Raw genomic sequence first — 254845 nt, forward strand, 5'->3', positions numbered from 1 at the left:
AAAACCCATTGGATTTGCAAATGGAAAGTTAAATGTTGCATATTTTTAGACACTTTTTTTATACACCTCTTTAAGTGATTTTCAAAATCTGCGTAACTTCTGAAGCTCTTTCGTGTATTCAGTGGTATGGAAAATATTTCGACCATTTCTCCCGGTGCACGTCTTTTTAGTGGCCCGTGTGTGAGCGGACATATGGACTCCCAGTGACAGCTGTCAAGCGCCAGGTGGACTCTGGGACCCTCAACTCAACTCAAGCCAACCAACGAAGTTGGAAGCCAACAAATCATAAATGCCATTACAAGGAGGAACACAGACTGTGTGGCCAGGAGAAAGGCGCTGAAAATGGGGCGGGGAAGACGGGGAAAGTGGCGAAAGGAGCAGGAAGGACATCGTGTTGTTGTGGCAAACTGTTGCACAAAATTCCGTTGCTCACTTTTGCGGGCAGGTGTCTACATCCGGTGCAATGTCGGCAGCCGGACATTTCGCAAGCCCCAAACAGGGAATGACACAAATATTTCCAAAAGAGTTAGTAAAAATTTTAAAACACTGAAAAGGCGTATAAATGTAAATGAAAAGTGATAGGGAGCTCTACAGTTTTAGTACTTACATATGCAAATACATAATAATTACATACATATATCATGTATTTGTTCATGCTGAATAAAAAGTGTTCTTCCTTTCAAAAATGCCTCATAAATAGTGTATAAAATCAAAAAAGTATGGTTAATTTCCTCTGTCTTTAGATGGTATCACAACAATATTAAATACTTAAAATATGTAAGTCTGTAAGTATTTTATTTTTAATAATTCCTTTGTATGTTTTGTACCTATTTATACGGACTTACATTTAGGAGCTGTTTAATTTTTGTCCATCTTGTTCTTTATATATTTCTGCGAGTGTACTTTTGGGATGAGGATGGTGCAACATCTTGAGAGCCGTTCCCCTAGTTAAGCAGCCAGCAGGATAATCAAGCTTAGCCAGGAGCGGGAAGAATTTACGACTGTTGACAATGTGTACGAAAGTTGCGTCACTTTTTACTGCTGCCCAGAAATGAAACGACGTGTGAAAGTTACTGACAGGGAAGATGGGGATGGTACGGGCACGGTATAGGGGGCATTCGGGACCCCGGATCCGCACTAAATTTATGCAGACTGCTTGGGAATTTACAACTATTTTTATGAAGCCAAACGGGCGTCCTTGGACACAACTCGAACAACTTTACGACAGCAACACGCCCGAATATCCTGTAGGGAAACTAGAGCAGGAAAATATTTATATATATATAAGATATATATATATAACAAGGAAATGGGCTGATCACGGAAATGGGCGGAGCCCCTGGTTCTGTTTCAGAAAAGATTAGGAAATTGATTTCGAAATCAATCCATCTGGATAAGCAGGAAATATTTTGCCGGCTGACAATTTTGTTAAAACTTTTATAGGTGGGTCAGTGCTGTCAAATTGGTGTCAAGCGGGGCAAAAATGGAAATGGAAAATTGTTTTCCCTTGAAATGTGTTCTTGGAGAAACTCCTAAGCAAAAAAAGTAAATGAAAATGGTTACAAATCCTGCCTTCAGTGACTTTAATCACTTTCCCAGTCCACATCACTTTATTTAAAGCCTTGTTTTATTTAATTTTCTGCATTTTTATATTTAATTTGCGAATGCCTGAACGTTATGTCTCATTCTCTGTTAAACTCCCTCATATTTTCTCTGATTTTTGCTGCCAGCTCGCAATGAAAGCGATTGGATTACCCATAAAAAATACCCCCCACTGCGGCAAATAAAAACAAGCACTCGAATTTGGTTTTCTGGTATAAAAAGTGGTTTAAGGAGCTCAGGGGCACTCACTCACTGCCCTCCGACGATCCCCAAAAATTTGTTCACATTTAGACACGCATGCAAATGGCGAATTCGGCAGTTCGTCAAATGAAGCCATTTGTATGCCCGGCCGAGCTCCGGCTCCATATCCATTTTCCCCAACCCATTTCAAGTGGCTTTTCCACATGCGGAAAAGCTGCACTCAGAGAAAACACAGGCTTCTAATTAAAAGAAAAGATTTCAGAGAAAGTTTGATCATCTGAGCTTTTGTAATGCTATAAATAAAATATATATACCATTTAAAATTTAATTGAATGGTAAAAGTAAAAAACATGTTATATGCATTTTCATTGCAAATCTCGAAATACAAATTTATTTTGTTGCACAATTTTCGTATAATAATGTTAACCACTTTTTATTTTAATACTTTTACAATATTTTTTTCTGTAAATTTTATATTTAAAACTAATTTATTTTGAAGTGTGACTGTAAGAACATCTTTTACTGCCTCTGGGGCACAAGATCCAGTGACATCCTGATGAGGCCAAGCCAAAGTCGAAACATGCCCATAATTTGCCTCATCAAAATGGGCAATTTGTGCGGCGGGAAAAATGGAACGCAACCCGAGTTTCTTTCAGTAGAGAAAAAAGGGAATATAATTTTTAATGGTCTAAAAGGGAGTGGCAGCCAGTGGACTTAGGGGTAAGCTTTCTATAGAAACTGCAAAATAAATACATTTATGGCAGGCCAGAGATAGTTAGCAGGCACTCATGAAAAATAATTAAAAGGGGGTGACAGGTTACTACCTTACAATTTTTAATTGAATTAGTTCATTTTTGAAGTGAATTTGTTATTTTTAAAAACATTTTTTGTGATTCAAGAAATATTAAAAAAACATATGATGCATTTAAAATTCAAATCAAAAATGCAAGGTAAAAACAAATGTTTTATACAATAACTGAAGGGAGACTTGCAATTTCTGCAGCGATGCTAGGAAATATTTTGTATTCAAAAGTGCACTTCGACGTTGATAATGATGATGCATCCACTCGAATATGTGCCAATCCATCAATGTGAGTAACTGGGACTTTGGAAAATCCCTAAAAATGCAGCACATAAGCCGCTTTAATTGAGTTTCATTTTCCAGGGGGGCTAACAGGAAAACCCCATTAATTTTGACCCAAAACCTGGCCATAGAAATATGGCCAGAAGAGAGCAGTTCGCATCAGCTCGATCTATTAATAGAGGGCGAAAAGGGTGAGGCTTGGGCTATTGATTTTCAGCTAGCCACGAACAAATGTGGCTTACATGAGGTACAAAAAAAGGAGAAGAAAAGCAGGAAAATGTTTTCCTCGTGTGTGTGGTTTGCGTACTAAAATAGACCCCAAGTAGGAGAAAAATATGTGTGGGCGGCAGGTGTTAATTTAAAATTATTGACCGAAATGCCGGACTTGCTTTTGCAATTAAGAAATCGTTACATTGTAGGTCCATTTAACGCATTCCATTGCGTATTGAACGACATTAATTATTTAATTAAATAATTGAATCTTAATAATGCAAAATGCCAAAGAGCGGCGAACGAAGTTATTTAAACAAATTAATTATTCATTCAGGGTCAATTTGCCCACATAACGAAGTCCTTGGGGCTCGTTTAATAGATTAATTCAATAATAATTATCATCATTAGTGGCTTGTGATTTCCAGAGGGAAAGTGGCTTTGCTAGTAGTTATTTCATAGGTAAATCGCTTAAACAATAATAGGACTTTAATCAGTTTAACAATGCGCAATATTCAAAATAAACAATCACAACATAATTCTATATTTTGTTATTCAAGTTCTATTTTCCTTGGACTTGCATTATATTTAAAAAAAAAATCAGGGCTTACAAAATATTTAATTTAACAATAGAGTACATCAGAAATTAAACATTTATTTAAATGGATTCAAAATTATAGAGCTACATATTTTTCCCCTCCTTGCTATACATTTTCTAACCCGTTTACTCTTGTGTTTTGAAATGTCAATTCAACTCTATTTAATTACGATTACTTAACCAAATGACTAGTTTACCTGTTTTTTGTACACCCAATTTACTCGTTACTCGGCTAAAAGGAAAGTGGTTTGCTTGTGGAAAAATTGTCGGTGAAATGGAAAAGTGGGGAAAACGGTGGGAGGAGCTGCCAATTTCAGCTACAACTCTTGCTGTCCCTGTCACACGGTTCTGCGGTCTTGTCTGCGGAATTGCGTGCATTAAAATGCTCCAAAAAGTACCTATATAGCAAAAAAAAAAAATGGGAAAAAAAATACCGACATCAACCTGCAGTCGTCTATGAACTTTGTTTTTGGTGTTCCGGGCGTGTTGCGGTGTTGTTGGAGGTTTAACTGACCCCTGACCCCTGGGCCCCGTGCCACGCCCACCTGTCAACGCATTCAGTGCATGACATCCTGACCCATCGACGTGCCAAAGGAAAAGTGCCGGGAAATGTCGAGAGAAAAACGATTGACGGGGCTGCAATTAATGGTCCTGCGGGTCCTGCAGTCGTTTATCGAAGCGAAATATCCTGAGAAGCTTTAAATATAAGCTTTTGGGGGATTTCCATAAAGTAAATTGAGCAACTTTTTGATTTCTTTTTAAGTTAAAATACATTTTGTAAAGGTTATTCATATGAATATATATGAAAGTCATCATGTTAAATATATATTTTAGTATTATACAAAAAATTTATTTTTATATATTTCTGATTTCATATTTTATTATATATAGTTTTATATGTTCCTTATTTTACATTTTATTATAAATATATCATCTCTTATTTTATTTAATATAACTTCTTATGAAAAAAAGTACCTAAATCCCTATTGACAATCATCCTTGGGCATTAAATGCGCACCTGTCTCACTCCATTCGATTTTCCCCAAAACCCCTTAATACTGTGTATCCCCCAAATCGCTTCTATTCGCATTCCCTTGAATTTCTGGCGGAGATTAGCCGGGGCTAAATCCACTGATGATGAACAGTTGTAAATGTCGCAATCGCTGTCAAATTGCTGGGGATACTGAAAGATTGATGATGTTGACTGAGTGAGGCGATGGCGGCTCCAAAGGGGGAAAACTGGGAAAATAATTAGCTCAGCTGAAAGATATTCAACCAGTTTTTCCCCGACATTTGGGACAGTTCACATTAAATTGAAGCCAAGTCAGTGTGAATGGCCTGGAAAATTGATCCTTATTGAATTGAAACCGACGATTTTGGGTATGCATTTGATTGATGCATAGACGAGACGTGCGGCTAATTGATTGATTGATTGACATCGATTGAAAAGCCAGGATAATTGGAGTCACCTTTCCCCCGAAATTCTCGGCATAAATTTGGCGACAATTTTGCTGGGCTAAAAGCAGAAAATCTCAGTGGGTTTATCTGGGCAAAAAAAGTGGAGAAAGGCTATAGAGACACAAACACACACTGAGTGGCACAATTAGGACGCAATTCAAACAGCCGGCAGACATGTCAAAAGTTGCTTTATTGGTTTAGCACATTCAGGAAATGGCAAAGGCAATGCCAGCAAAACAACACAACAAAATGGGACGAGCAGAAAAATCGAAAGAAATCCTGGCAAAAAAGGGATAGCATTGTGTGAATCGTAGGGTATCTTGGCTGAATTGCCCAGCAATATAGGTTTTCTTCTAAGAAATAACTATAAATGAAAGTAAACTAGATATTTCTAGATATATTTCATTGGGGTTTTTGATAATTGTTTAGTCCTAATGCCATAATATTTTCGTTTTTTACCCATGCAGCTTAACGAATATAATGTTTTTAAATTCAAGAGATAATAGAACATGATCTTCCAGTAGCTGTAGGGTATTGAAAGTTCCCAAAAATCCAAGAAGGCCAAAGGGAATTTCTCTATCCATCCTCTATCCTCCATTTCCTTTCCCCACTTTCCTCTCTCTATTTCCGCCTGTCTGTCTATCTGTCTATTTGTCTGTCTGTGTGTCCATTTGCCTGTCTGCGTTGGCATGTACATAACATGCGGGCTCTGAGCCTGCACTGAGAGAAATTCGCATCTCATAAAAAATCTTATATTGATATTAACTTATTTAGAGAGTTCTCGCTTTTATTGATCGAAAATAACAGAAAATTACAGAACCAATGGAAAATCGAAAATAATTAAGCCCTTACCTAGTACAATAAATAAGTTAATAAATTAAAGTATATTGTATAACAAAGAATATTACAAAATGCTAGCCGACCTTTGAAATATTAATATTAATACATGATAGTTATCAAATAAATATTTAACTGCAATACATTTAAATACCAATTTTGGGAACACATTTATTGACAGTGCACGTATGCCAATGTCGTGTCCGTGTGTCTGTTTTCTGTCTTAGCCAACACGCAGGGTTCTGACCACACCTACGACCTGGCCACGCCCACCACAAAACGCCCCCCTTAAGGTTGGCAAAAAGCAGAGGAGCGAAGCAAGCGAAACCGAAAGAAAAAAAAACACCCTACTAACTGATTAAATTTATGCGCCCTTTGCATACGAATTCGGTATTCGAAAGGCGAGCCGGAGAAAAAACCAAATTAGGCAAAGCAATTTGGCCAAAAGGTCGAGGGAACTGGGCCAAGCTAAGCTAATTGTTTCTCGCAGGACCTTTTATTAGCCGACCTTAACCAGCCTCAAGTGTAACTAAACTTGACATAACTGGACTTAAGTCGGTTTGCCATTCCAAATGTTCTTGGGCTTGACTTAATTTCACTTGATTAGGGAGAAAGGAAAGGGAAATTACAATGAAAAGAATAAAATGTATTTTCCAAGACTTTCTTAAATTATATAAAATATATTGTTGCCTATTTTTAGACACCTTCGTGAGTTATTTCGAACCCCTTGCACTCTCTATTTGTTATAGATTTTAAAATTTTTCTAAAAACAATATGATAACAAATAAGCCCAGCTCTGTAAAATCACTAAAAAAACTAAAAGTGTATGATCAACCTAAATTTCAGGAATTTGAACAAAAGAAAGATAGAGCTGCTGAAGTATTCAGTTGGCTATGGGAATTATCTTTCCCGTCCACACACTTGTTGATTTAAGACCCCCTTCTTCACTTTCTCCCCCACTAAGACACTTGTCACTCGTCAACTCACAATTTTAAGCCTCACAGCTGGCAAACCATTGTGTGGCTCCCCTAAAAAAGCAAAAATACGGTGAAAAAACCGAGAGAACTGAAGAATACAAAAATTACCCAACATATCCAGGGAGCTTATAGTGTTTTCAAATTTCGCGTGGGCGCGCTGATGGCCTCAAGTATTTGCTAAATAATAAGCAGTAAGCTGAAATTTCCAAAGAATTGGGCGTTGTTACAATAACAATAATAAGAGCACACAAAACCACGGGAAAAAACATAAAATAAAAAAAAAATACACAGTAAAACCGACAAGAACAAACAAGGCGTAATTGTATGCCTCTCTCTTTCACCGGACCGTATGGCCCTCTCTTTCTGGTGGGTGGTTTATGGGCGAAGAACATTTGTTCGTATTATTCGTATGCATGTGCGTACATATAATATAAGTCACGTCGAGCATATCAACATCAATGGCCACGAAGCGCAGCATATCAATATACATAAGTACAGGGTGTCCTTGGGGAAATGACAAGGATGTGAATAAAATTGGGGATAAACCAGGAGGTCCTTTGACTACCTCTATGGGCCTGAAAACTGGGTAGAAAAGAGTAAAAGATATTTCAAATAATTATAGATTAAAGTTATCCTTAGTAGTTATTAAAAATATATATGCTTTATAAAATATTTACCCTGTATTTGCTATTCACTCCCACCGTCTCTCGCCCCCTCTCGCTCGCACACACATGTATGCCCATGTTCTTTGTTGCGTTGAGTCTTCTTCTTCCGCTCCGTTTCCGTCTCTTTCTAATGCCGTTTGCCTTGTCTGAAGACGAATGTCACTTTCACGCTTTCTCCTCTTCCGCCTTGTCCCCCCCACCCCCTCCTCCTTGCTTAAAAGGGGATGAAGACGAGGGAGAAGAAAGCGGAGAAAGGGAGGAAGAGGGTGAAAGAACAAGAACAGCAACAGTTGTGCCCATTGTACTGCGTTTGCTGCTTGTTATTGTTTTCCATACTCACACACTTTCCTTCGCAAGGATATATGAGAATTATCAAAAACCAAGACATTTCAAAAATATATTTAAGGTTCTTGAAAGTATGCTTCAAATTTGATAACTCTTTTATTACGAATGCCTCAAAAATCTATAACTTGTTCTAAAATCATGTATAAAGTATTTTAGATTGTTAATTTATTTTAATTTTTAGTCCGCACTGGGTTAAAAATGCAAAGAAAGTGAATTATTATAATTTTAAATCATATATGATAATAAAAGTTAGTTAGAGATTTCAAAAATATTTTAAAGGTTCCTGAAAGTATGCTTCAAATTTTAAAACTTTTTTATTACGAATGCCACTAAAATGTATTTAGTATTTTGAAATATTAATTTATTGTAATTTTTAGTTCGCACCCGGTTAAAAATCCAAAGAAAGTGAATTATAATAATTTTAAATCATATGATATGATAATAAAACTTAGTTCCTCCAGAGTATTCTTGACTTCGTCATAAAGGGAACACATTACGACCATTCTTGGGTTATAACCATTTTTATGCGCTCGAATTGCTGATGGGTTTCAGTGGTCGAGGTCTCCGATTCGGATTGGGAATGAGAATTGCGAATGGAAATGGACTCGGAATGGGGACCTTGATGGCTTTTGCTTTTTGCTTGCGTGGTCTTTCAACTTGTTGCTTTTTATTGCAGACCATGTATGTGAGTACGAATATGAGTACATTGCTGGGCGTAACTTTAACCTTTCACCCTTGGAGCAGCAACAAAAGTAATCAAGCTAACCGATTCGGTGCACTTCAAATGCTCCGTTAAATTCCAGTTCCTCTGCTGTCTCCATTTTCATTTTCCCTTTGTTTCGGATTGTTTTCGTGAAAAGTCTTGGTTGTTAAAATTCTTTGTATGGTTACGCTTTAGTTATTACGGGTTTTTAATATTATTCGGATTTATTATCCATTTCGGTTTTGTTACTTAACAAAATTGCTTGAAAGTTGAATATTATTAGGACTGCTCTTTATTTTCTAGCAGTTTTGACGGACTTCATTTGACTTTGAATCCGTTTTTAACGCAACTTGCAAAACTAACCCGGAATTTCTGAAAATAAGATAATTAGTAAAATACTTGTATCCAATGTAAATACCTTTAAACCGCCTAGATATTAACATTTGTGCAAATCCAATCCAAAAATGTTTTGAGAAGTTTTGAATATTTCTATAAAAGTGTTTTGTATAGTTGGTATTACTTTTAAAGTGCTGATCAAGGTCTCAAAAAGGTTTGTCTTAAAATCTGCAGTAAACATTTGAAATATATTCATTCATTCACCTTTTCTAAGATCATTTACTGAAATCTAATACCATTTACATATAATACTGAGTTCAAAAAGAAGTTAGGCTGCTATTAAGCCATAAGTTTTTGTCCTTAAAATATTGTTTATAGTGGTTTATAAAGTTTTACACTTCCCAATTTCGAGGTTAAAAACTTTTAAATATTTTGTATGCAATGTTATACCGTTTTCTAAGGCAATGATAGAGCTGAAAAATAAGTTAGGCTGTACTAAAACCACATTTAAAGAACCTTCCTTTAAATATTTGTAATATTTTTGCTATGAAGTTTTATACTTACACTGCTTGAGATTTGCCAATTTATAACTTAAAAAATTGGAAAATATGTATGATGTATACAATTTTACACCAGACTTATTAGTCTGATCTGAGGATCCAAGACCAATGATAGAGTTGAAAAAGCAGATTCGGCTGCGTTCATAACATTATAACTATATAATATATTATTGTATTATAAGATTCCCCCACTTCCAACTTATGGATGCTGTTGAAAAGGCAGATAGGCTGCATTCAAACCATTCATAATATTATAACTATATAATACATTAGAGGATTCCCCCACTTTCAACTCGAAGTACTTGTAAATATTTTTTTATGCAATGTTATACCATATTTATTATTCTGTTAGTGGAGATGGGAAAAAAAAGGCTTAAGTCCTGTCCAGGCTGGAGGATCGGATGGGAGTCCAGTTTAGCCCCTGTTGCGCCTGCGCTTGGCGGCGGCGGCGCGCCTCTTGGCGGCGGCACGACGCTTCCGGCGGGCGGCACGGCGCCTCCGTGCGGCGCGGGCCTTCTTCTTGGCGGCGGCGGACTTCTTGTTGGTGGTCGAGGTGGTGGCGGAGCTGGTCTTGGAGGCGGTGGCGGTGGTGGCCGTGTCGCTACTGCTGGTGGCCGTCTCGCTGGTAGAAGAGGAGGAGGAGGCCGTCGAGGAGGTCGAGGAGCTCGTGGACGTGGAGCTGCTGTCGGAGCTGGAGGTGGAGGAGGCGGTGGTGGTGGTGGTGCTGGTGCTGGACTCGGTTGTGGGGCTGCTGCCGGTGGTGAGGCTGTAGTTCACAATGCAGATAACTGCCAAAAGCAGCCAGTGGAGCTTCATCTTGTGTCTATGGATGGATGGTCTGGACTGGATGATCTTTTCCAGCATCCGTTCACCCTATTTATACCGGCCCGAGGGTCCCCCTGCGTCATTGAGGCTTAACAATGATCACAATACAACATATGTGTACGTTGGAGCGAATCCAGTTTCTTTTTTTTTTCCTTCTGCTCTTGGATGCCAAAGAGCTATTTGCACAAATGCCGACTATTTGCCCAGCAAAAACTCCCCATTTTAATAGGCAAACACGCGCCAAAATTTTTCGTATTTGCCGCTTTCTATTTACTACTCATATTTTACGATGAATCTTCATTGAGCGACTTATCGTATCACAATTCATTGATTAAATGATGTTGTATTTTGGAGAATATCTGCCGATTTGTAGACTGATTTCCCATAAATGCCATACAAAAAAAAAAGTTATTAATAAACCGACATTGAACGTGAACTTTGCTTATAAAGAAAGAAACATTGTTGTTCTAGAAGAATGGAACGTTTTAACCGCTGGGCCACATATGTTTTCAAATTGTCTATGAACTTTTCATACTCCTTAAAAAGTTGTCTAGAAATATTTAAAAAAAATTTGATTTAATTGCTTAAACTTTAAGTAGAACAATAAATGTCCCTAGTAATTTGTGTACAACCTTCAAAGACTTATATAAATTAAAAACTTTGATTTCAAAAATTTCGCTTGCTTAAAATTCCATAATTTTACTGAAAACCCAACACGATTTACTTTATGTGAATAATTCATTTAGTAAACTCGCCATTTTTGCCCAGACTTATAAATCACTCTGAAGTAAATATTATATATTCAGCTGCAGCTCTTAACAGCTTTATCCTCGTTGCATATTTTTTGTGCAAATTTATGCGCTTTTAGTAATTGTTCCCCGCGCAACGGAAGTGCAAACATGGCCAAAAAGGAAAATGTGGCGATATTTTGCTGGACTTAACGGCCAGATGCACTTAAACTTTAACTTAAACGTCTGGCCGAAAACGTTGGACGGCTCAATCACGAGCTGTGGTCTCTGCGGCTGCTGGCTTTCCATCAATTAGAATCAATCAATCAACGTGCATAATTAAACTGCTCATTAGGGGCAAAGTTACAGCGGGAATCCACAGGCGGTCTCCGATTTCTCTGACGGCTCGAAAGCCAAGTGAAATGGCCAAATGGCGCCGCCTGGATAAATCGAAATAACGCCCAATTTTCCAGCCCACACCATATGTGTCCACGTGTCGTATTTCCCCCACTTCCGACTGGGATTTCCCTCTCTTATTTGCGTATTTAATTGGCCCAAACAAACGGGCATAAACTAGAGGGAAAATGCACGTGGAAAGCAATGCCAAGTATTCATACTCGCAACAGAGTTGCTGGTATTTCAAAACATTTCTTTAAAAACAAGCCAAAATAATAATAATATATTTAAAATTTCAATAAGTAAATGATCTAATCAATGTAAAAAAAAATATAGCTATAACCTCTAATTGCAGAGGTTATAATATAAATAATTCTAGTATTGACATATTATCTTCTTCTCTTGGGAATATCATTCTTTTAATATTTTAGAGTTTCGAATAAAATTTAAAACAAATCGGACGACTTTTTCATATAGCGGGCATAGGGTCGATCGGATAGTTAATGACAAAATAGTATATAGACTGTTATATTTTGTTTTCGGTAAACACGCACGGTAGTAAATTGAAATGGAACATTATCTTAACATGTTTGTTTTTTAAGTTTTCTAAAAATTATTATTTGGTTAAAACTTTTTAAAAATTTGTTGGTATGTAGATGGGTATTGATAATAAGAACAAAATCTAATTTAAATTTTAACAAAATATTTTAAAATGTCGGCGTTAGACGGGAAACGGTTCCTTCTATCTGTCACATACTTTCCGAAGAAAGCTAGATGCTCAAAACAATCTGTCTTTTTCCTGTACGTTAATAAAATATTCCGAAAATAAAAATACATAAATGAATCAAGTTTTAAGTGAAGCATGCCAGTTGTAGGGGAATTTTTTAATTGAAAAAACAATCATATAAATTCGAGTTAAGCCCCCGACTTTCGTTTGGATCTGTGTTCATTAATTCAGTGGGCTCAGCAGAGAACAGCTCCCTTTGGAAAGCAGGTCAGTGATGTCGGTGTCGATGTCGATATCCCACTCCATCATTCCCATATCGACCTTTATGTCACGGAGTTGGGTCCACAACAAGTCAGTGTTTCCATTTTGATCCATTCTGGGCGACTTGCAAGCAAAATTAATGGCATTCGCTTGTTGGTTGTTTTCTTTTTATTATTCCCTTTTTTTTGGCCAGAGCAACAGCAACTGGATTTGCTCGCATCAATCAATAAAATAACTCGACACGAGTTTGCAGAGTCAACTTTGGGTGCACCATGATTACACATCGAAAAACGTGATATAATATCTGGTTTTGCAGTTTTTCACATCCGTATTTATATTATTCTCAACAAAAAGAAAAATATTAAAATTTTTTTAATAACCAAAAGTAAGAATTTTAGGTACACTGATAAAAAAGTAGTAAGTCCATTCATTTCCTAAGCAATTTAAGTATTTTCGCTTTGATTTCTATTTTTTTCATTGTGAACTTTAAAAAAATGATTGAAGTTTATGTAAATTCAGTAATATAATATTAAATATTGGCTTAGACTAAATATTTAAAAATTTATAATGCAATTCAATATGTCTTGCACAGGATTTATTGGATATTGCAGCATATTTATTCTAACTATTAAAGGTAACACTTTATCAATTAAATAAGTTTCGTAATAAAATGCTGTCAATAATTATATTATAATTTTTTGGGCACCTTTTTTGCTTTTATTAATCTTTTAATTCATAAAATTAGATATAATTTGTATGGGTCTTGCCTCTTTTACATCCAGTTTATCGCTGAGTGCTCTGCCCTTGGCGATTGGAAGTCGCTTATCAAGGCCCGAACACACACAAGCACGCAATTGAAGGTCCAAGAGGGCAAAGGTCGGTGGGGAATTCCGAGGATGTGCCAAAAGGATACGCAGGATGTGGGCCATCCTGAGTGCCCCAATGCGTGTGTGGCTGCATCCCCGGAGCAGATCTCGAATTATTTGCCATCAAAACGCTATTGATTTATTAATGCCGCTCATCATTCGACAAGTCGGGGGAGTTTCCTGGGTGCAAACATTTCCTCCCGCATCATAGACATTACTTTTGCAAATGTCTCAATAAAAATCAATAACAAATATACGTACATCCTGCTTTATGGCTATATCAAGCGGATTGTGTAGCAAAAAAGAGCTCGTTTGCATGGCAAAATTATCGAGGAATTAATAAAAAAAATATCGATTTTCTTGAAAATAAAAAAAATACCTTAATACACTCACGGAAAAAAATCGTGCTAAAATCAAGCACAATCAGCCTTGATTTAAGAACGATTTCATGCTTCTCACATTGATCACATGCCTGTAACTTTCTAACTTTATTATTAAATCGTTATTGTTTTTAGTACAAATATGACTAGATATAAGAATTATTCATATTTGCTTGTAAACCGAAAGGTTATGAAAACTAATATTTTCGGTCTGAAAAATTCGTGCGTGAAAGCTGAATTTTGCTCTCGAGTTTGGTATTTTCCATGCTTGGCAAAGTTTTGACACCGAAAATACTTGATTCAAGCACGAAATAGTTAATTTTTTATTGTCTGAGTGTACTTGTTTGAATAATGAGCACAATAGATAGCCTAACATAAAAATTTTTGGTCTTAATAAACTGGCCGAAAAAAGGGTCACACTATCCGGAAAAGTAAGACCTTAGTGGTTATCCTTATTTTACACATTATACGAGCTCTGCCATATTGACTTTAACTTAATTGGCGTATATTTTGCTTAATAGTTTTAGGATCTGCCAAAAATGCTGCTGTTTATCAGACGAATACTATAAATAACCAGCCAGTTTTTCTTGCATATCTGACGGCTGCTCTTACTGCCAGCCCGCAAAAGTATGCTTTATTTTGGAGACAATAATTAATTGAGCAATGGCAGCACAAGAGTTTCACTTGAGTGGAGTTGTTTCTGTCTGTTTGCTCAGTGGTTTTCGTGCTCCAAATTTTCTGGGCACCACCTGACGCCTCTTTTGTTATGGAAATCGTGGCTGTTGTTTTCGGTTTTCGTTTTTTTTTAGTTTTCTTTTCATATTTTTCCTTAAACATATGTGTGTGTGTATGTGTGCGGTATCTATGGCAACAGCTTTTCGAGTTTCCCCCGCCGCCTTTTTTGGCGATGAAAAGTTTTTGCTCACGAGTATTTTGCCGCTTGCTAAATTTTCCTTTTGGGGCTTTTGCGGGTTTCCCCGAGTTCGGTTTTGTGCTAATGGATTTCAGTGGAAACAAAACTTTGGAGGCCCAAAAAGCCTTGATGAATAAATATTTAATGCTCTCCTGCATTTTGAATGAGTTATGAATAAGGAAGTCTGATTTTTCATTGACGGTGTTTATTTGGGCCCCTTGATCATGACACAAATAACAGTTATCAATTGATCAGCTGGACCAGAAAGTAAATAGGTTTTAGTTATATCTTAACAGAATATGTGACTTTCATGCACTTTTAGGCTAAATTTCGCCGAGATATTTTCGTCCACTCTATTGGAGATCTAGATTTAAAATCCACACTTAAATAATTGTTGAAAGAAATGAATATATAAATATAATAACTTATTCTTAATGAATATATCTTAAACATAAAATGACGTATGAGTGCGGTCCTACTTTCGATGTTTGAACAATTGCGCTAAATATTCGCACGCCGAAATTCTGCTTGCGAAATTTTGTTTGGCCAAAGCGGTTTCTTTGTTAGGCTGACACAGTTTGGCGGAAGAGGATAAACCCAGGTGCGCGATCTAGTATAAAAGGGAGCTTCCGATATCCGAAACAGTATCAGTTGCAAGGCATCCAGCAATCCAACCATCCAGCAATCCAGCAATCCCTCGACATGAAGATCACCTTGGTACTCCTCGCCATCTGCCTCGGCTGTGTGATGATCCACCAGTCGGAGGCTCAGACCGCCACCACCACCACCACCGCCGCCACCACCACCACGACCACTTCCGCCGCCGCCACTACCACCACTTCCGCCGCCGCCGCCGCCGCCACCACCACCACCACTGCCGCTACGACCACTACCGCTTCGACCACCGCTTCGACCACTACCACTACCACTACCACAAAATCGTCAGCAAAGAAGGCTACCGTAAGAACGTTCTCGAGAACGGTTTCCAAACCCGCAGTCAAGACTATGATTAGTAGAAATAAGGGATGCAAGAAGAGTTGCGGTTGCAATAGTTGCGGTTGCAAGAGTGGCAAGAGCGGCAAGAAGGGCAAGAGTGGAAAGAGTTGCAAGAGTTGCAAGAGTGGCAAGAGTGGCAAGAGTGGCAAGAGTGGCAAGAAGAGCAGGAAGGGTAAGAAGGTATAAAGGAGCGGTTAAAGTTGTGAAGGACCTAAGATCAACCGAAAACCAACCACGCCAGTCCAGATGCTACCTCAATCACAATCCTAGATCCAATTTTGTTTTTTATTCCATAAGCTTATCAATATTATTATCATTCGTTTATAAGGCAAATAAAAAAATTAAAAAAAAAAATTTGGAAATCTTATTCATTTTTGTCTATTTGGACCATTACTTAGAAGATATTAAGATTATTATGACATGGCGTCACTGCCAGTATATAAATTTGTAGATGGCGCTAGAGCCTTTATTTGCTTGCTGCACCAATAGAATTGTTTGTGGCGCCATCTATGGGGTAGTCGAGCGTGCCAACAACAATTTTTTAATATGTGTGATGTTCATTAATAGTAAAAATAGAAATGTATTTAATGAAGATTTGTGGACGTGTGCTATACGGTAACAAAAATGAACTTTGCGAGTTGCAACAAATCAAGATGTGTATATATTTTGTGGTATTGATTTTAAATTTGATGCGATATACGATTAATACGATTAATGACACTGTGATTTTGTTTATTTTTCAATATATTTTTTAATTTGTATGTTTTAGTGGAAATGACAAGGTATTCACATTTTTTTTGAAAGCCTAAACTATTGCAATTTAGGGCATTCTTGTTTGTAGTCGACTGACTGGATTTTAAGATAATCACAAATACAATTACACATATTATCACTGTGGACAGCAGTCCACGTAGTGACGAAGCGCACCAGGAGAGTGTGAATAAATCTGATGTGATGGTCTGTGATAGAAACGAATGATGCAGCAATCGAAAGGTATTGCAAGAAGAAGATTGCATACCAAGACTTTAGAAATCTTAATTGATTTGCGAGAAAGAGCGGTGAAAGTGTAAAAGTGAACATTTAGAAAATTTGAGCTGTTTGGTCCGGTGCGGATAAATGCACCCTGCTGTTAACCTAGTTATATTATAACTGAGAATACGCGTCGAATTACATCTCATATAATAAAATCCGATGCTCCGTTTGAAAGTTATTCCAAAAGTAATATTTTGGGGGGCATTCCAAAATGAAAGTTTTTATTCCTTTGTTTGTGGGTTTGTAAGAATCCCTTTATGGTATATATATGTATTAAGAAGCTTTTGTTTTTGAAAAAAATCCGCTAGCTTGGCGGGAAATTCGCAAAAATAGCTCGGTGTTTTTGTTTGATTATATATTATTTGGACTCCTGATCTTCGATTTCTTTATTTTGATCTAAAAAATACTCACATATAAAACTTTTAATGTGAAAGTATAATAAAATATAGTTTTTGAAAAACCAAACGACTATATACAACTTTGGGGTAGGATATCATACCTTCTTCTTCGAATCATTTTCGAATTTCAGTCTATTTTTTTCACTGCAGGTTCTGAAACTCCTTAAGCAGAAACTCTGTGGGCAATTTTAAATGTGTATTTCAAAATTCTTTCGCTTTTATTTATTTGCTAATAGGGAATTCTGCTAACTTAAGTTTAAGATGTATTCTGAAGTAAATTAATTAATCATTAAATAAATTAAAATAAATGTGTACTACGTAAATAAATAAATACAACTAAAAAGGATTTTTAAAGACAATTGTTTAGATAGTCAGTCTTCATCATCAGCACATTTTCAGAACTACTCCATTGAATTGAATCACTAATGGTTATACCTTCCTTTCCCACAATTAAAGTAAGTACTTTTTGAATGATTTTTTCTATTTGCCTTATAAACGAATGATAACAATATTGATAAACTTATGGACTAAAAACAAAATTGGATCTAGGATTGTGATCGAGTTAGCATCTGGATTGGCGTGGTTGGTTTTGGTTGATTTTCGGTCCTTCAGAACTTGAACCACTCCTTTATGCCGCTGCTCTGCGTGCTCTTGTTGCAACTCTTGCCGCTCTTGCCACTCTTTCCACTCTTGCAACAGTTGCCACTCTTTCCACTCTTGCAACAGTTGCCACTCTTTCCACTCTTGCAACATTCGCAATCGCAACCGCAACCGCAACCCTGTCCTCCCTTACTGCTAGAAATTCTAATCTGCCTTCCGGGTTCCACTATCGTTTCGCTGCGCTGGACTACTTTCTTCTTTTTTTCTGTAGAAGATGGCGATGCAGTGGTAGTGGTGGTGGAGGAGGCGGAGGCGGAAGTGGTAGTGGTGGTGGAGGCGGCGGTAGTGGTGGTCGTAGCGGCAGTGGTGGTGGTGGTGGCGGCGGCGGCGGCGGCGGAAGTGGTGGTAGTGGCGGCGGCGGAAGTGGTGGTGGTGGCGGCGGTGGTGGTGGTGGTGGCGGTCTGAGCCTCCGACTGGTGGATCATCACACAGCCGAGGCAGATGGCGAGGAGTACCAAGGTGATCTTCATGTCGAGGGATTGCTGGATTGCTGGATGGTTGGATTGCTAGATGCCTTGCAACTGATACTGTTTCGGATATCGGAAGCCCCCTTTTATACAAGATCTGGCACCTGGGCTTATTCTTTTGTGCCAAACTGTGTCAGCCTAACAAAGAAACGGCTTTGGCCAAACAAAAATTCGCAACTTTTGACTTTTGCACAATTGTTTAAACATGCAAAATAGTTGCGTCCACAGCTGGCACGATTTTCACCGATGAATACGATTCTCTCAAAAGTATACTACATTTGCGGGTCAAAAGGCATGCAGCTTTAAGTCAATTCTCTTGATCAAATATGAGCAAAAATATAAACCAATTGAAAAGGTATGGTTGCTTACATTTAGGTTTGAAGCACAGTGAGTTTGGTAAATACCGAAATTCTACATCCTGTAAAACCAGGTTATTTGTATTCAATTGTATACGATTTTGAAATTTTCTTTGAAAACCAAAAAGGGAGTTAGCCTCGGCAAGACGAAGATTTTATAACCTTGCAGTTATAGGAAAAGTCAATGTTAGTTACACCATTTTTAATTTTTAAGGACTGTTGCTTCAGTGATTTGAAAAAAATCTAGCCATATAAAATGAACGCCGCCATTATTATAACTATTTTATCTCGAGTTATGTGAGGATTTCAGTGGCGGATCCTGGATTTCAAGTCACATTTTTTATTGCATACCCTTTTAATACCACAGTTCTTTAAATTTTTACCAGAGAGGGCCTGAAGGATTTCTTAAGCTTAATAAAAATGACTTTTATTATTAGACGTGTTACTCGTAGAGCGAAAGGATATATTAAATTCGTCGGAAATTTTGTAACAGGTAGAAGGAAGCACTTCCGAACCCATTCTTGACCTTCTGCATGGTATGCTTGGGATTAAGCAACAAAACAATTCTAATGCTAGAATAAAAATTTTAGCTGATAGGTATTACTCTCCTCAATACCAATCAATTGATTCATATTGCCACACCCTCTCTAGCGCCCACAAGCCGACCAAAAACCCACAGACCACAAAAAATCGTTCGTATGATCGCTGATATCTCGGAAGCTAGAAAGTTGGGATTAAAACTGTAGATTCTATAGATCCTTCCGCATCGCAAGTGTATTTCCACAAGGTGCCACGCCCACTCTAACGTCCATAAGCCCCCAAAAACTATTTTATTCCGCTTGTCAATACTTAACGGCATCTCAAAAATTGTTCAAATCGGAGCATTAGTTAATAGGTAATAATAATCAAAAATAATAAATGCAAGAGATTTTTGAAATATCCCTTTTGCAGTTAAAAAATATATACTTTCAAAAAATTTGACATTTTTAATGAGTGCTAAATGGGTTAAGAATATTATTGAATCATTCAAACGCAATTGAGATGACCTTTCCATTGATGCCAAAATGTTCATGAAGTAAGTTCAAATTATGAGTATATTTAACTTTTTTTCGTCGAAATACTTATTCGAACAAGTGTAGTTGAATATTTTGAATCGATCCGACTTATATACTACTTGAAATAGAAACCAACAATTTGGGAAGTTTTTATGGCGATAGATTTAAGACTAGAGACTAGTTTGCGCAAAAAGGGACAGACGTACGAACAGACGGACATGGCTATATACATTATAGGATCGGAGACGCTGCCTTCCTCCCGAAACATACTTCCCGACCAATACTTTATACCCCTTTACTAAATAGTCAATACATTAATAGTCCATTGAATTGAATATCTTCCTTTCCCATATTAAAAGTAAGTTCTTTTTATATCATTTTCTATATTTGCCTTAAAAACGAAAGATAACAGTATTTCTAAGCTTATGGACTAAAAACAAAATGGGATCTGGGATTGTGACTGAGTTAGCATCTGGATTGGCGTGGTTGATTTTTGGTTGATCTTAGGTCCTTCACAACTTTAACAAGTCCTTTATACCGCTGCTCTTCTTGCCCTTCTTGCAATTCTTGCCACTCTTGCCGCTCTTGCCGCTCTTGCCGCTCTTGCCACTCTTTCCACTCTTGCAACACTTGCCACTCTTGCCACACTTGCAAGACTTGCAATCGCAACCGCAACCGCAACCCTGTCCTCCCTTACTGCTAGTAATTCTAATCTGCCTTCCGGGTTTCACTGTCGTTCCGCTGCGCTGGACTACCGTCTTCTTTTTTTGTGTAGAAGATGGCGATGCAGTGGTAGTGGTGGTGGAGGAGGCGGAGGCGGAAGTGGTAGTGGTGGTGGAGGCGGCGGTAGTGGTGGTCGTAGCGGCAGTGGTGGTGGTGGTGGCGGCGGCGGCGGCGGCGGAAGTGGTGGTAGTGGCGGCGGCGGAAGTGGTGGTGGTGGCGGCGGTGGTGGTGGTGGTGGCGGTCTGAGCCTCCGACTGGTGGATCATCACACAGCCGAGGCAGATGGCGAGGAGCACGAGTACCAAGGTGATCTTCATGTCGAGGGATTGCTGGATTGCTGGATGGTTGGATGGTTGGATTGCTGGATGCCTTGCAACTGATACTGTTTCGGATATCGGAAGCTCCCTTTTATACTAGATCGCGCACCTGGGTTTATCCTCTTCCGCCAAACTGTGTCAGCCTAACAAAGAAACCGCTTTGGCCAAACAAAATTCGCAACTTTTGGTTTTTGCACAATTGTTTAAACATCCATGGCACGATTTTCACCGATAAATACGATTCTCTCAAAAGTATACTACACTTGCGGGTGAAAAGCATGTGAGCTCTAAATTAATTCTCTTGAATAAATGTGATCAAAAATATGTACCAATCAAAAAGCTTCTAAGATAAGAATGTAAGTTGTTTACCTTTCGTGTTGAAGCACCCATAAGTGAGTTTAGCATAAAGCGAAGCTCTACATCTTTTAAAGTTGTTTGTATTCATTTTCATACAAATATTTAAAAATTTTTATTGAAAATATACAGCAATAAAAAGAACAGATCAAAATTAATAAGTATAGAATTTACTTAAGATATGCCACTTTATAATAGTGAGTTAATTAGTGAAGTTGTGTTGAACAAGGGATTTATAATGTATTTTCATGTTTTCCCGGATGTCTTGTTTAGGATTATTTTAGGTATAATGTCATAAGCATGTGAAATGCAAAACAAAGTTTTTGAAATAAGTGCAGCTTTCGTGAAAAAGACTTTTAACACACCATACTTTTTTTAATTTTTGAGTCTACATTTTAACATTTACCGAAAAACGTTGTTTTTTAATATAAAATCGGTATGCAATGGATCAAATAATTGTACCCGTTATTCGTTGAATAAAAAAATTAATTTAAAATGATATCTTTGGTGTTTTTTAACATATAGCCTCATACGCTTTGAAGTAACATTTTTTAATTAGTTCTGAATTTCGAATTTAATTTTATCAAAATCGGACGACTTTATCATATAGCTGCCATAGGAACGATCGAAAAATTGGTGGGAAAATAATATGAAACAAATTATAGCTTTGGTGTTTTATACCCGTTACTCGTAGATTAAAAGGGTATACTAGATTCGTCGGAAAATATGTAACAGGTAGAAGGAAGCGTTTCCGACCCAATTAAGTATATATATTCTTGATCAGGATCCCTAGCCGAGTCGATCTAGCCATGTCCGTCTGTCTGTCCGTCCGGATGAGCGCTGAGATCTCGGAAACTACAAGAGCTAGGCTATTGAGATTTGGCGTGCAGATTCCTGAGCTTCTTACGCAGCGCAGGTTTGTTTCAGCAGCGTGCCACGCCCACTTTAACGCCCATAACGCTTAAATCTGTCTACCGCCGGTAGGTGGCGCATTTTAATCTCGCTTTGCTGCTTGCATATCTCCATTTCCCTTTGGTCCCTGACTTAGCTGAGTAACGGGTATCTGATAGTCGAGATACTCGACTATAGCTTTCTTCCTTGTTTAATATAAAACCTCCTACGCTTGGACATAACAATTTTTAATAGTTCTGAATTTCGAATTTAATTTCATCAAAATCGGAAGACTATATCATATACATAGCTGCCATAGGAACGATCTGAAAACTGGTGGGAAAATAATATGAAACAAATTATAGCTTCGGTGTTTTTTGACATATTATCTTATACTATTGGGAATATATATATTTTGGATTTTTAAAAATTTTGAATTAAATTTAATAATTATAACTGCAAGGGTATACAAACTTCGGCTTGCCGAAGTTAACTTCCTTTCTTGTTTTTTTATTACTCTTACGTACTGTTGCATTTGATTTTAACCTACGTAGATTTCAACCAACAGTTTGCTTATTTACTCTCCTTTTTTGACAAGTACACCAACAAAGTCAATTAGTTAACTAGGCTGGAAATGGGAAATCGGTATGAGTCATTTTTGAGAACAACTTTAAGACATAATTCCGAATTTCTCTTTATTTTTCACTGCAGGTTTTGAAAGTACATAAAGGATCTGTAAGCGATTTCAAATGTGTATTTCAAATTCTGCTAAATCAGGTTTAGATGGTATTCTTTTTGAAATGTTGGAGGTGCGACCGTCACGACCCCTTACCTTGCTAGGAGGTGTTTTTTGTTTATATCAATTTGATTCCACTTTTTAAAGTCTTGGTATGCAATACTTTTAGTTTGGCGATACCTTTGATTGGTGTATCTATTGTTGAAAGGTGAATGCAAAACATCAATTCTGCGGCTATATATAGATGCGCTTCGTCACTACTTGGACTGCCGTTCACAGATTTTAGATAGTCAGTTTCCATCATCAGCACATTTTCAGTACATTAATACTCCATTGAATTGAATCACTAATGGCTATACCTTCCTTTCCCATAATTAAAGTAAGTACTTTTTGAATGATTTTTTCTATTTGCCTTATAAACGAATGATAACAATATTGATAAGCTTATGGACTAAAAACAAAATTGGATCTAGGATTGTGATCGAGTTAGCATCTGGATTGGCGTGGTTGGTTTTGGTTGATTTTCGGTCCTTCAGAACTTGAACCACTCCTTTATGCCGCTGCTCTGGTTGCTCTTGTTGCAACTCTTGCCGCTCTTGCCACTCTTTCCACTCTTGCAACAGTTGCCACTCTTTCCACTCTTGCAACAGTTGCCACTCTTTCCACTCTTGCAACATTCGCAATCGCAACCACAACCGCAACCCTGTCCTCCCTTACTGCTAGTAATTATAATCTGCCTTCCGGGTTTCACTGTCGTTCCGCTGCGCTGGACTACCGTCTTCTTTTTTTGTGTAGAAGATGGCGATGCAGTGGTAGTGGTGGTGGAGGAGGCGGAGGCGGAAGTGGTAGTGGTGGTGGAGGCGGCGGTAGTGGTGGTCGTAGCGGCAGTGGTGGTGGTGGTGGCGGCGGCGGCGGCGGCGGAAGTGGTGGTAGTGGCGGCGGCGGAAGTGGTGGTGGTGGCGGCGGTGGTGGTGGTGGTGGCGGTCTGAGCCTCCGACTGGTGGATCATCACACAGCCGAGGCAGATGGCGAGGAGTACCAAGGTGATCTTCATGTCGAGGGATTGCTGGATTGCTGGATGGTTGGATTGCTGGATGCCTTGCAACTGATACTGTTTCGGATATCGGAAGCCCCCTTTTATACTAGATCGCGCACCTGGGTTTATCCTCTTCCGCCAAACTGTGTCAGCCTAACAAAGAAACCGCTTTGGCCAAACAAAATTTGCAACTTTTGGTTTTTGCACAATTGTTTAAACATCCATGGCACGATTTTTACCGATAAATACGATTCTCTCAAAAGTATACTACATTTGCGGGTCAAAAGGCATGTGAGCTCTAAATTATTTCTCTTTAAGAAGTGTAAGCAAAAATATGAACCAATTAAAAAGCTTTTAAGATAAGAAGGTAAGTTGTTTACCTTTACTTTTAAGGTACTCATGAGTGAGTTTAGCAAAAACCAAAACTCTACAGTGTACTGAAAACTACTCTATAGTGTATTGAAAATATACAGCAATACAAAAAGCAGATCAAAATGAATACGTATAGAACTTATTTAAGATGTGCCACTTTATAATAGTGACCTAATAAGTGAAGTTGTGCTTTCTAGAACTATCAGGAACTTCCGAAAACTTAAAACTATTTAACACTAAAGGGGGTTGAAAAAAGGGATTGAAAATTTATTTTCATTTCTTCAGGGATATCTTGTCTAGGATTATTTTAGGTATATGGTCATTAGCAATTAGCATTAGCAATAAGTGCAGTTTGGGCGAAGAAGACTTGAAAATGAGACCATCTAATACATACCTTTAAAAATTTTTAAGTTTACGTTTTGATATTCACTGTTTTGAAAAACGTTGTTTAAATATTGTACCTAAGAAATGTGTAATGCATTTTAATATAGATTGTTTTATAATAGGAAATCGGAAGTACGGTCTTAAGTCAGAAAATATTTAATAACCATATATACGATACAATTTAATTATGATTTTAAGATACCATTCATGTTAAAGTGCACTTTACGAAAAATTGAAGCCAATGTCATTTATGGTTGACCTTTCTACAAAATTCAAAAATAAAAATTACTCATACGTACTGTTGCTTTAATCATACATTTATTTTAGTTCAAATGGCGTAAATTTTCACCAACTTTTTTTATTTACTTTACCTTTTTGAACAAGTAAACTATTTTTTAGGGCTAAATTATACCAGACATATGTGATGTATGAGTCATTTTTGAGAAAAACATTTATGAATACAACTTTATGACCTAGTCTTGAAATATATATTTCTTGAATATATTTTCTGCAGACTAAAATCTACAATTTTTTTGGGATAGAGATAGGGACTCTATTTTGTATTGCCTAAGAATAAAATAATTTTCAAACTAGTTATTTTCTGGTTTTCCAGTGGTTTATTTAAAGAACACCTTGTATTAATATCGACATGATGTAATTGCCTTAAATATGTTTTGAAAATAGGAAATTATAAAAAAAAAATAGGATTTCGTTGGCATTTTGGGATCAGGATAGGTGTGTTGGGTGTAGTAGGGTGGTCCTGGGTTCGCGGGGCTCTTCATTTGGAGGACCGTCGGGAGCGACGGGCTCTACTGCGACTGGCGCGGCTGTTGCGCCTGTTGCTGCTGTTGCTGCTGCTGCTGCTTCTGCTGCTTTTCCTGCTGCTGCTGCTGCTGCGACTCTTGGTTCTGGCGGCGGAGCTGTCGCAGTCGCTTGAGCCACGCCTGCGCCTACGAGTTTTCGTAACTTCCGCTGCCCTCTTGACACTGTATCTGTAGTGATGAACTCTCTTCGTTTTGGCGGTGGTCGTCGTAGTTGGGGCCGCTGTGGTTGTGGTTGTGGTGGTGGTCGTGGTCGTGGTGGTGGTGGTGGTGCTGTTGGTGGTCTGCCCGATCACCAAACTGACAACGGTGGCCAGGAGAAGCAGGAGAGCATAGGTATACCTCATTGTGGTTTTCAAATGGTTAGATGGCCAGTGGCTGGGCAACTGATGCCAGAAGACAGCAGGCAGTGGTCTTTTATACTAAATCTCACAAAGAAATCAAATTATATAAGATTTGAATTGGAAAATCTCGCAATTCATAAATATAAAATTATATATTTGCACTTCTCTAGCGTGGCTGTTTGAACAATTGCGCAAAATACCGAATAATTCGCAAATTTTGTGTTGCCATAAGCACTCCCTTTGTTTCGGCCAAAACTTGCCGACACCGTTTGGCACAAGTGGCTAAACCCAGATGCGAGATCTGGTATAAAAGGGAACTTCCACTTCCGGCCCCGGCATTACCACCATTAGATCCAATTTTTATTTTTAATCCTTAAGTAATACTGTTGTCTTTCGTGTTTAAGGCAAATATAAAGAATTATACAACAAAACTGAGTTCATAAACTTTAAGTTTAAGTTATAAAAATGATAACTTATTAAATTGCGTTACATGAACGATGTATTTTCTTGACCAAGTAAATATCGATCAAATAAAGTTGGACCCTTTCAAAGCGATATTTGGCGTTCAACGTCAAATTACCTGTTATTTGAAAGTTTTTAAAAAAATATTTAAACGTCAATTTAAAAATTCCCCATTAGGAAAAAGCCATTTTCAAAATCTCTTCTTTGTGTTTAAAAATAAATGTTTTCTAAATCAAAGAAATACAAGGTAATAGCCTCTGCAAGGTTTACAAAATTTTAAAGTAACAAGGTCATAGACTGTCTTGCGAATACGATTTCTGGAGAACAATTTGTCTAAATTCAAATATCTAAAAAAAAATAAAGAGCAATATAATGTTTAAAATCTTTATTTTATCATAAATAGTTTTTCAAAGCTCAACAACATTTTTTTTTGCTCCAAGAAACTAAATTTTTGGAAAAAAATCAGATCTACTGTTTTCCCGGAATCGGGTTCACCGAAAATTTATTTCTGATAAAACACTATTATGAGTAACTCGCATTATTATTTTAGTTCAATAATGATTATTATTTTTTATTACTTCTTCTCGCGAAAGTATGCTCCCAAAATCCATCCAAGTACCTTGCCATTTCTAGTTTTATTTTCTTAACAAAACAAAAATGAAAACGAAGCAATAAGTTTTAGCCAAACCAATTGTTTACTCTTGTTATTGTTTAAATTAAGTTGGGCTTTGCAAGTATCCGTATGCAAAAATTTTAGAAATGGTTGGTAAAGCATCATTTTTGAGGTCACTTTTCTTTGTTAACATATTAGTATTCCATTTTGAGCAGTGCAAAGGGGTTTCCTGTCAATTGTGTAAATATTTGATAATTATTTTGCGTAAATTTTATTTTAATGCAAAAATATTCGCAAACTTGCTCTTTCACTTGTTCAAAGATGATGTGGCCTTGGGACGAGGTGCAAAATTTAGCTGGCCTGGAAGTTAATGTGCGGAAGTATTTAAGTTAAAAGCCAGTTTGGTCTTTTCCCCAAGGTTGTTTAAATTATAATAGCCCTTATTTAACAGTTTATCGATTAATATCTACCAACTATCCATTTTCTGTAGGATAAAAATAACTAATCGAAATAAAATTGGTGTTATTTGATAAATTATTTTTTGTTTACCTTTATTTTTACGTTAAGAAATACAACATCTGTGTATCGAATGTTTAACACATCTGATTTGTATATCCTTTACTCGTAGGAGTCCTATAACATAGCCCAGCATATATTCTATAGATAGATAGCACAAGCAGGTTGGAATACACCCAAAAATCCTGAAATTCTGGAGATCCACATTTTTTGAAAAAATATTTGTGGTTTTTTCCTCCTATGTAAGTTGATTAACTTCTTGTTGTCTCTGCATATAAATATTTTGCCTATGTGTATGCAAAGCTTTTCAATTCAGACTGAGCAACATGGCACTATGGGAAATTTGACCACTTTTTCTGCGACAGAAATGACCAGATTTACTTTGCTGTTTCTGAGATAAGTGCACATAACTTCAGAAATAGCGATAAAATACATTTTCATTAAAATATTAAAAGTTTCGTACATATCGAAAGTTCTAATAGAATAAGCATAGGGCAGAATGTTTTATACATTTTACAACCTTTAAAAACCACTTATATTAGTCAATGAAAAAGCTATGTATATCTGCTTTATAATTATATTATATTATATATTTACTGGTGAAATTCCCCAAAGTGCAGGGGTAAAATGAAGGGTATCTACTAGTTCTTGTTTGTTATAGAAAATAAAGAAAAATGATTTATTATTTATTTTCATTTTGGAATATGGAAATGTTCAGAGCTTTGCTGGTAAAACAAAAAATACTTTAACAAAGATGTTCTTAACATTTTTTTATCTTTTAACATGACAATATGTCATACCGATTTGAACACAATCTGTGTAGATTTCAGTTTTAGTAAAGCATAAATAACTTAAGGTGATTTACATAAACACTGATTTATTAAAGGCACTTAAACAAAAATAACAAAAAAGTAGGGGCTACTTCATCTCAGTACTGGAAGTAATCATGCTTCTGAAAGTCGGTGAAGGAATCGATATAGTCCTCGGGATGGTAGTCCAGGCTGTGGTAGGCGACATCCGGCTCCGTGAAGTCCTCGACCTTGTAGAGGACCTTGCAGATGAGCAGCCAGGGCAGCACTATCATCAGCAGTTTCCATTCCATTATCTCTCGCACGAGATATCAGCGGTTCCTCCGATGTCCGACGTTGGACTAATTAAGGGGAAGCTAAAGTGGATCCAGCAGCCATCTAGCCGTATAGCCAAACAGCCAGGATGTGGGTCAGTTTGTGCAGCTGGCGTTTGTCCCTGTAAGAGCTCGCAAATGTGGGCAAATATGTGACTAACCCACTTTCCCCCACGCAGCCAACCAGGTGGAATACTTTCGGGCGGCAGAACAAGTCGAAATGGGGGAAAAATGGTTGGACTTTCGGGGGGAGGAACAGAAGCCGTTGGCCGCGTAGAAATGCGAACTTAAACGCTAATTGACATAGAAGTGAGTCGGGGAATTCGAGATGGAATTTTAAGTAAAAATGCCAGCCAAAACAAAATTAGAGAAGACATTTAAACCTAATTAATACTGAAAAATGTTTAGTATTTTAATAGAGTATTTAAATTACCAAAAGAAATATTGTTCCTAATACTTTGTTTCCTTTCATTTTCATTACAGATCTACGCTTGAATGAACATGTTTTCGCCCCACAGATAACTCCCAATCGCAGTGGGAATGATGCGTTTGGCGCGATTTACTCAGAGTTTCTCGTTTAACAAGAATGCCGCCAAGGTGGAGGGGGAATAGGATTTTTATATGCTATTTATAAGATTTTATATTTAAAATTTCTTTGACTTGGCTCAAAAACAAATCAAGAAACAAACTTAAATAAAAAAAATTCAGCTCATATTTATTTTACGTTTTTAATATATTTTAAATCCAGAAAATAGTTATAGTTTTGTATCTCATAAGTTCTAGGGCTGCCACAGAAATCACTAGAAATGCATTGTTATTATGTTTTGCTGTTCTAAGGCCCAAAAAAGATATCTTAAGTAATTACTCTATCCTACTATCTTGTAGTCCCCTTGTGTTAGTCTTAGTTTTGTAAATGGTACTATCATTTTTAATAAATATTCTAAGGAACTATGATGGATTCCTCCAAAGTCGAAGATGTTTATTGCTCACCATACTTTAAAGAGAATTTAAAACTCTAGTGATTTTGGTGGCACCTCCATATTTGTTTTTAAGTTTAAGCATTAGTTACAAACAAAAGATGTACAAAATATTAGAAAATAATACAAAAATGATTGATTTCGAATACTTTCCCATGCATTTTTAGCATCGCGGCAGCGGCAGCAGCAACGGAAACGGAAACGGCAACGCGACCGGAAACGGAAACGGCCAGGGGTTAGGTGGCAGCTGCAGTGCCAACGGCCTGGCAGCCAGTGGCGGCGTTGGAGGGGGCGGTGGGAGTGGCAGCGGCAGCGAAGGCGGTGGGTGTGGCAGCGGTAGTGGGAGCGGAAGCGGAAGCGGCAGAGGCAGCGGCAGTGGAAGTGGGAGTGGCAAGCGGAAATCAAAGACAAGAACAAAGTGCTTCGGTGGCACAGTGTTTCGGTGTTGCCTCCCTTGTCGCGGGGGCGGCTCCGCAGCCCCCGCCACAAGCCCGCCCCAAACACCCGCCCAGTCGCCGGAGGAGTTCAAGGCCATTGGCGGTCCAGAGGATAATAGCAACAGTGGTCTGGAGAAGCCCAAGGACTATAAGCGAGACACTCAGGAGCGGAACAACGGCAACAGCAGTGCAGACGATCTGCTGAACCGCACCGGATACGAATCGCGATCCGGATCCGAGCTGGATCTGTACGGCAGCAAGAAGAAGCACTCGCTGGCGGACACCATCGACACATCGGCGACCACCCCGATCTCCCTGAAGACCCTCATCAACGACGTGGACGAGGAGCTGGACCAGCAGTTGAGTGCGGCGGACATAGCAGCCGCCAGCTTGGCCAGCGGTCTGGTCGCCCGCCGAGCGGAACCGGAAACGCTGAGCGACGCCAGTGTCTCACCCACCGCGGTGGTGCAGCAGCAGCAGCAGCCACCATTTTCGCAATCACAGCCACATTTGGTGCCCAGCAGCGGGAACATCCTCAGCCAGGTCACCCTGTACAGCGGCACAAATCCCGGCCAGAATCCAGGACAGAATCAGGTCCAAAGCCCGAATCCCAATCAGAGTTCCAGTTCGAGCTCAAGCTCGAATACCAGCCAGAATCAACAGCGCTGCAGTTGCCAGCCGCAGACTTCCCCATTGCCGCATATCAAGGAGGAGGAGGAGTCCGAGCAGGCCAACTCCAAGCACCAGTCGATCCTCAAGGATCAGCAGCAACTGCCACCGCCGATCACCGTAGGCAGTGGCTACTGTGGCAGCTGCGAGAGCGTGCACCACTCCTCGGCCACCTCGTCGTCGGCGGGCACAGTGCCCACTGGCAGTCAGCCACCGCAGGAGTATATTGCAGGTAATTCTCTATAGACTACTTAGAAGTATCATTGATTTCAATAAAATACATGTCAGCAATTATTATATATTTATTTGTGTAATAGTATTTTAATTTTTATTGGGGTTCAGACCTTAAAATCCCCCAAATGAAACTATCTATTAACAAGTTATTTGTATACCTGAGATATATAAAATTAAAAAATCAAATCATCTTAAATTAGAAGTTATTAACAAAGATTGAATGTTAAAAAGTAATATCTGCATATTGGACTTAAAGTTTCCTATAATGTATTTGAACAAATAATACTCAAAGCATTAAAATCAGTTATAAATATAATAAGAAAACAGATAGATAAGATATGAAATATATTTTATATATTTTATATATTTTATATATATTTATATTTTTAAAATTAAAACAAATAAATTAAATATAAAATGAATATAATATTGCCATTTCTTAAATTAACAAAAACTGCCCTGAATTAAAAACAAAGCGAAACATTTTTCCTTTGAATATTAAATCTTTATCATCTTATAAAGTTCTACCCTTTGGTTAGCAGTTTAGAAAAAATATGTAAATAAGTGTAATATGTAATTTGATATATTAATAATCTTTATGTATATTTAACAAACCCACATTCGTGACTTTTAAAATAAAAAGGAATTTGTTGGGTGCTAGGAAACTGTAATAGGTATTCAGTTTTTAAATGCATTTACTTATCTTAGTTACTTTGATTATAAGCAAGTTTTGACCTACATTAATAGAGAAATAAGTAAATATAAATCTACGAATAATCATCATAAATTAAACCGGGTTTATTTTCTATTTTCAATGGCAGGTACCTCCTCGACGCCCTCGCCGCGCATCAAACTAAAGTTCCGCAAGCCGCACAAGTCCTGCTGGTCGCGCATCGTCCTTGCGCCCATCGGATCGACGGGCGGCTCCTCGTCGGCCACCACCGTCATCGGCAGCAACTCGAACGAGACCTTGGCCTCCAGCAGCACCACCGGCGGCACCGCCACCCAGAACAGCACCCAGAACAGCAGCAGCGTCAGCGTCGCCGCCCACCACCGGCTGACCTCGTCGTCGGCCTCCGCCCTCGCCTCCTCGCACCCCAGCAACTCGCAGCTGCTGCCCACCAGCAAGATGCAGGCCGAGCAGGGGTCAATCGGCGACCTGCAGAAGTACCACAGTCGGTACCTCAAGAACCGTCGCCACACGCTGGCCAACGTTCGGTGAGTAGAGGTGCCCCCCATGTATGCTCGCAGCAGAACTATATCTTAAAATTTACCCATTAAGTTTGATATGTTTATTTAACTGCGTAAACATTGAACAGTTATTTATTCGTAGTGGGTCCTTAGGTTTTGAATTTGGTAGTTGCCTCTTTATCACTTCGGTTGCTGATTGATTTGGGGCCTTGATCATTTTATCCGTCTCAGCCTCAGTCCTGGAAAACACTTGGAACATTCGCTAGTCATAGAGTCTATCTGACACTCCGGCCATTTCCTTGTTCACATAGTAAACAAAGTTCGTCTCACAAAGGAACGGTTCTGAAGAAACGACGTGGGCCCTATGTACCCTCAGTATCGCTGTAAGGTTCGTTGAGCCCCTCCGCTTTGATCCACTCCGTCAGGGTTCGCTGATCTTCCAACCCAATTTTTTTGTGGTCAAAGGCGATCGGGAGACCATCGTTACATTTGTAAAAATTATCTCCCGATCGGATTTGACCCCAAAAAATTTGGGTTGGATGATCAGCAAGCCTTGAACGACTGATTCAAATCCGAGGGGCTCGACAAACCATACAGCCATATTGTGGCATAAGTAAGGCTGTCCACAGCAAATGGTAGTGATAACCTTCAGCATTGTCGTATTTGCAAAGATGATCTGCCGATCCCAGTCGAAAAGCCCCTTCTCAGCACTATTTTCTTGGGGTTCAACTAATTTCTAGGATGTTTCCTTGGACATCAGGCATTCCATTGCTTTTGTGGGTACAACTCAGAGGCCTCTCCGCTTCCGACGGATTCTTCCAAATATCCGATGACGACAGCAGATCGGGATCGTACGAATTGGCGGTTTGGATATAAAGATGCCATTATCGGGGTATGATCTACATCGAAGATATGTTTTGCCTCCAACCCGCGTACTTTCGGCACCTATTTCGCGTTGTTCTGGGTTGGTAATCGTCCGCTCTCGAGTACCATAGATGATCTTGGTGGTGGCATTAGCTACTCGTCGGATCTACCGTGCATGGGTTCAGGGTTCCGCTGGTTTCCGAAGTTCAAACCAATACCATGCAGAAATAACTCGTCGTGCGACGGCTCTAATACCGGGGCACTAATGTGATTTTAATGAAATGATTTAAATGATTTGCCTAATTTACTAAAGATGGCTTACCAGAACGAAAGAAGTTCAGAGGAGGTCTCTGATAGTAAGGGTTCAATTATTTCTGGATCTTGAACAGGCATTGATTACCTAAATTGAAGAGAACTCATGTTATAAGTGCGGACAACATTCTGGCTGCTCAGCCTTAAATAAACATTTCTTTTCCGTCCTACCGGTCAAAAGTCTTGGAATGCCTTCTGCGCTTCTTTTTGCCCTTCGTGGGCGTCCTTTCTTTTGGCCTATCCCGATCGATGGAGCACAAAATTCGACTTTTGACGGCAGGGAACTTGTGCGAGAAAAAATAATTTACGCAGGACAAGTCTATACAGCCGAAAACCAATTTTATAAATATCAAAAGTCAAACTAAGTTGTCAGACGAAAATTTTTTCACCATCTCCGTTGGGTTGCTGCGTTAGCAATTGTCGTTCGACAAAACTTATCAGCTGAGAAGCAGAGTTGTCACCCTATGTCCTTAAAAAGCAATGGCAACTCTGTAACTTTCTAGTATCACCTGTACGCAATATTTACTTAAAAATCTATATAGAAAGTATTTTTTGTTCTTCCTGCCTTATTAGTAACTCTACACAGATAGAAATATCCAAGAACATTGTTCTTGACTTGAGAACATTCGTTCTTAAAAACCGTGTAAGTACATTTTGGTATCAATGTTCTCAATATTAGAACGAAATGCTGAGAAGAGAAAAGCTAAATTGAGATTATTTAAAAACTTTTAAGTATACACTACGGACTGAATTGACGGATCGAAACAGTCGGTCTTTTAGCTGTACGCCTTGATTTGGCTAAGCTACGACTAAAAAACCACTAAAAAATGTATATTTTTGACCAAAATCTGAATCCCAAAAATAACAGATGTACCCCCTTACAAAAAATACGAAAATGGGTCAAAAAATAAATGTTCCTTAAAGTGATAGGGATCGATAGCATTTGTAGCAAGCTGCTCAAAACAGTCGGTCTTTTAGCTGTACGCCTTGATTTGGCTAAGCTACGACTAAAAAACCACTAAAAAATGTATATTTTTGACCAAAATCTGAATCCCAAAAATAACCGATGTAACCCCTTACAAAAAATACGAAAATGGGTCAAAAAATAAATGTTCCTTAAAGTGATGGGGATCAATAGCATTTGTAGCAAGCTGCTCAAAACAGTCGGTCTTTTAGCTGTACGCCTTGATTTGGCTAAGCTACGACTAAAAAACCACTAAAAACTGTATATTTTTGACCAAAATCTGAATCCCAAAAAAAACCGATGTAGCCCCTTACAAAAAATGCGAAAATGGGTAAAAAAATAAATGTTCCTGAAAATTATGGGGATCGATAGAATTTGTAGCAAGCTGCTCAAAACAGTCGGTCTTTTAGCTGTACGCCTTGATTTGGCTAAGCTACGACTGAAAAACCACTAAAAAATTTGTATTTTTGGCCAAAATCTGAAGCCCAAAAATAACCGATGTACCCCCTTACAAAAAATGCGAAAATGGGTCAAAAAATAAATGTTCCTGAAAATTATGGGGATCGATAGCATTTGTAGCAAGCTGCTCAAAACAGTCGGTCTTTTAGCTGTACGCCTTGATTTGGCTAAGATACGACTGAAAAACCACTAAAAAATTTGTATTTATGACCAAAATCTGAATCCCAAAAATAACCGATGTACCCCCTTACAAAAAATGCAAAAATTGTTCAAAAAATAAATGTTCCTGAAAATTATGGGGATCGATAGCATTTGTAGCAAGCTGCTCAAAACAGTCGGTCTTTTAGCTGTACGCCTTGATTTGGCTAAGATACGACTGAAAAACCACTAAAAAATGAGTATTTATGACCAAAATCTGAATCCCAAAAATAACCGATGTACCCCCTTACAAAAAATGCGAAAATGGGTCAAAAAATAAATGTTCCTGAAAATTATGGGGATCGATAGCATTTGTAGCAAGCTGCTCAAAACAGTCGGTCTTTTAGTTGTACGCCTTGATTTGGCTAAGATACGACTGAAAAACCACTAAAAAATGAGTATTTATGACCAAAATCTGAATCCCAAAAATAACCGATGTACCCCCTTACAAAAAATGCGAAAATGGGTCAAAAAATAAATGTTCCTGAAAATTATGGGGATCGATAGCATTTGTAGCAAGCTGCTCAAAACAGTCGGTCTTTTAGCTGTACGCCTTGATTTGGCTAAGCTACGACTGAAAACCCACTAAAAAATGAGTTTTTATGACCAAAATCTGAATCCCAAAAATAACCGATGTACCCCCTTACAAAAAATGCAAAAATGGGTCAAAAAATAAATGTTCCTAAAAATTATGGGGATCGATAGCATTTGTAGCAAGCTGCTCAAAACAGTCGGTCTTTTAGCTGTACGCCTTGATTTGGCTAAGATACGACTGAAAAACCACTAAAAAATTTGTATTTATGACCAAAATCTGAATCCCAAAAATAACCGATGTACCCCCTTACAAAAAATGCAAAAATGGGTCAAAAAATAAATGTTCCTGAAAATTATGGGGGTCGATAGCATTTGTAGCAAGCTGCTCAAAACAGTCGGTCTTTTAGTTGTACGCCTTGATTTGGCTAAGATACGACTGAAAAACCACTAAAAAATGAGTATTTATGACCAAAATCTGAATCCCAAAAATAACCGATGTACCCCCTTACAAAATATGCGAAAATGGGTCAAAAAGTAAATGTTCCTTAAAGTGATGGGGATAGATAGCATTTGTAGCAAGCTGCTCAAAACAGTCGGTCTTTTAGCTGTACGCCTTGATTTGGCTAAGCTACGACTAAAAAACCACTAAAAAATGTATATTTTTGACCAAAATCTGAATCCCAAAAATAACCGATGTACCCCCTTACAAAAAATGCGAAAATGGGTCAAAAAATAAATGTTCCTGAAAATTATGGGGATCGATAGCATTTGTAGCAAGCTGCTCAAAACAGTCGGTCTTTTAGCTGTACGCCTTGATTTGGCTAAGCTACGACTGAAAAACCACTAAAAAATTTGTATTTTTGGCCAAAATCTGAAGCCCAAAAATAACCGATGTACCCCCTTACAAAATATGCGAAAATGGGTCAAAAAGTAAATGTTCCTTAAAGTGATGGGGATAGATAGCATTTGTAGCAAGCTGCTCAAAACAGTCGGTCTTTTAGCTGTACGACTTGATTTGGCTAAGCTTCGACTAAAAAACCACCGAAAAATGTATATTTTTGACCAAAATCTGAATCCCAAAAATAACCGATGTACCCCCTTACAAAATATGCGAAAATGAGTCAAAAAAATAAATGTTCCTGAAAATTATGGGGATCGATAGCATTTGTAGCAAGCTGCTCAAAACAGTCGGTCTTTTAGCTGTACGCCTTGATTTGGCTAAGATACGACTGAAAAACCACTAAAAAATTTGTATTTTTGACCAAAATCTGAATCCCAAAAATAACCGATGTACCCAAAAAATAAATGTTCCTGAAAATTATGGGGATCGATAGCATTTGTAGCAAGCTGCTCAAAACAGTCGGTCTTTTAGCTGTACGCCTTGATTTGGCTAAGCTACGACTGAAAACCCACTAAAAAATGAGTTTTTATAACCAAAATTTGAATCCCAAAAATAACTGATGTACCCCCTTACAAAAAATGCGAAAATGGGTCAAAAAATAAATGTTCCTTAAAGTGATGGGGATCGATAGCATTTGTAGCAAGCTGCTCAAAACAGTCGGTCTTTTAGCTGTACGCCTTGATTTGGCTAAGCTACGACTAAAAAACCACTAAAAAATGTATATTTTTGACCAAAATCTGAATCCCAAAAATAACCGATGTACCCCCTTACAAAAAATGCGAAAATGGCTCAAAAAATAAATGTTCCTGAAAATTATGGGGATCGATAGCATTTGTAGCAAGCTGCTCAAAACAGTCGGTCTTTTAGTTGTACGCCTTGATTTGGCTAAGATACGACTGAAAAAGCACTAAAAAATGAGTTTTTATGACCAAAATCTGAATCCCAAAAATAACCGATGTACCCCCTTACAAAAAATGCGAAAATGGGTCAAAAAATAAATGCTCCTGAAAATTATGGGGATCGATAGCATTTGTAGCAAGCTGCTCAAAACAGTCGGTCTTTTAGCTGTACGCCTTGATTTGGCTAAGATACGACTAAAAAACCACTAAAAAATGTATATTTTTGACCAAAATCTGAATCCCAAAAATAACCGATGTACCCCCTTACAAAAAATGCGAAAATGGGTCAAAAAATAAATGTTCCTGAAAATTATGGCGATCGATAGCATTTGTAGCAAGCTGCTCAAAACAGTCGGTCTTTTAGTTGTACGCCTTGATTTGGCTAAGCTACGACTGAAAACCCACTAAAAAATGAGTTTTTATGACCAAAATCTGAATCCCAAAAATAACTTATGTACCCCCTTACAAAAAATGCGAAAATGGGTCAAAAAATAAATGTTCCTTAAAGTGATGGGGATCGATAGCATTTGTAGCAAGCTGCTCAAAACAGTCGGTCTTTTAGCTGTACGCCTTGATTTGGCTAAGATACGACTGAAAAACCACTAAAAAATTTGTATTTATGACCAAAATCTGAATCCCAAAAATATCCGATGTACCCCCTTACAAAAAATGCGAAAATGGGTCAAAAAATAAATGTTCCTTAAAGTGATGGGGATCGATAGCATTTGTAGCAAGCTGCTCAAAACAGTCGGTCTTTTAGCTGTACGCCTTGATTTGGCTAAGATACGACTGAAAAACCACTAAAAAATTTGTATTTATGACCAAAATCTGAATCCCAAAAATAACCGATGTACCCCCTTACAAAATATGCGAAAATGAGTCAAAAAAATAAATGTTCCTTAAAGTGATGGGGATCGATAGCATTTGTAGCAAGCTGCTCAAAACAGTCGGTCTTTTAGCTGTACGCCTTGATTTGGCTAAGATACGACTGAAAAACCACTAAAAAGTGTATATTTTTGACCAAAATCTGAATCCCAAAAATAACCGATGTACCCCCTTACAAAAAATGCGAAAATGGGTCAAAAAATAAATGTTCCTTAAAGTGATGGGGATCGATAGCAAAAAATACTTACAAAAAATACGAAAATGGGTCAAAAAATAAATGTTCCTTAAAGTGATGGGGATCAATAGCATTTGTAGCAAAATGTGTACCCCCTTACAAAAAATGCGAAAATGGGTCAAAAAATAAATGTTCCTGAAAATGATGGGGATCGATAGCATTTGTAGCAAGCTGCTCAAAACAGTCGGTCTTTTAGCTGTACGCTTTGATTTGGCTAAGCTACGACTGAAAAACCACTAAAAAATGTGTATTTTTGACCAAAATCTGAATCCCAAAAATAACCGATGTACCCCCTTACAAAAAATGCGAAAATGGGTCAAAAAATAAATGTTCCTGAAAATGATGGGGATCGATAGCATTTGTAGCAAGCTGCTCAAAACAGTCGGTCTTTTAGCTGTACTACTTGATTTGGCTAAGCTACGACTGAAAAACCACTAAAAAATGAGAATTTATGACTAAAATCTGAATTCCAAAAATAACCGATACAAAAAATGCGAAAATGGGTCAAAAAATAAATGTTCCTGAAAATGATGGGGATCGATAGCATTTGTAGCATGCTGCTCAAAACAGTCGGTCTTTTAGCTGTACGCCTTGATTTGGCTAAGCTACGACTAAAGACCACTTTGAATGGTACTGACGTACCATAATATTGCGCATGTCATACAAAGCTAATTATATATAAAATTAAAATAGAAAGCCACAAAACTACCACGCACCTTGTATATAGTACAAATCGCATTCCTTTGAAGCCCTTAATCAGTCGCATTAAAATGACAACTTTTAATAAACGGGGGAGTACAGAAAAGGCGGCCTTCAAGTGGGTCGTCAACAAAGCGAATTAAAGCGAAAGCCGCCACAAAAATTGCACAAAATGCTGGCGAATTTCGACTAATTATTTTGCTTTTTGGCAATGTTTGCACAACTGTTTGCTAAATTAACGTATCAAGACCCGGACGTGACCCAGGCGTCATGGAAAGCCACTACTTGCTGGAAAAGCAAAGGCAACCGCGCCGCGCCAACTTAAAAATTAGGCCAATGAAGTCGGCCAATTAGCGACTTACAATGAAATCAATTTGCAGTTAGTCGACTTAATCGAATTAGAAAAGTTAAAGTGACAGAAACTTTGAGTCACCGCAGGAAGTTGGCCAACGGAGAAAGCTGTGTGTGTGTGTGTGTGTCTGTCAGTCGGGCCTGAATAACTTATATAGCCTGGATAATTGAGCAGATTGTGGGCGCTTTGAAAGCTGCAAAGCTGAAGAGCCATTCATCGATAAGTCATCGACACCTGTTGAGATTTTCTGACAGCCATTTTAGCCCGCTCCACTGCACATATTGTGGTAAAAATACTGTTGCCTAGTTTGCAGCCACATTCTGTGTACATTGTGTCCATAATATTTTGTAATTTTATATTGAAGCCTTTGTTCTTTTTTATCCTTGTCTGCAACACAAACAGATTTTTTTCGATATTTATAGTTGCTTTGTGGCAAAATGTTCGCGATTTGTTTGAATGGTAGACACAATATTTACAGAATATTTCTCGCAAGAGAGAACTTCTATTGTTAGACGATTTTTCATCAACTCCATAGAATGGAAACTGATTCTTTAAGCACACCTCAGTGATTTTCTTTTTTCAATATGAAATTGTGTGTTTTTTTGCGAGGAATTTTGTATGCTTACCTCCATGAATTGGTCATACAGATTGCCTTTTTTTAATTTCTACCGATATGGCCTTCTGCATTCCCGAAAAAATATGCAGCGTTTTTGTGTGCAGTTGAACCACACCAGTACCCCAATTAATTATTTAATCATGAAAAAAAAATTGTATTTGTTAAAGCACATGGTATTGATACTGTTGATTTTTTGTAAAGGTTTTTTTCCATTCTAACCACGTCTTCTGGCGTTGTTTCTGCGCCTGTTGTTGTTGGTTGCCTTCCTCCTGTTGTTGTTCTTCTTCCTGCGATTGTTGTTGGCCTTCTTCTTGTTATTGGCCTTCTTCTTGTTCTTGTTGGCCTTCTTCCTATTGCTGTTGGCCTTCTTCTTGTTGTTGGTCCTCTTCTTTTTCACCACTGGAGCTGCTGTAGTGGTCTCATTCTCATCGTCATCTGTATCGGTATCTGTATCGGTATCTGTATCTGTATCGGAATCTGTATCGGTATCATCGACATCGCTACTACTACCATCATCAGCACTCTCCGTGGAACTGGCATCCGTTGAAGATTCGTCATCGTCATCAGAATCGGTGGCCGAATCCGTATCCGTATCTGTATCCGTATCGGCACTCACAACTAGGGTCACGTAAAGCCCGAGGCACAGGAAAACCAGCATTAACTTTGTCAACTTCATCTCGACACTATCTAGTATCTATCTCTGACGTTCGGTCTAAGGGTTCTGCGCATTTTATAGTCAACGTCTTATTTACGCAAGCGAAGGCCAAAGTAAAGTCGAAAAAAAAATCTGTTGAAACAAAAAACGTTGGGAAACAATATACCAGGTGATTGGACCCAGCTGGTGATGGCATTTGGACCAACATATACGAAATTATATCGGTAATTTCAGAAAGTCGGTGAGAAAATTTATCTCAGATTCTAATTTAAGGATTGGAATTCCCTGAAATACCCTATTTAATAATTGAGTTCTCCCTTAAAACCATTTTTTCTAGTCCGAAATAAAAATATGGTCACACTTTAACACGTGACTGTGAAACGGTAACATTCATAAAAGTTTTAGTATTGTTAATATTGGTAAGAAGTTGTATTGTATTCCAATTATTTAAAGCGTTGTCTTGTTTATTTGAAATAATTTTAAGCTTTAAATAAAATCTAAATTAATTGTTTAAAGGCTGCGTAAAAAAAATGTACTGCTTTTTTTAAAAAATTTGAAAATTACCTATATCGAAACAAGCATATACCAACTATTGCCAAAAAAAAAATGGTAAAAACATTATAAAAACGTTTTAAACAAAACCGTTTGATTTGTACACACAAGTAACACACGCCATTTCTCCACAACTCAATTTATCCAGTTTAAGACAACAGAAACTTAACAATACCATGATCAATATGGCAATTAATACGTGGAATGCTCGAGCAGCTGCGGTTAAGTAAACTCAAGTTGGTGTTCATGTTAAGTTGGCTTAAGTCAATCCGGCGGCCAAAAATGGAAAACAGACCTTTCTATTCCACAAATATTTGTGGAAGACCTACACTCTAAGAAAATGTTTATTACTTTTATGTGTATTAATAAACGCAACAAATATTTTTAGATAACCCATTGTTTTTTCATGGTGCCTCCATCTTTATAAAGCTAATTCTCTTTTTTCACGTGAATGGATTTATGTTTTTGTTTTAATTATTAAAATATTGTAAGCATTTATTTTAACCTTTTCATCTATGAGCTAAATTCTTTGAGTGTACCCAAAACTGTAATACGGTGGGTCAAGGTCAGAATGCAATGGGTATATAATGAGCCTTTTTCGGCTGTAAATGCAGTAGTGAAGATGCGCTTTGCGGTGCTAATTGTGGGCTTGGTGGTGCTGGTTGGGCAATCCCCGGCAAACTCATCTCAACCAGAGTGCGACCCAGAACCCCCAGGATGCGATCCGGATCCGGAAGACTGCAACCCTGAACCACCAGTTTGTGGAACCGAACCACCAGTTTGCAACACTAAGCCCCCAGTTTGCAGCACTCAACCACCAGTTTGCAGCACTCAACCACCCGTTTGCAGCACTGAACCACCAGTTTGCAGCACTCAACCACCAGTTTGCAGCACTAAACCACCAGTTTGCAGCACTGAACCACCAGTTTGCAGCACTAAACCTCCAGTTTGCAGCACGGAACCTCCAGTTTGCAGCACTCAACCACCCGTTTGCAGCACTACACCACCAGTTTGCAGCACTAAGCCACCAGTTTGCAGCACCGAACCACCAGTTTGCAGCACTCAACCACCCGTTTCCAGCACACAACCACCAGTTTGCAGCACTAAGCCTCCAGTTTGCAGCACGGAACCTCCAGTTTGCAGCACTCAACCACCCCTTTGGAGCACTACACCACCAGTTTGCAGCACTAAGCCACCAGTTTGCAGCACTCAACCACCCGTTTGCAGCACACAACCACCAGTTTGCAGCACTGAACCACCCGTTTGCAGCACTGAACCACCTGTTTGCAGCACTCAACCACCCGTTTGCAGCACTCAACCACCCGTTTGCAGCACTCAACCACCAGTTTGCAGTACCCAACCACCAGTTTGCAGCACTAAACCACCCGTTTGCAGCACTCAACCACCAGTTTGCAGCACTAAACCACCCGTTTGCAGCACTCAACCACCCGTTTGCAGCACTCAACCACCCGTTTGCAGCACTAAACCACCAGTTTGCAGCACTAAACCACCAGTTTGCAGCACCAAACCACCAGTGTGCAGCACCGAACCACCAACCACAGTTAGCACCCCAAAGCAACCCCACTGCGAAAAAACCGAACGACCCTCTTGCGGAAAAACAATCAAACGATCTCATTGCGAAAAAACCATCAAGCATCCGAAAGCTAAAACCATAATTCATCACCCGGGAGCAAAAGGACCATCTGGATGTGGATCCGCAGGTGGATCTAGCTGTGGATCTAAAGGAGGATCTGGATGTGGGAGCAAGAGTCTTCCACCCAAGTGCCCCAATTCCCAACCGAAGCCACGGCCCAAATGTAATCCTGAACCTAAATGTAAACCCCAACCCAAGCCAAAGGCATGTGGAAACGCGAAGCCACCTCAAAAACCCCAGGCAAAGCCACGTGGAAACGCAAAGCCACCTCCAAGACCCCAGGCAAAGCCACCTCAAAAACCCCAGGCAAAGCCACGTGGAAACCCAAAGCAACCTCAAAAACCCCAGCCAAAGCCAAGACCAATCATCAAGAAATCCCCGAAACCGCAGCCTAAAAAACGTGGTCGTAAATGAAGAATTGGATAACAAGATTTCAAAAAGACATTAACAAAATAAAAAGCATTTAAAAAACTTTTTTTTAATAAATACTAAAGATTAAAAAATGTAGTAGTGTTGTTGGGACAAAAATCGAAAGATTTTAGAAATATCTTAAAAACGGTGTCTTTAAAAACATCGTTTTGGTTGCTATGGTTATGTAAAAATGTTTTATGTTTTAACATCACTCATAAAGGTGTCTAAAAGTATGCAGTACAAAATTACGTCTTCCCTCCAAATGAATGGTAATTCCGAACTAAAAACATATTGTTGCATACTTTTAGGCGTGTTTCTTAGTGATTTCATATTAAGTTGTAGTCTGTGGAAGTAATATATTTTGATAACCTGGCCAACTAAAATGATATCAGAACAAAGGCGAATATTTAAACAGTACCTTTAATCGAAACGCCGTGCATTCAGTGGCCGAAATCCGGTGGAGAGCCCTATATTGTCTGCTTTATTGTGCGAATAGCTCGCCATTTCTGCTCCGGAATGCAGAGTTTCACCTGAAATTCTTTTGTTCGACCCACTTAACGGGGGGCGGGGCCCGGTACTTTATTTCCAGCCCACTAAACACAAATTACACATGCAATTGTCGCTGTCCAAAGTCCCTGAATGCTGACAATCCCACAGATCCCATGGAACCACATTCACATCCACATCCACATTCACATCCACATCCACATTCACATCCACATCGCGTGCGTTAATGTTGCCCATCAACGAGAGCACTTGGCGCCCTCTCTTTCCCGCCGACGCAGGCCCTCTCTTTCGCGCCCATTGTTTTTGCATTTTGCACGCCATTTTGTGTGGCCACAGCGGAAATGAACTTGCTGACAATGCAGTCAACGGTACACGACGCAAATTTCCCTTCTCAGTTAAGACAATAGAATATGGTTTTTAAAATATCCTTGAAGTATTTTGATATTCAAAAACATTTTAAGGTTGTCAAGGCAAAAAGGGAGTCAGAAATTCTATTCTTCCTTTGAAAAATAATAATAATAAAACTTACACTTCTAAAAAATTATCTTAAAAATGTACCTAAATGTTCTTTCCATTATGTACCCTTATTTATAACTTTTGCAATATGAAAAAGTATTTTAAAACTGCAAAAAATTCCATTTAAATGCGTTTAATATTTATTATTTTCCTGAAAAACTTTTTAAGAGTTTCAGGATACTTTAATCGATTTCTTTAAGTGTACAGGCCTGTCCATACAGATGCGTGAGTGAATTTTGTCTGTGTACGAGTGAGTGGAAAATGGTGTAATAATTTATCACAGGAAAAGCCTTGAGGTGACTCGTACTCAATCATTTTATGCGAATTCAAAAGAAAATGTGAACAAAAGTGGTACGTTTTAAAGTGCCATAATAATTCATAAAGTATTGTCTTTAAAACAACAAAGCGATTTGAAATATTTTTTTAATATATTTTTAAAAACTTTTTGAGTATTTTCATAGAGTCAAAATAGATAATTTAAAAACAGAAATCCCTTGTATTAATCGCTGTATTTTTTACAACTTTGAAATCGGTGTTTTTCTGTGCGAATTATGTCAATTAGGAAGCACTGATTAGAAAATAAATATTGACTTGGCATTTTGCCAAGCGAGCCCAATTGCATAAATGTGCATATATTTGGCCCAGTTTAATTGCTTCCATAATTGTGTGCCCCATTTGATGGCAAATTCTTCTTGGACAATTTGATTTACATAATCTTCCCCGATGGCAATCAACTGTTGCGCGCACAACCCCTTAACCCTTTAACCCCCAATGGCCCCCTAACCCCTCAAGCATGCATTATCCAACTCTTTTGTGACATTAAGGGTTCAGGATTGGGTATTGGGATTGAGAATGGAAATGGGTATGGGCTATGGGTTATGGGTTCCCTCACCATAATTCACGCCTGAGTGGAGCTCCGTTGTTGCTAGTCATTGAACTTCAGCTAAATGTGGGCGGTTGGGTGTTCGGTTATTATTATTTATAACTATGGGAGGGGCCTGGAGAAGCCAGGTCGTCCCAAAATAACCTACAATTAATCAATACATGAACGGTGCTTAAATGTTGTTTCATTTTTGGCAATACAAAGTTGAGTCATTTTCTGTAGAGTAAATAAGGAGAATCTTCAAAATGGTAGTTGATTCCCTCATTTAATTTACAAATAAAGTAATGTTTTTTGCGGCATTTTGGTTTCCAGAAAACTAATTTTGGAAGAGTCAAAGTTTTTAAAAGTTTTATTAAATTAATTGCAAAATGCGAAAACAAATATATTTTATCTTATTTCCGTGAAGTTCAAGCCAGTTTAATTTCGCTCTCAAAAAGTTTATGCATACAGCTGATTTTTAAACCATACAGTATTCTTCACTGACTTCCCTTATAAACGAAATGATTATATATGGGCATATCCGCCAAATGGTCAAGCAGGCCGAAATGAAAAGATCTTCATAATCATCGTAATTTTTGCGTATTTTCATAATTAAATGGCATTAAATGCATTTTACTAGATTAAGCCAACTTCCATTTTGCGTACGTTCGCGATTCCATAATTATCACTAAGCAAAGAGCTAACAAAATGCTATCGAATAGAACAAAAAAATTCAGAAAACGTTTATTTTCTTTTTTTTATTTGCACTAAGTGCGTACGAACGTACGTACGCGACCCCTGGAAATGCCCATATCAAAGTATTACGATCATTGTAAAACATGTGTGTTTATCAAGTGGTATTAATAAACAATAAGCTAACGAACCTTGGGAATATTTTGAACTATAAAATATTTAAAAAATATATAATCAACGTTAAAAAAAAAATTGTCTAAATTAGTAAGGATATGTCATAAATAAAGATTTAAGGCTTTCACAAAATCATTTTCATGAACAAATAAAATAATTAGATTTTAAATATGTAAGACACTTCATATAATTGGTAAAATATTCTCAAAACAATAAAAAAAATTGATATACATTTAAAAATACCTTTACCATTTAAATTCGTTTACAATATAGCCCGCGAAAATTAAGTATTCGCCATGTGACAGCTTTTAAATTTTCAAAAAGCTTAGATAAAAAAGCAATGTGCAAAGCTTTCCATAGGTTTCAGAAATATTTGTATAAATATTTTCACCATTATAAAAAGCCAACTTTCACCAGGAATAAGCTTTCACCATGACCAGATGTTTTGCCAACTATCCTGTTTTAGCCAACACTACAACCCACCATAAGCCCATGGGGCTTTAAAGCTCCCAATCAAAAGGTAAAACAAGTCCTGCGATCCCGTGGCGATTCCCGAGAATCGAAAGGAAGTTTTCCCTGACATTTACCTTGGATTCAAGGTCACGCAATCGCTGCACTTGACATCGCTGGTTGCAGCAAGACATCTAAAAGGAGCTTGAGGCCACTTTCTTGACCTTCGACCACGCAGCCTGTCAGGAAAATAGAATCTGGCCGGGAAACGGAGCACAGCAGCGTTCCAAATAATAGCGAACTGCTACATTTAAGTTCTAAATCATTTAAAAATCTTTAAAGGTTTTTGAAAAACATTGAACATGTATCTATATTTTCTGCTTAAAAGCAGGGTTTCTACACAAAGATGTCAACAAATTATAGATCAAAACTCACACAAAACTTTCCTTCTTTAAAATAAAAAAAAATTTCCTATCTTAAAAGGAGATTATTATATCACAGAATAAATCTTAGTATAGCAAAATTTTTTATAACTGAAAAAAAAACAAATACCTTGTTTTAGGATAATGCCTTTAAATCATTATTAGACGTAGGATTATTTTTGGTATTATTTAAAAAATAGTTTAACTTCTTTATCTAATAAATAATTTTTATTTTCAATTGGATTGTTTTACATTTTTATCAAAATTATTTTGGGAAAGTCCTAGATCCTATCTTCTGAAATATATTTATAATTTATAACTTCGGTTGTTATATATTTTATACCTTTATTTATTAAACTTTTAGACATTTTTTAAAAGTGATTTCACATATTATCATTATTTATAGCCCAGTGCTAGGATTTTGACCCCTGCTGTGATATCTTATATCATATATATCTAATATTTATCTTATATATCGAATAACTTTAAATATTTCATCTTTTGACATTTTTCAAAAGTGATTTAACATACCATCATTACTCATAGCCCAGTGCTAGTATTTTGACCACTGCTGTGATATCTTATAATATATATCTAATATTTATCTTATATATCGTATAATTTCAAATATTTCATCTTTTGACATTTTTCAAAAGTGATTTAACATACCATCATTATTCATAGCCCAGTGCTAGTATTTTGGCCACTGCTGTGCATGTTCCCCACTCGGTCTCGAGCAAAGGTTACCCACAGGTTGTGTGGGATATTTTACTCCGTTTGTGCTCACTTTTTGAGTGGACAGTCAGCTCTGCGGTTGTCAGCTGCCAAGTTGGCTAGAACAGGATATTGTGGTGGGGGATGCGGAATAACTCAAAGGTCTCCTTCCAAGAATAATCTTACTTAAGTCAAGTTCAAACTTAACTTAACACAGTGAGCCTGCATTCTGCATAAACAGGGAAACTTTAACTACTTTACCTCATATTAACAACCGGAAATTGCACTTACTCTCTTGGTGAATCTTAATCTGAAGAACAATTATTCAGAAATCAAGATGAAGCTTAACTTAACGCAGTAAGCTTGCACTCTGAATTAAGTGGGTAGGATTTCTTATGAAACCTCTTTTGCGTTGCGTTAAAAGCCGGGTGTTGTAGTTGCTCTTGCTTAATGGAAATTCTGTAGTTTCAACAGGGGGAAATTCGGATAAGCTCTTAAAACGCATATGTCCTTTCTTAAATTACTAAATTTATAAAAATTTTTTTTACAAATTTATTTAGCGTGATACTTTTTTGAAATTATTCTGCTAAAAAAGGTTCAATCAAAATATGCAGGTGCCAGTCAGCCACAATTATTCGCATTCATGACTCAATTATTTGCAATTGTTATTTGTTTGTCCTCATTTTACATACGTAATGAAGTCTGGAAGTCGAGCAAATATTTTTCATATTCCATATGAATTTCTGGGAAATACTTGACTGCGCTTTATCCCCGCCAATTGAATTAATAACCATTATTTTCTTTTCTTTCTTTTCAGGTGAGTCTCTTCCCTCTTTTGACATTATTTTAATAACCTTTACGCGGTGTATGAATCGTAAGTAGCGAAAATTGTAAATAGTTGCGACAAAAGGCAAACATAACTCTATTGGTGCTGGTATTTTGTTTATAAATTTCAGGTAACCAATAAAAAGAATCCTTGATTTTTATAACGTCCAATATACTCCATAAATAAATAAATCATTTTTAATGTTTAATTATTATAGTTAAAATTAAATAAGGCATTAAAAAATTTAGTTTATATACACACGTTGCAATTTTCAAATTGTTCTTACAAACCAAGAGTTTATCAATTATTCTTCCGATTTAAAATACGCCATATACCTACAATATTTTTTTTTTAAGACTTTTAAGCCTAGTGATAAAAATAATAGTGTAATTTACAGTGTTGCACAGTTTCCTTTTATTACTAGATCTTATAGAAATTTTCATGGAAATCATTTTCAGTGAAGGCAAACACAAAACCCGATGTAAGCAAATAAAAATAAATGTTCACCGGCTTTTGAAGTGTGTTCTTGAGGATTTCAAGTAGAACCATAAAACACCAAATTAAAGGTGCTCAAAGGTCCGAAAAAAGGAGAAATGGGAGAAAAATATTGTGGGAAAATGAGTTCAGACCTAATGAGTTCTGACCAGTGTTCATTAGGGAACCGGTAGCTCTGCTCTGAATTTTTCCAGCCCTTTTCTCTATTTTTTTTCCTACGTGTCCCAGATGCACCGCAGAATTGTCAGACCGTCAATAATTGAGGGCGGCAAGGGATAATGCCGGCAAATGGGCGGAGATGGGGCTAAAGGTCCTTTCTCGACATGTTCAATCAATTTAACTGGCATTTTCTATCGCCATCCGCCGCTTTACTTATGCTAACTATAAAGTGGGTGTTCATATAACCTGAATTTATATGTATGTATAAAAAGTAAGCAATTATATCAAGGAACATGTTCAATTTTGCTGTGGCAGCAAAAAAATGCATAGAAGGAGAAATATTTCCCTTTCGTTTGAAATATAACAAAGCCAATCAAATGGAGTGCATTTGCATTCAAAGAAGATGAGGCGAATCAGACAAGTTTTGCATACAAATAAAATATGTATTGTAATATTTAGCTGACATGATATAGAAATATTTGTGGCATTTTGGATGCTTGTTTGCTTTCAATGCCAACAAAGGGTTTAAACATTTTGATGCTTGACTTCAATAGGCAGATGATTTTTTCATAGCACTTTTATCCATGTTCTTATATGTAAAATGTAAGATATTTTTCAGGTTTAACAAGATTTTATAGTTTTACCTACAAACACATTTATTCAGATGGAGCTCACACATGGCTTACAAATATAGTACAAAAAAAAACGAAAAGTGGTTTTCTGTTTATGGGTTTTTCCCATTAAATAAATAATGAATAATATTATTTTTTAACGTTAAATACAAGCTTGCATAATCGGGCAAGTTAACTTAAGTTCATTACGAAACTTTGCCCAACCGGCCAAGTTAATTGCCATTAAACAAAGCGAAACACTTGCACAAACCGAATTGAAATGGAAATAAAAGAAATGAAAAGAGCGAGAGCCAACAAAGGAGGCAAACAATTTCGAATACTGAAACGAAATTGACTTAGAAACTTTAACTGCATAATGGCAGGTGGAAAGCTGGAAAGGTGGAAAAGCGGAAAAGCGGGGCGCTGGAGGGAAAAACTGAAAGCGGAAGTGGGCCATAAGTTGTGACAAGCGAACTTTCCATTTCTGGCTGGATTCCCTGCAGTAACTGATAAATGTTTGCTAATTTCGTTAATCATACGCAGCGTTGCCCAGCTCGCCAAATGTAACAAGCCGAAGTGGGGCCCATTGTTGTCTGCCCATGTCCGTGGGGAATGTCCTGCGATGGAAAGTAGAAAGCATTTCTCCATCATCACGAAAATTCCTCACAATTTGCAGTTCCAACTGCAGTTTCAGCCGAATTTCTAGCCTTTGTTTTTCGACTTTTCCGAGGGTTTTTGAGGCCCGGCTGGCCAACATGTTAGCCCAGTTCATCGCCAACCAGCCGACAACATGTTGGCTCGGTCCCGGGCTATTTGCACCTGCACAGTGTCCCGAAAACCGCTGAAAAGTAGAAAATAAAAATATAAGAAAAATTAATATTTATGTTGCTTGATAAATATTGTGAACATTTTTACTATCAACACAAAAAGTTTAATAAGTTAAAAATATAGATGAGAAAACGTTTTAAGCAAAAAGTTAGAATTCCTATAATTTTTTTAAGGAAAAAAAATTTTATTTAGGTTTAGTTTTTATGAAAAAACTAAAAAAAAGGAATCTTTTTATAACCCTTTAATTGCTTTTAAAAAATCTTTACTAAAATTTACACATAAAATACCACAGCTTCATTAGTTGTTAAATTTTAATATACAAATATATACTATTTTAAAAATATTTTATAAAACTATTAATATAATAGTACTTTTAAAAATTAAAGTTCTAATATACCACAAAGTATATTAAAACAATAAAATCAATTAGTGGAAATAAATATCGAAAACAATTATATGGTTTTATAATTAATAATTATGCTTTAATTTCATGTGATAATTTTTAAAAAGCTTTAGAAATGTATATCCAAATGACTTATATAAAAAATGTTAACGCCTTGGAAATCTAATATTTTTTATGAAATTTCGGAAACAATATTGTTTTTTTTGGCAATACTAGAAAGATGAAAAAAATTTGGAAGTATTGAACCCACTGTAGTGTTAGCCCTTCGATTTGGTTTATTTGTTTGATTGCCTTTGCACATTGCCTGCCAATTTTTGGCCACCGGATCGGTTATGTTTCCCGGTGCGCAACATGTTCGAATCGAACCACCCACCGCCCGGTGGTGCGGTGGTTCGGTGGCTCGGTGGTGCGGCGGTCAGAGGGCGGTGGTTCGGGTCCCAGCCGAGGCGACCACCGATTGGCAGTCGGAAGCGGCTTATCGCATCGCCCGTTGCCCGTTGCCAGTTGCCAGTTGCCAGTTGCAAATCAGACCTCTGAGCAGCAGCAACAGCACAGCGGCAACAGCAACATCACAGCAGCAACATCAGCACGTGTGCCCCAAGTGCGTTTCCCATTCTAAGCGCAACTTTTTTTTCCAAGTGTAACTATTGTGTGTGTGCCACCCAAGTGCTTGGAAACAAATTTTTTGAAAAATAAAAATAAATCACAAAAATAAATACGAAAAAAAAGCAAATCAAAGTGCACAACTGTTAAGTGAAGTGAAGTGATCGGTGTAGGAACTCTCGAGACCCGGACTAAAACTAAACCTGAAAACTTGTTGCAGGGCCCCTTAAGACCTTAAAAGGTGGCTCTGGTGAATAATTAAAAAAAAAACGAAATACGGGGGCGTCGAGTTTGTCAAAGCCAGATCAAGAATAGCCAAATGACAAAATGCCATAAATAGCACCTATGGAAATAAAAAAAATTAATCGCTTTTATAGATTGTTATCACTGGTTTTCTATAAGCGATTCGCTGATTAATCGAAGCATTTGTTGGTTTAAAGTAGAAAAAAAAGTGCCAGGTGATTAATGACGCTAAAGGGGGGAAAAGCTCTAAAGGCGGCTTTCCCAAGAGAGTTTTCAAGATCAAAGGGTATGGATAAGCATGTATTAGGAAAACAAGTGGAGAAAAAGGGAATTACTAAGATGGCGCAATATATTTATATTTATAAATACAAGGCCTGGCTTCAAAACATCCAGAGAAAATTGAAGATCTTGTTTCTTAAATACTTTAGAGGCCTTGTTGCGAAATAAATATACATTGTTACTTGATGAATCATAATAATTTGTTTTAATTTTAAAACAAAAATGTATTTAAAATAAATTGAGGGGCTATGGTTCAGCTCAGAGTACAGAAATTATCACTTTCGAAGTCTTATTTTAGAATTTAAACTCAAAGATATGTGAGTAAACTCCCCCTAATTATTAAAAATCTGAAGAGGTATATAATCCATGTCACACAATGCTGTCCGTAGCTTAAAATGCAATTAACATTGCTTGCAGTGATTGTAAGTTGTCCAACCATTTATTCTGCAGATGTTTTTATCTGGTAGAAAATGTTCTCTTTTCTCTGTTTGTTTATAAACTGAGAAAAAAAACCTGCAGCAAAAGACTGCTTAACTTGAGCGGGTTTTTTGATCCCAATAAACTTCGAGCAAAAGTTTCGATGACTCAAAAACAAATCACAATTGCTAAAAAGCAAACAAAAGAATCAAAAAAAATCTAGTCAAAGTTTTCATATCACTTGCTATCGTCCGCAAAAGAGCAACAACAATTAGCGTAATAAACGCATAAACTCTATAAAAATGTGTCGAATTTAGACCCGGATACCAAGGAGGGTAAAATCCGAAAGGGGGCTACAAAACATAGTCACTGAGTCGACCACTTCTGGGGGCTTCTGTTTCTGGTTTCGCTCTCACTTGTATGTGTATTTTATTATTTTTGTTTTTATTATTTTTCACTTACTTCGCCCTCACTTAGTCAGCCAAACGAAATGCGAAATGCGGCCGTTTGTCTAAGAATTTCTGGCAGCAATCAAAATTATTAGACGTCGCCCATATAGAAAGCCCCCGATGGCAACAACAGTGCCGCACAATAGGCCACGAAAATTAACACATTTTGTCGAACTTTTGTACGGCTGGCAAAACAATTTAAAAATGTGTCTTTCTTCCCCGAGACGAAAATGAGAAAACTAAATGTGGCACCTTCAATTGAACGAAGTTAGGGTCCTTCCTCTTTTGGCAGATTTAGGGGGTCTTTTTGGGATAAGCAGTTTAAGAATATGGATAAGGAAAAACTGGAAAAAATATTTGTTGAGATATTAAAGCCTAATTTTATGTACAAAAACAATTAAATAAAATTTATAATTCTAGTTGAAATAGTTTCAAAAAATATTTAAAATAATATTGGAAATAATTTATTTAAGTACTATTGACCCTTATGATTTAAAAAAAATATTTAAAAACATTAAAAGTAGAATATAATTTATTTGCCTTAGGTTGAATAAAAAACGAATAGTAGCAAATTTAAATATGGTAGGGCTTAGTTAGGGAAAACATTTTTGAAAATGTCTGCCAGTTGCTAAAATTAAATTTAATGGAGCTCTTCATCCCTTGAGTCGGCAAAAGAATTTTGAAATGTAAAGTTCTATGCTAATCCAGTGAGAAAGCCTAGGTGCCCCGAGCCAAAAGGAAAACCCAAAAAAAAAAGAAATAAACAGACAGAGGAATTCATCAAAATTGAATTGCTTGTGGGTCTGTTGTCTAAGTGCTCGTTTGAAATAATTAACGCATTCCCTGGTGCAGCACAAGTACGGAAATACAATATCTGGCCTCTGGGAACTCGGATCTTGCAGATACATTATCTTAGGACGGATGGATGGATGGATGGATGGGGGTCACATAATCAACATGTTAGCTGGGCTTAAAATTCATTTCGCTGGCAACAATATAGCGGCGAACACAAGACCGAAAACACAGAACTTATTTATAAAACTGAGCAGTCGAGTGGATGAATATGCCGCTCCTTCTGCCCGCTCCCGTATTTTATTTATTTTTTTTGTGTTTTGGGGCCCTGAAACGAACGGAACGTTAAAAATAAACCAAAAGCCAAACGGCGGACAAGACAAAACTGTTTTTCACCAAAAAAAAAAAAACATAAAAAAACAGCACGCAAAAACACACGAAAAGTCACAAAGGTGTAAAATATATATTGAAAATGTTGAATTTCCCTTTTGTTTGCATTGCGCGTTAATTTCCACAGCAGCAGAGATAAATACATAAAACGCCGGGAAAATTCAAGAGAAGCGGAAGAAAAAAGCTAAGGCTAAAAAGCAATTAAAACAAATTGTGCCGTAAGTCAGGTCGGTGGGCTTACAGCCCAGTCTCCCGGAAAAAAAAAACCCAAAAAGAAATAAATAACACAACAAAAACAATAAACCACCGCAGGATCTACAGGACGAACAGAACCCACCGCTCTCCAAAAGGTAACCAGGAATTATTTAATTAATATTTCATACGAAAAACAATCTTGCCTCATTGCTGCATACTTTTGGTTCCCCCGAAAACCCCAGATAGTATATACATGTTTTATACATTTATTCCCCCTTGAAACGCATATTATTTTGCAGTCGATTGCATTTGATTCGATTTGCGGTTCAAATGCTGTGCAAAAACAAACAACTGTGTTCAAAATAATAGTTCAATTTTTTTGAGGTTTCCGAAAAATACATTCTAATGATAAAGATATAAAGATATTTTAAATAAGGCGAAAAATAAAATAATAAAATATGGTTTTCTGGCAATGTGAAACTACATTGTTAGCTACATATCCGCATTAACTTTGTGTTCATTGCTTTCGAGATAATAAAAACAACATTATCTTTTTCTGTTGAAGCCATATTGTTTTTAACACAGCTGTATGAATGCCTGCTGGGCATTGTTTTTGGCAAGCTCCGTTGGATTTTGGCCATAATTTTCACGGAATTGAATGCGTATTTGAATACGGCTTGACTTTTTAGGGTTGCTCGTTTTGATTCACTGGAAAGGTTGCCAGTTTTATACAAATCAAACACAAAGCCAAAACTTGTTGAGCGTGATTTTATTTATTTATTTCCTCCAGAGTAGAATGGCGAATAGTGAGTGCATTTCAATGGATTAGTTTCAAGCTGCCAGTTTTCACAGAAGCTTCGCAATTAATTCAATACTAGTCCCCAATTATTTATAATTAATGGCAGCAAATGTTATGCAATATTTGCTCGGGATTTTACATGGCCTAAAAGGGCCGCTGGAAATGTAATGGGTTGAAAAAATGGATGAGTTATTGGGGTTTTAAAGAGCAGTTTGGATTACTAATGGTCAACGTTCTCCATTCGCCAGTAATTGTTGATGTCCTTAATTAATTTATTCCTATAAAGTACACCACATAGCCTGACTACATGCATTTTACAAGCTGAAAAATATTTCGAGTTCGATGGCATGGAAGCCATAAATATTGGGATAAATTCATTGAATAAATATGCGTAAATCGGTTGCTAAGTCGTGAGCAAATGATATCCAATCAATTAGTCTAAGACCTGCTATTATTTTGTCCGCTTAACTTCAACCATTATTTATGGTTAATTTCATGAGTATTTATTGCCGATTCTGAGGGAAACAATCAAATGGCAAAGGTAGCAATTAATATTTGTTCAATTTCCTTAACATTCGGCATCCTTAAAATTCCTTTGTCTTCTACAGTTCAATTAAGCGTTTATGCCATTTACCAGTTCATCAATATTAACGCTCAACAGTCTGTGGGCCTTTAATTGCCCGAATATGCGGTATATATACTATGCTCATTCGAACGGATCCACTCACATATGAGAATGGCACTCGATGAGGGGCACTTCAGCCATGGCATTACGCTGCCACGCCCCCCAGAAAAACGCCCCTCCCCGAAGGCCTATCTGGGAAATGCATCTGCAGCAATGTCTGTCATTCGATAATGAAGATGAAGAGGTCGGTGGATGCAGCACACAGTGCCTGCCAAAAATATGTCCAATCATAGGGATCTATTGTGTTTTTATAAAAGTAATATATTACATTTTACAAAGCCAATTTTCGTTTAATTTAATGGCTGATTTTGATATCCCTCTGACGTTTTTCATTAAATACTTTTATCAAGAATGAATATCATATCTTTCCGAGACCAGGGGTGCCTTAAATCATAAAGATTAGTAAAGAACCTTTTGTGTTTTGTTACCAAAGTAATTTACTTAATATTATAAGCTCCCTTTGTTTAGAAGCTTGTTTTGCTGTCTTATACCTTTTTCCTTAAATACTTGTATGAAAAATAACTTAAAAAAGGTGTGGAAAATATATTACATTTTATTTTATTATAAGAACAAATAAAATGAGCATTTTTTGAAATATAATATGTTTAAACCTTATAAAAACCAATTAATATCAACATATCTTGAAGCTTATTAAATGTTTTCTTTTTTACTAAACTACTATTTATAGTGGAACTATTAAATTTGTTGTATTCCTTAGAACATCCATTAGACAATCAGGACATTAAAAGAAAGCAAGAAAAATTTTTAGATCAACACATTTCACGCCAAGTGTGTTTAGAATCGCTTATTTCAATATCTCACTTGCTCAATGGCGTTGCTTACTGTTAAATCCACCATTACTTTGCAGCGGCTATTTTATTCAAAATTAATCACGAAACAGAAATGCGAAATGTTTCATAATGGATCGCTGGATAGGTGGATCGTTGGATAGGTGGATGGATGGGGGTGGTCGCTGGCCAGTCGATAAGATAAGCCCCAAATGCGATAGAGACCCGACGACTTAAGGCCTGAAGTAGGTATTCCGGGGACAAGAGCTCTAGAAGCCCCCCAAAAAAATAAAAAAAGAGTATTATACAATTCACAGTAGATAACACCGAAGTTTATTCGGCCGTGTGACATAACCGGGTGTCCACTGTAGTTCGATCAAAAACTGATTGACGTATGACTATTCCCTGGCGACATGTCGACTGGGAAGTCCATTGGAATTTATTTACCCTTTTGGAAGAAAGAACCCATAAAAATCTTGACGATTAGATCGATTAGATTTCTCACCATATAGCTAAAGCTATAGATATAGATTTAGCAGAGCATCAGGCGACACACTTATCAGCCAGAGTGTGCAACTTTCTGAAGGATATGCACTCGAACCGCTTAAAGAACGAAGCTGATTGGCAAATTAAGACAAATTTGATGAAAACCAATGTCTGCTGCGGAAGCCACAGAGGAAAATTGTCAAAAAAATAAAGAAAAGGGGAAAGAAAAAGAAAAGCTATGACCCCAAGTGGCAGCACATGTGTCTCCAATTTACATTTAAATGGAAAAAATTGGAAGTGTTCGATTCGTGCATTTCTTGACTTTTATGAGTCACATTTGCAAGGCAAATATACCAGCGAGCTATTCATTTATTTGCAGTTGGATGAAAGTGCTTTCCAAATGAGTAGCTCACTACCGTATATTTTATGCTTACAGCGAAATAAGGGACAAAATGATTGCTTGGCAACCAATGTGTTTGCTAATATATCAATTGTCCATATTTACGATTCACGATTTTACATTTATGGTACAAATTGGCTCACAACATTTCAATAAGCAATATATATTTACTACAATATTAATTATAAAATCTGTTTATATAATTCATTTCTTTTAAATTGGGTGTTTTATTCAAATATTCACTCTAGCTAGATAAACTACCAAATTTCTCTCTTTTTTATCTACTCATTTCTTACTTATTATATGTTTTCTGACTACTGATGAGCTACTCATTTTCTAAACTTTTTTTTTGGATATCTTTATTATATATCCACTCTATCTACTTATATAATACTTATTTTATGATTTTTATCAACTCACCACTCACTCATTATCTGTTTGGTGGCTACTTATTAGCTACTTATATGCTTCTTGATTTATCTTTTTTTTATCCACTCACTACTCACTGTTTTGTGGCTACTTATTTTATACTCATTTTGTACCCGCAACTTATCTTGTATATCACTTTCTCATTATCTAGATACTACTCATAACATATCTGTATATCACTTTCTCATTATCTAGATACTCATTACCCACTCATTACTTAACTAGTTCTTAGGATATTTTGCTGTATAAATTCACTTCAGCTACTCAGTAACTACTTATGTTCTCTTTTATTTTTATCAATACACGACTTACTCATTAGCTACTCATTTCCTACTCAAAATTAATCTGTTATTTTACATTCTCATTATCTAGATACTCATTACCCACTCATTACTTAACTAGTTCTTAGGATATTTTGCTGTATAAATCCACTTCAGCTACTCAGTTACTACTTATGTTCTATTTTATTTTTATAAGCTCACGACTAACTCATTAGCTACTCATAACTTATCTGTTATATCACTTTCGCATCATCTAGATACTCACTACCCACTCATTCCCATATTCCTTCTTGGTCTATTTTGCTGATGAGACACTCTCCATTTCGATGGTTCATTTACACCCATTCCCATGCGGCACGAACTTCAAATGATTGAAATGTAATTGACAGCCCCCTAAGTAGCACCCCCTCCTTACCCATTTTAACCCCCCTTTTCTTCACTTTCTCCCCCGTTTTACATCGAAACACACACACACAACAACACAGAAGTCGCAGCTGTTAATGCAAGGCTAGTCATGTGCTTCGATTTATCGACAGCATTTCTATTTGTACTTTTGCCACAAAATATTTACACAATTGACAGCTGCTTCTGTTCAGTGCCCATTTCCCACCCCCCTTTCTCCGCATTTCTCCGCTTTTCCCCTTGATTTCGTCGCTTAGATGTGTGCGTGTGTGTGTGTGTGCGAGTGTTGGTGAGGCTGCTTTATGTGCTCCTCGTAGCAAATGAATTATCTAAGCTTATTGTCACATAATCTTTGTCAACATGACGGGGGCGACTTAAAATACCCTCCACAGAGTGCTAAGCTTTTACTCCTGGGTTTATGGACCCTGTGAACCCGATTTGGGGTTACATTTTAATAGGGTTTTTCGGGGAAGGAAGACACTTAATTTAAATTAATGAGCAACTGAACTCAGGAAATCTAATTTGTAGATATTAGGCTATATACCGCCTAAAAAATACAAATAAATGGTAAGGATAAGTATAAAAAGAGGGAGTTCATTTAAGAACATTCTCAAAGAAATATTTTTTATTTCTTCCAATTTTAAAGAGGGTATTCTTGTACCTTGATTAAAGAAACTTTCTAACCACACTCTGTGTATAAGTGCAATTGTGCGTATACGTAATATTTCAATTTGCACTTATTTCCGTGCTCGTTTTGGCTTTAACCCCCCCTTTTTCCTTGGCCCTTCACTTATCTGGGGATTATCAAAAACACCAGGGGAATTTCATCACAGCTCCGCATTCCTATACAAATTATTTTCGCCAGACCACAGAAACCACACGGCAAAGGCCCTGTCTACTAACCTCAAATCAGCTGAAAAGTTTTGCAATTAAATAGCAATATGAATGCGTTGATAAGAGCCACTTGGCGACAAGTTCAATCAATCATTGACATTCATTTTCCATGTTCTTTTTATTTCTCCTACCCCGATTTTTTTTTTGTTTTTCCGTTGGCCAAGACAACAGGCTGTGTGCCATATTGATTATAGCCCACGTTATCGATGGGTGGGAAATTTGCATGGAAAATCAAGGACAAATCGAAGTTGACAAACTGTCGGACATCGTTTCCGTTTCGACCCTGGCTAATGGTGAAAATTAACGCCCGCAATTTGTGTCAACTGGTCAATGGCATGGGGAATTTTCCGATTTGCAAGGAAATTGTAACAGCATGATGGATGGCTTGTGCAATGTCAAATACCGAAACAGAATTACCAAATCCAAAAGTCAAGGAGTTCGGGGAATTTATCCATAAGGCTCTATGACCTAGATTTCCAGGAAAATCTTCTGCATTTTTGTAAGCTACATGCAAATATGTTCAATCTTTGGCAAGAAATTATGAAATATAACTTGTCCAAGCCAATGGAATTTCGCAATATCACTGCTCTTGATTAGCTTTATTTATATAATTACGCATTTTCCATATTGTTGACCTCTTGCCGACATTAACATTCACATAAACATCCATAAACAATTAAGTCTTTCATCTTTTGAGTAAAACCAAACATAAACAGTCATTAATGAAAAATCTTTAGCTAAAAACCGAAACGATTCTGGCCACCTTTTATGGACCACTTATGTATAAAAATAACATTTCGTTTGCCTTGAACAAAAAAATTAAATAAAACAATGCAATAAATAAATGAAATAAGGAACAATTTGTTTAATAAATATCTTGAATGTGCATAAAAGAGATTTTCCACGAAAAGTGGCCATCCATCAAATGATTATCGAGTGTTTTCCACTTTGATTGCTAGCTGACATTGCGCATACGACCTGTTATCTGCTCGAATTAACGAAATAATTGAATTCGATTGTTTGATTTCCCAGCTGCTGTTCAATGACGACTTTTACACCCAACACCCGGAATCTTCGCCATCGATTTCTCAACGTGTTTTTTATTTATTTTTTTGAGTTTTTCAGCCCCTCCCCTTTAGCGATTCGCTTTGCACTTGAGCCATCGATTTTCGATTTTCCAGCTGCTGGTCCTCAGTTTTCCTCGTCCCCATTCGGCTTTCAATTTTTTTGGGGTCGCGCAAAACAAATAGGAGAGCGAAAAGTGGGGATTGCCGGTTATGTCACGAGACTCTGGCCCGATTTTAATAATTAACAACGGAAAATATGGCGAAAATTGGAAAAATATTGTATTTCCTTATTGAACACACAAAGAAAAGAGGTTGAAGTTTTTTTATGAATCATATCATATATTGCCCCAATTGATAACTGTTTAATGTAAAAAGCAAATTTTATTAAATGCAATTTAAATCTATAAATTAATATTGAAATCATGGAATTTAATATCTATTAAAAATACGATTGATATAAAAAGCATTCAAATTATATCATAGATCAAAAAATACTTTATTAATAAACAACAATACTGAATAAGGCGTTCTGTGCATTTAACTTGCGTTTATATTTTTTCCATTTGATTTTTAGTCAATTTGTAGAAAAGCAATGCGGCACACATGTTCATTAAACTGAATTTTGGAATTTGAATTTTTTGGGCTTTCAGGCAACGAAACCCGACCGTATTCTAGTCAAAGGGTCTTGATGGGGGACTTTTCTGCTTTGGGGCGGTTGTATTGGATAGTCAGATGGTCTAATCATGGCGTTGGGGAGAAATTCCGACGAAAACATGTGCAGTTGTCAGTCGAAATTAATAATCGAACCTGGGAGCTTGTAAATGGGCCACAGCTGTCGCTTTGGGAGACGCACATTTGACCAATTGTGCTCTGATTTTGCGGCCAAAACAATTTGCATTCGTGCAACGCCATCCGCATCCAAAATTAAATCCAAGTTCAGCCTCGGAATTTCAGGGTTTTCCCCCCTTTTAATTTCCTTGCATCACAAAATCCAAATGATGGATTCGCCCAACCGAAAATCTAATGATGATGGCAATGTGTCAATAATACGGCTGTCTATTGTCAGGAATTCTGATGAACTCTCCACAATTGCATTAATGTATTCAGAGGGAACCAGTTAACTAATTCCTGGGATTTCTATCCTTTTGTCAAATTTTCTACCTAAACAAGAAGTAAGTGGAAAATTAAATAGGGTTTTACTATAATTTTTAAGTTTAATTAGTATTCATGTGAGCTGAAAAATAATATTCAAAGTGTGCCATTCAATAGGGATATCACTTTAAAATGTTTGCCAGCGTGTTAAAATATTTAAAAGCAATTTGCAGAGAGCGTAATCTGATTTTATTCAAAACAAAGCATTTAAGTGGCTTGTTCTATTAAATTATTACAATTTAAGTACATTGTTTTCTTTTTATTTTGTTTTACAAAAAAGGTCTGGGCTGAAAATCTTTAAAAGTATTTTAATGGCATCCCCTGTTTTGCATAAACTTTTGCCCTAAATTTTCAACCGACGGGAAAAAAGCCCATTTTCCCCTTTGCCCATTTTGAATTCCCTTTGTTTTCTGGACAAATTTCGTCAACCTTCCCCTTTTTTTTCTGCCAGCTGGATTTTGATTTGGCTTTCACTTAACCTACAAGGTATATTTCCTGCTACCTGTTGGTTATGAATTTTGAACGAGTTTTTGATTAGCTTTCGACATACATAAGCCGGAGTCTGCAGTAGAATGCCAAAAGTTTTAGCCTACCAACTTTGCGTATGGTCAGCCACACTGGATATATGCGAATATATATATGAATAAATATATATATGTTTGTGCCATGCATATTGCAAAGTTGAACAAAGTTGGGATAATAATTAATTAGGTTGAAGTTGGTCGGTGGAAAGTTTGTGCTGTGGAAAAAAGCAGTCAGCAATGGAAAATAAAATAAATATTTTTTTGCGTTTAAAAGAAGTCTCAACAAATTGCCAACAGAATAATAATGCTATATTAAAAGTACGGAATTTATGGCATTTAGACAGCACAAATATTTGGGCAAATAAATAACAGAAATTAATATTTTATGAAATTAACTAACAGAGCAATTATTTTACTCTGCAAAGTATTTGAGTATTCTGAGATGGGGCAAGAAAATATTTTAGCAGCTCATAGAGAATGTTGTGTTGAAAATAACATGGTTTTCAGAGTGGGGCCACAAAAAAAAACAAGTGGAATCCAAAGCCAAACTGGAAATGAATTATAGAAGAGATAATGCCGCACGAAGCTAATCCAGTAAGAGTTATCGCCCCCAGCTTTTTGGCCCATATGCGATAGCCAGTGGATGTGCATGTTATTATTACTATTATTATGAGTACTATGAGTATTTTCCGCGTCGTTCCTTTTTTCTTCGGCTGCTCTCCAAATAAACTGATAAGCAGATAAGAGCTGTAAAAAACCAAAAGCAGCGACTGCGAAAGAAGCAACGAGCACAAATAACTTGTTAACATGACTTTGATTGTGATTTATAGGACACACACCATAAACTTATCGCAGCTAGACCGCAAAAACGAAAAAAAAACTAAATAAAATAAATAGAAAAACTCAAATAATTGTAAACTAATCGGAAACGTGTGAGCATTGACAATAGCTACGATTATTTTGAAGATATTTGTGGATTAACATTTCAAGTATACTTAAGTTTATGGAAAGTCATTATTATAAATTGAAGTTCAGGGTTATGGAATTCAAAGAATTTCTGTATAAAACCATCTTGAATATTTTTACAAAATTAAAATTCTGTTGGGGCTTTTAAGGATATAAAGTTTCAATATGTAAGATTATTTTACTTTTAAAATATTTATTTTGGATATTACCCTATAAATTATATTTATTAACAATTAAATTCGATGAATTTCTCATAAAAAATAAAAAATATTCCTCCTGCTGCTTTTAAGAATTTGGCCCTATAATTGAGATTATTTAAGAGAAAACAATCGTTTCTCCTTTAGAATACAATTTAATTGCACAGCGCCACAAAGCCGGCCAAAATCCTTATTTATCCTTTCAATCAATCGATGAGGCGGATCCTTTCCACTGGCCACGCCCACACAGGACCTGTGAAGTGGTGGGCGTAAATCTCGACTTTTGTGATGCAAATAATTGCCAAGTTTTAGCCGCAAACAAGCATCCCGAGTCCTGAAAATGCAACAAAGTCGAGTGCAACTTTCCAGCCTTAATTGAATTAAGTGAAAGTTTTGCATTATCGGGTGGCAGGAGTTTGGCGAAAGCAGGGGAAAGGTGGGGGAAAGTGCGAAATGGAAAATGTAAAAGTTGCCGGTGGCAACAAAATTACACGATGGCCATGTAATTAAGTCAGCCACTGACCAGCTTCAACTAACTTGTCAACTCCTTTGTGGCGTCTATAACCGGATGCACAACGAAAAATTAACAAATTAAAAGGCACCGCAGTTCTAAAGTATATTGAAAAATTGTGGTTGATTATTTCGGTGGTGGTAGTGCCATACCCTAGAAAGATTATGCTAAAAATATTAACGATTTGCAAACATTTTAATAAAAGTGAGAGGAAAACATTCAGAAAAGCGCTTTATTTTATTAAGTAAAATTTAAATTGATTTATTTATTCAATAATATTTTTGCATAGGAAAATCATTTACACAAGTTCGCTACCATTAATGTGGACGCAGCTGTATATTAACCATAAACTAGTTTGTTGCCTTCTATTTGAAATACAATTTAGTTGCAAAATTGGTATTTTGCTAAGGACAGCAGGTGACAAGCAAATAAATTACTTAGCACACTTTTGGGCAGCAACATTATGGCAACAATTTTAGGTGTTTTGACATTGTTGCTGAAAGTCAACTAAACATTAAGTGCGCTAAATACTGAATCAATTATTGTTTTCGTAGTTCAAAGAAAAGAAAATAATGTTGTTCATTAATATTTATGGTATATTTTAGCATTTTGAAAAGCCGAAAAATTCATAAAAATGTAGGACACATGTCTTGATTTTGTACTTCCTAAAAATCGTTGAAAAAAATGTAATAATTTAGTATGTTTATTCTCAAATAGTTTCTAATAGTTTTGAGAAAAAAACATTATTCTTTTATCTCTATAAATAGGGCATAGATAGACCCTTGATAAAAGGGAGTAGAACCTATGTATGTCTTAAATTTAGCATTTCCCAAAAATCCATGAAAAAAAAAGGCAAAATGTAATATGTTTATTTTCCGATAATTTTTTTTACCCAACACTAAACACTAAGTCAATTAAATCAATTAATTCACTAGCTAGTAGCTTTAAAAAAGGAAAATTATTTTGTTCTCTTTAAGAACAGGGTAAAAATAACGAGAAAAGCTTTCAATATAAGCCTAAAATGACAAAAAAAAAGAGGGACCTAATCCTTGAATTCTTATTTTCTCAAAATCCTTTTTAAATGAAAATTAGAAATTTTAGTATTTTAATTTTCAAAAGCATTTCCTTGCAGACTGTAAGTATTTCCACATGAATACGTGCTAGGACGAAAAGCCAATTATGAGCAGAAGCTTTGGTCTCGAGCAATTTACCGGCGTTCAATTGCAGACAGCTGGTGGTAAGGTGGGTGGTGCAGTGGGTGGTGCAGTGGGTGGTGCAGTGGGTGGTGCAGTGGGTGGTGCATTGGGCGGTGCACTATGGAGTGCAATGGGTGGTGCGGTGGGTGGTGCCTCGACCACACGTCGACAACTCCATTCAGCTGGAGTGGCTTCGCTTAGCGTGGCTTTTGGTCCTGCTTACGTGTCAATCGAAAACGAAAGGCTGTTGTGGGTTAAAAGGGGGTCGAAAGTGCCCCATTATCTCGCTGCCCTTTTGCATGTTACGTTATGATTACTTTGAAACCAGCCCCACCCACCGCCCATTGCCACGCCCCCCGCCCCCATGGGGCAACTATAATTTTGGAGGTGCGAGAAAAGTTGAAATGGGAGCTCCAATCAAACTCGATAATCGTCTTTTATTGGCCCAGCGAGTAACTACGTTTGCATTTTTGAGGGGGGCATAATCAGCAGGTCTTCAAATTCCCCTATTATTTTATGTTTTTAGGGCAGCACTAAGAACTCAATTGGTCTGTGATTCAATTGTTGAAAAAATGGGGGAAAACGCATGGAAAGATAGCTAAATTCGTTACACAAACAATTTAAGTATTATTCTAAGTGCAGATATATTTTTAGCAAGAAGAAATTATAAATATTAATTATCATATTAATGAAAAATATCTATAAGTTCAAATCAAAAAAAAAAAAATAATGAACTATAATTGGTTTACAAAAACATAAATTCTCAAGAGTAAATTTGATTAACATGATATTTTAGTTTTTCAAATTTAAAGATGCAAAAAATATTTAAATTATAAAAATATATAAACCATGGTTTATTAGATTAAAAACAAATTAAATCGGTTAACATGTTTGGTGTTGACCTAATTATACCCGTTACTCGTAGAGTAAAAGGGTATACTAGATTCGTCGGAAAGTATGTAACAGGCAGAAGGAAGCGTTTCCGACCCCATAAAGTATATATATTCTTGATCAGGATCACTAGCCGAGTCGATCTAGCCATGTCCGTCTGTCCGTCTGTCCGTCTGTCCGGATGAACGCTGAGATCTCGGAAACTATGGGAGCTAGGCTATTGAGATTTGGCGTGCAGATTCCTGAGCTTCCTACGCAGCGCAAGTTTGTTTCAGTAGACTGCCACGCCCACTCTAACGCCCACAAACCGCCCAAAACTGTGGCTCCTACAGTTTTGATGCTAGATAGAAAATTTTAACAGAAATGTAATGTTCTCATCAATACCTATCGATTGACCCAAAAAAAAATTTGCCACGCCCACTTTAACGCCCACAAACCGCAAAACCCTGTGACGCCCACAATTTTCATGCTAGATAAAAAATTTTAACTGAAATGTATTGGTCTCGTCAATACCTATCGATTGATCCAAAAAAAAATTTGCCACGCCCACTCTAACGCCCATAACGCTTAAATCTGTATACCGCCGGTAGGTGGCGCATTTTAATCTCGCTTTGCTGCTTGCATATCTCCATTTAGCTGAGTAACGGGTATCTGATAGTCGAGGTACTCGACTATAGCGTTCTCCCTTGTTTTATTATTAAAACAAATTGAAATTCTAGCTACATCCTTTTGCTATTAAAAAATAAATGTAAGGCAAGCAACTGATTTAAACTATTTAGTTTTAAATAGCTTTTAGCCATCTTAAAAAGCATCCTACACGGCTAGACTTAATGTTTTTAACCGAGCAAAAACTCAAATAAGTTGCGCAAATGCTGTTTGCCACTCTGGACGCCTTTCTTCTATGATAAATGAACTCCATTTGCAACTACTCGAAAACAAAACTTTCGCCAGCCGCAAATTACTTTTAGTTTTCCCTGATTCTAATGCCAAAGAGCGAGGGCTGTTAAAAAATGCATTTGCTGGATTCTGTTTCCCCTACTTTCTATTTCCCCCCCCCCCCCCTTTCCATTTCTCGGCGAAAGCCGAAATAAAAGTTTCGAGTAAGTGTAATTGCATTGGATTCACCTCATCGATCATGCCTGGGAAAATGCAGCCAGCAAAGGTGGAAAAGGGGCAAATGGACGCGTGTCAATTTGATTTAATAATGAATGGCACTCACAGGCAGCTTGGCAAAGAGGTGGAAAACTTTTGCCTGCCTAGATTTTCCGATTTTCCATTTCCCATTGCCATTCTGTTCATTGGCAACTCATTGGTACTCGTTGTTTATTTGTGCAGCCTTTATGCCTTTTCTTTCTATCCACATTTTATTGGCCTTTCTCTCATCAAGTATACGCAACGTGGGGCTCCCAAGTCTTTCATCATTTTTATTCGGCTTGCTTTTTAAGAGAGAGCGGAATCCCCCGAGCCATCTTATTTTATTTTTGGCTACCCGCAGCGTATTCACAAATTTATCAATTCTTGCGGGAGGCCCAGTCATAAATTTCTTTTAAAAGGTGGAAAATCTTTCGATGTTCCTTTTTTTCTATACTGAATGCTGTAATACTCTGTTTATCATTTACTGGGAGTTGCTTACTCGCATTTCCAATAGGTGGTGTTTTTTTTAAATTACCCAGGGTAGTACCATTCTTTTTTTTTACATGATTAATGGCGTGTGTGTAACGCGTGGAAAAGCTGGATTTTCTGGATTTTTCTTACGCAGCTGCGACGACATAATGAGCCCTGTCATTAACTTGTTTTATGTCGCCTAATCAACTTGGTTTTTGCCTGACCAGTGCGAAAGTTTGGCCGCCACCGTGGTTTTTGCGACCTTGGCAAGTGGTTAGGCAAACAAATTAACCGGGCATAAAGGAAAAGCTGAGGAAAACTGGGTGGGAAATCTGGGTGGAAAGCGCCCTACTTGTGCACTAAAGCGTTTCCATTTGTGACGCAAATTTCGGCAATTAAAGGTACACGAAATGGTAGTGCAAATAATTAATATGTGGTTTATGATTTCCAGAGATTTACGAGTGTGTTGGAAATCCATTTTATTATCTTGAAAATGGCTCATAAAATATTTGCCTATTATTTTTTGGCAATTATAAATCAAATCTAGGAGATTCGATAAAATTGTATTTATTTTAATGGGCTTTGCAAGTAATTTAATACCGGTTTTTAATTGGAACCCAGCTAAGTTTCACACATTTATGATTGATTACTCAACCAACTTAATTACGATTAAATAGAAGCATAGCAATTTTTCATTTCAATAATTCCAAAAAATAGTCCGAAACTATTGAAATTATAGAAACGAATAAATAAACCTTTCCATCTGTTGAAAAAACTCTATTGTTTTAGAGATAGCTGTTTGTTTACAAAAGCCAATCGAAATTGATTTTATGCTCGACCACAAACTGTGCTTACATGCTGTTTTCTGGCCACCTAGAAATCGCAAACAAAGCGGCCACCAATATCCACATTTATTTCAACCGGGGCGTACTGTGCGTATGAGTGATATTTGAAGTACATGCTCGAGGGTTCTTCTCTTCACTTCGCAAAGGGGATGTCCTTTCCCGGGGCGCCTTAAGTGTCCACTTCCTAGCTGGGATCACTAAGCTCCTCGAATGCGATGTGATGTCCTTGCTGACTGTTGCCCGGAGTTTCTGAGTCTCTGAGTTTCTGAGTCCTCTGAGTTTCTGGGATTCTGAGCTTCCGAGTTTCTCAGTTGCTTCTGAGCTTCCGCGTTTCCACTGGAGCCATTAACGTTGATGCGCTTAATGCCAACGCACACATGGCCACATCCTCGCACAGATACTCGCACACACACACACACACTGGGGCACGCGGCAATCCTTTGGCCGCATTATATTTATGTGTGTGCTTATTATCCTTATCGCATGCTCAGCAAGGAGCGAGTGAGATGGCGAGTGTTAGAGTGTGTGTGGAGCGAGTGCCTGGCAAATGTCAAGCGTCGCCCATGAAGCTACACTCACAAAACTCGCAAATACAGGAAAACTAGGAGATAATGAATAAAATCCAGGTTGGCATAAGGACATAAATTCCTTTTGATTTATCAGCCCAAAAATGTATTCAAATACTTCTATGCTCGATAAGAAATAAGTTTCATTTTATCCCCCATTTATTTTATTTATCATATTAATATGTAAGACTGTTACATTTAACTAAAACACATAAATCAAAAATAACATTATGGACTAGCTTTTAATTTATCGTCCAAAATAGTACTTCTAATATTTGTTTGCCCTATAAGAAATAAGTTTCATACTATCCCAAATGTATTATATTTACATTATTTACATTTAAACTTAATGTTAAAGGATAAAATCTTTATATTCTTAAATCATTTCCTCAAAAAAAGATTTTAGTACATTAATAATTTTATTACGTTGAGAAAACATGGAAAATGTTTAATGTTTAGGTCAATCCACTTAATAATAAAATAATCTTAAATTGGATGCATTATAAGAGAAATACATTTTTCTTAAAAAATTGTTATAATTTATTTACTTTTAACAACGTCTAAGAACTTTTATTTTATTGTTTTTAAAAATAATAATAAAATGGGAATATACTTTAAAAAGATAATAAAGTATGTTCTTAAAACCATATTAAAAAATATGAGTTTATACAAAAAAAAAAAATTTTGAGAAAATAAAAGTATGGCTTTATAAAATGTTTAAAGCTTAAATCATTCCACTCAATAATAAAATACTCTTAAATTGGATGCATTTTTCCTAGACTCTTAAAAAAAAAAATTTTCCTTGCAAAATGTCCCAATCATTTAATAATTAATAACGTCTAAATTACTTTTAATTTATTTCCGATTTTGAAAAACAATATTAAAAGATATTAATGTATGTATATATGTATTTATACCAAAAAAAACATTTAAAGAAAATAAAAACAATGCGTTATGAAATGTTTAAAGCTAAAATCATTAATAATCAAATAATCTAAAATTGAAACCTATTTTTCTTGGGTATTTTTTCTTAAAAATGATCATAAGCAATACATTTCTAGCAGCGTCAAAAATAATTGGATTTCATTATGAAAAAGTTAGAGGAATGCTGGGGAAAATATGTAATGGTAATATCATTTGCCTTGTTCATAACATTTAATTTTACAAAATGGTTTTGTCATTCTTTGGCTCTTAAAACCCATATTTTTTTTGGACTTCATTTAGTAATATTTTTAGTTTTGGTGTAGTCCTTGATTAGCCTTTTGCTTTCAGTATCCGAAATGGCAGCGATTGACAGAAAGTCGACAGTTTCGATGGCTGTCACTCGATGGTCCTTCGTCCTTCGTCCGTCGTCCTTTGTCCTTTCTGTTTGTCAGTCTCCTTCTGTTCCAGTTCCTGCCATTCTGCCACTGTCCTTTCCCGTTTTTCCCCTCCGGTTGCTTGTAGTTTATGCAAAATATTTGCTCTCCGCCCCATTGTCTCCCACTGTGTTGCCATGTTGACAACTTAATACCAGAGCAACAAACAAAAAAAAAAAAGATTACAAAAAACCAAATAAAAATACACATTCCATGGACGGCAAATCCTTGACAAAGGAACTAGGGGGGGCGTGGCAAATGCCATTGGATGCACTGCCCGTTTCAAAATGCTTTGGCGCAACAATTTTTGTATGGCAAATCCTGGTTTTTACTAAAAACTAAATGAAAATAAGTTTATATAAACCTAAATTCGCAATCAAAAAATATTTGTAAAACAATTTTTTGCACAAAAAAATAGGACTTCTAGAAACCACAAGATGAGTGATACCCTTTTTCCGATTTTTTCCCCAGAATAAAACTCTTTATAGAGCTGTCCAACAAGAGGAGCGGACTTAAGAGCTCGCGGCTCTATCGCTGCCATCGCATTCTTGCAGCTAATCAAGTTTTACACGCTTTTCCAGGGCTCAAAGGTGGGCGTTGAATGGGTGGCGATTGTTGGTTTTCCGCGCAACTGGAAATTGTTGACAAGAATTCTTTGATGGCTGCAGGTTACGGTTACCGCCATGGCAAGATGGGCAAAAAAAGCGACCCAGCATCCAGATGACAGGGTTTGAAATTAAAAAAAAATATATATACACTCGACCCGGGGGTCGTGGTGTGATTTTCAGTGGAAAACTGTTGTGGAAAATGTTCATAAACGGCAATATCAAATATTGTACAGGTCGCTTGCAACTGCAATAGAAAATACTTTCAACATTTTTCCGAAACCACTTTTTCAACAGGTAGCCATGATATCTACAAAAATACTTGATCGATCGATTTGAAATTAATAGGATACTTTTAATAAAAGAAATAAAGAAATCCCCTTAAGAAAGGTTTATTTATTCAGGATTAGGCTTCCGTTTAACCATTTTTCTTCTTATCCTTTTTTCCCCGTCCTAGTTTTACTTTTACTTAACAAAAATTCTTGTTCATTTCAGTTCATGTTGGCCTTGTTATACCCGTTACTCGTAGAGTAAAAGGGTATACTAGATTCGTCGGAAAGTATGTAACAGGCAGAAGGAAGCGTTTCCGACCCCATAAAGTATATATATTCTTGATCAGCATCACTAGCCGAGTCGATCTAGCCATGTCCGTCTGTCCGTCTGTCCGTCTGTCCGTCTGTCCGTCTGTCCGTCTGTCTGTCCGTCCGGATGAACGCTGAGATCTCGGAAACTATGGGAGCTAGGCTATTGAGATTTGGCGTGCAGATTCCTGAGCTTCTTACGCAGCGCAAGTTTGTTTCAGCACAGTGCCACGCCCACTCTAACGCCCACAAACCGCCCAAAACTGTGGCTCCTACAGTTTTGATACTAGAATAAAAATTTTAGCTGAAATGTATTGTTCTCATCAATACCTATCGATTGATCCAAAAAAAAGTTTGCCACACCCACTTTAACGCCCACAAACCGCGAAAACCTGTGACGCCCACAATTTTCATGCTAGATAAAAAATTTTAACTGAAATGTATTGGTCTCGTCAATACCTATCGATTGATCCAAAAAGAAATTTGCCACGCCCACTCTAACTCCCACAAACCGCGAAAACCTGTGACGCCCAAAATTGTTATGCTAGATAAAAAATTTTAACTGAAATGTATTGGTCTCGACAATACCTAGCGATTGGTCCAAAAAAAAATTTGCCACGCCCACTCTAACGCCCATAACGCTTAAATCTGTATACCGCCGGTAGGTGGCGCATTTTAATCTCGCTTTGCTGCTTGCATATCTCCATTTAGCTGAGTAACGGGTATCTGATAGTCGAGGTACTCGACTATAGCGTTCTTCCTTGTTTTCATTGTTGTGTCAAAAAATAAAATTGTAATCTGTTGCCACAAACATTTATGAGACATTATTCCTAAGGATTTATGAGTTGGGGGCATATATCTGTTTTTATAATTCACCAGAGGGTATTTTGGACTCTTTCCTTTGCCCTTTTCCGTTTCCGTTTAGCTTTCACATTGATTTGTAGAGGAAATTGCTCCAAGTAAACTGTGATGACGGTATTTATATATATAAGATGAACAAGATGCTTTTGCAATTTCGTCAACAGGTTGTCTACTAACTTAGCCGCCAGCATGTTTGGCTTACATACAACCTGTGTAAGTTGGCAAAAGGATGGTGGTTAACCTAAATATACCCACAGTAAGAAAAGAGTTTTAGGTTTTCTTGGTATAACAAACAATTCAACAAGTATTGTTAAATTTGGAAATTTTAAATTACCGAATTATTTTGCCCAGAACATATATTATATAACTATTTTGGGTTTAAAAATATTTAAGCTGTGTGAAAATTCTAGCAAATTTTCGCCTTATTATATTTGACAAATTCTCAGCCATTTGCTGGCAACATTTTCTTTATGGCGAATATATGCATATTCCCCTTGACACCTGTCGTTCATATTTTCCCTGAGCCATTAAGCCGGTTGTAAACTCTTCATATTTCCTTATGATATCAGCAAAGGCCAGGAAAATTCTTTATGTTTGCTTTTCTTGCGTTTTCCCGGGCACACAATAACTTTTTTAATGAACATCGTTAACAATAACGAGCACAAATCAGTTTTCATATTGTCGAATGGCCCCAGGGCTTGCCACCTGTTTTCCCTGGACCCCATTTTCCATTTCCATTTTCTAAACCAACCACCAACCACTCCCTCACCCCCTTCTAATGGGTCCGTTAGTTGACCCTCGAGCATGTGTGTGTGAATTTAATTTGCCTCCTAATTTGTATGAATATTTTGTTTGTGTATTTTTGGGTAGTGCTTGTGTGCTCTCTCGTGGGCTTTTCCAACCGCCCGCTTTTCCTTCAACCCTTGCCACTTCCCTTAACAAAGCTCAAACAGCTTCCGTTTCCGCTTTTCCCTGCATATTTTTTTACCTTCTGCGGGGCGGGAAAGTTTGGTGTACAAGTGTTGCCAGCTCGCTGAGCACTCGAGCAACAACAACTGCGGGCACACTGGCAAACAAATTTAGTATTAAAATTGAAAAATATATATTTAAAATATAAGTTACATTACCAGAAACTTAAGAAACCTTTTAAAAAATTATAAATAGATAAAGCATTACAACATAGATTTTTTGCTATTAAGCTCATAAGAGAAAATTCAAATATACCAACACAGAAAAAGTATTTTAAATATGCCTCTGTTTTAAAATCTAATTTCAAATCAATCTCAAAAGCTATTCTGCTGTCTTAAGGCCTCATATTGTTTATTAAAAATGTATTTATTTATTTTAAAATTATTTTTAATTACTTGTAAAATTGCTTATACAAAATTTCATAAGCTTAGATTTAAATGTAGTTATTTTTCCAAAAAAGGGAGCACTTGTTTCGCTTTCGCCTGACATTGACACGATGCTGAGGAAGTGGTTGCGACGTGGAGGGGATGATTAAATGTGGCAGAAAACACTTCATAATTTAATTAGAGCTGGCAGCCTCGTTCTCATTTTCCAGCCTGCGATGCAGATTGAGAAACAGGTGGAAAAAATGAATAAAAAAATCTGAAGAGACACAGGAGCAAAGTCAAAGGATGCTATTAATTGGAGACGTCATTCGGGCCTCAGGCCATGTTTCTATGATTCCAATAAAGCGGACTGGTGCCCCAACTCATAAGATTTATCTTTTAGCACACGGTTTAATCAAGGAAAAAATGAACAATTAATAATTCCAATAAACACAAATCCCACTCACGTTCAAGTGAAGCACGCACAGCGCATAAAGTGAAAACAAAGAAAACCGGAGACAAGACAAAGAGCCATTCCCTCAAGGGTTAATGGGGGCGGTCGGGAAATGGGGGCGTGACCAAAGAGCAAATGAAAATTCCGCTCACTGACATAGAAACTTAAACAGAAGACGGGGAAAAGCAACAGAAGACCAGACAGCACAGGAATATGAAATGTTGTCAGAGGGAAAAAAAAAGAAAATCTGAGGCGAGGAAAATGGAAAAGCGGATTAAAGTGGAGCAAAATCTAAGGCAAAGTGGGGGTGCAAATAAAAGGAGAAAAATAAAGAAAATATGACACACCTATGCAAGAAAAAAATCAATGCAAAAATATCACAAAGGTAAATACTAAAAACAAAGTCAAAACCAGATTTTCAACATAAAAAGCATACAAATTTCATATTAAATTACACGCCAGCCTGAAAAAAACCAAAACCACTACAGTAGATTTTCTCAGGCCAATCAAACGGATGTAAACAAACAATCTTTTTAGGGAAAAAATTAAGATGAAGTTGGGGAAGATGAATTTTAAACACATTTATGTATGAGCTCGTTTCATTCATTCCACAATCTGTTCATGTTTCTTTCATAATTATAATTGCTCAATTTTCCAGTCGGTAGGTTTGATTCGATTTTTTTCTAAGGATTTTTTAGGAGGGAGGTTTTTCCAGCTGTCCATGAAATGAATTTAAAGCGATTTCATATTATAACAATTTAAGTAGTTTATTTAGGTTTATTTATGAAAACCTATTCTCATTTATTATTTTATTACACATTATTATTGTTAATTTAATAATACGAAATGAAAGAGCAAAGCCACTTATATAAGATATCTTTCTGAAATACTGAAGTCATAAAAATATCATTACTATATCTTTATTAAATATATTTTTGTTTAACAAAACTGGCCTTAAAACCAAAAATAATTGCCAACATTACTCAAAAAAGCAGGCTTATAAAATTAAAAATATATATTGGGCTAATCTATTAATTATATCTTAGCGTTTAAAAATCTGGGCAATAATCTAGCATTTTTTTAGATCCTTACTTTCAAGATGGGCTATCAACACAGTTGGCTTTTAACAAAGAAACAGTATCAGTTGCGCAAGTTCTACTGGGGTCATAAGCCAAGTGCTTCAAGTGAAACAAAGTGCACACAATTGCGACCGAAGAGGAAAACCGACAAGAGCAAACTTTCCCTCACCTTTCACCTTTCTCCGTGGCAGCGTTCTTCCGTCTCGCTCTTTGTCTTCGCCATTCGCTTTCATCTTGCCCGTCCGCTTGTCATTCGGCTTTCTTCTTCCCTTTTTTTTTTTTTTGGCCAGTGGAGCATATGGGAAATGGGAAAACTCCGCCTATCACCTGCGCATTTTCCAGCAGCAGCATTGTTCACGTTTTTTTCGTCATTTCACATTTATATTTGCTTTACTCCTTGTTATTCATTGAATTATTATGTAATTGCCTCCAAAGAGGCTGCAGGGAAAACCCTGGGGAGGCCAGGGAAATGTATTAAATCGCCTTAAAAAAGGAAGTGTATGTGTATGAGCTTGAAGTGCCTATAAATATTTTGATAGCAGAAACTGGAAAAATGAGCAAAGCCAAGGGCAGACACTCACCTGTCCATTCTCCCAGTCAACCAGCCGCCTGATAAGGGCCCCACAGGTCGCACTCGCTAAAAAGCCTACGCTATTTATGGGATGCTATAAACATTGACAATGGGAATAGTTACACCTGTCAGATAGTGTGAAATTAGATAAATAGGATTTACAAAGCCAAATTATTACACAGCGCATTTTTTAGTGTATGTGAAATCAACGTGGAATATAAAAAAAAATTTAACATTCTTTGAATAATTAAACAAAAGTCGTTAGACAATCATTTTTTTATGTACAATAGTTTTTCAAATATTTTTGAATTTTGCAAGGATGGGATGCATATGGCATAGGGAATATTTATATAAATTCTAAAGGATGGGATGGGTTATTTTATAGAATATTTTCTTTGAAGAAACATTATTTCACAACATTATTGGTAAATAAATCTACGCAGAATATAAATGCACTAGATTTATTTTATTAAATAATTCATTAAGAAAGATAACAAATGTTTATAGACATTAATTTTTGAATAAAATAAAAACTATACAATCTTATAATTTTTTTTGCATATTCTAGGAGATTTAAAATCGCTAACCTTCAAAATACATTGCATTATTGAAAGAGATTTTGTTACGACTTTTAGTTATACCATATTATATTTTTAAAATCCAAAATATTAATGCTTTTACCATTTTCTAGTGTTTACTGTACCTGTACCAAAGGAACAATTTGCCACAATGGCTTGCTGCTCACCCCTTTTCATTTTTGACCGGTTTCTCTCATTTTCAAGGCAAATGTTTGAAATGCGTTGCCTGGAAATGTTTGCGCTGAGTGTGTGTGATTGTGCAAGTGTGCTAGTGTGTGTGCGAGTGTATGTCATAGATACAAGATACCCCCCTAGATATACCTCTTTTGTGGGAAAGATCAACACACGCCGCCGGCGAACTTGAACCGCCCGACTCCTCTTTAAAGCTCTTGTTCAGGGCTGAAAATTCCCCCATCGATTTTGCATTTCGCTCGGCATTTTCCAAACTCACACCCTGTGCCGGAAAAACTCACATTTTTTTTTTTGGGTCAGCTTTTGTGATTCCAGCGTTATTCTTATTCGCCAGCTTTTCTCAATTGTTAACCTCCTTGCCCCGAAAAATGTTGCATGCCATGTTGTGACCTCACCTCTCACTCAGAATTTTTTTCTTTTTTGAGGGTGGGGAAACTCGGAAAAATTCGATGGGGGCTTGAAAATGAGGGGCGGGGGTAGAGTGACTGACTGGCTGAATGACTGATTGATTAGGGGCGTGGTTGGCCGGGGGGCGGGAGTTGCGTGTGAAGAAGTTGTTTCGGGGTTACCCAGTGTTCCCTTAAATGTTTCTATTATGGAAATTAATGGCAACTATCATGAAAGGCAAGTGGGTTAAAGATCGATTGGCAGGCAGCAAATAAATTTAAATTATTGCATTTACCTAAATCAAAGGCATTTGAGAACCACTTTTAATATAACTACTTGGGAGAAAAGATCACAAGTGCATTTGAAAACTGTGAATAATTTGAACCTCTTTTTAACAATGATTCGAATAATAAGAATCAACTTATGAAGGAATCTACTTTTGTTTTAAAAGCACGTTTAAATTTAATATTTGGTGTCTATAAGTATGCGGTTTTTAAAGGAGAGTCGTCTTTTAAGTTTAAAATATATTGTTGCATACTTTTAAACACCAAAAAGAATACATCCTATAAAATTATCAAAAAACTTTTGAAATGCCTTTACATAAATTGACTTAAAAGTCACATATTTATTGTTGATGTCCAACCTTTTGCTAGCATTAACCCTTTCACAAACACAAATGCCCGGGGGGTCAAAAAAATAAAAGAAATGAATTTGGCATCGCTGTGAATACGTATAAGCTGATAAAAAACGGAACAATAAATAATGGCCAGAAAAGGCAGTTTTTCATTTCGACAAAATACCAGAAACAGAACCGCAATTGAGTGGTTTTTAATATATTTTTTGTCACTTGCGGGCACAACTAAATGGCAAATGCATGCTGGGATTTTTATTAAATACACGGTATGTGCGATATTCCGTTTTTGCAAATTGAACTCTGAACTTTGGTGTGCCACTGACAAGGCTCAAAAATATTCCAGGCCGAGAAATTCGAAAACCCCCTTCGTTCTCCTCGATTTCCCCCCTTAGTTATTCCTATCCAAGCGATGCCGACCTTAAAGCAACCCTCAAGCCAAGAATACCCCCAACCCCATCGCAATCATCAAATTGGTTTTGTGGCTTTGTGGTTCGGTGGCTCAGTGGGTCGCAACTTCACTTCATTGTCTTCGACCTTCCAATTTACCGATTTTAAAGCAACGGCACGCACAAATAAATTAAGCAAATTTATGGCCAGCCGACCTGTGAGCCCGCCCAGTCGAAGAACGCACCTGCCGAGCAACCCGAAGATCCGAATTCAAAACCCAATACCCACTCATTAACCCACCGCATCTTGTGTTTGCCACTTTTGTGAGCTAAGAAGCCCTGGGCCTTGTTTGATGGGCTAACACAATGCTGCCGGGCTATTATCCCACGAAAATAGGATGTGCTATCTTAAAGTGGAAAGTTGAAGAACTGAACTACAGGCGGTTTGGGGTCGGAAACTTTAAAATCGGAATACAAATGGCCTAGTTATGAGCTCTGAACATATAATTATGGGTCACCAAAATAAAATTTTTATAATTATTTTTAATGTAGATGAAGATTAGAAAAATAAAACACAATTTTTATGGGGTATGTATTTAGGACTTCAACTTTAGGTCAAAAATTTTAAAATTGGAATACAAATGTCCAAATTATAAGCTCTCAAAATATGATTTGGGTCACCAAAAAATTAATCAAGGTTCAAATGATTAACTTCAAGTTGACTTTATTAGAGAAATAAAACACAAGTTTAAAGGGATGTGTTTTCAAAATATTGAAGTGCAATTATTCGAGCTGAGGGTTTAAAAAAAAAGTTTTGGGTCACCGTTTTGCAATTTGTCGAAAACATAAAAAGAGCTAACATAAAATTATATATTATTTGTGCAGATTTTTCTAGAATTTAACTACCGATTTTTTGAGACATGCCACTTTGAAAATAACCAAGATATTTGATCAAGCAGTGCAATTTTGGGTCACCTTTTTGTAAGACCGTTTGTTCCCATAGCATCTTCATGCTTAAGTTCCGTTCATTTCTCAAGCTGCGTGTTGACTTTTATTTGGCTTAAGCATTAGACCAAGTTCTTAAGGGAAAATAGCTTTCCTGCTCTGCAACTTTTCCTGTTTTTCCGCTCGGATTTCCCCGTCTTTAATTTCGTTCTTGGCTTCGAATTTGGCCATCGGTTTTTGTGTCTTTGATTGTCGTGCTAGCCCCGGGCCACGCCCACCTCCCCCCAACTTCCGCCTCGAGAGCTTAAATAGGCTTAAGTAATGTAGCCGGAAGTGGGCGGGAAAGTGGAAAATGCCTGAATCTTCTAACATTTCAGAGCTCTTTCTCTTTTTTCTCTCCCTCTGTCGCTTTTCATTATTAATGGCAGTTTGATTGAATTGCCGGCACAAAGTAGCCTCTCTGTGACCTTTTTTGCTACTATAACTTTACATCCTTCCCCCTTTTTGTTTTTCCCATAGCCTTATCCCTTTTTGCACATTTTCCAGGTATGAATAAAAAAAAAAAAATGCCACGCTGACAAATTCACACAAATTAGCCGTTGTAAGTGGTGCATCCGTTTCGGCGTACACATTTTCCACCTGCGCCTCCCTCGGAAAATTCGATTTTCCGCTGGGATAGAGATGTAAGCCCCCCGTGACATCCATCCATCCATCCATAGCGATGTGGAAAATGCATTAAAATTCTCTTACACCAGCCAAATTCACTTAGCCCGACATGATGAGCACACAATGATGCAATAAGCCCGCGGGGTGGTGCAGGGGGGCGGGGTCGGGAAAACCCGGAAAAGTGGGCGGGAAAGTGGAACATGATTTGTGTTCGCATCTAGACGCTGCTAACTCGATGACCAAAGGATGGCTAGTTTTAAAATAATTGGACAGCCCCAATTTGGGTAAAATTTAACAAAATATTTTAAATAAATTCCCCAAGACTCTAATAGCATTTAAAATATATTTTAATGATAAAAAATATAATAATATAATTTTGGAAGGCAGATGCCCAACTCCTAATTCATTTTCTTAAAAAGAATAAGATAAGGATATATTCTTACTAGAACTAAAATCCAAGAAAACCCAGTAATCGATTTAAAATGCACTTCTGTTATTTAATTGACCTATAAGCAATTTACAATTTTCCACCCACCAATATATTTTGACGTTGTCCATTTGAAATAACCTTGGGCCATTACATTAATTCGATTTGATTCGATCCAATTCGATCATAATAACCGTTCCGTATCAATTACGCCAGTGGGAAATTGTTCCAATTAGAGTGCATTATTGACGACGTTAATTGAGTTGGTGGATAGGAGGATTTTCCATTTTCCATTTCCCTATAAGTAGGCAATGAATATAGAAAGGTCAACGGTGGGTGTTTTTTTTTTCACCACTTTTTCTGCAGCTTGTCCGCAGTTTTTAGTACATTATAATGCACTTTCCCCGGTTGACGCCACTGCTATCAAAGTCAATTTAAAGTGGATTTATTTTTAATGCATGTCAGCAGCGATGACCTTGGCCGCGAATTGCATTTGGTCGAAGGTTCGGGTACGGGTTCGGGTCCAAGGGGTGTGTGTGAAAATTCATTTGGTAAATATCAGCTGTGCAGCCTCTAAACCACACTCTCCCCACCACCCAGATCCCAGAAATGCAAAGGAAAAGCCACCAGGTTGAAGGTTAATTTATTTCCTTTCCATTCAGCAGCTCTTTCATAATCCTCGGGGGCAAAAGGATGGGGCAGTAAATTAAAAATTTCAGCCCTAGGAAATGGCACACAAAATGAAATGGTTTTCTGGTTTAATTCTTTTAGTTTAATTAATCCTAGGCAAAGAGTTTGCAAATTATCATGCAGATAAACTAATCAGGTATTCGGACGTTGCCTAAAGGTAATTTAAAATCTCTACAGACATGGTGTCTAAAAGTATGCAGCGAAAAAAGAAGGTCTTTCGGAGTTAATCCCTCGGACTTTTGGACCCATAATACATTTATGCTTGCTTTTAGACGTTGTTTGAAATAAATTCAAAATCTCTAGTAAACGGTGTCTAAAAGTATGCAGTGAAAAATAGCAGCTTCTTTCGGAGTAAATCTGTCGCTCTTTCGAACTCATAATATTTTATTGCATACTTTTGGACTCTTTAGTTAAAGGTGTCTAAAAGTATGCAGTGAAAAGTTACATCTTCCTTCGGAGTAAATCTGTCGCACTTTCGAACTCATAACATTTTATTGCATACTTTTGGACACCTGTATATGGCATTTCTGAGTCACCCTCTAATATATCCAAATTACAAACGAAATAGCTTGAAAGGGGAAAAGGGAAAGAAGTGAAGATGTCGTAACTCACGAAAATTTAAAAGCCATTGTGTTTTGGCCTCCTTTTTTTTTTGTTCCACGCCTTGCATCGTTAAGAAAATTCATTGGGCAGGCATTGAAAGTGAAGTTGATATATAGCTAATGATGTTGACATGTGTTGGGGATTGGGAATGCGGTGGAAAGCCTTTGTTAACTATGCCATACACATACATATATACACACAGCCACGAAACGTGGGCGTCGGGGGCGTGGCAATCAACACATGAAGCTTATTGCTTTCGCCTTGTTTGCCGTATATGCAAATTGGTTTTGTTGCCCCGTTGTTGTTCCTCTTCCCTCACAATTGTTTGTTGGCGGAATGGAAAACGAGCGAAGCGGGCAAATCAAATCAAATATGCACTCTATACGGAGAGGTGTAATAAATAGTGCTGCAAATGAACAATTCGATGTAATATGCAATCGCATCGATTGCGAAAAGTATTATTATCGGTGGAAATTCCAAGTGCAACTAAGCTCGATTGCCTGCAATTGAGTAGATCGAAGCACAGTGACTAACTGGGCCGGTGGTTGTCACTCATTTTTCTGCACGAATTCCAATTACTTTGAGTGTCACGCCCGAAAAAAATAAAATAGGTAAAGTGTCAACGGAAAGGACAGAGTTAAGTTGGGGGAAAAGAGTCCTGGGAGACGAGCCCTTAGGCTACAGTAAATTCCTGCATCTCAAACGTTTACACACTGAGCGAAAAAAAGCCCAAAGCTTTTTCAATAACTTCACTGTAATGTTTCGTGCTTATAATTCCCAACTAGTTATAGCAAACTGATTCATTTGCTCAAAAATCACAAAAAATAGTATTTGAATAGGTTCTAATTTTTAAATTATTTTTAATAACATGACACAACTCTGGGAAAAAATAATCATGGGATACGAGCTAGAACAGATTAGCAGTAAACAAATAACTTTATTCTTCATCCTTATAATTCCCAACTTGTAATAACAAACTGATTCTTTTCACCAAAGTAACTGAAGATTTTTTAGTGCCGACTTTGATTTGGCCAAACTGTGATTGAAATACTGGAAAGAAAAATCGGTTTTTTGGCGAAAATTTGAATATAGTATTTTTGACAAGATCTGAATTCCATTTTTTCGCCATAAAAAAACAGTTTTTTGGCTGCTATAAAGAAAATAAGCGTCAGATCGAGGAATGTCATACCTCGTTGGATTCGTAGTTTAATTTCCAATCTATTAGCATTCAAACCTAGAAATTTTTAATTTTTGCCATTTTTCGAAAAAAAAAGACGATGCACCCCCTTACAAAAAATGCAAAAATGGGTCAAAAATTAAATTTTCATTAAAATGATTGGGATCGTTAGCATATTTAGCAAGCTGTTCAAAACAGTCGGTCTTTTAGCTGTACGCCTTGATTTGGCCAAACTGCGATTGAAAAACTGGAAAGAAAAATCGGTTTTTTGGCGAAAATTTGAATATAGTATTTTTGACAGATCTGAATCCCATTTTTCGCCATAAAAAATCAGTTTTTTGGCTGCTATAAAGAAAATAAGCGTCAGATCGAGGAATGTCATACCTCGTTGGATTTGTAGTTTAATTTCCAATCTATTAGCATTCAAACCTAGAAATTTTTTATTTTTGCCATTTTTCGAAAAAAAGACGATCACCCCCTTACAAAAAATGCAAAAATGGGTCAAAAATTAAATTTTACTTAAAATGATCGGGATCGTTAGCATATTTAGCAAGCTGTTCAAAACAGTCGGTCTTTTAGCTGTACGCCTTGATTTGGCCAAACTGCGATTGAAAAACTGGAAAGAAAAATCGGTTTTTTGGCGAGAATTTGAATATAGTATTTTTGACGTTGACATAATATTTTTATGCAACTCAAAGCACTCACAAGAATTGCAAACCCTATTTAAAGTGAGAATGTCATTATTTGACAATAATTAAATATAAAAGATATCACTTTTCGTTTATTTTTAAAAACAAATATTATTTTTTGTAATAAGTTTTCTCAGTGTAAATTGTTGCCATTGTCGTCCCATTTTTCAGGCAACTAAGCAAGGCAAAGGTACCCATTTGCATAAAATTGCAGTAACATCCTTGCGTCCTCCGGTGTGTGTGTGTGTGTGTGTGTGTTGCAAGCGATGTGTACGTGTGTGCGTGACTGTTGCACAAGATGTTGGTTGTTGTTGTCCTTTTTGTTGTCATGTGACAGTCATTGCAACTAAGAGAGTGCTGACCTTCAATTGTCCGACAATTTGGGTGACTTGCCGAAAAGTGAAAGGAGTTACGCAAATCGGTGACCTAATGGGGTTAAAGTTACCATTTCATTTAATTTAAGTGTAATTTATGGGAAAAAGAAAAGCCCATGCATAGGAAGTTATAGAAAATCGTAAATATTTTACCATATTTTATTTCTCAAGAATAAAATTCGGATTCCCACAATTTAATCAAGCTTAAATTAGCTAATTCAAAAATTGTATTTATGTTTTAAAGGATAAAAAGATTAAATCACCTGTTAATTTGCCTGTAATGATTTTCCTTTGACCACAAGTTTTCTTTTTAAATGCATTTCCTGTAATGAAATCAAATTGCAAGTGATTGGTTTTCTTCGGAATTATCAAAAGGAGAAAGGGAAAAGTAAAAAGGACTTCGCATAATTCTGCAGAAACATCACAGTTTTCCCCCCTTTATTCAATTTTCCTTTACTGTTTCTCTTCAATTCAAATCGTAGAAAAGTCCAAACAGAAAGAGGAAAATGAAAAAGCCGGAAAAGAAAGGGAAAACAAAGTCGCGGCTGCAGTCAAAGTCTTTTCATTTAATTAAGTGCACTGTCTGAAGGATTTAATGAGCCACCGAAATTAATAGTGTGATTATGGTGTCGTAAAAGATGCAAGATTAAATTATGAACCTGATAAACCGACGGTTTTATTTCAAACGACAGCTTTACTGCATACTTTTGGGTAGATTTTTAAATGATTTTGAACCACTTCTAATACTTCAGAGTATGTAAAAAAATTGTTTAAAAAGCATTAAACACTTTTTAAATGCTTTGAAAGCATAACTCCTAGTAGTTGTTTATAGGTAGCAGCTTACCATATTTTTTTTGGGGTTTTCTGCAAAGCGCACTGGCAACTGGGAGCTTAACAGGGACTGACTGACAGACAAGGGCGGCGAAATTGGCAAGGGGGGCTGCCCAGAGTCACGGTCACGGTTCACAGGTTAATTATGCAGCTTGTTAAGGCACACCAGCGAAAAAAGCCACGCTCCAAAAAGAGCAGAAAAACAACGTACGGACTAACAAAAAAAAAAAAAAAAAAAAACAAAAATGTTCCCGCAAAAAAAAGAGGGAAGATGAAAACAAGAAAATCTCGCCAAAGGCAAAAAGGGGGTGGAAAATTGTGGAGGTGGCGAAAAACGGGGGCACTACATGTTGCGTTCGAGTTCGAAGCAAACTTTTACCATTTGGGGAACGCTTCACGAACTTTGTTAATGAGGTTTAACGAAATGATTTTATATAGATATGTTCTAGCATGGGTAAAAAAATCGGTTTCAAGCTAATGACATTTTATTAATGGGGGTGCTAAAAAATCACTTGAGCTTTGAAGTCACTTTTGAATGCCATTTAAGGTGTCTAGAAGTATGCAACAATATATTTTAGCTAGGATATACCATGAGTTCATTCAGAAAGCTGATTATACTTTATTCACTGCATACTTTTGGACACCTATATTAATAGCTATTGTATTTTTTTTTAAGCTTTGTAAATTTTAATACAATTTCTGATGTGAAAAGAAGTTAAGTTTCCTAATTAAAACTCTCAGCGGTTTTGGCTTTGTGTTTTATAATAATTCTATACACTAAGTTCTGGAAAACAGTTTATTAAAGTCCTTTAGCTTTGTTTTAGAAGTAAATTCTGCGCTCTAATTAAAAATCGTGGTTACTTTGGCTTTGTTTTAATGTTTTGGTTGGTGGATTTTCGTGCTCCCTTACACTTGTGCCATTCAATTAACCCAACTTTAACCCATGACCCCCCCCCTAGTCCCAAAAAAGTATGCAATCCATTGAGGCAAGAGTGAGCGTTTTTTGTCACTCGTGCAGTGAAATTAAAAGCATAAATTCTGTTCCCTAGCAACGTGTGCGAAAAAAAAGCAAATATAAAAGTAAACCATGTCCCAGGAGAGTAATGGTGGTGCAGTTGGAGGAAAGGGCGGAGGAGGAGCATCAGCACCACCGCAATATATAATAACCACGCCCAGTGAGGTGGATCCGGATGAAGTGCGCTCCATGGGCGATTCAGAGCTGGGATCCCCCGAGAAACAGCAGCAGCAGCAAGTGCAGGTGCAGCAGGTGCAGAGCCAGAAGTTCTCCAGCTCCTCGAGCAGCACTCGCTCCTTTTCGATGAGCAGCAGTGCCAGTGGTCTGCAAGAAAAACAACAGATCCAGCAGCTCCAGCAACAGCAGCAGTCCCAGCAATCCCAGAAGATCATATCGAGTTCCACGCGTAGCCAGAGTCTGCAGTCCAGCACGATTGTGGGCGAGGCCACCACCATTTCGAGTGGTGCCACCCAAATGCTGACCGCCGCCCAGGCGGCCACCTTGGCCCAGCAACTGAAGGCCCAGAGTTCCACCTCGATTATAACTAGCAGTGAGCAGAGAACCAGCACGAGCAGCAGTAGCACTCGATTTATGGCCACTGGTTCTGGTAATCTTAATCCAGGTGGCAACACCACTCAGACAGGTGGCAACGCCAACAACTCCAGCAATTCTACCGGCAGCAAGACTCGTTTTCAGAGCTTTCTTCAGCAGCCTGAAGGAGGAGCACATGGCTTTTTGACCGCCCACCAGAAGCATGTGAGGCAATTTGTACGCTCCACATCGGCCCACTCGGAGGCGGCAGCCGGAGTGGGCGGGGCACGGCCGGAAAAGTGCATCCGGAGTGCGTCCACGCAGATCGATGATGCGGTCAGTGTGGCCGGAGTGGGTGAATCCTCGTCGAGCAGCCTGGTGGACAGCTCGGCCACCGGGGGATCCATGCAGCTCTCGATGAGCAAGCTGGGCCTGCAGCAGTCCTCCTCCATTCTGATCTCCAAGTCCGCCGAGACCATCGAGATGAAGAGCAGCTCCTCGTCGGCGGGCATGCGCACCCAGTTGACCCTGAGCGGGGGATTCCTGGCCCCGCCGGGCAACCGGAAGATCACCATCTTGAGTCCCATCCATGCTCCGCCAGGCCTGCATGACATGCTCAAGCGGGCCCAGGGACGGTCGCCCCTCTCGCCCAGGATCAGCTTCCCCGGCAGCGATTCGGACCTCTTTGGGTGAGTCCCCCTGATCTCAGGATCAAATAATTCCTCCGAAATACCATTTAATCCATTTTGTTAGTTAAAAATATTTAGCTAAACACATAAAAGTATGACTGCAATTTTGGGGTATATTTAATTTAATATCCCGGGATTCATTGTGTGAAAAAGACTTCTCTGAATTTAAAATATGTATGTCAATATTAACGCTCTTTTTACTAATTAGCCATAATTGAAAAGAAAATACTATTAAATCACGAGGTGCTACACAAATCACTAGGTTTTTGAAATTATTTTTAAATTTAATTTTTAGGTGTCTAAAAGTACGCAACAACATTTTTTGGAACTCAAAAGTACAGTTAATTCATACTAGGTTTTTTCGTTGCATACTTTTGGACACTTAAAAATTACATTTTAAAGTCTCATAAAAAACCTTGTCAATTGTGTGGCACCCTAAGATTATTATAAATATGTAATTTACATGTCTTTTATTTGATACCTTAAATACATTTAAACGATTTTGGCTGAAGTCTGAAGCCAGACTTGTGCTTATGAAGTACCAATAAAAACGATGATTTTTGATATTTAAAATAATAACTAAAAAATAAATGAAATAATAACTCTAAAATTAATTAATTCATTTGGATAAATACCTTTTGTTTAATAAATATTAAAGTAAACAAAAATGTTTACATTTACATCTTGTTGAGCATGAAAATGAACTTGCCAAGATAGTATGCAAATACAATTTAAATTAATTAAATTTGGATTTAAATTGAAATTCCGCATTCTTGAGATTTTAAAGCCAACCCATAACTCTTAGTTCTTATTATTAAAACACAATAGAATTCAGTTTCCCCAAACAAAATGTAATGAATTAAATTTATCTGAAATGGCGCCAGGTCGTCCTACAAATTCTGCGTAAAACCCCTTCTTAATTTGTCCATTGTGATGGCGATGGCTCGAACTGTGAGTGCCAGGGGGCTGTGCGACCCCTAACCCCCAACCCCAACCGTGACCCCTTGTTTTTAGCCAACCCCCAAACCACCCTGTTAATGAACTTGCTTATATCCTTGCTTGTCCGTGTCCTGGACCCTGATGGCACATTGAACTCGCTGCTAATTGTTGACTTGTTGTTGCAAATTGTCTGGGGGCGAGGTTTTAAGGGGGTTTTGGCTGGCGAAGTGGGCTAAATGGGTGGGTGGGCCTTCCATCAGTCCGAGAATGTCACAAGAAAAGCCTCCCTCCCCCCAAAAACTTTGTCAAAATGCCAAAATTGTTTGTCATAGTCGTATAATTAAATTTAAATGTTTTTAATGTTTTTTTTCCCAGTCCCCTGTCTCTTTCTCTCTTTCTGGCAGCGACAGCAGTCTTATATATATATAAATATATATATATATTAATAACACAGCAGGCACAGAAAAATAAAAAAGATATAATGCGAAAATAAAGAGAATAATTTTAATGAACCCCCAGAAAGGAGCGAAGAATGTGGCGGGGTAATTGAAGCTGCCAGTCCATGAAATTTAAAGCACAAAGGAAATCGGGAATGGGAAACTTAAACAATTATTGGAATTACGTCCATTAAATGTATTTAAATATAATTGCAGGCAAGCAGAGGGAATGTAATGCAAATACGGCCATGAAAAAATGTGTGTGTATTTGGAAAATAAATCGGTGGGAAACATTAAACGCGCTAATGGCTAAACACAAAAAATAACTCAGGCGGAAGGAAAGTAAACTGAGGCAACGCACGGGGATTAACCAGTTGACAGTTGTTGCTCAATATTTGCATATTTATTTTTGAAACGCAAACAAATTTCAAGCTAAATTGTCAGAGAGTTTGAGGGGGGGGTAATTTTTTGTAGGTGTTCTATATTAATTTAAAGTCACAAAAAATACAGAATGTGACAAAAACACTTGTCAATTGGTAATCAAATTGGAAAGTATATTTTTAATTTAACCCTAGAATACAAGTAGAAATATTCTCAGTTTTAAAATTACTTAAAATTGTAAATAACAATAAATAAGTAAGAAAACAAATTTTTATATAAAACCAAAATACAAATTATATTTTGAATCAAAAAAAAAATATTTTTTAATAAATTAAATATGTAATACAGACTAAAATATTTAAAATTTAAAAAATACTAGAAATTTCAATTACAAGTTTGAAATTTGTTTTGTTAAACACCCCTAAATAAATCAATTTCTTGAAAAATTCAAAAAATATCCCTAACAAATTCCCTAACATGCATAAACATGTGCCTTTCTAATTTACTTTCACAAAACCAGCTGGAATCTTAAGTATCAAGTTATTTACGCTGTCCTCCCAAGCCAGTGAGTAAAATCTAATAAATCGTTTGGAAAACAGGGACGAGCCTGCCATTCTGCTGTGGCTTTCTTATCAGTGGGTCCACCACTTTAGTCATAACATTAATTCCCAAATCAAAAATTCCCCTAGGAATTAACCAAAAAGGGAAGTTTCATAGTGGAGGGGCCAAGAGGAATTTTGTGGAGGGGCCTTCAAAATCCGGACAGGCCGCAACATTTGCATAGCTTTGGCCACAAGGCAGGGATCCTCCACCCCTGACCCCTGACCCCTGACCCCTCTCATAAATCTGGGGGAGAGCTCAAGGCTCAACTTTCTCTCTGTATGCGTGACTTATGTTTACAGTTTATTTATTATTAAAAACACACAGACAAATGGTCCGAGGAGAAATGTTTATTATTGTTGCTGTTTGCCCCAGTCAAACAGGCTAAAAAATAAAAAAAAATAAAATAACACGCAGAAGAAAGGAAAACAACACAGCAGAAAATGTATACATTTCCCCGGGATTTCGGAGGTGGGCAGGACGACGAGTCCTGGGGGTCCTCCTCATTTATATGCCATGTCAAAGTCGGCGGTTTTCCCGGCAATGAATTGAAAATTTCGACGCCCCAAGCCGGCGAGCTAATGTCTATATAAATTATACTCCAATCTTTAAGCTATCAGGGGATCGACTCGGTGACGCAGCCCGCATTTTTATCAACTTAAAAAAAAGAAAGAGGTATTCCCTCAATAAAATGCGGCGATTTCGGTTTGCCATCGGGTTTGTCAAAGGTTAAAAGACATTGGGGAATTGTTAACAGCAAAAAGAAGTTGTGAAGTAGAAAATCTAAGTGGGCCTAAGGTATTTCACGAAGTTTCAACAAGAAACAGGGTTGACCAAAAATCGATAGTGGTCCCAATCGATAGTTTTATCTATCTATATTGACCAAATTGATCGATAAAATAGAAAATCTAAGAAAACAAACCACAAATCACAAAAGCAAAAATAAATTTACCAAAAATCTTTTTATATTCCACAAAAATACCAAAAATGCAATATTCAATTATTTTGCTGATCAAAACTATCAATATATGGATCGAAAACATCAATGTTTCCTATATTTTAAAACCATCGATAGTATCGAACGTGAAATCGATTTTTTACCAACCCCAATTAGGAATATACGCTAGCCCTTGTTTTTCATTACGTTACGATGGCCTTTAGGCGATTTAACGTTGTAAATCAAAATCTTGTTTAATGGCTGGGTGAAATCTCCCATTAATACATATACTAAGCACTTTGCCAATAACTTTTGGGTCATGTTTCCTTGGAGCAGGCCTCAAAATTGTTTTGGATTTCTGTCAATCAATCAGCCCAGGAAATTGTTAATTAAACTGTTCAACCTTTAACTCTTGTCGGTCAGGCCTGTGCTTAACCCAGCAGTTAACCCATTAAGCAAAGCATTTGGCTACACAGGAAAAAAATTTAAATAGGAAAACGGATTTTAGAAATCTGTTTGTTAAGAAGGATATAAATATTTTAAAATATAAAAAAGTACTTATTCATTTATGAATTTTCAAAGTTGTAAAATACTAATACCCTGGACTTCAGGACCTCAAAAATACTTTTCCATATGTGTATTCTGAGGTAATTTATAAAATACTGCTTTTTAGTAATTTTCCTGCGTGTACTGGTCACTTGACAGTCGTTTCCTCAAGGGACTTTAAAACTTTTCGCTTTTTTGAAAGTGAGTAAGATGCTGGCAGTCGATTTTCCTTACCCGCGGGACCAAAGTCTGGGCCAAAAGTGGTTAAAATGGACTTAGCGGGTTAAGAGATGGGCCGTGTTCGCATACCAAAACGTGCCGTTGTTTGCATATTGTATTTGAGAACTCTTCGTCCCCCCCCCCCTCCACAGCATACAGCATTTTGCGTCGAGTGTTGCATACTTTAAGGCGCTAATGAAGGTATATTTGCGCAACTAAAGAGGTGAAAACTGGGCGGCTGAATCTTCGTTATTATCAGGATACTTGCGAAGGTCTGAAATCCTCCGCACGCACCTCATTAATTAAGTTTAGTTCTGATATTCTATACTTCACATTGGTGAGGCCTTTAATTCGGTGCACATGTTTAGTGGAAACTAAACTTAGTCATAAGTTTAAGCTTTTCAATTACTTAACAGGTTTGAAAGGGCTTAACTGCATTAAGTTTTATTAATCTTTGTAAAGTGGTATTTAAAAACAAACCTATAAAATCTATTACGTTATTAATGGTACTTTCTAAAAGTTTTTTGAATGGGCTTTAAGTCTATTTTGTTGTGCAATCTTGTTTTTGCAATTTTTTTTTAGTTCTTTTTGGCTAACTGCTTTAATTAGCAGTTGGTTGTGTGTAATTTTCTTTGACAAAATTGAGTGCTCTAGAATTTTACGCCCCTTAGAAAATTAAGCGAGAAATATCCGAAAAATGGAGGAGTAAAAACAGGGGGTCATATTAAAGGGGCCTGCCACGGAAACATATTAACGCTAATTAGGAGGCATTAAATCAACTATAAATAACGCTCCCTTTCCCCATTTGTTCCCCCGTTAATTTATGGCCGAACTTTGGCACATTGTGATGTTCCAATTTAAGCAATGCTAATAAAATGCAAATGAAAATCGAGCTGAGCTATTTATTAGCAGACATAATGTAGCGGAAAGTCAATACCCAGCTATTTACATTTTTTAGACTTCTGCCGCTTTTAATGCTGACATTACGAATATTACGCATACGACACGTGTGACATTTGCAAGACCATCTTGTAGAAAGGGGAATGGGAGGCCATCTCGGATGGCCATTTGAAGTATATCCCTAAGATAAAGGCAATCTGAGATGGGGAAAATGCCGGGGAAAAACGAAAAAGAGAGGCAGACACAAAAGGTGAGCCAGGATGAGAAGGAATGATAATAAAAACAAAACCATTAAACAGAAAGGGACAAAACAAAAGAGTTGTGGAATTTAATATATCTGACTACAAGGGAAAGCAGAGGCAAAGAAAAGGCCAATTGAAATTGGGGGAAACTCAATGCAATATAATCGGCAAGAGCTGGAAAGTTTTGCAGCTATTTCCTGTTGCAGAGTTCACAGTAATTGCTAAAAATTTACCTAAATTCATGTTAAAGATGTAAAACTCTGTAAATTTCAGTTTAAGTTTACTAAATTGGCCGAGGACAATTGTTGTATTCTGTAAAATTAAGCTTAAATATATTTTTTGGACTTAAAACATATTACTAATAATGGTCCTAAATTAAATACGACCATAGTTCATAAACAAATCCTCTTAAGTTCTTAATTTTTTGAAAGCTTTATTAATGCTAAAATGATTTTTTCTTTATAATTTATAATTCATAAAAAAATGTTTTGTAGCTCGTATTTTTTAAAGCCTTTTCGTTAAGATAATAATTAAGTCAGTTTTTTTTTGCTTATCTCAATTTTTCACTCAAAGTCTTGCTATTTCTTGGAGATTTAATATTTGTTATGTACAAATTCCATCATTAATAATGGTCTTAACCAAATAACATCTTGTATACTTATAATTTAATAACAAAACTTTGTAGTTCTTATTTTTTTGAAAGAATTTTTTTTTTGATGCAATAATCAAGGCAGTTTTTTTTGTTTGCTTTCATTTTTTCGCTTTAAACTTTTCTGTTTTCTGCGAAAAAAAATGTGGATGGCCCAGGGGAATGGATTTGGGATTTGACTATTTTTTCCGCAGCAAGCCGGTGACTTTTTAGTTTTTCCCTTTATCTTTTGAGCTACTCAACAGCTGAGCTTTAAAACCCCTGATGCACTTTTTCCGAAAGCTAAAAGGAATTTAAGAAAAAAAGGAAAAAGGAAAATACTTGAGGAACTAGAGAAAAATAACTTTAGCGACCAGCTCCTCTCAAAAATTTGATAAGAAAGCTTTAAGGGAGAAAATTCGTATCAAAAATGGCAAGGAATTAGGAAAAGTTACAACCTAAAATATGAACCTAAAAATCTATACAAATTCATTTTAAGATCATAAGAACATTAAATTCCAAGAAAGCTCACTAGCAGGGCAGCAAACCCAAAGCTTCGGCAAATGGAACAGCACTTTGCGCAGAGCTTTTCACCACACTTGACTTTTCTAAAAAAAAGCTAAACAAAGGAGTAAGCTTTTAAAGCTCACGAGTGGAAAACTAACTCAATGCCAATTTTGTTGATTAGGGTCAGGATTTGAAAACTTTGGAAAAGCATAATGAATATGAAATAAAATATTTTCTGTGTTGGGAATTAAAATATTCACAATTTGTAATAGAAATACACTTTTTCACGGACATAAGCTTAAGGATTCTCAGGATTTTGTTAGGATTCATTTAATTAATTAAATAATTTGATTTTAAAATTCATTAATATCGAGTTTTAAAACTAAATTAAAAATAAGAAATGTATCCAAATTGTTTAATAATCTATTATACACATATAAGTATAAGTATTAGTACGTACTTAAAACTTTCTTTCACATTACTAATTACTTGTTTTATCTCCTTCTCTTTATAGGTAAGTCGATTATGTGATTTTGCTACCGTTTTAAAACAATAAAGTGACTTTGGTAAGCTCGATTGCTTCTTAATTTTCGGTCAAATTTAATTTTTTCAAACTTTAAGTGCTTGCCAAAAAAAGCTTATGGCTTTATGGGAGCGCTTATTGCGTATACGCAGCGTGCAACTGGTTGGTGGGCGTGTCGGTCCGCCCTCTTTTCAACCGCTGCCCCCTGACCCCTTTACCATGTCGTTTTAACAATTTGACACCCAGGAGAAAAAACAATCAGCAACACGTTGAACCTTGGCATTTTCGCTCGGCGTTTTTATGATTAACTTTTCGGTATGTGCAGTGGCTAGACAACAGAACTGAGCCGATGCACTGAAAAGAAAACCTGTGCAGAATATTCGTACTTTAAGAGCAGACCATATTTATGGGGTGAGATATTAGGGAAAAGTATGAGGCTTAAAGTAATCATGATTCTTGGAAATTATATGATTATAATATGAATATTATATTAAAATGTTAGTAATATGATACTTTGTTATAATATGAATATATAATGATTACTATATTATTGTCATATGGCTGTAATATGAATATGATAATATTAGGATATGGTTATAACATGACTGTTATATGGTTGTGATTTGATTATTATGTGATTATATTCCGCATATGATTACCATATGACTATATGAATACCATATGACTAAATGATTACCATATGACTATATGTATACCACATGACTATATGAATACCATATGACTATATGAATACCATATGACCAAATGATTACCATATGACTATATGAATACCAGTTGACTATTTGACTACCATATGATTATATGATTACCTTATGATTATTATAAGATACATTAAAAAGATAATGGATATTATATGACTATGATGTGATTATGATATGAATATAAGGTGAATATCATATTATTATTATATGTTTTTGATATGATTGTGATTCTATTATGTTATAGTTATGATAAGATTGTGCTATGATTATGGTGTGATTATTATATAACTATAATCTGCAAATGAGTACAATATATCTTTCATATGATTACCATATGATTACCTTATGATACTGCATACTTTGGTATTATGAAGTGATCCAAAAATGGTTGCACTATTTTTTTTTATGTTTCTTGGGGAACCGTGGGCGGTGCATTTCGCCGGGGGGCGTGGCAGACCGCCAACCTGGCGCTGTTGCAAGTGCAACTGTAACTGCAGCAGGCAACTGAATTGCGAAATGAGAAATGAGAGACGCATGCAATTTGTTTGTCCGCCGGCCACGCCCACCGCTCAACAGCCGCCCCAACCGCCCGCTGGCAGTGCCGTTAGCTGTGCGTCAAAGGGGGCGGTGTGGGCGTGGGCGTGGCACTTGGTTTGGGGTACACACGCTCAGCGGGCGGGGAAAAATCTCAAACGAAACCGGAGCTCAAAGAGCAGGAAATTGAAAAATATTAAGGACGAGCAAAATCGGCGAAGAAAATAATGAAAAATGTTTTCTGTTGCAAACTACTCTCAGCTTGGATACTATTTTCTTTTTTACCAGTAAGCCCCATAAAATTCTCTGCAACCAGTAACCACATATTAACGTTTAACGCCAGGATAAACACAAAAACTTGAACTGTCATATTCCAAGAAATACTTATTACCATAAGTTGAATATTTCCAGGAAATAAAAAACAACTTTAAATAATAATCTTCTTGGTATAAAAATATCATTGTTGATATTACCATCAACGCTTCCAAAGTTTTACCGCTGTTTTCGCGTAAAGTGAATAATTTTCGGAGAAGTAAGATAATGAAAAATGTTTTCTGTTGTAAACTACTCAGCTTGGATTCAACTGGCTCTTTAAACAGCAAACCCCCTGAAATTCTATGTATGTAAATAGAAACCCTAAATGAAAATTTCATGCCAGGATAAGCACAACAACTTCTCGGAATTTCCTATTAACATGAATTGAATTTTCCTAAGAAAATAAAATAAATTTAAATAACATCTGCTTTGCTATGAGAACAGTATATTACATTTTTCCATCAACGCTTCCAGTTATTTACCAATGTTTTTGGAAAAAGTAGACACTTTTCGGAGAAAAACAATGAGAAATGATTTATATTGTTATTTTCTTCAAACAGAAAACCTCCTGAAATTGTCTGTAATCAGAAATGAATGTTTAAGGTCAGAATAGACTTAAAATCTTGAATAAAATGTTTTCGCGAAAAATAATCACCCAAACAACTCAAAGTTGGCTTTAATTCGACCAATATAAGAGTGTCGACAAAATACCTAAACAATTCAGGTAATTTTGCCCCTGAAAAACCCTCCTGAAATTCGAGTTTTCCGATTGGCGAAAATAAAACCAAACGTTTTTGTCACAAATATTTGACTCACGGCCGTCCCCGAAAAATCTCTCAAACAAACAACCGGAGGAGCACCCTCCACCGGGTGTTATACATGCCTATATATATGTACATATATCCCCAGGAACCCTGCCACGCCCCCTCAGCCCGCCCCCTTGGGTGCCATTGCCCATCCATTAGTTTCCTGTTTTTTTCTCCGCCTCTCTATTTTTTCAGCTCCTTTTTTATTGTTGTGGCTGTTTGTCAAAGCAAAAGTGGACACAGGCCGGCGGGGAAATAGATTAAGGGGGTTTACGGGCAGGAAGGAACAGGACTCCTTAAAACAGGGGGTATAAATAACAATTTTGTAAAATAAAGTTGACAAAAACTCAGGTGCAAATGAATTTATCACTGGAAACTAGGACTTTTTTGCCATGCTGTGTATTCTAATTGCTGGTATATATCTCTGCGATATGTTTCAAATATTCCTCATGGAAAATGGGATTATAAAACTATATATTACAAGGGAAATAAATAAACCAGGTGATTAGGTTCAATTCATTGAAGAAAATCAATTCCTTTAATATTTTAGACATTTATATGTGCTAAAGATAAGTCTAACATTTTTTTATGGGTTAAGCATATAGGTTTTACTATATTCGTAAGATGAAGAACCCATATAGGGAAGTTCTTTTATTACATAATTATTAATAAAGATATACAATAGTCTTCAGTTGAGATACAAAGATAAATATATTATTATAATTGGTATCTACACAGAGAAAATTATGGCGTTCTCAAATAAAGTTATTGTATACTCAATTTGAGGATGTACTGAATTTAAGTACAGCATTCGGGGAGAAAACTCATATTAAGAAATATTGGACTCATTTTAAGAAAAAAAACTTGAATTGATCTCAAAATTCTCAATTTGAGGAAATGTGCTCTTTAACTTCAAAAACTGTCAATTTGAGTGCAAATTACTTGAATAATTCTCTCTGTGTAGTGTACCTTAGTAACTCAGGAAACACCCCTCGCTGGGACAGTTAATTCCCGTTTTGAAGGATCTCCTTTCGGCTGTTTAAAGCCAAAGACCGTAGAGCCGCGATACCATCTGGTTCGGGGCGGTCATAACCATAACGCCGAAAAATGGCAAAAGGTGCTCCGTTTCCACCTGTTCTCCCGAAACAACCTCATCCACCGACTTTTCCCGACTCCTTGAGAATGTCAGCAAATTTTCATTAGAACAAGTGGCGAGCGGCATCTTTGATGGATAACTCTCGCAGGATAATTGCAATCCGAGCCCAGGGCTCATTTCAGGCCACTCTACCCCCGGCCCCAGGCCTCCTTTGTTTATTTTTATTGGGCCGAACGAAATTTGAAACTTTTAGGTGACCCCCGACCCACGACCCACGACCCCCTAGAGCTCTCAGCTCTCAGCTCTCGGTTCTCCTTTTGTTTGTGCGTGCAGCACCTTGAGGCACCTGGGGCAGCTTAAGAGCTAATAACGAAATGCCGGCACTGAGTGCAGCATAAGGTGGGCTTGGGATGGGCTGCGGTAGAGTTTCGGGGCAGGGGTCACCATCTAAGCTAGCAATCAAAGCCGACCATGCCCCATGCCCCCAAATGCCACAACAGAGAGTCGCATAATGACACTGGACCACAGAGTAGCGAGGGCTGCAAAGCGGTATCTCTATCGAAATAATCGATAGCAAAACGTGGTTGCAAGTCGATCAATAAATATGGCCTCTTATCAAATTAATCGATGCAATTAAGCTAAAGGTTTATTTCTATCGATGTAATCGATAACAAATTTTACTCGCAACTAGATCAATAGGTATGGCTTATCTTAACTATCGAAGCTTTTGTGTATGACATTACTTTAGTTTTGTTTGAGATGGCTACAAAACTATGTACAGCGACTATCCCCTATCTTAACAATCAAAGCATTTTCGCTAGAAAGTACTAAATATTAGTAGAAATGCCTATGCAACGAAATATTTCTATCGAAATAATCGATTTCAATTTTGACTTGCAAATAGATAAATAGATAATATGGCCACTTATCTGAACTATCGATGCTTATTTTGAATGGCATTACTTAATTTTGGTTGAGATGGCTATCCCTTATCTTAACAATTGAAGCATTGATACTACCGAATATTTGTAGAAATGGCCATACAAAGCCATATTTCTATCGAAATAATCGATATAAAATTTGACTTGCTAATAGATAAATAAATAATGTCACATATCTAATCCATCGACACATATTTTGCATGATATTACTTATTTTATCACAGCGCGGTTTTAAAGTAAAGCAAAGCAAATGGCGAAATCATATATTGGGAAATCGATTATAATTTTAAATATCCGTGGCAAAGTTTCTTGAAATATAAGCTACTTTTGATTGATCCAAAACCCTGTTATCGAGTGTGTTTAGTGAAGACGTCAACCACTTGAGTTCGCCGCCGAGCGCTGCAGTTGCCCCTCTGCCGGCGTCGCTGCCGCCGCGCCCATCACTTGACCCCTTAAAACGTACTATTGTTATTATTATCGTCATTAGCCTGCCAATATCCAAAATGCAATTTCAAATGCAAATTGCCAAAGAGAAAAGATGCGTAAAATGAAGTTTTCAAGTGCAGTGCGCAACAACAGCAAAAACAACAAGCATAAAGGCAGCGACGTCGGCAGAGGGTTTCCGAATTCCGAATTCCGATTCTGATAATATCAAGAGCGCGCAGCTTTCTGCGCAAAGAGAAATCCGGCAAAAATAATAGTTAGTAGTGGGAAATAAACAATAATAATGAATGGCCAAAAAGTTATGCTCCAGCGATAAGAAAGTTGAAAAGTCCGGGAGCTTTATTTTATAAACAAGTTCTGTCTGTCAGTTGGTCCAAAGTTTGGATTTACCCCCAGATAATAATGTTACTACTATTTTGCGCACTTCATTGAGTAGAAAAATCAATCTACAGTCGCATTGAACTTGAAATACCCTTAAAACTGAGTAAAAGAGTGTTTGATATCAGTTTCTTAAGGTCTGTAATGCAAAAAATAAAAATGTAGTCACATAAACTTAAAACTGTACAATAAGAACTATATTTTTTTAACAGATCCAATTGTAACGCTATGACCTGAAGTTTTCGGATTTTCTAACACCAGAAAGAAATTTTGAACTTCGTAATTTACCATTTAAACTTAGGGTTTTATTTATAGGGCTAAAATAATTTTTAAAATTTTTGGTTAATAAAATTGATATAATAAATTTATGAAATGATTTTTGCATTATCAGAGAACTGTTTTAATGAAACCAAATTCAATATTTAAATATATTAAAACAAAACTTCGTAATTTAGCATCTAACCTTGGGGTTTTGTTTATTAAGCTAAACTAATTTTAAACTATTTTAATATTATAAAAAGAGAAAATTTAGCTTATCTAAAAACCTTTTTTTCTCAATAACATAGATATGATATTTATAAAATATGTTGGCCTTATCAGGGAACTGTTTTAATGAAACCAAATGCAATATTCATATATATTATAACAGAACCTCGTAATTTAGCATCTATCCTTGGTGTTTTATTTATTAAGCTAAACGAATTTTGAAATACTCTAATATTATAAAAACCGAAAAATTCTTTTAGCTTAAGCATTATCTGAAACCATTTTTCTTAATTATATAGACATGATATTTATAAAATATTTTGACTTTATCAGGAAACTATTTGGATGAACACTTGGATGGATGATGAACACTTGAACAAAATAAATTCATTCAGTTTTTAAATACTCTAATATTATAAAAACCAAAAAATTCTTATTGCTTAAGTATTATCTGAAACTTTTTTTTTTAATTATATAGACATGATATTGATAAAATATTTTGGCTTAATCAGGAAACTATTTGGATGAACCCAAAATTGATATTCAACACTTGAACAAAATAAATTCATTTAGATTTTAAATACTCTAATATTATAAAAACCGAAAGTTTCGTTTAGCTTAGGTATTATTTGAAACCATTTTTCTTAATTATATAGACATGATATTTATAAAATATTTTGACTTTATCAGGAAACTATTTGGATAAATCCAAAATTGATATTCAACACTTGAACAAAATAAATTCATTCATTTCTTACGCGCACGCGTTCATTTTGTGCTTCTTCTTGTTGCGCTCTTTCCCTTTGTGCCGCCGCTCGCCGCGCTCACCTCTGCCGGCGTCGACGTCGCTGCCGGCGCATTTCGCCGCCGTTGCCATTTTCGCTGCTTTCTGCGGCAGTGTTGTGCGGTCGCTGCAGCGGCGCACTCTCTTCGCCTCTCTTTCGCTGGCAAAGAGAGCGGCGCGCGGCGAGAGAGCGGCTGGTTGGGGCGAAAAAGTCTATTTAAGCAGCGTTCCTGCGGATTTTGTCCCACAATAGCATCGCAGCGCCTCGCCTATCGCATATCGTGTGTGTGTGTGCGTGTGGGTGCGTGTGTGTGTGCGCGCGCGCCGCCTGAAAAATAATAATAAAACAACAACAAATAAACAAAATAGCAACAACAACCACAACAACAAACCATAATCATAATCATAATAAACAATGGATACGCGTAAAAATCGTAAATGCTAAATATTCGGTAAACAAAAAAGCATTGCCGTGTGTATTTTTTGTTCTTGTTTTACCTATTTTTTTTTTCAAGTGCCCCTCGCACGTGTGTGCAAAACAACAACACAACGCGAGCGAGCGAGAGAGAGAGAGAGGGAGAGAGAGAAGCTGTAAATTACATAAAAGAAGCAGCAGAAATAAAGATAACAGATAACAGAGTGGAATGATAAGCGGCAAAAAAAAATAAAGCGAAAAATACACCAAAAGTATTGCCAGTAATTACAACAAAAATAAATATACAACAAGTCGTTTAAAAGTTAGTGCAAAATAAACAAAACAAAAATCAAACAAAGGGCGGCATCAAAAAAAAAATAGCTAAAAAGCGTGCCAACAAAGCACAATAAAATAAAAATCACACAGAAAACCGAATGCAACCAAAAATCTTCCAAATTCGTAAAGCCAAGAAAATCGCCAAAGTCGCCGAAATTCCAAATAAACCAAAAATCCAAAACTACAATACATGATACAATAAAACCCCTCAGTGAAAATACAATAAATCAAAATACTCCATTTCAAACCAATATTACTAAATTGTTAAATAGCAAACAATAGAAACAAAGACAATAGAAGAGCCACAACTAAAACTCTAAATGTAGTTAAATATACAATAAACTATAAAAAAGTTCAGTAGACAAAACCAATTTTTGAAAACAAGAAACATAACAGTAATTGAGAGTGAGTATTGAAATAAATTAAAATAAATCCAAGTAAAAATTTAAGATTCTCAATAACTAGGTACAATTCCGAAATACTACAAGTATTAAATTAAATAGGAAAAAATTATAAAACAAAGTGTGGTACACCAATAAAGTAAAAAAAAATACAAATATTATAAATATATAATAGTCAAAAAAATTGTAATATGCAAAAATTTAAAAGAAAATTCTGTGGAACCGTACATTAGAAAACAAAAACATTGTGAAAATCTTTAATAAAATAACAATATTTTAATAGTAATGATCTTCAAACCACCGCATAAATTTTAATTTCTAGGAACAACAACAATAAACAATAAAAGATTCTAAACATAAAGTGAACCGAAACTACTGAAAATCCATTACAACTCAATTTTTATAGTAGTAACTAACTATAAAAATTATCTAAACCACCACACAAATCTTAATTTAGCAGTATAAACCTCTTCAAACTGAAATAAAAGACTAAAAAAAATATAAAAAGCTTTATATTTGTATTATTAACCAAAAAGATCCCGAAACCAACTAAACATCGAATTTCAAAAGCTAAACAAAAAACAGTGTGAAACCACACATAAAAATAAAAAAAACTACTGACTTACAAAAAATACTCTTCAATTCTCCGAAAGTTTTAGAAAAATAAAATTTTAAGATGTTCAAAAATATCAGTTTTTAAATAAGGAAAAAAAATTAATTTTCAATTTACAAACTGCAATTTCGATTAAAATATATTTTGAAACCGTAAAATCTCTTTAAAAAAATTCTCGTAAAATTCTAGAATGCCGTCGCCGCGACGTCGACGCAGCGCTCTGCCTGCGTGATTGTGTGCGTGCGCCTAGTACTCATGTGTGTGTGCGTGTGAGCTTCTGAACTGGCGGCCAAAAGTGACGACGACGCCGACGTCGTCGTTGCAGCGCGTCCAACGCCGCCGGCAGCAGCAGCAGCAACAACAACAACAACAACAACAACAGCAAACACTACAACTCCCACAACTGCAACACCCACAACTGTAACAACAACAACAACCACAACATATAGATCGCGAAATCTTCTGAAAGCCACCGCCAAAGTGAAGAAGAAGAAAAAGTGGAAGCAAATCTCGTTCGTCGACGATCAGCAGCGTTTGAAGCAAGCAGCGACGTCGGCAGAGCGCAAGCGGTCCACCAGCAGCGCCCCGCCCGCCCTCGAGAGCCACGCCCCCCCGCGACTTGGACGCTTTCTGCGCCAAAAGAGCAGCGAAACAAGCAGCGCTGCAACGTCAGCAGCGACGGCAGCAGCAGCAGCGGCGGCAGCGGCAGCGGCGGGACGTCGCAAATCATCGGCGGCATCGATCATCGCTGCGGCAGCGGGCGCTGCCGGCTTGCATACCAACAACAATAGCAGCAGCTGCGCAGCGACCGCCAGCGAGGAGCAAAACTCAAGCGGTACGCTCACGGGCAGCGGCATCGGCATCGGCGGCAGCAGCGGCTGCAGCGGTAATACTTCAACGTCGACGTGGTGCGGCAGCATCAACTTCCTGGTGTATATGGTGTGCTCGTTCTGCTGCTGCTGCTACAACTTCCGCAATTCGCCATCTAGGTGAGGGTGTGGACCTATCGATAAGTTATCGGAACAAAGAGCGATCGCTGTTCCGCAAGAAAAAATTGTTGTGACTTTCACCAACCTCTAATTGGCAATTTTCCATCTGTAATGTAGACTCCAACCCATCTCGATTTTAGTTGATTTTTGGACTATCGATAAGCTATCACAATTCCAGGGATTGCTTTATATAGATAGCGTATTGCAATTTGAACGCTTTCTTTGTTTGTTGGTATTTTGGCAGCTTTTGTATTACACACAGTAATCAATATCGATTTAAGTTAATATTGAAACTATCAAAACGTTATTGAAATTCGAGCGATTCTTGCGCAGAAAGAAAATAAATAGGTTTACTTGAATTTCCTCTATCCTATTGATTTTATTTAGTAATTTAACACCTGTCGCAGAAAACATATCGGAATTAACGATAACATAACAACAAATTGAACGATTTCTTCGATTACTGATTTTGGGAATCGATTTGTAGACATCTACCCATATCGATTTTAGATCATAAATTACATTAGCAATTTTCCATATCGGCGAGAAAGATATACTATCGATAAGTTATCGAAATTCGAGCCATTACAGCCAGAAAACGGATTCATATATTTCTGTATCTTGAATTCGTAGTTTCATTGATAATTGATAAACATTAATGAGACTGAAGTATGATCGGTACGTTATCAAAATTGGTGCGATTACTAAGGGAGATTATATTATATTTGTATCTTGAACTCGTTTTCTCATATTTCAATAACCCTTTACATTACGAGATGTCTTTTGAGATTCAATTTAAAACAATTTTCTAAAAAAAAATAATAATCAGAACAAGTACAATATAATCTTCCGTATATTATTTATGTTTTCTGTAATGACATTCATCCCTAAGGGCAATAAATTTTAAATGTTTAATATTGAAAGTTTCCGTGATGATGTACCCGCTGGTACCATTCCCTCTGGGGATCTCTCTTCTGCGATATCTATAATTAAGTTGTTAGAATTCTATTCATAAACTATACTTCTACCCGCGAGTTGTGCCATTTGTTTAATAAAGCATGACCGAGTCCCCATGCAAAGCGAAGCTTATCTAACTGAAAAAAAAGAAAACAAAACGCGAAACAGAAATCAGCAATGAGTGAAAAAAACTACGTTCAAATTGCAAGCAATTTTGATAGCACACGATCTGCTGGCACATGCGATACAGAGCACACGTTCTAATGAATAACCCAAGAGGATCAATCAGAGCATGTGATATTCATTAGTTTGAGCAATGTAGAAATTAAATTCTGGACCATTGAAAACCGCACTGAAAGGAGTCATGGGACTTTAATTTATACTGTTTGGGGTACTACGTCTTTAGAAAAGGTTTTTATTATGACGAAAATACGTACTGATTTAAATTTATGAAGGCAAGATAATGCACCTGCGTTTAAGGTTGTTGTTTGTTGTTACTTATTAATTTGCAAAATCCGAATTTCTTTAAATACAAGCAAAAACAAACCTATCATACTTGTAACTGTTTTATTTAAATAGTTTTTCTATATTTGCTTTTTAAAGATGACAAAGTAATACTTCAATCATACATTGACCTGTAAAACCAATCGATAGCACCAATTATCAGCCGTTTTCCATCTCTATTAATGGTGAAGGGTTAGAAACCAAGTGATTAACGTATGAATACCGAACGAATATGTGGATTAATGGACTAACTCAATTACGAACGGATCCGCAAGCAAATACTCGACTTAAGGCATTCCAATCAGACGGATAATACCCTGCTGGCCATTATGCTCGATGAATCGACCAACCCCCCCTTTATTTTCGACCCCATTTTCCCCGCCCATGTTGGGTTTTCTGCAATCGGTAAGCTGCTTGCTGTGAAACCCACTTGGGACTAATTATTACTTGGCCATCCTGCCATATATCCTTCAGAAATCAAAAGAAAGAGACGGGGCAACTGTCGGCACTCGTTGTGAAAGAGAAGGAAGATGTGGGGGGGGGGGGGGGGTTCTCAGCTCAGGTGGCGCTGCTGCGACGTCGGCAGCGACGTCGCCAGAGAAAAGCGAAGAGAAAAGCGACTTTTCTTTCCTTTCTTTTTTGTTGTGTTCTGAGCAATCAAATTTTAGGCGCAGATTAGAATGCTGCGAGGTCAAAGTTCAAGGTTGCACACCCCTACAAAAAACACTGGGGGGGCTGATTTTTGCAACACCCGCTTAAACCACTCCAATCCCATTTTTTTTGTCGTCATCTGTTTGTTTCACATTTGGCAATTAGCATTTAACGCCTGTTATTTTCCTTTCGTATTAATTGCGTAAAATGTTAATCTGCTCAACTTGTCACCGAAATAAAGTAAAGAACAACAAAGGCAAACAAAAACCTCAAAAACCCGAACCCCAACATAAGCAGTAGCATCCAACGTATCCAATAAGCAGCTGGGAATATAGCCACCCACTTGTTTTCACCTCCTCGAGCACTTCAAAGGTCGTTGATGATGGTACAGTGGTTACTCGGAAAGGCGACTATGTAAATACTAATCCTATTACTAACAAAAAACATTTGTCTCTTAATTAAAAAGATGATCCCCCGAAAATACATTCTATTCTCACTACATGGAATAAATAGAGCAATTATTGATAATTGCTAGTAAAAAAAATGAACAGTTGTATTTTATCATTTATCGATATCTTGTGAGCTATAACTTTCATTGAGACATCGATAAGATTTTTAATTTTTCATTTAAACTAGTTTTTTCGACTCTAAGTAAGTTTTCAATGAGTCTACTGAATGCTATAGAAATATAATAGTAATAAAACATCTCAATTTATGATTATCGATAATGTATTATGCCCATGTAACAACCTGTAAGACCTGCTAATTAACTATTTACTCCCCTTTTATCTTTCCAGGTAAGTCGATTGTGTGCACTACCTACATTGTAATTAATCGAACATCTTCGGTAAGCTTATTTGCATCGGAAACTGAAAACAAAGCAATGAAAGCCAAACAATAAGCTGATTTGCAAATTGCGTATACGCCATGATGAACGGGTAAATTTTGTGATATTGGGCATTCAATTTGGGAACTCATGTATACATATAAACAATAAGTGATTATTGCCCCAAGATGCGGAATAATATACAAGTGCCTCATTAAATTTCTGGTTTTCTCCACTATTTGTGCTCTATTTATAGAGTGGCTTAAGTTTATATATTATATTTGTTGGGGGCCGGTCAGCGCTATTGGTATGCGGTTTTTTTTAGCTGGTTCTTTGATAAGAAATTCACTTTTTTTGTTGCTGCTGGCTGATAAGAGTCAAAAGAGTCGGCACGCTTTGTAGAATCCACCGAAAGCCCCCCAGAAAAGCAAATAAGTTTGGGGCTATTGTCGTTTTTACTTTTTATCACATGCGATAAATGAATATGGGGAAGCAGCCAAAAGATTAGCGAACCTATAATATAGAACACTGGGCTATATATATTTGTTTTTAGTATATACATAGATCTTTAAAAATCCTGAACAATCGTTTTATCGATAAAGCCTCGATAGAAAACCTATCCCTGGCATTGCAAAACCTGTCAAAGCTTCAAAAACAAAACTATTTGACAGTCAATTAATCTGGGAAAATTGCCATTAAATTGATTGCACATTCGACTTGATTGCAGAAACCAGAAAATGGTTTAATTTATTAAGCTGGCAAAGTATGACACCCAATTTATGGCTGCATAAATCACACAAGTGTACTTACACATGTGTATGCAGATTTTACATGTGTCTGAATTTCAATTCCCCGAACAACAATTTAAAAGTCTCCCTCTTTTTTTTTCCTATATGTGCTATATATATACAATATATATCTACATACATACTGATGTATTTTCGCCAGACTTTTTTGCACATCCCCATTTTTTTTTTCGTTTTCCGGCACTTTTTTGAGTCATTGTGCAAGAAGTTAAAAAAAAAGGGAAAATAATGAGAAAAAAAAGGAACGACGACGCTATGTCTGCGCGATCTGCTTGTAATTGGATTTCCGCTGTTTGCTGAAGAGAGAGGGCAGTACTGCTTACAGGGGAAGGGGGAAAGAGAGGGCGCCACTGTGCGAGCGAGAGGGCGCCAGGCAGCGGCAGCTGTTTGATGATGAATCTCAAGTCGCTGTCTCATTACAACTTTCAATTTCAATTGCTTCTTTTGCTTCTATGCGCCCTCTCTTTTTCGCATTAGGCTAAGCATCTACGCTGGCGCTTATTTTAGGCTACACTGGAAGAAAATATTATTTAATTTTGATAAAAATATCATTGAAGTTATGAGTTCATGGTCAAAATAACAGTTTCCTGTACTTTTTTTCATTAAAATTATAACTTGGAAAGTTAGATTATGTTTCAAGGATCTAATTTCCTAAAAACTGCATTAAAAACTTTAAAACATATAAAAAATAAAACACAGAAAAACTGTTCGATTCAATACTAATTTTTAGGTAAATCTAGTTATTTTTCAACGAGGAAATTATGTTAATTTTCCGTTAGCTAACCGTTTGTTTCTTAAAAAATAAATACTTTTTAATCATGTTTAAATATTGAAATGTTATTTCTTTTATAAACAGAAATAATCATATTGCTAAAATCTAGTCAAAATTTGTTAGAGCATTTCTCAAGCCCTATTATTATTGTCAAAATTCTTGGAGTTAATTTTTCTATTTGGAATTAGCTTCTCTCATTCGAGATTTTTGAATAAATAAAAATATTTGCCTTAGTCAAAATACAATACCATACCATTTTCCACAAGATTTTCAAAACTGTGCAGTTGGTTTTCTTAACAAACCACATAATGATTACTCATAGCTGATTGCAAAGAATTTCTCTCAGTGAAATCGGCCCCTCTCGCTCGCACTCGTTGGCTGGCCGGCCTGGCTCGCCTTCGCCTCAATTCGAATTCGTTTTTCGCCTCGCTTCGCTTCGTTTTTCGCCGCCAACTGCTCTGCCAGCGGCGACTGCGACGCCGGCGCAGGCAGTCGTTTTCGCTTTCGCTTCCATCGTTTTCAACGTTTTCATCGTTTTCATCGTCTCCGTCATATAACAACGTTCGCCGTTCGCTCCGCACACACAATTTGCGTTTAAAAAAATTGCGCAAAAACGCCAATCGCGAAATTCGTGAACAATTCCGTAAAACGCCTAAAATCTGACCAAAAAATCGCGAAATAATCTGGCAAAAAAGCAACAAAATAAAAACGGCGAAATCGAAGTGTGTGCATAATATTAAGGCGAAGAAGAAGAAGAAGAGATGATAGAAGGAGGCGAAGGAGGTGCAAGGAGGACGGGGGGATGAAAAAGGGTGGAAAAGCACAATTGCAAAAGGCGAAAACAAGTGGAACAGAACAGACAAATAAACAAAACAGAGAGGAAGATGTGGGGAGAGAGACAGGGAAGGAGAGAGTGGGAAAGAGAGCGAGAGAGCAAATGTAGAGCAAGAGAAACAAAACATATCTAAATTAATTAGAAAAACGCAAAAACAAATGTTTAATTAAAAAAACTAAATTAATTGGGAACACAAAAAACCAAAAAATATTTAGGTAAAATAACTAGTAACAAGATTAGTTATAAAATCTAAATACAAAAAAAAAAAATCTAATAAAATTATATAAATGAGTATCTAAAATTAAACACATTCCAATTAAATAGGAAAATAGGAAAGCAAACAAAAACCAAACACAATTAATTGGATAAATAAAAAGCATGCTGAAAAAATGCCAAAAGACAAACAAAAAGCATTAAAAAACACCCCAACTGCTGACAAATTTTAATGTTTTCAATTAATTGCTGCGGCCCAGTTTAAAAGTTGCGATAAAAAAAAAACCAAAAAGCAAAAAAAAAAGGAAAAAACATTTTTTCGCCGGCCGCACGAGACGACGCCGGCGTCGACGTCGGCAGAGCAGCGATTGTTGATTTTTATCAGCGCAACAACTACAAACCGAAAAAAAAAATGTATCACACAAACAAGCAAATGGAAAATCTTTTTTAAGCCCACACAAACATGTTTTTATGTTTGGCTCTATTTTTTTTAGACACGCGAGCATTTGCTTTTTTTTTTTATTATTTTTTTGTGTGTCTGATAAGAAGTGTTAAAAGGGGTATATAAATTATGGTACAATTGTTTACAATGGACAAGCATGATTATAATTGATAAGTAAAGGAACCGTATTATATTTTCTTACCATGCCTTTATTTTTAAATTTTTGAATTAAAACCAATTTTTTGATAACCCCTCTTATTTACTAAGTACTTCTAATACTCGTATACCAAATTTCATATGAATCAAACAAATAACTCTACTGTATTTCGAATGCAATACTTTCTATTATGTGGCAAATAAAGTCTAACCTTGTTCAATTTAAAAAACATGTGAAATATACATGTTAAAAATTGTTTGACTTTGATGACCTTGATGTTTCTTTGAAATTGTTGCTTTAATTTGTTATTTTTTTTACTCCCATATCATATAAAATGCAATATGATAAACACATTTCTTGATGAATCACTTTTTTATAAGATGATTTTTTAAGCATATGTATACCAACTTTCGTATTGATAAATTAATATTGGTTGATCAGTCAGAACTTTCTTGGAAACTTTTGCTTTTACTTATCTTTCCACCACTCTTCCTTTGATTTTATTTTCTATTTCAACTAATTTGATAGTATCTTCATGTCTTCCTTTTTTCCTGTTGTGCATTCAAACGAAAACGAGAACGAAAATCAAATCAAATCAAATTGAATTTTCAGCTCTCGTTTTCCACTGAATGGGATCCTTCAGACTGTCTCCCTCTCTTTCTTTTGGCCCCCTATACCCATCTCATTTTCGCCCGGCAACGTTGCCGCTTTTCACTGCGAAAAGTTTAACTCCATTCGGGCATCGGGCGTTGATTTTCTTAAATGTAATTTACCACGGGTCCAGCTTTTGGTTTCGGGTCCCTGTCCTGGTTTTCCCGATTTTCCCGCTCTCCCATTTTTCCCGGTTTTCCGCCCTTCAAGGCGCACGCCCCCAACATTTATCCTATTTATTCTCGAGCCAAAATTCTATTTGCTGCTTGGCTTGGCCGGCGCAAATCGAAATCAAAGCTAAAATTGTAAACAAACGGATGGAAGAAAATCTGGAGTTAACATTCTGTTTTCAACGAAAACCAACAGCTCTTCGCCTACACAAATTAAAAGTTTTTCCTTGCTTACACTGGAAAAAAGCAGAATTTTATTTATAAATTTGGGTCAGTCATGCTTAATACAAACATACTTTGATTTAAAAGTTTTTTGACTTCGAGTTCTATAAATAAAATGTGCAATTTGGTTATCCTTTATAATATCTTGGGGCTATAATTCCCAATTGGTAATATTTTTTAATTTATCCAGAGTTTATTTTCATCATAATTTAAAATGTTTAGTCAAATACGTTTTATTTTAAACGCTATCAATGCATTAATAAGCTTACACCCTGTGCTTTTATATAATGAACTGAAGATAAACTAGATAAAAATTTAAAATTTCAATAAGGTGCTTGATATGTTGTAGTAAGCCCCGTTCTTAATTCCATTTGGGTGGCCTCCCCAATAGATCGTTGAATAATATTCTGCTCTGTCACACACGAAGTGGGCAATAATTCCAAGTCGTACTTCTGGTCACGTATCGGCTATTAATAAACACCCGAGACAACCCACGGAATTCCAAAGCGTCTTGGTGGCAAACACTATCCCCCTTTCCTTTTCTGCAGCCTCGATGATCATGCAGTGGTTATATTTTTATGGCCATGGCTATACTCTTATTTGCCACTTTTATGCATTTTGCTTAATTCATTAAATTGTGATGAAGCTGTTAAAGTCTATAAATAGTTGCAATATTGGCTGAGTGCATTTTTATGACCGCGAATGTAGGTGGTGCATTGTGGGGAAGACGAACTATAGAAGAAGAAATCGAAATACAATTTTTTTTAATGAATTGATGGTTTATTTATTCAATGAAATAATATAGAATTTAAAAAGTTACATAAATTTTGGATAAATAGAAATTTTTTTTGGGATAATATGGACCTGGTACATTAACCAAAGAGGATCCAATAACGCCCAGTAAAAAAAATTCCCAATGAAAGAAAGCCCACTTTAAAATTAAATGGGTAATTTTTCAAATGGAGTTATTTTCTTTGGGGGTTGTTGCGTGTACCCTATAGGATCTTTTTAAACCCTTTAGGTATTATGATAAATATTCCTCTAAAACGCCTACATATTTATGGACGCCACTGTGAACTGCACAATACCATCGCATGGTGGAAAAACCAAAGGGGCGAGGTTCAAGTGATCGGATCAGATCCGATTCGATTCGATTAGGTTCGATTCCATTTCGATGCGATTCGATTGGATCGCTTTGTTTTGTTTGGCGCCGTCTGAGTCTCTTCAGACTTACCGAGATAATCGGCGGTGTTTCTAGCCTTTTATGGCTCACTGTGCCGGCTAATTGTTGCTGCAGCTGTGCCTTTCCATTAGCATTTAAATATTGATTTATGGCCGCGAGTGTTATACAGATTTATGGCTAATATGTGTCCCCGCGATTGTTTTGGTAGCTTTGAGTTTTTTGGGCTTCTCGAGAGGCTATAACTAGTGCTATCTCGTTTTAGCCATAAATCATGCTGAAGAGTGCTCAGTGGGTTAAGCAAGACAAAAAAGAAAGGCAAAAAAAAAAAGAAACGGAAGGGTGTGAGCCGCTTTCGTCACTAGAATCGCTTTGCCGATAAGCCATTATCTAATTGATAGCAAATTGCTGACTGATGTAAACGATTGAGAACCGCTCGTTGTCGGACATTTATTTGATTGATTAATTGATTGATGGCTGGATGCACTCAGCTGTGATTGACTAAGCCGAGGGGTTCTTTTTCTAGCTATTTGTGCACGGAGAGAAATTAAATGTGGAGTTTTATGGCAATTACATTTTCTAGTTATAAAACACTTACTGAAAGGGGTGCTAACTTTAGGGTGTAAATTATATCCAACATTTATTTAAGGGATGCGTAACGTGCATGTACATATACATATATAAAATTTGATTTTCAAATTGTAATAACTTTTTTCCTTCAAAGAATTTGTGGATTAAATAAAATGTTATGCATTTTTTCCAATGCCTTTTCACTTTTCCCGGTTACACTTTTTTATGTGTGTCCCGACATTTTTATGCAGTTTTATGCGATGATTTATTGGCCAATTGCATTAGCATGCCGTCCTCTTTTGGCGCCCACTGTGTGGTTGCAGATTTATCGATTTTGTTTGGCGGTTTTCGCAGTTTGGCTCTAAAACTCACTGACAAAACACACTTTTCACCGCCCAACGATTTTCCGCCTCTTTCGGCTGTGTGTTTTTGTGTGCGTGAGTTAATTTAAGCCTCTTTTTTTTTTGTATTTTCCTACCACCCCCCTTATGTGCGATAAAATTTTTATTTATTGATTTTCATTTATGTTTTCCTTCCTGGAAACAGCTAAACAGCTGCTACACTTTACGACTCACCCACCGCCCAATTCGCATCTTCAATCTCCATAACGGTAAGCAATGGGAATCTGTATACCCGTCGCTTTCTAATGCCCATATGCCCGTCTCTTTCGCGTCGAGCAATTACGCGTTGTATGGAGTTCACCGCAAGCACATAGCCCCCTCTCTTTCCGCCGGCGCAAGGCCATCTCTTTCGCTCGTTTCTCACTTTTATGATTCCCATTTCCAGTTCACCGGCATATTGGGAACTCCTCCGATTGGGGGCCATGAGGGGTTAAGAGGTTTGAGGTTATGTTATGGGCGAGGTGATAAACTTTTCGACGCGCGCTAATTGGATAACTCAAAAGTTTTGATTAATTCGATGCGATAGCTGCATGCAATGAAAGGTCACATACATAGGTTACAAAAAGGTTAAGGAGGAGGCACCAAAACGATAGTTTTTAGAGAAATTTCGATAGATTCGGGAGTAAAGCCTGTACGATAGTTTAAAACGATAACACAGAGAGACATAACAATGTTATTATGATGAACAAAATCTCATTAAATTGCAATTATAAACGATTTTCATGTTTAATTACAAACATGCATCAACCTTATTTGCTTAATTGTATAAATTCCTTAATTAATTGCTTTTTTATTGTTTCCCTTTCATATTTTTTTGTGTCATTTTCTAGACCCCCTGTAAGCCCACCCTTCAATTCCTTTGAAGCACTATTTACATTGAAAATTCCTGTGCAAGTAGAATTTTTCCCAACATTCCTCGAACAGACGCAGCAAATAATTGCGAAATGTCAAGAAAAACCGTCGAGGAAAATGCGCAGGAAAATGCTGGGTCAATGTGTGTCTTTCAAGGGGGGGACTCATAAGCAGGGGGAAAATAAGTGAGTGTCTACCTATTACTATGGAGTAAACATAATTGAACCCAAAGTAAATTGAAAATATGTGAGAGAATATTGAGGCTCTATTTTACTAAAAGAATTTGCAAAAATGCTTCCTGTTGCTTCTCAAGAAATTAACGAAAAAGAATGGGTGGGCAGAAACTAGGTCGCCTTTGGCTCGTTCTATTTTCTTTATTTTTCTCATTTCCTTGGCGGAATGAGAAATTTATGCCGCTTGCAGCTCAGGTGGAAAAGAAAGATTTCATTTCTTTTTGCGTGTGTGTGTGTGTGTGTGTGCTCCTCCTGGGGAGCCATAAAACTGTTTGGCGAAATGAAAATGAATCGTCTAGGGGCATAAAAAAAGAGAGATCGCTGGAAAATGGAAAGATATAAAAGGAATATTCAAATAGAAGCCGACAAGGCTTTAATCGCCTTCAAGGGCTTAATATTAATTAGTTTTTGAGCCGGAAATGTTCTACAAGTATTCTATTTTTGTATTAAGAAGTATGGATTTTAATTTCCGTTTTCCATCACATAATGTTTCCTGAAAAATCCACATCAATGTCAAAGATTTCAACTCTGTCGAGCGGATGTGTCTTTGTCTCAAACGGACAGTTGATTTGAAAAGCAAAATAAATGTAGGACAAGTTATATTCTATATAACTGAAAGTGTTCGCATTTATCTATTGATAAACTGACCCAGACATTTTTTGGCTACCGAATCCATTAAACTAGACTTCGATAAATATTCCTGTTTTAGGTTTAATTACTTTGCTGTTATTTTTTTTTCATTTTCATGATCGTTATAAAGTTAGTTGCCCTCATATCTGCACCCAATAATGTTAGGGTTTTACAATCGAGAGAATGAAAATGAACTCGCTAGACAAACGACGCAATTTACAGAACCCCATTTATGAACCTGGTCTGAGTTTTATGGTCGTGGAAATACCGAACCATAAGCCCCCATATAAATGCTATTTATAAGGTCTGGCTTTTGAGGGAGTTTATGTGATGGCAGAGTCGTATCATGTGTGTGTATGTGTTTTCTTCGGTACTTTAGAAATTATATATGTTAAATCGCTAGTGGTACTTGTTATACATATTTTTTAATAGTATAATTGGGATTAATGATTATAAAATATGTAGTTTTCTAGTATTGAATAACTTATACAATCACATATCTTTGACATCGAAATTAGAGTGATTAGACATCAGAATTCAATTATATATATTTGTTTATTCATCACACTTAATAATATTATAATAATGACAATTCTCCGCCTTATTGATGTTATTTTAGCACCCACATTAACCCTTTTTCAAAAAGACTCGCTTTCCGAATTTGTTTACCAACTGCGAGGTGCGATTACGATTATTGTTGAACCAATTTTGCGAAGCCCCCAATTAGCCGGGCTCATCGGCTGCCGTTTTACGATCGGATCCGAGTTAATTGCCCGATCTTTATGGCCTAATGACCGATCATTTCTGCCATATATCTGTGGCCCAATATATAATTATCGATATAGCGTGGTGCGATGCAACTTTGCCTAACGCCAAAAAGGTGTGTTTTGAACCTTTTGGACCCAACTGTACCATCTCGGGGGACCATCAATCTGTGTTAAGGAGCAACAACTGTCACTCTATTTGCTTGCATCTCGTGTTTTTTTTTTTTGGACTGGTGGGAAAGGAAAACAAATTTCCATTTGCCATTCGCTTCGTTTTCTTGTTTTCTTTGGTCCTTCGTCTCCTTTTTGGCCACTGCCAGTGCTTTTGTCTTTGAGCCAAAGTTGTTTGGCGAAACTTTTGCACAGCAGCCAAAGCAAAGTCCCCCCATTTTGGTCCCCTACCCACAAGCTCTTCTCTTCCTGGGTCAGGAAGTATTTTGAAATTGCATAAAGTCGCTTTCAGAGCAAAGATTTCAATTAAAGTTGTTCCTCCTCTCTTTTTGGGGGAAACGGAGCAGGGATGCGAATTTGATTGGTGCCAGGGTTGCCAGATAAAACTATGAGGACTGAAGGTTCTATTGGGGTAGGTAAAGATACACCTTGAACAGAAATGGAGAAAGAAAAAAAATAACTAGGGTTTTGAAATCACTTGTAAAGGTGTCCAAAAGTATGCAGTGAATTAAAAAACATTTGGTATCTTTTAAAAAAAAAGTTGATAACAGCCTTACACCTTCGTTTTAAAAAGATCATATTCTATTATACTACTTTTTCTTAATCTTAAATATTAATTGAAGTGACAAAAGCTACGGCACCCATAAGTTTCTTAAATAAGTATTACTCAATTGGTACAATTGGAATATCATAAAGATGAAATAGTTTTAACTGCACGGGTATTTAAACTTTATATGGCTGAGACTAAGTTGGCTGGTCTACCTTATTTTTTCGCTGTTTCCTCTCGATAACGATGTGTGAACTTATTGAAAACCCAAAATTTGTGGTCATTAACCACCACCTTCAGTTCCATATATATCCTATCATATCCGGTTCTGAAAGACAGAGACAGACAACGGAAGGAAAGAGAGATAGAGAAGACAAGAGATCTAAGTAAATAAAAACGTGAACTGCATTGCATTAAAGTTGATCTAATGACCGAATACGTGAGCTGACTTATCAAAAGGTGATATGGCAAAGGGCGGGGGGCGTGACCATTAATGGCTGCAAAGCGAATTAGCCAAAAAAAAGTACTGAAAGTATATATAAGAAACGGTAGAGTGTTGGTTCTTTAAAACAAGAAATTAAAGAGAAAAAATACATACAGCGATAGGGCAATTTACATTCGCTTTTTGCCCAGGCACAATCGAATTATTACATAAAATCCACGAGCCAAAGAAGCGTAACTCGAAACCCCCTCCCTTGCCAAATAAAATTAAAGCACTTAAAAAATTTTCATTGCATAAATTTAGGGGGAAATGGGAGGGGGTCTGAGCGTTATGAGCTCTCTGACGTAAAAGCTCGCACACAGATACGCAGATTGTCGGCAGCATCGCATAAATATTAATAAAGACATCAAGAATTGATTGAATCGAAAGCGAAAAGCGAACGCACTCGTGAGCAATACGTGAGGCATTACGTAAGGCGTTACGAGAGGCACTACGTGAGGCTTAGAGATGGACACGTGACAGCCGATACATTTAGCGATTGGGCAATCGAAAAAATTAATTTAATCGAATCACTAAAGTTTCGTTTAATCATTTTAGTAATCTTTAATTATTGCTTGAAATAATGGAATATTTTCCCAACACTGTTTTCGGTATTTTTAAATACTTTTTCGAAAAAATGGAAATAATTTGTCAAAATTCTTTTAAGTTGAATACAGCAACAAAATTTATGACTTCTTAAGCTAGCAATTCGTGGTTGGGCGAAACTTGAGGTTATTTTTATGCCCCAAAAAAGCAACCAAAGAATTGTAATAATTTTCTTTATCCCAAAATTTGTTGCCCCTTTTTAATGGTATTTTTTGAGGGTTTACAAGTTGTCTCCTAATGAGTTTTGTGTGCTTAAATTGAAAATTTCAACTTGAGCAAATACAAAACACACACACAGAGTTTTAGTGGGGGGGAATGGGGATTTGAGGGATTTTCGAGGGGGTGAAAAGCTGTAAATTGTGCGGTCGGCGTTTCGGGTTCCCGAGTTCTTGATTAGGCGATGCTTCAGTTGATAAACTTGCCCGAAAATGCCCCCCCTTTTTTGCCCACTAAACCCACACATTTGCTTTTCATATGGAAAATTTCCCTTCCCATTTTTTGTGTTGAAAACTTTTTGGCACAAATATTTTTATGTAAATTGTTCCTGGCATTTATTCATTTATATAAGCATGTGCGTTTGTGTGTGGATGGTGGTCTCACATATGACACATGTATATTGTTCTTGACATTTTCATAATTTAACTTTAACTTTTCCGAAAAAGAGAAAGAAACAAAAAAAGAAGAAATATTTGACACAACACTTGACTTGCAGTTCATTTGAAAGTTGATTAGTGAGCAAACTTGTTTTCCATTTCCCCTTTCTTTTATTTAGGGGCTCCTTGTTTTCCCCCGCTTTTCCCAGCTTTTCTTATATTCTTCTCGAGACATTCTTCGTTTATTCTCAAGAGACTTTTTTGAGATGAGAGAGACGGCTCAAGCACGTTTGTTGTCGTTTCTTCTTGCCTTCAACTTGATGTTTTTATTTTCTTTTGGGCATTTTTGTTAATGAGTTGTTGGAAAATAAAGGAAAAAGGTAGAGGAAGTGGATAAAGTTTTGAGTTTTTTTGTGGCTAAAAGAACTGCGCAATGCTCTTACCACTTGGAAATATATTGTGTAATTTTTTGGGGTTCTTAGGGATAGCTTTTTGTGCTATTGTGAGCTGGCCAAGGGACAGTTAAATGTATTCTGTTCTGACGTAAAGAATATATTTTAAGTGCTATAAAATTTGTATTTTCCTAACACCTTTTTTCCCCCAAGATTCCTTACTTTTTTCGTAATATTTTGTTTTAAGCTAGGTTTTATTATAATATAGATATGCCCCGACTTTTTCGCAGGACATTGACAGCCAGCAAAACTTATGCAAAAATGGCACATAAGAACCAGATCTTCAGGTGGAAGGGGTTTTTCCAAGGGCCTGAAGAAGAATAAAAGGAGGCAGGACAAAAAAGCAACGACAACACTTAATGTTGCATACTTTTCGAGGTCCTTGTGCTAGTAACGTTTCCGTTCATTCTACTTTTACACTTTCTTTGATTGTGTGCGCAAAGAAAAACACACGCATACACACATCCTCATGTGATTTTCATGCCTACCTTGAAGTTTTCTCCACTTGTGGCTGCTCATTTTCCTAGTTTTACAGCGATAATTAAATATATATATATTTTTATATATTTAAAAAAGTTGGAAAAGACTAAAGTTTATAATTTGAACCTTACAGTTTATGGTTTTAAAATGCATTTTCATACTTTTTCGTATATTTTTCAAAATTGTTTCTACATAAATTCGTTCTGTACTTTCTAAGATCTTTCTACTCCTTATCTATTTTGTATTCCATTAGCCTGCCGCGTGTCGTGTGCTTTTGTGAATTTTCATCTGCTTTGCATCCGCTCAATTCAATTCATCTCACATTTCACCTTTCTCCGGCTCCATTCTCCCATTTCCCCGGCTTTCCACCGCTTTTCCCTTTAACAACTTGCGACACTTCTTACACTTGACTTTTCTTGTTTCGCATTGTTCTTATCTCACTTGACTCTGGGGCTCTATCTGTGCTTTTTGCACTTTTGCACTTTATTACACTTCCGCTTTTCCGATTTCAGCGCTTTTCTTTTGCTTTTCCGCATTTGGTTGTGTGCGTTCGTTGTGTGTGTGTGGCGCCTTAAACTATGCTATGATTTTTTCATATGCACTTGTCTGCCGTCTGTTTGTATTTTATTTTTCATATTGTAGTCTGGATTGGATTGCGACTGGCACTTTATTTGCGGCTCGTAGTTCTCTCCAATTTTCTCCTATTTCCAGAGCCTTTGGCAGCTTCTTTGTCTGTCACTTTTCTGTCTGTTTACATGTGTGACACGCAGGCACTGAAAGAAAAATCGGTTCAATTCATTAACTAGAAGATAGGGTTTCAGATAATCCAATAATAAATACAAATCTGAAGTTAAGTTCCATAAAATCAGACCTTTTGATATGTTTAAAATGAAATTATTATAACATTTAATAAACGAATGTGGAAATAAATCGGACCAAAATATTTCTTATTTTTTCCTGTCTTCCTTTTGTAGTCACATTGTGAATGAAATGGTAAAACGTGAGTGGGTGGAAAACCCTTTTATGGAACTGTGTGTGCCATCAAACAGAAATATATATTAATATACCTCAATGTGACCGCATTTATATACCTCTCGCTGTCTCTCTCGCACGCCCGTCAAGCTGTCTCCCTTACTCCTTCCACGTATTTGCATTTGTATTAAAAACGCTTAAAGTGGAATTTTATTTCCTGTTTCGCCTCCTTAACAGCCTCTCTTGGCCCACTTTGTGTGGCTTCTTCTCCGTTTATTGCTGCGTCCCTCGCTTTTTGTATTTCTAATGCCATTTTCATACGCATTTCCTCGCTTTCCCTCGGCGCTTGAAATATTTTTATACGATATTTTTTATATGGCCAAACAAAATTGCGATGATGTGAATGTGAATGGGAAAGCCAAATCGATTTGAAATATAAGAAGTGAACAGCATTTTCACCAGAGATATAAAGTATTTTAACAATATTAATTTCGGTAATTCATAAGCAAATTTTAAATAATTGGTTTTGTGTTACATTGTAATAATTTAGATAATAAATATATATCTAAAGATATTATATAATGTTTAAACATAATTACAAATGATAGATGATAGGAAAGACTGTAACTTTTGTCATTATTATTTATAGAGTGTCACTACTATTATTTCGAGCACATCTGTGCTTTTCTGTAATATACCCAAACCTGCGAAAACATTCGTTTTATCTAAAAGCCTTTTGGCGCAGACTGTACCGGCTGGGCTGTGTGTCTGCCCTGTTTGTGTTTTTGTGTGTGGTGGCAACTCTTTTATGTTTGCGGCGAAATCCTGCAGGGATTTCACCTACTTATCGGGGAGGAGGCCCCGTCCACTCTACTCGCACTCATCATATCATTCTGCTCTGCTGCTCGCCGGGCATTTTCAATTTCTTTTCATTTTGCCGTTTTCATTTTCGTTATTTGGTATTTTTTCCTCGTTTTTTTTTTTTTGCCCAGCAATCAACGTGCTATAAAAAGCCATAAGCAGGATGAAGCAAGTGGGTGTTGTGTAATGGTCTTTATTGTGTCTGTTAACGGATTTTGCAAGAGATTGCCACTGGCCCACTTTTAGACATCGCCGGCTTCCCTTGTTGCTTTTAATTTTAATAAATGCTCAGCGGCTTACACAAATCATCGCGCCCGTGCTTTAAAAGCATACTTTGGGGCTTTGGCCACACTACAGTGTTGCCATAACGATCAATTAAGGGCTTTAAGCGGCATCCACACATGCGTGTGTGCATTAAATATGTAATCACCTGACCGGGGTTAATTATGCCCGAAGGTAAAAGGCAATTGGCTTGGCTTAACTTCCTTCGCCCGACTTGAGCCATCAGCTTTTCCACGCTTTTCGCCGACTCGTTTTCCCTCTGCTTTCCTGCTTTCCCGCTTTCCCGCCATTTTTGCGCCAAGGTCGTCATCATCAACGCTTTTAAAACATTTAATTTTAATTTAATTTATGCACACACTGACAATCCACCATCATTTCCACCTTGTGGCTGCTCGACGCATCTCAGTTCACCGCACACCACGCACAGCAAAAACCACCCATCCACTTGGCCAAACGAGCCGGGAAAACCACCCGGCCACCCAAAAACCACCCACTCAACCTCAGTGGGCGAGTGCATTAAATGATTATCAACTAATTAAGTTGCCTGGATCAGCGAGCAAATGAAAAGCACAAAACGGTTTCAATTTTGTTGCATAATAACTTAATAAACAAATTCAGTCCTTAGGGGAAATCGAATCACAAAAGAGAGCAAAAACTATTTTAAAACAATGAAGAGAAGTTGAGCTAGGGAAAATAAACTGATTAAAAGTAGAACAAATGGTTTTTGCTTAAATTTTACATCTTGGGGTAAAATGAATCTTAAATTGTTTGGTCTGTCAAATTCTTAAAATACTAGAAAAAACTTAAATTATTCTTTCATTTCATTATTTGCTGAGAACCAGAGTTCAGCTGATTGTAAAAAATTAAAGCAGCTATAAAATATCCATGGTTTTTACTTACTTTTAAAAGACAACTTACAACTTAGTTTTATTTTCTGAGAAGAATGCTACCTGTGCACTTCAACTTTTTTCCATGTATTGCACCAATTTATATGTAAAAGCAAATTTGATTTGCAAAGAAATTCCTTTCTCGCTGTTTTCCAGCTTATTTTCAGTTAACAATTTCGTTTTCACTTTTGTTTAAACATATTTTCCCCGCTTTAAATGCGGGTGAAAAAATGCCTTTGGGGAAAAATTCGGTGAAGGATAGAGAAAAACATAAGAATCTATGGAATCTTTTTGTGCAATTTAACTGAAATATTTTTGTATATATTTAAGTAAATATTCATCTCTAAAAAATTGCCTAGAAGTAGGCTTAAAAATATAGTAATGTAAATGTGCAAATAATGTTTTATACAACCTACACTTCGGTTTCTTTTTAAATGATTTCAAATCAAAACGCTACGAACTTACTTTAAATAGCTAGAAATGTAGTTTTGTAAATAAAAATAGAAAGTTCTGTATTTTTCCAGGTGGAGTTGTATTTTTTTCCAAAAGCTGAGTTTTTTTGGTACCGTTTCGCCAACATTTTTATGTTCAGCCTTTTCCATGAAAGCTATAACTGCTTGCAGTTTATAACGCCTCACAAGTGCTATCAATGTGCTGGCACACACATAGATACCGACACACGCACACGCTTACATAGCCAAGCACACAGATACACAATACACACACACACACACATTGGGAAAAGCTTTGGCTTTGAGGCTGACTTGAGTGCTCATGCATTTTTGTTGCTCAGGCATTAGTACAAACACACATTCAGACATCGGACAGACAGCACATCCAAACAAGCACACAGATACAAACACACACAGGGGTACAGATACATATATAGATACAGAAGGGAACACAGATACACACACACACACATAGGCAGCCGATTGTAGCTACAAGCATAATCGTTGCTTATTGGCAGCTGCTGCCTGCCATTGCCAAGCGATAAAGATGAAAACGCTGATGGCGCAACTGTGCGAAAGAGACGGCCAGCGGGGCGGTAGAAAGAGAGGGGCCGATGTTATGGCCCTGTTCCCCAGCATCTTCGCTTTAACAACAGTCAAGTGTGAAAAATCAAGCTAAAAAACGGGAGTACTTTAAGACCAGTTAAAGCTTAATTCTGTCTAAAAATGTAGCTATCCTTAGTGATATGCCATGAAAAATATGAAAAAGGTAAAAGCTAAATTGTATCTAACAAATTTAGAATGCCTTAAAAGGTCGTAAATGCTTCGAAATTATTATCTTTTTAATTAATGTTTAACATTTTACGCCAATTCTGATTGAGTAAAACATTTTTAATTTTAAAAGATTTATTATCTCTGGAATTTTATATTCCCAAAATAAAAATAAACGTATAACTTTTCACAAAAATTCTGATTGATTAAAATATTTTCCAATTTTAACACATTCCCATTGCATTTTATATTCCCAAATAAGCTGTCAAAATAAACGTTTAGCATTTCACGCAAATTCTTATTGAGCAAAATATTTTCCAATTTTAAAAGAAATATTATCTCTGGAATTTTATAATCCCAAAAAAGCCGTCCAAAATAAATGTTAACGTTTAACATTTCACGTAAAATCAGATCGATAAAAATATGTTCCAATTTAAAAAGATTTATTATCTTTGGAATTTTATGTTTCCAAATAAACTGTCCAAAGTTATAAAGGAAAATACTTTTTGCTTAAATTTGGTATTTTTAGTTAAAAATGGTATTACCATTTTTTAAGAAACATATTTCAAGCTTGTTCTTTCTATTCCAACTTTATAAAAGGCTGTTTCCCCGGCCAAAAAGCAACACTTTGGGCGCTTGATGAAATTAAAGCAAATTTCGCTGATGGAACGCCACTTGCACACATACACACACACAGACACACCTGACTTTTAGAGACCTCCCCTTTTGGGCCCCCAAAACCCCTGGCCTTTATATATAAAGAATACTTTTGGGCGGCGTTTTCACTGTCACATTTAATTGAGTTTCCCTCGGCTGGCGCTAAAAGCAACGTCATTTACGGAGCCCCCAACCCGTGGTACAGTTGAACATTTTTAAGATGCCTCAGCTGTGGCCTTTCTGTCCCAGTTTCTCACCCACCTCCAGTCCATTTGGTTCATTGTTCTCGTTGGCATCATTTAATTGTCAAAAGACTTCTTCCTTTTTATCAGGGGGATGTGGCCGAGAAAGGGGGCGATGTTTGCTGCGAGCCATGCCATTTTTATGACTATTCCCATGTCCAAGGAAAAAACAGCGAACAAATTCAGCTGTCTGTCCGCCTTCGCTCGAGAAATAGAACAGGAGACTAACATTGAAGGCCAAAGTAGGAATGTCCTATTTTTTGTATTATTTATTTTTATGTATATATTTTATTTAAACAAATCAGAAATTTTTTAACCTAAGTTTAAGTTGCACAACTCAGGGTTTAAAGAAAAACCAAACGCGAATTCTTCAGGATCGTAAGATTAAGTAATAAAAAGCGTAGTTCCAATGCCAAATCATCAAATCCTCTTGCAAATATAGAAGAGTTCGCAAAGGGTATTGCAATTTAGCTGTCTGGCGGTGGAATTGTCGGAGGAAAAGAAAAAAAAAAGAAACTTAGAAATGTGCGAGAAGTTCGCTTTGACGTCATCAGTTTGCCATTCAATTTGCAGCTACAAAGGGAAGTACGACTCATAAAGCGAGATGAAAGGCAATCGATGATGGGTAAAAGTGGTCTGGGTTAGCTCGTCATTTTATTGAGTTTCATATTTAGCTTTAATGTAATAAAATTCGGAGAAACTTTCTCGGCCTCCGGCTAAATCAGCTTAAAAGTAGGCTACACAATTTTGCAGGCCAAACTAAAACACACTCACACACACACACACACACTTGTCCACTGCTAACCCGATTTGCCAACACTTTTAGTCTTAATTATATTTCTACATAATTTAATTGCAATCTCTTCTACTGCTTTTTATTTTAGCAGATGAGTGTGTGTGTGTGGGTGTGTGTATTTTCCTTAAAGTGCAAAAAACATTTTTCGTGAATTATGCAAGGGTAGGAGGCCAAAGGGGCGTGTAGGTTATGTGTGGCAAGTGGGGCGTGGCAAGTGGGTTAAGTGTGTTAGCTACAAATTCATGGCAAACAGAGGGAGCTGCACAGTGAAAACTAAATTACAATAAATTTGATTGTCATTTTGACGCCATATCAAGTTGCATTTATTAATTTATTGTGCTATATATAAAAGGATACGAATTCATTTAACTAAATAATATAAAAAAGAAATATGCAATATATATGCGACTGTATTTAATAGGAATCTAAAATTACGTTGAATACTATTCAGGTTTAAATGTCACTTTAAGTATGAAATGAACAAAGGATAATCGTCTTTCTGTATGAACAAGTTGCAATTCTGATTAAAAAAAAATATTTTTGCATACTTTTAGACACTTAAAATGGAATTTAAAAGTGAAAAATTTAAAATTTAAAAGAAAAATTTATGGTTTTAGATTTAAAAATCTACAAAATATTACGGCATTTAAAATGAAAATATTTGTAAAATGTCTATTGATTACGTTTAAAATAATTTCTTACCTAACAAAAAAAAAGTGATAGCTAAGGCAATTTAATAATCAATTTTATTGTCCTTTTTTTCTTAGTGTAGAGCAAGCGAGAGCGCAGGCATTTGACACACATATGCAAATTGCAACGCCATTAACAACCACTGTCCGTGTGTGCGTGTCTATGCCTATGTCTGCGTGTGCGTGTGTGTGCGTAGTCAATACGTTTTGACACTAATTTGGTCAGCATTTGCATTGAGACCCATTGCAAATGGCATTCGCCAAAGGCCATCGTCAACATCATCGATTTCATCATCAGCATATCGGCATTATCATGATTTGCATTTCCATTTCCAATCACCTTTTCCCGGTCCCCTCGGTCCCCTCGATCCCCCCTTCCCCCTCCAATCAACTTCCTCCTTTCTCAAAACTGAATCTGCATCCCATATCTATCCCATCCGACACAAAAGCCTCAAATTGCAGCTGGGCCAACAAACTGACACATCGAAGGGACAGGAATGCGAACAGGAAATGATGCAGCCTACGATGGGCATTCGATGGTTTAGAAGACTAGGGGGGGGGTAGTAATGCAAGGGGGAGTTAGGAACCTTCAGTCTTGGCCATTCTGAGGTTTGTAAGCTGGCCGAAAAGGCAGGAACACTGTGGGTGCGACCAGAAAAACGCTTCAAGTCCCAAAACGATACAGTACAAAAAATGATTGAGATTTTTTGAATCTCTCAAAATTATTTGATTTATATTTCGTGGAGTTATTTATATATATTTTGTTAACAATTTATAGGAACTCAAATCATTTTCTATATTAATTCAAGTATTAAACATGCTGCAAATTGTACTCCAAAGACTTACTGAAATAAAGACACATTGTGTGCCACCTAAATCACAACGTTTTTTAAATCACTTTAAAATGAAATATTAGATGTCTAAAAGTATGCAACAATATATTTTAAACTCAGAAGTACCATGAATGTATTAAAATAGACGATTGTCTTTTATTCACTGCATACTTTTAGACACCCAAATTTACATTTAAAAGTAATTTCAAAACCCAAGTGATTTCTTTTTAACTGGAAAAAAAAGTTGCTTAAATAAAACCAACGCCATTTAATTACTCATAGTAATTAAAAAAATAAAGCTAACAAATTTGTATTTGTATCTGCATAAAAATGTGGCAAAGCCGGATCTTAATTACTCTCACAAACATTCTGTAACAATTAAACTTTGACTTCCTATTCATGTTTTGCATTTATTACATCTCTTTCAAGTTGTTCTTGTTTCCCTACAAGCTTACAAGATTCTTTGTTTAATTCTAGTTCATTTTATTTTTACTGAAATTTTTCGATTGCAAGTGTAAGCAAACTATGAAAGGAGTCTCTTGGGCCTATTTGAAATTGGGCTTTCGGCCAGCCCCCTCCCTCTTTTTCATTCAAGAAATGCTTTGTGTGCCTGAGAAATCAGCTCATGTGAAAAGTGCGTAATGAATGCAATTCCTGCAATTTTTCCCAAAGAGTGAGGCATGGGCCTTCATGAAATTGTAATATTTCGCAAGCAAATCCGAAACGCAATCATTGAAGTTTGAAGGTTTTCCCTCATGCACATTAAGCATACGCAACGTTGCCGAATAGCTCTTCTCACCCCGATTTTAAATGCTTTGCCAAATATTTTATCCATTACGCCATGCATTTTGGCCTCGCTTTTGAACCCCAACCCCATCCGATCCCCCTTTGGGAAACTATGCGCATATTTTGAAAGATGTTTTGCATTAAGAGGGGTAGCATTATTTATGACGTCGCTGGCAGCGGATATTAGGGCTGATGATAATGATGATTGCGATGGCGATTATGATTACGTTGGGGCTGCGCTGCGCTGATGATGTTGTTAATGGAAGGCACTACACTCGACTTCACTCCAGTCGAACCCACTCTCTACAGCCACTTCTACACACCCTTTAAGGTGCCAAGTAGTTTGAACTAAATTTCGAGTGATGGATGCTGGTTTATGGGGATTCAAGTGGGGGCTTAAGGGGTTTACGCGTGGTTCAAGTGGAGTGCAGCTTTCAGGCCAAGTAATTATCAATCAATTTAATTTATCTACTTTTGGTAGCGAGTTACGTCATGAAATATCACCTGAAAAGTCTTGTGGATAACTTATAAATATAATTTAAGGTGTCCAAAAGTATGCAGTGGATGAATTTATTTTTAAATGATAAATATATATACATATTTACGTATTTTTAAAAAAATCACTCAAAAAAGGTTATAGATAACTTTTAAATGTAATTTAAGGTGTCTAAAAGTATGCAGTGGATTAATTTATTTTACTTCAGAATGTAAAATATATTGTTGCATACTTTTATACACCTCAAATGACATTTTAAAGTGATTTTAAAATTCTTGTAAAAAAATTGATTATGGCAAATTCATAATATTTTTTAATTATATGCTCTCAATTTGTTTAATCTATGTAATATTGGAAATTGCTTCAAAATAATTTTTATAAACATATCGCAAAGTGATTTTCTTACAAAAAATTTAATATTGCATATAGCTGGGGTTTTATTTTGTGATTCCAGTTTTTCGCTTCTTTTTTTGTGGCTCTCTGTTTTTCTTGGCTTTTTTTATACTGTCTGCTTCAATTTGGTCAGCTTTTCTCCACATTTTCCCCTTTTTTTGGCTTTGTTTCTATTCTGTGTGGCGGCGCCGTGCAGTCTGAAAGTTTTTCTTGTTGTCTGACGGGATTCGTATTTCGATTTCTCTCTTCTTTTTTTTTTTTTTGGACAGAGGCAGCATTTTTATTAATGAAACACTGTGTCAACACTCTGGGAGGGAGCGAGAGGGCGAACCGAGAGGGACAGAGAGGCAAGAGGGTGGCGCGCACAAGTACAATGTATAAATATTATGTAAACACGCAAACAATGAAGTGATTTGTTGCTACTTAAATTTAGCCCCCGAGAGGGAAGCAACAACAACAAGGAGGAGGAGGATGAGAAGGGGGTGGTCGTAAGAAGGGGGAGGGGATGCTGCACACACACACAAAGGCACTCATACCCACACAGTTGCGGAAGGGACAATAGAAATGCCAAGAAATCGGAATTTCTTAAGTTGCAACATACAAAATAATTTAACTTTTGTAAATTCATCATTTTATTTGGATATTTTGGAAACTAACAAATGATGATCACTGCTTCTTTAAAATCACTTAAATAGTTTATAAAAGTAGGCTACAATAAAATATCCTTGTAACAAATTTAGTTGCATACTCATAGGCACCTTTTAAATTTAATTTTAACCTTTTAAAATCTTACTTCTTAGCCGTAATAAAAATTTTGCAATGTAAACTGTTCAACAGATCTGTACAAGTGTGCGCCTAGCAAAGTGGATTCACTTAAAAGACTGTTAAAAAGTATGCTATAAGAAAATATTCTGAAAAAGAAATAATTGCATACTCTTAGACACCTTTTACAATTTAATATGATATTTTATTTCATGTCTAAACTGTTGACCACATCTGCGCCTAGCAAAGTGGATTGCTGAATGTAAATTATTTAAAAGAGTGTTAAAAAGTATGCTATAAGAAAATATCATGATAAAAAAATACAATTGCATACTCTTGGGTACCTTTTAAAATTTAATTTGATATTTTTTCATGTCTAAACTGTTGACCACATCTGTAAATGTATGCTTCAAGCAAAGTGGAATTAGTTGCAAAGAAAAGCAGAAAAAGCAACAGAGAGCTGGGGAAAAAAAAAGAATTGAAAGGAAATATTTGTGTGTGTGTGTGTATTGCTGTTTGTGTGTGCTCCGAGTGTGTGTGCGTTTGTGTGTTTGTGAACAGGCGCAGTCGCTGTGAAAGTAGCAAACAGGGCCCAAGGCATTTCTCGAAAAGAGATGGGGTGCTGTTCGCTCGAAAGGAGAAAGTAGAGAAAGCGCGGCCCTGTTTCCAGCTTGTTTAGCAACACTTAGAGAAAAGGGGGGGATGATAAGCTGGCCACAAGTGCTGCAGAGATTGGAGGAAGAGGGATTTGGAGGAGGAGCCCAGGATTCTAAGGGTATTGCAGTGCCACCTGTGATCCACGCTAGATGGCTACATTAAAATAGAATTGGAAAATGTAGCACTCTTTTAGGCTGGGAATCCTTATAGCAGATTAAGTGAGTTTGATAAAGCTTATAAAGGATGCTATATTAAATAGATAAAAAATATTTAACCAACAAAAATGTTTCCCATAAATAATCTTTAAGAACAAAAAATTCATAAATGTTATTTAAAAACCAAATTACAAACTATTTTTCTATCTATCAATTCCATTGCATTTCTTTAGACCTTAGTTCACCACAATTCCTGATGGGATTCTATATTTACTCCATGTTAAAGCTCTCTAGCTAATTAAATATAACTTCTTGTTGTATTTGGCCTAGAATTATTTCTTGAGCTTTACTTGGACATCACTCACCAGTGATATATATAGTAAGAAAAGCGTTTTTGCTGCGCTTAATTCACTTTAGATGCCACTTCTCTCCCGTTTCCCATTTTCCACTGCCTTCGTGGGAAGTTTTCCTGGCCACTACTTTCAGTTTTTACCTCTTGGTTCTTCTTTTTTTAATGCAATTTAAACAAATTAAAAAGTAGTGCGTGTGCCGAAGGCGGAAAAGGGGGGAAATTGCCTGGGGTTTTCCCAGCAGCAGCAGCAGCAGCTTTATCATCTTTCGCATCCATTAGAATTTGTTACGCTTCCTGCCCTCGTTGCTCTATGATAACTTTAATTAAACGCAATTGAGTTGGTTTAAGATTGGCTGCTACCACTTTTTTTTGTCTAAATTAAAGTGGAAATAAAAAAGTTAAAGATAAAATCTGTTTTAATCCTATTTGATTTCAGGTTGGTAAAATTCCAAACTTTTATTTTGAAAAATCAACACAAAAATCATGTTATGTGAAAAGTTTAAAATCCATTTATACTATTTGATTTTCGTTTAGAACTTTGTAGCCAATTATTTTGAACATGTTGTGTGGGTTTTTTCATTTAATCTACAGATTGGGTAATTCATTTCAAAAAAAGGTAAAGGGTTTGGAATTATAAAAAGGTTACATATCTTTTAAAGTACTCTATTGACTATAAGAATTACGCCAACATTGTATATTGTTTACTTTGATCTCTAAGAAATTGGCAACTAAAACCCTTCGAACAACTTGTTGTTGTAACTTTTCCTAGTCTTACTGCCCGGAAAACTGAAACCACCCACCTAATCCCCTATCTCTGACCAAGCCCCTCCCCCAGATTTTCCTTTCTCCGTATCGTTGGCTCATTGTTAAATCATTTCAATTATGGTCGAACTAAAAAGTAGCTAGTTTAGGTCAACAGCGGGGTTGTGTGCAGCAGAGGATGATGGAGGAGATATAGAGATAGTAGCAAGGAGCATCATCAGATGGGTAAGCTGCTCAGGCAGCAGCAACAACAACCTCCTCAGAGGGTCCTTAATGCCCCCAGTTGTTGTTGGTATTGTTGTTGGTGTTATCCTGTACTTGTCCATACAATTTTTGTTGTCCCCCTAACAAGGCAAAAAAGAAAAGATAGAAAAACGAGAAATAGGAACGTTAACAAAGGCAAAAATGCTACTCGAGAAGTATACAAAAAAAAAAAAACAAAAAACAAAAAAAAAGAAGAAAAGTTGGCCTGCACTTAGAGTCCTTTATACGCTATATCCTATATCCTGGTGTGTGCATGTGTGCAATAATTGTGCATTGATTATCATAATATTCTCGCAGCGCCATCAAAATTGCGCATAAAAATCACTCGCAGCTAGATAGACAAGCGTCCATCCAGCAGTTTATCCATCAGTTTATCCCCCAAGTTTGTTTGTCAGTCACTCGGAACGGAACTCGCATATATACATGTATTCCATATATATATAAAGCAGTGGCAAACAGATAAGCAAAAAGCAAATGAAGCGTGGATCAGGAAACGGCAAACACAGAGAGTGGAAAATGTATTTGCAGTGGGTTTAAATGTGTTTACCAAACAGTGACTGCTTCACAGTGATTTGGTCAAAAAAGAGTACGATTTTTTAAGTGATTTTAAAGTGGAGTAGTGGGAATAAAACATAATATTCTGGTGGCATTAAGTCCTTAGTAACTATAATAAAATATAATATAATTACTATATGATCATGTTTAACACCTTAATAAATATGGAATTTCTGTTGTAGAATTTTTTTGTTTTATAACTTTCTTTTTTTTGCCAGCATGCGTTTAGGTTTTTTTTTTGTTTCGACGGAACCTTAGTTTTTATTTTACTACAACATTAGTGCCAGGAAATGTGACTCTCTCCCGCTGTTTTCCCTCATTTTCCTGGACTGTCAGCTCTGACCGTTGATCCATCATTCGGGCCACGTGTCTGTCAACTGCAGCCCCCTTTTTCCACCCCACCTCCTGTCAGCAGGACTTCCGTTTCCGTTCTCGCATCGCATCTCATCACGCTCGCTTTCTCTCTCTTCTTTTGAATCGAAAATAGAACAGCAAACCGAAAAACCAAAATTGAAATTGAACTAATTAAAATGACGAACTAGTGCAAAACAATAATAAATCGACATTTAATCGTGAAAAACGAAAAAAGCAATTAGAAAAACTTAAAACGAAGACGAAAAAATGCCAAAGGATGTGCGCGCAATTTTCTAGGCTTAAGGGGATTCTCTAGAAAAAAAGATAAAAAAAAAAATAATTGTGGAGTGCCAAGATGATAGCCACGCTGTTCATCATCTTTGCATTTATTCGGGCCTTTCCCTGGAGCAGAAAGCGAGGTCGACCCGCCTTGGCTTTGACATTAATGCCAGAGGATCAGGATCGGGAAAGGGAAAGGGATCGTGATCAGAAGGGTGAAAATAACAATCGGCCGAGGCCCTCGATTTCGCTGGGACGTGAGAACGGCGATGGTATGGCGCCGAGGACTCGACGAAAGTCCTCGAAATTCCACGAGGTCACCTTTAGCGGCAGTGTGGGCGGCGGTGACAGCGATGGCGGCGGCGAGGTCACCAATGGCAACGGGGGCTCCGGCCTGGAAATAAGTCCCAACAAACGTCACTCCCTGAGCACCACCAGTAACTCCAGTTCGGCACCCTATCGCTATCTGAGTGGTAGCAGTAGATCTCGGGGATCCCGAGGCGATTGCCACGAGTACTATCAACTGCAACAGCAATCGACGTCGTCCCTATCGAATGGTGGAAATCGCGGCAATCGGGCACTCAGTCAGCGAAGCGATACGATGGCCACGGAGGCGGAGGGCGAGGAGTTCGAGGTGGATCCCATGGATGAGGACGATGAGGACGAGACCTATGACCGTGAGACGGAGGAGTTCTATAGCAATATTCAGGATGCCGCAGGCACGGGTTCATCGGGTCGCAGCAAGAGGTCCTCGCTGTTCTCCAGATCGGATAGTTCCGCCACCACCACATCCTCGAGCGGTGGGGGAACCTTCACCGGCGGCAAGCGGAGATCTGCCGCCTCCATTCTGTCCTCGTCTATGTGCTCCGATCTGATGACCAGCGATCGGCGCAGCTCCACAGCCACCGAATATAGCGTCAAGTCGGTGACCACCGGCAATACCACGCAGCGCAGGTCAAGCGGCAGGATCCGGAGATATGTCTCCCGGATGACGATCGCCGGGGCCAGGAGACGGACCACGGGCAGGTAACGAATAGAGAATAACCACAACAACTTTTTGAGATATGACACATTAAATTCGGAGTTCAATTGGCCAAGTTAGGGGCTCTAGAAGTTCAGTTTGGGGTCACCTTTTAGGAAGTCACAAAAACAAATTTTAAAGGGGTCATACAATTTTGATTTCAAATTAAAAAAAACTCGGCCAAAATTTTTAGAGGTAACCACATTTAGATCAGAATCCAATTGATCAAGTTATGAGCTCCAGAAGTTCAGCTTGGGGTCACCTTTCCGTCAATTATTACAAAAACGGAGAAAAGTTCTAATGGGTCAGAAAATAAGGATTTTAAAGTGATAGGAAAATACAACCACAAGTTGTTTGAAGCATACCACTTTAAAAACGGAACACAATTATATAATCTAGGGTTTATTTCGAAATAAGGTGGGGTTAAATAAAGTTGGGTTTAAGTCGGTGCAAGTGTAGGGTTAGTAAGGATTAAGGCGAGGATGTGTTGGGGTTAGTTAAAGTTAAGGCGAGGATATGGTGGGGTTAAGATGAGGTAAAAATAGAGTTAAGTTGGGATTAGAGCGGGGCAAAAGATGTGGTTAACGTAAGGTTAGTGCAGGATTAAGCTTAAGGTAAAAGTTATGCTGGTGTTAAACTGGCGATCCGGTATTTAATTTGAATTTTGTAGAGCTTCGACTAGATCTTGAATTTTCAGAAATGTTAGTTATATCTATTGCTAGCTAGTGAAATACTTGGCAAATAATGCTAGTTTAGGTTTAATAATTAGTTTTAATTTGCAGTATCGATTTTATTTTATTTAAAAAAAAAACTTGAGCTAGTAATACAAAATATATAGTATAGTGAAGCCCAGTTTATGAGCCATTCTCCTGCTGCCACTGCTCGTGTTTGGCCAGAAGCTTCTGGCCCAAGGGACGCACCTGCCGGAAGGCCTTCTCCACATTGGCCTCGATCGCAGCCTGGGATTCCTTCGACGCTCCGGTGGATCGATCTCCCACCTTGGTGGCACAACGCACTCGGTGCATGCTGATCTCCTTGCAGGCCAGACGTATCTCATCTCCGGTAAACTGATCAGAGATCTCCACCAGCTTTTGCAAAAGTCGGGGATTCAGGGAGATGCTAGTGCCCAAAAGCCGGCTGATCAGGCAACTTCTCTCCGCCTCATTGGGCAGTTGGACCAGCAATTTCTTCTCGAAGCGCCGCAGAAAGGCCTCATCAATGTCCCAGGGCAAATTGGTGCTGGCCAGGACAAAGACCCCGTTCAAAGTATGCTCCATGCCGTCCAAAAGTTGCAACAGTTCGTTCTTAAAGCGCTTGGAACTCTCGTGATCCGTGGCCCTGTCCCTTTTGGAGGTCAAACTTTCGATTTCATCCAGGAAAATCACCGATGGTGCCCGCTTTGCAGCCATGTGAAAGAGCACCCTGAGGATCTTTTCCGATTCCCCGCGCCATTTGCTCACCATTATGCTGGCTGTTATATTGAAAAAGGTCACCTGACCTTGGGTTTCGGAATACAAAGCCTTGGCCAGAAGGGTTTTTCCACTACCCGGTGGTCCGTGGAGCAGCAGGGATCTCCAGGGTTTCAGGTCATGGGCAAATAATTGGGGAAATTCAATAGGCGTTACAACAGCCTCTTTGATCAGCTCTATAGCACGCTGATTGCCACAGACATCTGACCATTTCAGCTTTATATTCTCCTGTAGTATAGTCGTTTTTACCAAATCCGCCAGGGATTGCCAGTCCAGAGATGAGAATAGAGCATCATCGCCACCCAAATGACCATGTTCGATTTCACAGGCATTTTCCTGGCCACTCGATTCCGCTGCAGTTTCCATTTTCTTAATCTGCAGCGGTTGTATTTCATTATTCAAAGCTGCTGTGGCTGCACCCACACCAATATGCCAATTGGCTAGAGAAGCCTCTGTGCTTGGAGTTTGTTTCTTTGGTGGATCCTTGGGTTTTTCCTGCTTTGCTCCAGACATTTCCACTTTGATTTTGGGCCCCATTTTCTTAAGGATCTTTGGGTATTTACCAAATTTCAGGTTAAAAAAGCTGGCGTACTCCAGGTACATGGCATCCAAATCGATATTGTCGCACAGTTCGTACTCCTCGGAGAGACGTCCTTCGGTTTTCAGGGATTCGGCAGTGGAATAGTATCCATTCTCCACCAGATATCGATGCATCAGGTAGAGAATATTGCGGCGACGTGTGCTGAAGTTCCTCACATCCTCACAAAGAACTTGGGCAGCCACCGTCGCTGCCACTCCGTATTTTCCCTGGGTCTTCATTCTATCGCTTTTCCGGAAAAATCACGCTCGATTGTTTTCTATCCCAAGAATTTTGTGTACTATCTGGCGTAGATTTTCCAGCAATTGTTTTCTGCCTCGGAAACGAAACGGGGTTGTCATAACGAATGGCAAGGGTTGCCATGTTACATGTTAGAGGTTTTCTATTTTTTTTCTCAAAACATTTTCCCCAGCAACCGCAGTTACTGGAAAATGGGGGGTAAGCAGGTGGAAAACTAAAAAGATTCACAATTTCATATCTGCTCTGTGGGCTAATTAAAAATGCAAAGAAAAGCAGAAAAACCTAGAAGTACTCCTTTTTGACATGATTTGTGGTTTGGTTTTTGTCATACAAAGGTTTTGCCAGATTAAAAGCTTAAAAAAAATGAAACAGGAAAACTATGACAGTAAATAACTGATAAAGTAAGGAGGAGTAAGAATTCGTTTAATTGTGGTTTAATTAAAAAAATACAAATATGCAAAAAAATATATTTTTCGAAGAATTTCCTCTGTTGTTCACATTTTTTTAAATATTTAAAATATCCATTTAATGTTCTTTCTTTTCCACAGTGTAGTTCTAAATTATTTGTAATATTAACTACAATTTTAAAAAATATAGAAAATTGAAAAATTAAATTTTTGCAAGCCTCTTTTCATTGGTTAATCATTTTAAAATGCCCTTTTAATTTTCATTATATTTTAATTTGTAGTAGTAAATTATTTCTAATGTGCTCATCAAGCTTAAAAAAATTCAGATATGAATTATGAATTAAATTTTTGCAAATTTCTTCTCACTGGTTAGTCCTTTGTTCTGTAAATTTTTTAAAATATTTAAAACACCCATTTATTACCTCTTATTTTCCACTGTGTACTTGTCCTGTTTATCCAGCAAATCCTGAACTAACCCAATTCACTGCCTCGCAAATTGCCGGATCAGTTGGCCGCAATTGAGTCCTCTCAATTGGTTAGTGCCCTTAATTGTTCGTTGTGCACTTTCCCCCCGCCCTTCCCGAGTAACGGGTCTTTCACCACCGCTTTTCCATCCGCATTTTCCTCGCTTTTCCTCCGAAATTCGCTTGTTGGCCAGAGCTGGCAACATGCTCAATTTGGCGAGAGATGACGGCGCCAGATGGTTAATCAAATGCACGACGCAATGAAATGAAAATCAGCAGATCCTGTCCGCACACGCATACACGCGTACGTGCCACGCCCACTCGGTGGAAATTATTCAACGTGCACATGCAACAGCAGCCCACATTCCGCATTTTCCATTTACCAGCCCATCCATCCATTTCACCTTGCCTTTAAAAAAGATTAACACACTGGGGAAAAAGTCGACCATTTTATTTTTATAGCTATATGTATATATTATTATTTTTCTGCAGGTTAAGTAAATTAATAACTTAGCAACTTTAATAATATTTTTTGTAAAGACCTTATTTAAAAAATATTGCTCATACAGTTTTTGTTCGAAAAAATACCATGTTTTGAATATAATAAAATACCAAAGAATTATTTAAAATTTAATTAAAGAAAATGCAACTTTGTTTTTTTTTTTAACTTCTCTGGTTGTATTTCGATTTCTATTTTTAGATGTTTAGCTTTATATTTTTGTTTAGGTATATAGTTTCAGTTTTCTGCAATTTTAGTATATTAATATTTCCAATATGGTATTTAAATGGTATTTTTTGTAAAAATAAATACTTATAAATAATTTTTTGCATTATTTGTATTGATAATAAAATATTATTTTGGTTTCTATAATTATTAAAAAAGCGCTTAAGTTTAGGAATAAAGTCTTGAAATATCAGTATGTTGCAACTCATTTTCTCTGTGAAAAAGTGGGAGGCTTGTGAGTGAATGTGCCCATTTGGCTTCGCCTCGCAATTTTAATTTGGTTTTTTTTCCCACCTCCCCACCTCGCCTCCATCTTCATCATCGTCCAACCTCCATGGCAGTCAGTCTCAGGCTTTTGTTAATGGCCTTGTGACAGTTTTTCTTTCCCCGCATCGGCCACCCACTGAACACCACCTCTTTTTCGCACCCACAGTTGCAATCGGTTGCTCTGTCTCTTTCGCCAGCATTTTTCCTTAGGTCCTCTGCACTTTGCTTTGGTTTTTGGATTTTCGGTTATATTTTTCTTATTTTTTTTTTCGAATTCTTTTCGGGGTTTCCATTTGCTCTCAAGGTTTTCCGACTAGCGGAATTTATGTGCATGTATTGTGGGAGTGAGAGGCCACTTACCACTTGCCCTCGCTGTGAGTGTGTGTGTGAGTGCGTGCATGTGTAGGTAAGTGGAATCCTTCAAGACGCGCCTGTGTGGGTTTGGTAATCATGTTGAAAATGTTTATGAATGCAGTTAAGTCAAAAAAAACTAGGCAGTATTACTAAAAGAACACCCGATTTCCAACATAAAATAAATATTATAATATAATATCAAAAATATATCATTCCTTATCAAAGAGGTAATAATAAAGCTCAAAGCTGAAAACGGACTAGTATTACTCGCTTAAGGTCTGTTTAAAAGCGCTGCTGAAAATACCTGAGATTTCCTTTGTTTTTTCGGGATTTGCGAGGTATTTTCCTGCCAAAGGACTCTCACAGACACTCACTGCGCGTGTGTGGGTGAGCTGCGAGTTTAACAAACTAATTAAGTTGGCGCTGGGCGTTGAGCTTAGCGCTCTTTTTTAGGCGAAAGAGGCAACCTTTTGTCTAGGGCAAAAGTACATACATACACATAAACATGATTTCAAAACAGACACACACACACACACATACATACACACCGACAGCTGCCTCACTAATACACACTCGTGCACACTTACACCCACGCAATCAGCATGCGTCGTTCATTTATTTGCACATATAATTAGGCACATGAAGAGCCGCCGTCGGGCACACTTCCGTTTCCCCCGACTCCCCTGCTCCCTTTTGGCCCCTTTCTCCACCCCTTTTGCCTTTGCTTTCTCCGCGCCTTTCTACACCCCTTTCTCCTGGCACAACAACAATGCCAATCTCCCGCCAGCCAGCTACTTTCGCCTTCATCCGGCTTGAGTGCGACTGTGTGGCTTAAAGCACGTCACGGCTTAAATGAATTGAAGCCCACCACCCATACACACATACACAAAAAATAGAACCACACATCACCCTACAAAAAACACCCAACAGCACCCACTAACTTCTACGTAATTGTTTTTGGGGGCGCCTGCAAGTATGCAACAAAAAGAAGAAGCTCTGGGAGTTGTTCAAAGGATAATGGTGGAAATACTCTAACTTAGAGATGAACCAGCATCGATAAAATATTAAATATAAAAAAATCGATAAAACATTTACAATATATCGACAATTACACAACTGGAAATAATGAAAGACAGACAGTTTAAATGGCAATCATAAAAATATTTATTTAACAAATTAAGCTTAGCATACAGTGACTAAGATAGAAAGATATAATATAAATTGGTTTAATCAAAAAAACTCAAAACGATCGATAATTGATTCCGAAAAGTTTTGCCAATCATCGATAAGTTATGAAATATATATTTTCTAGATTTCTTAAATTTAACGACATCAAATATTGCTATATTTTTGAAGCTGTCTTTAATGTTTCTAAAACATGGTTTAAGCAAAAACCTGAAAAATATCGAAAGCTGATTCCCTAAAAGCTTGACAAAAATCGATAAGTTATGAAATATTATTTTCCAAATTTTCTAAATAAGATGACCTATGACCCACAATGTTTTATAGCTCTTTAGATTTGTTAAAAAAAAAATATTTTATAACAAGAATAAAAAATACAGAACCATTCCTGATGATGAGTAAATAAATACGTTTTTAAAATACCAAATCTTAGAGTGTATACCATTTTGTTTGCCCCAGGCTTTACTGGGAATAAGTCGGAAGATATATATTTCCAGGTGGGTTGTTTGTCTCAAAGTTGAGTGACTGTTGCCACGCTCCCGGCGCCCACAAAGCACCTAGCAACTGAAGTATCTAGTTTATAATTTCTAAGAATTTAGTTTTTCTCCAAACGGATCTCAAACGCAAACCACAATTCTTCAAGTGTTGCACAAGTTTAGTGAATTTTTCAAAACGCTGGACAGCGGCTATTTATTTATTTGCGCCATCTCTTTCGCCGGTCCAACTGGCCCTCTCTTTCTCACGCAGAACAATTGTCCTGCTCGCTCATCTTTTGTTTCTATTTGGCCTTTCTTCACGCTTTTCTCTCGCTTTTTGTTCGGTTCGTCTGCGTTTTTTGTGTCCTGGCTGTGACAGGACGCTTTATGAGCTTGAGTGTTGTTTTTTGTCCCCATGTTCTGTAAGTTTTTTCCGAGTGTTACGACAGGTCCTTGGGATGTCAGGATAAGCAGGCGCCAAGTATTCGGCGACTTTGGAGGGAATGAATGCTGCATTCATGGTGCGAATGAATGCACGAGTGCATTGCGAAGTAACTAAATAAATATTGAACAAAGGAAGGATTAAAAAGGGCGGCAAAATAAGCAGATAACTGAATGGCAGAGGAAAGGGATAATTGAATATAGCAATTTAAAGTTTACTGAATTAAATCGATTGGGAAAATCCCGATCCATAAATAAATTTATAATAAATTTAAATGTAATTCATTTAATATTCGACAAAGAACTCAATCTGTAAAGTAATTTAAATCACATTGAATCTAAAGTAATTTAAATTGTTATTTGTTCTTTAAAGTAAATATGTGAACATACACACAGTTTCCTCCTAATTTGTTGGTCCATGAATTTTAATTAACAGAAAATAATACCCTTTTCCAGGTAACAAGGCTAAAATCCTAATGAATTTGTATCCCATTTCTAGCTCCTTTTTGCGACCAATTAAAAAATTGAAAACCAGTTGTGGTTTTCCAACCAGCTAAGTGGAAATTTTCACATTTAACGTTCGCATTTGTTTTGACTATGCAAAAATGAAATAAACTTCTGGCTGCAGAGCAACAATATGGAGTGTGCATAACACCATTAAAAATACAAAATCGACGGAAAAGGAAAGCGGGGAAAATGTATGCCCAAAACTGGAAACTGAAAACTGAAACCGAACTAAAAACAGTTTGTCGCCGACGCTGCTGTTGCCATAACTTTTGCGGAAAAGCGCCACAAAGTATGCCAGGGAAACTGGCGACATTGTTGCTCACCGCCACCGCCCTCATTTTCCAACATTTTCCCAGCACTTTCCACTTTCCACTTCCCACTTTCACCCGCCCCGCCCTCCTTAAAAACGAAATAGTAGCAACAAGCGGCAACAACTTTGTGCCAAGTTTACTTAATGACCCCGGTATAAATTTTACTTAAAACATCATTTTTCTTTACGACTTTTCCACCAGCCTTGCGAGGAAAATGAGAGGGGAAGGTGTTGGGAAAAGCTTGGAGGGGCGGTGCGAAGGGGGGGCTGGGAAACTCACAGCTGTGTGGGGCAAGAAAGTTGCGGAAAAGTGCCTGAGCCAAGAGTTTCCATTCGAATTGATATTTTGTGTTTACCAATTCGGTGAGTTTTCAATTAGGTTGTGTCGAAATTTATGTTTCTGGATAAGTTACTTATAGTAAGTGGTGGATCTTATTTATAATACAAATATAAATATCGCAAATAAAAATAACTAAATACAATATAGTATCTATATATTAGTATGATATACTACGATTTTTTAACGATGCATTTATTATTTTATTTATTTACGATATTAAATTATTAAAACGACTTATACAACTTATAACCTCTGATTGCTTTAACTTTTTTTTTTTGCAAAACCAAAATTGGATTAGGCTTAGATCTAATTATGGTTTTATGGAAACATGTCTTACCTAATAAAATGTGGCTGGAAATCGTGTTTTAAGAAAACAATTTCACAGAAAATCCGAAGTTTTTCAATAAAGCAGAATGTTACATGTAGCTTCAAGAAATTCAAAGGATATTCTATACTCTTATATACATTTATGTGCATATTGGCCTTATGCCAGATTAAATTGGCGTGAATAAAAGTTGCGGCTTAAAGGAGCCTGATTATAAGTTTAAGGCAGCCACCTAGCGGCAAATTGAAGTGCGCCCCGTCGGCCAAGATGAGCTGGCAGTTTTATGGAAGTTTCTATATTTTTTTTAAGAACTCCCCCAAAACTCGGGGGCTTGGCCCTCAATTGACTAAACTTTCCTTTCACATTTTCGGGCGGAGTGGAGTGACTTTTGCTTTCGCATTTTTTGTAATTTTTTCCTTTTTTTTTAGGGGGAGAAGAGGACTTGTTACAAGAATTCTGCCAGCCAGAAAAACTTTTTGCCGCAGACAAGCGAGCAGAGAAAAAAAGGGAAGCGCAAAAGATGACTAACAAAATGAAACTTTAAATGCGCCTTGTTAGGCGAGTTTCCGTTTCCGGTGGCATTGCCTTCACTTTATAGGGCTATTTTCCTCTGGACGATGGTCCCTGAAATATATATTTATTAAATATGCTATTTCCTATTAAATTTAATAACGGATATCAAATAAAATACAAGCTTTATGATATTTATAAATGTTAAGACTTAAATCAACATCATCAATAGTCTCACTGAACCATTAAATGATTATAAATGTTGTATATATTGTGTGCTTTTTAAGAAAGCATGTCTATCTTAATGACAATTTAAATATTTCTACATAATTTTCCATTAAAAACAAATATTAATCTAATTCTTTTGATTATGTTTATTGCAGTTTCGATGTAGAAAATGGCCAGGGCGCTCGATCACCGCTCGAGGGCGGCTCTCCCAGCGCCGGTTTGGTTCTACAGAATTTGCCGCAGCGTCGTGAATCGTTTCTATATCGCTCCGATTCCGACTTTGAGATGTCGCCCAAGTCCATGTCCCGAAACTCAAGCATCGCTAGCGAAAGGTAAGTCTTTCTAAACGACTTCGAAAGCATTGAGTTTCCCATCTCCCCCATTCATTAATAACTAATTTATATATAAGTTTTGAGTTCATCTCGTATCACGTTTAATTTTAAAGCCGAGTTTTTTCCCTTTATTTATTTTGTTTTTGTGAATGCCAACCATAAACATTCATCTGTTTATTTATGGGCTCAGATAATGATTATGATGGACATTTTCAACACCTTTTCCATGTTTGTGGTTCCCCATCCCTGAAACGGCTTTGATTATGGTTTTTCGCTTATGGGTCCTTTGCTTTGTTTTGCCTTTTTTTTTGGTACAATAACTTTGAGTGCGATTAATGTTGTTTTCTGTGGTGTTTATCTACACTATTAACGAAACTATTCGGAACTATTTTTCCTATAATGACGTGTCTCTCTCTATCTCCTTTCAAGGGGTTTTCCTAATTTATGCCAATTTTTTCTATATATTTTTGTTTGGGCCTTGACCAACACTGTATACAAAATATTATTATTATCGATAATCCATTTCCATTGTTTTCTATCTGGCTTCCTCGATAATTATTTTTCTTCTATAACTTTATTCTCTGTATTTTTATGAACGAAATTTCTTATTTCAATGCATTTACTCTGTACTTTTTCTACTTTATTTAGTCTTTACCAACACTATATGCAAAACTTCTAATCTTCTTTTCTATTTCTACTCTGTGTTTGTAAGATGCAATATAAATTGTTTTGAAATAAATAAGTTATAATTGGTGTTTTCCTTCTTTACTGAAAATAACTAAGAACAAATGTAGTTCATAATTTCCAGTTTATGTTGCTGGTGTTTAAGGGACTTTGCAGAAGTATTTGAACAATTTCGAAAGGCATATGGAGGGATTCGTGGCGCGTCGCTGAAAAGGGGGATAACTCAATGGTGGAGCTAGCTAAATTCCAAACGCACACATGCGAAAAGTGCAACAACTTTGCTGGCATCTCTCGGCTACAGAGTTTTCCTCATCGCTATTCCCCTTCATATTTCCCAACCGTTCCGGGCTTTCCTATGCTCCTCCTCCTTTTTCCCCCTCTGTGTGGGATTACTGTGACTTTGCTGGGAGCTTAGCCCCCCAGATTTTTCCTACCTATTTTCCGACCTCATCGTTAAAGTTCACAAAAATATGCAAAAGCCTGCACTACGGAAAATATGATTGCTAATACATGCGAAATGCAAAATTTTTTTCAACTAAATAATAAGGGTTGATTTTGCATTAACTTTATGGCAGTTTAAAATGGGTATTCCTTAAGGAATTGAATAATGGATTTTTATGTTGCCTTATAATAAGTTAAATTTTTAAATAAAAAAAAAAACAAAAACTTTAAAAATCTAAAAAAAGTTATACAAAGTCTGTAGAACCGTGTTGTAAAATCCTTAAAAAAAGTAGTCCAGAAATGACTCTTTTTTTTCGCCCAGTACTAACAGCCTGATGCTGTGCATATTTTCTCCATAGCTTTTACAGGGCCTAAGGCCTCAACTTCAATTAGTTAGTCACAGTAGAACCACCCTCACACCCCAAAAAAACCCCCCTCATTACACATGCATGGCCAAAAACGCGTTATGCAACACTGAGGCCGGAAATACAATTTTTTTCGGCTTCCCTTTTTGTTGTTTTGGTTTCACTATGTGTGTGTGTGTGTGTGTGTGAGGTTGTTGTTTTTTTTGGCAAGCCTTTTGGCTTCTGTGTTTTTGAGTGCATCCCCCTGCACTCCCACAATTTTTTTATACATTTTGGCAGCGGCAATGGGGCCACACACACACAGACACACCCATGTATTATGCACAAAAACAATAACACCTAATTACACATGCAGCTGCAACAACAACAACAACCAAAGTGGAAGGCTGCTGATGATCACCATCAAAAGATGGAAATATAGATGGGGGCGGAAAAGTGGGGGTGAAAGCGGGGGGTGAAAATCGAAAGGGGGAAGGCTGGCAAAATATTTACATTTTTACAGCTATTTTTACAGCGCCAAAAGTGCGCTTTTCCCCCTGGCCACACTTTGTGTTTTCGTTTTCCCCCTTTTTGAAATATAGAGCGCAAATTATGGCTGCAAAAAATTACAAAAGCCAAAATATTTGGCACAAAAATAAAGAAGAAAAACACTTAAGAGCCTGACGGGAAAACCACTTGAAACCCCAAAGTAAATAGATGATTTACGACTGCGCAAATAAAAAGATTTTCATGCCTTTTTAAAGACTCGAAAATGGAGGGGAAAACTCAATCACAGGAAATGATTTACGAGATTAATTTACATTTTTTAATTGAAGTCTTAATTGGATAATCATTATATTACATGTTCTAATTTTCTTAATTTTATTTATTATTTATTTATTTTTTGACCCATTTTCGGATTTTTTATAAGGGGGTACATCGGTTTTTTTGGGTCTCAGATTTTGGTCAAAAATGCTCATTTTTTCGTGGTTTTTCAGTCTTATTTTAGTCAAATCAAGGCGTACAGCTAAAAGACCGACTGTTTTGAGCAGCTTGCTACAAATGCTATCGATCCCCATCACTTTAAGGAATATTTATTTCTTGACCCAATTTCGCATTTTTTATAAGGGGGTACATCGGTTTTTTTTTGGGACTCAGATTTTGGTCAAAAATGCTCATTTTTCGTGGTTTTTCAGTCGTAGTTTAGTCAAATCAAGGCGTACAGCTAAAAGACCGACTGTTTTGAGCAGCTTACTTCAATTGCTATCGATCCCTATCTTTTTAAGAAAGATTTATTTTTTGACAAATTTTTTCATTTTTTGTAAGGGGGTAGGTCGTTTATTTTTGAGATTCAGATTTTGGTCAAAAACACTCATTTTTTAGTGGGTTTTCAGCCGTAGTTTAGTCAAATCAAGGCGTACAGCTAAAAGACCGACAGGTTTGAGCAGCTTACTACAAATGCTATCGATCCCCATCATTTTCAGGAACATTTATTTTTTGACCCATTTACACATTTTTTGTAAGGGGGTACATCGGTTATTTTTGGGATTCAGATTTTGGTCATAAATACTCATTTTTTAGTGGTTTTTTAGTCGTAGCTTAGCCAAATCAAGGCGTACATCTAAAAGACCGACTGTTTTGAGCAGCTTGCTACAAATGCTATCTATCCCCATCACTTTAAGGAACATTTATTTTTTGACCCATTTTCGGATTTTTTATAAGGGGGTACATCGGTTTTTTTTTGGGATACAGATTTTGGTCAAAAATGCTCAATTCTTCGTGGTTTTTCAGTCGTAGTTTTGTCAAATCAAGGCGTACAGCTAAAAGACCGACTGTTTTGAGCAGCTTGATAGAAATGCTATCGATCCACATAACTTGCAGGAATATTTATTTTTTGACCCATTTTCGGATTTTTTATAAGGGGGTACATCGGTTTTTTTTGGGATTCAGATTTTGGTCATAAATACTCATTTTTTTTAGTGGTTTTTTAGTCGTAGCTTAGCCAAATCAAGGCGTACATCTAAAAGACCGACTGTTTTGAGCAGCTTGCTACAAATGCTATCTATCCCCATCACTTTAAGGAACATTTATTTTTTGACCCATTTTCGGATTTTTTATAAGGGGGTACATCGGTTTTTTTGGTACTCAGATTTTGGTCAAAAATGCTCATTTTTTCGTGGTTTTTCAGTCGTATCTTAGCCAAATCAAGGCGTACAGCTAAAAGACCGACTGTTTTGAGCACCTTGCTACAAATGCTATCGATCCCCATCACTTTAAGGAACATTTATTTTTTGACCCATTTTCGCATTTTTTGTAAGGGGTACATCGGTTATTTTTGGGATTCAGATTTTGGTCATAAATACTCATTTTTTAGTGGTTTTTCAGTCGTAGCTTAGCCAAATCAAGGCGTACAGCTAAAAAACCGACTGTTTTGAGCAGCTTGCTACAAATGCTATCGATCCCAATCACATTAAGGAATATTTATTTTTTGACCCATTTTCGGATTTTTTACAAGGGGGTACATCGGTTTTTTTTGGGATACAGATTTTGGTCAAAAAATGCTCAATTCTTCGTGGTTTTTCAGTCGTAGTTTTGTCAAATCAAGGCGTACAGTTAAAAAACCGACTGTTTTGAGCAGCTTGATAGAAATGCTATCGATCCCCATAATTTTAAGGAACATTTATTTTTTGACCCATTTTCGCATTTTTTGAAGGGGGTTCATCGGTTTTTTTGGGATACAGATTTTGGTCAAAAATGCTCAATTCTTCGTGGTTTTTCAGTCGTAGTTTTGTCAAATCAAGGCGTACAGCTAAAAGACCGACTGTTTTGAGCAGCTTGCTACAAATGCTATCGATCCCCATTACTTTAAGGAATATTTATTTTTTTACCCATTTTCGGATTTTTTATAAGGGGGTACATCGGTTTTTTTTGGGATTCAGATTTTGGTCAAAAATGCTCAATTCTTCGTGGTTTTTCAGTCGTAGTTTTGTCAAATCAAGGCGTACAGCTAAAAGACCGACTGTTTTGAGCAGCTTGCTACAAATGCTATCGATCCCCATAACTTAAAGGAATATTTATTTTTTGACCCATTTTCGGATTTTTTATAAGGGGGTACATCGGTTTTTTTTGGGATACAGATTTTGGTCAAAAATGCTCAATTCTTCGTGGTTTTTCAGTCGTAGTTTTGTCAAATCAAGGCGTACAGCTAAAAGACCGACTGTTTTGAGCAGCTTGCTACAAATGCTATCGATCCACATCACTTTAAGAAATATTTATTTTTTGACCCATTTTCGGATTTTTTATAAGGGGGTACATCGGTTTTTTTTGGGATACAAATTTTGGTCAAAAATGCTCATTTTTTCGTGGTTTTTCAGTCGTAGTTTAGTCAAATCAACGCGTACAGCTAAAAGACCGACTGTTTTGAGCAGCTTGCTACAAATGCTATCGAATCACATAACTTTCAGGAATATTTATTTTTTGACCCATTTTCGGATTTTTTATAAGGGGGTACATCGGTTTTTTTTTGTGATACAGATTTTGGTCAAAAATGCTCAATTTTTCGTGGTTTTTCAGTCGTAGTTTAGTCAAATCAACGCGTACAGCTAAAAGACCGACTGTTTTGAGCAGCTTGCTACAAATGCTATCGATCCCCATCACTTTAAGGAATATTTATTTTTTGACCCATTTATGTATGCGAATGCGAATAAGCATTTTAAAGATGAATTTTTTTTTATTATTTAAATAAAATTCAATTGAACTTTCAACTCTAATCAGATGACAAAAATGTCTTTTAATAATGCCGATAAAGAAAGAAAAATAAATTAATAACTCAATTAAAATTAATTTATACCGAATCGTCTCAAAACAACTAGGGATTAACATTCTTGTAGCTTCTGTATCTGTTGCATAATTCTTTTGAGTAAAGCCAACTCAATTTTAGTTCCAATAAGTATTTTGTTTTCACCCAGTTGTTCGACCTTCTTGGCCATCGTTTTTGTTGTTGTTGTTGTTGCGGTCGGTTTTCCTCAGGTGTTGTTGTAGTTTTCCCTTTACGGTCAAATGTTTTTGGCAGGCGACAGCAACGCAATTTGCATTTGTTTTCAGTGCGGCATGGAAGCCGAAAACTTTTGTCTGCCTTCAAAGTTTTTCGGCCTGCCAAACTGTCCCTCTTTTCCGCTTTTCCCCCCAACCTCCTCATCCACCCGGCGGGAAAATCATGGATGAGGAAAATTCAGGCTGAGGGGTGTGTATGGTGGAAATCTTCACCTTTCAGCGCACGCTGCGTTTGCTTTCAATCAAGTTGGAATATTTCTAGGGGCTGCCACTTTCAAACAATGTTCCTGATGAGCTGTCAATTACACACACGTATTTATGGATGGGGTCTTCGGGCTACATCCAAAACTAGAAGCCAAGGGGGAGGTATAGGCAGGGAAAAGAATCGAAAAGCATTGAGTGACGACCAAGTTTCATAAAGATTTCAACACTAATAACAAATAATTAGCCGACTGTCCGAGATTCTGTCTTGCATACCACCCACACCCCAAACCATTTTCCGATTTTCCTCTTTTCCGTGTAAATGTCAAGGTCGTCATTCGGGCAAAACAACTCACAATTAGTCATAATATTTTGCTGTCGGCATCTCGGGATGTTCCTTCTCACATTTTCGGACAGCCACCCCGTAAAACCGAGAAAATAATCATGGCAACCAATAATAGATGCAGTTAAGTGGAATTGTTTTTATTGTTTAGTGTTTCATACCGAAAATAGAAGAAAACAAAACGTGTAGTGGGGTAGGATTTCTTAGATTTGTGCACAAGAAACAAATATTACTTAGACTAGGGAAATAAAAAGGAAAGAAATCGGTATGGTGATTTTAATCCCTATTGATGTAGCCTAAAAGTATGCATTCAAAAACGAACGAACCCAATGGACTTACAATATATTGTTGCATACTTTGAAACACCGCTATAAAAGATTTAAATAAAAACAGGAGTTACTTTCTCAAAACCAGAAAATCCTAAAGATTTAATCGACTTTTGGACTGACAATATTTTTCCTTGAGTGCAGACATCCGTTTTACATCGAATTAAAGCTAATACTTATCCCCAGGCTCATCGGATTCCCCTTTCCCGCCTGTCGATAACTTTAAGTCCTGGGTTTTAATTTATCCGCAAAACTGTGTCAGGTGTCGGCCCCCCGTCGATAAAGTTTTTGTCCAACCAACCATGCAAATTCCTTTTGAAATTCCATCCTGCGAAACTTAAATTCTTTGTTGGTTGCCATCAATTCCAAAAAGTGATTCAGACGAAAAGCAAAATAGAAACCAAATTGAAAACGGAGTTTAAATTAAAGGAACCACAGGGGGGAGGAGCTGGAATCCTTTTAATTGAGTAGCCACAAAAATCCTTCCTGGCTTGAGTTTTCGGGTTACGTTAGTTGGGTTTCGGATTCTGAGGTTATTGTGGCTTAGTTTCGGGTTAACATAGGTTAACTTGGGTTAACTGAGGTGTGGCAGTACTAAATGGGGTTACCGATAAGGTGGGTAGCAGTTTAATTTATTTTAGTTCATGGAGTGCTAACTGCAGTTGGATGAAGTCGTTTGGTTTAGATTAAATCGGCTTTGGAAGTAGCAACAAAGACGGGGTTTGAATGGAGAAGTGGCGGGAAGTAAAGAAAGATACAATTTTGTTAGGTAGTTGTTGAACTTGTACTTAATGTCTGCAAATATTTATACTTATGTCTTTTATGGGTTACTCGAAGTATTAAAATTGTATAGCTAAACTTGGAAGCAATGAAATTGTAAACATAAATAGTTTGAAACATTTTTTAAACCTAACAAATTAAAATTATTCTTAATCTTAATAATCTATGGTCACCAAAGGTGTGATAAGCTAACCTCCGGTTAAGTAAAGGTTATTTTTTTAATTAATTATTTAGATTAAAGATACAATTGTTCAACTTATTACTGTTTTTCTATACAATGTAAAGTGAGTTCATCTCCAATGTCTCGATTAGCTAACTTCGGGTTATGTAATGGTTAAATCCAAAGAAAATTAATAAACAATTATCAAGACTTAAGACAAAATTGATCAACTAATTCAACTAATTGGACAACCAAAAGTTCCGCTAAACAAAATTAAAGTTAGATAACGTGAGTACGCGGCCAACGTTCCGATTAGCTGACCTCCGGTTATGTAAAATTTTTTTTCAAAATAAATAACTAACTTCGGGTTATGTAAAGGTTAAATCCAAAGCAAATTATTAAACAAAATTGATCAACTAATTCAACTAATTGGCCAACCAAGAGTTCCGCTAAACAAAATTAAAGTTAGATAACGTGAGTACGCGGCCAATGTTCCGATTAGCTGACCTCCGGTTATGTAAAGGGCCTTTGCACTTTGCACAGCCCTTTTTCCTTTCGCCCCCTTATTTTGTGCCCAATGACATTTGCACACAGAGTTTTGAATGCAGGAGACAAATGGACGGCAAAGTTGGCTGCCAAAAGGGGCGGGGTCGGAGGTCCTTTGGCCATGTGCTTAAATGTCAACACTTCAACTTCGACTTTTGTGCAGTCCATTCTCCATTTTGTTTGTCTGTCTGTTTGTTTGTTGTGACGTGGTGGAATGACGTCACAACGCTGAGTTTGCACTGATCTATGCGGCGGGGGTCATTGTCTGCGTCAGCGAATGTCGTCGGGGTTGCCGCCCCACATTTCCCAGCCCCCCCTTCACCAGCCCGGTTTTCGTCACACACCCATTTAACATTTGGTTGCACGTGACGCATCAATTGGGCTGGCGGGAAAATACACGGAGAGAAAAGCACAGACATTGGCACAGAGTGGTATTTCATTAAAAAATTTATATAATTTATTTAAAAGGTATTTATTTTATTTATTTATTTTAGAATATCTATAAAACTTTGAATAAAACATCTTCAATTTAAAAAAATTTACAAAGACTAATAATAATAATAAATTATTAATTTAAATTATTTTATTTGGTTTAATTTGATCTGAAAGTTAAGAAAAACTTAAATATAACATTTAAACTTATGATCTATGTTTTATAAAAATACTAGAAAAGGTTTACATTTCAACTCAACTAAAATAATCCTTTAATAATGTTAAAGAAAATATGTAGGTACCTTTGAAATTATTTTATTGTATTTTTGTGTCAGTATTTTTTTGATTTGATTTTGAATTTCTGTTGTTGCTGTTTCTCAGCCCCTTACCCTAGCTACATTTGCCCACTAATTTCCCCTTATTTCCACCCTATTTCCACCGGCTTTCCCATATTTTCCCCTCTATTTCCTCCTCTATACCTAGTGAAATTTTTATATGATTGTTGTCTGTATTATCGTTGTTTATTAAGATTGTAACCCTTTTTCCAGGTTTAAAGAACAGGAAGCCTCTATACTCGTTGACCGATCGTACGTATGCCGAGAGATCTGATCTGCCTATATCGCTCTCTCTTTCTCTGTCTCTCTCTATCTATCTATCTATCTCTATCGTTATGTCTTGCCTGCCTTTGCATATTTGATGTTTGTATGTTTGTTGTCGTTGTCTTTTCGCCACTGTTATCCTGCATTTTGTGATTTGCATGCTGGTTTTCCTTCACTACCTGAACACTCGATAATCATAGAGAGATATTACACATTTTTAATTTGGGATTTTATAAGGGTAATTTGTCGCTGTTTTATCCACTCTTTGCACTCACATTTCATTGGTTTGCTATGGTCTTGGTCTTGAAATTTGTATTTAATTTTTGCATGTTTGATAGATAAAATCATTATATGTATTGGGTACCATAAATGGAATATTATACAACAGCGGTAACGTATGAAAAACATATTTTAAGAAAGACCCTATGGTATAAAGAACTTTTCAAGAACTTCGTTTTAAGTATTATTATGTTTTCAGTATCTAGTTTTGTTTATTTAATTTTTTTTTATAAGTTTATATTCATTTGTACAAAATATTATTTTTTTCATTTTGAAAAAATAAGCATTAGGCTAAAATAACATGGTTTCTACAAGTATACCATTTGTAAATATAAAAGTTAAGGAACTTTGTATTAAAAAATATTTTTCGTTATTAAAAGATATATATTTTAAAAATAAATCCGTAATAAATAAACATTTTCTGCCAACTATTTTTATTTATTTTTTAATTATAGATTAATTTTCCTTGGCCACTTAAGACTTTGAAATATGCTCTTTGGGTCTATTCTTCCTAAGAAAAAGGCAAAAATAAATTGTCTTTTGTGGGTTCAGCGAACTCTGAACTTTCCCTGTCTCGGGAAAATACGTCTTTCGAGTCATAACTGGCTCACATGTTGGTCATGTCCGTTGAGTCATTTCAATTTGTCTTCGGCAAGTCACGAGCTGCAGAGGAATTTCACACACATCGACCGAATGACGCTGACATCTGGGGTGTTTGTGAGTGCAGGCCAAGCTAATTTAAATATGAAAAACATTTCCTATTTCCTGTCCCCAAGTGCCAAGGCCCAAAAAATAGTATATAAAAATAAACAGAAAAATAACATACATATATATAGGGAAAATAAATAAAATGGAATAATTGCTGACAGAAGTCAATCAAGGGGAACTCTCTCCCGAAAATCCCCCGTTGCGGTCGCAGTCTACTTGCCACATGCAGTGCCGTCGCACCGGGCGTATACGTAACGTAACGTAACGCGCGCGCGTCCGTTCCTCACATTATTCATACGCAGCGTGACACCCAAGAAGAAATGCTCGCCGCTGGCACACGAAACCAGACCAAAACCAAAGCGAAAAACCCATAAAATATGGCTCAAGATGAGGCAGCAGCAGAAGAGTAATGCTTCTGCCTCTGCCTTTGCTTCAACTAAATAAAATACATTTTTCCCGTGCATTAAATTTGCTCTGCAAGCAGCGTTTCAATTGCCTCGAAAAAAAATTGTTATATATATATATATATATAGAAGAAAATAAACTGTGAGTGCCTGAATATGATTCGTGAGTGCTGTGAGTGTTCGTGATTGCGGGCACATAATTTTAGCTTTAATACACATATATGTAAGACCATATATATAATATACACGTATATATATATGGGGAAAATGCATTGCACATTGCAGATTTGTCATTCACACCCAGCGGTGAAAAAAAATAGAAATTCCTTTTTATAGCACGTTGTGTGTGTGGCATGGAAATGGCAGGCTGGCTGGGGAAAACGGAAAATGGAAAATGGCTGTGCTGAGCCAAAAGTGAAATGCAAATTAAGTGCTTTAATATCGGCAGCTCGGAGTGCAGTCTTCTATGATATGGCCAAAACGAGAAAGGGACTAAAATAAAATATTTCCCCGATCGACAGTCTGTTTTGTTTAACCTCCACCGAGACCTATCAGTAAAGAAGCTTTTGGCATCTTTAAAATATGCAAACTACCCTAAAATATTTGATTTTTATATAAACAAAACTTTAAAAATAATTGAGAATATCAGAAAATATTTTTTATATATTAACAAAATGTAATATATATTTATTTTCAAATTAAAAATGTGAAAAATTATTTTTAAAAATGTTTTACTCTTTTTTTTTTTAGAATTCTTTAAATGGTTAATATAGAGCATTAAATATTTCGGTGTATTGCCAGAGCACCCCAAACACATCAAGACCGGCAAAAGCTGGTTTAAGTATTATACATTTTAATGGGCTTTTCAAACGGTTATTGTTATAGTTGACTAGTTCTCAAGGCAGCTTATTCTAAATGTGAAATGTGGCCAGCAACTGTTTGATTGCATAAATCCCATAAATCTCTGGCTGCAGTCAGATTAAGACTAATGCCCGCAGATATTCCCCCCATAGAGTGTTTATCCGAAATGCCTAGGCACTTGACTAGATTGAGCTTTTGTTTAGGAAAGCACTGGAAAAAATAAGAACTCAAATAAGGCAAATTGTTTGCATCGAAAATATAGTTTTTAAAAGGCAAGAAATCCCTAATTAAATTAATATTATTTTGTATTTATAAAGACCACATAATATAGCTACTATTTTCGCCAAGTGTATCGATTAGGAACCGTGAAAGCTTTGTAACGACCTGCAATCATTCGCTCAGTCAAGTCAATAAATGCAGAGCCATTTAAAATCTCATTTCGGCACACGCTGCGTATGAGTTATGTGGGCCATATTACCCAGTTAGCGACTTTTAAGTGCTGCGTGGGTAAAAATTAAAAAATTCGCTCGTCCCAAAATTTATAATTAGAATTCTTGTAATACTATTCTCATTTTTTTTTATTCAAGAATTTCTCTGCACGCTCTCGTTTTCTTCATTCTATAACATTTTGCCTCTATCATGCGAAAGATATTAAAATAATTGCCGTATTTAAAAATTGTTGTTGTTGACGCTAATGAGCGTTAATCAAATGCCAACAGCTGCAGCAGCAGCGGCAACAACAAGAATATTAATACTATTAATATTAACCAGCCATTGAAGGCAAAAACAAAAACAAAAATAAAAACAACAACAGAAAAAATGGAGAGGGGGAATTTATTAAACATTAGCGTAGGTAAGTGCGATGGGAAAAGCAAAAAGAGGGGAGCTCTGCAAATGAAAATTAAATTATTTGAGCGTCAGCTATCTCTTCTCATTCGGAATATTCATCATTGCGATGATCATGATGGTTGTAGTTGCGTTGCCGATGATAATGATGATGATGATGAAGTGCCAGGCAAGGACGTATTCCCCATATAGGGTGTTCTGAAAATGATATAGCACTACTAAACTCTTTTAGGCCATTAACCTTTTCTTTTAATTATTTATAAAGTAGTACACATTTAAAATCCTATGTTACCTTAAAAATGGTAAATACAAATGGTATATTTATAAATCAAAAAATATTATAAAGGTATTTAAAATGTATATAATAATAAAATCCTTTCATTTTAAATATGATTTATGAGTTTGTTACATTTTATTTATACACATAGGTTGCATACAGGTTTTTTAACCATGTGGACTTAAGGTCCATTAGTGATTTATTTTTGGTATTATTAAACGACTTAAATATATTCCTAAAATTTCTTACTATTTATTAGATATACTGGCTAGATACGCACCCCGTATTCAAATAATTAAATTTAGATAAGATTTTTGAGTTTGTTACATTTTATTTAGTATTCCATCTAGGTTTTTAGTAAATATTTTCGGTAGAAATAAATGCTAAACAATATTTTCAACTTCAAAAGTAAAAATTAGTTATAATTAGATAACAATATATGATATAAACACCCTGTAGGCCAATAATTGAATTTAAATAAGATTTATGAGTTTGTTACATTTTATTTAGTATTCCATCTAGGTTTTTAGTAAATATAGGGATCTAAAAACGCTTTATTGGACTTTCCGGTAGAAATAAATTTTAAACGATAGTCTAAACTTTTAAAGTATAAACTAGGTTTTATTTCTTAGATAATAACATATGATATAAACACCCTGTATACCAATAATTGAGCAAATGCTGTTTGCCTGATGAAGATGAAAAGCAAGCTGAAATCTTACGCGAAATGAAAATACAAAATACAAAATACAAGCTCTCACGAGCGACGAGTAGGAATGAATACTTTTTCATTTTTTCATTTTTAAGTTGAATATAATTTGTGCGCTCTGCTCTCGCGAGACTCGTCTACTATAATTTTTCTTTTTCGTGTGTTTGGCCTCTGTGTTTTCTGTTTTCTGTATTTTTCTGCCGCGGGACGCGCTTCATTCTTGTTTAGCGGTTGCTCGTGGAAATTTCGAAAAAATCTCAAACAAGCCGCGGAAATCTCAAAAAACCGCAGCGACGAAAGGAAAACAGCAAACCGATTGCTTCAATCACAGACAGATTAAATAAACAGGCGACTCAAAAGACTTTTATCGAACGAAGGAACAAGAACTTCCAACTAGTGGGCCCAAGTGGGCCAAAAGTGATTGTTAATTCTGTTTAATTTATAAACAGTGTGTTTTTTTTTTGTTGTTGTTGTTAATTTGTAATCTGTGCATAAATCCAGCAAAATGCTTAACAAAAACTCAGCAGGATCGCAATCGCTGCCGCGAGTGCACAGTTTTTTCAACATGATACCCTCGATAATGCAGGACGATCTGGCGGTAACCATCCTAAACGATCGGGACAACATGTTTTCCATTAAGTCGCAGCGCAGGTATACACATATCCAAAGGAATATATTATGGTCCCTGATCACAGGGCCATTTATGGCCACCTCTCAAAATAGTTCGCCTCCTCTGCAGATATACATCTCTATAGAGATGATACGTATATATCGAAAATACGGCAAATAACTAAATACACATATTTATATTCCGATTTTAATGACATCCAACAAGCCGCGTGTGTCTATATATGCCTCCATTAATTATGATCTATGGTTTGCGTTTATTTCTACCGCATATTTCTATGCCAATATATTGGCTGGGCCTAAGTTTTCCATATATACCATATACCATTTGTATCTGCTGTATTTATTATAAATTTTAATTGAAATTTTATTGAGTTATTTTGCATAAGAGATTTATTGCCAATGTACTGCGGGAATTCCCCATCGATTCTGTGAAAAAGAACCTCTAGCAAAAAACATTTCATTTCACTTTAAATGTCATTACCTTTCAAAAGTATTGTCACCCAAATTCCCAGAAATTGTATCTAGTTTTTCGGCGAATGTGCCACATTTTTTAGGCTTAAAAATATGATTGTTTTATTGGGAAATTGAGTTTAAAGAGTAGTCCCATTTAAGCGAAAATTCTATACATTTGTCATTGGGCTTTTAGTGGATGTCAAAGTGAACAAATATTTATTAGAATTGTGAAATGAGGTGTGGATGTCAAAGTGAACAAATTTTTATAAGAATTGTGAAATGAGGTGTCGAATTTTAAAGAATTGGTCCTTGTTCATCATTGTTTTCTTAATAGTGATTTTCTTCGTTTAATATTATTAGTAAAATGGGTTAATCACTCCTTTATAATCACTTCTTTATAATCACTCCTTTATAATCACTTCTTTGTAATCACTTCTTTATTCCCCTATTTATAATCACTTCTATACTAAAATTAAATTTAATAGTTTTTTATTTTAAATGGCGCCTGAAAGTCATATAATTCTTAATCAGCTTATGAGACTCTTCTCAATTAAAAATGTTTTCTAAATTGGTTTACCTCCCTATTGTCACTCTATATTTAATTTTTTTTATTTACCTACTATACTTTTGATGAGTCACGCTGTGTTTTCAACTAAAGAGGCGACGCCTTGTCAATTGGGGGCGTGTTGAAAATGCGTCGCAATATTAATAAACCAAAATAGCAGGGGAGATGGCACAAAAATAATAATAAATATTCTGGGGTGGACGTACTAAAATTTCTTTAAACGAAATGACAAATCAGTGTCAACAAAAAAATTAACCATCAAGAGAGTTTTTCCATCGAGTACAAAGGCCAGACGAAGCCATTTGTTTTTGGGACAATGATTGGTTTTCCCGCCATTTTCCAGAATCATTTGCGTTTAACGATGGATAATGTCTGGCACGATTTTTCAGACCGATTTCCATGCTATATGCTATATATGCTACGTGCCAAAAGTCAGGCAGGCCAAACAGAAGTGTGTTAAGAAAATAGCGCGAGACAGCCGATGAGGGAAGTGAGAAAAGTGGCCAGAAATGTGAATTCAAGCCGCAAAAACAAAAAAGAATAAATTGAAAGCACGGAGCCTGTAAATAAGCCTTTTGTTGTGTTTTTATTTTTGTGATTATGGCTCCAAAGGAGGTCAGTTTTACATACTTCGAGATCCCACTCAATGGCATTTTTTTTTTGATTTTCATTGTCTGGCCATTTGGCTAAAATTATTGTTCAAATTATTAAGTAAACGGTAATCCGTAATTGGTTACATGTTTTAGTTTATATAGTAATTTAATAACCTATGATCAGCCACACAAATTAAAACAGTAAAAACTGTAGTTTATATATTAAATTAGTGACGGAAACAACGCAAAACCTTAAAAAGATATTGGGAATAAATCTAGTTAATGAAATTTGGCTAACAATATTGTTTCAAACATGCAGTAAAACCTTAATTATTATATAAAACATATAATCAACCACAACATTTAAAGCTGTAAATAAAGTTAATACTATAGTGACGAAAGCAACTCAAAATCTTTAAAAATACGAGGAATAAATCTAGTAACTGGAATTTGGCTAACAATATTGTTCAAAACATTCAATAAAATATCAACACAAAATTGTTAGATATGTTGGTTTAGATAGTCATTTAAAAAATATAAAAAAACACACAAATTAAAACAGTAAATACAGTAGTTAATATATTTACATAGTGACGAAAACAACTTAAAACCTTTAAAAGATATGCAAAATAAATCTAGTAAATAATACTTGGCTAACAATGTTGTTTAAAACATTCAGTAAAATGTAAACCGAAAGTAGTTACATTTTTTTGTTTATGTAGTAACTCAACTCAAAACCTTTCTTACATATAAAAATATAACTAAAAATATTTTGTAAAAATATTTTCAAATTTTTAAAAGGAATTTTGATTTTTAAATTATTCTCCAGAAATTATACTAAACTAAACTTATATTTTTACGGCTGTTTGTTATTTGACCCCTAATTTTTTTTAATTAAGTCGATAAGTAAACTTCAATTAAAAAAGAATACATATTAATAAACGTTTTTACTGCAAACAGATTTTAAATATAATATTATTTAGTCGAACCTGTAGTTTCGGCTCTCAATTAATTTTAATTTTATTTCTTTGGCGCTATTCCACGTTTCTGCGTTTAATTTGTCTCCCAATTTGTGACGTCACCGACGTGAACGCCCCCACATCTTTATCTCTATATACCTATATATACAACTGTCTATATGTATTTAGCGTTTTATTTTTTATTATTATTAATTTATGCCATTTTTTGTTTGTCAACGTTTTTCGTTTCTCCTCTTTTTGTTGCCCATTTCGATTTTCGCTTTTCTTTAATTTTCGGGTTCCTTTTGTTTTATTTTTGGCGCACAGCGAAAATTCCGAGCCAAGTGGCTAAGGAGAAAAGTCCGGCCCATGTGCCACGCCCCCGCCCCCGATGTCCTCCCATTGCGATTTCCTTCTGAATGTTTTCCACAATTTCTGTGGAATTTTCAACTGCCCAAAAAAACAGAAGCGGAGGATAAAAACCAAAACTTGGCCGTCGCCATGGCGTCCTTTTTTTTACTTGTCTTCGTTTTTTCCCCTTTTATTTGAGTACATTCACTGACCTTTTTGTAGCAACGTTTCCAATTTCCACAACATTTTGCCATTTAAATTCTACTCAAAATGAATGCCACACAAATTAAATAGTTTCGACAAAATACAGAAAAAAATAAAGAAAAACAAATTAAATAAATTAGCAAATTTTTCGTTTAAAATTCTTGGTGTTTATTTATGGTCTTGTTTTCGCTGTTTTTGGCAATGCATCAAAGAACCTCCGAAACTTGTACGATGTAAGCGGATTTGGTTGGCCGACTTTTATAGATTTCCAAACACACTTTGCGATTATTATGGGAAATTGCACACTAATGGGGAAAACATTAGTAGTTAATCAAAAGGTGTTTATTGTGCGCTCGAAAATGGGATTTAAAATTAATGTAAAAAGAATTAATGAAGGGCTATAAAGCACAACGTATTGTACCAAGGTCTATAGGATATATGATTAAAAATATTAACAATTTTACCATTTTTACAAGTATGCACATAAATATAATATATATTTTAATTAGGATTTAGTTAGGATTTTTTTTTTAATAATTTCTATTTTAAATGTAAAAACACCCCTTTAAAAATTATGCAAAAAATCACAGAGCACTATTTAGTAATCTAGTTTCATTTATAAAGGGTAACATATTTGTAGTATTTGCATGTTTCATACACGGCTTTTCTACTCTTTGTTTTTGCTTAAAACGAGGAAAATTTTAACTGGATATAAATTGAAATTTTTACTAACACTTTTCAATGTTTTCCCTTTTTTACCTTTTTTTCAGCCATGGCGAGGATCTCATTGTGACGCCTTTCGCCCAAATTTTAGCCAGCTTACGTTCAGTGCGCAACAATTTATTAAGTCTGACAAATGTTCCAGCATCAAACAAGTAAGTGTATTGTGACCTTAACAAGGCCCCCCCCACCCCCCGTTAGCCACTTTAACCCCCTTCTTAACTCTTAACCACCACCCCCCTTAACCTTCCGGAGGCATTCAATTTGTTGTGTACTATATATATACAATGTACTTGACCCCGAAAAAAAAATATGAAATCTCACTCTGTTTTAACCCCCCTTAACCCCTTTGTGTGCTGCTGCCTGCTCTCTGCTCGCCTTAACCTACTCACTCTCTCTCTGGTCTTGGTGTGTGTGTTTTTTTTTTGTCGTCTCACACTTTAATTAATCAAAAGCAGCGACCACAATGACAACAAACAAAATCACACTCTCATCTAACAATAACTTTTGATGGTCGGTCGGTCCATGAAAATATACTTCTATATATATATGTGTATGTATAAGAATAAAAATAGATATGGATATGGATGAAAAGTATAAATAAAACCCTACGAAAGGTTGAAGGTACACAACGCCCACTCAGCCCACGTTTAACACCCGTACATTCGCAATAATGACGCCAAAAATGTGCCAAAAATACAACAAGTGTATCGCCGAAACAACTGGGACAGAAAAAGAATTTTATACGATTTGTTTCCCAGGAATATATCCATGGCGCACAACTTAAATTTAGCGAACATTTCTGTTGAGCCACAAAATGAAAAGTTGATTTTCTTAAGAACAATTGCAAATTGGTTTGTTCAACCGGGAAATTGTTGTCTTGTCGATTGCTGCTCGCTTTTGGTTGTTTTTGTAATGTGATTAACCACTAATTACTAGATGATTTAACCTATTTTCCTTGGGTTTTGACTAATATTTTAAGTACCAAGGCAAAGGTTACTGATTTTGATACATTTGGAAATTGTTTCTACTTTAAGAAAAAACCAAATTAATCACAAACACAAATATTTAAATTACTAATGTATTTTTAAAAACACAATAACATCTAAAATCTAAAACCTTGCTAACATTTTAAGATAAGTATTTATTTGTACCCCTTGAGAAAATGGGTTAAACCACGTAACACCTTAACCCCCTGCAGGCCCCCAGAAAGGCAACCCGACCCCTGAAATGCAGTGATTGCTGTAAATAGAAAGTTTAACCCCCCGTGCCCCGAAAAATTACGAAAATTCACAAATATAAATATTTTTTCTCTTTCTTCCGCTCTCTCTCGCTCTCTCTCTAACTCTCTCTCTCATTTAACCATTTTGCATATGTGTCTATGTGTGTCACCGATACTTTTGCAAAACCACAAATCTAAATGTTGTGTTCTCTCTTCACCACACCCACACCATGCTACCGTCTTAAACCGTGTTCCATATACCATATTCCATACTCCCCACTTCCCATTTTGATTTGAAATATTAATTTTTGAATTTGATCACCTTCATTTCCATATTTGCTTACCATGCTCCCTTAAATGTTTGTTCGATTGTTTGCTGATTCGTTTGTTTGTTTGATGATTTTGTTTGTTGTATTTGCACTTTAAACCCCCACCCATTACCCACCCCTCCCCCTCCCATAATCTCTGTGTGTGCGTGTGTGTGTGTGTGGGGAAACTGTGTATTAATCCATCAAGATCCAGGCGGCCCAACCAATCCTCGTCGGCCTCCCGATCGGGAAATCCCTCGGGAGCACCACTGTCCCAGGGCGAGGAGGCCTACACCCGCCTGGCCACCGACACCATCGAGGAGCTGGACTGGTGCCTCGACCAGCTGGAGACCATCCAGACCCATCGCAGCGTCTCCGACATGGCCTCGCTCAAGGTAGGCTGTACGATCCAAATTTCCCTAACTCGAACTGGGCCAAATCTTATGTATAAGGCATATTCACGGATGTAAAAAAAAATATATCGATAAATAAGTATATCGATATTATGTTAATACATCTATTTTATAGGATCCCTAGCTCAAACTCTGAGTAAATACCAAAAACTTTGCATAAAATCTCTAGTTATTTCGAATTAGATATGATAACAAAATATATCGATATACAAAGTTCGATTTTATCGATTTTATAAAAATACAACACTTTTTGATTGTTATATATAGCATATATGTTTTAAACAAGAGAATATGACTAAATATATTAATATTCAAAATTCGATTATATGGATGTTTTTTAAATATAACACTTTTCGATTGTTGTATATTAAAGTCAAAGTCATAATACGAAAAAATTTCAATGATATCCCCAGATAGGGGGTAAAAAGGTCAGTGGTAAGACATATAGTTTAAATCAACTAGAAATTTACAAAAGTGTATCTACGAACTATTAGCCATAGAAATAAATATTTTAGAAATATTTATTAAGAGTCCCCATGTTCGAGTAAAGGAAAATATTATTCAAATTCATATCTTAAAATCCCCAATTTTGCCCAATTTCAGTTCAAACGCATGCTCAACAAGGAGCTGTCACACTTCAGCGAGTCCAGCAGATCAGGAAATCAGATTTCCGAGTACATTTGTTCCACATTTTTGGGTGAGTTTCGATGCATAAATATTGAGCTATTAAATAGAATTTAAGAAAACTGAAACAATCAATTCACATTTCGACAAAAAAGCAATAGAATCTAAATGACTTATTAGAAAAAATTTAACAGTGCTTTGTTTTGTGGAAACAAATCAAATTAGCATACTTTATTCTTGAATTCGCAAAACACTTTCTCAACCGTTTCGCATCAGGGGTCTTTGTGTACCAATTCCGATACCCCAATCGATCCATCTAGAGATGGAAACTCATTTTCCACCCAAGATGGATGGCAAACTTTTTTGCAAAACAATTGCTCAACAATCCCAACACTCGAATCATTTCCTCTGGATTTCCAATTGTATTTACCCCTTATTTGCGATTCCGCCTCGTCATCTATGCCAGAAACTATGACTTAACCCCACAAAGCCCCCCCTCCAAAGTTATTCAAGATGCTTTGCGGAATTCAACTTTAGCTGGCTGCAATTTGTTTCAGGCTGCTCCTCCAGCTCCTTGCTTTTGTTTTTCTTTTTTTTTTGTATTTTTTTTGTAGTTTTTCTAGCCGCTTTGCTCAGCAAAGTATGCAATAAAATCGCATTAACCACAGCGGCGGGAAAAGGCGAAAGAATAGAGTTCAAGTAGCTGAAGCCAGCAGCCATCCATCTCCATCTCCATGGCCAACAAATTAGGGCGAAAAAATGCCAGCAAAAGTTATGCAAATCATGGATTTGAACCGCTCAAGAAAAGGTCGAAAGAACTATACCCTGAAACCAGGAGAACATTTTAAAACTTTACATAAATATATTTTAAAATGTATTTTTTTTTTATTTGGTAATAAAACATTTTAAGGGGAATGTATAAATCCAGTCCTTAGTAAACAATTCCATCAATCCATTAAAGATAAGGAATAATATTGGGAAATTGGTTGAAGAAAACAAGTCGATGTCGCTTTTTTCTTTCAATTTCCCCCCTTTTTTTTTCTTGAATTGAAAGTGCAAAATTAAATTATGCAGAGCAGCATAAAAACAGATGAAGTGGAAATTTCATTGTTTAACCTGCGAGCCAAGCCCCCAAAGCGAAGACCTCTGCACGCCCACAGTCGTCGAGGTCCCCCATTTTCCCCAAAAAGTTTTCCCCTCCCCCCGGCCTGCGCACTTTCCCCCTGCCACTTTCCACTTTCCCACTTTTGTTCAGACCAAAGCCACTTTTGTGGCACTTTGTGCGGGAACGGGAATTTTTCCGAGGGTTAAAAAGTGACTGCACGGCTAAAAATAATCATTAAAAATAGTGCACTAGATAGTTTTTCATTGATTATAGTTAATAAAAAAAAAAGGTGAAATTTTATATTTGCTAAAAAATGAAATATTTTATTTACAAATTAATACAAAACTACTACTTTTTGTTAAATAATTATAACATTATAAATTATAATATTAATATTTATACTTTGTCATAAAGAAGGTATAACTTTTTTGTGACCAAAGGTTTTATTAAAATAAGAAATTAAAAAAAATATATATTTTGAGTTGAAAAAGGTGTTTTTGAAATGCTCTTAAAATATTTAGCGGTGTATTTGTGTCTCGTGCCATAGATTTAATGTGATTTCAGAGAAGTAAAGAGATTTCTGATGGTTATCCTATTTTTTCTGTGCAAACTGGACGATGGGCGTGGCCAAACAAAGGGGCCGCACCTAGTCAAAAAAAAAAAACAAAAAATACCAAAAAAAAGAGTTGAAAGCGCAGAAAAAATACAGAGAGGTAGAGGGAGCGAAAGGATATCGGGCATATTTGCACATTTGTCCATATTTCTGCTTCACTGGGCACGCAGTGAAAGAGGGGGTCCTATAGAGGACGAACCGATTCGGAGGGTTAAAGTGACCTTCTCGGGATCTGAGGCTACCTTTTCACTAGAATTTTCAGGCCTAACCCAACTAACATGTTGTTGCTGTAGTTTATCAAGCATAAAATCGCATTTGGGGGATACACACGGCAGAAAAAATACCCCCCACACACGACTGCCTAATGTCCATTTGTAACACTTCATTTGAAACAGAAGCCTCGACCTCGAAAGTCAAAAAAAAAATAAAAAGGAATAGAGGGGGAAAAAAGGAAGCCGAAAAATTATGGTGGGGAAAAACAGATTTCAACACCTGAAAATCGCCCTAGGAAACGGAGAAAATAGCAAAGGGAATCCGAAGAGAAGGTGGAGAAAGCATATGCAAAACAAGATCCCCTTGAAAGAGATTTCAGTCCCTCGCTAAAAAAAAAAAAGTGTCGTGAAAAAGGGAAAAATAAAAAGAAAAGCATGGCCGACGGGCAAAAAAAAAGTATTAAGAATTTTTGGAGAATATTTATGCGTTGTCAAGCGCTGATAGAGTAGGCAAAAAAAAAGAAGGGAAAATTAAAAGGAATATCCAGCTTTAAAACCTTGCTTAATCCACAAATGTCCTTGTGCAACAGTTGAAAATTACTACCATTAAAAGGACAAAATCCTGTCACTTTTGAGGAATATGCCATAGGCATATAGTATGTTGGCAAATAAACCCAACATATTGCCTCTAAAAACAACAAGAGGAAACCCAACCTTTTTCCATCGCCTGGTTATTTATGTTTCATGTGTAGTTTTAAGTTTTTACCGGCAAACGAAAATTCAACGCAATTTGGAATTTGAAATGAATATTAATTTATGCACAGGCAATTTGAATTTGCTCTTCATGCCGAAAACAACGACAAACAAACAATTGTGGGTGTGTGTGTGTGAGTGTGGAAAGGGGGCTACAAAGGGTTAAGGTTTAAGGGTGGCAGCCCCAAAAAGTAGGCAATGGAATTTTGAATGGGAAACTGCAAAAGTTTTGCTTGTTTGCCGTCGAACGCTTGAATATTTATATGGCTGTTTAAGCACCGAGTAAGAAGGCCCTGAGAAATGCGAGTTGAAGGACTTGGGTCGCTGCCCCACATCTCTGCATCCCTTGGCCCACATTTTCCGCCTCCCATTCAGATAGGTATATAGCCATTGCCATAGCTATAGATATAGATAGAGATACTGCCCGGGGGTGATGTTCCCTGGCCCATGTGTGTTTGTGGCAGGCGATGATGTGCTTTACGTCTGTTTGTCTTGGCTTACTGAGGCACAATGCAGCTGGTATATTATTTTAGTGGGTTTTTTAAATTAAATGGTATTTTCTGGGGCTTAAAACATGCTTTACTTTATATTCAAGGAAGCAAAAAAAGTCTACTGAAAAATAATGTAGTATATCCAATGACTTTATGTTACATTTAAATATTTTTGGCTTTGCTTTGCATTCATTGCAGTTTTTATTAACTTGGCATTCATTTTTGCGGTGCTTCCCTTATAAAAAAAAATTCTAAAATGGGCAAAATATAAATATATCTTAAAACAGCCGCTCTACGATTTTAAAACCGCTAAAAATAAAGAGTATTTTTTACTAAAATAAGTAAAATTAACATCTTACATGGCTAAATTTCAACGAAGTTGTAATAAGGAAGTACTTAAAGTTCAAATTTAAAACATATCTGTATGTTTTCTATTTTTAAATTATTTGTTTAAAATTTAAAATCTAGTAAATTAAAAAAATTGGTTACACTTATTAAATATTTCATTCTTTTTTTTAACAGACAAGCAGCAGGAGTTCGACTTGCCGTCGCTGCGCGTGGAGGATAATCCGGAGCTGGTGGCCGCCAATGCCGCCGCCGGCCAGCAGTCCGCCGGCCAGTACGCCCGCTCCCGCTCCCCCCGCGGCCCGCCCATGTCGCAGATCAGCGGCGTGAAGCGGCCCCTTTCGCACACCAACAGCTTCACCGGCGAACGGCTGCCCACCTTCGGTGTTGAGACGCCCAGGGAGAACGAGCTGGGCACCCTGCTCGGCGAGCTGGACACCTGGGGCATCCAGATATTCAGCATCGGCGAGTTCAGCGTCAACCGGCCACTCACCTGTGTGGCATACACCATATTTCAGGTGGGTGAAAGCGGGCTAAATGGAAGTAAATCCATTTAAGAAAGTTAAGTCAGTTGGTTTGGCTATGACAGCAAAAGAAGAAAATAAAACTTCCTTAATTCAAAAATATGTGTCCCACTAGGTTCTACTAGATAGGCTGAGTTTAGGACAACATTTACCAAATTGTGCTTTCAAACTTTTAACAAATGTTTATTTTGATTCCTTAACAGCCCTCATATTTTATTTTCTTTTTGAATTTACAAAAATTTAAAGACTATTAAAATATGTTTTGTAATATTCTTTGAAAAGTTTTTTATAAATATAATATCTTTTACAAAGACCCAATTTTGTTTTTAATGTTCTTTAAAAAAACCGTTTGATTATTGTTAGGTTTGAACAAATTCAACAAATAATTAAAAGATATTCGAATATTTTTGCAATGTTTTAAAAAATATTTATGATATATTTTTAAAACTCTTATGACCTATCATTTTCAGAAATAAAATTTTGGATTAGAAATAAGAAAATAATATTTTATTTAGTAAAAAAAAACTTCATATAGATATACCATATCTATATATCGATTAACCTAGATAGATATTAGTGTTTAATCTATAAATAATATTTGACTAACTTTTTCCCCCCATTCTTGTTTCACCCCCAACAGAGTAGAGAATTACTGACCAGTCTTATGATACCACCGAAAACTTTTCTTAACTTTATGACTACTCTGGAGGACCACTACGTCAAAGACAATCCGTTTCACAATTCGCTGCATGCCGCCGACGTGACCCAGAGCACCAATGTGCTACTCAATACACCGGCGCTGGAGGGCGTCTTCACACCGCTCGAGGTGGGCGGGGCTCTGTTCGCCGCTTGCATCCACGATGTTGATCATCCCGGCTTAACCAATCAGTTCTTGGTTAACTCAAGTGGGTTTCCCTTCATTTTTATAAAAAATTCCCATACTTATTATTGAAAATATCGATCGATTATCCCGCAGGTTCCGAACTAGCATTAATGTACAATGACGAATCTGTTTTGGAAAATCATCATTTAGCTGTTGCCTTTAAATTATTGCAAAATCAAGGATGTGATATATTCTGTAATATGCAAAAGTGAGTATCTCAGAATAAGTTGGATTAAAAGTAGTAGAGATATTTGAGGTTTTAATAATATTGTATTTAAAGTGCAATAAATGTCAGTATTACCAAGGGCTTATAAATGCTTTCATTTGTATATTTATGTAGTATATTATTTTATTTAATAAAACTGAGTGTAAATCGTAAAAACTCCTGCTCTATTTTTAATATATGCTAAAATTTAGAACGTAAATGCTAATTAATCAATTTCATTCCTATCAAGAATTGCTAATGATTTGATTAGTATTTTATACTGTTTAATTTGTAGTATATACTAAAATATTGAATTATTTCGATTCTATATAATCAATAATTTTTTTTATTACAAAGACTTTTAAGTAGCTATATTAGTATTTTATGTAATATAACTTGGCCTTTATGCAGTAAATTCTGTAATAACCGGTTTAGTTTATTTTATAATGTATTCCAAAATGTAGTATCTTAATACTTATAACCATGTATTTCTTGCCCAGGAAACAACGCCAAACATTGAGGAAAATGGTTATTGATATTGTGCTGTCCACGGACATGTCCAAGCACATGAGTCTGCTGGCCGACCTGAAGACAATGGTGGAAACCAAGAAAGTGGCCGGCTCCGGCGTCCTGCTGCTGGACAACTACACCGATCGCATACAGGTAAGTGGATCCCCCTTAAAATATTATATAGAATAAACACTAATACCCGATCCTTTCAGGTGCTCGAGAATCTGGTGCACTGCGCCGATCTGAGCAATCCCACCAAGCCGCTGCCGCTTTACAAGCGCTGGGTGGCCCTGCTCATGGAGGAGTTCTTCCTGCAGGGCGACAAGGAGCGCGAATCGGGCATGGACATCAGTCCCATGTGCGATCGCCACAACGCCACCATCGAGAAGTCGCAGGTGGGCTTCATCGACTACATCGTCCACCCACTGTGGGAGACCTGGGCGGACCTGGTGCACCCGGATGCCCAGGACATACTCGACACGCTTGAAGAGAACAGAGACTACTACCAGAGCATGATACCGCCCTCGCCGCCGCCGTCGGGGGTCGATGAGAATCCGCAGGAGGACAGGATACGCTTTCAAGTGAGCCGCCCCCGAGTAACAAAGAAATCCATTGCTGACATGGGAATACAATTAAGGGAAAATCGAGTACATTAGTAACTTACATATCTGATTAATGTAATCGAATGCCAAAGAAATCTATAGAAAACCCTTAATAATCTAGCATTCTTTTGAATTACTTTAAACCACGATATGTTATAGAATTGATTTTTTACAATGAAAGTAAAGTACAAGGTATAACCATTATAAAGTATTAAAACATATCTTAAGAATTTTTATAATAGTATGTAATCTTCTTTATAAGAAATTGTTTTGATTTCATTTTGAAAATGCTTCAAAATTCCTATATGTAGATATTTTTAATCAATTTATTTTATCAGTAATTAATAGAACCTTTATTAAAAAGGTACTTACGATCGTTTCGATTATTTGATTTTATCACTAATCACTAGATGCCGTATGTGACTAGTTCTCATGTAAAATATAGAATTAAATCATGTTAACAGTATTAAATATATAAGAACGATAGTTTATGAGATTATGGTTGATTTCTATAGCCTCTTAGTAATTTCCCACTTCATTTAAGCCATGTCAGTTGTGATTTCCAACCCTAAATGAATGATGTACCCCTACTAACTCTGTTATATTTATTAAACAGGTAACCCTGGAGGAGTCCGACCAGGAGAACCTCGCCGAACTGGAGGAGGGCGACGAGAGTGGCGGCGAGAGCACCACCACCGGCACCACCGGAACCACCGCCGCCTCCGCGCTGGGCGGGGCTGGGGGCGGTGGCGGTGCCGGCGGGGGCGTGGCACCCAGGACGGGTGGCTGCCAAAACCAACAGCAACACGGTGGAATGTGACGGAGAGTCGTGGGAATTTATCGCAAATTACAGGAAAAGGCTCACAACTTTTTCCTATTACGTTAGTGACTACTATTAACACACAAAAACCAAACAAAAACCAAAAACGAAAAACTACAAAAAAAAAACAAAGAAAAACTCTTGGAAAAAATGAAAAAAAAAAAATACAAAAAAAAACCAAAAGCCAACTAAGGAAATATTAAACAAATGTTTAAAGCATACAAAAAATCCAAACAGCAATAGCAAAAGTACCGTTTAACTTATAAAGCCTAGAGAAAAACGAAAAAGGAAATTAGAACTTACTTAATGGAACACCGAGATTGATGTTGAAAATACACTGAAAAAAGAGCATGAGGAGAAGAGCTAACTAAGAGAAATCTTACATATTGTTAAAAACACAAACACACACACTAAATCCAAGACAAAGCAAAAGTAATGAGAAAACCAATTGATAAGTAATACTAAGAAGATACCCAAACTCCCGCCCTAAGTCCCCAAAAAAGTAATATCCCCCATTATATAGACGATTTTTGTTGCATGCGTAGGCAAATGATTTTTGTTAAATTCATCTGAAGAAGGACATCATCAATCGGAGGAAAAGCCCCCAACCAATTACCCTCTTTTAAACCATTGACTAAAGTGAAATATTAAAAAAAAACAACCAACCAAACGGAAAGAAATAATTAATACGACGTAGCTTAAGAGAAGTTTTTAAGTTTTGAATGTTTTGCATGCCCCGAACAGATTCATTTTACTCGATTGATTACGTTAGATCTAACTTATAACCGATAAACGATAACAGCAACACATATGGAGTTTTTAATGATTTAGACCCCAGCGATAGAAGCGAAAACAAAACAAACAACCATGTTAAGTGTAAGAACCCAGTGAATTAAACCAAAATTGAAAGCCACCCGAGTTAAAACCATTTAATTCAAAATCTAAATCTAAATCCCAAACCCCCAAAAAGAACAGTCTACAGCCAGACTGTAGTTGTATAGTAATATATATGATATAAATATTTTTTTTTTAATATTATTTGTAAATAATTTAAATGTTGGACTCGAATTTAAATCAAGCGGCTAGCAAATGTTGCAGCTAAACTAAAACTAAAATGAAAACAAAGCCAAAAACACACATAAATACGAAAGTAAGTGGAGTGATGGGAGGAAAGGAAAAACTATTGTACAATTAGCTAAAGAATTTCCATTTCAATTTTCAATTTGAATTGCGATTTGATTTGCTTCCAGAAAAAAGAAAAGGAGAAAGAGAAGAAGGAGAAGAAGGAGAAAGGGAGAAGAAAATAGAGAGAGATGAACCGAAAATAATGTCAAACGCTGTCTTCGCAAATATTTTTCGCTATATATTACTTATATCATTATTTACTAGTTACTAAGCTACTTACTGAGCCACACAATTTCAAAATGAAAGAGACAAGACACTCGGACGAGAAAGAGAGGGAGCATTGATGAATTTAGTGAACAAACTTAACTGGCAGAAAGCGAAAGCACACAATTTACAAACCACAAACCACCAGAAAAGACTCTTCAAGCACAAGCAATTTTTAGTTTCCCAAATGCAAAACCAAAGCAAAGCAACACACAAAAAAAACACACAAGATATAAACCGAAAAAGTCATTGGCTATAATACGATTATTTATACCTAACCTATACAGATACATATATAGATATACACTATATGCATATGTAAAGTCACGATAATGGCGCTGGTGCGCGGATCGATCAATGTGGCAGGCCAAATTATAAACGCGCATAATTTAACTATTGTTTAATATTATGTTTTATTGTTATTAATTTATTACCCAAAAACATTATTTTTTCAAACCTAGTGCTATACATTTCTTTTTGTGTTTAAGCGGGCAGGATCCGCGCATAAAATAGTGTTTTTTTTATAACAAATATATATATATATATATGATATGATATATGATATGTGAATGAAATGTAATGAAATGAAATGGAACCTTGATGGTCTAAAAATATCATTAAAAAACAAATACGAGATGCAAAGTTGAAGAACAAGATACTTTATAGCAATTTAAGCAGCATTGTAAATGTGCGCTTCAGAATTACTTTTTTCGAAACTTAATCAACCTTCAGCAAATACAGCCAGATATATTACCTACATACATATATTATTAATTAAACCATAGTTGCGACAAAAACAAAAATGACGGCAAGTCCATGGCAAACTTAAACAAAAACAAAAAAAACCAAAAGCTACTTTAACAAATTGAGTGAAATAAATAAAAGAAAGAAACAAAAAAAAGCAAACAAAACCAAATGACTTTTTTCTCCTCTCAGAAAAAAAAAACAAACAAAGAAACTGAAGAAAATGAACTACTATATATTGTATTTGAAACACGAATTTCCCTGCGAGTGAAGTCTTTTCGTAGAACCATAGAGCCCGAATGAAAAACCCTAGAGAGATTCCCCAAACAGAGAGATACTGGTACTACACATATGTAAATTACCAGAGTATTAACCGAACATTTAAATTTATATGCATATGCATAGCAACATATATAGATATATACTAGGCATATATGATGCAGTAACGGACATTTGATGTATACTCGAGTTGAAACTTAAACCTAACCAGATGTTGTACGTGTATGTGTAATTCGATGAACTTAAAGTCCAAATCCAAATCCGCAGTGAATATCATCCAGAGAAAATCATCCCCATGAGAACAAGCAATTTATAGTTAAAAAAAAAAAACAAAGAAAATCGAAAAGTATCTAAATGTAATTGTTAGAAACATGCCAAGCAAAACCGAAAGATACCAGCAAGTTATATAGGCATCTATATTAGCCCCCCTCCTATTCCCATTCCCCCTCCCTTAATTTTCGACTGAAATTGAATCGTCTAGTAGAGGCACTCGATGCGTATTCCCTGTAATTTTTGTCTGATTTTTCCTATTGACGTGCCGCCAATTATATCAGTGTATATAACTATTTAAAAACTAATATATATATCTATATATATATTTAACGCATATATTGCACACATAGAGTTATGTAGCGTCATGTGTCATCAAGGATACCCACTTACATAGAGGAATATATATATATATATATACATATATACAAAAGCAAGTAAATATTTATATGGGTAACGAGAGATCAGCATTTGTAGCACAGGTTGGCCAAATTTTTTGGGAATCACGAGTAAAGTTGCCGAAGGAAAACCAAATGAAAACTGTTTGTTGTGCTGTTAGCCGTAAATGAGAACTTTTTTTTGAGATAACTTAATAACTATACATAAATATATATTACAGTATATGTATCTATAACTATATAAAGCAGGCGACAGCAACAAAAGAAACTTAAACCAGATACCAGAAACTTGGCAAAATACCAAAAAAAATAAAACTAAAAAAAAATACCAAAAAAAAAAAAGAAGAGAGAGAAAATAATACAAACGATATTGAAATGGCAAGTTTTGTACTATAATGAAATGAGAAAACACCAAAGACGAATGCAAAACAAAAAGAATGAAACCGAACACAAGACAAAACAAAATATACTAAAAGGATACAAAAAAATACCATAAATTGTGCGCTGGCGACGACGGTTGTTAGAAAAAAATAATGGAAGAAAAGGACATGCCGCTTGAAATGCCGAAATAAACGGGTCCTTTCGTTTCGCAAGTCGGCACTTCAAGCGAGTGGAGAATATCGGAAGATATTATATACATATAGATCACGTAACGCTGGCGTTACTGGGCAAACAGTTAGGCATTTTTTTTTTTTGGAAATTTATACAATTACATTTACAAAAAGCTCACCCACAACTACAAGTACAGAGGAAACACATACATACACACAACACACACACACATTAAAGCGAAAAGGGAAAGCGATTTGATGGGTAAAAAATTCTAAAGATTTCGAACCGAGAGAAGAAAAATGAATGAAAGCGGAATATCGGCAAATTATTTACCACTGAACTCGATCAGGCGTACTATAGTACTAAATAGGGCTTACCCAGGCTAAGTCACCCAAAATAAATATATATATGTAGTTACGAGCTGGATTTTGTTGTTTCGTTATTGTTTCGGTTATGTTTCGCCTCTCTCAGAATTACCATATACATATATATGTATATTCTATGTATATATATGTAGTTATGTATGTGAAAAGCGTATTCATTTATGAAATTAATGAAAATCTACCCTGAAAACCAAGAGAAAAACCCAAAGTCAAATACATAATTGCATGCAAGAGTAAGTAATATTAATGAAACCTAAGAATAAAAGTCACTCTGTCTGGCATTAAAAAAAAAAGACCGCATGGCAAATGATAAATTATATAACAATGAATGAGTATGGAATACAGACGAGAAATGAAAATGAAAAATTAATGAATCTAAATAAATGAAAAGATAATATTTAAAAATAATCGAGTTGGGTTATTTCTTCAAGGATTCTTTTTCAGGTAAACTGGCGGCTTATGATCTTATTAATGTTATAATTTCTATAAATTTTTTTAAAAATGGCAGCATCAACTATTCTTTTTAAAAATGTGATATCATTGATAGCCATATTAAAGGGAATATTATTACGATCTCACCTATAAACCAAAAATACATATTTCATTAGGTGGAATACAGAATAAGGACTTTTAAGAAAAATGTGAAGCCTACTTTCGCTCAGAGCTTAGTCGATACCAAAATATTACTGGAGCCTAAAGGTAAGCAACACTTTTGAGGCCTTTGAAAACAACAGTAGCACAAAAGCATGCTACAAACTGCATGGGCTAAGCCACAGCATTAAAGAAATCCATTTATTTAATATTTATTTAATAAATTTAATTTAATTATTATAAACTTGTTTGTTTATAAAAATGTTTTTTTTATTAAAATGATTAATTTTAATATTTGTTGTTACTAGAAAACCAAACTTACATTGGTGAATCGAAAGTTGAAGAAACAAATTTGAAGCAACAGAAAATTTGAGACGTTTACATGGCTTCATGGCGCTTTTTAAGTAAAAAAATCCAATTTTGAACTAACAAAAATAATAGGTTTATTTTTTATTAAAATATAATATCCCCAGTGACTGGCGTACCTAAACACCAAAAATCTACAAATTAAAGGTCCCAAAATTATTCAAAATATAATTAAAATTTAGTGTGAGAAACCAGAAAAATAAATTTCAACTGAAAGGATATATTTTTCTGGCGAGTGCATGCAATACTTTAATGAACTTAATAAATCCGGCAAGCTTACTTATTAAAATATTATTATTTTTTTAATTGTCGCATATAAGCCAAAAGTGATCTCATTTAGCTTTCAGTCGCTATATTCACTATGACTTATGATTGTTGAGCTGCCTTATAGTGCACAACATTATGCCACTTGCAATGCAATCCAAGATCTCACGTCGCCCCTTGACTTTGACAGACCGTACTTTCAATTTCCTCTTGCCATAATTTTTGGCACTTTATGTGCCAGCAGATAAGACATGTCTCTATAAGTATGCATCTCCGCTCTTTTTTGGGGTATCTTTTTTTTTCTTTTTTTGTTAATTTTTGGGCTGGCCTTTCAAGTGTTTAGCGTTAAACGTTTCCTTCGACCTACTCGCTCGAAAGCCATTGATATGCGTTAGTGCTCGCCGGCCGGATCATTTGTTATTATCCTTTTTTTGGAAAACGGTTCACGTCGCTTTTGCCACTTCACTGGAGGACACATATAGGTCCCCTTCCCCCGAACAGCTCTCGAATATCAGGTCCATCCGTTTGTCTTTCAGTACCTCTTCCCTTTTCGGGGCTCACATGCGGTACAAAATCGGAGAATCCAAGACCGAGACCCAGAACCAGAACCAGAAACTCTCATCAGTAGGGGGTCGTGGCTGCTGATTGGAGATTTTCCGTAAGTGCATTCAAGTATGGTTTAGATACTAAGTTGAACCCTTAAAAAGGTCGTTTTGGAGTGAAGGAAGTCCAGGGAGTTACCCGCAGATCATAGAAAATGTAATGCCCTTTCTACGAATATAAACCATTTCATTTACATTATTTTCTACTCAATTGTACAAGAGTACTCCAGATTATCCTTTGTATATTAATTTTCCACCTTCAATAATACATGACATATTATAAATGTATAAACACATTTTATAAAACTAAAAACCAATTATTTGCTTAAGTTTTAAATGATATATATTATATGATGATATATGATAAAATTTAAATATATTTCATAAAATCAAAACTAGTTATTACATTTTTAAAATTATACCTTATTAATCGAAGTGTATCAATTAGTTCTTTACCTTTTCAAATGATAATCTCTTGAAACTACTAGGGGCCTAGTCCCTCTATCGATTGTCCACTGTACTCCATTGATTATGCTAAAAACTAACCCCTGATATTTCACTTTTTGTCCCCGTTCTCCCCGTAACCCAATGACCAAAGATTTTCATAATCTCCGCGTTGTTTTCGACTGTTTCCCTACTCCACATTATCTGCGGACCGTCCCCACCTCCGATTTTCCCCTTCACCCCGTCTTCGAAGATCACGTTCTCGATCCCGTTCCCGTTTTTAGTTCCCCCGTTCACACGTTGGCCATGGAAAATTTCGGTAATTATATATGTTGATCAGTTTTCCATCGTTTACATATAAATTTGTGCATTTTCAGTTGTCGGTCGGCTTGTTTTCCTCGGGGTTATAGGTTTCGGGGACCCTGAAACCCAGATTTACATGTGTAATGGCTGTTCCACAACGTACACACATCGTTTTTTTCGTCCTTATGGCTATGGGAATTGGTGTAATGTGTCTGTGTGGGGGGTAGCATTTTACTTTCGGACCCCATCAATCGGGTTGTAATGAGTTCTAATAGGGTCTTTTGGGGTAGGAGCATTTTAATTTTGACTTTTTCGTTTGACAAAAGATATTAATTTGACTATTGCTAAATAGTATATTATGTATTGTATTACCTCCAAGAGTTTTAAGATACACCCATTCCATTTAAATACTTTAATAATACTTATATTTATTTGGTAGTTCAAAAAATACAGTACATTCACACATAAATCAGTCCCATTCAGATTATAATTGTTTAAGAATTTTTTGCAAAATAAATGTTTTTGCTTTTTGATAGCTTACAATACCATTATTGTTTGCTTGCTCAAATTGTGAGCCCAGTTTATGCCTGTTTACAACTTAAGAATTGCCTTTCAATTCCCTTCTTTCCATTACCTACCCCCCGAGAACTGAGATCCGCACATACAACACCATCGTAAAGATCAAATCAACTGTGACTCCTCAATGACTTTCGGGCAATATTTCAAGGGGTAGGAGGCATAAACAATTGGAACAGCAATTGGATGCCCTGTAAGTGGATACTTGTCATTTGCTTGCAATAAATAAAGAAAAAGGATCCTACTCATTCCCGATACCATTTACATTTCCATATGCCTGGCCCGTTTGGAAAATAAAGCAATTAAAAGTGTTTTTGTCACTGCCTCTGCATAATGGTGCACTTAAAAAAAATATGGAATACATTAAGTGTTAAATTATTTAGAAAGTGCCAAATTTAATACAATATTCACAGGCTTGTATAAAACCATATTCTTTAATAGTTAAGAAATATAATATTATATGGAATTCTTTTTTCATATTTTGAATATAACTATAATTTACCTCAGTGCTTCTTTAAAACAGACACTTGTAGGCGTTTCAGGAGCAGCAAAAACACTACGAAAAACAAAGGAAACGAACTTATTGCCAACACATGGAAGAGATTCCATATGGACATATGGGTTCCTTAGCCTCCCGCTGATCCTCCTCCCTCTATATATGTATGTAGCTTCTGGCCATCCTCATCTTTATCTTGGAAAAGTTCAATAACTTTTCTGCGATAATTTGCATTCATGCCATGCGAATCTTTTTCGGTGTGAGCCTGTTTTATGAGTTGAATTGCGGAACAGGCGCGACTTCCTTCCGCAGGAGACCAGTCGACTTCCTCCATAAAAAGGGAAAACCCAGGGCAACCCCCTCATAAGACCCCCCTTTAAAGCCCTCACAGATCACAGGCAACCAAACCGCTCTGCCTCGATTCCCATTAAGTCCAGAGCTAGAGAACACCGAGAAAAATATCACAATTTTATCATATTATATATTATTGTACCAAATTATGCCATTAAATAATAATTATTAATGATATATGTAGCTAAAAATGTAAAAAAAAAATTTTAAATTTATAAATCAGTTTCATTATTCAGTAAATCTTAAAAAAACATTAATATATTAGTTTATAATTTAAATATTAAAATTTTAACATTCATTTATCTTATGATATCACCAAAAATCGTCTTAAAAAGATAACAATTATGTTATAGTGTTTCCTTTAAGAGGTCAAATTAACCCCAGATCGTATCTGATCGATCCCTGATCTTATTTTGTTTCTGTGCAACATAACCCTCGACTTAAGCTCGGATTGGATGATTGGATGAGATCGGATCGGATCTGTGGCACATAAAACATGTTAATGTTGCAAGCTGCAATTTTCAGCGGCGTCGCAGCCATCGTCTTCTTTCTTTTGATCTGCTTCTGCTTTCTTTACCCTTTTTGAAAATTAGGCGTTAAGGGTTATACAAAGGGTTTTGTTAAATTAATACAAGAATTGATTTAATTTTTTTTTGAGTTTTTATATATCTATAATAATATTAGTATATAGAAATATATTAGGTATAAGAATAAAATAATCATCATATTATTATTTTGGTCAATCAAAAAATCTTTACTATACAATATTTATTTATTAAATGATGTGCTCTATAAAAAAATATTAAAACCATTTCTGTGGTGATCTTAAACTTGCAAAAATCTACGAAAAATATGGATTCATTTATTTTATTTTATAGGGTAATTATAATGCCGACCTGCGATTTCCCCATCTTGTTTTGGTTTGGCTTTCTGTTGTGTTTGCATTTCTTTTCTTAAGTTTCGCATTATTCTTTTCTTACTTTTTTGCAAAGGAACCGGACTCTGTTGTCTGCTTTATTATTTTTCTCTTCTTTTTTTGCGAATGCGTGTGCGCATGCGTGGCTGTGTGCTTACAACATAATTTTAATTTATAGCGTCAGCGGCAAGTACAGTTGAGCCTCGTCTGTCTGCGCCGATGACTCAGTACAGGGGAGTCTGGGGGAAGGGGGCGTGGCCGAAGTATAGAAACGAGAACCAAAACAAAAGCACAAAAATATACAAGATCTTGAAAACTGGAAACCCGAGAGTCCTTTGAGTCGAATCCTGTTTTAGACAAATAACAAATAACCAGGAACAAACTCAGACAGACCATCCGTCTGGGTTAATAACCATCTCTAAGAATACCAGTTTTTATTGTTTCGCTAGGATCGCGAAAGAAGTTCACTGTGCTACAGTTTGTTCACCCAAAGTGCGCCCAAAACAAGTGAGCTAGTTTTTTTTTTAAAGAAAGTCATATTTATTTCGCAAATATGGTCTAGAATTAAAATTATAAATTAAATTAATAAATTCATTATAATAATAATATCTTGTTTTTAGTTGGATAAGAACTTTATAAATCTTATTTTGTTGTGTTTTACAGAACATTTATACTTATATACTCCTTGGGTAAAAAGTTAAATAAATAATAAGTATAAATATGAATGATATATTATATTTTATATATAATTATTTTACAACAATAAATATAAATACATATAAAATATTAAAAATATAAAATATTATTATTATATTACTTCTTGAACATCCTTTTAAAATAATAATATAACTTACCCTACTAACTATTATCATGTTTTACAAAATATTTATACTTAAATACTTCTTGAGTAATATATTAAATAAATAAAAGGTGTAAATATGTATGATATATGATATATTATATTTTATATATAATTATTTTACAAGAATATACTTCTTGAACATCCTTTTGAAATATAATACAATTTACCCTACTAACTACTATCATATAATTTTTGAATTATAATAACAAATCCAATTTCTTGTAGAACCTAAAAATATACCTTTTAAGATTATTAAATGTGAACATCCTTTTGAAATGATAATATTGTGTTCCCTACTAGGAAATGAAAACAGGATAATTTTTTTAATATAATAACAAAGACCTAAAAAGATACTTTTAAAGATTAATAAATTTTACGCCGCTCCCTTCCCATTTTGGCACAAGTACAGTAGGCCCTGACATTTGGCAATTACCCAGCGGCGACGACAACAACAGCTGTCGCCCGCAGATGAAAACGAGTTTGTGTTTTCAGGGGTCCCAAAGTACCAAAGTCCCGAGGTCCGAGATCCGAGATCCAGACATCCTTTGCTGACCAGACCCGCTAATCATGGAACCGAACCGATTGACGTTTATTGGATGTCGGATCGTTTCGTGCACCCAAATTATGATGGTCATACCCATACGCTCCGCACCGAACTGGCCAAATTGCTCCACTCAGCATGCGTGTGTCCTGCTCCAGATGGCTACTAGTTGGCCATCAAAGTGATCAGACCAGAACATCAAAGGATCCCCCAATCATAATCATCTTTTATGGAGTACAATTGCCGAAAAATTAGTTGCGCAACAAATCTTATAGTGCAGATTGCTCAAAAATGGTACACGCAATTCGACTGATTGGGAAAATTCCTTCTCGAAATTAGGAAAGCACTCCAACGATTTGTTAAAATTAATCATAAAACAAACCTTGTTAAATGTTCAATAAAAGGCTATAAAAGTTTTAACGTTAATAATTTATTTTTGAATATTAAATTATTTTTATATATAGAATTCTTTCCCATAACTCAATACTAAATACAACATTTAGTATGTATATGTATGCAGTGTTGTAATAATTTAGAAATCTTGTTTTAATATCATTGGCACTAATTGGTTTTTATTGGGCAATAAACAATTGCACAAGTTTTGGTTTATGACTTACAACAATGTATAACAATAAAATTACAAAGAGCACTTAATTTCGTTTATTATTTAGCTGATTTTCCATAGTTGTCCCAAAACAGCTGATCAAATTGCAATGATCACAGTCATCCCCTATGAATCGGACTTTAGATCCTTATCCTTGTTTTTCCTTCTTGACTTCTTTCTCACAAAATCCGTTAATCAAGACAAAAGCAAAACTGATTTGTTTTTGAGTAGGGAATTATTTTCTAAGCCCCGGTTGCTTAGGAACCGCAAGCTGTGATGGGTTTAACCCTGGTACTTAGGTTGCTTTTCCCCCTGTTCGACCAATAAGTGCCGTAAATTCCTTGGCCATTCGCCACCTTTCTCTTCCCATAATCCCGATTATTTTCCTTTTTTTGTGGACAGCTGTTTCATGTGGGCCAAAACAAACAGACGTTTTTATTTGCAGAGACACGAGTCAAAAATCCTGGTAGAAACTCTATAGGGAGTACTCAACAGTGAGAGTTTTCACTCCCCAAAAACAATCGATCAAAGGAGCATCAGCAACAGATCGATCATATATTTATCTATCCATCCTACACTCGTAGAATTTATTTAAATTTTACTTAATTAATTCCTCGTAATTATCAAGGACTTATGAGGCATATGTATATTATATAAAAAGTGTGGAATTCAGTAGCTTATCTTAATTACCTTTATAAGATTATTTAAAAATGTATTCTTGTATGGATTTATTATTAAATCATTTTATAAATCACTAATAGTTGATTTTTTAGATAAGATCAGTAATATAGTTATATATTAAAAAATATTAGACAGTATACAATGTAACTTATCTTTTAACCAGCTATTTATATATTAATAAATTTCATTCGTGTAAATAATTGTATATTTATAAATCATCAATAGTATATCTTTAATTAGTTAAACCATCATTATTTATAAATTTCGTTTGGGTATACAGTGTTCTATATTTTTCGCTCAGTGTTTGTGTGTGCATATTTCTGGCGACCACACAAATCTTGGCGAATGTGCAAGGGAAAAGGACGCGTCCGAGGGGCAGGACAACCCACTCCAGACCAGTTCCAAAGATTCTACCTGGGGTGTCGCCTTACTTAAGTTGTCAACAAAGGTGTTACATCGGGAAAAACCCAAGCCCAATGGCAATCCCGATCCCAACAAATATTGCGGTCATCTTCAGCGAAGTGTGACCGTAATTAGCAGCCAGAGATGCAGAGGAAATTTCAGAATCTAAAGGAGCCTCACCGCAGGACATCGGGTGGTTCTAGAGACTCCCTCTTACACGATGACCACCCTAATCGGCTCTAGTCTATCCTCCACTCTTTGGCAAGCACTGGGAAAAATGATTTAAGAGATCAAATTCCCAATAAAAGAAAACATTATGTACCTATGTCATTTTCGTATTAGTAAATATTCCTTTATTAAATAAACGAAAATACTTATAAAACAAATCCATTTCAAATATATATTTATACCTCTATAGATAGCAAGTAACCTAGTACGCAAAAAATGTTTACTTATGGTAATCCCATTTTTTCCGTTTAAAGTATTTCTAAAAATGTTTTAAAAATTTTTTTTATTGACTTACAAAATAAAAAATTGCAGCACATCTAAGTATTTTAAAATTTTCAGTGCCTGTGATGTTTCAGCAATAATGGTATTGATTTCTAATCGAAGCAAAAACCAAACAACAACAAAATTACGTTTATAATTTTTTTGTTAATATATGTACGGTTTTTTTTTTGTCTCTATATTATTTAATATTTTTTTCAGTGCTTAAATCTCTGCAGTCTCTTATTAAAGCACCTTTGCGTTGGCAGCTGCCGGGGAAGGCGACATCTCTGTTGCAATTGTCGGTCATTAGCACGCTGATCCCCCGAATTGTAACTTGACCTCCCCCCTCTAAGTACACATACATATATGTAGCCCCCCTGCCCACCCCACATTTTTTATAGGGGGCGAAGTTCAGACTTTCTTCGGGGCCCCCTTTACTTTTTTTTTTTCTTTGCGTTGGTAAATCGTCTGCTTTTTTTATTAGTTTAGTTTGGTCTTTTGTTTTTCCATTTGTTGTTTCCTAGGGGTAACCTGGGGGATCTGTTTAGCTGGGAGATACATTATTTTGGGGCTGTCTTGTTAATTGAGTGATGTGCGGCAAACAGCTGACTTGCGATAGTAATAATGATGATTAAATTTACCGTACGTTGCCAACAAAAGCGGCAGTCACAGAAAGTACAGGAAAGAAAAAATAAAGTGTCGCAGCCGCAAAAGTCATTGAACCTGACCGAAATTATTGAAATATTGAAAGAGCCAAAGAGCCAAAGGGTTGTGGGCACAGAGGGGTTAAGGGGGTTAAAGGGGCCCCCCGAGAAGTACACACAAAATGTCTTTTATCACTTTCTTGCCATGCTTCTCTTACGAATTTTTGTTCGGCGGTTTGGGTTTTTTCTTTGACACAAATCAACTGATTGCCAGCCAGCCAAGCAAAATACGAAAAACTAAAAACTAACGGAAAGAAAACGAGAAATATCAAATCGATACCCAATAAGTTAAGTGATCCCCTGAATTGAGTACCAAAATTCTGATGCAAAGTAATTAAAATTTAGATGCAAAGTAATTAACTATAATGCTAAGCATTTGTTTTCAAATTATTATTAGAAACTAAATATTATTATTTCACAAATACAAAAAATAATATATTTATTAATTAGTTTTCCAGATGAATTAATAAATACATGAATATACATTTGCCCTTGAATACTATAATTTTGCGGCAATATTATATTTTTATTGTTCTGTTAAAATATAAGTAAGTTAAAAAACTACATTGTAGCTTTCTGCTGACATCATGAATTATAGGTAAAGTCACAGTCATAGTTACTTTTACTTGGGATTTTATAGAAATATATGTTTGATTTTAAGTGTTGGTTAAAAATTGGCTTAGACAAATCTTTTACTTTTTGTAACTAATGATACCGAGCACTTTCGAACATTACTCATTCTGTACCTGCCCACGCCCCTTTTAGAGAGCTATCTACAGGTAGAAAAGGCCCTGTATCTAAATATCTTAAGTGTTATATAGTTCGACAATACTTGACACCACTTTCTTTTCGCCGGCGCCGATTGATAAATTGGTCTGCACCAGGCGTCAGAAATGCGTGGGCTTCTGTGTTTTAGCATACATACTATATATAGTATATATACTATATTATATAGTTTCCATTTTCGCTTCTGCCGCCGCCTGTCAATCCACTGGCTGTTTTCCGTATGACATGTTTGACTAATTCCCCGGGGTCGAAGACCTCTCTCGATATGAGCCCCAAAAATAATGGAAAAAGGGTGGAAATTGTCCACTCGCATAATTAGCCAAAAAAATAAAAATAAAAATAAAAAAGAATGCAGTAAATTCCACAAACGTTAAGTATTTCGCCAATTAAGTGGCAATCAAGCGAGTGTCGGGGGATATATGCCCAGATATACCATTACATACAGTCGAGAATTCCCTTCGCGTGTTAAAATTAAAAACTCGTAAAATAGTCGTATCAAAAACAAACGTAAATTGCAGCATAACAAGCATTTTATGATTCATAAAAACCATTTTCGAGGAGGACAGGGGCAATTCCGGTGGGACGGGGGCTGAAATAGGGCTTCCATTTCGGTAATTATGCAATGCCAGGGAGCACAGTGCGCGAAGCGAGTGTAGGACCATCATATGATTTGTTTTATAATTATAAAACTGGGAAAAACAATTTAAAAATATTTTATGACATTAAAGAATCACAAAAATAAAATAAATAATACTAAACATTTTATATATTATATGCCATATATGCCATATTCTAAGCCGAAATCATTAGTTTTTGTTGTTTTCTAAGATACATATATGAAATGAAAGTTTAATTTTAATAAAGAAAGTGGCATAATAATTTTAAGTATCAAAAGATTTATTTAGTTCCAAAACTGTGCATTTTTGTTGATATCCTTAATGGCGCTATAAACTTGCCCCGCACTGTGGCGCCCCTAGACTCCTGCAATGTTGGTCCATTCATCGCATGCCCATCGTTTTAAGGACCCTTTTTCCAACAATGCGGGATTGTATAGCCAAAAAAAAAAATGCAACGATTGCCGAAAACCGAACTGCGAACACCGAAAACCCCTATGGCGAATCTCCCTAACTGACTAACTGACTGTATGAATGACTTTCTTTTGGATGTCTCTGCATGTTTGCCTTTTCATTTTCCCATTTCTTGTATGTGGTATATGTTTTGTTTTGTTTTTGCCTTGGCTTTCGGGTTAAACATTTCGTGACCTGCATTTTTGTTGTTGAAAATAAATTGGTCGACAGTTTCCTTTGGCATATGGCAAGCATGTGGCGCACGTACAAGCCACTTCACTCCTTTCAATTATGTGCGAAGGCAACACAGCAGCAACATCGGCAACACAACAGCAACAGCAACACAACAGCAGCAACATCGGCACGGCAGCAACATCAACGAAAAAGGATGACCCCAGCCGCAGATCGAAAAATGCAATACTCTTGCCATTTTATTACCCAACACCATTTTCACAGTTTTTAATATTTTACACTTGAGCTCCTCTATCCACATTCATAAACCAAAAGCCATAAAGTAATGTAAAAATAAATTTTATATTTTTGTTTAGCCTATTTTTAATTTTTTAAAAGCATTTAAAATGCTTATAGTAAAATCTTGAGTATATTTATACATTTTATAAAAGGATTCTTGTTCATTTATATTATGGCCAGCGTTTATTTTAGAAGTAAACGTATCTGATGCCAATGTTATTATAATAAAGAAAAGATCACATTCAAAAATCAAAACTAATCTGTGTTATTTGGTTGACAAACAAAAGTGTACTTATTTTTGTTTGGGACCAATCAATGCACTTCCTTTTAATATATTTTATTATTCTTTATTTATTTGTTACTGACTCATTATCTTTTAAATTACAACTTTTTGGAAAAGTATACCCTTTCTTAAATTGTTGTATATATGTATACCCTCGACTCCTTTTTCATTAACTGTCTGCTCCACTTCTCAAAAGCCCCTCACTCTCCTTTAATTGCAAACCGCAAAATGCTTATGACACGATCGAGGGTTCCTTTATTTATTTTATGTTTTTCAGAGCATGCCTCTTCACGAGTGTCACTTGTTGGCTAAGTCGAAATCGTGATCCAAATCCAACACTTTTTCTAAAGACCGAAGTGAAAAGCACAAAGAATGTAAAATATTTGAGTGGAAAATATAGACAAGTGGAGGGGATTTTCCCGGGGAATTTTAAATTGTTAAAATTAGATTTATTATATATTTAAAATGATACAAAATCGAAAATATATAGTATATCATGTCAATCAAAATATTGGTTGATTAAAATTAATCATGACTTTATATTTATATTTTCTGTCAAATTCAATTTAAACTTGATTAAAATTCAACATGAGTTTTTATTTATATTTTAACTTTAATTATATTATTTTCTGGTGATTCAAATGAAACATGATATAAATTAAACATGAGTTTATATTTATATTTTCACATTAGTTATATTATTTTCTGGCAAATTCAAGCCATATCATTTACTCTCTTAATTTCCTGTTGAAAGAATATTTACCACAGCCGATATCAGAGGTCTCCAAATGGAGTGGTTCCGAACCATTTAAAAACCTCTGATCCCAGCAAAAAAAAAAAGACAGAAACAGAGAGAGATCGGAAGTACTGTCCATAGAAACAGCCCATTGAGTAAAGCTATTCGGTGTGATATCTCCACGCCCTCCGATAATAATTCCAGCCTACTGTGACGTCAGTGGACAGTGGCTCGACTGCCATACTTTCCCAAGATCCGGATTGAAGAACTCAAGCCGGGGTCTCCGCAGAGTTCGCGATTAATTTATGCCGTCTCGGCTTTGTCTCTCTGGCTTTCCAGCCTTTCAGCTCTTTGATTGATGATTAATCCAGAGTCAGACTTTGACTTTTGGCATTGACGGGCCCAAACAAGAAGCCTGAGAATATGAATAAAGCCTCTGTGTGGGCTGTTCTGTGGTATTTCTTATTATATTTGTAGTTCTGGGCCCTGGTCCCCACCAATCGCGTGTAATTGTACCCTAACCAATGGTCAGATATAGCAAATTGTTGGCCATCTAAGGTTTGTATTCATAAATAGTTCACTTTCCCAACCGCAAATTTACATATAATATGTATTACAATGAATCCAAAAGGATTGTAGTATAAGGTATTAGGTTACAAGTTAAATATATGATATGATACATGATAGTAAAAATGATATATTTTCAATTATATTTAATCTTTTTTTTGTTAAACATAATTATTTAGTTACATCCATGAAAATAAATACAATGAGGTTTCGAAATAATATTTTTTTCACTATTTAGCTAGTTTGAAATAAACATTTTTAAAATAAGCGAGAGTAACAATCAGATTTTTCATACAAAAAATATTTATATATAAGGTTTTTTTTTAATATTCTATAAGAGTATTATCAGTTCCCCAGCTTTTGCTTTTTAATTGTAGTTGCAAATATGAGCGGAAACGCCTGCTTTGAATGGATAACAAACTGCGACCGCAAATGCGACCCTTGCAGGAGTGCGGGAGGGGTTTTAAAGAGGGGTCTAAAGGGGTCTAATGGGGTCTTAGGGGTCCCAGGGGTCTCAGGGGGAGTATCGGAAATCGGGGTTACGCACAAGAACCCCTGTTTGTTTCGTTCCATTTTATTTCCCTTTTTTTGCGTACTTTCAACTAAACATATCAAACATCCCGTGGGGCCCAAATGGAGCGTGATATTTGTGAGACCTCTTAGAGCTTATCGATAAGGTCTCCACCCGTGCCGCGATTAGAACCGCCAATTCCCTGGGGAGTTTCTGGAAAGTCCGAGAAAAATAAGAAATCATCAGCACTTCCGTTGGATTACTATTTCAACTTTCAAGTTCAAGATCGCTAATAATTTCAGGCATCCCAAGAGAATAACCGTCTTTATCAGTCGTTAGGTTTCCCTTTTTATTTCTATATCAACTTCTTAAAGTTACAAAAAGTTAAAATATTATTTAACGAAAACGAGAAAATATTACCTTAACTACTTCATTATAGTATTTGCAAGTGGTTAAGTATCATGTTTATTTATTTTTAGGAAATACAAGAAATCAAATATTTAAGTGTTATAAATTAAAACCATCCACTTTTAATTTAATTACAACCATTATTTAAATATGATTAAAGAATGTTTCAAAATTGGCACCGTTTCTTTCTGTGCTGTAATTAGACTTTCTTTTGATAAAAAAAAACGGCTGATAATATCGCTTGTCTAAATAAAACAATTCACTCTGAAAAAACCAATCAAGATCCATTCAATATTCAACTGGTCGATCGACTGGCCTTAGATCGTAAAATCGAATAATGTTTGAAAGACTCGTAAAACCAAACAAAGGCAACCTTCACGAAAACTAGAAACTATAAATGTAAAATGTATGCGAAGTATATTTCTTCTTTTTTTTGGTTTTTTGCATACATTTTTGTTTATTTTGTTTGAGAGCAAACATAGGCTTTAAAAAAAAATCGTAAAAACGTAAAAAGAGCGAAGATCACTGGGATTGCCATGGAATTGCTTCATAATTAGTTGCTGTTAAACGATCGAAGATCTCGGCGATGACTGTCAAAAAAGAGCCAGAGATCAAAGCACACACACTCACGATTTTTTGGGGGGTGCGGGGGCAATGACATCTGGAATTTTTTATGCTTTTAAGTAGTTTGTCATACGACAGTTGAGAACCCAGAAACATTTTCGACCGAAATAGATGGCGATTGCCCGCGATTCAATGAGTTTCTGACATATCACCGGGTAAAGTTGAGTTTTTTCCAAGTTCAAGTGAAGCGGTTGCTTGAGTTGGTTTTAAGTCCAATATCGTTTGGGGGATCGGGGTAATGAAAAGAAAATATAACAGGGGCTTTAAAATATATATCAAGGGAATTTCAACACAAGAGGTTTCTCTTATTATTATATTAAGATACATACGTTATATTGTCTTAGGCCATTTAATTTTAAATATCAACATTCTCTTCAATTCCAGATCTCTGAGAGGATTATCTGCACCGGAAAATATAATTAGGTAAAGTATTGCACTACAATCTCAGATATTTATGATTTCCCCAAAAAAAACACCCAGCCAACCTTGGACGATCCGAAAAGATTTGAAAAATGCATGTCAGCGTATCAGCTGCAGCGAAATCAAGTAAATATTTACAGAGTGCAGCCATGGAAAATTTGAAATTGAAAATTGGGTTACCTTAGGCCGTTCTACATCTATTTAGGTCTTGTTTGCGGATATAAACATTTTGTTTACAATTCGCATGACATTAACGGCCGAATTTATGAACCGAGGACAAGAATTCCTCTATAAGTAATTTCCCCAAATAAGTTTCTTTTATTTCTTTTTCTTTTTTTTTTGGTACAGAATACAGAAAAAGCCAACAGGTGAGAAGCGAAGTAGGTTCAATGCTCTGTGGCTACTAAATATTATTATTGGCAGTTCTACGAAACGGGGAATTAACTCATTCATTAAAATTTATACGCCGGCCACTAAAACAAGATATTGTATCTGGGCATCTCCATCTCAGGGCCCTGCGCTCATAAGCATAACGCTCATAACGAAACCTGTGCAGCCCCACAAAAAAAAAAACATACAAAACGAAACGAAACCGAAATAAAAATAAAAATAAAATACAAAATAATAAAACAAGCAAAGGAGACAAAAAATAAATAAAATAACGAACCCCGAGCCTCGTATTAATTGTCGGCTAAATTCTGTTTGAACACCTGATTTCGGATCAGAGAACAGGTACCCAAAAGAGCAGCCACAATGGACGCCAGATATAGAAAAGAAATAGATTCGGAAAAAAGGGGCCGCTAAAGGTCGCCTAATGAAACATTCTAATAGATGCAAAGACTCCGAGGGAGAGTCACCGACTTGGTTAGAATATTCGGCTACACTGGGGAATATTTTAAGACATATATTTGGGCTTCAGATTGGCTAAGAAATTAATAATATAAATATATTATCAAAATTAGCATTTCTAAATAAATAAAACGAATGCGTTGAAGTAAACTAATCATATGATATGATACAGTACATTTTTAAGGCTTATCACAAGAATTAAAAAAAATATTTCCTATATGAAATTATTTTTAACAATAGTAGTAAAATATTTCAGTAATTAAAATTTAGTTTAATTTTAACACGGTAGCCACTACAATTTTTAATAGTAATAAAAATTAAAAATATTTCTATATTAAATTTTATAGATCAACATTTCTTTTCAGTGCTTTTCCAGCTGTATAGGCCGACTTCTTGACAACAGGTACATAAAGCCTCCTTCCCCCGACCCCTGAGATCCAATCCCAATATCATTCTACGTCTTCGTCTCCGGTTTTTCGGTTCGTCATTTAAATAAAACTTAGATTAGTGTCGTTTAGCAATTTGGAATTTTCTCGGCATTTCTGGTATTCCTCTCTTCGCGAGGGGCTTTCTGTTCGTTTGGATTTTTTTTGTTGGCTTTGCGCGTGCTAAACTGGACTGAATCGAAATTATTCAAATGCTTTTCCCATGAACTATCGGGCCATATGTGTTTGGCCACTGATTCACAGCCTTATCGCAAGTGGAACGTTCTGTTGAAAAGTAATTCGCATAGATATAAATAAATGAACATTGTAGTTTTATGTGCTGGATTTGTCTGTTCCCACACAACTTAAGTGAACTTTTCTGATCCTATAAAATATATAAAACAAACCCTGAAAACCCTTCATGGAAAATATTTCTCCTTCAAAACAAAACGGATTTGATAAACTTTGGTATTTGCAACACTTTAACCATAACTTTTATCGGAAATGTGTCCCATACGAAATAAAACAGATCTTGAAAACAGCCAGTGTTATCCAACCAGAGAATTTTAGATGAGCGTGGCTCGATTTTACTTGAAGCACTATTTAAAAGTACGCCTTGACATTTGACAGGCATGGTCGTAAAATTAATCAAGAAATGCTAGCTTACTCTGTAGTTATCTCCGTTCGCCTCGAACAGTTCAATGAATTCAATTCCACTCGAAACCAAAAAAAAAACTATATATATATACCACTATCTGTAGGGGTACTTTTAATTTTTTATGATTCTTATTACATTCTGAACGATAGTTTAAACCGAGGCGAGGTCATCGGAATCGAACGATTAGATTAGAGAGTGTGGCTGAACCCTTCCTCCGATTTCGATTCAGATCGATGGGGTAAACTTTGGAGGGGGCAGAGTGCCAAGCACGTAGTACTGAGTACTGGATCCAAAGGGGATAAGTAGCCAGTCACTCACGCACTCGAGGCCCCCAATCACATGGACGTCCGATCAAGTAGTCGCAGTAGCAGGTCCAACTTTCCTCACTAATTACCGCCAAGTGTGGTGGCAAACTATTTTTTTGTGGTCGGGGAAATTTTCCAGATGCCCACGCAGAGCGAAAGAAAATTCTAGAAGATAAATTCCTTGGAGAGTGTCGCGTCAAATTTGAAAAATTGGATATCTTATGTCTCAGTAAAAAGCTGGTAAAAATGAAGATAAATAAGAAATAAGAATGAGAGAATGTCGAATTTTTTAAAAATTACCAACGTAGCTTTATTTAAATATAGCTCTTATAAAATATTAAGTCTTATCTTTTTGGTTGTAAATAAAATCTATGATCAAGGAGAAAGCAAACTTTTTAACTAAAATACGAAGCATCTGATAACTAGAAAAATAATAATTCTTAAATTGGTTATAAAACGGATAACATCCTATTTGCACATTTAAATAAATTAAGACTAGAATTAATTTAGTTGCTAAAACAGTTCTCCATTACATATACATATCTTAAATTCAAAAATGTATTTTTACTCCTAAAATCTGGAAAAAAAATGGTTAAAACTGTGAAAGTCAACTGAAAGTCGGTTGAATATTTTACTTAGATTATTTAGACTATTTTTTAACATATTCTTTCATGCATCTCTAGCAAACCAGAAACTAACACGTATTTTGTAAAGCGAAAGGGCTTAAAACCTAATTTATCATGACCATAGGCAAACTATCCAGGCAAACGAAGAAAAAATATAAAAAATAAATCGAAAACCCGATTGGAATTGGTCTTTCGAGGGGGGGAGGGGGGCGGTGGGGGGCGTGTCCCATAGGCCTAGCAACCCGATACGCACCTGTTGAACTATACGTTATGTGCTACGTATATAGAACCCCGCTCCAGCGACTCTTGTTTTATGGCGGTGGGCTTTTGACTCTAAGACTCGCGTCGCCGTTGATATCGATATGCAATCTTAATAGCGCACACAAATCAATCATAAAAAATTAAAAACTAGTGAGGCGATCACCGAGGAAAGAGTTTTCCAGTTGTAAGGCGTAACATATCAGCCACCCCAATTCCTAAAAAAAAAACATACGTACAGCAAGGCACTTTAATATGAAAACCATATATAAAAATATATATTTTTTTATAGCCGACAGAATTATTTACGTGTGTTATTTATGTAATATTTTTATCAACATGTTTTCTTCTTTAAAGTTAAAGTAATTTATTTTAATAAGAGTTCATTAAGTTTTCCGAAATAAACATATTTTACTTTCGGAAAACCCAAATTCTTCATATCGATTATCTCGAAGGATTCCTGCATGAAGTTTTTCCAGTCTACTCCTCGTCGTTTCTCCCCCCCCATTGAAAGTAGTTCTCAATTTTTCCTGGTGTTTATTTTTTTACGATTCGCTGACGCAGCCGTGGAGTTTATCGAGCTAATATTTAATGAATTTAACTAGAATCCGCTGTGTGTTTTGGGTGTTTCTACTCCATTGAGCTCCTCCACGCACCACTTCATCCAGCAGAGTTTTATTTCTTCTATCTCCGTTTCACGTTTTTTTCTTTTATCAATTTTTGTTTACACACAATTTAGTGTTTGCATTTTCTTTGATACCCGTACGTTTGGTTGTCATCGCACTTGTGTAATCATCATCACGATTGTCATCACCACCAGGCCGATAGACCGATAGACAGGCTAAAAAAGAGGGGGGGTCAAAATATCTACATAGGGAAAAAACTTTCAAGTTTAAGAATTTTATGAGCTAAATTTTTCTAAACTTACAGCACCACTATAACATTTGTAAAAAACTTATTAAAATGTAAAATATATTTACTAAAAAAAAAAAAAATTTTAAAATATTAAGACCACATATCAATATCATATTTCAAAAGTACTTAAATTGTATTGTTCTACATATTTTTAAATCTTATTTTCTTGCTAAAGGTGTTTTAAAAAAGTTGAAGATACATTTCTCTCAATGTGTTATTGCACTATATTTGCTATCCATTTGGAATGCTAATCCCTTGGACAAATGCCGATTTTGGCCCAGTGCAGCCTCTGGTCGAGTGTAATCAAGAAATTAGAGCACGGAGTCAGTATTTAGTATTTGTGTGAGCCACATTGGATATGTGTGAGATACTCGGGTGTATCTATGAGATAACACTCTTTTTTTTTTGTCTTTACTGCAGGTCGGAATTCCCATCGAAGCGATTTTTTGTGATATCAGCTGTTTGCAGGGATATACAAAGAAAATTTGTGCGAATCCAAGACTTGTTTTCAAACAGACTTTTCAAGCGCATTCCAGGTGCTTATATAAATTATAAACTTATTTATAGGACTTTTAACATGTTTATATATCCAATTAATTAATTAAATTTAATTTAATTTATAAACTAACAAAAAGGTTCAAGTAGTTTGTTCTGTGTATCTTTGTGTAAGGTGACCTTTAAATTTGTCAGAAATTGACCTAAAAAAAATTAAGCTAAGTGAATTTTAGACGAATTTTTTTTTGGGTTTCATTGCAACTGTCATTTTGTGTGATATGTTTACACAGATACAGATATACCTTGGCGACACTGAAACATTTTTCACTACGCAAGTGCGCCAGTGTGTGTGTTTTTCCCATTCGTGTGTGTGCCCAGATATGCTCTGTTATCTTTGTGTGTTTGTATATTTGTCCGTTTTCTTTGCTCACAAAATTCTCACGTCTGTCAAATAAAACGAAAAAAAAAAACTAAGACGAAGACGACAAACGATCATCATGATAATGATAGTGCACACGAGAAGAAGAAGAGGAGGGCTAAGAGACGAGAGGTCGGGAAAGAAGAAGCTATTTGATACACCCAAGAATTAACATTTGTCCGAAAGATATGAAAATGGTTTTGAAATCGGAAATCTGGGAGTTGGACAACTCGAAAAGATCAGATCATTCACACAGGTTGTGGAAAAGCTACACTCCACTTCATCAGTTAGCAATTGCTGTCGAAAATTCTCGACTTTAACTAGTTGGGAATTATAAGAGCCCAGAAAAAATATTTAAAAAAAAAATGGCAGGATAATAAAAATAGAAAGTTAAAAAAAGGATACTTTCTAATTACAAAAGTGACAATACACACTACACTTTACTTCATCAGTTAGCATTTGCTGGCTAAAATGCTCTTTAACAAGTTGGGAATTATAAGATACCAGACTATATATTTAAAAAAAATTGAAGGATAAAAAATGAAGAAATTTAAAAATTGGATTCTTTCGAGTTACAAAAGTGATAATACTACCATCTCTATTTAAAGATCGCTTGTTATCGAAAAAGAAACTTAAAAGCATTTTCGTCTTGATTTTAAGAACGTTTCTTTTTAAATAAGTGAGACGACGGTATTGGTGTTTACTATATCAAAAAATCATTTGAAATGTACTTCTATTGTAGTGGATTTTTTCCAAATAAAAATGATCAGTGCCCCATGATCTCGCCCAAGGTTTCTGTACTCGCAAACAATGTTTGCTTGTTACATATTACCATTACCAAAAACCTAAACGAAAGTGATATGCAAATGTTGACAATGGCACAGATTTTATGGAGCGCACGAGACCATAATAATCGGCATCCTCTGGCTAAGTGTACATAGGTAATAGCCATGGCAATCATAATGGTAAATGCCAAGAGCCCCCGATGTTTGCATTTCAGAAATCTGGACCACATACGTTACACAGAATTCCGGTGTCCGCATCAAATTAGGTGGCCAGTGTTCCGTTGTGGCTCCTTGCGTTTTTAGCGTATATTTAGAATAGACAAATTAGACCAATATATCCAAAAGTATACCGTAGCCAGCTGCATGACATGTATCTATTGTTCGAAATGATTTTTAGCCCGTGCTAAGTATTTAACATGGAAATACTCGTACATTTGGATATTTATTCTATCCATTCGGCCGCTGTTTAATTTTGGGACGCCCGAAATGCGCTCAATTGAAAATGGTTGGGGTATACCGTATACGTAATATGTATAGGATTTGTATAGAGTTTTGAGAGTTGAAATTTTAAAGTTAAATAAACTTGAAAAAAGCCGAACAAATATTAAAGAAAACTGGGATTTTCTTTAGCTTTTATTAATTTAAGTCATGTTGAATACCAAAGTTACCTTTAAGTTAATTTCAGTGTGACCTGAGTCATTCATGTTTTTATATAAATTAATAATATGTTAATATAAATTATTTGTACTATTAGCAGATTATATATTACATAAACCTCAAATGAATATAAGTATTATACCTTTACAGGTAATTTAACAAGTCTATCAGTGTGACCAGAACCACATATGCCTTTGCTTCTTAATGCTTCCTGGTTACACTTATTTTTGGACGCCGTTGTCTGCGAGTGATTCCATCAAAATCGCATAAATCCAAAACAAAACGTTTTAGTCGCCGGTCGCCGACTCACCGCCCTCCTGCCCCGCCCCCTTTTGCCGCCTGTCGCCTCAAAAATAGTTTATGTACGAATTTTTGATTTGATGCCAAAATGTCGCCGAATAAATATGTTTTAGAACACAGAGAGAAAAATCTTTTGGCCGTCAAGTCGTTATGTCACCGTTCTTTAACCCCCTTTGTAAAGTTGTGACATCTGTCCAATTGATTTACCCCTTTATGGTTTTTTGTTCGATTTCATTGGATTTGATTGGACTTCAAACATTTATCGGTAATTAACATTCGACCGCGAATTTCTTGCTTCCCTTTTAAGTATTTATATTTTTTCTTTGTGCCTTTGGGCTGCCAAAATCCATAATGTTTGCTCGTAAATTCGTTTTAAAGACTTTCCAGTCCGCAGACATAGGCGCATGTGAAACATATTTGAGGGGGGCGGTGGGCGGGAGGGGAAGAAAGGTGGGCCAATGATCTAAAAGCTGAAAAAATCGTCGTCGTCAAGTGGCAAAAACTAAACAGAAACGGAAAAAACTAGCCTAAAGTAAAACATTTGAAAATGGTGAGATTTTTGAGGAGCATATGCGACTTTAAGAAATCTCATACAAATAATTGAATATAAAAAATAATATAATAGGTATTGTATGATTATTTAAAATCAGAGTAAGTTGTAATAGTACTTCTAATAGTAACTCGTTAATTTTAACATTTATTTCAAATGTATGTTTTTAAAATATTTTTGAATATTTTATGATCATAACAAATTTTTGGGATTTAATGGATGCTAAAGGTTATCAGACCTATGAGTTGTTATGAGATCTGTTTTGCCATACAAAAATTCAGATCTATCCAAGTATATGAAAGTGGAAGTATTTTTAAAAAGTTTAAATACTTTATCAAAATTTGTACTTACTTAAATAGTTTAAATACTTTATCAAAATTTGTACTTGCAGATGAACTTTACATCACTTTGTATTCAATTTATTTTTTTTAACTTTTGAAAATATATCAAGAATAATTCTCAGCACTGTTTAAGCTAACAATATGACACCTACATATGTAAATATGAATTTTTCTGTGAAAGATTGTGTCGTGTAGAACCAGAGCATATTCCTCGACTTTAGTTCCGGAAAATTCCCATGGGTGAAAAGGAAACTTTCCACTCCCTGAAGAACCATAAAAGACCCGCCTTTCTCGCGTAGCGTATCATATCGTACTTATAAAAAACGAAACTATAGACGAACAAAGACGAAATATAGCAAACAGAAACACACTAAAAAATAACAACAACAGATATAACAAAAAGATTTCACGACTTTTTCGGCGCTGTAATAATTTTATTTTATTCTCTAATTCTGGCAACAGTTGGATACCACATTCGAGATAAATTTATTATTTCATGCTAATTTTTTTATCTTTGACATTCTACGTTGTATTTCTTGTTGTTGTTGGCTTTTGTGAAGGGCGTTGCTAGGGAGGTGCAAAAAGTGGGAGGTGAAATCGAGGGGGTCTTCACTATATTTCCAATTGTATATTTTTTTTTTTGGTTTAAAATTATGGTCCCGGCATTTTCTGTATATTTCTTTGCTTATCTTTCACCAACACGTGCCATTAATTTGGGTTCACTTTTATTTCTATGTTTTATGTATTTATTTTACTTTGTTGTATGGAAAATTTCCCGAATGAACAAGTTTTAACCCGATCTATTTTAGTTGCTCGAGCAAACTCATACGTATATTCCAGATTAAACAGCTTGATTTATTCTCAAGTAGATCATTAGTTGGTATGAGTCTTCAAAGAATTTAAATTCGAAAAATTTCTCATGTTAATCTATGGCTTTTTTTTGTATAATAAGCATTTAATAGCCTTAAGTTCTTAGCACATAATATACAATTTAATGTTCTCAAAAATAGTTGAGTACTACGAAAAAAACATTTAAATTTCATCATGCATCTTTAAAGGAAACCATTTATAAACCAGTTCAGTAGAGTACTAAAAATCTAATTTTATTTAAATCTCGTTTGAATTAAAATTCGTTTTTCTATTAACTTAAAGCGCAAAAGCGTCTTATAATTCTGATAACGATTTAAATGCTACAAAAGTTTATAACAATAAAGACTGAATTGCTATCATAAAACAAACAACATTAATATTTCAAAATGAGTCATACAATAAACGTCGCCGTAGAAACATGATTCGAAAATCTGAATTAAACATTAAACAAATGTCGCATAATATTATCATCGAAACGTTCTGTAATCTTTAAAGTTGTAAAAATATACAAAGAAACAGTTTATTCTCAAGAAACTTGATAAGTTCCTTGAAGTTCTTATATTTACCACTTGGTAATTCTTACTCATTTTGCAGCGTAAATAAATAAAATGCGAACTTCAAGATAATTCTTTAAAATTTCCCAAATTCTTAAGCATTTCTGGAAAATTTGTAAAACATATGTTAAACAATTTATGGGTTTCTAACGATACTAAATAATGATAAAAGGTTTTGAAATTCCTACAATCCATTAAACTGCATACCGTTTTTCTAGCCACCTAATTTTAATTTTTATGTATTTAGAAATAGTTATGGGTGGAAAATTTTCCACCAAACTGGAAACAAGTTCTCCCGATTTCTCTGAATTATGTATTAGCATACCTACATATGACATATGCCATGCGATTGGATTTTATTTTTGATTATTGATTTGAACTCTGAGGCAACTGCGTAGATGTCGGATTCAAATCCATGACAGAAATGTTCAACATATTCTGCAATGTCAACGAATATTTTTTCTCGTGTCGTATAAGGTGACATTTCCTGCAAAAACGGCCTTCGAAGCATTTTCTTTATTTTATTTCGGGTGGTTGTTGTGTCTACGGCGCAATTTAGTCCACTTCGGTCCCTGGGTTTTTGGCCAATTTTAGCTGACACTTTTTTCCGTTCAATAAACCGCAAAAAATGCAGAAAATTCAACAAACTCAAGCGAAATTCAATTTCTCACATCAGTTGAGAAATAGGAATTATTGATTATTAAAAAAGTGGTATACAAAGAATCCGATTATGCGCTCTGTAATTGAATAACAATAATAATATTGTTTAGCAGTTATTAATCGAGTGCCCAAACATCAATTTGCATACTCGTAATTTAATATTTTGAAAGCTGAGCACGACAAAAACCTAAACAATTTACAAAAGTGTTCGAAGGGAAATTGAATGAAAATTGTATTATGCAAAAAAAGACTGCAAAAAATATTGGGAACACGTACAAAATTTTAAATGTATTTTTTTATAGTTCTCAACAAAATGTTTGATCAACAAAAAAGTTGTACAATTTACACTGAATTCAATCAGTTATTAATCATTCAAAAACAAAGTGAAGTAAAAATATTTTTTAAATATGAAAATTTTAATTTAATTTAATAATGCCTTTTGATAAAATGTAATATACAGAAAGCGATAGGAATTGTTTAATATATATATATATGTATTTTGGGAAAAAGCATAAATAAACGATTACGATAATTTCTCTTGAGTGGAATTAGTAATGCAAAATTGCAATTAAAAACACATAAAACGGCTTAAAAACTAGTGAATTAAATTCAGCTACCGAATCTTGATTCCTTGTTCGCAATTATTTCAAGTGGCACATTACAGCCCCCCTGCCGCCCCCTTTCGATATGATCTATCAGCATATATTTCCATATTCATATAGCTTTGCACTTGAAACCAATGGAAAAAAACGTTGAGTTTTGAATTTCCATTAAAAACAATTTTCTAGAGTAGGAACTTCGTTCTCAAGAACTGAATTTGAGAAGACCGGAATGCCTGACTGCATGAGTTTTCATTTTTTTTACCATATTTTTAAAAATATTTTATTGGACAAAGCGGAAGGTCTTACAATTTTTCGTTGCACGAGCCAAATGCTTTTTCTGGTCTTGGTTTTTATTCGCAAAGTTTAATGCCTGATTACCTAAGAGAAAAGACGATAAGTCATTATTATAATAACCCTATTATATTTATACCGAGCATTTTTTGAACGTAAGTTCTTTATTACAAAGTTGAAAACATGGGTATTATATAATTCCCAACATTGTTATGTTAATGTTATATTCGCCCGATCAATGGAATATAAAAACCTGATATGTGTAATGATAAGTCATCATTCTAATAACCCCATTGTAGTTATACCGAGCATTTTTTGAATCTAAAAGTTCTTTTCTACAAAGTTAATAACATATGTAGGTATATTATAATACCCATATTATGTTAATGTTATATTCGTCCGATCAATGGAATGTAAAAACCCGATCTTCGGGCCAGGTGGATAATGATAAGTCGTCATTATAATAAACCTATTATTCTTTCATGAATCATTTTTTGAACCCGAAAGTGATAGAGTTCTTTATTACAAAAGGGAAAAACGAAGTGAACATATCATTTCTAACATTTGAATGTTATGAATGCTATATTCGCCCGATCAATGGGATATAGAAACCTGAATTTTGGGACAAGGGGGTGGTATACCTACCCATGCATATATCATCTAAATAGTATAAATCGTTAAATGTCGCCGATTTGTCATGCGTGTCAAGACTTTTGGGGCAAAGTGCGTGAAACTTAAGAATTTTTACAAGTTAAGTTAACCTAATCGGACAACTGTATGCGTGGAAAAGCTGTCAAAACACAAATGTGATAAAAGCAAATGCTTAACCCTCCATCGCCTATCTGTGCCTCTCGTTTTTTTCCCATATTCCTTCGCCTTCTGAACGCGTGGGAAAATATAAACTCAACCGCAGAGTTTTATTTCGTTTTGTTTTTTGCTGGTGTTTTTTGTTTAGTTTCTTGTTCCTACAGCAAGTTAGATAAAATGGAAACAAAACGGCGGAAAAAGCCGTACTTAATGGGATGGCACTCGAAAATTGGATACTCTACATACAGATACAACAAAGGCTTCATTTTTTAAAAATCTTTAAGCAAAAAACTTAAATCTACAAATAATATTATCTAAAAGATGAAAATTATATGAGATTATCTACAGAGAACGGAATACAAAAATTGGTTGTGTAATATATAATTTTTAGTTAATTTATTTTTCATTTAAAAGTATTTTTTAGTCTGTCCAAAAATCTAAAAATAAATTATTTTCTTACTTTAAGTTAATACCTTATTTTTTTATAAAAAACATTATACAATTCACTTAAATCTAAAGATATTTGTACTTTATCTGTAAATTATGCAACTCATTTCAGATGATTTCTTATAGAGAACGTTTTTAAATATTTTATAATGGTTATTTAACATGATTTTCCTCAATAATAAAATATATCGTGTGAAGCTAATTCATTTTTTGATTTAATAATATTAATAATAGTCTGACTAAAAGTGTAACATATTTGTTTTTCCTTATTTTAATGTATGCCTACTATATAATTTGTCAGTTTAATTTGCAGACATATGTAACAAAAATTTGAGGTGTTACAAATTCTCCTAATTAAATTAGGAAAATATCTGCACCATTCCGTTCACGTGTCACGAGCCACGATCCACCGATCAAACCCGGAAGAGTGGTGTTGGGTGGTTTTTTTCGGTGGTTCCAGTGGTGCCAGTGGTTTCAGTGGTGCTTTTACTGGGCAGGTGCTGCCAATCCGGACTGGTTCGGATCGCTTTGATTATTTGGACATTTCCATACACTTGTCATGCGCCATCGATCGCCAGTTATTACACAGAAAACAGTTTTTACTAGTTGACACTTCTTAATATTTTTTTATTTTCATAAGATGATTTATACTTTCCAACTATTTTATATTTTCATCAAATATTTTAAATTATTAAAGACATATTTTGTAATAATTAAAAAAAACATTAAGATCAATAGTAGTTTTTTTAAGAGTTTGAAATATATTTTATGTGTATACTTGAATTTCTGCGTACCATCTGGTAATTTTCGAAGTTTATTTGTTTAAGTTTCCTAAATTTTTTTTAATAGATTAAAAATTTTCATATTTTTACCCATCAAAACCCAATCTTTATAGATATAAATTTAAATATTTTTATAAATATTTACAGCCAGTTTGCCAATTTATCTTATTGTGTAGGTTTTGTGAAGGGCTGCGAACTGGAATGGACCACCGGGCAACTGGAGCCACACTCCACACTCAATTGATCAACTGCCGATTGCTTTGAATGGATTGGTTTGGAGGTCCAAAAAAATCATTTAGGTAAATTTGTGAATTGTGGCCACTGTGCTTTGGCCAAAATTCATAAAAGAAATTTCAATGAAAGCTTGTCGAAATAAATTATCTGATTAAAAACATAATATGAAATAAATTAATATATATTTATTTCCTTATCTTTTTTTATAATATTATAATGACTAATGTGTTTAACATATTTTTTTTTTATTTATATAGCAAAACAAATGATTTCATCAACATAATTATTGCAAGATTAGCGAGTAACGGTTTTTGGATTAAAGCACAAACCAAACTTAATGATATGAATTTTATCGGAATTATTTTGCGTATCCAGCGAATAAGTTCAGATAACATATAAAATGAAGGTTTCCGCAAGTACAGGAAATTCGTGAGACCGAATTACGCAAGTATGATTCGTATACATATTTCTTTCTTAATTTTCAAGATAAGGTAATCAGAAATAATTCCCGAAAAGTGTTACACAATATACATACTCTACAACAGATGGTAAATCCTTAGAGCCGTTCAAAAAAAAATGTTTATATTATTAATCCAAAGAGAAATGTATGGCCAAAAAACGTGGTTTTGGCCCACTGTCTTGATTTATACGTTGGGACAACAAAAAAAAAACAAGGTTCACGGTCAGCGATGTAATATTTTAATTTATTTGGCGTTCTTTCTTTTGCCCTCCACATTCGCCACATGAGTATATTTTTTTAAAGTCGTACAAGCAGTTTGATTAAAGTTTTTTCCTCAGTTTTCTTTCTTTTCTAAGCACGAAGTATTTCTTTGTATTTTTCTGGCCATTTTTTGTTTTGCTTTTCGATTCGTAAGCTTTCGAAATTCTACCTTCTGATTCAGCGACCCAAATAAAAATCCCCTGGCTTTTTCTATTATTCTACATCTTTTGTGTTTTTGGCACAGAGATATATTTGTGGACTATTGTTGTCACCTCAATTTTTCAAAAACTATCAGTGCTTTCGATTAGTATCAGGATAAATATGTGAAAACCCTGTTAAAATCTTAATTACGAGGCTAAAAAGTTTATTTTTCCTCTATAAAAGTGTTGAAATTGTATTTCAAATTTTCTTTTTTTAAAATTTTAATCTTTAAAAATATTTAATCCGTCAATTGATTGATAGTATTTAATAAAACTAGTTGTAATTATGAAAGAAAAAATGAATAAATCAAGTAAAGAATAGGCTAAAACTAAAAAAAAATAATTCATGGGCACATATATCTTTAATAATTATATTTTCCCACTGTGTTCGGTTCCCTTTGGGTTTTCGCGATTTCCCATGGCCTCTTGTTCATTATGTAGAAACTTTGTTTCGATTTTCGGGGCTCTCGGTTCGATATGTCCATTAATCTTTCGCCTCATATTGAGTGGTTAACCCCCTTCTCCCCTTGGGGTCTTTGTTCTCCCAATTTGCTTAATTAACTTCTAAACGTCGCTTTTTTTTAAGGTTTTTTGCGATTTTTTGCACGCTTCCACTCAACTTCTTTTTCATCTTTCTTTCTTTTTATTCGTGGCATGCGAAATTCCCTTTTTCGACCAATTAGCAGTTTAGTTTTGGTCTTTTATCTTTACGAAATTTTCCTTAAATTTCGACTTTTGCCAGTGGAATATTTGGAATGAAATGCCAATGAGCAGAACAATATTATAAGCTTTTTTTAACTATTTTTAAACCTATCGATGCAAAATAAAGGTATCCAAAACGATTATCGGTAAACAAAAATAATTTTATTTACTAGGCAACTTAACAGATTTTATGTAGCCCTTAAAATTTGAATTTTCCTTTTTTTTAAATAAAATAAATTTGGTTATTTATCTCATTTTTTATATTTTAGTTTGCTCGAAAAATAATGTTTCTGTATAATTATAAATATATTTTAAAATATTTATTCTACAAACATTTTAAACTATTGCATAATTACTAAAATGTAGATTAATTCTCCTAAGACTCCATAGTTTTAAACCATTTAATTACCACTTTAAGTACGTTTACCTCGCCCGTTTGACATATTTTATGGGCCATCTTAATCTGCTTCCTTACTCTATCATCTAGTAAATTTCTGTGCATATCTTTATTAACTTAAGATCGGCTAAGTTGGCAGTTAAAAGCTGATAACAGCCCTCCTGATTGTGACAAATTTATATATGCAGTAACATATAGTGGTTCTTTCTGGCCTTGGTTTTGCGCTGCCCAAAATTTATTGTTATTTCTTTTTTGGGGGCTTTTTTTATGGTCCGTCATTATTAATATAATCAAAAAAGCTGTGCGTGGAAAAGTGCGAAATAAAATGAGTGAGGCGCAAAAAAATGTTTGAAATGTGGAAATACAAAAAAAAAATGCGTATGCTAAAAGCTTAACGCGGCATTTTTTTGCAGAATCGCGCGATACGGACCTTGATTGATAACTAAATATATAACTATATATATATGTATACTAAAATTACCTATAGTGCTGCTATAGCAACCAAAGTGAAAGACCTTCGAATCGGCAAAAAAAAAAAACAGGAACAAAAACCAAGAAAATATTTCACAAAAACGAAAAAGTGATAGTAAATTAGTTTAGTTTAGTTTGAATTATACTACGACACTTAAGTGTGTGACAATTGATAAGATTCCATTCGGCCAGATATAGATATTGTGCTGCCAACTAAATGTATAACTATATATACGCACGATTTTAGATACGCGAGCCACTTTCTTCTGGGGGGAGAGAAAACTTAATTGGCGACTGATTAAAAGGGGAAATCACAGCGAAGGCTCTTGAGATTTTTCGGGAGATAATTCTACAACACCGGATATGATCGCCTTAAAGAGAAACTAAGGATCTGTAAGATATCAGATATCACATTATTTTACTCTTAATGAATTTATAAGATAAATGTCTAACTAAATTAACAAAAAATATTTGAAGTATAATAATCTATAAAAAATGTTTATCTTGAGTGGAAAATCCCCTTTGGCTGGATGTTTAGCCTAACATTTGGTCAATTGACTTAAATATCTCCCTCAACTTCCTATTCAAAGGCAAGGAATTCGAAGAGATATATAGATATATAGAAAAGCGACCCCAGGTGGGCTAAAATTAACATAGCCCAAAAGTTTTTCGGTGTCAAGAAACTGCCGCTTCTAAATCTGTTAGGATACAAAAATCCCGTCTAAGGCTGACCAAAAATAGTACATCTATCTTTGCATCTTTATCTGTATCTGTAACTTTAATTTTAAGCACAGAGAAAAATTAATAATGTTTTTGAACTTTAATTTAATTTGTTGTGTTTTATTTGTTATATTTGAAGGCATTTTCAACTTAACAATGCTAAGGTGCATTTCGATAAGAAATCGATAAAAATCGATATTTTGACTTTTGATTTTATACAAACTTTATTTGAGTGTAGTTGGTGTTGTGCTGTTTTGGGAAGTTTGCTGATATATATTTTAGTTGTCTGCCAGCGGCAAAAGGTCACGCTCTTGGCGGCCAGAAAGAGACGGCAGCATGCCGACGGAAAGAGACGGCACGATGCCGTGTGACAGACGTGAGTGACAGAGAGCAAACGGAAAACACAGAAATGGAAAGCGAATGAAAAATTCTGTTATCCGAAAATAAACAAGAAAATTATCTCGGATCACAGACGGGGAAATATTAGTTTTGGTGGAAAGCCGAAGAGCTGGATTTTCCCGCTTATCGTGCGTGTGTTTAACGATTTTCCCCGACGATAACCTCAAGTGCAACTTTGACGAGACGTCGGGGGTCTGAAGTGGTGAAGTATCTAAGTATCGGGGTATCGGAGTAGCAGGTACACCCAGGCAACCGATCCCCAGTCCAATATTTTTCTCCCCTGGGGTCTTTTTTTCTTTGTACCCTTTAAGCGCGATCTTCGGGGGTATTTTAAAAACATTTTTTAAACTTTTTTTAATGTTAATTTGACCAAGTATAATTTATATATTTATTTAATTTATAAATATTTTTATGTTAAAGATTCAATGAGCTTTTTCAAATTTTTTTAATTTTTGTTGTATGTGTTTTTTAAATATATTTTTAGTGGCTTTGAAAAATGTACCCTATTTCAGAACTTATGTATTTATAATAATGATAATAATTTATTTAAAATTATATGTTTGTATGTACTTTAACATGAAATAATGTTTTTAATTTTTGTTTCCTATGTCAATACCTCAGAATCTCTATTTTTGTATAATTGCATTATGGGTATCTATTAGTCGAGTAAGCCGTGACTTTCTTATAATTATTTTTCAGATGTTTTTTGGTGTTGATTGTTTTCCCCCGTGGCTTCAATTTAGAACTCCTCGAGTTTCTTCTGTCGAGTGGGTCCTTTTTTCTTTTTTTTTTTTTTTGCCCTGTGCCACTTGTGTGTGCACCACTTTTCGGGCACTTTTCCCTTGAGATCACAAGTGCACGACTCTTAGGGGAATGGGGATATTATTGATTAATTTCCCCACCGATTTTGAATTATGAGGCTTAAAATTAGTCGCCGACCAAGATACAAAATTAGGGGAGCGTAGGAAAACCGATATGATCCCCCAAGTAGAGTTAGTCAACTAATTAAGCCTAAATAGTAACGATAGGAATTAATTAATTATATGAAATACAGTGAATGGACTTTTTACAGAAGTACAAAAATACTTGAAGAACAGATAGCAAATATTGAAATATTTGATTAAAGGTTTTTATATTTTAAAGACTTTAATTTAGGCCCTTTATTCACATGACTTTTACTATAGATAAATACTTTAGAAGGATATTTTACTATTCTAAATAAATTTGTTATTTAATAATATGTGTGTATTTATTAAATAATAATAAATGACTTCGTAAGCTAAATCGAATTCTTAAAATTAAAAGATTGTAACAAAAGTTGATAACTGTTTGCTGTTTTCTAAAAATATGTAAAATAAAGCCTTTGAATTGGCAAGAAATAAGTCAACGGATCTTTTCAATAAATATTTTGTTTTCATTTCGATTGTTTTGCGTTCTTTCTTTCTAGTATCTTAAAGTACGCCTTGGGAAAATCTTAATTTTCGGCTTCATTTTCCCACCCCAACAACTCCATTTTGCATCCCAAGTTCCTACTTATTTCCAATTGCGATGCCAATTCCGAATTCCCGAGACTCAGACGCACAGACGTCGCATTAACCTGAGCCACTGAATGACCTTGAACCTAATTTGACCTTGCAACATTAAAGGATAAATATGGCTACAAAAAAAATATATATAAAAATATATATAAAAGGGAGAAAACGCAGCAGAAATTCTGGAGGAAGACATGCCTGTCTGAAATCGCTGAATCCTTTGGAGATTTTCTTGATTGCGCAGGACATGCAGAAGAAGAAGAAGAAGCTGTTTAGGAGGATGTGGAAGTGTCTGTCTCCGCTTTTCCGCCCCTATTTTCCGACCCACCCAATTTTCCCATTTGTGGTTGAATGTCCTTTCGCCCGTCTGACAAGTTTGTTTTGCTTTTCGCCCGGGTTTCATTATCGTTTTGAAGGTCGCAGACAGCACCGCCACGCCCCCCGCCCCTTTTCCCTTTCCCTATATGCCACGCCCACCCAACCGTGTGGAAATTTGTGCCAAATACGCAGACAGCCGCAAATGGCAAGGAAAAGCCAAAAGAAAAGCAAGGGATAAAGTACGGTTTGGAAGGAGAATAATATCCCCAAAGACACTACGATAAAAATATAAAAAATTTTATTATATATATATAACAGAGGTCTTGAAGCCAAGTACTAAGGTAAAAACACTTTAAAGGGGTATGAAGGTCTTCAAGACCTCAAAAAGTAAGCAAAATCATGCAAAACACTTTAATATCTAAAAAATTCAAAAATCTTTAAATTTTGTATTACATTTAAGTTGATTTTAAAAATGTATGCAATAGAATTGTTTCAAGAAACCAATATCAATCCATATCATATCATATGCTATTATCTAATGTTCCTACTATTATCTATAATTCTTAATAATTATTTAAGAACAAAACGTGTTTTAAGTTTAGAAGTGATATTATTTTAAATTGAACTGTTCCCAGTTTCCACACCCTCTTTAAATCATGAAATTGTATCCTTGCATTAATAATATTTTGGTTACAATTAAAAACATAGCTCTACTCTATTTTAATTAAAACTGGAGTGAGAAAATCATTAAGTAAGTTGCGTAAAAATAAATTACTCACTGTGCACTGTGCGAAACCTAATGTTTGTTTTGGAATGAGAAAGGGGATGAAGGACAAGTGAAAGTAAGAGTGAAAGTTAGGGTGGAGCATTGGGGATCCATAAAAAGGTGTAGGGGGAGGCATTATGCTACAAGGCACACACCTCCCAAAAAAAAAAAAAGAAAACGAAGAACCCAATTCACTCAACTCATCGACTTGCCTACATTATTCATTATTTCTGTCTGACTTGGAAATCAACCTTGAACCTTAGATGTAAGTGGAGTTTATAAAATATTTACCAGAGATAGATGTTCACAGTAAAATATTTGTAGGTCCTCTTCAAAAATAAACATAAAATAAACTCCAAGGGCTAGGCTTACCGAAATTCTTCACAAAGTCAAGGAAAAAGGGAAATTTATTATAATAATAATATGGGAACTTATTCTTATGGGGTATCATAAAACAAAAAAATGAGAACATACAAAAATATTTCAAATATTTATAAATTGAAACACATTTTATTCGAAACTGAAACTCAAAAAGCTTGCATAATTTTTTAATATTTAAAATTTGGGGGTTCGAATCAACTATTTTTTTTTCGTTTTTACACATACACAATACTTGAAGTATTTATTTGTTAAACATCAATTTTAATTGAAAACTGGTTCATATAATTGTTTGCATATATTTTCAAATTTAAAATTTAGCAAATCAGCAACACTTTGTTTTTATTATTTTTGATTAGGACCATAAGCAAATATTTAAAATATTTATTATTGGAATAGAATAAATTTTATTTGATAACTGATTCTCAAAATTTTTGATTAATTTTTCAAATTCAAAAATATTGCTTATTTATTCAATTTAAAATTTTGCAATCCCAAACAACAATGTTTCCGCAACACTTTGTCTTTATATACAATGTTGCTGCAACATAAAATCACATAAAAACTCACTCAATTGCGCTCTCCGTAAGTCTTCTTCTTGCTCCTCTCCCTTCGTATTGTTTTGAGTGCAGCGTCTGTTTTGCTTTGGCTTTTTTTTTTGTTTTGTGTTCCGTTATAAAAGCGCCACGCTGCATTTTTTTTTTTATTTTTTTTACGCTCTTTGCGAATTTCTTGTGTGTGCATGTGAGTGTGTGTGAGCGCAACTGTACCGGCGTCTTCTTTTTTTCTTCTTCTTTTCTTGTCTGAGCTTTTTGTTGTTTTTGCAGCTGCCGTTTCTCTTCTCCTCCTCTGCACTCTCCGCACCTTCGTTTATTTTTATTGTTGTCTGCTTAACACCTCTCTACATAAATCCTTTGGAAGTCCACATGCAAAATGTGTCAACACCAAAGGAAAATGCAAAAAGAACAACATCAAAGAGGAAGAGAGAGAAAACGGTGTAATTGCAATGAGAATGTAAATAAACGGTGGAAAAGGGGGGCTAAGCAATGTCGACCCCATATCTAACGGCAAATTATAGCTTAAGATCATAAATTATTAAACATTACTTTAAGTACCCATTTCTAATAGAATAGTACTCCGGATATCAATAATTAAAAAATGTTTTTTGTATTATGATAGTTTACATTATTAATAATTTTAATGGAAAATGGAAACCTACAAAAAACATACATACTATAGTTTTCAATTGAAATATTTATAAATCCTTTAAGTACCCATTTGTAATAGAATAGTACTCCGGATATCAACAATTAAAAAAATGTTTTTTGTATTATGATAGTTTACAATTTTAATATACATATTTAATGGAAAAATGGGAACCTACAAAAATATACTAGGTTGTATTTATAAATCCTTGAGGGAAAATCTAGACCACCCTTAACGGTAATCCTCGCCTTACAATCTTGACCTTCGAATGGGGTTTTACCTCTATTCTGACGCCTATGAATCAGTTATGCCAAAATACTCGAGTCTTGAGCTCCTCAAATAATTTATAATTGAAGGTTTGCACAGGCGTTATCTTCTGATACGAAAGGCGTCTAAAAAGGTGGCGCCAAAAAGCGGTAACAATAAATACATACACTTTGCAGAAACTTAGTTTATACCTATCCTTTATTGACAATTTTATTATTACCTTAGGGTTAAAATAATTATTTTTATAATAATATACATATATCCTCATTTTTTTAAAATATGCTAGGTGTTTTATGACATTATCCATTTTTGAAAGGGCATTTCGTTAACGGTTTTGATAAAACTAATTTGTTGCTCATATAAAACTCGTGGAATAATTGTGTGATTAATGGTAACGATAAGAAAAAACTACTTGAGAGATATTACTTTTAGAAATGCATATGTATGTACATTTCACATATATAAATTAAATATTATTTACAAATATAAAAAAAAAATTTTAAATACAATCAGACTTTACTTGAATTTTTAGTAGTACAAATCACGCAAAAACAAAAATTCCAAATATAAATAAATACGAGATAGCGACATTGTTGCCAAAGGAAAGCCTAGTGCGCAATGCAATTTACGATTATTCGCGTTATCAATGGGGAGACGATAGTTTCGGGCCTACGGGGGAGCATAACTACAGCTCGGGGCCCTGACTTTATCACATTTGAATTGCCATTACAATTACACCAGTCGACACCTGTCGACGGCGGCGTCGAAGTTACATTGTTGCTGCACGTGTAGACCGTTAAATATCAATTCGAATGCCCTAGAGCTGGGGAGAAATTAATTCAGTTCATCAACCTACAATTCAAGTAATTCATGTATATTGAGCTAAATTAACCAGAAGTCGGATATGGATCTTACTTTGATTTTCTTTGTAGGTATTGCCCCTTTTTTTTAGTTTTCTAAAATTTTTTTTGCTTTATTAAAAGAGCTATTAAATTTGTTTAAAAAAAAAATTTCTCGATTCCTTTTTTCTGAAAAAAAAAATTTTTTTTTTTGTTAAACTGCTCTGTTTAAAGTTTCAAAACGCATCCTTAAGGAAAGTAATCTTCAGTGATATCGTGTACTTACTTACATATATTATCCGCTGGTCCTATCACTGTCATCTCTAATCATTTTACGATCAAGATGGGAGGTTAGCCGGTTACGTTACGTCGATTTTTGAAAGCTTGGCAAATTCTTGACTAACTTGGTATGGAAACCCGGCAGCCACTTGTTGCCATTATTTCCGCAGTTGGTTTTTCTCCTCTTGCACACTTTCCATTTCCCCCGAAATGAAAACGGGGCAACAAAATATACATTACAGAAAAAAAAACGCAGATCACGCAAAAATTATTTGCGCAAAAATCGAACAACCAAAAATATTTCCAAATTTGTTGAAATCGAACTTTAACAGCGGGAAAATGCAGGGGCGAAAAAAGCTCGCAAAATGCGCGCCAACTTTGTTGTCGGTAATGCAGGTATACCCTGTAAAAGGTTACAAGAAGTAATGAATATCTGTTTACCATTATTGCTTGTAATCATTTTATCAGAATTTTAAAAAAAAATTTATTTGTTAAACAAAGAATTGGATTTAATTCTTTTTTTGTTTGTTTTGGGATGGTTTATTTTTATTAAGCCAAAAAAAAAGTTATGCTATACCCCTTCAAATTTGAATACAAATAATATACATAAATTCTTAGAAAAGTTTTTTATTTGTACCAACTTTTTTGAATTTATTCAATTGAAACACAAAAAAGTACATCAAAATTATAAAACTAAAATAAGACCTCAAAAAAAATGTCGTTTTCCAAAATTTTGATTTTAAAATATATAACTACAGACATTGTTTTTAATTACAGGGTAGCATTTAGGCGAGTTTGCAATTTAAATTTAGTGCTGTGTCGCCTTGTTGCGAAATCAAAACAAAATCCAAAGCGTGCAAAGGTGCGAAAGGGACGGCGAATGCACGCGCCAAAAAGTGCAATGGAAATTGGCGGGGAAAAGCGGAAAAAGGGGAAAGTGGTGGAAATGGAAATCAAAGCGAAACGTAACGTAACGAAATCAGCGGGGTGACGTGAGGAAGGCGGGAAGAACTTTGCGTCGCAACCACCTGATGATTTAATGGCGAAAAAGGGCCCAAGATTCCAGCAGTCGGAAAAAATATAATTTAAAACTGATTTTATATATTTTGTAAGCACTAAATAGTATTTGGTTTGAATTTAACCGAAATAGTTACTTTAAAATTTTTTCTAAATGTTTTGTTTTTAAATCAGAAAAGAAAAGGTTTGAAGAAATTTTTTTCTAAGAACACACAAGGTGTCACTTATGTCATGGTACACCAATTTCAACCTAATTTGCTAAATATTGCTAAATATATTTATTGAAGATAAACAAGTAAACTAAGTATGACATGGTGTTTGTTTCACTTTTGCTAACAATGTATATTAAAAAAAGACAAATTTTCCATCAAGTTAACCTAAATATAAGGTACATATACCTTAAAAAGTACGCAAATTGGACTCACGTAAAATTTATAATACACCTAAGGAAAAAACCTTCGGGCATTTTATACCAAAATGGATTTTTTTGGATTAGGATATGGTTATAAAATAATTTTTTGATGATTTTTAAAAAAAGCATGTACATATGTTTTATATAAATCGGTAAACAACTTACCGAAAAATGTATAGCGATATATGTAATTAACCAAATAACACATTTCAATAAAAACGAAGCTCTTATCTAAATAAGAAAGGTTTGATATCCATTTTTCACCAATTTTTATAAAACATCCCTATTTTTGTTGATCATAGGATATTGTAGAATGTGTTTGGGATGATATTGTAAATTTTTTAAAAATTAGAACTAATTTATGATCCCAAGAGACCTACAAAAACGTAACTTTTATTTCCAACGCACTTTTTTTGGGAAATTATGTTAGTAATTGATTTCGATCAGTGCATTTACCGAAATTCGGTTTTCCCGCCCGAATTTGTGTGTCAATATTCAAAGTTCTTTTGTTTTTCTCACTCAATTTTCATTTCCCTCTTCTCACCCCTTCTCCATTACAAAGTTGTTGTTTTTTGTTGTGTTTTCTTGTTTTTTTTCTGCTTTCTTTGCAACATTTACTTGGCATAATTTAATTAGACTTGAGGTAGGTTCACATACACACACACACACACGATACCCACACTCGAAAAAATATGTTTGCCTTTTGTTTTGTTTCTGTTTTGCGGCTTTGTTTTATCGGTATTTTTGCATTGTTTTTTTTTTGCCGCCACAAAGTTCACAAGTTCAATCAACTTGACAAAACTGAAATTGGAGTTGACACCCATGGGAGCGAGCGAGATAGAGCCAATGGAAGAGCGAGAGGCACGACACGCAGTGACAGAGAGCTTAAATTACACACACGCACACCAAGAAGGCGGGCAAGTGAAGTAAATAGATAAAGGAGGGGGCAAAAGAAGCGGTACGAAAAGAATCAGTAGGAAGGCTAAAGAGGCGGAAAAATAATAGGAAGAACTCTTAGAAGAATCTAAACAAATAGAAATAGAAGCAGATAGAAAACAAAAGGAACAGAGAAATAAAGCTTTAAGTGAGAATGGGAGGAAATGCATCTAAAAATAAAAATAGAAAACATTTTAATGGTAATGAGAATATACAAAAATATTTAAAAAATATTTTGTTCCAATTAACATTTTCTTAGTAATTTACATAAATTTACATTCACACATTTGTACATATAAATATTTATTAAATTAAATGTTCTATTAATAGAGTCAATAACTATTTCAAATAACTTTAAAATGATCATTCTGAATATTTAGGAAGTATTCTCGCCAGTATTTTCAATAATAAGAAATATTTTCAAGAAAATAATATAATTTTCATAGAAAATAAAGAAAAACTTATGATTATATATTTTATTTTGTTGATATTTTACTAATTCTAGTAATTAGTTACATAGGCCTATAAGTTTTTGTGACCAAATATAAAACTTTGCAACTTTTTGAATTATTATTTTTATACTTATGTACATATTACGTTTCCTTTTTCTATTTCTCGTAATTTAACTGCGTTTATTTCATTTGACTCTCAATTTAAGTATTTGTCCATTGTGATTAGTATTACTGTTTCTCCAATTTTAATATTTATTAGTTCTCGTTAATTGTTTATGTTTATTATTCGCCAGTGATGCAATTTGCCGAGGTTTCCAACTCAATTTCCCGCTCAATTTTTTGTAAACACCACTCGGCGATTTACGATCTCTCTCCCCACCCGCTCTCTTTCACTCAACCGGCAAAACATAACCGGCAAGTTGAAGTGCCCGGCACCGAAGGAGCAAGCGAGATGGCGAATGAGAGAGAGAGAGAGCCGGTTAATGGCGTTTTTAACTCTTTTGAAAACCATCGAGTATAAAGGAATCGTGATGAAATAGCCAAATGTCATCGAAGAACTTTGTAGAACTTACGGTATTACGTTGCAAAATGCAATAAATTCGGAATTCAAAAGCTCGTTTCCCCCGCGAAAAGAAACCACTCACAGAGACAGAGAGCGCGGGAGAGAGAGAGAGAGAGTGCGAGCAAAAGAGCGGGTGTGCCCGAAAAGAGCCAGCCCGCTCGCTCGCTCTCTGCATTTCGGAAATTTTATTTAAGACCGGTCACCAGCGAGAACTAACTAACTTGCTATTTGTGTGGCGTCGCGTGTTCATCGCGACTTCAGTTCTCTCTTCGCTCTGTGGATTTGGATTTTTGGCTGTTTTCCGCCCGACAAAAAAAACCCAATCACTATCACTATAACTCTAGCTATAACTATATTGTTCTATAGTTAACCCAGCGAGAATCGCGTTACTAAACCACATAACTACACCTACAACTACACTAAAACACATATACACACACACAACGACGACGAGAAAATGTCACATCAAAGTTATAATAGTGCTAAAATCGCAGAAATACCCCAAGATCCCTAAAATTAGAAGAAAAAAAAAAAGGGAAGAAGAAAAAAAAACCGCGCAAAATACACAAATCATCATCGCAAAGAAAAGAAAAACTTGTGAAAAACTAGAAAAAATACAAAACTAAGAAAAAGTAAAGAACAGCCAGTGCAAACTAAACGGGAAGAATTTTTTTTGGTGTCCCTATTTTTTGGTGTTTTTTTTTCCTCCTCGATTTTCCCCCCTTTTGACGCAAAAAGTGCGCAACAACACTTGTGAGACGGCGGGAACGGGATAGAATTAGATAAAGCCGAAACCGACTGGAAAGCAAAGGAAACCCTAACCAAATTGGATTACAATTAATTGAATAGAGACGGTGAGTGCAAAGATGAATGCGATTATTTACCGGAATATATCGACTTGGAAATCGCGCCAATTCCAAGAACTTCCAAAGAATTTTGGGGGTAAAGGATAAGGCAGCAAATATTTAACGGTGAACACACACCATCACACAAGATCGATGCTCACCCACACAGGAATATGAAATAACTGAATCTAGGAATTTCTGGGAAATAAAGTGTTGAAAACGGAGTTGATTAAAATTTCCAGGAACATAGAAAATAAAAGTTATCAACATTGTGACATATTTAAATTACGCAAAGTTCTAGATCATTTACCGACTTGTGAAATTCCCATAATGATATTCTACAAAGTTCTGTCATTTTTGGACTTGTGAAATTCTATAAATTGCTTTCAATTCTAGTAAAGTGTTCTTGTTAGAAGTAGGAATATTAAAAAATTCTATTCATAACAAATATAAAAAAGTAAAATTTTAAATTAGGTATCAGGAAATTAAAGTGCCTAGTTCTTAAAATAATTATGTTAGAATAAAAGAATATTATAGAACCAAATACATTTTGTGAGTAAAATAAAAATTGTATGTTATGTTTAGTATTTTAAAGTTTCAAAATAAATTTTACATCTTAGAATGTTCTTTCTTTATTAAAACAGCTTGAAATATTAATGAATATAAACTTAAAGCTCTCAACAATTAAATACAATAGTTTTTTAATAATTTAATGGTAGCGCCAATTTTTTTGTTACGCATTTTGACATTTGTGAACTAAGATGCTACAAATATTTTTAATATACTCAAAATAAATTTAATTGTGAATGTTTTTGACAAAAATCCATAAAAAGTAAAAAAATTTAATGCAATTTAAAATTAATTAAAAAAACAAGAGTGGTTTGAAAAGACTGTTCCTATTAAACTGTATTTGTTTTCTACCGAACTTGAGAAGGGCTTTAACCGTTAGTTTTTTTTCGTCCTCTTTTTGCCGCGAAATGCAACGGATTCTACGAAAAGAAAATGGAAAGCAAAAGCAGTAAAAAGAGTAATACAGACAAAAGCTGAGAGATCAGCGCGTTTATCAGTTGAAGGTCATTTTTTCTTAATAAATGGAATGGGAATAGGAATATAATTTTGTTCTATTTTTTTTTTTTTTTGCTGTTGTCAAGAGCGCAGAGATTCGCAATTTTGGGGGCAAATGGTTGATTGTATACGTAGAGCTATAGCATCTATTTAGTTTTGATAACACTCGCTGAACCCTCGACGTCGCCTGACGTCAGTGGAAATGGAAATTGACTTGTAGAATCGTCATTTCTGGTTAATTGAATGTATTTTTGTACAACTTGATATTTTCAACAAGATCCTTATGTTTCTACGGAGTTTATTAAATCTAATATTTGGGATAATGAAAATGTATATTCCTGTATAGTTCGCTTAGAGATTCTTAAAGAAACCACGAATAATAGTAAAAAATTATTATGCATCTTATATTCATTTTTTATGGCTCTCCTTCCTACAACGATTATCCTCATTTCCTATATTTTCCAGGCAGCCGTTAGCACTCAGGAACTAAGATATTAAAAAAAAACCAGACTCGGCACAATGTCTATACCGATCTTCTACGATTTCCAAGTCAATGACATTTTTCCTAACCTCTTCGATGAGGATGTTGTCCCCATGTTCGACATGGAGTCTGAGGCAACCATCCAAGGTGATCTGGAGAAGCTCGGCAGCGTGGATATGGGCTTCCCGGGCTATGATATGGAGGAGGATATGAAGCCAGAGATCCGGAACGGTGATTGCATGTGGTCCTCGATGGCCACCTGTTTGAACAGCGGTAATATGATGGTAAACGGATCCGGATCCGGATCGGGAACCGGTAGCAACAGTGCAGCCTCTTCATACAGTGAAAGCAGCGCCATAGCCCTGGCCGTGGTTTCTGGCTCCTCAAATCCCTACAGCTATTCACGATCGCATGCGACGGATAATACCAGCAGCAGCCAGTTGAATCAACAGCATCAGCAAAATGGGCCGCTGATCATCAAGAAGGAACCCTTGGATCAGGACTATCAAGTCAGCCAGAAGCGCCGGCGTTTAAGTGGCGGCGATAAGAAGTCCCAGCAGCAGCATCAGCACATCCAGGATGAGGATATGTTGATACCGCCCGGCGGAAGTCTCCTCCGCAAGAGGAACAACATTAGCACCAACAGCAACCAGACCAGATTTGCGGGCATGGTCGAGAATATGAAATACCTGAGACCCGATACACCACACAGTCTTACCGACGAGGTGGCCGCCCCAGAATTCAGACATAATGTGGATTTGCGTGCCTGCGTGATAGGCAGCAATAATATCTCACTGACCATCGATGATGGCGATGACAATTACATCCAGCAGATAAGCAGGGATCTTCAGAATGTTGGCAAGGATAAGCTCTCGATGCAATTCCCAACACCGGCATTGATCGATGTCCTCGATTTGGTCAGCCAGCAGCAGAATTTGACAACAAGCAACAACAATAACCAACAGCAGACAAACCAACAGATTGACGAGCAACAGCAGGCCATCGATATAGCCACTGGATGCAGTACAGTGGGCTCTCCGCCGACAACCGGCTCTGATTCCGATTCAGATGATGGTGAATCCCCCAACTTTGGACTGCGGCACCATCGCAGCAGCCTGAGCAGTACGACGAATGCAGCCAACAAAACCAGCAGCAGCAGCAACGGCATGTTGCACATGATGCACATCAGCGATCACAGCTACACGCGCTGCAACGATATGGTCGACGATGGACCCAATCTCGAGACCCCCTCCGATTCCGGTGAGTCTTAATGCTTAGTTTTTTATAGTATCAATCAAGATGTAGTCTTAAATTTGCTTAGACCAAATAGAGCTAAGCCAGGAGATCTAAAGTTTCAAAAAACACTTATAACCCAGCAGAACTTAGCGCTAGAGTGTTACATTTTGGTATACCCACAGTTTTTGGCATTAGTTATACAAATAGTAGTTAGTTTTTCGATAAAGCTAACAAAATTAAAGAAAAATCCCCGAAACGCTGCAGATTAGATATTAAAATTTATCTAATGGTGCTGAAATTTGGTATGCGCATAGATATTAGCACCTACCACAGTCTATTGTGGGACCTTTTTGTATCGCAAAACTAATTATAGAAATAGGATACCTCATGGGGTGGCCGATTAATTTCCACACGCCCCCCATTTTCTCCCTTTTGGGTGTTGCACATTCAACTAGTGTTCGCACTTCCGTTTCGTGTGGGTGTGCAAAATAACGCCCCAACACACAACACACAGTACACAGCACACACAAGTACAATGTACACTGAAAGCAACCGGAAAATCGATCGCCGGAAAACGCCTACGTCAACAGCAAACGTAGTAAACTTGTTACGTTGCACACAAAAGTACATAAATACAAAAACACGCCCACGCGACGCCGGCGTCTGTCTGCGGTGGTTTTCCATTTTCCATTGATTTTTGTGCTTTTCGCTGCGATGTGTGCTATGTGCTCTTGCTTTGGGCTTTCCTTTATGATTTTTCCCCCCTCATACCATACCATACTTTTCCCACTTACCACCCACAATGGGGAAAATGTTGGCGCGTGGCTTTCATGGCTCATTGTGTTTATTTGCTCCATGGCGTCATCCTCTCTCTTCCAAAAAACTTATCACCCCGGGGGATGATGGTGATGTTCTTGCGCAGAACTACGCCCAGAATAAAATAAAAAAGAACCCACAAACCATGCATACCATATATATACCTACGAATATATATATATACATATAGGAATCTCTCTCTTTTGGGCCAACACCCCAAAATTTTCTTGGCTTTTCCTTTGCCGGGCTGCTGGGCTGTTGTTGTGCGAATTTTCAAGGATGTCTGGTCACTGGCCACGTGGCAGACATCCCCAAAATTTTCCTACCTCCTTGGCGGTATTTTCTTTACCCTAGGCAAAGTCAGAATATTTGGGTGTTAAAGGCTTTACGGGAAAAAAGCAAAAAGATAAGATGCAATATTAATTTTTGAAAAAATAGCTTATAAAATGTTATAAAAAATGATATTGCTTAAAGCTTGTTTTATCAGATTTGTAAATATTTTGATAAATTGTCTTTATTTTATTAGTTTTCCAAGTTAATCATTTTTCTAGGGTATACTGTTCTTCGTTTCCTGCCCTATTTCCCTTTCCTACGCTCGAGTTCAATGTCTCCTCTCTTTTTGGCGCGCAAATCGTTATCCATTGAGCAACCCTCGCAAAGCTTACGTCACGTCAATCATCTTGATTTTTACTACGTCTTACGCTACAACTACAACTACAACTACGAGTGCAACTGCAAGAGAGCGCATTTTCATACTACAATGGGCCATAAACCAATACTACTACTACTATTTCATGGAGCTTTTTTTTGTCGCTCATTAAAAAAAAATCAAATAAGAGTAGAAAAGCAAAGGGAAAAATGAGGGAAAAATAAAAAATTAGTTTACAAAATATTAAAAGATTGACAACACTGCAAACACAACAAAAACTAGCTGAAAAAGCCGAGCAATTGTGCTTTGCAAAAAGCAAAAGCAATAAAACTTGTTGTGACGGCGCTCTCTCTCGCTCTCTCTCGTTCTTTGGCGCTCTCCTTTTTCTTGCAATTTGCCGAGTGCAGTTAAACCAAGAAATTGCAGCAACAACGTCATTTGCACGTTTGTTTTGGTTTTTGCGCTTTTGCTTTTTTGCTTTTTGCTTTTGGGGTGTTGTCTGCTTTTGCTTTTGCTTTTTGTGTGCTTTTGTTTGATTTTGTGCTTTTACTTCTTGTTGCCAAGCGCCCCACATATTTATTTATTTATTTCTTTTCTTCCGCTGCGAAAAAAAAAGAATAGAACACAAATTAGAAATAAAAAAAAAGTCATAAAATATAAAAAGCTTGGCATAAATTAAGGAAATAACGCCCACGTCTGGCCCCATTTATTTATTTTAATTATGCTGCCATTCTAAGCCGCTACAGATTTTTGTTTGAAAGGCTGAAATTCCATCGATCATTTGGGTACTTGAATAATGTAATAACTATTATATCAAAAATACCAAAAAATTAGCATATTATCATCATAATATCATCATCATATCATCAGCATATCATCATCATATCATCATCATATCATCATCATATCATCATCATATCATCATCATATCATCATCATATCATCATATCTTGGTAACGAAAGCAACCACCACCCCCCCAAAATCGCATCATAATTTTTCCTCTGCTAATTTGGCAACTAAAAAACTTGACACAAGTGGTTCGAGATTAGTTTTTTTTCGCAAACGTATTTCTCCTTGGAAATAGATATAGAAATAGCAGAAGAAATCAGGTGCGTGCCGCAGATTAGCAAATATATTCATACATACATACGTAGACTGATGCGAGAGGGAGACGGCACTACCTGAAGACACGCACTTGTATCAATATCAATTCTTTTTTTTTTCTATTCGGAGGGGGGGGGATTGCTTTCTTTATCGCTATGCTGCAGTCTTCTAATTAGTATAAAAGCTTGCTGCCCATGGGAGCGAAAGAGATGGGGCGTGTCACGTGCGAGAGAGAGAGGGGTGGTTGGCAACAACGCACAAAATTCGGCAAACAGATAAGGTTTACGGGTGTGGGAGCGAGACACCAGATGCCACATGCCTATGTTGGCGCCTTTATATGTATGTATATATATACAAACATACAGATATGTATTTACTTTTTGGTAGTGCGTGTTGGTTTTTGGCATTTCGCACCTTGCGATTGTGCGTACGTTTTGGGTTTTGGAAAAAGTTAATGAACTGAACCAAGGTCAGACATTCGCTGGAAAAAAAAGTGCGTACCAAACGAAATGCGGGGGGCGGCAGAAAAAAAAAATGAAGAGACGAGAAACCAAATTTAGCTTTTATGGCCAACAAACCAAAAAATATTTCCTTTTCTGGCCTTTTGCTTTTCACTTTCGATTTCCGCCACTTTAATTTATGCGTTTAGAAAAAGTCAACAATCGAAAGTAAGGAGATAAACAAGTGATCTCTTGAGATAAAAGTAAACAGTTCTTTAACCAGATTGATAGATTTAAGATGAAATAAGAAAAGGAAAAGTTTTAAAATAAATACTAAAAATATAGTAAATGTTTAAATACTAAATATACTAAAAATAAATAGGTTTCTCAAGATTCTTTACATTTTCAAAAGGTTTTATTATAAAGATAAATGTAAGAGAATAATCTAGAATTTCTTTTAAAGTTACAAAAGGGAGGCATAAGAAAATAGTAAGTTCCAGAATAGATAATAAAAAGCCGAAATAGGACGGGGGCAAATAAGGGAGACCTTTTGTAAGACCCCCCCCCCCCCCCCAAAAAAAAAAACGCTTTTAACAATGGGCCGTATGTTTATATTCCGGCTGGGTCTTGAGTTTCTTTTTTTTTTTTGCTCGCAATTTTTCGACGGTTTCTTTCGGCTGTTGCTAGGCGCCTCTCGCCCCGTCCTTATCTATCTTCGGTAGTGCCATCTCTTTCCGACGTACGAATTGCGTCGTAGTTGGGCTGAATGTTGTTGCTTTATTCGCACACGTGTAGCAATAAATTGTTATGCTCAAGGTCGCAAAAGCGGCGACGTCGGCGTTATAAAATAAAAAAGAAGAAAAAAAACGAAAAGCCCATAAAGAGCAGAGCTTTTCGTGCCCCCCCCTCCGACTCGCTCTCTTACGCACTTGGCACAGCTTTATTTATTTATCTTTTTTTTTCTTTTTTTTTTTCTTAACAAACGAGCCTCCCTTTCAGCGTTTATGAGAGATTTCCTGTATATGCGTATGTACATGGGAATAAATTTATACAGATATATATACATATAAAGAGATGTATCCACGCCCAAGAATGTTGCCAAAAGCTTGTGCTTGTGCTTGTGCGAAATGTTGCCAGACGCATTTTCATAATTTATGTGCCAGTTACAATATTACATTAAGGATAGATGAGAGATGCCCCCATACCATACCATATATCATCAAATGGAGTCTATGATCATCGTGTTTTATTATGATATGTCGCACTGCGACAATGTGCAACATTAGTCATTATTTTCGTACTTTCGGTGAGGAGAGGGGGTTTAAGAAGGGGTTTCCATCGGAAAAGGCTCAACTTGATGACTCACATCCTGCTTTTCCTCCGATGATGAAATTCCCACTGACTACGTCACTGCAAAAAAGGAAAAGGAAAGGCCGAGAAAATCAAATGGGCGGGAGCAAAAAATACAAATAGGAGGGAAAAGTGCAAGAAATGCGCGTGGGAAAATCTGCCAGTGCAGCGGAAACACTGTTTTTCCGCTATTGTTTATAAGACACCAGTGGTAAAATGAATATGATTGGTTTGAAATTGAATTTAAAATTATGTATCTTTGATTTTTTCAACGATTTCAATAGGGAAATCTAAAAAGCAAGGGCAATTAATTAATTTTTTTAAACATGTTTTAGTTTATATTTATGTTTATGTTTACATTTTTGTTTATTCAGCATTTGTTTGCCTGTGACCCATTTTTTTGACCAGCGGTGTGGCAAGTTGCGGTTGAGCGACATGTTGCCAGCAGATGTTGCTGTTGCGGCTGCAATTTCTGTTGCAGTTGCCGGCGCTGCAGATGCAATTTTTGCTGCTGCTGCTGCTGCTGCTGCTCTTGCGTCTCTTAACCTTTGGCAAAAGTGCAACATGTGTTGCTGTTGCAGTTGCAATTTATTTGATTTTCATGCGAAATGCCAACGCAAAAATATATGGGGTGGTGAGGCGTGGGAAAATTCGAAAAGCCATGCCCACGTGCATTTTTATATGTATGTGTTCGCCCATCTGTTTACGTTCTTTACTTTTCACGGCTTCTACGAAATTCGCAAATTCGCTGGAATCGTTAAAAATGTTTGCGATTTGTTAACAAATACACATAAAAGTGCAAGGCGCGAAAAAGTAAAAACGTATGGAAGAATTACTCAGCGATGATGATCTAAACAGTCGAATTCTTCTCCCCCTCAATGGAACTTTCTTCTAAGCAATAATTCATTATTCCGCCCAGCATTTGCAGTTTTCATTTGTGCGATACACGGAGATGTGTCATAAAAAAAAAAAAGAACAACAGCGTTTGTTATTAAACAAATTTACAAAGGCGGCTGGAAGTGAAGAAGGGGAGTCTGTAGTAGTCGTGGAGAATTTGTTTAATTTTACGACTTTCGAAGCACAGTGGTTGTCTTACAATTTATTATTGTCTCCAAAAATATTCATTCAAAATTGTTAAAACATTTGGCATTTCCTAGAAATCAAATATTTAAATCTAAATTGGCTGGGATGATGGTTATGACTAATTCCCAAGGGCACGTTCTATCCCCAATTGGTCTTAATTTATCCCACTGTATTTTATTTGCCTTTTTCGCGCTCTGTAGCTCTTTTATTTTTATAGGCTTTTTAAAAAATTCTTGTCTGTATTACATCATTTTGCCTGTGCCTGTGCCTGTGCTTTTGCTGTTGCTTTTGCCATTTCAATTTCATTTGCCCAACCCAAGAGATACTGGGTATTTAACCCTCGCATACGGATGATAATGTATCTGAAGCATCTCGTTCTCATCTGCTGCATTTCTGCTGTGCCTTTTATATTGATGATGATGCACTTGTCCCCTTTTTTTTTTGTATTTATATTTTTTATACTTGTCTGTTTTTGGGTCCACCCTTTGGGCTGTCTGTCCGCATCATCTCACCTAACCCCCGGTCCCTATGCTAATTTTATAGGGCAAAAGGCGTCTGTGGGCTTATCGCACAAGTTTCTATACGACGTACGAATACGTACGATTCGTACGAATGCACGGGCAGGAAAACCCAGCCCACCGCCTCCCCCTTTTTCCTGCACAAAAGTTGCGCAACATGTGGCGGCTTGTGTGCATTTTATTTGCAATTATAATCAGCGGCTGCTTCCTCTTTGACATTTTTGATACCCTACAACAGGGTAACAGGTATTTCTCTTTATTTTCTCATTTCATCTTGATGAATTCTTTGAACTAAGCCTTGTTTTGAGTTCAAACTTTTGTATACCAAGATTCAACACGATATTGATAGATCATATGATCCCTAAACAGTCATATAAAAGGGGATAACTTTTTAGTTCCTTGAGATACTTCAACCAAATTTGGTATACAGCTAAATAAGATTAAAATACACAACTTAGCCAAGTTTCGCCACAAATACCAAACAGGGTATCCACAAGTCTGGTGGCCATCCTTTTGTGCCCGCTCCTCTACTCTCGGCTTTTTGCTTTATTATTACGATTTGATCTTGGCTTCGTTCGCTTAGCAACAAAAGTTGCTGTTGCCGTCTCGAATAAATAATAAAAAAAAAAAATAAAAGTTGCTTTGTTTGGTTTGTCTGCTTCTTCTACGCGGTTTCTTGTATTTTAATGCATCAAACGAGTTTGTCTGGTTTTTTCGAATCCGGCGAGAGAGAGGCGAGATATGAGATATATGAGGTATATGGGTATAGAAGAGGCAGCATCCGATTTGTGCGGAATAACCGTTAGTAAAACTATGGCAAAAGCTCCCCCGGCACAACCCTAGTTTTTATTTTTATTATTATACGCGAGAGTATCTCTGAATTGAATGCACTTTTGCCGGGGCTGCAGATGCAGTTTGTTGATAATGAGCGAGGGAGAAAACGAGGGAAGATTGCAATTTTGTTGTGTTGATTTTTTTTTATTATTGTTTTTTTATTTTATCATTCATTCATTGTCTATATCGAAACGTGGTGGGGTGGGTCTCAGTCTGGAAATTCCCCTTTCGATATTGAAATGAAGCTATTCGCTGGAAATCTTGCTTGACAGTTGTGTTGTGTTGTATCTGTGATTTTTTGCATCTATTGATTTTTTAGTTCAAGTCTCGTATGTGTTTGTTTTTTCGGTGGGTTTATGGCTTTTTAGTAGAATTTCAGTTTGAAAAGTTCCCATGAATGTTTATGCTATTTTTGGTAATAAATACGTTCAAGAGATTTTTATTTTCGTATATTTTTATTGACGGAATTTCCCCATTTTAGTGCCTGTTCTTGTGGCATTCCTCAGAGTTTGCTATCCTGTCTCTAAAGCTTCTACCTCATCATCTTGCGCACTTTTCCCCCTCCTTGTTTTTTATGACGAAAAATGGCCGTCGAAGAGGCTGCATTCCAAGATTTTGTCGAGGGGGGGAAGATCTTGGTGGTCTGTCGGTTGTCTAGCCAAAGTGGAATGATGACGTTGGCAAAAAAAAGAAGAAAAATCTGAAAAAAAAAAGAATCAAGAACTCGCTTCTGGCTCCTTCTTCTCTGCTCGTTTTATCTCTTGATTCTCCTGAAAGAATCTGACTCATGCCCACTCAGGCATTTCTTCTGCAGGTTTCGATTTCGTTGCGGTTTCCAGTTGGGGATTTATTTAATGTTTATTTTTTGCCAGTCTCCCATGCACTTGATCTTGCAACTTGCAACTTGTTGCACTTGTCAGCAGTCCAAGCAGACCACCTTCCCCCCCTCTCCACGGTCTTCAATTCCTTATTTACCTTGTTGTCAAGCGCAAAGTTTGCTTTTTTCCTGCTTTTTGTACTCGCCTGCTTGCACAGTTGCCTGTTTTGTTAGGGAAAAAAATAAAAAGAATTGTTTAAACAGTTGATTTGTATTCGAAATGAATAAATACCTAAATGTTGCTGGAAATTGGATTCAATTGAAGGCCGAAAAATGTTGTAGTTACGAAAAAAAGAAAGCAAATTGCATTTTATATATAAAAAAAAAAAGGAGAAATCCAAGAAACCATCATCAGAACCAAGAAAATTACAAATTCCACGCCATTATCCTCATGCAATACTACTTGTACCTCTCCAAAGCCAAAGCCCCTCAAATGTTTTTTTTATTTTGTTCTTCCTTAGCATAAGTTAATGACCCCTTGGCTAGAATTATGACTTAGGTGGGCGTGGAAAAACAAACGAAGCTAAAGCGGATTAGTGTGTCAACGTTTGGGGTATAGTTTCGTTTCCTTGCCATAGCTCCATAGCTCCATAGCTCCATAGCATATATATCTCTGCAGTATCTGGCGTATCAGACTTCAGGAAGCAATAGATTTGCTCGGATTTCAATTTCAAGTGGCGTCGCGACAGACAGACGACGACGCCCTTTTGTGTTGACGTCATTGGTCTGTCTCCGCCTTTTTGTTTTGCCCTCTTTTATTTTATTTTTTTGCTTTATTTTATTTCTCTTTGCTTTATTCCGTTTCTTTGCTCCCCACATCCCACGTAATTCCGCCTGGCAACAGAGAAAGCCGGAGATATATAGGGATAGCCAGAGATATATTGGATGGGATGGTATGGTACGGGGATGGGATGGGATATATATGGGCTGCGATGGAGCAGCTTTTGCTGTACTACACACTCTTCCGTTTCGCTAATTTACCGCTTCCGTTGCGACCATTGAACCAAGGAGAAGAACAAGTGGCCGAAGCTGCAGCACAGTGCGTTGCATAATTATAAAAGGGACACATTAAAAATAAAAGATACATACATATAGAGATAACTTTATAGAGAAACCAGTATTATTGGCCCCTTGCTAACCAGAACTTTCCCCCTCTCAACTATCCTTGCAGATGAGGAAATCGATGTGGTGTCGTACACGGACAAGAAGCTGCCCACGAATCCCTCGTGCCACGTGATGGGCGCCCTGCAGACCAAGATGGCCCACAAGATCTCCATCGATCACATGAAGCAGAAAACTCGCTACAACAACTTCAATCTGCCGTACACGCCGGCCAGCAGCAGTCCGGTGAAATCGGTGGCCAACTCGCGTTATCCATCGCCATCGAGCACACCGTACCAGAACTGCTCCTCCGCCTCGCCGTCCTACTCGCCGCTGTCCGTGGACTCGAGCAGTTCCAGCTCCAGTTCGCACTCGGACTTCACCACCTCGACGAGTTCCAACAAGCGCAAGCGCTCCTGCCTGAAGGCCCCAGGTGGCGTCTTCACCTGCAGGAGCAGCAGTGGCGTGGTCATGCCGGGTGGCGGCACTATGATGGGCAAGAAGTGTCGCGGCAAGAAGGTGGTCAGTCCGTCGTCCTCTTCGTCGGGCAGCATATCCCCGCTGTCGGCTGGGTCCAAGGATATGGATCCCATGGATCGCATTTGGCAGCGACGCACTGGTGGAACCAGTGGCATGACCTCCAGCACGAGCGCCGGCAGCAGTGTCCTCCGGAAGGACTTTGTTGTGGGCCTGGACGAGGCCGATACGATCGAGAAGCGTAATCAGCACAACGACATGGAGCGTCAGCGTCGCATTGGCCTGAAGAACCTTTTCGAGGCTCTGAAGAAACAGATCCCCACCATCAGGGACAAGGAGCGGGCTCCCAAGGTGAATATCCTGCGGGAGGCGGCCAAGCTGTGCACACAGCTGACCCAGGAGGAGCAGGAGTTGAGCATGCAGCGCCAGGTGCTGAGTATGAAGCTTAAGCAGCAGCAGGAGATCCTGGCCCGTTACAGGCTCGTAAAATCCGAATCGCAATCGGTTAGTGGATAGTGTTGTCATCTAGAACTACTATCTGCTTAAAGTGGCGGCGGCGGCGTAGAGCTAGGAGCCCTACCACACATATATGTATCCTATTTTTTGCGATTTATCTTTTGATTTACCATCGATTCTTTCTTGACCGTAAGCCTTATATACATGAGTTTTTTTTTTCTGTGGAGAACTTCAATATCAGTTGGTAGGTTATTTTTAATGATTGCTTGCTTCATTTTTTTTTTGTACCATTCAAGAGAGGGGTAGTGTACAAGTGATTTAACAAATTTGATTTCTTTAATGTGATATATATATGATTTTCTTTCCGCACGTCTTGATTTGGCATGGAAATTAACGAAAACGGTTTTATGGAATCAAGTTGAAGTGTTTTTTTTTCGCTGCATATATTACAATATATACACGTAGTAAGACTAGGTTTAACTAACGTTTAGGGCTCTGTATATAACATATGATATAGGTTACATTATAGTAATTTTTTTGAATTAGCTACTTAACCATGAAGTAAACAAAAAGGAAAACAAGATTTAAGGAAAGAAAGAAAAACACAAAAAATAAGGACAAAGAACCAAACAATGAAAAGTGAAAGTAATAGTGAAGAAAGTAAGAAGAGGGAGAGGAAGAGGAAGAGAAGAAACACAAACACACGAAAAGGGAAACACAAAAAAGAGAAAAACAAAAACGGATACGGAAAACAGACAAAAGTTACAACGAAAGAGCCACAAAGAGGAGATAGAAGAGCACACAAAATCGGAAGTGAGAACGATGAGATATATTTAGGAATTAGTATAGCTAAAAGTAGAACTTTTGGTTGGTACCCCCCCCAAGAAAAAAGGAAATAAAGAGCCGGCTTCAAATGGTTCCAAACTTCTTGACGAAGCAATACGGAACACTATATTTCACACTTGGTTCATTAGTTTACCTAGAACTTACCCCTAAAACTATGGATACATCTTTTTACATGCGCTTTTGGGTTCTATATCTTTTAAGACGCATCCTAGGAGCAGAAAAGAAATCCGAAATGCATCTTCATGCATACGCACCTCAATGCTTTTGCTTAGACCCTCAGATATCCTCCCGCTATTAACCATATATGTATAAATAAATATATATATATATATATATGTTCGATGACGCGAAGATGAAAAGAAAACGCTTTTTATATACACCCTAAAAACAAAAACTTGAACTCTACTGCCTATATTGAGAAAATACATTTTATTTGCTATGAAGATTCAAATATGAATGTAGTTATATCCGTGTGCATATATGGGAACCTTTTTACAATCATATTATCTTTTATTTTTTTTTGCTACACCTAGGTATACATATATATATATTTTTTAACTGATAACTATGCATATGAAATGCGCAAAACTTAACGAAAACAAAACGGAATTAAGGAAACTTTAAACTATTTAATAGTGCTAAACCTAAACGAAAACCTCTCGAGAATAGCTGATATATAGATAGGAAGAGAGAGAGAGAGAGAGAGAGGGCGAAAGAGTGGAGAAATTGGCTGCAAAGTTTGTGATTGGAGTTACGAGAGACCCAGAGCGATATATACACCCACGACCCAAGACCCAAGAGAAAACTCAAACTTTTGTGAGCTGTTTAACTGTCGATTTTTTGCTAATAAGTTATAGCCTCTCGGCATATGTTATATATGATTAACGATTATACCGATTGTTTACACGCATCTAAATATCAACTAAATAACTACTACTAAACTAAAGGACATGGAGCATAAATGCTAATGCTAATGAAGTTAAAAAGCGCATGAGAATAATGTAGGAAAACACGATCGCGATTCTAAGGAAATGTCAACTGTTATTTAGGTTTAGACACACAAAAACACACATGATATATATATGGATATTCGATATATAGATATATTTGATGACCAGAAATTGAATGAGATCGCGGGGGAGGTTATATAGGTATATACCTATATAAGCAGTAAATTTCTTAGTGTAGGGCGACGTTTCAACGACATTTTTTTATGTGAGTTCTAGGCTAATGGCTAATACCTACTATACCTATACCCAAATATATAAACATATATATAATCTTATAATTTTTTTTGTTTACCACTAGCTTTACGTTTGAACCCATGAAATATTTTGTATCTTATACTTTTTCTTTATTACGCCGCCGCAAAACTTCTTGAAAAGCAAACTTAACTCTTCTTTCTTTTTTGAATAATTAAATTACACTAAAAAACTTGTTAAATGGAAAAAAAATTACATATACGTGGACAAACAATTAAAGAGTATATTTTTTGTATTGTTTCGACCAAAAAAAAAAAAATGTGTACACACTGTAAATAGCAATCTCGTTAAATAATAGTTACACACGCCTACAAAATAGCGAACCCAAAACCCAAGAGATGGAATTATTTTTATAGAAAACACAAAACCCGGAGAGAAAACACAAAGCAATAGACTTAAGCGAATTGTACAACGCGAAAACAAAACTTCAATAAACCAACAAACACACAATACCACACTCACACCTATATATATACAAAATACACAAACACACACGAATGCACCTATTTTCCTATAGTACATACAACAAGAAATAGTTTAACGAAAAAAATTGAAACCTTGTTTTCTTTCTATAATTTCAACAAACAAAAACAAGAACCGTACAAATTTACGATACAATAAACTAAAAAAACAAATGACAAGAAACAAAAAATACGAAAAGCAAACCTTTTCTTTGTTTAGTCCTTTAATTAATTTATTAACAAAACAACAAATTCAAGTGAAAGCGCATTTTTAAAAATAATTTTTTTATTATAAAAAAATATATATTAAAACTATGACCAAAACCAAAATCCTCGCAAACAAAACAAAAAAAACATTAAACTTTTTTTTCTTATAAAATACATTTATTTTAAAAAAGAAAAGTTTTTAAGTTTAAATATATTTTTATGATTATGAAATTTTTTTATATTATACACACACAAACTACTATTTGAATTAGTTGTTAAAAATTTATTATTAAACAAAAAGAAAATGATTTGAAGAAAAAAAAACAAATGTAAAAACATGTGAAAAAAAATGCGAAAAACTCATTGAAATGAAAGCATAAAAAAAACTGTTAACACACTGAACGAAAAACATGAAACTGTAGACGAACATGATTGAATTATTACATGTATATTTAAACCTTTTTTTTCATACCTTTATGACTATATATATATTTGAAAACCATATTTTTGATTTGATGACAAAAGAAGTTATGAAAATTCTGTTCACTTTGGTTATTGCTTATTATGTATGTGTAAAAATCGCAAAATAATATTGATTTAACTGGCGAATCATGCTAAACACCTATATTAATATACTATCTAATAATTTTTAACTCGTTATGTAGTTACCTATTAATGAAAAACAAATTGAAAGCGAAAAAAAATGAGAAAAGTAAACACAATAAATTACATTTTATGTACCTTTTACATATATAAACAATATATATTACACGCAACACACACACTTATATATATATACACACACTACTATATATAGAAACAAAACCGTTTAAATATTTTTTTTTCAAAATTTATGATAATGGAATTATACAATAAAAATATTTCAACATACCAAGAAAGAAATTAATTTTGATTTTGTTTTTATTTCTCCTCTTCTGTTTTGTTGATTGGTTCTTATACAATATTGAAGCTTTCCAGATCCTCACATTTGGTACAAGGTTTTGACGTTTCAGACTGTTTATTTTGGTTTTTCGATTTTGGAAAATATGCAACTTTGTTGCAGTTTTCTAGATGGCTTACCTATGATTTTATTTTGCAGGCAGAAAAAAAAGGAATATGGGAGTTATTTAATGAATCTATCATCTATCAATCCACAAAAATTACATTTTCTTAAAGGAACTTTAAAAAATATTTTTGAAAATATATTTTACTTTTTGATTTGTGTTTTCTTTTGATTATCATATTTCCAGCACACTTTTGAACGGTTTAATATTTTATAGATACATATATTTCAATGTAAATTTTGTAAGAAATAAATATTATATTTCATTATTGAATAATCCAAATTAATTTTTCTAACAAGTAAGATTTTGTATACTTTTGTTTCCTGGCATTATCTATAGTTTTCACTTTCATTTTCCTACCGCAAATATCGAATTCGCAGTGAATCATTCGAAGTGATTCACCTTGTGGGTGGTGGGAATATGACTTTTGTCGCCGTTTCTAATCATGCAGTTCAACGCTTTTTTTTCTCATTTCGCCTGGGATGTCAGTGCCACGCCCCACCGCCCACCAGACAAATTAAGTTAATTCAATCAGAGTTGTTTCACTTTTGTTGTTGCTTCCCTTGTTTTTTACCGGCAAAATTTTTTAATGAAATCAAAGCGACAACAAAGCAGGCTGAAGAAGAAGCACAGATGCCGGCCGGGAGACAGTCAGCGTCATAACAATAACAACGATCACGATAGCCATAAAATAACATTTCACTTATACATGGTTTGTTTTGTTTTTTGGTGCTTTATTATTTTACTACAATCATTCAGTTTCGGGTTCGTTGGTTGATTTTTTTTTCCACATATATATTCACTTGGTAAGTGAATTGAGCTGCAGAAAAAAATACAAAACAAAAGATGAAAGATACATTTTCTGGTGTGAGTCGAATGGATAAGTTGATGCTCTTTTCTTAATATTTACATATATTATTTAAAATAATTTGTAAAAATTCAAGACATTTTTTCTTTAAAAAATTGAGTTTTATAATTTTAATGGATTCATTGTTGATTATTAGAGAGTTATTGAGCAGAATATGGTGAATAATTTTGTTAAATATATATTTTAATATGTTAAATATTATATATAATGTAATATATATTATTAATAAATACATTTGACATATAAGTTTTAATTTTTAGTAAGGAAATGTTTTATTTTTAAATAAAAATATTTTTTTAAATTTTTTTTTTGAATTTTAATAAACATTTCTTTCTCTGTTCATCCGTATTTTGGGGATACCCCTGAAAATCGAAAGGGTAGACAGATAAGTAGCCGGCAAATTCGCACACACACAATGAGGGCGACGGGCGAAGCAAAACAGAGTCAACAAAATTGGCGTGCACAATTGTTTAACTGCAAAAAAAATACAAAAAAATGGCAAGCAACAATTTTTTTCGTTTTTTAATTTTTTTTTTTACACTCTGACCGCGGTCGGTCGCTTTATTGGGTGAAGGTCACGCCGGCTGCGCTGCGACTGCGTCTGCCTTTTGTTTTTATTTTTTTTATTTTCTGCCGCTTCTGTTTATCTTTATTTATTTTGGTTTTCATATTTTTTGCGGCTTCTACAGGCTGGTTCTGAAATTTGTTTCCAGAAAAGAGTCACCAGGAGTCATTGCCAATTTAATTTGAATTAAATCATCTTTACAAAGTAATTTAAAATTAAAATGAAACATCAACATCTTACTTTATAAATGATTTTAAACCAGATCCAATAATGGTAAAAAGAAATTGCTTATATATTTAGCACTGCAATCTCATAAAAACGATCAATATAATTTAATATATAATATAATTTTGTATAAAATTTAATTTGAATAATTTGAATTTTCTAAAAAATTCTTCTTGAATTTTGTATTTTTACTTAGTCAAAAAAGTGTTATGGTTTAAATGTTTTATTTACCACAACTTTATTAATATAATAAAATGCTAAGAGGAATTTTTAAAAAAGAAAAAAATTTTTTTATATTGGATTGCATATAAAACAGAACTAATATGATGAATACTTGTTATTTAGTTTTTAATATTATTTCCGACACGATTAAAGCTTCTGAAAACACAGCTTTTAAATATTAAGGTTATAAAAACTTAAATATAATGTACCAACTTTGCATTTCACAAAAAAAAAAAAGAATAATACATGTGTATATATATGAATATTATAATATAATGTTTGTATATGTTTGTTTGCCTAGTTATTTCTTTTATACTTATTACCTCTCAAACTTGTTTGATATTTTCTATGCCTTTGTTTCGTGGCTAAGTAATTTTTTTCTGTGCACTTCATTATCTTTTTAAGCAAAATTTATAAATTTTGACTTTTTTCCTTATTGCTTAATTTATGAATTTAACGCCTCTGCTAAAAGCGCATTTCGTTTCATTTATTTCGCTTAAACCAATTATTTCTTCGCGTTTGTGAGTATGTGTAGAGTTATATTTGTCACTGTTTAGCGTATATTTTGGTTAATTTATTGCCTAAATTTGATTTGAGAACTGGAAATTCGCTGGTATTCAAGGTCGTTCCGCACTCACACACATAAACAAGCACCTACACACACACACTCACACAAACAAAGGCAATGCAGAATCAAAAGTACAAAATAGTCATAGAAACCGCAGTGTAAATAATGACAGAAAGGATATTAAACAAAATTCAGAAAAAATATATATTAAATTAAAAAAGGCACATGAAATCACAAAAGATAATGAAAACACTGAAATCTGCTTAAATAGACAGCTTTAAACTAAAACCAAAAATACATTTAACAGGCTTCAATAGTTCAACTAAAAAAAAAAGAGAGAAGAAGAGAGAACTTTTGTACATTTTGTATTTTTTCGAAAATATTTAATAAATGTGTTTTACATGCATATATATACATACATAATAATAACAACAATATAATTATAAATTAACAATTATTTGAAATAAATTATATTATATAATATACACCATATACTTATACATTATTCAATTATATATATATTTAGAAAGAAACAACAAATTATATATATTACCTAAATAGAACATTAACAAATTTGTAAGAAAGCGAGGCGTATACGTAATGAAACAACAACAAACAATTTGACAGGACGAAAGGAAGAGCTTAAGAAAAAGAGAACTTTTGTAAGAAAATATTGAAAAAAAGTATAAAGGGATATGTGGATAAGGCGGAGAAAGTTGAATAAAGAAAAGCGCAGCGAAGAGCCACACACACAAAACCAAACTGAGTTTTATTTCGGAAAATATATTCATAAAATAAATATAATATAAAATATTTTAAAACATTTATGGGAATTCTTGTTTAATCTAAAAATAGTTTAAAAAGTATAATATACAAAAATGAATATCTATATTTTTTATATTATATATTGGCTTAACTTTAAAATGTTCTTTCAAGAACGATTAAATTCTGATTCGCAGTAAAGTATCTCATTTCAGTTAAGTATATATTCACAATCTAAATCTACTGGCAGATTTATTTATAATATTAGCTTAACTTCATAATGTTCTCTTAATCGTACTGCTTTTAATTTCTGATTCGCACTAAAGGATCTCATTTCGCTTAAGTATAGGGGCATATATTCACTATCTGGTTCTCCTGGCAGATTTCTTTCTTTGGCGGACAGATGCATTCGAAGGCGTCGCCCAGGGGCCAGCTGTAACTTTTTTTCCTTTATATGTAGTTTTTTATATACCTTCTTTTTTTAGGGGTTCGGATGTCACATAACTGGTCTGGACGGACGAGGATATAAGACCAAACCATCTCGTTAAACTTTCAACGCACTGCCCTCCTTGTGCGTGCTTTTTCCTTTTTTTCATTTTAATTATGTATAGATTTCGGTGGCTTGCAGCTTGCGAGATGTTCGCAGACAAGGGGTTAAGACGTGGAGGGGTTAAGGCTGGGGTTGCAACAGGTGCAATTCGCCGATCGATGAAGTTAACAGTGTTGAAATAAAGGCGAATTAACATTGTGCCCTCACCGAAATTGGGGTTGTATCATAAAGTCAAAGAGGTTGGTGGAGAAATTTATAATTCCACAGATCTTTATAAGTAAACTGAATGTTCAACTAAAATATACACCAATTTTTTTGTTATCGCATAATATTCTATTAAACTTAATATACTTCTCTTTTTATGTTATATATATTATAACCCTTTTCTTATGTACTCAAAAATAAGATGTGGCTTATGTACTGGCTTCAAATAATACTACACTTTATTAATTTATACATTTCATTAAGATCCAATAAAGAATTTTGAATATAAAAAGCTATGAAACATTTACAAAAATATGAGGCAAAGCTTAATGATTTCTTGTTTTTGGAAAGAAAGAGTATTCGGAAAGGCAACGGGAAAGTAAAGGGTATCGCCAACACTGATTAGGGGCGAGTTGGTGTGCGTGCCGCCGCCAACTTAATTGGGCTTAATGCAGGTTCAGATGCAATTATGCTGGCCCTGCACCTTTACTTAATGATGACATTCGGCGGCGACCCGTCCTCAAATGATCCGCAGCCAGTAGTCGGCCTGCTCAGCGAGCGCCACCTCGAACACGCTTTTCACGCAGCACACCATCCCCAAAAAGTACACGTGCAAAACCAGTGACAGCACCGTCTGCGGGTTAATCGGCAGTATGCCGGTGATCACCTCCAAGAACCATATGAACACCTCCACGGACAGGACGAGGCTGGTCACCAGAATCCAGGGAGCCATTGCGTTGGGGGATACCTGGGGGATTCGATAGAATTAGAGAAAATCCTGAAGAATTTGCGTTGCCATTTAAAACAACTTCAAAGCTAATAAGAGTATCCGGTATATTTAAAGTCAATTTAAATGGGATATTTTGAAGGAACTGAAAAGCTAATGTAAGTTTTCGGTATATTTTAAGTCAATTTAAATGAGATCCTGAAGAATTCGCGTTTGCTTTTAAGGCAACATACCAAAATGTGTGAAGCAATACTTATATAAGTCCTTAAGCTAAAGAATTCGCGTTTTAAAAAACTGATTAGAAAAATCGCTCATTTAATCACAAAGCTGTAGAATTCGCGTACCCACCATTATAATGCCGTAGACGAGCATGAACCATGCGATCTGGTAGATACTGGAGCTTACAAGACGGACCTTGCGTAGCACCAATTGATCCATTACGTAGAAGTGCCGTTGACGCCACACGGTGAACTTGCCACAGGGGTCCTTCCACATTTGCATCATCTTATAGCAATTGACCCCAGCTCCATAGAGACTGATGAGCACCACCAGCCAGTAAACCATTGGGAATAGCCAGGTTCGGCAAAAGCAGCAGGATTGGAGCATGGATGTGAACTCTTTCCAGATGGTCATCGGGCAAAAGTTCCAGATCGAGTACTCGTCGTAATCGTGATGTATGTAAAAGAATTTATGCAAAAATCGGTGGACTCGAGAGGTGATATACTGCATCTCAAACATTGTGGTCTGGAATTTTGGCAAATCGAATTTTTTAGGAGGTTCAAGCTTGTGATAGCTTCTATATTTTTGTAATCTGTTCCACTGGGTTGTTTTGTTACTCTGAGACGAGTTTGAAATTTTTACTGATCCCTTTGACAGCTGTGCTAAGAGTATGAGATCAACGATTTTTAGAATGAATATATTTGTGCTCATTGTTAAAGTGTGACTTTCTGATTCTAATAAATCTTAGAGTATAATTACAATTACTTACACGATAGTTGTAGAGGCAGGAAATACTTTTTATGGATGCCATAGGTAACTATAATATATTCGAGACCTTTGCTTACATCATTTTCACTTTTATTTGATGTAACCTCTTCGAATTTTTCTAATCTAGCAAACTGAAACAACTTAAGTATGCCACAGGCGTTCTATGACAACTACCTGATGCGATAGTTACGCCCGATAATGGCATTATCTCAAACGCTTCCAGGAACTATATATGGATAGATTTAATGGCGCCTCCCCACTCTCTTCTTTCGCTCGGTGGGAATCTGCAGATGAGGTCAAAGGTGAAAGTGCCATAAAAATGCGACATCCTGCGCAATGCCATAAAAGTGGCAGTGCTCGATCGTAAAAGCACTTTTCGGGTAAGTCAAAGACGATGATAATATGGCCTTCCTATATGTGCTAAATGTCAACCCTTAACCCTAACCGACCTACCTGTCCGAGTTTCACTAGGTGTGTACATCTACATCTGCAGGTGTTTTCCCTGCCGGAGATGAATCAGCTTACTGAGTGAGTAGAGAACCATTATTATTATATTGAAATGCCCCAGACCCCCGGACACTTTGCCCAAGTACTTTTGTCGAGTTAATTGCACACGTTGGACACTTCAAGAATTAAAGCAATCTAAAACTTAAACAATGTTGTGAATCTTGAAATACTGTACAGCATATTAATTTAAAATGGTTTAATAATGTAATTTTTCCAATTTTAGGTAATAAATATAATTCATATATTAATATATTTTGAGAAAAAAAATTTTCCCAATCGCATAAATGTATATATTTAAAAACTGAAGAATTCGCGTTTTCATTAAATGGCATCAAAATAAGTGGAAAACTAATATAAGATAAACCCTAAATCCTAAAGAATTCGCGATTGAATAAAATGCAAGTTATAAAACCTCTCCCTTAATTTAATTGATTTCTTTATTTAAAAACAAATTTAAAAGGTATAAGAAATAAATAACTAGGTAGAACTGTTTCGCTGAACTAATTATTTTAAAACTGACTTAAAGACATTTTTTTTTGCAATGTGTAGATAGTTTTGCTGCTGTTGCTGTGGGGTGGAAATGACCGGGGTAAAAGTCTGACTAATTGAAGACCCGAGATCGCCCGCTTCCGTAATCCCCTCCCCGTGGCTTTTATTTGTTTAATAAATTTTTCTATTTGCCTGCTTAACATGGCGTGGGCCATCGCATCGCTTACGGTTTTAATGACACTTTGTTTTGGTTGTTTAATTTTTTCCATTTTTCGCCGGCCTTAATTGCCACTATACCACTATTTTCACTAAGCTGATTCATGCGGGCTGCCATTTGACTTGTAAAATAAAACTATGTATATATACAACTCTCTCAATATTCAACGAACTCAATATTTCATTGATGGCCCGATGATGCGGACGGTTTCCATTGTTGACTCAAGCGAGACACTTTTCAGGTTTTAAGGTCTCGGGTCCCTTGGATTTTCCATTTGTCACGACTCCTGGTCAATTGAATGGTCGGTTCGAACGTTTCTTGGCAGCATGACAAGTGCAAATTGGCCAAGAAAGCGTTTCCTGTCGCAAGTGGCATTAATAAAAGTCGACGGGCATAAAGGCTGAAAATCCATCACGACGGCGAAGGATTCCGACTTCGATTCCGATTCCGAGAAAGCGGATCAAAGGTTTCTCGTCCCTGGAAGGATTCCTCGACAATTGGCCTGTTGTCCTGGGGATTTGTTCTAGATTTGAACTGCAATTTGTATTGCATTTGCCTGGGAAATTGCTGCCTTTGTGGTCAAGTTGCCATGGTTTATTGCTGGCAATCAATTTAAAGTCAACTTTTCAACGAGTGTATAACAAATATAAAGAAATGTGTATTTACTTTAAGAAACTGTGAGTTTTTCTGTACACTTTCATCGGAAAATTTATCAAACATTTATCACATATCAGCCCATCAGCAGTTGGTCTCTTAAATCATTAAGGGATATTAGTAGATTTCCTGTAAATTCCATTTTATTATGGGCTTAACCCACTTTATGGCACTTTCTAGCCCTGAAACCCCAAAAATACTTTTGCCCTACTTATTATTGGCTTAAGGATAACCCACAGCTGATGTCTGGGCTTGAAAATAGAGGCGTGGTGTTTGATTTGGTTTCCCAAAAGTAAGTTAAAGGGCAGTTCCTTTAAAATACAATTAATCAATATAATGTATAAGCCCCATTTTGAGATGCTCATATGGATAAAGTTTTGTAGAACAATAAAAAACTTTATCCAACTCCCAAACTCGAGACCATTAATCATAATGGGATGCCAGCTGAGGAACCATGGGCAATATATCCACACCAAACTGATACACTGACGGCAAAATAGGCTATATATTGTTATTAATTAATAAATTGATAAAAACAAGTATTATATTATAAATATAATATATTGTTAAAATGTACAAAACCTTATAAGATCTTGAAACAAAAAACGTATTTAAAAATGTAACAAAACCCTTTAAGATCTTCAAGTTATATGAGTAATATATGTCTTTCGTAAAATCCAAAGCCCATCTTGTGATCATTTCTCCCGGTGTTATCCCACCGAAAATAATACTATATTTGGGCGTGGCGTGATCTAAGGTCCCGCCAAAATTTCGCCATATTCCCAATGACTAAATCATCTTGGTTTCCAGTGCCTAGCAACACGACGAAAAATTTTCCGCCGGCAGAGAAAAAGATCTCTTTTTCGCAAAAGTCAAGAAAAGGTGTTGGCGGCATCATAACACAGGAAACCGGGGAGGTATTAGTATTATATAGAAGATGGAAACCGTTTGCTGCTACCCATTATTTTTATCGCATTTTTTTTTGCTTACCCAAAATAGATTTGACCTATTTTCTGCACGTTCCGTCAATTCCCCAATTCCTTATATTTTGCACACCGTCTTCTACATTTTGATGGTTTATATTAAAATTGTACCGCGCCTAATAAATAAACGAACTGATCTTCTTCTTGGCCAATCAAATCGGGAACACCGATGAGGTCTGAGGTATATGTGTATGTACATGGGGGTTAAGGATTTCCACATCTATATGTTAGATCTGGGCACTTTACCGGTTGAGCAATTCCCAAAGGTAAACAAAATACTTTTTAAAAACAGCTAACACTTAAACAATTGAATTAATTTAAAATAAAATATATATATTATTTAATAGCTTTTAATAACAAGGAATAAAATCAATTTGTTGATTTTAAATAATTTCAAAACGCTATCTTGAAATTACCTTAATTTTGCAGTTTGCGATTGTAAATATTATTTTCTGTGAAAAGTTATAAATACATATCGGTCATGTGTCATTATATAAAGGATATATTATAGTCGACCCATTTGCAAGTCGTACTATATTTTAGCCGAATAAAATGCGTTGTTTCTTTGGCGGCTATTCTATTCTATTCTATTTTACTTTTTTGGCGCGCATATTCTGCTTGAAGCGGTACAAAAATAGCGCCTACCGATCCGAGGGGAAAAATTAGAAATGCGAAATTAAATAGATATAGAATAGATACCATGGGGGGCTATGCGCCCAGATCGTACAATATGCAAACATTAAAACGTACGTATAAAAAATAAATAGAAGCCGTCTTGAATAAACACACGGATGCCCGTCACACGCGCTGAAATAGCGAGTGAACGGTATTTTTAGCGAAAGCGAAAGATACATGGCCGTCGAAGATGTAGATACATAGCTACAGATGCGGATATGGATACGGTTTTGGATTTGGATCTGGATTTGGACTTCGATTCTGTATCCGAATAGGTATGGTTAGGAAACAGGGCCATTAGCTGGTCGAAGGGCCGATCGGATTAGCAAGGTGCTGTCCATATGTGAGCGTAATTGCCCGCACAGCTGGATATTTCGCAGATGCAGATACAACGCCTTATGGATACAAGGATAAATATACATACATCATGTTAACTGAAGATGGGCACGTGATTGTAATTATACCCGTTACTCGTAGAGTAAAAGGGTATACTAGATTCGTCGGAAAGTATGTAACAGGCAGAAGGAAGCGTTTCCGACCCCACAAAGTATATATATTCTTGATCAGGATCACTAGCCGAGTCGATCTAGCCATGTCCGTCTGTCCGTCTGTCCGTCTGTCCGTCTGTCCGTCTGTCCGTCTGTCCGTCTGTCCGTCTGTCCGTCTGTCCGTCTGTCCGTCTGTCCGTATGAACGCTGAGATCTCGGAAACTATGAGAGTTACAATACTGGGATTAGGCACGCAGATTCCTGAGATTCCTGCGCAGCGCAAGTTTGTTTCAGCACAGTGCCACGCCCACTCTAACGCCCACAAACCGCCCAAAACTGTGGCTCCTACAGTTTTGATGCTAGAATAAAAATTTTAACTGAAATGTATTGTTCTCATCAATACCTATCGATTGACCCAAAAAAAAGTTTGCCACGCCCACTTTAACGCCCACAAACCGCGAAAACCTGTGACGCCCACAATTTTCATGCTAGATAAAAAATTTTAACTGAAATGTATTGGTCTCGTCGATACCTATCGATTGATCCAAAAAAAAATTTGCCACGCCCACTCTAACGCCCATAACGCTTAAATCTGTATACCGCCGGTAGGTGGCGCATTTTAATCTCGCTTTGCTGCTTGCATATCTCCATATAGCTGAGTAACGGGTATCTGATAGTCGAGGTACTCGACTATAGCGTTCTTCCTTGTTATTTATATATTTAAATCGATATTTAAGGTATCGCCTTTAATGTATGCAAATGATAAAAAAATTTAAAATAGTATGTTAATAAAATAATTAGAAATTCCTCAAGGTAATTTTAAATTCAATAATTTCGATAATAGGACTCTTATTTAAAGTAAGTTTAAGGTATCACAATATGCGTTTTCAAATTTTAAGCAGGCATGCCGATATAAGTTTGTATTAAATATTTATGTTGTATTTATAAAATAGAGATGTGTCCTTTTTAAATTGCAAGTGTGTATCAATACATTAAAAAAAGTTTTTTACCAAATATTGAATAAAAAATAATAGCAAACAAGTCTATGTAAAAACTAATAAACTGAATGTTTTCAGTATCTATTTGAAATGGGTTTTTGGATTACTGAAGCGTTTTTATTATATATTGTATATTTATCTAGATTTTTTGTTATCCCTATCAGAATTATAATATTGTTGCGTGACCTGAATATAGGTCCCTCCGCTCACGAGTCCATCGCTAAATGTAAATGGCAAACAAATTTGTCTTTGAACTTCGTTTATTACATTTGCCACAAGACACAATTTGTGTACTATGCCCATTACAACAACCCCTGGCAATCGGCGACAGTTGGATGATTTGAGGGGTTGATGTCGAACGGGGATATCAATCAAGCAATCAATCAATCAAACCGCACACTGAGCGAAACGCCGCCAGGAGATTTACGATTGGCCATAAATGTTCGATAAGTACATATACCTTTGATTATTTTCCAGTAAATTTCCAGTTTTTCAATTTACTAAAACCCCTTCGATTTCAACCTCCAAACAAAATGCATTCGATTGAAGCCAGAAATCAAATGTTATTTAAATCACCTTGCACGATATCCATTTATTATTCTTTTGTGTTAGCACTTTTCAAATCGGTTCATTGAAAAGGGGTCAAGTTGGGGGGAATACATTTTAAGCACTTGATTTAGTTTTAATTAATTAATGCATTATAAAACAAGTCACGATTGGAACTAGTAATTGTTGGGTTCTATAATATAAACCTTTGTCCAGTGCAAATCATTTTATCAAACTATTTTTATGCTATGTCTTGTTAAGTTTTGGATGAGTCTACAGTTTTTTAAAGCGTTCTTATTCTTATAAAATGATTTTAAATTAATTTACAAAATAAAAGTCTGGGTCTGGTGTGAAAAAATGAATAAGTATTATGTATTATACTTACTAAGTATGTAGGGATCTATTTCCAGTTCCTGATGCCCCTTTTTCATGTAAGCAAATCATTGTAAATGGAATCCCCTTGTCAAACCATTTAAAATCTAATCACAACAAATGTGGGTCCCATAATAAATAATCTTGAGCCAAAAGCCAACCACAATGGAGACCGAACCGCCTGACAGTTTCACTTTCCCTTCAATTGAATGAAATCGATCGCAGTGTCGGTGGCCATATCCCTATCAATATCCTGGCTAGTTACCGATCGACTTCCGTATCGGTGGCACAGAAATTAGGCCATATCCCATTACCAGGGCTTAGAATGCGATCTCAACCGTTTGAACTACCTGATCTGATCGCTATTGTTAATTGGGCATGGGATCGGATCGGTTTGGATCTGGGATCGTTGATCTGGGATGTGGGATCTTAAATCTGGGACCTTTGTTGCTGCTGCTGCTGTCATTACACTGCTCACGATCGCTCGGCAACAGAGATCCGAAATCTCCAAGATACGCAATTCGGCCAAAAAAAAAACGCGTCACGTCGAGTGGAAAAGGTTGCCGGGGATTTATGGCTAGTTGAAGTCGCAATGCCCTTGAACGGAGATCTTTTTGTTTTTGGTCTTTGCCTCGGTCGTTTGAAGAGTGTTTTTGTGGAAAGGTAAACTGGATGATGTGTGTGTATGTTGATACTTCAGGCCGTACCAAGTATCTGAAGTATCTATGGGTTCTCCGGCGCAATCGGTAATCCCATCGATGGTGGGTGGGTTCGGGATTTCGTTTCACAATAGCACAAATTTAAATACAATTCCGTTTATAAAATAGTTTTCGCAAAAACTGAACACCATTGAACTGACCAGTTCTTTGTTCTGCAGTTTAAATATTCTATCAAACACTTTTGTCAACTTCATCATAATGGAACGAGGTATCAATATAAAATCCAAAACTAAATCAAAATTCATAACGTTTCAATCCGTTTAATATTCAAGAATAGGCATTAAGTGAAATCCACTGCGATTCCCGAACAAAATCGACTAATCGCGTTCAGGAAGAACCTTTCAAATCGAATTCAATCGAATTCAGAGGTTGATTGGCCACACAAAGGTGAAGCTTCTTTGTTCTACTTTTCGTTTTATTGTCTTCCACATTTTTTATGCGTACCCCCCTTTTATTGGTATATCGTATTTTATTTCTATTTTACTTGGAGGCACGACCAAGTTTCTCTCCACATAGACAAGGGTATTCGAAAAGTATACAGGGAAAACAATTGCTGATTGCACCTAATGTTAAAAAGAGATTAAAAAATTAAATAAAATAATGTTAGTAATACTGCTATATTAATAGATAAAAATATAAAATACATTAAATGGGTATTCCTCTAAAAACAACAATCTACAATGAATATATCTTCTGAAACAAGCTTTGATGTGATCTCGATTTTGTTCTGTGTATAAGAAATAAAAGTTAAATTTGCATATGGGCCAAGGGGAGGGGCTTGGTAAGGGGGTTTTATTTTTAGGGGGCGAACATTTGCTAGTTTGTTGCGGCAAAAGCTTCCGCATTTGATAAGCGGTCGACGTCGGCAGCGCTGTCAGCGATTTCGTTTCGGTTTTTTCTGGCTTGGCAACACCTTCACCGCCCCCAAACCACCCATTTCCCCGCTCTAGACCCCACCCCCCACACCCCACCACCCCACCCCTTTCAGTCGCCTTTCTATTCGTTCTGCATAATTTGGAAATTTAGTATTTGCTTTTCTAATTTGATTTCGGGGCTGCTCGCATAAAAAGTCCAACCAGCAGACGGACGAAACTTTTTGGCAAGGTCAGTGATAGCGTTACTTCTGGGGTACAGTAGACACTGCGAAATAGCAAATATATTAATATACAAAACACACTTATACAGATATTAATATTAGAAAAGGCATTAAAGAAACCTTAGCACTGCATCTAAATATTGGTAAATGTTTTTAACATATTTTATAATATATTTTTAAATACCTAAAATTTATAAGGGCCACAAAAATTTAGTTTTCTATATGTCCAAGCTCTACTATATCATTTACGTTCAGCAATAATCACGAGACTTTTTACTACGTCTACTTAAGATAAGGGATCTACATACCTTACAAAGCTCTTGAAACTTATAATGTGAAATTTAAAAAATGTGCAAGCACTTAAAAAAAACTTTTTGCTTTCTTAATCGTTTAAATTTTTATCTTGATTTTCACCAAAGTGTCAAAGGTAGGTTAATGGTTTATTATCGAATTTTCACTGTAGGAATGGTCTGCTGCTGCTGTCTTAATAAATTTAATTTAATTGATTTCTTTTTTATGGACTCTTCTCTCCTTTGGCGATTGTTAAACATGTATATATGCAGTTAAACAGAACCGAAATTGAGATAGTTCTTTCGGATTTCTTTCCCAGTTTTTTCATCCATTTTTTTCATATCTTTTTTTCATATATTTTTTTTATATTTTATAATATATGTATATTTAATTTCTTTTTCATGGTCGCATGTTGCGCACGCTCCTCGTTCGTTTACGCCCACTGATAGCAAACGGCGCCACTGGCGGGGGGATGGATGGTTTCAGGGGGGGGGCGACAGTTTGGCAAATACAGATTGTGGGGTTGGGGGGAGTTTCGACGTAGTTTGCCATTGATTCATTGCCCCCTGATAACCAAACACAGATAATTTTAGAGTCCAGCAATCACAATGGTATGTCGTCAGGTAGGAAAAAGTGACAAGGGCGGCGACCAAAGGGGGATAGGGTAGTGCTACTCAGAACCAGGAGATTTTTTCTAGTATCCGAGCGATCCGTCAGCAATTATTCCGCATGACACTGACAAAATGTCGCATTACAAGACAAAGACATCAAAAGGGTATTAGACAAGGTAGTACTCACAAGTATTGATATTTGGATATTAATCATTTTACAGAATTAAAAGTATTGTTTTACAAACTTTATTGAAGGACAAAAGAGAAGGTTGCTACCCCAAATTGACGACCCTTAAATTAAAATAAAACTTATTGATTTATTTGACATACATATGTACATGGGTAAATATACCCATTCGACATTTAATAGGCTTGAAATAAATCAATAATTGTTGAATTAAAAGCAAACAAAACCAAACAATTGTAAAAACAATAAAGAAAGAAGTGACTGGAAAAATATAAATAAAATGCTATAGAAATGAAGAAATACGACTTCTATACTCTAAAAGTTTTCAATGTAATTTCGTTATGCCAAACCACTGTCGATAAAGGATATAGTTCGATTTGACTATATTATGTGCCAAGGTAAACATTAAAGTGGTCCACTTCTTTTTCAAAGTAGCTGAAAATCCTATAAAACGCATAACATAACTCTTCAATTTCACCAAATAAAAGAATACCCCTAGAAAGAGTATGGCAAATCGAGCGAACAAATCGAATCATGTTGCCCAATTAGATGAGGAGCTGACAGCAATGATGAAACAATGTACACAATCTATACATCTATTTGGGGCTGTAAATAGATATTTATATTGTATGTGTACGCATGGGGGAGCCGTGATAAATGGATCGATGTACAGAGATCGAATTGTGTTCATTTATTGTAGATCATATTAGGCAATTGTTATTACATTTAAATTGAACCTTTCATACACAATCGATTATGCGACGCATTCATCATAGTTTGGCAACTCAATCTATGACAGATGATTTAATGTTTTGGTTTTTATTAAGCTTCTTCGGTATTGGGAACATTTTTAAAAGGGGGTTATAAATTCAATCATCAGATTTATACATATTAATAAAACTAAATGTTACCGTCGTATTTTTAATTTTTAACAAAGTATCCTAATGTGACCATGCAAGCCAAATGTAGTCCAATTATTTGCTTGCTAATGGTCACATTGCAGATTATATATTTAAATGTAATATTTAATATATCTATTTAACATACACATTTTTCAATAAAGATGAGTTATGTTAATTCATAGATATAATGATTGCGGCCACTGATCATTTGCTGAGCTGGCTGATAAATCAACCTGCTGGCTTTCGGCCAAGAGCATAGTTTTGGCCGGCGGGCAATTAGCCAGAGTGTCATATATGCAGTGGGCTAACCTAGCAATTAGGCAGACGTCAAATCGGACATATATACATATATATAGAGTCACTTCCACCCCGGATCGGAACCGATGGCAGTTATAAAGCGGAAGTCGTTCAATATGCGTGGCCCGTGGCTCTCTGTTCTGATGTTCTGACTTTCAACCAACGCACTATGGGGAATTTGCCCACTTTTTGTGGCATTAATTAATAACTTAAGAACAAAGCAACATTTAAAAGTTTTGTTTTTGGAATTAAGTATATAAAATTTAAAGGAAGTAAATTAAAAAAAGATGGGCGTGGTCCCGCCTTTTTTTTAAGAAAAAAAAATTTTTTTTCTTGTAAATCAAATAAAAAATTTTTTTTTCTTGAATTTTTTTTTTAAAAGACCAAACTGATTTAAAAAAAAAATGTTGGCGTTTTTTATTTTCCATTTTTTTAGTGAAATTGTAATTTTTTGTATTGTTATCACTATAATTCTTAACAAAAATACTAAAATCCTATATATCAACGTTAAGAAAGTGAAATGATGTTGTAAAATAATTTTAAAATAATCGTTATTTAATAAGAAATATAACTGCACTATGTTTTTCTTAGGATAACATCGAAACTGGCATTTACCAGACAAAAATGAGAGAAATATAGTATATTAGGTAGAGGTCTTTAAAGCTAAATTTTAGAGAAAGTGCGCAAAAGTGCACTTTTATACTAACCGAGCTCAATGAGAATTAAATACTCTACAAGATAAAAAAGGTTTCAGAGGTGGAAACAGCTGGAATCACTTTGTAGCTCTATTTAAAAATACAAATTAACTTAAAGATTTTGTTTTTTTGAGGTTAGAACTAGAACACGAATATACGAGCACCACAATCAATAAACACAATATTAAGGTCACAAACACAAGTTACAAGTCCCTCTGATTGGATGGTATTTCAAAAATCTCAGAGCTATGTTTAGTTTTATACTTTTTGACAATTTAAACTATTAAGAAAAATAGGCGCTTTACCAGCGCTGCCACCTCGTTGAAATAAAAACAGACTTTAACAGCTGATAACTTAACAGTGGTGCGTACTGTTTAACTTTTCTGTTAGTAACATTAGATATTGATGTTATCCTGATGCATTCTGATAAACAAAACGTATTTTTAACGACTTTTAAAACATGGGTTTTGGCCATAAAAAGTGGTCAAATTCCCCATAGTGCAACGGCGCGTGTCCAGTGCGTAGGTATTAACGCATGAAATTGGCCACCTTTTCATAGCTCGAAGCACTGAACCACTGAGCTACTGAACCGCCGAACAATACCCACGTAGATTAAAAACTCTTTAGGATAATTTGACTGGCCACAGGTGTCTTTCCTGCTCCTCCTTCTGTTTTTTGTTGCTTTTTTGTTCGACTCTGACTGCACTAATTGAATGAGTCGTACAGGTAATGTAAAGATAATTATAGGTGGCACAATGGGATATAATATCGTCAACAGGTAAGTGAAATTCTAGTTAGGGGTTAGTCAAAAATATATATGGTTTTCTAAATGGTGGTGAATTAAAAAAAAATGAAATTGAATTTAAAGATCTTATGAACGTATAGATTTGCTTATGCTTGCCAATAATTTGTTGGCCAACTCTAGAACGCAAATTGCAAAATTCACCATATCAAAGAATCGATTCGCCAACTGCGTTGTTTCTGTTGCAAATTTTCCACTATGAATACTCTGGTTTCGTTCTGGATTTCGCATTATATTTTTTTTTCTTTCACCTGTGTGTTGGTAAACAAAATGCGACGCACTTTCTGGTCGAAACAAAAATAATAATAATACATAATAAAAATAAAAAAGAAACGCTAAAAACTATAGCCAATAGCCTTGAGTTGGCCGACTACAAGTTGGCGATAAGTCGCAGAGAGCTGATACGCAATCAATGGCGCAGCAATTCCAGTATTTCAAAGCTTTTCACCTTCGACTTTGGATGGGCATCGGAATCGGATTCGGATTCGGAATGGGAGTGAGAATGGTATAGTGGTCCAACCAGATCACCCATAGATAACCGAGCCCACTAATTTGCCAAATTCAATTTGGTTCGATGGGAGATCATAGACTTTGATCACCCGCAGAAGGTCGATGGAACAACTTTCTCTGGATTGGAAACTACAAAATAATTACAGGCCATAATCTATTAAATGCAATGGGTTTTGGCAAACGGGTATTGGCAAATACCCATTAGATTGGTATTCTTGGGCAGAGATTTGGTTTTAATTTTTAGTAAAGGGCAACTATATATTTTATCATTCTATTTATTTTATTTACAACTATATTTAATCCTAATTTAATTTTTCTATGTTATGGAAGTTGTTGCACATTTATTTTAATTATTTAATCATTGAAAATTGTGTCAAAAGTCAATTTACCTGTGATGTGTGTGCAATTACTTGGATAGTTATCATTTTTTGGAGGCAATTAAGTGAGGCATGGGATCACTGATCTGTTAATTTATTATAAAATGTGTCAAATGCCAATTCAACCGTCTCTCATTTTAAATTTTTACCTGTCGGCAAGGTGAGTTGGCCAGTAACTTGTTAACAACATTCCATCGACAAAGCCCCTTCCCAGTTTTCAAGTCAGTTACAGCAATTTACTCGTTACTATCCGTCCATTCATAGAAGTTTCGCAGAAGTCAGCGGCATACAAAAAAATACACATTCCTGTTTCTAATAAAATAAGTATTAAAAAGCGTTTTAAGTATAAAAAAAGCTTTTTGCACTAATGGTTTTTCATTAATTAAACTAGTTCTACATTTACGTTCATTTGCATTTATTTGTTTAGTGATGTAGTGATTTCCATTTCTTCATATAATAGGATAAACATATTTCTGCAAGTGTTCATATATTTTTCTATCATTTTTTCTCAAATTAGCTTTAAAAATATGGATTTATTATTTTGAACCATGCTGTATAATAGGACCGGGCATTTCCGATTTCCGATCCAGCTGGCAACAGATCGATCTTATGCAATCTTTTGGGTATTTCTAATATTCCTAGCGCTACAAATTAGTTTTCCGCCTACAAAAAGTTTCATTCCTTGGCTGCTGGAATTGTGAGCTTCAAAATTTGCATTTGCCAAACGTGTTAAAAATATAAAAATATAAAAATCAGCAGGGGTCGGTAGTCGGCTGTCGATGGGATTATGTAAATCGCTATTCAGAATTAGTTGAGGTGGCACAGGTTGATGGCGGGGAAAACCCTTGAAGGTAAAAGCTCCCGAAAGGGGTTCTTTCAATTTGTTGCCAGGCATTAACTCATTAAAATGTAGAAATGTAAAATGTGGCGGTTTTTATAAAGATGTCTCATTCATTCATATGTCAATTTCCTGGATTTTATCATCTTCTCTTGTTTAAATAATTTTAAATATATGGTTATTATATTATATTTTGTGTCTATAATTAGGGGGTTGTAATTTGGCTTTTTGTTTTTGTGCTAAATTGTTCTTTCTTTTTAGGGAAATAAATAGTATGTAATGAGAAACAATGTAAATTAAAATTTGTTTTGGCAGTTTATCCCATCGAGATGTCAAATGCAGACGGCCAGAAGTTTTGTCTTTTTGGTAACGCCCACATCCACTTTCTGGGGAGCGTCTGCGGCGATGGTGCTATATGGTGGCTATATGGTGGTGCTGCTGTGGGTGCTGTCATCCACATTTTGTGGGGGCAAACAATTTGGCACCAACTACATGCTACATACAATAAAGATACAAATAAAAATGAAATAAAACGCGCAACGGAAAGGCCAAAAAGCCGCCGAGTTGTGGCCAAAAGCGGCTCAAGTTGTGGCCATTTCAGGTGGGCTCTCGCACACTGGTAAGCACACTTGCCAACACAACACATTCGCAAGTTGGGGCCAATGTACGTACGATTGGACCACGCATTTTGATTTTAGCCATGTCTGCGACTACGTCACGTGTGCCGCATTTTAATATATCGCCCGCAGCAGAAATCCATCCATAAAGTCAGTCAAAGAAAGGGTTAACGAGGGTATTATCTTTCGACCATCACATACCTGGTAAACTTATCACCGTTTTTATAGGTAATATCCATAGGAAAATAGATCAAGAAGTACAGAAATTTACCAAATATCAATCAAGATTTTCTCAATTGCAGACAAGTCTAATTTATAAAGAAGAAAGTAATTTCCATCATATATCATTACTTATAACATTTAAGATTTAGGTATTATATCTTTCCTAATTTTTTAGAATAGTTAGAGAATGTTTCATAGAGAAACATATAACAAAATGCGATATACCTTGGAAACACAAAATGTTAGGGTACGAATCAATTAAAAGACAAGGGGAAAAATGCATAAGGCATTTGAATTGTTACTTTGATTTATGAATGAATCAATGAATCGAAGGAAAGGAATCGTATTTTATTGTGCAGTCCAAACTTCACTTGTAAATAATAGAGAAACAAATAGAAGCCACAAAGTGTTCTACTAGAAAAGACTGAGGTATTAAACATAAGAGACTCGACTATCATATACCCTTTACTTAACTCAAGAAATTGCGGGGGAGTTGAAAGTACTGTTTCCGTGCTCTTATCTTTTTAAATTATTTATCCTAATTAAGAACATGTACATCTTACAGGGTCGGAAACGGTTCCTTCTACATGTTGCATGCTTTTTAACGAATACAATATACCCTTTTACTCTACGAGTAACGGGTATAAATAGAATAGCCTTAAATCAGATTAAATTGACAAATTGGCCGGGGCTCGTCCAACTACAGTGGATCCTCAAACTGGCCAACTGCTTTCACTGTGGGAAAGTAAATGGTGATCCCTTTCCCTCTTTTAATCCAACCAATTCACTCTATCAAATTCAATAGATGAGGGCACAAATGGGGTCACATTTATAGGTCTGCAAGGTTAAATTGTCAACGGTACCCTTGTGCCCATATTTGAAAATAGTGAAGTATTTGAATTCTAAATTCAAATTCATATTTTTTATTGTATTAAAGTTTAATAAAAGTTAAAAATATTTTTTTAGCTACATGCTTTTAGAATACTCTTATAATATTAAGTGAGTTGTTTAATTGTAAGCTTATAATATTTTGTTAGTTGTTAATATATGAAACATTTTTATTTCTTTAAGACATTTAGTTTCTATGGTTTTTTTCCTTAATTATTTTGTAGCTTTATTTTATGGATGTATCTTGCTGCTATTATCTTACCCTCAGCTGTGTGGGATCCAATAGACACAAAAGCCAGACAATGCTCGGGAAACCAAGGCACATATAAGGAGCGTCGGCAAACTTAATGATCCGCATAAACAGAGGTCGAAACGGAGACACGGGCAGCGTAGGTGTTAAATTTGGGCCTCTTCTTCGGCCAATTTTGTTGCTGCTGTTATAATTAAACGAAAGCACCCACAACTATGGCTAGAACAGTCATATATAGCGCTGCACTAAAAAAAAATGTTAGTCTATAATTATAGTGTGTTATTTTAAAAAATGTTTAAAAATATATTGGCGATCTGTACCCTTTGAAGATTGAGTAAATATATTAAGTTTAGTATTTAGTTTAGTGAATACAATTCTTGAGCTTATAACTTTTACATTTTCGCCTATCAACTAAGGCTAATTCTTTCTGTGTATAGACCTTTTGAGATGGAGAGTGAGTGCGAAGGGTTAGACCGAGATCGAGTTGGTTAAGGTTGAGTGATTCGGGTTCGAGATCGTGTGCATGTGGCACGAAACTTGGAAACTTGTTGCTCATGAACATCATGAATGAATGAATCAAATACTGAATGAAGAGTGAGTGACGGAGTGAGTGAATGAATGAATGAAGCCCACATGCAATCGGAGACTAAAATAAAAAAATCCAAGACCAAAACCAAAAAGCCAGACCAACTTCAAAACCCAAAACTCCCGGCCCATTCATTGTTCGTGTAATTATGTACATTTTATTTGATGTTTTTCTTTGTATCTTCTCTTATTTTTTTTAGCTTTTGTTTTATTGTCCCATTGACCCAACACCCAAGACAAAAGAACACCAAAAGCAAAATAAAAAGGAAGAAGCCTTGCCGAAAAGCAAGAATAAATAGGTGTATCCACACTGGGCAGGTGTACGACGCCATGTAAAGTCAAAACAGTAATCAAAATAGAGAAGAAATTGCTCCCGGAATGGGGGACCAAAACAATAATACCCGTACCCAGAAGACCAGATCTATTCACGCATTTGTGTGCGTGCCGAAAAAGAAATCAAAACACAAAAGCTTCAAAACAACAAATCAAAATAAGCAGCATATAAATTATAAGCGGAAAAACGAAAAAAAAATATCCATTCCAGGAGAAGGTTTTAAATGACAAACCAACGAAGTGGGGTCTACACTTTCCTAAAACAGAGAATTTTGACTTAAATTTCTATCTTTAAAAGAATTTCTACATTTAAATAAAATAAATAAAATGTAAACTTTATATTTTAACGTATTTTTATTATTTTTAAATATTAATGTGATGTGGTATTGAGCTTTTAAAAATAAATACCATAATGTCCAAGGTCTAAAAAAGGTAAAGTTAGTATTAATTGAAATAGTTAGTATAAAATGATTTATAAGTATTAAAACTGAAAAATAAGAAGTGTGTAATTTTTTAAGTATACTTTCTACTACTATACTACTCTAGTAGTTCTAAATAAATTGTTATCAGGGTTTCGGAAATATCATAATACCCCTTCTGGAGGGCATCTAAAGAAACAAGTTGCCGCCGTTTGTCTTGGGTTGCCAAGAGGCCTCAAAATGGAAATCAAAATAAACGAATCTGTGGAGTGGGTGATCGAGGGGACCAAAAGGGGGCTTGTGGGCCCCAACGCGCCCCTTCACTCTAGTTGCCTCTCAGTCTCCGACTTGATAAGGTTCGGATCCGTTGCGATCAATTTACGTAATTTAAAAGCTGCGTTTAGACTTGGCGATCGAAAGAGGGGGATTTTGGGGGGCCAACAGTAGGCCCATGGGCGGGTAAAGGGGGGCCGTGTGCGTATGTGCGGTAGTAAGCGATGATTATGATTATGGGATCATGTGGCATCATGTGTGCGTCTACGCATTGTCACAAGTTGATTTCTCATATTTATGAATGAATGAATTGCCCGGGGGCAAAGAAATGGCATCTGATGAAATTCACAAATGGGCGAGGCACAGATACGGATACTTTGCCATCTACAGATACATGGCTACAGATATAGAGATACGTTCCCATAGATAAACGCCTTCGTTATTGTTGGCTTGATTATTCAATTTTGATGGAATGCCAGCGAAAATACTTTGCCAATTATTCAGAACACACAAATCGATTTTAAATTAGTTCACCCGATCCAAAACTATTTCCAAACAGTGTTAATGAAGTGTTGAAAGATAATTGGGAAATTTGTTATTTGAGGTTGGTTTACCTTAAGTGTTGCGTGGAAATTCTGAGGAAATATTCTTAATCAAATTTTTGATCGGTTGCCATGAGAAAATTGTAGGATCAAGAATTTATTTATAATGAAGTGTATTAAAATAATCGTCTAACTATATCTAGGTCTTGTTTTAGTTTACTAATGATCTTTAAAGTAATGCAACTAATGAATACTTTCTAAGTTGTCAATAATAATTCAATTTCAGCCCAGATCATTTTTGCAAAAGAAATGAGCAATGTGAAAGCTGAATGAACCCAGCCCCTGGGATGAGATCACTTATGATTGATCATCATTAGCAGCCGAGACAAAGAGATCATGGTACATGGTATATGCATACGAGATATGAAAATATGGGTGGCCCAAAAGACCCCTGACTAGCCCACTAATCAACCCCTTTAGTTGGTCTTCTAGAAATCAGAATGGACATACAGAAAACTAAACGATTCGGATGGCGATGGCGTAATAGATCGACGGGTGGTTAACTTATATCGCGAATTGCGTAAGCGTTTTCCATTTCTGTGTGTGTAATAAGAGTAATTTATATGTACACTGTACAACCGTGTGTTGGTATTACCATATAATTAGATACTCGAGAGTTTCTTGACACTGCGTGGAGCGTGTACCGTGCTGGCGAATTCGAATTTCGAGCCCCGAAATTGTATCGAACAGTTTATCAGCTCTATTAACAGATCTCTCAAGTGCTCGAGCTTGTTTTTTTTTGTTTCTGTTTTCATTTTTTTTTTTTGGCTAACAACGCGAGTTCTGGAGAGAACACAAAAAAATATAAAGCAAGATACTCGGTTTCGCGGAGCTTTGTTCAAGTGGTTCTTTGGTTGGTTGGTTGAATGGTTGGTGCCCAAAAAGTAGTCCCCCCCCTGCCCAACCGAATCACGAAACCATTCTTCTACCGCCGCTCTAAAATTAAGCCAGAAATTCCTCATCACCGGAGGGGGATGTCTTCTTGGAAACCCCCAAAAACAAAAAAGATAACAAGAAGTTGGAAAAAAAAGCACAACGATGAGGTTCAAAAATATTGGCAAATACAGTAAGCCAAACTAATTAAGCTCTGGAAGTCTCACACAGGATAAAGAATTATAAACTATATTTTATATTGAAAATATTATGAAATTCATGTTTAATTTAATTCTAAAAATTATCTTTACTAATGAAACTTTTAAAAATTAACGAATTAATTGTTCTTGACATTATTTTCTAATAATTTTTTAAACGTATCTTAGTTAGTAAATATTTTCTCGTCTGGCTTATTTTATTTTTGTAGGTACTGTAACTATAATCTCAAATTTATTTTATTATAATTTTATTATTTAATGAACTTCAATTTAAAGTTATTTCCTAACCCTTTTTTATAATTTCAAAATACTTTTGGGCGTCTTATGAAAATATAAAAAAGGCTTACCCTCTTGATCACCCAAATCCTTTTGAACATAATCTAATAACCGATTCGAAAAACCAAACCAAGCTTGAAGTTTAATTGATCGGAAATCTTGTGGGCTTCTCTAATTCCCAGGAAAAAAATCAATTTTTTTTTGTCATCAAAAAAGTGCGTAAATTTCTAGAAGAAGAAGGGGCGGAGTGAAAGGGATGGCATCAAGTGGGAGTGAGCGAGAGGGAGGGGGGAGCATTCAAGTATGTGAAACTTTTTTCTGTTTGGTTTTTCGCTGTTCTTTATTTATTTTTATTTTTTTGTTTTACTTTTTTTTTTTGTTGGTTTTTGGTGGGGGGCAAATTTTGCCAGAAAGGGAAAACCTGAAATGACTGAAGTAAGAGAAAAATAAAATGAAAAAGAAGCAGCAGTC

At 35.9% G+C, this 254845-nt stretch overlaps 12 protein-coding genes and 2 long non-coding RNA genes across 29 annotated transcripts; 4 read left to right on the top strand and 10 right to left on the bottom strand.

The window, feature by feature from the left end:
* Nucleotides 1–9887: 9887 nt before the first annotated feature.
* On the bottom strand, nucleotides 9888–10410 carry LOC118878157 (uncharacterized). Its single transcript, XM_036819827.3, has one exon. It carries the CDS (start codon nucleotides 10390–10392, stop codon nucleotides 9991–9993), a length of 402 nt encoding a protein of 133 aa, XP_036675722.1. The 5' UTR covers nucleotides 10393–10410; the 3' UTR covers nucleotides 9888–9990.
* A 4895-nt stretch (nucleotides 10411–15305) lies between these two features.
* Nucleotides 15306–16035, top strand: LOC118878178 (protein new-glue 1-like). Its single transcript, XM_065867998.2, has one exon. It carries the CDS (start codon nucleotides 15375–15377, stop codon nucleotides 15852–15854), a length of 480 nt encoding a protein of 159 aa, XP_065724070.1. The 5' UTR covers nucleotides 15306–15374; the 3' UTR covers nucleotides 15855–16035.
* Nucleotides 16036–17580: 1545 nt separating this feature from the next.
* LOC108018888 (protein new-glue 1) lies at nucleotides 17581–18294 on the bottom strand. The gene has a single exon (XM_017086478.4). The coding sequence runs from the start codon at nucleotides 18226–18228 to the stop codon at nucleotides 17707–17709; it is 522 nt and encodes a 173-aa protein (XP_016941967.3). The 5' UTR covers nucleotides 18229–18294; the 3' UTR covers nucleotides 17581–17706.
* A 1729-nt stretch (nucleotides 18295–20023) lies between these two features.
* On the bottom strand, nucleotides 20024–20745 carry LOC118878179 (protein new-glue 1-like). The gene has a single exon (XM_036819913.3). The coding sequence runs from the start codon at nucleotides 20674–20676 to the stop codon at nucleotides 20149–20151; it is 528 nt and encodes a 175-aa protein (XP_036675808.2). The 5' UTR covers nucleotides 20677–20745; the 3' UTR covers nucleotides 20024–20148.
* A 2306-nt stretch (nucleotides 20746–23051) lies between these two features.
* Nucleotides 23052–23777, bottom strand: LOC118878180 (protein new-glue 1-like). Its single transcript, XM_036819914.3, has one exon. It carries the CDS (start codon nucleotides 23709–23711, stop codon nucleotides 23190–23192), a length of 522 nt encoding a protein of 173 aa, XP_036675809.3. The 5' UTR covers nucleotides 23712–23777; the 3' UTR covers nucleotides 23052–23189.
* Nucleotides 23778–25039: 1262 nt separating this feature from the next.
* Nucleotides 25040–25671, bottom strand: ng3 (new glue 3). Its single transcript, XM_065867630.2, has one exon. The coding sequence runs from the start codon at nucleotides 25615–25617 to the stop codon at nucleotides 25228–25230; it is 390 nt and encodes a 129-aa protein (XP_065723702.2). The 5' UTR covers nucleotides 25618–25671; the 3' UTR covers nucleotides 25040–25227.
* A 2377-nt stretch (nucleotides 25672–28048) lies between these two features.
* ng4 (new glue 4) lies at nucleotides 28049–28590 on the bottom strand. The gene has a single exon (XM_065867631.2). The coding sequence runs from the start codon at nucleotides 28305–28307 to the stop codon at nucleotides 28134–28136; it is 174 nt and encodes a 57-aa protein (XP_065723703.1). The 5' UTR covers nucleotides 28308–28590; the 3' UTR covers nucleotides 28049–28133.
* A 263-nt stretch (nucleotides 28591–28853) lies between these two features.
* Nucleotides 28854–171655, top strand: dnc (phosphodiesterase dunce). Of its 10 annotated transcripts, XM_036819816.3 has the most exons (14): nucleotides 28854–28925; nucleotides 29473–30643; nucleotides 31467–31863; nucleotides 140956–141132; nucleotides 149991–150029; nucleotides 158651–158755; nucleotides 160339–160525; nucleotides 161147–161240; nucleotides 164864–165204; nucleotides 165851–166115; nucleotides 166187–166301; nucleotides 166799–166961; nucleotides 167021–167389; nucleotides 168027–171655. In XM_036819816.3, exons 1-14 carry the CDS (start codon nucleotides 28869–28871, stop codon nucleotides 168228–168230), a joined length of 3684 nt encoding a protein of 1227 aa, XP_036675711.2. In that variant the 5' UTR covers nucleotides 28854–28868; the 3' UTR covers nucleotides 168231–171655. The 10 variants fall into 10 exon arrangements, with proteins under 10 accessions (XP_036675711.2, XP_070853950.1, XP_070853951.1 ...); XM_036819822.3 differs by lacking the exons at nucleotides 28854–28925; nucleotides 29473–30643; nucleotides 31467–31863 and adding exons at nucleotides 107552–107752; nucleotides 130792–131963; XM_070997849.1 differs by lacking the exons at nucleotides 28854–28925; nucleotides 29473–30643; nucleotides 31467–31863 and adding an exon at nucleotides 85203–86395.
* On the bottom strand, nucleotides 39899–40437 carry Pig1 (Pre-intermoult gene 1). Of its 3 annotated transcripts, none has more exons than XM_065867629.2 (2): nucleotides 40265–40437; nucleotides 39899–40189 (listed from the first exon to the last, which is right to left on the bottom strand). In XM_065867629.2, exons 1-2 carry the CDS (start codon nucleotides 40428–40430, stop codon nucleotides 39969–39971), a joined length of 387 nt encoding a protein of 128 aa, XP_065723701.2. In that variant the 5' UTR covers nucleotides 40431–40437; the 3' UTR covers nucleotides 39899–39968. The 3 variants fall into 3 exon arrangements, with proteins under 3 accessions (XP_065723701.2, XP_065723700.2, XP_016942283.2); XM_065867628.2 differs by having other exon boundaries at nucleotides 39899–40201; XM_017086794.4 differs by having other exon boundaries at nucleotides 39899–40437.
* On the top strand, nucleotides 99645–101630 carry LOC118878158 (uncharacterized). The gene is made up of 2 exons (XR_011604811.1): nucleotides 99645–100916; nucleotides 101235–101630. It is a non-coding gene; the product is annotated as an uncharacterized lncRNA (long non-coding RNA).
* LOC118878160 (uncharacterized) lies at nucleotides 117854–209738 on the bottom strand. Of its 4 annotated transcripts, none has more exons than XR_011604815.1 (3): nucleotides 209346–209738; nucleotides 207314–207655; nucleotides 117854–118453 (listed from the first exon to the last, which is right to left on the bottom strand). It is a non-coding gene; the product is annotated as an uncharacterized lncRNA (long non-coding RNA). The 4 variants fall into 4 exon arrangements; XR_010654742.2 differs by lacking the exon at nucleotides 117854–118453 and adding an exon at nucleotides 185639–186071 and having other exon boundaries at nucleotides 209342–209738; XR_005014695.3 differs by lacking the exons at nucleotides 117854–118453; nucleotides 209346–209738 and adding exons at nucleotides 185639–186071; nucleotides 208230–208374.
* On the bottom strand, nucleotides 132762–134360 carry LOC108019097 (katanin p60 ATPase-containing subunit A-like 2). The gene has a single exon (XM_017086790.4). The coding sequence runs from the start codon at nucleotides 134244–134246 to the stop codon at nucleotides 132813–132815; it is 1434 nt and encodes a 477-aa protein (XP_016942279.2). The 5' UTR covers nucleotides 134247–134360; the 3' UTR covers nucleotides 132762–132812.
* A 3187-nt stretch (nucleotides 209739–212925) lies between the features above and the next one.
* Myc (bHLH transcription factor Myc) lies at nucleotides 212926–228604 on the top strand. 2 transcript variants are annotated; one of them, XM_017086930.4, is made up of 3 exons: nucleotides 212926–213567; nucleotides 215089–216364; nucleotides 225184–228604. In XM_017086930.4, exons 2-3 carry the CDS (start codon nucleotides 215143–215145, stop codon nucleotides 226104–226106), a joined length of 2145 nt encoding a protein of 714 aa, XP_016942419.2. In that variant the 5' UTR covers nucleotides 212926–213567; nucleotides 215089–215142; the 3' UTR covers nucleotides 226107–228604. The 2 variants fall into 2 exon arrangements, with proteins under 2 accessions (XP_016942419.2, XP_036675703.2); XM_036819808.3 differs by having other exon boundaries at nucleotides 215093–216364.
* A 5455-nt stretch (nucleotides 228605–234059) lies between these two features.
* LOC139352180 (uncharacterized) lies at nucleotides 234060–235483 on the bottom strand. Its single transcript, XM_017086576.4, has 2 exons — nucleotides 234926–235483; nucleotides 234060–234598 (listed from the first exon to the last, which is right to left on the bottom strand). Exons 1-2 carry the CDS (start codon nucleotides 235313–235315, stop codon nucleotides 234371–234373), a joined length of 618 nt encoding a protein of 205 aa, XP_016942065.3. The 5' UTR covers nucleotides 235316–235483; the 3' UTR covers nucleotides 234060–234370.
* Between the last annotated feature and the right edge of the window lie 19362 nt (nucleotides 235484–254845).

The sequence above is a fragment of the Drosophila suzukii genome, chromosome X (genome assembly GCF_043229965.1).
Source record: "Drosophila suzukii chromosome X, CBGP_Dsuzu_IsoJpt1.0, whole genome shotgun sequence".
Taxonomy (NCBI): Eukaryota; Metazoa; Arthropoda; class Insecta; order Diptera; family Drosophilidae; genus Drosophila; species Drosophila suzukii.

Bases quoted from the DNA above. Each gene is read 5' to 3' on its own strand.
- LOC118878157 (XM_036819827.3), bottom strand. From the start codon at position 10,392: ATGAAGCTCCACTGGCTGCTTTTGGCAGTTATCTGCATTGTGAACTAC.
- LOC118878178 (XM_065867998.2), top strand. From the start codon at position 15,375: ATGAAGATCACCTTGGTACTCCTCGCCATCTGCCTCGGCTGTGTGATG.
- LOC108018888 (XM_017086478.4), bottom strand. From the start codon at position 18,228: ATGAAGATCACCTTGGTACTCCTCGCCATCTGCCTCGGCTGTGTGATG.
- LOC118878179 (XM_036819913.3), bottom strand. From the start codon at position 20,676: ATGAAGATCACCTTGGTACTCGTGCTCCTCGCCATCTGCCTCGGCTGT.
- LOC118878180 (XM_036819914.3), bottom strand. From the start codon at position 23,711: ATGAAGATCACCTTGGTACTCCTCGCCATCTGCCTCGGCTGTGTGATG.
- ng3 (XM_065867630.2), bottom strand. From the start codon at position 25,617: ATGAGGTATACCTATGCTCTCCTGCTTCTCCTGGCCACCGTTGTCAGT.
- ng4 (XM_065867631.2), bottom strand. From the start codon at position 28,307: ATGGAATGGAAACTGCTGATGATAGTGCTGCCCTGGCTGCTCATCTGC.
- dnc (XM_036819816.3), top strand. From the start codon at position 28,869: ATGATGCGTTTGGCGCGATTTACTCAGAGTTTCTCGTTTAACAAGAAT. The intron at 141,133-149,990 runs GTAAGTCTTTCT...CCCTTTTTCCAG, and splicing joins TCAAGCATCGCTAGCGAAAG to GTTTAAAGAACAGGAAGCCT. The intron at 166,116-166,186 runs GTGGGTTTCCCT...ATTATCCCGCAG, and splicing joins TCAGTTCTTGGTTAACTCAA to GTTCCGAACTAGCATTAATG.
- Pig1 (XM_017086794.4), bottom strand. From the start codon at position 40,430: ATGAAGTTGACAAAGTTAATGCTGGTTTTCCTGTGCCTCGGGCTTTAC.
- LOC108019097 (XM_017086790.4), bottom strand. From the start codon at position 134,246: ATGAAGACCCAGGGAAAATACGGAGTGGCAGCGACGGTGGCTGCCCAA.
- Myc (XM_017086930.4), top strand. From the start codon at position 215,143: ATGTCTATACCGATCTTCTACGATTTCCAAGTCAATGACATTTTTCCT. The intron at 216,365-225,183 runs GTGAGTCTTAAT...CTATCCTTGCAG, and splicing joins CGAGACCCCCTCCGATTCCG to ATGAGGAAATCGATGTGGTG.
- LOC139352180 (XM_017086576.4), bottom strand. From the start codon at position 235,315: ATGTTTGAGATGCAGTATATCACCTCTCGAGTCCACCGATTTTTGCAT. The intron at 234,599-234,925 runs GTGGGTACGCGA...CGAATCCCCCAG, and splicing joins TCGTCTACGGCATTATAATG to GTATCCCCCAACGCAATGGC.